This window comes from Anoplophora glabripennis, unplaced genomic scaffold, assembly GCF_000390285.2.
Source record: "Anoplophora glabripennis isolate ALB-LARVAE unplaced genomic scaffold, Agla_2.0 scaffold346, whole genome shotgun sequence".
NCBI classification, from domain to species: Eukaryota; Metazoa; Arthropoda; class Insecta; order Coleoptera; family Cerambycidae; genus Anoplophora; species Anoplophora glabripennis.
In genome coordinates this window covers 170,894-459,251 of record NW_019416443.1, presented here as the reverse complement: position 1 = coordinate 459,251, position 288,358 = coordinate 170,894, and the positions used below count along the sequence as shown (strand labels likewise).

The following is a 288,358-nucleotide window of genomic DNA, read 5'->3' as shown; positions in this document are numbered from 1 at the left end:
AAATTTATTTTTTCATAAAAAAATTATTATAAACAGAACTGAGATCATATCCGATAAAATATTATTAAAGTAGAATAAAATACCTTTAATTTGGTTGTTTAAAGATATTTCTAGCTGCTATAGAACCGAAGTTATAAATTCGTAGGTAAGTTGTGACATTTTACTTATAATCGCTATAACTTCATTTCTGCAGCAGCTAGAAGCTTTTTTAAGAAGCCAAATGGTAGACCTTTTACTGTACTATCATAACCAACGTATAATATTGGCCTTGTTTTCTTACATAGCGATAATATTCGATAAACAAGCGAAATATTGAAAAAAAAGCTGTTATTCGCGATTAATTAAATGAAAGTCGTATTCTTATTCCTCATCTCAAAAACTATAAAATAATGAAAATAATATGAAAAAACATTTTTTTCAAACGAGAGCAAAAAATTTATTTTTTTTTCAAAATTATAATTTTGGGACTCAATCCTGAGGGTGTAAATGGGGTGCTGGTGAAATGTGATTATTTTTCCCTTAATCTGTTCCACTTAAGCTTTAAAACGCTAATTTTTAATTTTTTTATCTTTTTTCTACGAGGCGCTACTTAATTTTGTTTTAATATCAAGTCAAAAGTGAAGTATTACAATAACTTCGGTTATTACTTCCCATTCCCCATAAGAAAATCAGTCTTTTTAAAGAAGAAGTCATTAACAGAGAAACAAAGGATTGTATGGCGATCGGAAACGAACTGAAATGGAGGTTCGTGATATTTTGAATGCTAATAATCCCGGTCACCACATGCACAGGAATACTGTAGCAAAAATTAGGGTTCTCGGGTCATGTAAAAAATTTGCCAAGAACAGGTCGCCCCACAGGAGTACAGGAAAATACTCAATTCGATATTATTCTTGCTGTTGGTGATAATCCTCATCCGACAACGCGACAATTAGGACGAAATCTTGATATTATCCTTAGTACGTGTACAGAATTCATAAAAGACAAAAATACCATCCCTACAAACTTCGATTGACCCATGAATTAACAAAGGACTTCATTATCAACGTCATCTTCATTGTCATTTGTCATCGTCAACAGACAAACTTGTCGATATTGGGCCTTCGGAAATCCACATTGGATGCAAAAGGTGCATCAGTATCATCAAAAGGTAAATATGTGGGCAGGTATCGTAAGAAACCAAATATTTGTACCTCATCTCATCGACGGGAATTTAAATGGTACCTTGGAACCTTGAATTATTAGAGGAACTGGTTGCTGTTCTCGTAAAACTTTATCCAGGAGGAGAACCTGACGAAATAAGTCCTGAAATATGGTTTCAATATGTAGCGCTCCGCCACATTACGCAGCCATCGTAAGAAACTATTTAAACCATCAATTTCCACTTTGTTGGATTAGCAGAAGAGGGGAAATTGAGAGGCCTGCAAGGTCTCCCGATTTAACCCCACTTGATTTTTTCTTGTGGCGATATTTAAAAAGCTAGGTATATCGCGACAGACGGGACAACATTGAAGACCTGAAGCAACGCATTCGCCATGAGACCAGGCAAATACCACCTGAAACAATCAGGAATGTGCAGAGGGTTTGTCAATAGGCTGGATCATTGTTGAGCTGCAGGCGGTCGTGAATTTAAAAATCGAATAAAAAGAGCTATTTCAACAAAAAATGTGTTTATACCTTCGAAAAAAATAAATAAAAGTTTACGTTTTTTTCAATTTTTTTCCAAAATTTTCCCGACCGACTCCCTGCATGTAGCACGTCAAATTAATGAGAAAAACCTAAGCTTTCATACGGTCCAATATAAAAAGGTGGTTGACATTTAAAACAAGCGACCCTATCTCCCTCCTACCGACACTGGTTACATTTTAGAAAATTTAATTTCACCGAAGATCATGACCCAAAAAAACAAAACCGATCTGTGTCAGCGATTTTTCTAAAAATAGCCACTTTTCGAAATGCGCATGACTTTTGAAACACTGTATAATTTAACTAAGAAATCCAACAGCAATATTATTTTCATTATTATTATTTATTATTACCATCACTATTACAAGAGGACTTATTATATAAATTTAGAAAGAAATCGATATGTTCTTATCAAGGTGGCTATGAAAAAACGGACCCCACGCAACAAATTTGTTTGCGAGTCTATGTAAATATGTCATCAATAGCCAAAAATTTATACCAAAGGTACAATATTTCAACTTCTTAGAAGTTTAAAAAAAAACAATGTTAATAGGTTTCAAGCTGTTATATCGTCATAAGGAGTCAGCATTGAGCCTTGGTTTATTTCACCTTCTTTAGTCCAACATTATGTGATGTCCTAATGTTAAATTTGCAGAAAATATTACCTTAAAAAATATATGACCGTATAGAAAATGAAATTTTAAATTGAGTTATAAAATAAAAATTGAAATAGTTATTTAAAAAAAGTCCAAAAAAGTGCAATTTTTACAGTCATTTTTTGTTCCTTTAAAATTAATAAAATCGTCAAAATTTTATAACAGCGTGGTAATACAACTCTTTACGAAGAAAATAAACCGAAAATCGTTACTGTAAGATCATCCGCTGAGAAGATCTAGCCAATCTTCGAGAGCGTCTTTTTTTAAAATTGATATATCGAAAAATAAATAATATTTTAAAATTTTTCAAAAATGTACTTTTTTGGCTTGCCGCTGGCTATGCTTGCAGTAAATAACAAGTATGGGAATGTAAATGTAAACGAGTTATAGAAGAAGAGAAAAGAGTACATTTTTAACGGTTTTTTTCGATATATCTCGAAAAATAACAAATCAATCGATAGTTACAAAAACTCAGTCGATAGATCTTTTTAAAGCGTACAACTTTCTCATTTAACATTTTTCGATCGGTGCTATATTTTTTTAGTTATTTTAGAAAAACCTTTTTTTGCAACTTGCGATTTTTTTTAGCCATATTCGCCATTTTGGATTGAGTTTAAAGAACAAGAAACTCAATTTGAAATTTAATTTCCTATTCGGTCATAAACTAGTGGAAAAATTAAGGGATCCAAAAAATAAATCTAAATTTTCGTCGATTTTTCAAATGTCTGTATCTTTGATAAAAATGGTCGTATTGGAGTAAAAAAAAGCAATTTGAAGCTTGAAGTTTATAATTTTTGGATCTTACAGAAAAAAAAATTTCAAGTAACACATATCGCGCAATCTTAATGAATATCATGAAAAAAAAATTTTCGAAATTTTTTTCGATCTTATTTTTGGTGTATGAACTTGAAAAAAATTTTTCCAACTTAACCACCTTATGAATTAGATAGGTTGTTCATTTAGCTTCAATTTCTTTTTTTTTTTTTTGGTCTCGATACGACCATTTCTCGCTGAGCTATCGGACTTTGAATGAAAATGGATCATTTTCTCTTTGTTCATCGATATCTCAGAAATCAATGGTTGCACAGAAAATCGACGGTGGGTTTCAGAAACTTGAATGAATTCTCTACAAGGTCCTGGCACGGTTTTTTAGAAACCAAGTACAGGCATTTGAAAAATCGCCGAAAATTTAGATTTTTTTTTGATCCCTTAATTTTTTCCACTAGTGTATATTTTTTCCGGGTAATAATTTGTGGAAGCACTTCTCTATAATGCTTGGACTACTTGTGTTGATTTTTATTACGGGATACCTTATAGGCGACCGAATTAAGGAACACCCTGTATATGTATAACGTGACTTCATGTCCAGCCTGTCAAAACAGACAAGCATTTATCAATGCAATTTAACTGTAATACCCACTCCCGAACTAATCTCTGAAACACCTCTGCACCATAAAATCAAGTGACGTCGATTGACGTCGTTTCGTAGAAGAACACGCGCCGATCACCGACGCTCTAAAATAGACGGGAATCGTATCCGTGACCAAACATTTTAATTCTACCCAGCTGGACGTGGAGAAGCCGCCGTGCCGTGTGTTTGCACCAGAACTAGGCAAACTGCGGAAACTTTACCCACGAGAAACGCTTCTCTTCCTATTAATAAGCTCGCTCGGGTACAAACAGTTATAAATCAACCAACTTTAACGGTGGGACCCCGTACCGCCGCCGCCGCCGCTGCCGCTGCTGCGCTCATTGCAAATATTTATGCGGGAGATTTCTCGGACTGGCAAGTGAGTTATGCTCACCGCCGAGCGATTGTTTGATGCTAGCAAACTGTGGCTAAGGAATCCGGAAATCTGGAAAAGAATCTGATTCGCGCGGCTGGCGTTATTTAAGGAATAAATCTCGCCGCTGCGGAACGCTAAAACGAGAAAAAATTAGATGGACGTGCTGTACTATATTTCAGCATCACCTGATTTGGAGTAAGCGTCATCTCAAATAGTGATTGGGCGGTAACGGACTCGTGGATCTCCAGATCTTAGTCGTGTTTATTAAAATGACAAAAATTTGTACAAACTATGTCGTTATACAGGATGTAAATAAACAAATGCGAAAAAATTAAAAAGACAGTTTGTCATTGAAAATTAAGAATGGTCTTTTCGTGTTAAAAAAAACAAAAATCAATAATTAAGTATACATGGTGTCCCAGAATAATGTGTACAACGGAAGACCACAGATTCAAGGACTCGAAATAAGCAAACCTAGGCTAATTCACCTATATCCAAAATCGCTTCGGTTGGCCGCTAGATGGCCTCAAAGTTCCTGAAAATTTTTTGAATTTTGTGAATAACTCTAATATGTATTAATCGATATTGATTATTATTTTTGGGATGTTTACTTTTGCTTTCAATCTACAAATTTTTTAAAACTCACAACTACAAAATTTGATGTATGGTGTATGTATCCGTTCACATCTTTTCCCTCTTTCGGTCAATAATGACAACTATTTTTTATAGCCTCTTATAGAATTTTGATTAAATGAGCGATTTGGGTACAAAAAAATATTTTTAAATGTCTACATTATCTTGCCAAGCCACCCATACATTTATAGAGATATACATTTAAAAAATATTTTTGTCTACCCAAACCGCTCATTTAATCAAAATTATAAAAGAGCCCAAAAACTTCCAAATGGTATCACCTATCAAATAAAAAATTGTCATTATTGCCTGAAAGAAGAAAAAGTTATGAACGGATATTATCACCATACATCAATTTTGTAGGAGTTGTAAGTTTTAAAAAACACTCTGTATAACACCAAAATGTATAGATTGAAAGCAAAGTCCACCTTTCAAAAATAATCAAAATCGAATGATACATATTCGAGTTATTTACAAAATCCAAAAAATTTCACAAACTTTGAAAGCCATCTAGCGGTCAAACGAAGCTATTTTAGCCTAAATCTGCTTATTTCGAGTCCAGGAATCTGTGGTCTTCCGTTGTATACGATATTCTAGGACACCCTGTATAAATGGTGACCTTTAAACACACGTATCATGAGTTTTTTTTCTCAAATTACTAAACATCTTGTCGTTCGGTATAATTCACCTGACACCGTCTTCTTGCAGCAACATCGTTTTCTCCTAACAAAAAATAGGCTCTAATCATATTAACTCTTTCTTGATCATTGTTCATGTCATACAGAAACTTGAAAATGAAAACACAAAAATACACTATACTACTAAACACTGAAATAAAGGTTATACACAAACTATATAAAGACACTTAACAAGAAAGTTCATGTAAACCGAGAAACCAAAATAAATGTAAATGAAGTGGAGCAATTCGGTCGTCCTGCGCCTATTTATAGGCCACCAAAGATACACCGAAGGCTATATTCTTCTACGGACTACAAATACTTGTACAGAAGAGCCACCAAGTTCGAATCGCTGTGTTAGATTCAAACCGCCTGCGCAGCAGAGGCTAGCCACCGTTGCACTTCGTAAGCGTTCAGATCAGGATTGGATTCTGCTTAAATTTAAACTGTGCAGGTAAATAATAAATAACGTTAACATACATCCGGCTTTCACAAAATTAGTGTCACAGAGCATGGAAACCTTCTATTGTGGCAAAATGTTACATGGAAAATTCTATTCAGAATAAAGTAAACATAGAAAATATAATTCTTAATGTAGAAAATAAACTTAAACTTCCAACAAATTTTTTCTCTCCTTGTTTGAAAGGCCTCCTCAATTTTCTCGCATTCATTACCTTTATTTTACGAAACAATAGAAAATCAAAAAGTTGATGAATTAAATATTTTGCGCGTCTCGCATTAAAAAAATGGAACAGGGAAACGACCCTATTCTGGCCAGAAATCGATGTTTCCCGGGCCCTAGGCCTCGTACAATTACAAACCTGGCCTGCCGATCTGAGGAAAAACTTAATCTCTCGCGTTTCCACGGACGTGGGCGATTCTTGGATCCACACGTGGAAGCCCCGCCGGCCGGCGGACGTGTCAAGATAATCCGGAATCTTTAATTTAAGGCCGCCTGTAAGTTAACTCGCAATTAAGATAAGGACGTTGGCCGAAACGTCCGCAGATTTATGGCGGACTCGTCCGCCTAATGCCGGCCATAAATAAGAGTGGATGTATTTTGATTATTTGATTAATATCCGGGGATTATGGGACGGTTCTGTGGCGATAACTCGCCGGCGTCGCCGAATTACGTCCCGGAACAGGGCTGCCGACTTTCCCACACAGTTTACGCTAAGCTCTGTACTAGAATGCAGCGAAAATGTATCCAGAAAGCTTCCAACTAGTCGGTAAACACTAAATAATTACTTTATAGGGATAACCAATGGCAAATCAAGTGTGCCGAATGGATTTTCGTATTAGAATACTCTTGGAACAAACGGTTTTCGCATCGAGAAAAAATACTAAAAGAACACATGTTTCCTTCAATTAAAAAACATATTTTGGAAATGAATTTAAGAGGTGATTTCTGTGGTACGGGTTTACATTTTTGTGGTAAGATTTAAGATTTCTGCAGTAAGATTTAAGAATTCTATGGTAAGATTTAAGATTTATATGATAAGATTCAAGATTTTAACATTTTTGTGATAAGTTTGAAGATTAAGTGATAAGATTTCTGTAGTAAGGGTTGAGTTTTTAAGATTTAAGATTTTAAAATTCTTGTGGTAAGATTTAAGATTTCTGTGGTAAGATTTAAGATCTTAAGATTCAGGATTTTGACATTTTTGTTATAAGATTGAAGATTAAGTGATAAGATTTCTGTAATAAGGGTTGAATTTTTAAGATTTAAGATTTTAAAATTCTTGTGGTAAGATTTAAGATTTTTGTAGTAAAATTTAAGAATTCTGTGGCAAGATTTAAGATTTCTGTGGTAAGATTTAAGATTTCTGTGGTAAGATTAAGATATTAAGATTCAAGATTATAACATTTTTGTGATAAGTTTGAAGTGATAAGATTCTGTGACAAGGGTTGAGTTTTTAAGATTTAAAATTTTTTAATTATTGTGGTAAGATTTAAGATTTCTGTAGTAAGATTTAAGAATTCTGTGGTGAGATTTAAGATTTCTTTGGTAAGATTTAAGATCTTAAGATTCAGGATTTTGACATTTTTGTTATAAGATTGAAGATTGAGTGATAAGATTTCTGTAGTAAGATTTAAGATTTCTGTGGTAAGATTAAGATATTAAGATTCAAGATTATAACATTTTTGTGATAAGTTTGAAGTGATAAGATTATGTGACAAGGGTTGAGTTTTTAAGATTTAAAATTTTTTAATTATTGTGGTAAGATTTAAGATCTCTGTAGTAATATTTAAGAATTCTGTGGTGAGATTTAAGATTTCTGTGTTAAGATTTAAAATTTTAAGTTTTAATATTTAAAAATTTTTGTCATAAGATTAAAGAGAAAAGGGTTTTATACCACAGAAATAATTTCTATGGTATACTTAAAACCGTTTTAATATTTTCTGGTGCATCGTAGTGTAATGTGAAAGTATTGTTGTGTATTTCAAGGATTTTCCGGGGGAATTTTGTTTTCTTAGTGTCACAGCACATAAAATATTCATTAAAAATTATTCGTAAATCCTGTAAAACAAAGTTCTTCTCATCGAGTGAATATAAAATCTAAAATTAAAGGAATTTCCATTTCCAAGCCTTCGAAGGCAACGAATTAAAACATCGCGTGCGCCGCTCTTTATGCCCCAATAATAATTTATTTTATATCAAAAGTCTACCGGCAAGATTATTATGCAAAACCGTAAGCGACATTTACGTGTCGTATTTACATTAAGGGCATGCCTACCCCTTCTGATTGGATTTAGCTTTAAAAAATTTCCAGCAACTTTTCCATTTCGCGCTAAATTAGTTTTGAGCCTAATAAAATGCCACTTAGACTTTTAATTCGGGTATTAATTAGGTTTGGCGACCTAACCGAGTTAATTACGCGGACACTTCTTCCCTTTGAACCCCTAATATTTATAGAACGTCCCGTAGGCCAGCGTGAATTGGAAAAATATATCAGGGGGTATTGTCCTGCGAGTGCTGTGTACACAGGGCGTTCCTGGAAAATATATCTGGGTTGTGAGTAATTTTCAGATCGAAAAAAAAGAAAAGTTTCCATAAAATGGGGTTCAAAAATACTTCCTCCATAATACACGGAAAATTAAAAAGTGTCTTATTTCTTTGCGAGATTAACTTAAAGTTCATGCAAGACGGTTTTTTTTATATTGTCGCAAGTAAAATTATATTACTGAAAAACATAAAATTTTTATAAAATATGGACCAGAACATCTCCCCCATGAGCGTCCGTAGAAAACATTGCGGAGAATCAATATGAAATTTTATTATTTGAAAACATCAATTACTTATTAAAAAAAATTAAACATGATCAACAGTGTTGGACTGGCTATATTTAGGGGGCCCCTCACTGAATACCGGGAAAGGCCTCTTTTTAACGCACCAAAGAAAAATCAAAATCAAGAACTACATATTCTATTGCATTTTAACACAAACCGTATGAACGGAAATACGAATTAGTGACGTGAATTTCTAAAGAAAAAAATAAGTGACTTCTTATTAAACAACAACATATTTTTTAAGATCAAATTATCTTGGAAAAAAACAAACGCAAAATGTAGTGGATGGGTTTATCGAATTTGTATCTATGAAAATCTAGTCGCCCTATTTCCCTAGTTCCACAAATTTCCTTAGAACTAGGGAAAAATGTCGAAATCCGGCATCACTGCAGTTTATGGATGAGTTGCACCCGCTCATAGATCTGCACTGGAGATCTCACTTTTGCTCTCTCTCTCTCTCTGTTTCTCTCTCTCTGTCTCTCTATCACTCTTGCCGACTGCTTTCTCACTTCCACATTTGCACATCTAATCATATTCCTCACCCGAAACTTATTTCTCTTGATCTGTACATGACGAGAAGTGTAACTCAATGTTTATTTTTTTGCACCTCAGGAACTTTACTATAAATAAAAAACAGGACATTTTTCAAAATTGGATCCTAAAAAAATTATAGCAGGCATATGATTGTCAATTTGGAGGTTATAATTTCTAAATATGCGCGTTGTTTAGGGTCTATTTAAAATTATAGTCATTTCCCCGGGACAAGTTAGTTTTAAATCACAAACATCGAAAGTTCACTCCAGAAAGCAAAAAACCATTGGTAAACTGAGTCCGACTCTGTTAAGAGCCGCATATCCCCGAAATCGATGTATTTTCTGTGCAATGAAAGTGCATATCGATACCCTCGTTCTAATATAAAGTATCCCACATTGGGAAAATTTGTCGTGAGACATAAAAACATCTCAGTGTCATATTTAAAAAAAGTTTATTTTTATTTTTTATACTAATTGATATGTACAAGTAATAAATTGAAGCAAAAAAAAACATTTAAATAAATTGCATAATTATTTTTAATGAATATTTTTAGTTACCTTCTTGCTCATTTTTTTAAGTATTTTGTTAAAATTACCTTAAAACTAATCGACTGTTAACCTTAGTATGTGGGATACGACATGTTAATATTCATTTAAAAATAGTAAATAAACAATTTGACCTCTAAAAGTTTAACATAAGCTGCACATTATTATTTCATTTTTCAAAAAAAATTGAAATTTTGTGGGAGACGTATTAGAACGACGGAAACGATATGCAAAAACAACTAATTTTATATGAGGATTAGTGATTAGTGTGACAATAAAATAAATATAAATGAACTTAGGTAAGTTGACGCATACGTTAAAAATCAAGAGATTCACCATCTAGTACATTTGATGTAGAAGAAATTTATTTTAAGTTTGACTTTATCGCAAAGAATCTATTAATTACATGTTTTTCTTCAACATAGGGTGTCATTTAAAGTTTAAGGGCATAAAAGGCAGGTTTTTTTTTAATTCCGAAATTTTCCAAGTGGGAAGCTTTAATTGAAACACCCTGTATACGCTTAGCGGACCTTAATCATAGCCTAGCCCTTTGACTGAGCATCACCTTAAATGAAAAAATTAAAGTCGCTCCTCGAAGAACCAATGATCGCTCAAAGCAAACTCGATCGATCTTCGCGAATAAATCTAATAAATTTTTTAATAATCGCCAGCTTATCGCCGCTCTTCTATCCATATTCCATCGATAAATTATTACGGCTCGTTACCCGAGCCAAGTGAACAAACTGGGAGGTCGCGTATGAGAGCAACCATTATGAAACATCTGAATATCTGAATAATAAAGTAAAATAAAGGACGGATGTGACGTCACCGCGCTGTGAAATTCATCCAGCGGCGACGGCGCGTCAATGGTCAACGGTCGTGCTTATGAAAATTATATTGTACGGGGTGCCCCGCAGAAGCCGCAGACGGTCGTTAATTCCGCTAATTAATATTTATTTTGTGATTACGTAACAAAAACTATCAGAAATGAATACAAAATGCTTGTCTTAACTGTACTGGCAGATTCTGTTTCGCAAATTAACGAAAAATATTCGCATAAACATGTGCAAATAAGTGTTTTGTTTCGGAGATATGGGATATTATATTAAAAAATATTTGAATGTTATTTTATATTACATTATAATAGCGGAAGCGCTTCTATTCAAATTTAATATGCAGCCAGATGCGTCCACTGTTCAATTTTGTAGAAAAAAAGTTGTTTTTGTTAAAAAATTCTGCCTCTGTTGAAAACCATAAAATGAAACCAGTCCCCAGATCGTCTTAACAATTTTACAACAAAAATGTATCCTCTTTCTATTTTGTCACCCAAAATCCTACAAACTTTGCTTGAAATATTTAACATTTTGAAGTTGATCTTTACAAATCTTTTTTTGTGCCACCGTATATTCCACTTTGGACTGGAAAAATCTTTTCCTCCAACTATTCTGCTAAAAAAAATGTATGCCTTACTAGTATCACTAAAGCCAACCGTTTTCAACAAAAAGGCAGTCAAATTTGTAAATGCATAAAAAATTTGTTTAAAATTTATTTTCAACACTGATAAACGAAATTTGGGAGCAGTCGTTTATTAGCAAGAAATATGCATTTAAGGAAACAGTGCAATTACAATTTTAAATTTCGTTTATTTAACAATTTTACTGCAAACAGAATTGAATTTAATTAAAAAATATACTTTTAGACCGATCAAAGTAACTCATTTAGAGGGAAAAAAAAGAAAATTGTTACCTGGACTTTTTAAGTGGAAATGGTAAAGGGGCTTATAATAAACGAAAAAAATAAATAAATGCGTGAGCAGGGGTGGCGGAGGGTTGATTTGCGTGGTGGAAAAGTTATGAAAAATTGTATCATTGAGATTTCTGGAGAAACTTGACGTCAGACAAAAAGTATCCAATACAAAAGTTGTAGATAGATAATAATTTTTTTCGTTTTGACATATAATTTTTGGTGAAATAAAAAATTCAGTTTAAAAACATGCTCAAAAATTCAAAAAAGTAAAAAATGACTTGTAGCAATGAATTTTTCAGTAATTGTTGATAATTTGTTTAAATTTATAGAAAATCAAAAACTAATTACACCATTCAATTGTACGGAAAAAAATACAAAAAAAACTGTCTTATTGTTTCACCCAAAACTATTTTTGTACAGTATTGCTATAAACATAAGTCGAATAGTGAATAAATAAAATAAATAATAATTTTTTCCGTAGGATCGATACTTATTTTTTTTAAAGTTTGATGAATTCAGATATACAGTTTGTCCAAGAAAAGGATGGGATAAGCATTAGAATCTAGCAAACGGTAAGAGATACGGGGTGGCTCAGATTAGAAAAAAGTCGTGTTTTTTTATACTTAACAATATGCTGTTTAGAAAGTTTTAAAATTCCGGGTAGTTCCGGAGATATCCGGGAAAAACCCGAAATTTTGCAAAATTGTTTAATTTTTTCTGGATTTATTGAAAACGAATTTTAAAATAAGTTACATATTTACAATGCCACTTTTTTCGCTCTATACAATGGCGTCAACATTTTTGCAACCGACCTTTCGTCTTCGAAGGTCATCATCGGGTTATTTTTTTTAAATACGTTGCTGCTATTTTTATGTCAAAATCTATTCATTTTTAATTCTGAATTAGAGGATATTACTATGGTAATCGCTTAAAAAGTGTTTAGCTTGTTTTAGCTATAATTTAAAATTTTTCCTGAGTACGGCTTTCAAAATATCTATTGGATGAAGTCATAACAGTATAAAAGTCAATACCGCACAAAATATCCAACAATTTTTTACTACTATTAGCAATACTAATTAGAAATAATAAAATATTTCATAAATTCGTATTATTTTTTTGTTAAGTACAACTTTTTAAATTATGGATTAAAAAAAATTGTTGGATATTTTGTGCTGTATTGACTTTTATTCTCTCCCCTCTCTCTCCTTCAATAGATACAGGTATTTTGAAAGCGTTCAGAGCCGTACTCAGGAAAAAATTTTTATGATAGCTAAAAACCTTTTTAAGCGATTACAATAGTAATATCATCTAACACAGAATTCAAATGACTAGATTTTATCATAAAAATAGCAGCGATATATTTAGAAAAATTAATCTGATGATGGCTCCTCGAATACGAATCGTCGGATTGCAAAAATGTTGACGCCATTGGATAGAGCGAAAAAAGTGGCAATGTAAATATGCAATTTATTTAAAATTCGTTTTCAAATAAAGCCAGAAAAAAAATTAAACGATTTTGAAAAATTTCGGGTTTTCGGATTTCGCGTCAACAGTAGACTTTGTAGTTAATACTTTGTATTGCTGAAATTTCAAATCGTCCAGAGATAATTTATCATTTGAGCATTCGACTTAGATGTTTATAGCAATGCTATACAAAAATAAAGTTTTGGGTCAAACAATGACACAGTTTTTTTTTTATTTTTTTCCGTAGAATTGAATGGTGTAATCAGTTTTTGAATGTTTTTTAATTTAAACAATAACCGGAAAATTCATTGTTACAAGTCATTTTTTATTTTTCTTGCATTTTTGAGTGTTTTTGAACTGTTATTACAGATTTTTTTATTTCACCAAAAAATATATGTTAAAACGAAGAAAATGATTACCGGCAGAACTCTGTACGATGATTTTTTTAAGTAGAATTTTTCTTTGAAAATAAAGTGTTTCAGTCCGAAAAAAATGAATATCTCAGAAACTTCTTGATTTTTTTATCTAAAAAATGTTGAGGTTATATAAAACAGAGAAAGATATACTTTCACCAAGTTACATCAAAATTAAATTATTTTTGCGGAAATGAGAAATAATAAACGAAAAACCAAACAAACCTGTTTTTCGAATTTTTCTCGGAAATTTTGAGGTTATGTTAAAAAGTGACCTCTACAAAAGTTGTAGATTTTTGCAAGATCTACAACTTTTGTATTTAATACTTTTTTGTTTGACGTCAACTTTCGCCAGAAATCCCAATGATACAATTTTTCATAAATTTTCAACACCCCAAATCAACCCTCCGCCGCCCCTGCTCATGCATTTATTTTTTTAGGTTTATTATAAGCCCTTTTACCATTTCCACTTATAAAAGTCTAGGTAACAATTTTTTTCTACAAGTGTAATTTGGTTGGACTATTTCTAAAAACAATCTAACACAATCTAAACAATGTAATCAATGTAAACGATCTAAACGATCTAAAAATCTAAAAAATAACTAACTATTATCGACCTGTCTTAAAAGACATGCTTTTCAATGTTTATTGGAGTTGAAAATAACTTTTAAACAAATTATTTGCGCATTTACAAATTTAAATGCCTTTTTGTTGAAAACGGTTGGCTTTAGAGATATTACAACTAGCAAGGTATACCATTTTTACGCAGAAAAGCTGGGGAAAAAGATTTTTCCAGCCCAAAGTAAAGTACACAGTGGCACAAAAAAGTTTTAACAGTTTAAATGCGTCCTAATGGTCGCTTGCGGCGCCCTCTTGAAGATACAACGAAATCGTCGATAAATTCGAATTTCTCATCCCAAAAAAAACCCGGATACAAAATTTCACGAAATTATCTCGAAGAAGTAGAAAGATATTAAAGAAAATGTTTTTTATTTTTTCAACTCCAAGTATCTCACCAAGCAAGCACGTTAGGCAAAAATTATATATGAATACCCCTACTAATTTTAAGTGTTTTATCTGCTAGCGCAATTTGTAACCTTGTTCTTGTTACACTGTTTTTTTCTACGAATATTTAGTGTAACAATACATCTTATTTTTTGAGTAGAGATATAGAAAATGGAGGGGCTCTAGGGCTCCCTGACTACGTTTTGTTTTGTATGCGACAACGGCCATTTGATATTAAAAAAAAAAACTATTAAAAAAACAAAATTGTGGATATCACAAAGTCACCTCTGATTGCGATTTTCGCTTTTTTTCTATTTTACAGACAATTCAATTTTTTTCCAAGATTAGGTAGGCACATTATCTATAAATATCCCAACAGAAGTAGAAATTAGATCTGTGGGGCACTTTTTCCAGTTTCACTTTGTTTTATTACGACACTTTCTCGCAACATGTGGATGCCAAATTTAATAAAACAGTCCATTCCAAGTATATCCACTTTTTCTCTTGAAGGCGTAATGAAATATAAATATTTGGCTTTCTAAAACTCACGGGCATCCATAATGCGACTTCATAACATATTTCAAAGGCCTATATTATAAAGAAACAACTGAAGCCGTCATTCCTACACAGTTTTCACACTTTTTTTTTATAAAAATCTGAGGAAGTTCTTTTAATTCGAAAGAGAACTAAAAATTTCCTCAACGGGAAATACGAACACATAAAAAATGTAAATGTAAAATTGCAGAACTAAAACTAGGTGTTATTTTTTCGTGAAACAGAATTAACAACTACATTTTCTTTCTACACACATTTTACTAGATACCAACGTGACTGTGTCATCACATGTCGAAGAAATTACCCCACACCAATAGTTCACCGTTACCAGTCCATTGACTCCACAAATTGAAGGCCAAAAAACCGAGGCCCATTTTTTAACTCCACAATCTGCCGCGATATCGTTAACGATTTTTTTACACGCGCAAAAACCACACTCGTTTAATCATAGCGGCTAATTAGGCTTACATCGAGTAACCACAACAGGCTCTACTGACTGTATCTAAGCTGGCTACGAACCACTTCCGAATTTACAAACAAACAAATCACAGTCGACTTCGATACACCCGTTTTTAGCGATCCACGCACTGTCGTAAAGTTTTAAGATTATCGTTTAGCCAAATAATTAAATCCGTATTTTTAGGTCTCCAAATAAGCCAACACTGTCTGTAAAATACGGTACAGTTTCAATTAAAAGCATTTAGATGCGCCGCAGTGGCGTGCGGTCAGTACGCTCTTTGTTTCAAGGCTTGGGCTTATCGCGGACGTCAGCCGAACAGCGGCGTGTCTTTTAAAACAGCTTGTGGGGGCGACGGTCCAGCGTAAATTAGAGCTTTTTGGGACGAAGCAGCTAAAAATTCAGAACAAAGGTAAAAAATTAAGAACACGTTTTATTTGTTTTATGAAACATATTGTAAACTATAGATTTTTAGTAAAAAAAACGTGAATGTATAGAAAAAACATTTTCCGTTGTTTATAATTTATCCAGCACAAAGTAGACAGTATCCTGTGTAAAATAAAAATATACAGGGTGTTTATTAATAACGTGCTAATATTTAAGGAGGTTATTCTCGGGTCCATTTTAAGAAAAAAACTCCATATGAACATATGTCCTAAAAGTCTTAACTTTTGGACTACAGAGTGCTAAAATTTTATGAAAAAACATTTTTTTATGATAACTTTGGTATTACCCCAGATATTTTTTCAAATTTGGTACACGCCTTCTATTCATCGAGATGCATTTTCTGATGTATAAACAATTTTATTATTTTTGCCAGTGGCGTCCGTACAGGTTTTGTATTGAGTATTTTTGAAGAAAAATATGTTGCGCCACTGCTTTTTCTTAAAGTAAAAATCAATTTTGAAATCCTCATTCCTTTTTGAGCAAATGTTCAACATATTCAATACAAAACCTGTACAGACGCCACTGGCAAAAATAATAAAATTGTTTGTAGATCAGAAAATGCATCTCGATGAATAGCAGGCGTGTACCAAATTTGAAAAAATATCTTAGCACCCTGTAGTTCAAAAGTTAAGACTTTTAGGACATATGTTCATATGGAGTTTTTTTTCTTAAAATGGACCCAAGAATAACCTCCTTAAATATTAGCACGTTATTAAAAATACCCTGTATAGGTTGAGATCAACTTTCGGGTATCTCAAAATTCATTTAAGATTTGAATTTTGCGGTAACTGTTGCCAACGAAAAAAAAGACTGCTACAGGAAAGAACAACGGGTTTTGATTTTCAGCAATATTTTAAAAATAATGAAGGTTTGGTAGCTACAGTTACCAATTTTCTACAAAATATGGTCGAAACATCAATTGTGATTAATTGAAAAATTCAGGGAGACTGGACCAATTGGTGATCTTAAACATTATAATGAGAAATTCTTGAAATTCTTTATTACGCATTTATGTCTATTTTTTGCTCTAAATACAAATCTAATCTACGTAAGATCGAGAATCTAGCTGTTTTTTTTTTCAATTGATTGCCGGATTGTGCGGAAATACTGTTTATTTTGTTCAATTCTTAAAAAACTTGTCCAAAAGGTTGCGGTGGTCGACCGAAAATCAAAACGGTTGGCAACCTTATTGCTCATTTTAGAGAATGCAAATATAATAAAGCATAATTTTAACAAATAATAAATATAGATAGTTTATTACTTCAAATTATTTTTAAGTGAGATTAATCTATTAACATCGTTTATTCGGATTTGTTAGTCGATTAGGTTTTATTTGAAGGCGTACGCTACTGACGGGGGAGGGTCGAGGGCAGAGGGCAACACGAAGCAGAATTACAATGTGATACATAAGTGACTCTCCCACTTAAGTAACACACATGTTGATGACTTAGCCTGTCTAGCCTCGGCTGTCGATTCCACCAGCACGAATCTGTATCAGAAAGCAGGGCCGGGCCTAACCCTTAAGATTCTTATGACTCAAGACCTTAAAAAATCATACTGGAAAAAAAATAACTTGTATGTATTTTCACACTAACTTTGATGTGTGCAATTTAATTTTAAAACATTAACTATGTAGATTTTACCAGATTTTTTTATTAATATTGAAGCTTTAACAAACAGCATATGTATTAGCTCCGAATTCGACTACAAAATAAGTTAAAGTTAGCAAAAAACTGTGGGAAAATTAAAAAATCCTCATATTTTCTACCAACAAATTTATTATTTTCCAAAGATCGACAAACCAAATGTACCACCCCGACCAATACCAGATGGATTAATTGTTATACAAAATTAAAAACCTAATGGGAAAGACGCTCATGTCAAAAACATTGAAGATTTTAATATCAAGGTCAAGGAAATCCTGCTGGATCTAGATTATATCTTAATGAAAGGTGCCAATCAAAGAAGCTATGGAAATGACTTCACTGAAGGCTCAATGAGGTTGTTATTCCATGTGCGACTATGAATACCACTAAGCTTGATTATTTTGACATATTTTATTTGTTGATATAATCATTCGCATCGCGTTTATGGTTACAAATCGGATATATTTAATCAAACATCAGGTGTGCCTCAAGGTTCTATACTTGGCCTACTGTCTTTTATTCTTTTATTAATGATATCCTCACGGGCGTAGCAGGGGTGTCCACGGCCCACCCCAGAAAAAAAGGTCTGGTATTAAAAGTCTATTATATCGGCATGTCGGTAAGTCGTTGACTGTGTGACCTTTTTTTTTTAGAACATTCATATCAATTAGAATTTGTGGAATTAATAGTTTTTACATTTGACTCTATATTAGTTTCTAAAATTAGCATTACCTAGAAAATTGCTCCCTATTTTTGAAAAAAAAAACTTTCTATAGAAACGGAAATTTTTAGAGTGTATAAGAAATCATAAAAAAACCTGTGTTTCAGTTTAAACACACTCCCTAATTGCCGGGAATTAAAACTCCGGGAATACTCCCGGTAGAAGCTCCGGGGAAGAGCTCTGGGGGAAAAGTTCGGGAAAAAAATCCGGGGAAAACTCCAGGGAAACACTTCGGGAAAAGTCCGGAAGAAAACTCAGGAGAAAAACTCCGGGGGATATCTCCGGTGCTTGGTAGCTGACTAATTTAAGTTAAAAAAGCAAAAATAAGTCAAAAACTGTCCGTTTTTAGAATAAAATGAATTTTTTTTCTTAGAATCGCCACAATGAGAAGCAAGCAGTAACTTAATAATCAAATTTAGTAAATTTTAATCAGACAAATCTTTAAATATAATTTCATCAAAATCGGAAATATTTTATAAAATGTTTTTTCAAATATCAACACTAAAAAATCCTATGAAGGAATAATCGAAACATCCTGTATAAAGATTAAATTCATATGAATTAGACTTTTTTACATTTGACCCTATATTGATTATCATGGGCGTAGCTAAGGGAGGGGGGGGGGTTGATTTTTTAAATCAAAACGTGTTCAGGTTTTTGAAGTTTTATTCGGCAAGTTGCTGATTGTAAAACCTTTTTTTTAGAGGCTTCATAGAGTTTGTAGTCCCGGGCCCACCCCAAGCAAAGATTCTAGCTACGCCCATGGATATCCTAATTAATTTTTATATCCACTTTTTACTTAGGTAATGGTAATTATTTGGCTGAATGTATCGTAGGGGCTTTTAAAAATTTGGTTTTTATTTTGTATAACAATAAAAATTTTAAAAGGACGTACCTTGTATTTAAGTTTTGTTAGAGTTAGAGGTTTAGGCTCTTTGTTTTAATTGTTTAATGACATAATGTTTGTTTTTCATTCCATTTTTTTATTTATAAAAAAGTATATTCATAATATGATGCTTTTTTATTCCTTAATATATTTTTATCTATATTTTTTTAATATTAATTATTTATATTTTCTTCTTTTTTATTACTTGTTATTTTGTTGTTTTGTATTCATTGACGACTGTATTTTTTCTTTTCTTTTTTGTGTAATTTTATTGTTACGAACTAAAATATATTTATTTTCTTGGCAATTGGGTTCTGGTGTGATAGTCCCTTAAAAAAAAGGATAAAAGATGTTTCTTTTAGCGATTTCTTTATTGACGTTTCGTTCCTGATCAGGAACTTTTTCAAAAGGCTTTTATTGTTAAAATTGTTATAGTTAATTAAATAAAACCTAAAATACAAACAAACTCCTTAATATTTAGAAACAATTTTTTCCTGTAATTACAATTAATTTAATAAAAATATAATTTTGTCAATACATACCTAAACAACAATTTTCTGTAAAAAACATTTTTAAAAACTATGCATCAGTCATCATACAATGGAACACATTTTCACAATATAATAATATTATGTTTTTTCATTTTATTGTTATGTGCACTTATTTTTGTATTGCTAAGCTAGCGGGTGTATAAATGAAACAGTTTTCTTTTTCAAAATGTCGTCTTCCCGGAACCGGCCCTGTACCCTGATGCAGTGTGCCCATCCCATAACGTTATGTTTATGTCTAGAACATCCTCGTCGACAACTTATTAGCTAAAGGCGTTTATTTTGTCCCGGTTGTGCGGTATGCGATTGTTAATGTAAAATGTCAAAGTCGACGACTGCAAAAAGTGCAACCGAAGAGATAAAACAGTAGTCAAGTAAAGCGACAATCGATTTGAAGTCGATTCCGTTTATGTTACAAGCGCTCCCATAACTACTGTATATTATTGGTAAAAATATAATAAACAATGATCTTCTCGGTTCGTAAAACAGAGCTATGAATCAGTTATGATTCAGTGCTAAAGACTTTAGTAAACACTGTTCACTATTTCGAGTCAACTTGAAACTAATAAAAATTTTATAAAGGTCAGACTATTTCTACTGCGTTAGTAATTGTTTGTAAATTTAGAAAGTAAAATATACCTAACTATTTTCGATGTATGTACCTATTATTACGTAATTTTATGAATGATATGATGTATACCCGTAGTTTCCTCTACGCTGTACTTACAGGGTGATATTGTTGCCAAGGGCGTAGCTAGAAATTTTCATTTTCCAAGAGGGAGGGGGACGAGAGCTATAGTAAGATCATATTCGATGCCTGTCAAGGAATCCAGTGCCATACGCTTTTAAGGGTTTTATAAATTGAATAATTTCTTTATACATTATGAAGGGACAAAGGGATCAATTCACGTCTGGCACCCTTGTTCCTACAAAAATTCCTTTATTCTCATACACTATTTATTTTAAATGTAATTTATTATAAATCCAATTTGTTTTTTAAATTCCACATATGTACGACATTTTACCTCTGTATGCGCCACTGTTTACTTGTTTTTTGGAGGCACTCTCTGTTTTACGACCAAGCTCGCCAGGTTAGTATTTGACGTATAACCGACCACTTCGTACACTCGATGCACCTGGGCGACTACAGCTACTACCAGAACACAGTGCGTATGCAGCGGTATTTCAGATTTTACATTCAATTTCATTTTAAATTTGAAATGGTTCATCTTACGCCTCCTAAAAATGATGACACGATTTTCCTTCGATAAAAGACCGACAACTTTTTGCTCTACTTTGCATCGAATACGATCCTACTATAGTTTATTGAACAAAGGGTATTGTATGTCGTGGTTTCAAAAATACCAAAAATACATTGTTAAAATGCGTCCAGTAATAATAACGTAATTTTTTAAAGTTGCAGCACACCGCAAAAAGTGGAGGGTCCCCTGCCCACTGGCTACGCCCATAGTTGTTGCAGTATTCCAGACAATATTCTACACATGATTCAGTAACCAAAAATAAGAGCAAAATTCATAAAAGTCTACCTCCATTAACGCTTATTTTGAAACAACTATTTTATTATCTTTATCCAACACTTGTATATGTATAATGATCCTATAATTTCTTTGGTTTTAAAAGAATAATGTGGCCTATAAGTAGAAATCATAAAAAGACAAATGTTTGGTTTATTTTTCTAGTTTTTATTAGAAAACCAATTTGAAACAGTAATAAGTCAACAAATAACCTAAAATGCTACAAACTTACAATCTACCTACTTATTAATATCAACATTAACATTTATGGTAAAGCCGTAATTTGATGCCAAAGCATTATTGGAATAATTTTATGATTGTGGTAAATTTATAGAACATGTTGCCCTTTTGCTTGTGCTTACTTCAGGAGTCTGCACCCCTTGTGTCTTTTTAGCAATATCAATTTTCCTGGAAATTGACTCTTCTGCCACGGTAAATGACTTCTATCCACCGTGACGTTTGAGTATTGTATTATCCCCTCCAGCACTAGCCAAGAGAGGTGCAGATGCGCGACGCAAGCCATGCCCTGTATATAAATTAGAATATGTCAAGCCCAAAAATCGCGCAACATTAGGGATTTTTTTATAGCTAATTAATACAAACACATTTCCGGTTTGAAAATTGAAAAAGAACCTTTTATGCTGCACATTTCAAGGCCTTAGCTTAGAATATTTTCTAATTGATTCAATTGGATTAACACAAAATCCTTCATTTAACACAGCGAAGCTTCTTGGTTTGTTCGTTTTAGTATTTGAAATCATGATGTGGATATACTGACAACCCTTGGTTACAGACACAATTTAGGTTGACACGTTCATTTCGTTAAATTACTTTTTCCGACATTGACAACTTGAAATTTTAACCAAGGACAGTACCATAAATAACAATTTTTTTAGTTATTGTCATATCTTTGACAATCACTTTTTTAAAGATATTCCATTTCAATTTGGTGCAACCAACACTTTTTTAGGACTCACGGAACATATGACTGAAAATAATCTGCGGGTGACACTTTTTTTCAAACCGGGAATGTAATTTTCCACAACCAGGACCTTTTATCTAAGCTATATGCCACGGAGACGCAAAATCGTCGGAATCCCATCGATCCCCGCACCCATCGGTTTATATAAAATAAATCTGGGGCTCATTCAATAAGCCCCGCCATTTGGAGGAATATATCTGGTTATTATATAAATGAAATAGGCCTCGGGTTCGTTGCTCTTGCGATATCTTCGGCCGACTAAAACTGCTGTTCCCCTTTTGACTTTATTATTTTCGACGACGTCGCCCGTCTTGTAAATCCTAGCACGCGCGAGCTCGCGAAAAGGGGGTGTATTTATGCAAACTGGGTCGTTTTATGGATGGATCTCTATCTGTTAAATTAATATGGGAAAATGCGAAATTCTCTGGTAATTTGGCAGTGACGCCATTCCTAAGGTTTTATTTCTATATTATACTTGCTTTGAAGACCGCTGCTAAATATGTAGAAGGTGGTCGAAACGTTGTAAACAGAGTTCGGCACTTCGGTGCGTAAATAAGGCGGCGAGTTGAGGGGGTTTCGCCTCATACGCTTATGACGATATTCCAATCAAATTAAATTTTTACGTGTCAAAATTTAGTTCAGTAAACAAAAACACATAAAAATTAGGAAAAATTCCGTAGAGTTGAATGAACTACTTTACTCCAGCTGAATGTTAGGGCTTCTTTTTCGAAGTGGCGCCCAAAAGTTCGCAAAAAGACAGTTGTTTTCATTAAAAAAAAAACTAAACATTTTAGAAAAAAATGTTTTACACAAAAGTTGTAGAACTTTTTATAACAGAAATTTTGAACCCAACCCGCTGTCAATTGATAAACAAATGTATTAGTTATTGTAGAAAAAAGGCTAAAAATATTGCATTTTTTAAAAACTTTATCTTTAAAACGAAAAAAGATTTTCTCAGTTAAAGCTCGGCGTGCTTGCTCAAATTTGAACGGTTCGTTGTGTCGCAGACTTTCTCTCTCTTCCTCCTCTCCCCCCTCTCCCCACCCTCCCCACAACAAGCATCAACGTATCCAGCGGAGCAAGCATTTACGGGTCCCAATAATTTCAGATGCAACAGTGGAATGGTTGTACTTTAAATCCCCTTGATTGGGGTTGGAAAAATTCCATAAATGGGCTAGTTCCCATTTTTAATAATAAATCTCCTGCACCTGAAAATTTACATGAAAAAATAGCCTGTAAATGTGTTTAAGGATGCCAAGGAAACTGTGGCTGCCGAAAGTTGGGAATAAAATGTTCAATGTTCTGCAAAGAATGTATGGGAATAAATTGTGAGAATGCTTATGAGCCTGATTTTTCTGAAGAGGACATTGATGAAAATGATGACGACGACATTGATATTAATATTGAAAATATACTATTTTAACTTTCACATTCACAAAAATAAATTTTTTAGACAAAATAATACAAACAAGTAACAAAAATTTAATAATAATAAGAAAAAGTATCGTTGGTTAAATTGACATACCTATCGGTTGATTTTAATTGTACAAACTTCTACCAGGCACCATTTTAAAGGTCTTGAACCAGCTTTCATTTGAATATTGGCATTACATATACGTAAATTAACTCAGAAAAAAGTTATAAGACGAAAATCGTCAAAAAGGGCAAAAACTGGCTAAAAATTCAAAAAGTAGGTCAACTTTGATCCAATGTATCTCGGTTTCTATTAGTCGTACGTACTTTTATAAACACTTATTTTAAAGGAAAAAACATTAACTTTTTTTTCTGTGAAGCAATGCCTATACCTAACTCCGCTCAGAAAAAAGTTGTGGGCCAAAAACCAAAAAGAAAAAAAACGCATTTTTTGGGTTTTTTTACTCGTTTTTTGGGCATATTTTTGTTAAAAATAAATTTTTTTGACTTCAAAAGGTCTCATTTCGATTGGAAATTCAATTTGCTACAACTTTTCTGTTGACAACTATAGTGAAAAAATGCATAGTTTTCTAGTAAAACTCAAAAAACTGAAAATACCACCTTTTTACTTCGTTCTCAAAAACGCACCCCTTTAAAAGATAGCACCCCGCGGTTTTATCATTTTTTAGGGTCAATTGAACATATCAAACAATAAAATTTCTGTTGCGTTGTAGTTCCTTTGTACCCTCTTTTTTGACATAGTCAATAGCCTATTACTTTTGTTCTACACGTTTTACTTTTCAATATTTCAGTATCTAAAAACGCCAGAAATTTGACTATTTCTCGGACAGGGATATGGCCACCTTAATATTAATAAATGGGGTCGTAACGATTTAAAAAATAAATAATAAAAAATTCTCGGCCTGTTAGTCGTATTTTTATTTAAGTTAGTCAAAAAATTTCAGCTTTCAGATGGATTGCCATCTGCCATTCCGATTAAATTTCAACGAAAAAAAAAAGATTACATTTTTCGACCCAAAAAAAATATCTGTTTCCGTAGATTTTTCGCATATTTCCAATTATTTTGCAATACGTCCACAATTTGCACAGGAAAGTCCAAATCTTAGAGAAAATTTTAAACCCAATATGGGTCACGTAAGTGCATTACTGTATGATTTATTGAAACTTGGAAGAAATTTTATTTTTTTTGAAAAATTCAATTTTTGCAAAAACTATCAAGTAGTTTTTTGTTTTATGAAAATGCTCTTATTCTACTTGCCAAGGACTACATATTCTGAAAGTTTCTTAAAAAAAATCATTCTTTCGTTTTAAAGATATAGTTTAAAAAAAAAATGCGATTGTTGGTACACATGTTCGCAAGTGGCCCATTTTTAAGCGTTACGTCAAGAACGCCGCCGGACGTACCACGCGGTTCCCGGAAGACGACCCCGGCAGAATGGCGCCAAGGACCAGGGACTTCTGCCAGCGACTACCAAGCTACCTACGACCGACTCCACACACAGGGACTCTCCACCAAACATTCGAACCGACAACACGTCTTTTTCCACAAGCTTAGTTTTCAATAAAAATAGTTTATTTGGACCGTTGAGAGAGCGTTTTATTTTTGCTGTACAGCGAAAGCAACCCTCAAGTGACATCGGGCTGGGCTCGAAATTTTTGTTATAAAAAGATCTATAACTTTTATATGAAACATTTTTTCTAAAATATTATTTTTATTTTATGAAAGAAAACTTTTTTGCGAACTTTGGATGTCATTTTGAAAATAAAGTCCTAACATTCAACAGCATTTTTACGTGACTTTGTTTACTAAACTAAATTTTGGCAAAAAAAAACCGAGATATTTTCGTTAATTTGACTGGCCTAATAGTATAAATCTTCTATAAAGATACCACAGATTTCCATAATTGGGGCAGCGATACCGACTTTTGAGTGAGTCGAAATAAAACATGTCATGTGCATCGACAAAGTCAGAGGAATAAAATATGTGATGCGATTTTGTTTGTATCGTACCGCAAAATATACGGAACACATTTTTGTTTCAGCGCCATGAAAATCCTCCTGGCGAAGCTCCCGCGCCCCTGGATCGTGGATGAAAAGAAAGACGATGGCTACACCGCCCTCCACTTAGCCGCGCTCAACAACCACGTCGAAGTAGCCGAACAGTTGGTCCTCCAAGGAAAAGCCAACATGGACCTGCAGAATGTGAACCTGCAGACCGCCCTGCACCTGGCTGTCGAACGTCAACACACTCAAATTGTCAGGGTAAGTAGCTTCAACCCTTCTGGATTGAAACGTAGCTTGTAAATAATTCTTTGGGTATTCCAGCTTTTGGTTCGAGAAGGGGCTAACCTGAACATAGCCGATAAAGACGGCGACACGCCCCTCCACGAGGCGTTACGTCACCACACCCTCTCGCAGCTACGCCAACTGCAAGACGTCCAGGATGTCGGCAAGCTGCTCATGGGCTTGGGAACCCAGGGCTCCGATAAGAAATCATCGGCCAGCATCGCTTGCTTTCTGGCAGGGAACGGGGCCGATCTTGCGATCAAGAACAAGAAGGGCCAAACACCCCTGGACCTCTGTCCCGATCCCAACCTGTGCAAGACACTCACCAAGTGCCACAAGGACAAGCAGAGCGGAGAGATGGAGATGGGGCCCAACCAGAATACTCAAAACTCGAATATCAATTCCACGCTAGACGAATGTCTGGTTTGTTCGGACGCCAAGAGAGACATGCTGTTCCAGCCCTGTGGTCACGTGACCTGCTGCTCTGCCTGCGGCCCAAGGGTTAAGAAATGCCTTATATGCAGGGAGTCTGTTGCTACCAGAATTAAGGTATCACATTGTTATTATAAAATATAGTTATTTATTGTGGTTGTTGAATAGCCTTGCATACAATTTGTGGAGTCAATTCAGATAGAGGAACTATGATGATCAAATATTTTTTCTGTTGAAATAAATTTTAAGACAACACTGACTTTGAACTTGGTACAAATAAGGTTTAATAATCACTAAAAACTTATTATTGTTAACTCATTAGTGTAATAGTGCAACAAATAATCAAGACCTAAAATCTAATCTCAAAAGAGACAAGACAAGAATCAGTCGATGTTACCCATAAACCTTATAAACTACTGGACTCGTGCAACTGTCATTTTGCCTATATCGCACAGATGTGTGCGAGAGAGATAGAGCTAGTGCAGGCTTTTGCTTCGTTCACAGATCTTCGACTGTAGCGCGCTACATTTAATTCAACCAATCAGCTAGCTATACTCGATTCCTTACCCCTTTTTTCTGTTGGGGCGTATTCCCGTTTGAAGTTAAAATGATTTTAACTACATTTATGTGTGGTGGCTACACTGAAAGTATGGTTAAGTTAAAAATTTTGAAAAATTATTGATTAAGTTTTTAATTATATTCAGATGAATGGCAGAAATTACAGCCGACGAATTTCTGATCTACAAAGACTTTACAAAAATAGTATAGAGATTAGAAGACAAAAAATTCTATTAAAAATGTGTAGATATGAGTAAAACGTCACTTATGGTATTAAGAATTCTTTTATCTTAACTCAAACTGAATTAAATTCGATTTCTCTTCTTTTAACAATAAATTTTTGTACCAGTAATTTTAATTATTATTAATGAATAAGAGCAGAAGCACTATTTGTTTATATGGAATTTCTGTACAAATTGGATATTAACGAGGGAGTGTAATAATTAGAAATTCAAAGATATTTTGTTATACATATTTAAAAAATATTCGTAGTAACAATTTTCCAAATAGTTTTTATAATGCCTTCTTTATGTATTTCTCCATTTATTTTCCTCATATCCTAAGCTCGATCAGTTAAAATTACAGCAAGCTCTTCTGAAGTAGTTGTTTTAAATTAAAAAAAAACTATATAGATGCTCTTTTTTAACATATTATTTAAAGAGGTTTTAGTCCAATTAACTAAGCCTTTAAATCGAAATTTTGCCAACTTGGCTGAATTTTTGATATGAGTTAGTTTAAGGTATATTATAACAATAAGTGAGAGTAATTTTTTGTTCAACCCCCGGCCAAGGGTGGAAAAAGATAAAACAAAGGGCTTTTTCAAGATAACTCAAANGTGCAACAAATAATCAAGACCTAAAATCTAATCTCAAAAGAGACAAGACAAGAATCAGTCGATGTTACCCATAAACCTTATAAACTACTGGACTCGTGCAACTATCATTTTGCCTATATCGCACAGATGTGTGCGAGAGAGATAGAGCTAGTGCAGGCTTATGCTTCGTTCACAGAACTTCGACTGTAGCGCTCTACATTTAATTCAACCAATCAGCTAGCTATACTCGATTCCTTACCCCTTTTTTCTGTTGGGCCGTATTCCCGTTTGAAGTTAAAATGATTTTAACTACATTTATGTGTGGTGGCTACACTGAAAAAATGGTTAAGTTAAAAATTTTGAAGAATTATTGATTAGGTTTTTAATTATACTCAGATGAATGGCAGAAGGGACAGCCGATGAATTTCAGATCTACATCTACAGGCTTTATAAAAATAGTATAGATAGAGACTAGAAGACAAATAATTCCTTTAAAAATGTGTAGATATGTTAATTCTATGAGTAAAACTTCACTTATGGTATTAAGAATTCTTTTATCTCAACTCAAACTGAATTAAATTCGATTTCTCTTCTTTTAACAATACATATTTGTACCAGTAATTTTAATTATTATTAATGAATAAGAGCATAAGCACTATTTGTTTATATGGAATTTCTGTACAAATTGGAGATATTAACTAGAGAATGTAATAATTAGAAATTCAAAGATATTTTGTTATACATATTTAAAAAATATTCGTAGTTACAATTTTCCAAATAGTTTTTATAATGCCTTCTTTATGTATTTCTCCATTTATTTTCCTCATATCGTAAGCTCGATCAGTTAAAATTACTGCAAGCTCTTCTGAAGTAGTTATTTTAAATTAAAAAAAAACTATATTATAGATGCTCTTTTTCAACATATTATTTAAAGAGAGGTTTTTCTGAAGCATATTATAAGCTCAATTCAGTTGAAATTGTCTATTTATGTGTATTTAGTTTGATGTTAAAAAATAATTTGAAGTGTGACACATTTAAAGTGGCAAAAGTTTGATGTCAAAATGACATTTTATTTTGAGGATGGAGGAAATAATATAATCAAATATGTTATCAACAGAGACAACTCTACTTGGTCATTACTTTCAGAAAGATGCAAAAGGTATAAAAATGTTGGTACCTTCATAACCTCTTTTCTACCTATGAAATTCTGTTTTTTCTCCACTTAAGCGTCACTTTACGCAATTGATCGCTGAAGACGATTGCACCATATTTGGTTTTCACAAATGTTTCACATACACTAAATCACACACAAACATTTAAGAAATCTTTTAAATGACTTTTACTCTAAGGTTTGTTTACGGTATTTTGTACCGGTATTTGCCTGCACTAGCTTCATCTGTCTTGCACACATCAGCGCGATTAACCCCCTCTTTCTAGGGCCACTCCATAGTTTACTAGATCTATGATGTTAACCAATCAGTCAAACTTAAAAATGAAAATGATAGATGGCGACACTCCCGTAAGATTCCTGTTGTCCTTATTTATATTGCGAACAAGAGTGATAGGGATTTTTAAAGTCCCTAGACCGCCGTCGATTATCCCAAAATGACAGTTTGACAGATGTCATTTTGTGTAATTTTATCGAAAGACTAGCAAAATTAAATTTTTTTTAATAAAGGTGTTAAATTTTCCGCTATGAAAAAAATATCTAGTAATTATTTTTAACACAGATTAACAACTAAAAATGTAACAACTAGGAATTGTCATATGTTCCATTCAATGAATTCGTGTTTTACATCTTGTAGAAACTCCAATCATGTCACTATTCTCAGATCGTGTCTTTGAAGTTTAAAAATTCCATGCAAATGAGTAGAAAGTCCACCATATTAATAGTGTATAAACAAACGTATAAATAAGTGAGATAGTTTTTTTTATATATTGATTAAATGGAAGTTATATATTAAATTTCTAATTACAAAACAAAATTTCGATAAAATACCTGCTTAATGAACATAATTGTAACAAAGTAGCTGCAAATCAATTAAAAGAGTTTGATTCAGCATTCTGCATATCTTGTAGTAGTTTATTCAAATTATTATTTACTTGGATACTGTTATATCATTTGCAAACCATGAACAATATAATTATTATAGCGTTTTTGACATAATTTGGAAAGTCGTTCATGCAAGTTAGAAACCATAATGGCCTGAGGACGCAATTCTGTGGGACAATTTAATTGATTCATTAATTTATATAATATGCTTTGCAATTTGTTTCTGTTTCGTTATAAATGATTGCAAAAATTTTGCCATTGAAGGCTGAAGCTTTTGAAGAAGATCTTCAAAAGTTTCTACAAATTGCAGAATGTAAGAAATAATGACTATTAAAATGTGTATTTGGCAAAATCGGTAGGATAAACCTGATAATTTATTGGTACGTTTATCGTAGAATACAACTCACCTTTTTTTTCTAGATCGAGGAATGCCTTGTCTGTTCCGACAAGAAATCGGCTGTCCTCTTCAAGCCCTGCGGCCACATGTGCGCCTGCGAGAGCTGCTCCCAGATCATGAAGAAGTGCGTGATGTGCCGCGCCCAGATCGAGCTGATGGTCCCGATGACGGTTTGCGCCGGAGGACTGGGCATCATCTCAGAAGTTAAAGCCGATGTCGAGGAGGAAGTCAAGCCCTCTACCAGCGAGGCTCCTGTTCCTCAAGGACCTTTGATGAACAATGGAGGTCGGGACACCACCAACACCAACGACATCCAGAAGTTGCAGCAGCAGCTGCAGGACATCAAGGAACAGGTGAGCGAGGCTTCTACCGTTTCCCAGCCTGATGTCTCTAAAATTAAAGGACATGTCTCAATTCTGCTGAAAGATATTGTGGTGACATGTTGCCAGATTCTGGGATATTTCCCTAGCTCTAGGGAAAATTACTCCAAACTGGTGAAAAACAAAATTTTTTTTTGAAAGGTAGATCAATAATTCGATAAATTTCTTCTGGCAGTTTTTCTAGAAAGCAATTCACTTCATTAAATTTCACTTTTTCACCCCTTTTCCTAAGAATTTACGTCAAAAATATGTTAATAAAATGTACTACATAATTTCTGATTAATATCAAGTTATTTTCAAGTCTGTCCATCTGGCATCACTGCACTTGGCCCCAGTGATGCCAAATTTGGTATTGTTTCCCTAGTTCTAGGGAAAAATACTCCAAATTAGCGAGGTTGGGGAAATAAAAAATGTTATATGATATCTAGGAATGTTGTGCTTTTATGTTTTAAAGACAATTCAGTAACTTGATAAATTTGTTTTGACAATTAATTATTTTTTTATTAGAAAACAGTTCACTTCGCTAATTTTCACTGTTTCCTTCGAATTTAAATCACAAAATACATTTATAAAACATAGTAGGTAATTTCTGTTTGATTGCTGGGCATTTTCAGGTCTTCAAATCTGGCATCACTGCACTTGGCCCCATTGATGCCAAATTTGGGAATGTTTCCCTAGTTCTAGGGGAAAATATTCCAAATGTGTGATACTAAGGAAATATGGAATTTTACGTGATATCTAGAGGGATTTTGTACTTTTCAACAAAAATATAGAGTTTTATAGTATAATAAATTTTTCATTAATGTAAAATTTCTTTTGACATTGAGTTTTTTCTGAATACAATTCACTTCGCTAAATTTTGCAATTTCACCTGCCTCTCCCCACCCCTTCCTATGAATTTACGTCATAAAATAAGTTTATAAAACGTACTAGGAAATTTCTGCTTAATATCTAGGTCATTTTCAATTCTTCAAGTCTGTCTATCTGGCATCACTCTGCTTAGTCCGCAGTGATGCCAGATTTGTGAATTTTCCCGAGTTCTAGGGTAAAATACTTTTAAATTTGTGAACTTAGGAAACTGGAGAAAAAAAATGTGAGACTATAACAAATTTTTCATTCATGCAAATAAATTCGTACAATTTTTGTTTAAGGTAATTCAGTGACCTGCTCATTTGATTTTACAGCCAGAAAATATATTAATAAAACTTTCTAGGGAGTTTCTGCTTAATATTTAGGTATTTTCATATCTATCTGTCTGGCATCATTGCACTTGGCCCCTGCGATGCCAGATTTGCGGATTTCTCCCTAGTTCTAGGGAAAAAGTTTCCAAATTTGTGAAATTAGGGAAATAGGGAATTTTATATGTTGTTCAGGGATTTTGTACAAAATAAAGAATTTCGGAATGTAATAAATTTTTTATAGATGCAAATAAACTAAAATTCAATTTCCAAATTTAATAAAATAAAATTTTTCAAAATTTTTTAAAAATTTTTTGCGTTCTCTTTTTTATTACAATTTTGCATTGAATATTTGAAATGTCGAGAAAAAAATTATTTTTTGAAATTAAAAAAAAATTTTGAAAAATTGTTTTTTTCAAAATTAATTTTTTTTTTTTCGATATTTGATGAGTATTTAACGAGAAGTTGTGAGAAAATAACGCAAAAAAAATTGTTTCATCTTAATCATTAATTGCTCCTTTCCAAAACAGCAGAAAAAGTCATTTTTGCACTTTTTCAATTAATGCTGAGTATAAAAAAAAATCTCAAACATACCAAAAGGCCATTGAAGAGGATTGATTCAGGTTGCTAAAACCCATCTTCCATTCTCTGTACGATAATCAGTTCATGAGATATTGATGATCAAAAAAAAAAAGGTTACTTTTCAATCAATAGCCGATATCTCAATGAGAAATAATCATACAGAAAACAAAAAAAAAACAAATTGAAGCTTATGAATCAGGTTAAATGACCCTGGCATTTATTAAGCCAAAAAAATGTCTGAGCCCTTGTGGTTTCGAAAAAAATTTTTTTTTAAATTTTGCCTTGCATATTTCCTTGCGCAGAGGGTGATGCTCAAAAAAATTTTTTTTCAAAATTTCAAAACTACAATCTTCAATATGCTTCTTTTTTTTTCGATACGGCCATTATTCACGAAGTTACAGTCTTTCAAAAATCACTGAAAAAAATTTGGAAATTTCTTTGCTCTTTTAATTTTTTTGCTGAGTTAACTGTATATTAATTGCATTAGATTCTGATATTTTTCTATTCGTCATTGCACCTGATCCCAGCGATGCCAGATTTACAGTTTTTTCCTAGTTCTAGGGAAAAATTTTGTTTCAAAAATTTTAATTCAAATTTAATGCTTTTGGTTTTCAAATATTGGACTTGGGGTATTTTAAACTGAACACATCAAAACAAAATAATTCAAGAGCAATTATGAACAACTTCATTTTTGTATTTGTAGACCATGTGCCCCGTTTGCTTGGACCGTCTGAAAAACATGATCTTCCTATGCGGACACGGCTTGTGTCAGATGTGCGGAGATCAGATGACGGAATGTCCAATTTGCAGGAAGGCCGTAGAGAAAAGGATCTTACTGTACTAGATGGAGTTGATTAAATTATAACTTGAATCGTAGTCTATAGAAAATCAAATACATAATACGTTACTTGTAACGTAACGTCATGTTATGTAGTGTTTATGTCGTAAGTTCATTTCATACTGTTCGTGTGCAGCATGCGTTATATTTGATGTTAAAAATACACGTAGAGGTAGGATACGTTTGGATAATTCATAGAACCAGTGTATAATATTTTATATGGCGTAACGTGATTGTATTTTCACTTTTATATATCTTTGAACATCACTGTGAGGATAATTATATTCAAATAATAATTTAAAATTATTTTCTTATAATTTAGAATATTTGTACACTGTTGACAGTGGTTTTATGATTTAAAAAAAAAAATAAGTATAAAGATTTGGAATTGTTAATTTTAAGGTCCTTGTATATCTTGTTGGGCATTGTTTTACATTATTAAACTGTGTAAAATAAAAAAGAATATATACACGTACATTGATTAGTTAATTCCGATTTCCAACTTTTACGTTGTTGGCTGTTTGTTGCTTCTAGATTTCAACAATATTTCGTTATTACAAAGAACATTCTTCTGCTAGATACTGTTCACATGCTTTTTATATAAATGTTCTGTTGTAAACTACACTTTAAATCGCTCGCAATTCGAACTTTAGCAATTTTTTTTATTAGGTAAATTAGAACAATTTTATTTGTTATCTATTTTCTCATTAATGCATTAGTTTTTAAGTATACCTAAAATCGGACTTAATTTATAAATTTGGATTTTATTTTTCTCAATTCCTGTCCTAAATGTATATCCATGTAGAATTAAAAATATTCTACAGGGAAGAAAATTGAATATGATAATCATTTCCATATAAATTAATTTGTTTAGTGAAATATTTGCCTCTTGAATTTGTTTTTTAGGTTAATTTTGTATTTGTGCTAACATTCATAAATAAAGTCTTGGAAAAAAACTTTATTTTACTACCTACCTGCTTTACGATGTCCATTGTCCACTACAATTGTTGTTTAAATTCAAACACTACAACAGACGCCTGCTAATAATTAATTAAAATTCATTTTCCTTAAACAAATAGTGAAAATAAGGAGAAAATTTTCTTTTTATTCGTTAGGCAACCATCAATACAATGCTAGTGTAAACTTGGCTGCATAAGAATTCTAAAACTTTTTAGTATTTTACAGGGGTCCCCAATTCTTTATTTATATTTTTTTATAACTGAATAGAAAAAGGAACGTATTTTAATGAGCAAGGACTGAGAAGGATTATAGGTAAATGCATTAAAAATGAACAACACAATTAAAAATAAATCTTCCTTTATTTGTAGAACAGTAAATATAATAATTTCTGTATTTTCTAATGTAGGTTAACAGTTCACAATAAAAAGAAATGAGAAAAAAACATCTCTATGCAGAAATACCTAAGCCGGTTTTTCTTCGATACAGCCAATGCGATCACTTTAAAGATACGACTTTTCATTCTGCTCAGTAGAACAAAATATTCTCCGTACAATATATTCTCAAAGTTGAGACAAAACCGCCTTTAGATGAGTACTTTTTCCATCGATTTTCTCAAAAAAATCTGAAAAAAATTCGGTAGTCTATAAGGGGAGATTTTCGATTTTTTTTTTTTTTTTTCGACGGACGCACACAAAAACCCAACCGCCTGAACCGCCAATTTGAAAATTTTCGTGCATCTGGACACACATAATTCCAATCAATTATTAGTTCAATGAAGTGGAACGCTCACTTGTGTCGATTGACCAATCAAGCTGCATTAAATAGTTCCAAATTTTCATATCACCATCTGTCGCTCATAGATTGCACTAATCTGCGAAATAATTCTAGCCGTAGCCAGCTGTAATAGTCTCACATTTACTAGTGAATTAATTCAACTTTTAGTGTATAGATGGCGCCATCTATACACAGGCCTAAGCCTGTTTAGCGACAGCGACCCCTAGATAAATGATACTATAGATAGGAAACTTGAACAGATTTCGTGGTCACTAACATCGCTAACTGTTGACACTTTTTCCAACTTCTAGTGCTTTCCTTTTCTAGGAATTATCGGTAATACAGTGAGTTAAATTACCTGTAGCCGGTAAAAGATGCAAGCGCCATCTAGTTGTACGCTCTACAACTATATACCTACCTACTCAATATTTGTTTTAGGTATTCTGCCGCCGCTAAATTTAAAATTACATAACAAATCTCACCCTACACAGATCACTCAGAAATTGATTTTGTAAAATAATTTTCACGTAGATAATTTTTTTTGTCACCATGAGAAAATAAGTACATTTGATAAAAAGCATTAAAATCACTCAAGCATTAAAGACACTTTTAAATGCTCTAATAGTCTTCCTACTTAAAATAAGAAATAATTTTGATACTGTAACTTTTTAAAATGTTTGTTGAAAAAATTTCAAATTTCAGTACATATTTTGAAAAAAAAAGAGTGAAAATGATTATAGAGTTTCAGTGCTTTCTATATTGTATTAGCTTTCACGGTGAATAAAAAAATATTACAAGTAAATAATTTTACTAAACCAATCTTTGATTAATTCTTGTAATAGAGATTTATTATGCAACTTTAAATTTTTCGTTGTGTTGATATCCATAAAAAAAACTACCTACCTCTGATCACATTTTTTATTAAAAAAAAAAAAAAAAAAAAATTTTATTATTAATAAAAAATGTGATTATATGATGATCAGACATTATTATGTTATATAAATAAATGTGAATGAAATATCTAATAAAACACACTAAAAACACAAATAAAACACACACCAACACTCGCCAAACCTAACCAACAATAAACAATAAACATGAACAAGAATGACATGAAATGATTCATAATTGCAATTGTCAAAATTTATTCTACAAAATCTTTGTGGCGACATCTATAGACTCTTTCCCCAACTTGTATATCCATCTCAAGTCACGTGGTTCCCAGTTTCCCCATATTTTCAAGTATAAGTTCTCGGGCCCTGCAGCGACCTTTTACTCCAGTTGCGTATTCTACGATACCGCCATAAGACTAAATAAATAGTTACTCATATGGATATTATACCGCCTAGACATGAGCGCATTAATTTTTTGACAATTTTCATAGACTATGTCCATCGATTTTTTCAAAAAGTTTTAGGGCTCGGAGAAATCTGAAAAAATTCCTTTGAACTATAAGTGGCCTCACCAATCCAAAACTGCATTCAGCATCACAGCATGTTTAACCTTTTGCAAATAGACTTACTTATAACAAGATAAGTAATTATATTTGCGAGTTAGAATATTCTCACAATTAAATAACTTAAATCAAAACCTGTGGTATGTATTCCGATGAAAATCAGCCAGCGAATTTATCACTTTCAATAACGGTGTATAAAAAAATTAAAATTTTCAATTATTTTATCTTTTATTTCAATAAAATCTACTACCTATTACGAAAACCTAAATCAAAGTTACGATTTATAATATTCAACCAATTCTTCATCTTGTGGTTTAAGTATAACCTTATCCCGTAAATTTACGACCCATCCGGGGTGCAACCCGTAGAATATTTGCCTCGGATCTTTTCGTTCGGTCAACATCTTGTAATCCGGATCGTCTTCTATTTTAGGTAAATTATAACCATATTTTTGAGCCAAAACTAATCTGTCTTCAGATACTTTCTCTGGATCGGCCAAGTAACCTCTTTTCGTGGGGTCCGTGTAATATTCTATCGCGTCCGGTGGTGGCATCATCCTACGGGGTATTGGAATACCTAAAAGTAGTTTAATTTGATATTTATCCTTTATTAAAGTTATATCAATTCTTTACCTCTTTCAAAAAATTTCTTGGCATTTATCATGGCCATTAGGGTGTGAGGATCATAATAGGCAGTCGTGATAACGCCCCCAGATCTCTCTACCGCCGCAATAACTAACTCGCTAGCCCACTGCACTTCTATATTAATCTTTGCATCGAATATATCTGCACCTTCGTCAGTTAAGTTGACTCCAAAGTGATTCTGGTCGGGAAACATTCTGTACAATCCAGAATTTAAGATGGCTACCAGATCAATTGGTTTGTTAGTGTCGATTCTATTTGTGTCAACCATTTTTTGAAGATCTAACAAAGAGAGCGGAGGATATTGCCTCTTTACGCTAAAAAACACAAGTTTTCAAATAAGCTACCTGTATATACACCAATAAACACTTACTGATGTCCTCTGTAATACGGTTCCCAAGGAAATCGTAGATAGAAAGGATTGTTGCCTGTTTCATAACCCAACCTCATGTAATTCTGGCGTTGTCCTGCGCCTTTATTACCAGCTCCGTGTTTGTCACCACCATGCTGAGCTCTGCCTCGATGGCCTTTCTACAAAAAATTTCTTATTTCACTATTCTTGTTACGATTCAGTACTTACTCTCCGTTTATTGTGATCCTTTATATTAGCTAAGCAAACTCTTGGTAATGACCGCAGCAAGTTAAGTGCTTTTTCGACGGAATGGGTCATCTTTCCAATTTGACGGGTAAAATAACTAGCCGCCCCAGCCCCCAACAAAAAATTCTTGTTCCTACTTTATTTCAGAGAAAAGTAGGGTTAGGTTTTACATTTTAGATTTACTCGTGAGTCGTGACATCTTTAATATTTTGTGGCAAACTAATATCGGTAATTATTTACTTTAGTGGCACCACCTCCAATTTTCACAAAATTTTGTCTACCCCCCTATTTTCGATGGTGCTGAACACGAATCTGAAGTTTTTTTGTGCGGTCGAACCCAGTTTTTGAGAAAAATTTTTTTCAAAATTCTTACCAGAATATTTCGGTTAACACTACGTAGAACTCTGTATATTTTATGTAGCTTTCAGAACATCTGTAATAAACAATGAACATTGTTTAAGAAACACATTTTCCCAAATTTGAACTAAAAAAAATATGTATTTAATAAATAAAATTATAGTAACTTTATGTGGGATGAACAGAGTTGAATGAGAGTGGGGGAACTCAATGTTGTCATCACGAATTACAAATGGCGGATTCAAACTACAAAATTTTTATTTATTAAATACATATCTTTTTACTTGAAATTTACGAAAATGTGTTTCGTGAACAGTGTTAATTGTTCATAACAGATGTTCTGGAAAGCTACATAAAATATACAGAGTTCTACGTACTGTTATATGAAATATCCAGGTTAGAATTTTGAAAATTCTAACCTGGATATTTCATATAACACTACGTAGAACTCTGTATATTTTATGTAGCTTTCCAGAACATCTGTTATGAACAATTAACACTGTTCANCGCGCTAGCCTAAGGGCCACCTTAGCAAAGCGCATCCCAGGCTGCATAGCCGCACTACCCTACCCAACCATACCACACATAAACATGACACTACCCCCGGGGTTTACACAGACGAGCCGGCGAAGCAAGAAGAGCGCCAGAAGAAAGGGCCCTAGCCGGCGGGGCCCAGCCAGGACAAAAGGAGGTCCCACAAAGCGCCTACACCGGCCGCATTTGCGGTCGGGGTAGACGACGGATGGGGCCCACCTACGAAGGCTGTCCAGGCCTACACGAGATGAGGCAGGATAAAGAGGGATAATTCCCCTCGATCCCAAATCATTGAGGCCAATTTCTAGCCATAGAATAATGGCGAGTTCTCGATTCTTAAAAATACTCGATTCTGCCCATCACTAAAAATTACCTTGTCTCGGAGCTTACTGCTTTCGCCGCTTGGTGCGCTTGCATCTTAAAAATTATCGCGGAAAAACTAATCTGCCTTTCTAGAGGTGGTTCCATAAGAATCTGGGATCGATAAACACGTTGAGATAGTCGGTTTTTGTGCAAGTGCTTGCGTAGTTATAGATTAACCTAAAATACACAGATCTATTTGTTAAGAAAGGAGGCGGCGCCATCTATACGTGTGTTCAATTAATTCACTAGTAAATATGATGCTGTTACAGTTGGCTATCTGCTAAAGTATTGTCCCGAAGTTTAGTGCACTTTCTGAACAACAGATGGCAGCATGAAAATTTGGAACTATTTAATATAGTTTGATTGGTCAATTGACACAGGTGAGCGTTCCACCTCACTGAACTTAGTAATTGATTGGAATGATGTTTCTAATAGCACGAAAATTAAAAAAAATTAAGGTGCCTTTCTAGACGATGCCCTATGCATATGAGCTCGCTAAAGACGCTGTGATGATCGGTTTTTGTACAAGTGTTTCCGTCGCGACGTGGAAAAAAAATCGAGGCCAAAATAAAACAGCAACTTCTATATAGGTATAAATTATAAGGCAAGTACAGACTGGTTCTAAAGGATATAAATCCTTTAAAATGTAAATATCTCGGTTATTAAAAGGTGACCTCTACACACCTGTGAATACAAAAAACACCACTTTTGGAACCTTAAAATTAAATTTTCCCAAACTAAATTAGTAATTTGGTCCTTCGAGTCACACTTCAATCAATCTCACACTCTAATTTCTGACTGTTTTTATGAACATTTAGCAACATGTCTTCTATCAATTCTATTAAATTATTTCGGTCGTGCAATTTTATAAAATTATTTCGACAAAATCAATCTCCTGCGGTATGATTTGGAGATTATAGTCTGAAGTTGACATATATAGAATGGATAAAACTAGTGTTCACAGAACATTTTCCTTTGAGAAGAACCACTGAACTGGCGTACAATGCCTTGTACTCGTAGATAGTTGTAAAAATTGACGCTCAAATCTTGTAACATATTGTGCATGCTGCTGGTACAAAGTTTAAAATAAGCCGGTGCTATGTGAGAAGGCAAGTACCAGCTCTGCTGGAATCACTTTGACATCCTGAAGCAACAGAAATGCTGTCTCCAAGTGTCTTTTCACCGATGCTTTGCAACAGCACGATGCCTCTGCAACATTTTGCTGACTTTCCCTGTAGATTGATAACATTAACAAGTTCGCTATCGGCATACACATTTACCATTTTATCTCTAATATACAGTTTTTTTTTCAAAAATAATAAACTCCCAACCACTAAAAAAACGCCCACGATAAAAATATGAAAATTCTATTTGGCATAAAATACTTTTTACAAAAATATGAATATAAAAAAATGTAAGAAATTAAAAAAGTAATAATAAAATTGAGCATGGTGCATGGCAATGTTATAGGCTGGTCATAGCTGGCGGCCTGGCGTAGGCCTTCGGTATGAACCCATACTTCCTAGTCTTGGGCGCGTACGCCCACAACCACCCGTCGACCGTCTGGTTATTGAGATCGGCATAGATCCAATCGCCTCGTCGGACGGTTAGATCGTCGGGGGCCTGGGCTTTGTAATCGTAAAGCATCACCAGTTCGGTGCCGTGGTACCGCAAATCGTCGGCGGTCGAGTTCGTTAGTGTGTGAGTGTTAGTCTGACTGGTGAAGTTGTTACCGCTGTTTTGATTCGTTGAATTCAGGTGCCCTAGAAAGGGAAAGGAAAAAGCACTGAAAATGTTACAAATACAACCGGACATTGAATTTTTTTGCCCTTCAGAGTAAAGAATAATTAAAATCTTGCCTTGTATCACATTATCGGCGGGATAGACGAATCCTGAAGGGATGAACCCTTCTTGTCCGTCACTCCTCACGATCCAGTACCAGTCCGGGTCTTCTCTGTTAAGTACTGAAAAATAATATTAATAATTTCCACTATACAGGATGTTGCGGTTAAAATTACCCACCTGAAAATTATCGGAATTAAAAAAAAACAAATAAACCTGAGACAGGTCAATTTTCTTTTTAACCGGGACACATGATGGCATAAGTTTTGGTGTCTTTAAAACTACCCCTTAGGCAGGGCCGTAAAATACCCTTAAACTTTAAATGGCACCCTATGTTGAGTGACGCCTCATTTTAAAGCTTTTTCAATTCTGCCAACCACGACATATGACTTTTTAAATTTTGGTTTGGATATGACAATAAAACCCTTTGAAATTGGTTTCCCTCTGCTTCCACACAATAAAATTTTTGCTCCTCTTCCGAACGAACATTTCGAAGTATTTCGGGCATAATCTGATGAAATTCTTCATCAATTTCTCGATAAAAAAATTTGTTTTGAAGAAAATCGATGTGACCAGGTTTATTTCTGTTTTTTTTTAATTTCAATATTTTCCAGGTGGGAAATTTTAATTGAAACACCATGTATAATTTTCCACTAGAGAACTTGGAAATTTTAAGGTTAGTTGATTCAATATTACCTACTGACAATCTACAACTAAAACTGAGACGTTTGAACTACTCCATCGGATATGTAACACTCTCGTCAAATTATTGTCATTAATTTTACTATACAGAGTACAAATGTATAATTAATATTTAAGAGGTCCCTTAAAGATAAAAATTATTAAATTTAACAGCGATATACAGAAATTTCCTAATTAACAACAATAATAACTAAATTACTGAACAGATTATGATTGAAAAACACAAGTAAATGCATTTCTTTCGCACCGAGTATTGAATTATGCAAAATAAGGAAATTGAAGTGTTATCAAGCCTGAGTTAAGAGTCAAGGAGGCATTTTCCAGCACATTATTTAAAAAAATAAGTGCCTGCATCATCCACGCATTGTAAACACAAAAAATTAAATATTGTTACAAATGATAAATCAGGAGTATAAATACACAACAACAGAGACCTAAGTTCGCTTCCCTGTGGAACTCCTTTATTTTAAAGAAAATATTTTGAACAAATATTGTACAAAATTACTTTTTGTCTACTAAAAACAAAATTGTCTATAAATAAATAAAATTTGTAGTAACGTCAAACTTACCAGTGACAAATTCCCCTCTCTCTACCGACACATCGTTCTCATCGCGGGCGATGAAAGTATACAGTACGATGTACCTTCCCGACGGGTCCTTACAAAAAGGGATCATGTCCGGTTCAGAGTGGATGCTAATGGGGGAAGCTGCACCTGTTCCGTGCTTTTTCCCTAATGAATCACAGTCGCTTGTGTCTACACCCGCCCCATCGCTATAAAAAAATGCTAAAAATCTGCAAAACACAACCATATTTGCTTACCAGTCGTGGTTAGTGTCTAAGCTATCCCCGGATGCTAAATGGGCTTCTCGGGGCAATTTCTTCTTGATGGCCAGTTCCGCCAGGTGATTGTTGTAAGGCGTGCAGTATGAATAGGGTATAAACCCCTCCTGTCTTGTGTCGAGTCCAATAACGTACACCCAATCGTTCTCGCGGTACAAAATATTAACAATCTATAAAAAATGAGTAAATACACCTAGTAAGAAGAAAAACCGGAAAGTATATTATATTTCAATGTCTTCTGTGCACTTATATTTTTTTAACACTTTGCAAGAATTAAATTTGGAAGCAAAGTTTATAAACTTTGTGTAAAAAACCTCAGAATTAATAACTTTTCGTGTCGGAAACCAGTCAACAACAAAAACAGGAAAAAACATGTCTTATGTTTTAATTTCGTCAGCAATGTTTTGAATTAAAAAAATATATTTAAGACACACACCTTAAGTAGGTCAAGTTGTTTTGGTCGATATTAAATATTAAATTCCTTCACTATTACCTGTCCACGTTTGACTTCCAATTCATCATCCACGCAGGGAGTGAAATCGTGCAAAACTACCATTTTACTGTCCGGAGACAATCCATGTTCCTTCTCGATGCCCACCCTCACTAAAGTCTCAATACTCGCGGAGCCCGTAATTCGACCCATCCCTGGGGTGACCCCATTGTTGGACCTGCTCAGCTCCTTTTCCAAATCTACACTGGAGGCTACAATAAGAAAATTACCCAAAATTAAATCACAGGAGTTCAAAGGACAATGGACGTACTTACATTTTTTCTTTTTTCCACGTCTGATACGCACAGGGCATAGAAATGCCATCTTTGTGAAATGTTTACATACTTTCCAATCGTTTAAGGACAGTTTATTCCAGTCGGGCTCAATTCATTGACCCCATATCCTTCATAATTTTCACAAATGTTGTCTTTCGGGATAGGTAAGTATTGCTGATTGCTCGTCCCGTAAATAAAAACAGTTAAATGAAACGAAAGTAGCTAAAGGTGACATGCTCCTTTTGGTGGCTGCGATTGGTGCTGCAACAGGTAACTCACCTGCGCCAAATTCAAACGGAAGGTAACCTGTTTAAACGTCTCACTGGGTTCTACTATGTATTTATAAATACGAATTTTTTTCAGATTCTACAAAAATATAACTTACACGCACAGTTTAAATGGATTAATCGAATTTTTTTGCTTATTCTTAATCGTAAATGACCTTGAACCTTGAACCCATTTTTCACAAACATTTTAACTGAAGAAAAAATTACCAACAGTTGCCAACAACGCCAGCTCCCGAGTTTTTTACCGGGGGGGGAGTGTAGAAAAAGTAGAATAATTAAATAGGTTAACAAAATAAATACATCAAATTTTTCGGGTTATTTTCTAGCTTATCTGTGTTCCGTACTAGCACCAAAATGGAAAAATAAACTTTTATTGCGTTTCCAGCGATGCGAAAACGAGTGAAAAATCAAGTATAAAAACGAAATTTTGTAAGTACCTAACCTACTTAAATATATTAAACATTAAACAGTAAAATATTCCTATTCAAATTGCGCAAATTTCAGTCTTAAAGTGAATGTTTCACTTTATTGTTATGTAATTGTAATGTCAATTTATGATATATATTACTCTCGGTTTTTATCTTTTCTCCGAATACATTCAAACGGTTTTTTAAAATTGATTGCCCTTCGAAAATGTAATAATTCTTTTATTTGTTGACAGAGAAACAGAGTAACACGTATAGGTTGATGTAATCACAAAAAAAAACAATTAATATTATCTAAAAAATAGATCGATATATCTCCTGATATGCAAATAGACTTATTAATATTGCTATTAGTAATTGTTCCAAGAAGTCCCTTTCTATTTTAACGGCTGATTAAAAGACAGACCGGATTTCCTGCCAATATCTGCAAGTAATGCTTCTACCTAAAAGGAGCAACTGATATTTTTTACCTGTACAGGCTGGTCCATTTTCGATGGGATTTCAGGGTATCTCAGAAACTACTAAAGGTATGTTAAATCTGACACCACGTTCTCGGGCTCGATTTTCATGGCAAACTCGACTGTCAAATCAGTAATTTGCTATCTTCATTTGTTTCTTAGTTACAGGGCGTTTCTCGTTATTGTGACACTTTTGAACATGTCTGTATCTCAGCTGTTAAATAAGTTAGAGTTAAAGTAAAAACTGCTCAAGACTAATTATTTGGCGTAGAATTGAATGCCGGTATTAGATTTTTAGTAGGTCTTAAGATTCCGGAGTTATAACCCAAAGTTATAATTTTTTAAAAGGAAATCGTAGCTGGTTATGACGTAAAAAAATGGAGATTTTTTTTGCTTTTCAGCAATATACCACATGCTATAGTTATTTTTCCAAACACAGAAGATACGGGGTGTTTTATATAAAAATTCGATCCTTTTTTACATTTTAAAATACATACAAAACTATAATTCTTACTTTTACAAAACTCATATCTGTTGTAAAAATATGACGTTTATTTAAAATATATATTACAGATAAGAAAAGACAGAGTTTTCAAATTTTTATTCCACTTCAACTGAAGTTACAATATTAAACGTAAATTAAACAATAGTAAGTACCTACATCAATAAAAACTTTCAAAAATGATAGCTAAATGTTCAAATTGCCGTCCCTCAACTGTCACACATTTCACGCATCTTCTGGCAACGCTTCGGGTAGCATTCATTAAATGTATAGGTATTTGAAATATTATTAAAAGGAATTTTAAATATAATGTCTTTTAGAAAACCTCAAAGGAAAAAGTCCAACGGACTCAAATCAGGTAACCTAGCTGGCCATCTGATCGGTCCGTTTGTTCCTATCTACCTATCTCCTAAAATTTCGTTAGTATTATATTATCACACGAGTATATGTTGTGCATTTAAAATAAATGTCATATTTTTACAACAGATATGACTTTTGTAAAAGTAAGAATTATAGTTTTTTCTGTATTTTCATAGCCGGTCACATTAAAAAGGAAAAAAATATATAATTTATATATAAAACACCCCGTATCTCCCGTGTTTGTAAAAATAACTATAGCAAGTGAAAAGCGGAAAAAAATCTCTATTTTTTTAGGCCATGGTCAGCTACGATTTCCATTTAAAAAAATATAATTTCGGCATTCAATTCTACGCCAAAGAATTAGTCTTGACAGGTTTTTACTTTAACTCTAACTTATTTAACAGCAGAGATACAGACATGTTAAAAAGTGTCACAATAACGAGAAACAAATGAAGATAGCAAATTTCTGATCTGACAGTCGAGTTTGCCATGAAAATCGAGCTCGAGAACGTGGTATCAGATTTATCATATCTTTAGTAGTTTCTGAAATACCCTGAATTCCCATCGAAAATGGACCAGCCTGTACAGTTAACACGCCTATATATTCGAGGTTCCCGCGCCGAAATCAAAACATTTATATCACATTCAGATACGTATTTCTATTTCACTTTTTTTTTTTCATGCGTTCAAAATGCGTAACTACTCCCCCTCATATCCATAGTTGCTCCAGTTTACCTTGTCCCTTGCCCGCGTTAAAAAGTTTATTTGACACTATTCAGGTATGGCATGAATGCAAGGTCCCCAGGCACTGGCATAAGGATGTGAAAACGCCCATAAAATAATGTTTCATATTCTCTGAAATTCCAAGGTTGCGTAAAAACGATATTGTCGAACGTATTTTACGATATCGGTCATTTGTATGTTCAAATTCTTGTAAAAAGGAACATCGCACAAATATGTACCTGTATTATATGTTTTGTGCCTACATCTATTTAGTGAACATTATTTTGTAACTATCCAGTTATACGTTTCATTCAAACGTCATTTTCTTGACGATTTACTAATTCAACGCCACTTTGACATATTACAAACATTGTTTGACAACAATGTAGGTATAAACAGCACGATTGTTGGCAACGAAAAAATTAAATGGCCTACTATTTTCAAAATTTCAAATAGGTAATAATATAATAAAAAAAATCTGTCATCGCATTGCAAAATTACAAGTACAAAACGATTAGTATACGCTGATAATATTCAATTATTATAAACAATTTGACGGTTTTTACATTATTTTTGTACTCTAAACCCCTAAAATCTACATCTACATTTTTACTAGTTAGCCCGTCAGAAAATTTTGTTTCAATATAAAGTCACACATTTCCGTTTGGTTCTTTGAAACATTGATTGAGAGAATATTAGATGTGAAAAATTAATATCTACAAGGCTTGCTGGCCAAAAAGAAATTGACAAATTTCTTTATAATAGAATTATAACGAGCGTTCAAATAAAAACGTGGTCGAAGTTGGCTCTGACACATTTGACGTAGGGAGTAGCTTATAGCGACCAACTTAACCTCATTTCTCAACGAGCTGTATAGCAGCTGTCAGTTTCAATAACGTTAATGACTATATAACTTTATTTTAAAGAATAATCGTGATAACAATAACAAACAATTAAAGGAGCTTTTTTTAACACTGTGTGGCAGGTACCGACTGATACTCCCACCATTTGTGATAAAACACGTACAGAAGTTCTTGGTGCATTTTCCATTATTTGTTGGACATTTTCTTTTAATTCTTCAGTCCGCTTTTTAGGTCGGCCGCTCCCATCTTTTCTTGTTACACTGCCCGTTTCACGAAAAACAAACGCTGAACTGCACTTTGAAAAATTTTGTACTCAACAACGCCGGGAAATTGATTTTGAAATTCTATGAAACATTCCTCAATAGAATACTTCCATATTCCATCAATCTTGCGTCCATTTCTAAAGTAGGACTCTATGATAAACACTTTTTGTTCTTGAGAAAACACCATTTTAAACGCTTTTTAAAACGATAATATTCAAATTGATAGCGGCGATATAGCGCTTTGACAGATGACGTTTAAGTTCATTTGCTATACGCTACGCCCTACGTCCAAATTTTCAGAACCAACTTGACCACGTTTTTATTTGAACGCTCGTTATTATCACTTTTAAGCATGTTTGTCTTCGTCTCCCCAATTACCCATCTCTATCAGAAGCGCAGAGCAGAGGGCGCGACCTTGGGGAATACCACAGCACACAACAGTTAATTTGTACGGTTATTCTTCTTGACAGGTCAAGCCGAAACATCTCGAACTAATTAATTCCGTGCAAAACTCCGATGAAACCATTAAATTCTAATTTTTCATCTCGTAATAAGTTTTCACCCGCTTTGGCCTTCGGTTATACGGTCGTTTTTTTATTTCGGTATTGTACGTCTTCCCTGTAACATGGCTTTTCTAAGTAACAGAACAATTAACAATTAGAAATTATTCATGCATTCAGTAGGACAAGGCGTTTCGAGTAAAAGTAGAAATTCGGAATGGGTTCAGAGATCGTGACTCACATTTGAGCATCAACGTTGTTTATTTTTTTAAAGACCCGAAAATGCAAATTGCCCCTGAACAATAATACGTAGAATGATAATATCACAAAAAAAACTCGAAAGAAGTGAGCTAGCCCTTTACAAAAAACAAAGTAGGACGGGCAAAACAGCGTTATAAACAAATTGTCCTAAGGCCATTCAAATACCGCTCGGGAATTCGTCCTTTTTGCATTAAATAAAGCTTATTTTTATAGTAATTTAAAAAAAAAGAGAAATCACATACGCCTCTCTGTTCCCAAGATAGCTTTTTGTGCCTAGTTAAAAATAAATATACAGGTAAACTACTTTTTTTATATTGTATATCTGTGGAAACCAATAAAGTTGAAGAAGTAGTTCAAGTTAATCTTTTGCATAGATAGAGTCGAGAATAGAGCGTTTTGTTAAATATTCATGTAATATTAAAAAGTATTTCAACAATGTTGGTACTGATATGAAATGACGAAAGACCACATCCACTTTCAAGGTAGAGCCCATTCTCAAATCCTTGTCTGATTGCTAAAGACAAGTGAGCAAAGATATTTCAGACGTAAGTCTGCAAAATTGTTTCGAACATTTAGGTCACTGTTCCTCTTGAGTCATTGTCTTTAATTTGTTGGTAAATGTGACACAAAAGTACCTGAAGCATTTATTTATATATTCATTGCCATATTTGTATTTTCAGTAGGTAGCTTTACATGCATTTTTTTATGGATTACTAAATTACTTTAAAGTCTTACCTTTCCAAACGTTAATGAATGCCTATTATCTCCACTTTGATGCTATTTGGATGTGTTGGTAATCCTTTTAAAAAAATTTAGAATGCTTGTTTGCAATTTTAATTATTACCCCCAATATCTTTCCTATTTTTAAAAAATTAGAATATAACAAATTGCAGTAGGCAATGTATTTGACCTTCATTTGTTTTTTTACTTACAATTTTCTTTCTTCCGTTATTGACTAAGTTGCGACCACATCTAGAAATGAATAAAATATTCCGCAAATAATTATTCGCCGGAGAAACTTATGTTTTTTAAAGTACGGGTATTCTAGATCACTTGCTTGCATATAAATCGTACATGATTCACAGTTGAGTTGAAAAAGTTTCTTTTTCATTTATATTCTGTTAGAAATTTTAGATTTCACAAAATGGCAAGGCGTGAGCCGTACATTGGTAATTTTTAAGGAGAGTCGCTCGATAAAATACGCACTTGCGGGAAAATAATGTTGGGAAATGGGTGTAAATGTAACGTAACGATTTTGCATATTGGAGAGTTCCATCCGTTTGAGTAACGCGAGATTGCAGTTTGATGCACAATACTTGGATTCATTAAATTGCCTTACTATGTACCTATTTGCAGAAACTCTAGATAAAACTATCTACATATTGAGGTTAAGGCGTGTAAAAGCTTTCCATTTAGCTAATCCAACTGCCCTCAAGTGATCCAAAGGAAATAATATAAAATAATCTACCAAAAATCGCATTGTTTGTCCCTTTTCAGATATAAAATAAAGTGATGTGGCAAAAGAATCGACTGTATTTTTTTGCGATATTATTTAACTGGAATTTAAAAAAAAATTGTACAATTGAAACGAACTTGGTGGACAACTGTGACGTGCTAGGCTATGCCTTAATTGCGCCATCTGTGAATAGGAGGCTCAACTAAAATCTCATACCACTGTCCTTTTATTTAGTAATAGAGACAGAGAGGAGTTGCACAAATAAGAAGTTTTCTATAATAACGTTTATAGTTTAAGCGTATGATTGATCACCATAGTGATACATTGTTTTTATTTTCAGTTTGGTAATTGTAGGTCATGTTACCTTTAATATAAAATTTCCCAAGACAAAAATATCCTCGATGACACTTAAGAAGCCTAAAAACATCTGTCGGGACAAAACCTCTTTAATATTTATTTACTTAATAAAATTATATAAGATAAGGTACTGATGTTTAACATTTAACTAAAAATACACTGCTTGCCAAGAAAAAGTACTTAGATACAATTGTTCTATATCGTATATTAGATATATTCACCCATATTTTTACTGTTGATCAATGTTTATAGCTGTACTAAATAAATAATAAACATGATTAAAAATTGTTACAAAATATACAGTTTCCCACTTACAAAAATTTAAATATATATAATAAAGTTTTAACAATTAACTTTTCTAATTTATCTTTTCCCTTCCGTAAGTAAATTGATTGCTTTAAAGTCGTTATTTAGTTACTACAAACTTTTAACGATGTTGGTCTGAATGCTATTATAGCATTGATAAGTGATGATTTGTTTATTGTTAGTCTTAAGTTTGGAAATCCCTTTTTTTCGCATCCTAGTTTAAAAACTAATCGCGAACAACATCAAGATCTGATTGACAGGTAGATAGCAATTAAAATCATGTTGAAAGATCGTATCAGCGAAATACCTGTACGGTGTTGGCTAGTGATACATCATTAATAAAACAGCAAAAAAGGACCGTCTAGTCATTGTCATGATAGCATGAAAATTACAAGAAGCAGAATTTGAATATAGTAGCAAAATAATCGATTTTTTGTGTAACTTTTACAGGGGTATGTCATATGAACATTTTTCCAAAAATAAGTTTATAAAAAGTGTACCTACTGCTTTTTATATTTTCTATTTTCTACGTACCTGGATGCTATTAAGTAAATGCTGAAGATAAGTCTGATCGGAATCCAACACGTCAAAAATCTTCGGAAAAGTCTATTTTAGTCTGGTATCTGATTTAAATTCTTGTCGGTCTACTATATTATTATAAATATAATCTTATATATTTAAATAATCGTTTTTCTATTAGATAATAATACAAAAGTCTGTTTACACTATATAAAACAGATTTAACATTTAATATTTCGTGTTGAAATGAACGAATTCCTTTAACGTAAATAATCGGTTCCTCAAATTTTGTCGGGCAGTGTATCGCATCCCCGTTTGTTTTTTTTTTTTGACTGTGCCACCTTGCACTTAATTACTGTACAGTATAGAATTTCGTAAAGACGCGTCGACAAACTCCAAACAAACATTGCAGTCGTTAAATTACCATAAGATTAAGAAAGCCTAAACCAAACATCGCGCTAGTAGGTATTACACAAGTGCTAATTTGTTTGCATCGATAACAAACGAATTGCCATAGTAAATCATCAGATAACGGACATTTCATTTGTTTTCGGTCTAAGCGGAAGCTCTTGCATTTGTTCAAATGTTATTTATATGTCTGATGTTACAGAAGTTAGTAATAGGGCCATTTTGTTTTGAAATGTTTTGTTCCTGGTGCGTTATTATGGAACGGCGAAATGTTTTTGCACTTTTGCATGTTATTGTTTAAACATTTCTTAAAGGGAATAAGAACAATTTGTAACAATACAAAAATATGTATATTTATCCAACTGATTAACATTGCCGCCTATGATTTTTCCATATAGAGGGAACAATCGGCACTGGCGCTTGAGACGTGGGTGATCAGGGGTCAGAGCACCCGTGATTATGAGGCAAATAATGGGTTTTGTCAAGGAAAGCGATTTTTTGCAAAACAAACAGTTAGAAAGGAATGTTTCTGCTATGGTAAACGCAACAAACATATCCTGTCCTTGTTAAGATCTTCAGGTATATTGTCTAGAAATAATGAAATACGTCGATTATTGTTATGAAAAGCAGGGTGCAATCGAAGTGATCTTAATGTTCGAATCAGAAAAATTGAAAGGGTGCATGAGCTTTAACCTCAATACGTAGCTCTGTTGTTGTTGTTGATGTTGTTGCGATGTTCTGTTTATACATACATTTGATTATACATATTTATATGAAATGTGGCAAATGGCAACTTTCTGTGATAAATTAATAAATTTACTTGGTCTGCCTTATTTAAAAAAAGATAAAAGATGAAAGTATGATATGTGTTTAATGTGAAAAAAAAACGAAAAAGTCTATTTTCGTAGTGTGGTAGACACTACGAAAATAGACTTTTCACAGGGGCCACTTGTCCAATTCTGTTGGATTTTTCGATACAGCAATGTAAGTGTAATTTTGTGGGGATAATCTAGTTTTCACCAAAATCGACATACCTATCTACATATTTGTTGTTCTATATTTCTGAATCTTCTAAAATGATACGCCCATGGAATTACATTCCCTGTACGAGCAATGGTTTTGATATTGGGAATGAGTCATTGCCTACTATTTTGGCAGTGGAGTATACCGTTTTATTTCAACGGTTCTTAACCCTCAAAGGTTACACTTGGGGTGGGCCATCTTACATGTCACACTAGTGCGAGTTGGGATTTTGCCAACTTGGAACCTTTATGTCTTCTTTATTTGTTAACGAAAACAGCGTATTTATATAAAAACTGGGGTCAGATTTTCCGAGAAATCGAATGATGTAATTAGGTTTGAAGAAAAAATTAATTTGTTAATAAAAAATGCGATTGAAAAAAACACATTTTTTCGAAAATTTACTTTTTCTTTTAAATTCCTATTTTTTATAAATAATGGCTAGAGGAAGAGTAAAAAAAGGATTTTGAAGTTCAAAGTCTATATTTCTAAGAAAAAAAATACCACACACTGATAAAATGATATTATCGATATTATCGATTTTTCCCGGTATCTCGAAAATAAGCATTTTTTAAGTTTGGCTCTTTTTCTGTAAATTCATGTTTATTTTGCACTCTTGTATAAAAATATTAACTTAAACAATATTATGTTACAATTAAACTATTAATGAAAAAATATGTTTGAAAAATTGTTAACAATAACCATGTAAACAATGTTCTAGTCATCTAGTCCATTCAAAAAGTAAAATGAGGTGAAAAAAATCGGAAATTTGCATTTCAATTCACTTTATTTCTAGATTATGTGATATAAAATCAGCCTCACTTTTGCCCACAGTAAAGTCACACTAGTGCGGATTCGCACCGATCGGACTTTTCAGACTCTCTAGTTTGCCGACAATAACAGACTGAGGACTGAAGCCAGCTGTGGTACGATGTGGGTGGGGGAACCCTCGAAAGCTGCTTCCTGAGAAATGCCAGCTGTTAAAAAAAACGGTAGTGCTAATTCGTACTAGTGTGACATTTGAGTGTTATAGTAATCTTTAATTGGTATACAATATATATAGATTGAAATACAGTGAATGTAGACAAAACGCTGGGGCCGCAGAAATAACGCAAACGATCCGGTCGATTTCTGCATTATCTGCAGTAAAACGGGCCACCGTATGTATCCTTCGCGATCGATTTTACACCTTGCAATCGACTGGCGAACCCACAACTACCTCGTGTGTAACGCGGCGCGCACGGTTGACTCGATTCGGAATAGCGGCGTGTGCGGTCCGGTCCCAAAACGCCTCCCTTGATCCATATAACCACCGCGCTGCATTTGTCTTCACCACTCACGACCTGGCGTCCCCACTCGCCTTCTTCGAGTAGGTTTTTGCCAGCAACACGCCGCGGTAGACTTCGCCGTGCGCGCGAAGACCTCGACACAAGCACATTCTGACCCCGCTGGTGAAATGATCGAGAACGGCACGGCGTCTCTCACGTTCGGTACCCCAAGTGTCATAGACTAGTTACGAACTGTTTTAAGTGCGACTGGTGGTTTGTGTCCAGGCCTAAAATGAACGTTTTCATAGTGAGTAGCCCAAAGAATTTTTGAGAATAATCTCGGAATTAAAAAATTCAGTTCCGGTTCTCCTCAAGATTTGAAACCTTGTTTGGCTGCGATGATTTATCGACTTTCTAGTCTAATTTGTATATTAATGCTGACACACATTTTGGGAAAATCATAATCCGACTCTTACATATGCATTAGATAATATTGTAGTAATCATACACGGGGTGTCCAGAAATTAGCCTGCAATATTGAACATAGGCGTTAATGATGAGCCCCTGAGAATTTTTTTTTAAAACAATGAAATTTTAACCCAAGTACCTATTATTGTTTAGTTGCAAATATAATTGTATAAAAATATTTTTTAATTTTTCTAAGGGGCGTTTTAAAGTGAGGGGTTGTAACTAAGTTTCAGGTATTCTAGTTCCTTTGTGTGTGGACTTTTCAATTTTTTATTAAAAAATTTGAAATTTTGGACAATTAGATGGTAGAAAGGTACCCTTCGCTTTGTTTGAAAATAAGGTATACAATTTTCAAAAACTCGAGCATCTATTCACTCCACAGTTTTTAATTTTTGAATTAAATGGAAAAATTCACACCCAAAGAGCTCCTGATTGAATTTTGTACTTTTTTTACCATTAAATTCATAACAGTCATAACCAGTTCTGAATTTCATCGTTTATTTGGAAAAAACCTTACAAGGACTCACATTGCCAATGTTCATATAATATATTTTTTCTCTGATTTTGGGTCGTAGAATGCGCTGATAAAACATTGCAAGCTAATTTCTGGACCCTGTATAATTTCTGATCATACATTTTTGAACAAATTTCCAGATAGTCCAATCTGATTGCGAAAAAATAAGTATCTGCTATTTTTTTTTTGTATAAGCAACAGTTTAAGAACAAATCTTTCAGTTATTGTTACCTGTCAATGAAAAATCCCCAGTATGATTGCAATCCTAATCTTGTTATTGTTTACTAGACTCCTAACCAGGTCTATCAAAACCACTGTTTAAAGTAGAAAAAAAATGTAAAATAACTTGCAAACATGATTTGTTTCAATTTCTTTAAAAAAATCACAGTAAATATATTATATAAACACAGAAATAGTAGAGTTTGAAGTATAACTGACATCCTTGGCCAGCTCGGTTACTAGATTTGAGCCCACCAGACACAAAAAACTTAAGAGAATATATCTAACGATAAATATACATACAATTAATATCTAAGATTTAGTATACGACAAATTAAACTGTATTTTGTTATAAATTTCTGATTATTCAGGTACTCACGCTGATATACAGAGTGTTACAAAACTGTAGGTCAAACCGTTAACCATATATTTTAAGTAAAAATAATGGGGCCCTATTTTCTTTCAGACGCTTCTTATTCAAAATCTTGTACTAATAATTCCGTTAAATTTGAAGATACCCAGTTGAAATGACCAATATGACATACTTTTTTTACCTTTGGATGACACATCTTTTGTGTACTTTTGGTCAAAAATCGTTACAGTATTTTCCTGTACGTGCTTGTAATTTAAAGATATTGTTTTTTTTTTTTTTTTAATAACACATTGCAATTATTTTATAATTTTCACGCTTGCAAAATCTTTATTTAGGGCTTTGAAGGGGGTTCGAATAAGAATATTAAGATTTTGTTAGTTTAAAGATGTGTGGGCGTCGGCATAAAGTAAAAGTCTCTTCAAATTTCATGAATGAATTTCAACTTAAATCAATCTTTGAATTATAATTTTGACACCCTATATCTTCAAAAATAAGCGTCTAAATGAAAAGTGGCGTAAGAAATATCCATCCAAAGAATGCGGTTAAACCGCTTGACCTACTTTTTTGTAACACCCTGTATAAAAAGAGTGAAATTAGTTTTTTATTTCTCAAATTTCGGTGATAAATATATTTATAAATATCACACGTAGCCTCAAATTATTCATTAATCATCTAAAATGGTAGATGTGAAAACTGTGAACATTTTTAAAGGCTTCTATTATTTATTTCGGCACGATATTAAAGAATAGTAGTGGTGTAGATACAGCAGGGCAGATCGAGGCATGAGGGCCTCAGCTGTGTTGGAATCTTAATATTAAAAACTACAGCGCCCACGGATGGAGATAGAAGATATTTTTTTTCCTTTTCATTTCATTGAAAAAAAACTGGGAAAATTCTTGTTCAAACATTCTGCTTGTTTTCAAATGTACAAGAATATAGTTTTGATTTTGGATATACAGGGTGTTATCTATAAAGACATGATTAGAAATATAGTAGTTGATTTTATCATTAGAACTCAATAAGACTGTCAGTTAAGAAAAACGTAAATAATCAATCAACTATAGATGTCAACATTGAAATATGACACTTTGGGGAATCACCCTTTTTTTGTTAAAAAATAATTTGAAACGATTTGCGGAACAAGCACACTTTTCGGTAGCCCAAATATTCAGGCAAAATTGGATAAATTGATGTTTCTGAGATGCTCAATTCAAATTCCATGAATTTCAATGAAGATATTGGCTAATCAACATGTTGCTCATCATTTATTTCTTCTTTGTTCGATGCTCATTTTTGTACATACTGTCATTTCAGACGCAATAACTCCGCTTCTATTCGTCCAAATGTCATGAAATTTTGACAGTACATCAGTGAAGGATCTACCTTTCCGACGCATTTAATTGCCAAGAGATGTCCTCACTAGAAATACCTATTTTTGGAAAGTCCTGTTTGGAAAATTCACCTTATATAGGATAGTGGAAAGGCCCTTAAAATTGTTTTGCCCTAGCCCCCCTGACTTCTGCCTACGCCACTGGGAAATAGACGCCTTTTATGGAAGTTGGGCACGTCTGGCTTGGTCTGGCTTGGCCGTGCAGACGAGACTCAGACGCCTCCGTCTACGTATATGGTCAAATTAATAGAGCTCGAACGTTGTACACACAGCCACAATTTTGTAACACGGTTTTAACAGGGATCGGTCACGGTTGTAATAACAGAAACAATTTGTGAACGGTTTTCCCAAGGATGTCGCCGTTCCAGGCAACTTTCTTTAAAACATATTTCGATAATTAAAGCACTTACCTTCAGCCGTTAATGTATTCATGTACCATTCAATAATTTCGTTACAAAACTTCAGTTTAGTTACACAATCGACGTCAGTTCGGGTAATAGTGTTAACACACTAATGGTGTGTACGTCTTCGAGTTGCAACTAGCGGTTTTCCGTCAAGGAGCTTTCACAATAATTTGATTTTAATGATTGATGGACTGTAATTAGCGGTGAAGGTATTATTCAAGACCGATCGTTTCGGTGAAGCTTTTTAAAACTGCTTTTTAAGGAAAATCGAATATTCCTTTACTTGTAAACAGTTGGTGGACTTGATGGAGTGTGCTTTTAAATTTTTATAACTTTTTTTTCAAGAATAAATTCAGTATGGCGTACAGGGTGGTCGGAAACAAGTAGGCCATACTTCAAAGGTAACTTCCTTGGATGAAAATAAACTGATTTAGAAGAAGTTAATTTACTAATTTTTTTTTAGATAAAATTTGATTGAAGCTGAACATTTTCTATCATAGTGGTCATTAAGAACACCTGGAGTTTGTCTTTTGCTTTTTATCATATATTTTTTGCATATACAGTACGCGCCTAAAGTATGGAATAAATTCAGTAAAAATGAAACAATTTTTTTTTGGGAAAAATCCTCGAACAGGTCGATTTTTAATTTAAAAAATACATATTTTAGCATAAAAGGCGATTTTCAACCGTCATTTGTTTTCGAGTAATGACGTCATCGACATTTTTTTTAAATAGCAATCCCTTATCTTTTTTCTTGATTCTGAAAGATCGTTTCATTGTCGATCCGACGGTATTAAAATGTTGCCATCATACATAGGAAAGTTTTCGAGTAAATGACGATTGAATGTTAGAAAACCCAAATCAATTAAAATAAAGCAAAAACGTTATCAAATTTAGTTTTTCGAAATGCCTGGACGTCCAAGCGTTAGTGAAGATCACAAACAGAACATTTTGATAAGTATGGTAGATAATCCTCATAATACTTCGCGATTGGTTGCATTAAAACAATGAAATTAGTCAAACTACAGTGCAACGAATCCTGAGGAAGGAAAAATATCATCCCTGCAAAATTCAACTTGTGCAGGAACTTAATGAAGACAATCCCGACCGCCGCTTACACTTTTGTGAAATTATGATGGATTTATCTCAGGTAAATAGAGATTTACACCGGCAAATACTTTTTTCAGACGAGGCCACGTTTTGTCTCAATGGTACAGTGAACCGTCAAACTTGCAGGTATTGGAGTCGGGAAAATCCTCATCGGATGGCAGAGACACATACCCAACACCCACAAAAATTAAATGTGTGGGCTGGAATAGTTGACAACAGAATAGTAGGGCCTTCATTCTTTGAAGGAACCCTTACAGGAGAAAGATATTTAGAGTCTTTACAAAATGACCTTGTTCCAGCGCTTGCAGTAATTTTTCCTAACGATAATGACCCTGATATTCCTGATGACACCATATGGTTTCAGCAAGACGGTGCACCTCCTCACTATGCACGCCCTGTTCGAGATTTTCCGGACAATTGTTTTCCTAGGAGGTGGATCGGCAGACGAGGACCGATAGAATGGCCCGCGAGATCCCCAGATCTTACACTCCTGGACTATTTCTTATGGGGCTACTTAAAGTCCAAAGTATACGTTAGTAGACCACATAATTTAGAAGAACTCCAAAATTGTATTATACAGGGTGAGTCATAATTCACTCCCCAGCGGCCGGATATATATTCTAAAATAAAAAATAAAACAGAAATGTAGAATACTAAAATCTCGAAAGAGGAGCCGTTTTCGGAAAATTTTGTAAAGAAAAATTCAAATTTATAATTTTTTTGTTTAATATTAACACCATTAAAATCCATTTAAATCTATACAAAATAAGAAATAGCAAAAACGAAGATCCTTTCAGCGCAATCCAGATTTTTTTTATAATGTTTTATTTATCGATGAAGCTCATTTCAACTAACAAGGAGTTTTCAATCACCACAACCTTGATTATTGGCATTATGAGAATCCTCATGCAAAACGTCAGCGTAAGATGGCAACATTTTAATACTGTCGGATCGACAATGAAACGATCTTTCAGAATCAAGAAAAAAAATAAGGGATTGCTATTTAAAAAAAAATCGATGACGTCATTACTCGAAAACAAATGACGGTTGAAAATCGCCTTTTCCGCTAAAATATGTATTTTGTAAATTAAAAATCGACCTGTTCGAGGATTTTTCCCAAAAAAAAATTGTTTCGTTTTTACTGAATTTATTCCATACTTTAGGCGCGTATTGTATAATATTATCGTCTATGCATATCGGCATATCGGTAAGTCGTTGACTGTGTGCCCTTTTTTTTAGAACATTCATATCAATTAGATTTTGTGGAATGAATACTTTTTACATTTGACCCTATATTGATCATAATACCTATAGCTATTCCAATTAGTTTCTAAAATTAGCGTTGCCTAGAAAATTGCTTCCTATTTTTGAAAAAAAAAAACTTTCTATAGGAACGGTTATTTTTAGACCGTATAAGAAATAATAAAAAACACGTGTTTCAGTTTAAACACGCGCCCTAATTGTCGGGAATTAAACGCACTGAAGCTTTGGAAGTGGAGCTTTGATTATAAAACATATACAGCAATAAAAAGTAGCAAAATGTTATTAGCTGTTAGGCAGTCGAGTTTTGAGCATAAACAAATGTGTACCAACTGTTTCGTGCAAAACTCCGGGGAAAAAGTGCCGGGAAAAGTCCGGGAGCAAACTCCGGGGGGACTCCGGGGAAAGAGTTCGGAGAAAATCTCCAGTGCTTGGTAGATGAAATATTTAACTCATAAACTGTACGGAATCCATAGGCGTCCAGAAAAAATTTGCCCTGTCTCTTCTAGATATTCTATATTCCGAGCTATATTCCTATTCCTATTTAGTTGACTATATTCTCAAATTTTTTGTAAATAATGTTCCCGAAGTGCAACTATACGTCGTGATTCAATAATTACTGTACGATTGTCAAGTTTTTTTTATTTAAAACCGCATTGTAACATGTCGTAAAGTATCCAAAGATTTATAATTATAATCAGGATAATCGTATAATTTATCTCGAATCATGTTTAAAGTAGGAACTTTATTTTCTTTATACATATTATAAATTGTACGCCATATTACATCTCTGGTAAAATCAACAATATTCCTTAATTTTGTATTTTTCCGTTTCCTCTTTGTACCGTGATTAATAACGTCTCCTTCTTTAATTACACGATAAATTGACGTTTCTGATATCTAAGTTAATTCTCTAATCCATTTCCTAATTTCTTTACCACATTGTTCACTATTTTCTCTTTTCAAACATTCATATATATTTAAAATAATACGTTGACTGTGTACGTGTAAATTTTTGTTTTTAAACTCTGAGTTTGTGACGACGCTTTGGACAAAAACCGGCTCGGCTGTTTGGGGATTTTCCCGGGTTATTTCGTTATCTTCCGTTTCAAAGAGTCTCCAGAAAGCCATGCTAAATTACTAGATAATTGCATATATAATATTTATTTTAATAACTATTACTCTTTACTGGTTACGATATAAACAAATAATCATATTATATAACTAATAATTAATAATACGTATTATACCAATAACAACGCCAAGCACTGCTCTCTACTGCACTGGCAAAACCAAGTGAACAGCGCTCGACACTAAACTAATACCATGCAAAAAATTATTTACGACCTAGTGGACCAGTTTGCTTTGACGACCAGCGTGCAGCCGTCGATTCTACATCAGGCGGACTGGTCTACCAATACCGGACTCGCCCAATGGCTATTCGAGTATAAATTACGAGACAGATAATGCCTAAAGTACAGGAAGAAATTTCAAGAGAAGTGCAGACGGTCCTGTGCTTTGAGATTCACAGGTTCCAATTGTTATCGTAGCAACTTTACAAGCAGTGACTTTATAGTCAAATTTAGTAAATGTTTAAGTATAATCAGACAAATCGTTAAATATAATTTCATCAAAATCGGAAATATTTTATAAAATGTTTTTTCAAATATCAACACTAAAAAATCTATGAAGGAATAATCGAAACATAAACCCCAGAAAAAGATCTAATATTATCGTCTATCATATCGGCATATCGGTAAGTCACTGACTGCGTCACCTTTTTTTTTTTAGAATAAAATCAAAACGTGTTCAAATTTTTGAAATTTTATTTGGCAAGATGCTGATTGCGAAAGCTTTTTTTAGAGCCTCATTAGAGATTGTAGCCATAGGCCCACACCAAACAAAAATTAAAATAAAAAGGTTAAAAAAATAATGTTCGGTCATTTTCTGAACAAATATGGGGACATTTTAGCCTGATTAAACTTAATCTATTTGCAAAATTTGCATCTTAATTAAATATTTTGTAACGTTTCGCAACGTCAAAGAAACATTTATTTGGTAACCTTAAAGATATATCGTCGAGAGATCCAATCCAATGGTACAAGATTACATCTCGATAACATTTGAAAGAAATTGAAACGTCTGGCAGTTAATTGTGAATTATTACAACTAGGAAGTGGAAACAATCCTCATAGTGACTAGCGTCCACGAACTCTACAGATGCCGTCTGATTTAACCGTTATGCAAGTCGACGTGAGTTATGGACCAGTTATTATGGGTGTTCCCAACCAACACTAATAAATTTCGACGGAGCAAAAAAATAGGCAAACTTTCGCATAAGGCTCACGAAGTGAGTCAACTGATAAAACTGCCCACCCTAGAATATCTGAGAAAACATCGAAAATAACATTGCTTTCACGTAAAAACATTTTTTCTATCATTGATGGTGTCGTATGAAAACTGTGAGCGAACTTCGGCCTGATATCCTTCGAACCGCGAAATTGCCGAGCCAGAGTACAGGGGAAGACCGAAGAACCGTGCCGTCCGCCGGAAAAGAAACTCAAAAAATCACATACATATTTCCAGCCCACCGAAACAGCTGCGAGTTTGAGGGCAACGCCAGATTTACGAGAGTCGACTTCGTACCGAAGATCGCCCAGGTTTCGACACGTTCGCGTTAGAGTTGATCGAACGTCGACTTTGATAACCTGCAGTTATATAACCAGGTACAAGTACCTAGCCAGTATGTGTGACATACGATTCAAATTTAAAGTTTCGAATTTAGAGTCCATATAGTCAGTTATTGTTACAGTATCGTTATACCGAGTTATAAATAAGCATCTATTTATCAAATATATTTTTGTTAATAATTCTAACAAATCGTCCAAGCATTAATCTTTCTACTGGGAACGCGAGTTTGGATCGTCAAAATTGTTCTGTAGAATTTACATCCACAGACAAAACTCTGTGTAACATTTACATATTTAAGAACATTTTAATTTTGTAAGTGCAGCAATTATTCTTGTTAAAAAGTCCTGTACTGGCACCATCTTTTTTAGTTTCTAGGATGTCCATTCTACAACAAACATAAATCTAATTGCCATTGGCATCTTCACATGTGGAAATGGAATGTGAGCACTGTCGCTTTCACCAAAACAAACAGGAATTAGCATAACCGCTTTTTAGGTGCTATTACAATTGGCTGATGTAACAAAAAAATTATCGCCTTAGACGACTATAAGAGCCTAATTAATTAAAAAAGAAACAGTCATTCAAACGAGACCAACAGGATGTCCGACACCAGCGAATTATGAGTACTTACAACACATGTGTAACTCATTATCATAATATTGTAATCAACGAAAATAATTTGATACAAATGGATTTGTTAACCTTCGCGGACAAGAAAAAGAATGACATAGAACATTGAACTGTATTGGATGGTCATTTATTCGGTCGTTTTGTTGACATTTAGGATGGTTCTCTCTCATTGGAAACATTGTCGAGAAGATGGTGACGAAAGGTGGGAGGAAAACTTATTAGTATTATTAGAGTTATTTCTAAATACCTATTACCCAGTGCGATTAACTTGTCCGAAAATTATCATGGAATGTCAAAAAGATACTAGTTAACTAGCACTGACTTTTTTTGAAAACTGTCATAAAAATCGACATTTTCCTTAAATTTTCAGTTGACTAAGTGAGATTTTTTTGTCACCTAGCTGCAAAATACAATGTACATTTCAAGTAATATAACATTTCAAATCTTTATTGTAAACAGGACGTTAAATTTATGCCAGATCCAGTGCTGTCAGTTATCGTAGATTTAGTTCTGGGTGTTGCTGTAATTGTTTAAGTTTACTGCGGACGTTGTATTATTGACAAGGTCCGAAAACTCTGCTGAAGATGGTAACAATTTATTTGCGATTGAAATTCTATTTTATATAGAATCTTCTATACAGGGTGTCCGGAAATTGTGCGTCAAAACTTCAGGAGGTGATTCCTCACAAAAATTAGAGTCACAAAGTCCTATAACAATTTTTCGAAAACTCAATATTAACGGAGATACAGGATGTCAAAAAAAATATTTTTTTTTTAGTTTTTCTTAGATAACTTTTTTATTTGTGATTTGATTTTTTCCAAGTCTTTCCTATATACTACTAGTGCCCTTGTACATTTATGTTCCAAATATGATGCAAATACTTCAGTGCCAAACGGCCTAACCTGACCTTAATCTTCGATCTATGGCCCACAACTTTTTTGTTTTCACCGCTTTATAAATTTGTACAGCACCATGTTAAAGAGTATCAAAAATTATTTAAAAAAGTATCTCTTGTTGCGATACAATAAAATGAACCGTTTCTGAGAAAAACATTTTCATTTTAGGCTATTGATTATATCCAAAAACAGGGTTAAAAGGAACTATGATGTTCGAACAACTTTATTGCTTATTTAGAGAATTGAATTTCCCGTCGAAATGGCTTATTTAAAGGAAAATGTTATGCAAAAAAATCGTTAATAAGCAATTTGTAAAAAAAGCAAAAAATTCGATTTTTTTGATTTTTTTACTTTTTTGCCTCTAGTTTTTTTAGTAAAGATAGGTACAGGCATTGCTTCATAAAAAAATAGATAAAATTTCCTTCAAAAAAAGAAATTGTAAAGTATTTTTGGATGAAAATTGACTGACATATGGCCGCTCAAACTTAGCCAATTTTTCGATTTAGTCGCGTTTACCCTTATACGCTTTTTGCAAAAAAGGAAGGAAATAAGACGTTCAAGGATTTTCATCATATGACTTGTTCGAAGAGTCATTAAAAATGAAAAAACCGCGGAGTGCTATTAAATTAGACGGTTGAAATTGAAGATAGGGGTAAAATGCACTTTTGCAGTTTTTTAAATATAGCACGAAAGCGAAGCAAAATTTCGATATAGTTTATAGGAAAAATTTTGTAGAGAATTGAATTTCCCATCGAAGTAGCTTATTTAAAAGATTGAAAAGAAAAATTTTATGCAAAAAATCGCTAATAAACCATTTAAAAAAAGCAAAAAATAAGATCATTTGATTTTTTAAATTTTTTGGCTTAATTTTTTTTATAGTAGAAGTAGCCAAATAAAATTGCTATACAAAAAAACTAAATGAGATTCCCTTCAAAATGATACGTTTTCAAAAGTTTTTGGACTAATATTGACTGAGTTATAACCGGTCAAACTTAAATATTTTTTTAGATTTTCATTGTTTTTAACATAATAATGATTATAATTCTTATTAATATGACCTAAAAACTTGTCCAAAATTAGTTAAATCCATCGATTCATATTAATTATATCGAATTACCTTTTCTAGGAGAAATTTATAATCAGGTGCTTCTTATAAAAATCTCTCAATTTCATAATTTAAAAAATTAAAATTACCAAATTATCAAAAACTTTTGAACTGTCTATTCTAGACTTGAAAATTGTTATAAACATTAATGCTAGCTGAAAAAATTTCTGTGTTTTATTAATTATTATTAAAAAATGTTTTTTTATTATCCATGATTTTTATTTTTTTCTCCAAAAATGAAGCCAATATACGAAAAAAATTCAAGAGAAAAAAAAGTTATATTATTAGTTGCTTAATGCGAAAAATTATATTAAAAGTTTAAAAAAGTCAGTGGCGCACATTTATTTTTGTAAAAAATATTGGTAAAGGTGCCCACAGGACGCCACTGGACTTAATAATTTTAATCTAGTTCCAGCTAAGTTACCCCCTTTCTGCCATAAATAACACTGCCAAATTTCAACAAATTCCGCTAAAGGATTACCTACTGAGATTTTTACGAAAAAAACTATTTTTTTTTTAATTTGAAGATGAAGCATTATTGCCGGACCTATGTTTGTTTATATAAACTTTTTATCTTAGAATTACTCAAAGAATCTGCCCTTGAAGTTTGACTACGTACTTAAATAAAATTGTTTAACTTCATTTGTTTCGATTTTGTTTTTTAATTTGTTTAAATTAGATCAAAACTTTAAAAAAGAGTTATATTTCAGTAAGTTCTGATGAATGATGTAGTCGAGGAAGTAAATTAATCTAAAAAGTTTTATGGGTTTTTAACTAAAGTTTTAAACAAACCACCTTCTCGACAACTTAACGTTTCGTATTTATTTTTCTTTGACAAGAACGTTCATTTATCAAGTTAACTATTAGGCATGGAGCAAAAACTAATTTTATCATCTGTTCATAACTTCGTTCTGTTCTGTTCGTAACTCGTAACACCTTTGACGAGTTAATTTACACCTTTCGGAAAATCGTAAAGCCGTCATCGGATGACGTAGCGATAGGGCACCACGTTTCTCCTTTGGATTGTTAGATAATTTTATTGGCTGTAAGTCTGTAAACCCAATTAAAGCTAATCGATGGTTTTAATGCCAACAGGCCACGATTTTTGATCGTAAAACTTTATTGTGGGTAATTATCAAAGGTAAAGAGACGGAAGATATTTAATTACTTAATATTGCTTGGCGCTTCCTTGTTTAGAAACAGTTGAATGAGATTGGACTTCGTTTTTTTGATCAAAACTGAGATGAGCCGACCTGACCTAGAAGAGAAGCAGGTGGTTATTTTTTATTTAACCTCATCTTTTGTTTGTACATTTTGGCAAATCTAGGGTGTAACCATGGGCGTAGCTAGGGGGTGAGGGCTGTCCACGGCCTCCCCCAGAGAGCCTGGCGCCCATCCCAGAATAAAAATGATCCAATTAGAATCAAAGGAAAAATGGCTCTGAGCCCACCGCAGGCAAAAATCCTAGCTACGCCTATGGGTGTAACTCTAAGAACCTAGATTACATTCACTCAAACTTTACGGATTTTTGAGATTACTTTGTAAAAGAGAGACTATGTGAAAAACATGTTTTATTTTCAGTTCTCCCTTTTTTATTTTGTTTTAAAGATTTGAACTAATCATCACCACAGTAGCGTAGTCGGTCGAGCATGCGGTGGCAAGCATTTCTCGGCCAAACTTCCTATTCTGGTCCGGGTTCGATCTCTGGTGTCGACACTGGCAATGTCGTTGAATAATGGGTGTTTGTCCGAGTTTTTTCAAGTGCAGCCCCCTTCCGCACAGCCTTTGGCTTTGAATTTGGGGTTTGTCTCATTTCTGTGGTGTTTTATAAAAAAAATTCAAACGAATTCAATATTTTTTAATGTTGGTTTTGGTTTCAACATTGTGGTTCCAAGAAACTATCATCATTTTCTTTGCAACTTTTGTATTTCGGTACGTTTTGTATTTATAATGCACCGTTAAAAGCTTCGTTGAAACATTGTTTCTACAGGTTGTCCCAAAAGTAACGCAGGATTTAAATTGTACGCCATTTTCATTCCGAAGCGTTGGCAGCATTGTGCTGGCCCATCTGTTGTGGTAAATACGTCACGGTTAGACAAAATGGAGCGCTATACGGCGGAAGTTGAGATTGTGAAAATTCATTACAGATACGGAGAGTGTGTAGTTGAGACTGTGCGCAAATTACGGTAAAAGGAACGCCCCTGAGGAACTGTGAAAGATTAATTGCCAAATTTGAACAAAGAGGTTCGTTTGTAGACAATAAAAAACCAGACCGCCTTCGTAAGGGCTGTTCATCCGAAAATATTACCAAATCTGACTCATTAGAACTTTACGGTATATCCTGTATTTTAGAGGCGACTTAAAAAAACTAAAGATGTTGGGGCATTAAGCATTGAATTTTTTAAAGCAATCATGTTTTAATTAATGTTTTTTTTGTGTCGTTTATCAGCAAATACTAAGGGATTGTGCATACAGGATGATGATGACATGGAACTAATATTTATTGGATCGGCTAAATCGATTCGAGGCGATTTTATTCACCATTTTTTAAGAAGTAATTAATGAACAGTACACATTCTTTTTCATAAACTGTCAAGGCTTTTCCAATACCAATGAAAGATCTCTTCTGGGCGAGATTTTTTTTCTCATTATTTAAAATTGTTCTTAAATCAATAAATGTGATATTAGTCTTCCACTTTTCTGTTAACCTTCCAATCGGCGCCAAAGTGACAGAAACGTAGCAGGTGTTGGGTGTAATTATATCGTTATTTATTTAACACTAATGTATGTTTTCCAAGAAATCCCACCTGAGACAAGACGAACACAAAAGGAAACCATAGCTAGGACCAGCGTATTCTTGCTGGTCTTGATATTCATAGTTCCTTGAAAGTAGTCAGTAGCGTAGATAAAGGAGGTCTAGAGGGTTTAAAGTCCTTTAATCATTTTTATTTGCTTGGAACTGAAATATGTAATTATTATGGCGGGAGAAATCGTTAGGCCCTCCCGAATGATAGTCTAGTTACGCCACTGTCATTTATCTAAATATCACTCTATAAACATAATAAGCATGTTTTTAAAGACAGTTCTGTGTTTCCAACATATTAATCTAATTTTCTCCACACCTGTGTATTATAATAAATCAAAAATCGTATTAAAAAATAAAGTTATAAGATTGTCGAGATATATTTTAGGTTTCTTCGTCCCACGGCAAATTACCCAACGCGAAAATGACATTTCTCATTTTATAATAAAATTTTATTGTAATTTTTTGGAGCTTTCTATTTCTATAATTGTGTTTTTTTAATCTTCTCCATCTCTTACACTATATGGGGTTATCAATCATCTAAACTGTCTTTCATATGATAATTTCTAGAGAAATACCTATTTATTTCCTCGATTGAAAGTGCTTTCACATTTTTTATGCAAATTAATGGAATGTGGGCAATGCACCTAATAATTTTCTCACATTGGATTAAGTGGAAACTTAACAAAGCAAAATATACGGGAGCTGTACTAAATCATCCGTATATAGGGTGTTCTACAAGCTCTACGACAAACTTTTACAGATAGGTAGCTGAGTTGATTTCAAACATTTTTTTTGTATGAACAGGTCCGATTCATTTTTGTTTAGAAGTTACAAACATTTTAAAAAATTGAATTTTATATTTCAGAAGTAGGGCTTAATGTTGATCAAAATATATGGGATCAGCACGATGGCGATGGTGCACCACCACATAATGATCTACGTTCATGTAAGAACATAGAGCCTGTAGAATACCCTGTATTATGAAATAATAAGTATAGATTTTTGAAGTTTCAAATTCAAATACTAGACACTTCAAAAAAGGGATTTGCGTCAAAAACAGATTTATTAACGATAAATTAGTATAGGGCGAAAACAATAGTAAAAAACTAGCATGAAACTAACGAAAGTTCAAGGTAATTAAGTCAGATGAACAAACTGGCAATTCTAATGACCAATTATACCCTTAGATATCAGTTTTTCGTGAATTTCCAACTTATTCGTTTGTGCTATGAAAAATTAACTACCTCCACAAATATCCAAACCATTTACCCACGCATCCCAGCTATAAAACAATAACGAGCACCTTACCAATAAAAAGACTTTCACTAGTTGGTAATTCCACGGGATTATGGGTTATATAAATGATAATATAATATATATAAACTCAATTCTGTGTTCGGAATAACCGAACTACAAACAAGTTGGTGTTTCTTTTAAGTTTCTGTTAGATGCTGCAAATTTAATATAAATTCGCCAATATTGTTAGAGTACCTACGTGAGACGCAAATGTAAGAAAATACAGGGTGTTTTTAGTAAGTAGCAAAAATGGTACCAGTGAATGTAGAGCCAAAAATAAGAGGATTGAAGTAAAAATACCTTATAAGAAAGTTGCACCCCTGAACCCTTTTAAAGGAGGGGATTGAAATTCACTTTTTAATTTTTTTCTTTAACATAAGGAATGCTAGAAACACGGAACTTGGTTTGAGCATCCTACTAATAAAGAGACAACTTTTCAATATTCGTTCGATCATTGGTGTATTTTATAAAGGAGTGAAACAGTCAACCCCATTGCAATACTTTATTACAAATTTTTTATATGAAGCAAATTAATTACTTAAAAATATTTATTTATTGGGAAGGCTAATTTATTGCGCAACTTTTTTACCTCTTGTAATTTTTCGATAAAACCGATAGTTTCTATTAAAAAAATTAGATGCGTCGTCGTCCACTAAGGGGGTAATTGCTAAATTTTGTAAAAATAAAATAGGCGGAGGTCATAACAAATAAATTGTTATTTATCAATTTTATCATCAATCATCAATAAATTGACACTTTCTGTCAACCAATAATAATTAGTACCAATTGAGTAATTTATCAGAGTAATTATGGCAAATAATATTTATACCAATGACCAATGTGTCGACAAGTGTTTTTCTAATCCAGAAAAAAATAGTAACACTGCAGTTATACCACCAAAAATATCCGTACAGCTTTCATATAAGATATTTTTACTTCAATCCTCTTATTTTTGGCTCTACATTCACTGGCACCATTTTTGCTACTTCATTTAAAAACACCCCGTTTAAAACTTTTTCAGATGCTGCGAAAAATTTGGTTTGAAAAGCCATTTTAATCACCTGGTATAGTGACGGTTCTCTATTGTTTTGTTGAATGATTCTGCAATGCAATAAATACATTATTCATTTCGTTGAGAAGCAATAAAATGTTGATAGTTTATATCAGTACAATGCGATCGAAATGCAGTACCACACCTAAAGAGAACAACAATTGGATTAAAAAAAATCATTCTGTTTTCAACAACATGTTTTCTGTTAACACTTCGCGGATTATAAGCAGAGTCTTAAAAAGTAACTCGATTTTTTTCAAACCCTGAAACTGATGTATTTAAGGGGGGGGAGGGGTAAAAAATTCAGGTACTACCTTGAATAATAATTTTACTAAAAAAATTAAATATGCTTAATAGGAAATCACCGCCCGTGAAAATAACACATCGATCGTTTCAAAGAGAAGCAAACATGAAAATCTTTTTCCGCTGAATTTCTTATGACTTCTTAAGGTGGTTAGTGTTCCTAAAATCGATTTTTTTTATTTGTCATCTGTCGCGAAGTTGAAATCCCTTTGAAAATCACCTAAAAATTTAGGATTTTCTTTATCCTCGAATTTTTGTGCCTAGTTTATATGCAGCATACTTTACTAGTAAATGGACATTACGTAAATACGAGTATCAAGGTTTTTTTTTAATTCAAGTTAGAATTACACATTTTATCCTCTCACAGATCTGCAATCGATCTGCACGTCGCTTCAAACCACCATCGCCAACAAATCTTTTCCGATCGGTCCACTTCTTGCACCACGTATATTAAACGAGTGCCTTTAGTCCATATATCGCCACCGCAAGCGCTAGAACGTGACCCTGTACGTCTGCGAACACGCAAATAAATTTCCTGTTGCGAATAATTGCCCTTTCTAAAAAACGCGCAACAATAAACAATATGCAGATCAGTTTTTTTTCTCCCCTCGCATTCCGAATGGAACTGGAGCAGCTTACAACTGGCAATTAAAATAATGTTGTTGTAATAAATTATCCGTCTAATAAATGCGACAATCGGTTAGCAGTGTCCTCCAAATTGATTTATTTATGTACCTGCAAGCAACGCGGGATGATCGAGCTAATAAATTAGCCCGTAAGAAAGTACTGTACCTACTGTTTTATGAACGCTGGTCAGGTGAAGAACGCCAGGAACTCGCATAATATGATTACGTAACTTGTATACACAAAATGAATTTTGTTTTTTACTTAGACGATATATACACCAGGAAAATTAGCGAAAATAAAAGAGAAACTCGAAAAAAGTCCTATCCGCGAGATTATTGTAAAATTGTCTAAAGGAACATAATACAAGACATCTTTTGTCTCGTGAGTCAAAAACTTTTATTAGCTAACTTTTCTATTTAAACAAATAAGTGAGGAAAACAGTTTTGTCACTTTGCAGGGAAAACCATCAATTTTAGCGAAAAGTGACTCCCAGACAGCTCATAAAAATAGAAAAAATTTTAAATTTTAAATTGTATTATATTGCATTATTTATATCTATTATTGAAAATGGTTGTGATTAATATTTTTTGAATTAATGTTGGTTATGTTTATAAAATTAGTAATAAATATAATAAAAAAACTTTATATATTAAAACATAACTTACTCGTGTTACTTTGAGAGTTCGACTAACCAATTTTTTCAAAAGCGCATGCTTAGAAATAGACATAGCTGAACAGATGTTTTGATTCAAAGAACGGGCCACCTGTTTTGGTGAAAGTAACCGTTGGCTCACATATTTACATTTAAATCGTAATGAAATAGCTAACAAAATATTGAAAAAACAAGTTTACTTTGCCTTAATATGTAAAAAAATAACTTTTTAAATGAACGATAGCTTCATTTATTTATTTAATAATAGTAAAATAATTCCGAAATTGAAATTTTAATTAATATTTCGTTTATCAATAATTTTTGTGACATTTTTGTAAATTAAAAAAAATGAATTATAAAAGACGCATTTTTCTGGGGTTCAGGGCTATTCTACGAATTCGTAAATATGCCCATTGTTATTTTTTCGTCGAGCTACCCCAGTTTAAAAAAAAAATTAAGTTTCTACGATGAATAGAAGCCGAGATATAGCAAAATTTAGAGCGCGCACCTATTTAAACTTTGGATTTAACTTTTCTCGCCAGCGCTACCGCTTGGACGAGCTTCCCCCACCACCACGCCGCCGGCCGCCGGACAGTTTTCTTAGCGAGTACCTTCTCTTTAAAGGGCTCGTGAGTCGTTAATTTTCCACATTTTTCAATGCAATTCACGGGAAATCGTAGTTTACGTCGTAAACTTTATTTTGCGAAAAATTCAAGTCTTAATATTTATAAACAATTGCGCTACGATTTTTTAAAAAAAGATTCTTATCTTGGCTCCTGTTGGTCGTAGAGGGCACTTTTTTTATTTTAAAACTGTATTTTTTTTCCAGCTATCCATTGCACCTATTTTCGGTGAGATAGCATAAATAGCAACAATGTTATTCAAATTGTTTATAAGCGAAAAACGCACGGTTTTTTAATGCACAATTTGAGAATGTTAATGTCAAAAAAACGGTGATATTTTTTAATAGGTCGCTTAATTGCGTCTTTAAGATTACAATGACGCTTTCAGAATCATGTTTGATTGAAAATTAACGTTTGTACAGAGGCTTAAAGTTCATAACTTTTGGAGCCTCCGCTATAAACAAATAGAATTGTGCGAAAACTATTGCACCTACAGCGCCCACTTTTGGCACACTTTTAAAGTATGACAAAACCCTCAACTTGTCATAGGTTTTATAAAATTTTAACAATAAATACGATAGTTATAAACAAATTTAAAAATGGGCACTTTTCTTGTCTTTTTGCAATAACTTTTTTGTTTATTAACCGATTTTAATTTAACCAGTCTCATTTTGTAGATAATTTTACTCCCTATAAGCTATTAAAAGTTTTTGACTCACGAGATGAGAGATGTCTTGTATTATGTTCCTTTAGACAATTTTACAATAATCTAGCGGATAGGACTTTTTTCGAGTAAAAATTTAATTTGCTAGGTCTAATAGTTTATTACTAAGAAACGGAATAGTAGACCAAAAAATAAAGGTGAAAAATCATGGAGAACTCGTAAAAATTACTGGGCGTGATTTTACTGTTGGAAAATCTTGGGAATGATAATATAAGAGGCGTCTCATCAATTGGGTCATGAAAAAAGTATAGTGTCATTGTTTTTTTATCAACAAATAGGTCAAAAATTCGTCATTTTTCGTTCTACGCGTTATTGTAAAAAAACTATTAATCTTAGCAAAAATGTTCAACATACAATTTAATCTAGAGAAACTCATCTTTAAAATGAGACTATAAGTTAAAATTGCTTTATAAACAAAAAAGTTATTGCAAAATTAAACGGAAAAGTGCTTTTTCTTTAATTGTTAATAACTTTTTAAATAATTCATAAAATCTTACCAAACTTTCCCAAAATGTGAGTTTTTATATCCTTAAGAGATGTGAAAAATATGGTCTCGATCGGGGAAATAGTTTTTGCAAAATTTCATTTATTTATCCCATTTTTGCAAAAAAAGGCCCATTTTCAAATGACTATTCAGGGGGCAGGATTTTGACTAAAACATTCTTTTTGGACTCATTTTCTTCGAAGGGACACCAAGTATCCTCTAGTTAAAAAAAAATTAATTTTTTTTCAAATTTAGTTGTATATAATTGTTACCAAATAAAAGGCACTTTTTTCCCTACAAAACAAATAAAATAACTCCGCGGTTTTTAACTTTTTTTTACACCATTCGAAAGCTCGTAAAAAAACTACAAATTGAAAAAAACCAAGTTTCTACGACTAATAGGTCCGGAGTTAGCATTTATTTTTTTAATCACAGAGCAATTAGTTATAAACATTAAGACTTGAAATTTTAATATTTTGTAAATGAAGGTTTAAACTTTATGCCCTGTTAATTTTAATTGAATTTGCCCATAATTGATCAATCCAGAGCCCGTCAAAGTAAGGGTACGCTTCTTCAGAGAGTGGTGGTGGGGTGATCTTCGTGTCAACCAGGAAAAAACTGACAATGTCAAATTTGTAATATCTCGGGTTCTATGTAACCTTCTTTTTTTCTAATTTGGAGGAGCTCGACGAAAAAATTACTTCTGGATGATTTCTACCCTTGTAAAACCACCCCCTACCCCCTAAAAATGAATTTTTTGCATTTTTTTTATTAGAAATGTTTTAGACAATAGTTCTCAATAAAAAAATGATGGCAAAATTATTTTAACCCTTCAAAATTAATTTAACCCTCTTAACCCCTAAAAAACTCAATATTTTTATTTTTTTTATTTTTTCATACATTTCATACAATTATGGATTTTGTATATTGAAGAAAGAATTAATTATTTTGTAAAATTATTATTATTATATTTATTTATAATTAGTATAAAAATATGTAAAATATTTCCATAGATACTGACAGTAGAAATTTTTTTTACAATTCATTATAAATTCCAACTTCAATTTGGGGGTTGAAGGGGTTAAATTAATTTTGAAGGGTTAAAATAATTTTGACATTTTATTATTGAGAACTGTCTAAAATATTTCAAATAAAAAAAATGCAAAAAAAAAGTAAATATAATCGATGATATTCTTCTATATTTACTTTTCTACGAACTAATGATGTGATCTTCAACATTGAATACTTTGCCCACACTGTGTTAGGGCAATGAATGAATGATTCTGACTAAAAGATATAATTATGTATGTATAAAAAATATAAATTATCAAAAATTATAAATATTTCTTTAAAGTGATAAAAGGTAATACACACCAGTTCTTGGAAATCAATGTGGGCAGACTAATTAAAAGTAAAAAAATAATAATTTTTCAAATTATTTATATTCCATAACACAACTTTAATACATTCTGATAAGAATTTTTAAAAACCTAACTACGTTTTTTGAAAAAAAATGGTGATACATTTACTGTACCACTGCGCACTTTAGTGCTTATTATATGCTTGGAAACAATCTTTTTGTTTTCCCATACACAACGGTACACAACACGTCGAACAAAACCAGTTGGTGCGTATTTGATTCTCTTTAGTACTACACAAGGCACACCGTCTTCTAGTGGAGTATGTGGGTTGATGATTAGCTTATGTAAGTCTTCTTTCTGGAGGGACAAAGGGCTTGTGCTTTTTATGGTAATAGGACTATTTAGACCGGAGTTTGTTTTTTTTATGTCAGGTACAGAAATAAGATATTCCGCTACAGCTAATCTAAAATCCTTCATTGTCATCTTTTCAAGATTAAGATCCTTGTATATAATAAAGGCGTTAACAATACAAGCATCTAAAAAGAAAAATATTCTATGCCACCATTTATGGCTTTTTCTGTGAACTTCATAAGTAGATTTTATTTGGTCGAACTTATCGACGCCATTCATATATTTGTTGTAGTCAATTAGAAGTTGTGGACATGGTGGTACATCATCGACTGTACCGTTTTTATTTTTTCTTTTTACTGTAGATATATCCTGATTGTCATGATAGTTAGAAAGTAAACACACTGCTCTCTTATCCTTCCATTTGACAGATAAAAGACCATTGTCGCATGTATAAGAATCAAATTCACCCCGTTTCATTTTGTTGTCTTGTAAAAATTTTGGTAAATATTTTCTCGTAGAGTTTACAGTTCCACAAGCAAATATTTGTTTTTCTTGAAGATATATCATCAAGGGTACGTTATTAAAAAAATTATCGAAAAATAGGCAATGGCCTTTATTTTCCAAACCCTGGCACAACGTCTTTATAACTCTGCTGCCCAAATCTTTTTCGACAACATCACCTACCTTACCAGTGTAAATTTCAAATTTGTGACAATATCCACTTTGATCTGCCAACATCCAAACCTTATACCCCCGCTTTACAGGTTTTTTAGGCATATATTGTTTTAGCGTCGATCTTCCCTTATACTTGATCATTGATTCATCTATAGAAATATTCTTTGAAAGATGAAAGCATGTCAAGAACCTATCTTGTAAGTGATTTATTAGAGGTCTGACTTTGTAGAGCTTATCAAAGTTTGGAGTATCGCGATGTGGTTGTATGGAATTATCATTCAAGTGTAAGTTGGCCAAAATCCAGCTAAAACGTTTTACTGGCATAAGTGAAGATATAAACGAATCGTGAAGTAATTTGTTGGAAGACCAATAGTCCCTATAACTAGGGAGCCTTTTTACGCCCATTATTAAATTTATGCCAAGAAATGTTTTGATTTCCTTGCTGTCTGTTGGTTTGTATGGCTTTGCTAACTGCTGTGCATATAAGTTTGTTTGAAACACAAGAAAGTCTATAAAATCGTTTTCAAAAAAAAATTGAAATATTGATCCTGGTGAAAGATTAGGATTGTTTCTAATATAGTCAGGCACTCCCGAAGTACTTGTAAAGTCCAAAATACCCGAAAACGCAGGATTATTCTTAGACCAATTTAGTGAATCTAGAAATGTTTTTGCTTGTTGAAATTGTTGCTTTTCGTTGAGTATCCGAGACCGTAATTCTTTTAGTGTAATTGTGTCTTCTTCTAAATCGTCCTCCGAATCGGAAAAAAAAGTAGGTATCGGATCGATAACATTAATATCATCATTCAACTCGTCGGCAATTACATCTTCGTGGACCAGGGAATCGTTATCAGATGGGATACTCTCCACTTCAGAATTTCTATTTTGGTCATCATTGACATCGTCCAAATAGAGATTTTCCATCAACTCAGCTCGAGTCATACCTATTAGTCTAAAAGGCAAGTCGTCCATTTGTATCTACAAACAAATATCATTCAATCACAATATAAAATAAAATAATTTCTATTTGGGCGGTGGTACAAAATATGTACCGCAGAATAAAGTTATATTTATAAATAATTTTAAAAGTAATTTATTGAATATTATTCATATATGTTATCTTTAAATACTAAAAACCACGTACTTACCAATATATTTAAAAACAACAAACTTTTATTCACCAAAAAAGCAATTCAAATCAAAGCGAAAGTAAACAATACTTTTCAACACGCTAGAACTCGAATAACCTGTAAAATTTTCTAAATCGTACTACTCGCGCCATCTCATACTGAAGAGTCAAACTATATGCATCAAATATAGAAGGTGGTTCAGGACTTGGATCACCACACTTTAAATAAAATGAGTTTTGAAAGATAGTCCATATTATAGACCACCACTCACATAGGGTGATTTTTACGGTGGTTTATTTTTTAGACCATTGCCCTCGAAAGAGTTAAAGTGATAAAAGGTAATACACACCAGTTCTTGGAAATATCCCATTAATATAGTTTCACTAAACAGTTGTAACTGAGTTTCCATTTGTCCAAATCTCAAAACATTTATATTCTATATCATAAAGTAATTTAGATTTTTTAGACAGTAATTCTTCATTGGCTTTAGTAGCACCTATTGCTGGAATATTATCCATTCTTCCTCTTCAATATGCCTCCTCAGAATCAAGCATCAAACTATCAAAATCAAGAAATTTGCGGGTGTCATAGATACACCTTGGATACACCGTTTATATATTGAAAAACTGTTTTCATTCTCTCGTTCTCTTTCGTTCTCATTTACGTTTAATTATTAAATTTAAAATAAACATTAAATCAGATGTCTAAGTAAAAAATAAAACCTTGCATGCACCACGGGAGATACTAGGATGATTATACCCTTAGGCCACCTGTCGCCTGCGGTCATAATCATCCCTGTATCTCCCTCGGTACATAAATAACTATTCTCGACTACATATTTTTAAATTGATGTTCAATTGTTTTTCCGATCATCTGCACCTAGCTAGCGTCTCTCATCAGAATATTAGACCTTCTCATGGCCGTTCAATATCAACGTAAAAAAGCTGATTGCTCTCGTCGATGGATAAATCAAGAGATATTTATGTCTGGAGCCTTGAGAGCTGAAAAAAATCTGCACGCACTCGACGCCTACGTTGAAATGTGAAGAACCAATTAAAAAAATGATCTCGATTGTCGGAACTGTAACAATAAACTGGGTTATTTATAGACGCGTCCTGTTGTGGTTGCGGCATTCTTCTGCAGATTGCCGATGTCAATAATCAATCAATTGTTATGTCACTTCTACCAGGTGACAATTCTCAGAAGCGGACGACAAAATTGAATCGGATATAATTATTGTCGGGTCTCATTGTGTTAGTTCTTCTGACGCTGATAATCTTGTATGTTATTTTTGCTAAAGAAAAGACATGCCGTCATCGCTTGAGTATGGTAATATACAGGGTATTTCAGAAATAACTGCTTTAAAGTGTAGATATTGTCATGTGAGGAAATCAACGAAGTTTCGAATGCAGAACCAGAAGTCTAACGCAGAGCCCGAAAGAGCCCAAAACCCAGCTGGAAAATCAACATTTTTAACGATCTTTCGAATCCACAGAGCTGCAGACTATTCCCGATACCCAAAGCCACAGTGAACGATGCCAACAGAACCCGATGCTGTTGGTAAAGTGACCGATGACGATGCGCAATCAGGAAAATATCAATGTTTCGAATTTAAATCAAAATTTTCTGCGATCTTTCAAATTCAACACCCAGCCAGATTCCACGAAGAGCTAAGCAACATGAGAAATCGCCCAAATCCGGGGTGGCCAGATGTCGGCAGCTGATGCGAATATCACAGCAGGATTTGGTGGAGTCATCCCGATGTGTGATTGAACGTCGACTGTAGTATTGTTCGAATAAATGACCAATGCAACGTTCCTGGCCATTACTCAGTACGCTTCGAGGCTTATATGATCATTGTGTCGCATGCACTCATCCGCCGATTTTAAACTTAAAAATTGTTATACATATAAGTGTTCCAAATAAATACATTTTTACAACTCAAAACATTGTTTAAAATCGCTCAAGAATAACGAGAGACGTGTGGCCGATAACAAGGACTAGCCAAATATCAAGGTACCCAAGAAGCTCAAAATCAAGGTGCTCAAGACATTCAAAAGCAAAAACACAGTGACAAAGATACAAGTACAAGTACTCGAACTGCTAAAACAAAAACAGCAGAAAAAGGCTCAGTTGAAAGCCTCAAGTGCTATAATTCACTAGAAAATCACCAACCATTCGAATTTTTCGTAATAACAGGCCTAGTAAGGAGAAACATTGCTCTCCGACATGAAACTCTTTATAGAAAGGGTCAAAATTGGCACTAAAATAGCATGAAATGTGGGAAAAAAATTGACCATCGAATTTTCGAACCCTGCAGCCAAACACTTTGAGGACCGGTCAATGTCCACCAGAGGCAGCCTTCCACGTCTACAGACCACCAGGATGACAGCCACAACAACCGGAGCGAAAATGACACGGTCGTGAAAATTCTTTCCTACCTTCGAATGCAGCGGGCCATATTGAGAATTCAGCGGAGCCACCAAGACCTGCGTATGAACGTCAACTCCTGTACTTGGAAACTAAGTATGGTCGTTTTACGATGACGTACCTATGACTTATGGAGGAATATTTTAACCAATAGGCTACAATATATTCTCAATTTCGTAAAAATACAATGGAAATAAACGAAGTTAAGGAATGTTTACTTTATTTCTGTCAATTATTATTACACCAACTGGGTAGTTAATCAAAAAATATGTTTTTTAGTAAATGAAATGAAAAATTTACAAGATATTAAAATTTTCCTTACAAATTGTAGGTACCTCCTTTTTTGCAATGTGCAACAAACAAAAAGAATCGACGTCAAAAAGAAAAACCAAATGACATCCTCGTAACCTATAATTTATATTATTTATTCATACATTTTCCGTAGCATTCATCACCGCGTCGTTTGCTTGTCTCAAGTGCACATTCCCCATTTTTTTTCTGCTATTATCGACTTCGAAGCTATGCGAACAATGCAACATTCAAAACTGGCAATTAAATCTGCAAACAAATCGAGGATACTGCTCTGACACACCATCAATCAAGGGAAAAAAGTAAGATAGATTACCCAGCTTAATCACAATCAAGCACAGTAATCATCCGGAATCCCAGTCAGTAGCAAGAGAAATACATTACTCGGATAATTGTTTTAAACACAGTGATGTAATAAATTAAATAATGTGGTGGCCAATTACAGATACTTCAGCACTTAACACTCTCTAATGACTAATTTGTCCAATATAAGTGAAGAGAACGCTAAGGTTATAAATATAACGTTACCGTAGATTTAAGTATTTTGATGGATATTTTTTTCAGTGATATAATTGTAAACAATATCATGTTTCTTCTTTTTTTATTTTTATTAAATTCCCAAGTTATTCACTAAGGCAACAGCATTAAGCGCGAGATAATGTTATACAAAAAAAAAGAAACAAACCTCTTTCATTTTAAAGTTTTCCATATGTTGTGATATATGTTACACTCCCTTATTTACTTAGAAATAGATTCCATTGAACTTGTATTATTGTTTAAGGAAATATATTCATTCATAAAGCAAACGATTCACTGAAAAAATGAAAGAAACAAAAATACATTCCACGAATAATTATATGTACATATATAAATCCCTTCAAGTGACAGCAGCTGAAATTACAGTAAATTTCATAAATATCCGGAATTTCGTTAAACAAATGTCGTAATATCAGCCATATGTAAAAAAATCCAATTAAATAACAAACTAATAGAACATTAAACTTTGAATATGCCACGGGTGTTACAGGATAATTATATTATAATGCGCGATATTATTCGTATAGATACCTTGGAAAAAATTGGAAGTTAGAAAAAAGATAGAATTTTTTTTTTCAGATACTTTGGATTCTGGTAACAAACGCGTTCATCGGCTGCCACTCGATATGCTCCTCCCTGTACGGCAGCGAACCCTGCACCTTCTTGCCCGCCCCTCCCGGTAAAACACCACCCTGTGCTCGACCAGGCCTCACCTACTGCGAACATCCCGAGCATTATCCTGGGTAAGTTTTAGTTTTCATAATAGAAAAAAAATCATACATTGTCACCACCAGACACCAGAGCCGCATCACACGATACCGCTGAAGGTCGATGTTGTTGGAAGAGCAATCACAGACGATGTGCGTCAGAAATTCGTCCCAGTTTCGAATTTCGAAATAATAAATTTTCCGAATATTACTAAATTCGAACTGGGGAAGCGCAATGCAAAACCACAATACCACGACAAACTACAAGCCAATCAACTGTTCGAATCGACGACAATCCAAAGATAGGCAAAACTCGAAATGACCAATTGACTGGGATTGAACGTTGACCCGCGTACTTTGCATTACCAAATTTTTACAATTGCAGTTTGCCTCAAATTGCATTTCGCACTATCAAACATTTCTAACTTAACAATTTTAAAAACAATAATGACGACTTCAACTACAGCAGTTTATTTACAATATTGTTTCCCAAATACCTATTACGGCAGTCTACTAATTATTGCTAAACATTTTTAATGGTGTATCGGCCCAGCCACGGCACTCGATTAATACTAGCCGTCAAAGTGACATTTACAAAAAATCGATATAGTTGTACAAAGGTATTCATGAGAAGTTGACCTTTTCCCACGAGAATTTGCACGATTGAAGATAAAACGTTGTAAAATACACGTATAAAAGTCTGTTTATTGCACTTACAATAATGACTTTTTACGTTCATCTAAATAACTATTATGTTGACATGATAACACATCAGGGTGCGTACTTGAACAATTAAATGTAAAGCTATGTGAGCATAAGAGATTGAAACATGCAGTTACGGTTGCTATTAGTTTCAAAACCACTGCTTCTTTCAGATTGAACTCAAGTTAGTTGGAAAGCATTCTGATATATTTTCCAATCTACAAAAGTTGGAAGCGTTGGCAAATTTATCATTTACCGGATTTTTTTCTGTTGCAGTTTGATAAATTAGAGAAAAATTGGCCATAACCTTGGAATATGTGAAACAATGTCTGTCATTGTGTTTGTTGAGAGATATGTATCTTTTTTAATATTGTGTGTAACTTTTCTAACAATAACAACACGACACGAGACCAAAAGGACCTCTACGTAGTAGACCGATCAAAATAACTCATTTAGAGGGAAAAAAAAGAAAATTGTTACCTGGACTTTCATAAGTGGAAATGGTAAAGGGGTTTATAATAAACGAAAAAAAAAATAAATGCGTGAGCAGGGGCGACGGAGGGTTGATTTGGGGGGTTGAAAACTTATGAAAAATTGTATCATTGGGATTTCTAGCGAAAGTTGACGTCAAACAAAAAGTATCTAATACAAAAGTTGTAGATCATGCAAAAATCTACAACTTTTGTAGAGGTCATTTTTTAACATAACTTCAAAATTTCCGAGAAAAATGCAAAAAGTTGTTATTTTCTGATTTTTCATTTTTTATTTCTCATTTCCGCAAAAATAATTTAATTTCGACGAAACTTGGTGAAGTTATACCTTTCTCTGTCTTAAATAACCTCAAATAAATTTTTTTAGATAAAAAAATCAAGAAGTTTCTGATATTCATTTTTTTCAGCCTGAAACACTTTTTTTTTCAAAGAAAAATTCTACTTAAAAAAATCATCGTACAGAGTTCTGCCGGTAATCATTTTTTTCGTATTGATATACTTTTTGGTGAAATAAAATAATTTGTAATCACAGTTCAAAAACGTGCTCAAAAATGCAAAAAAGTAAAAAATGACTTGCAGCAATGAATTTTTCAGTAATTATTGATTGGGTAGTTCCGGAGATATCCGGAAAAACCCGAAATATTGCAAAATTGTTTAATGTTTTCTGGCTTTATTTGAAAACGAATTTACATATTTACAATGCCACTTTTTTCGCTCTATACAAAGGCGTCGACATTTTTGCAATCCGACGTTTCGTCTTCGAGGGGCCATCATCGGGTTAATTTTTTTAAATAAGTCTGCTATTTTTATGATAAAATCTAGTCATTTTGTCATTTTAATTCTGAATTAGAGGATATTACTATTGCAATCACTTAAAAAGTTTTTAGCTTGTTTTAGCTATAATTTAAATTTTTTTCTGAGTACGGCTCTGAACGTTTTCAAAATATCTATTGAATGAAGTCATAATAACATTATACAAGTCAATACCGCACAAAATATCCAATAATTTTTTACTGTTATAATATATTTCATAAATTCGTATTATTTTTTTATTAGTTACAACTTTTTAAATTATGGATTAAAAAAAATTGTTGGATATCCTCCAATAGATACAGGTATTTTGAAAGCGTTCAGAGCAAAGACAAGCAAAATTTTGGGTTTTCGGATTTCGCGTCAATAGTAGACTTTGCAGTTAATACTTTGTATTGCTGAAATCTCAAATCATCCAGAGACAATTTATCATTTGTGCATTTGTAATTCGACTTAGATGTTTATAGCAATACTGAACAAAAATAAAGTTTTGGGTCAAACAATGAGACACAGTTTTTTTTATTTTTTTCTGTAGAATTTAATGGTGTAAACAGTTTTTGCATGTTTTTTAATTTAAATAAATTATCAACAATAACTTTTCACCAAAAAGTATATGTCAAAACGAAAAAAATGATTACCGGCAGAACTCTGTACGATGATTTTTTTAAGTAGAATTTTTCTTTGAAAAAAAAGGCCGAAAAAATGAATATCTCAGAAACTTCTTGATTTTTTATCTAAAAAAATTTGAGGTTATTTAAGACAGAGAAAGGTATATTTTCAGCAAGTTTCGTCAAAATTAAAATATTTTTGCGGAAATGAGAAATAAAAACCGAAAAATCAGAAAAAAACCTGTTTTTCGCATTTTCTAGGAAATTTTGAGGTTAAGTTAAAAAGTGACCTATGCAAAAGTTGTAGATTTTTGTATGATCTACAACTTTTGTATTAGATACTTTTTTGTTTGACGTCAACTTTCGCCAGAAATCCCAAAGATACAATTTTTCATAACTTTTCAACCCCCCAAATCAACCTTGCGCCGCCCCTGCTCACCATTTCCACTTATAAAAGTGCAGGTAACAATTTTTTATCTCCAAGTGTAATTTGGTTGGACTATAGGGTAGCCAGTTGTTCCTACTAATAATTTCTCAATTTCTCTGGGAAAACCCCAAAAATGCTGCCAAAGGTAAATATCTTCCAACAAAATGCAAAATTTTTGTAGNAAAACTTATGAAAAATTGTATCATTGGGATTTCTAGCGAAAGTTGACGTCAAACAAAAAGTATCTAATACAAAAGTTGTAGATCATGCAAAAATCTACAACTTTTGTATAGGTCATTTTTTAACATAACTTCAAAATTTCCGAGAAAAATGCAAAAAATAGTTTTTTTCTGATTTTTCGTTTTTTATTTCTCATTTCCGCAAAAATAATTTAATTTCGACGAAACTTGGTGAAGGTATACCTTTCTCTGTCTTAAATAACCTCAAATTTTTTTAGATAAAAAAATCTAGAAGTTTCTGATATTCATTTTTTTCGGCCTGAAACACTTTTTTTTTCAAAGAAAAAATCTACTTAAAAAAATCATCGTACAGAGTTCTGCCGGTAATAATTTTTTTCGTTTTGACATACTTTTTGGTGAAATAAAATAATTTGTAATCACAGTTCAAAAACATGCTCAAATATGCAAAAAAGTAAAAAATGACTTGCAGCAATGAATTTTTCAGTATTTAAGTCGCTGCTATTTTTATGATAAAATCTAGTCATTTTAATTCTGAATTAGAGGATATTACTATTGCAATCACTTAAAAAGTTTTTAACTTGTTTTAGCTATAATTTAAATTTTTTTCTGAGTACGGCTCTGAACGCTTTCAAAATATCTATTGGATGAAGTCATAACATTATACAAGTTAATACCGCACAAAATATCCAATAATTTTTTACTGTTATAATATATTTCATAAATTGAATGGTGTAATCAGTTTTTGAATGTTTTTTAATTTAAATAAATTATCAACAATAACTGAAAAATTCATTGATGCAAGTGATTTTTTATTTTTTTGCATTTTTGAGCATGTTTTTGAACTGTTATTACAGATTTTTTTATTTCACCAAAAAGTATATGTCAAAACGAAAAAAATGATTACCGGCAGAACTCTGTACGATGATTTTTTTAAGTAGAATTTTTCTTTGAAAAAAAAAGAGTTTCAGGCCGAAAAAATGAACATCTCAGAAACTTCTTGATTTTTTATCTAAAAAAATTTGAGGTTATTTAAGACAGAGAAAGGTATACTTTCAGCAAGTTTCGTCAAAATTAAAATATTTTTGCGGAAATGAGACCTCTACAAAAGTTGTAGATTTTTGCATGATCTACATCTTTTGTAATGGATACTTTTTTGTTTGACGTCAACTTTCGCCAGAAATCCCAATGATACAATTTTTCATAACTTTTCAACCCCCCAAATCAACCTTCCGCCGCCCCTGCTCACGCATTTATTTTTTTAGGTTTATTACAAGCCCTTTTACCATTTCCACTTATAAAAGTCCAGGTAACAATTTTTTTTTCTCCAAGGGTAGGGGATGGACTATAGGGTAGCCTTTTGTTCCTGTTAATAATTTCTCAATTTCTCTGGGAAAACCCCAAAAATGCTGCCAAAGGTAAATATCTTCCAACAAAATGCAAAATTTTTGTAGCAAATATTATGTTATATACAGGGTGATTCAGAACTTATCAAAAAAAAAATCTGGATGTACAGGGGACCCTTACAAATACAATATTTTGTAAAGAAAAAATCAAAAAGGTCAGTTCGAAATTGATTTAAAAATACACTTCTGCACGGCACTGGAAACTGGTCCACTGTAAAACCTGACCTCGCACAATGCGACCGGTATGGCGGCGTGATAAAAACGGACAAAAACTTTCGCAAGGAAAGAAATATGCAAATAGAATTTTATCACACCTATTTTATATGGGCAAATTTAAATGCTTTTGCCTTTATTAATTACTAATAAAATTAATTTGTGTTTTTAAATAATAAAATCATTTGACATACCCGATGCTGCAACAGCAATTGTTCAAAATTTTATCCACTCACGTGTAAACACATTTGGGTCCGTCTTACTCACTTTCTACGAACTAACACAAATGATGTCTTGTTTCACCATAACACAAACGCTTCACCATAAATTAAAACGATATCCATCAATTCTGAGTTGCTATACACGCGAGCCATTTTTGACACTAACTACTAAAAAACTGATGTAAATACCACAGATAACAGGTAAAAACTACCGCAATGACGGATTTCAGTATTAGGAGTCACATGGCTCTCCACGCGTATTGCGAATGACGCTGGAGACTACAGTTGTCCAGATATGTAGTGGTTTAATGTGCTATAACTTCAATAATTTTTTTCTCAGAAACTATAAGGATTTTACAAAAAATTTTTTTACAATATTGACTCCATTTCTCATGCCGCATCTATTCCCAAATTTTTTTGGATAAGTTGTGAATCACCCTGTATATATTTTATTCCTCGTCTTGGTTTTATGCTTTTAGCCAAACAGAACTCCAACAAAAACGTGAACCACATTCATAAAATAAACTGTAATAAAGGTCTCATTTTAATTTTATGATTTATCATACCACAGTCATAGAAACATACGGCTCACAATATGGTATATATTTCAAATGGCGATATTTAAATGATTAAATGGCAGATGGACGTTTCAAAAACCTCCCAATTTGGCAACCCTGCCTCCTGCCTGTACGTACGACCGCTCGGGCAGCATGAAACTTACGACAGTTCTAAGAATCGTTAACTGTTACAATCTGGAACACGTTTCGCGTAACTGTCTATGCGTGTTTACTTTAAATGCGATTGGAAAGGTATGACTAACAAACTTTATTGCTCTGAGTGTGTAGAAAGTAACGGAGATTCTATTTATTTTGGGAATGCCGAACGCGTGTCATGTACGCCGTCGACGCCGCCAGAATAACAATTCGGCGAAGTGAAAAAGAGAAATTTGGAGCGTGTGATTTGGTTTTCGACATTCGCACCTCATCACACGTATACATGTATACGATATAATTATTTTCTAACATGCGACGATCTTTTCAGAAGTTTCAGGTTTGAATGTGAAAAATTTAAATATTACATAAAACGCATTATATAAAACAATTTAGAAATCACTCAAATACGTACGTATGTATACAGGGTGACTCGTGAGGTTATCGAGTTCTTGCAATTCTAATTGCAGACAATTATTTACTACATTTAAAAATGAATGACAGCAAGTGCTTTTGTTAGGCTATCAAAACATGTCTACTTGATTTTAAGAATACAATTTTTTCCTTCTGCATTTTTAAAGCACATTTAAACGTTTTAATAATTTTATCTCAAAAATGATTGTATAAATAATAATTAACAGTATAACAATAACGAATTATATGGGCTGCAATTTAATGAAGATCACCGTAGTGGTGATTGCACGTCACTGATTTTTAGTATTCTGCTAGTCAGTAGTGGCTCGTCAGGTGACGCAAGTGACGCACCGCTTCACCTAAAATTTCCGTTTGGTTGTGCAATTTAGTCAAAAAAATAAAAAAATCAAAAAATATAATTGTTTGCTTTTTTTAAAATTGTTAAAACCCTCTAATTTAATAGCACCCCGCGGTTTTTTCATTTTTAATGACTTCGAACAAGTCGTGATGAAAATCGTTGAACGTCTTATTTCCTTCCTATTTTGCCTGCCGTTATCAGTCAATTTTTATCCAAAAATACTTTACAACCTCTTTATTTTGAAGGAAATTTTATATACTTTTTTTTTCTATGAAGCAATGCCTATACCTAGCTTTACTCAAAAAAAAAACTAGAGGCAAAAATAAAAAAATAAATCGAATTTTTTGCTTTTTTCAAATTTTTTATTAATGATTTTTTGCATACAGTTTTCTTTTAACATTTTTTAAATAAGCCATTTCGATCGGAAATTCAATTCTCTAAATAATTTTTCCTATGAACTATAGTGAAATTTTGCTTCGTTTTCGAACTACAATTAAAAAACTGAAAGGGGTGCATTTTCACCCCTATCTCCAATTTCCACCTTCTAATTTAATAGCACTCCGCGGTTTTTTTATCTAAAATGACGTCATAGTTCCTTTTAACCTTGTTTTTTGGATATAATCAAAAGCCTATAACCACAAAGCTTCTTTGAAACATACATGTGTGCGCTAATGTTCGCAGAAGTCCACAAGCCGAACTAATACTTCTATTTTTTATAAAATCTAAATGAAAATCCTTCTCACGAACGTCAGTTTTTCGGTAATATTGCAAATGCAACTAAAAATTTCCAGATTCATTTAAAGCTGTTTGACCTTGAAAATTTGAAAATTTTCGTTAGCGCTTTTTTTTTCTTTTCAGTCAATCAATGAATCTGCTTCACCTATTCTCAATGTCACGAGCCGCCACTGCTGCTAATTCCTCACATCATGTAGCAATTGTCAGTAACATTTACTGATTTTCTCATTTACAACACCAAAGTGTAATTTCAAAACGATCTGTCAAGTTGTTCTGAAAATATTAAGAAGATACTATTTTTTTATGAATTTCAACATCCTGTATTGCAAGAAAGCATTTTTGGGGTAAAGGTTTATTTGATTTTTTTTTTGTTTTGACTAGAAGTTTCGTTTACATTTTTTACACCTAAGTATATAAACTATTTACAATTAGTTGGATTTGGAGACAAGATAACAGTTTCTTAATCTTTAAAAATATTAGAAATATTAGGATAAAAAGATTTTAAGCGATACTGTTTGCTAGTAATGGTAATCTATGCAACTACGAATATTTTCTTTGAAGTGCTAAGGATGTGGAATCTTCTCAATGTTAATTTAGGTTGAAGTGATTGTACAAGGGCGATTCATACTGCTTCTTTTTTATTTCAACCAGTCTTATTCCAAATTTTTGCTCAACCTTCTAATTGCAAGATGCAACCGCGAAGACGTCTCCAATATCATTCTCGCAGAGCTAATTCCGACCAAAGTAGACACCCGTGTCCACTCTGTACAATTATCTCATCTGTTGTTTTGTTCAATTACTATACAGGGATAGCTAGAAGTACGGAATAAAATTCATATCTTTTGAACGAGTTAATTTTTTTTAAAACGCCGAAACACGTTAACTGATAATGATTTTTGCCCATCTTTCGGTTACATAATAATTAATTTTTTCTTCAACCCCCTAACCCCCAGCTACCCCTACTTTTTTTTCAAATGGAAACATAAGGCATGAGGGAGCTCGTTGAAAAGCTTATAGAAAACTGAATCCAGCCATACCAAATAAACAAGTTTTATTTTTTCAATAGCAAGTTTTTTTTCATTTAGAAATTGAAACAACTAGATAATTTACAAAATTAAACTCAATGTCGCTAATGCTGAAAATGTCCCCCATTCACTATTTGGCATTCTCCAAGACGATAGTAAAAGCTGTCCATAGCATTCTGAATGGCTTCAGCTGGGTAAATTATACATCTCCGCCCTAATCTTGTTCTTTAAATTCTCTATTTTATCCGGTCTGTCCTGGTAGACTCTTTCTTTCAAATATCCCCATAGAAAATAATCCAGGGGTGTTAAGACGGGGGATCTTGGCGGCCATTCAACTGTACCCCGTCTACCAATCCAGCGATTTGGAAACATTTCATCTAAGTATCTTCGAACATCAATACCAAAATGTGGGGGAGCGCCATCTTGTTGGAACCAAATTCTTTCATTCGGTATATCTGGATCAATTTCATGAGGGAAAATCACAGCTAGAGCAGGTATCAGGTCAAATGTTAGGAAATCCAGGTAGCGTGCGGCAGTAAGATTTTCTTCAAAAAAGAATGGGCCCAAGATTCTGTTGTTGATGATACCTGCCCATACATTAACTTTTTGTGGATGCTGCGTATGCGATTCGCATGTCCAGTGTGGATTTTCCTGGGACCAAAAGCGATAGTTGTGCCTGTTAACCACTCCATTTAAATAAAACGTAGCTTCATCCGAAAAAAGTACGTCTCGTTGAAAACCATTATTGTCGTCACACCGTCTCATCATTTCCTCACAAAATTGTAATCGCCTATCATAATCGTCTTCCAAAAGCTCTTGGACAAGACATACCTTATAGGGGTGGTATTTCTCTTGTTTCAGAAACATTCGAATTGCAGTTCGAGAAGCATCGTGATTGCGGGCCAATGAAACAGTTGAAGTATGAGGATTTTCAACAAGTTCTAATGCAATGTCTAATTTCTTTTCTTCATTCAAAGCACGTGCCCGTCCAGTTTTGGGCAAAGTCTGTACTGTACCGTGTTCCTCAAATTTGTGAAATATTTTACTAACTGTCCCTTGCGAGATTTGGTTTTCGGGATATTTCGCATTAAATAAATCGCGCACTTCAGCCTGACTTCTTATTTTGTCTCCACATCCAAGCAATATCAAGATTTCGATGCGTTGCCTTTCCGACAATACCATTGCAATTCAGTAAATAACTTGATTTTGACACAATAGTAACGTTTCGAACTCCAATTTACAACTAAAGCGAAAAATTAACCAGAAAGCCTGGCAAGTAAGTGGTGCCAAAAAAACGCAACATAAAAAATATATCTTTTTTGCGTTAGCAGTGATAGGTACAGTTTCAAATTCTTTATTTTATTCTGTGCAAATTCATGGAGGATAACACTGAAGATAATTAAATTTTATTTCACTTGTTAAGTAGGTGTTTTATACAACCCTAAAAACCTTGCTATTGAAAAAATAAAACTTGTTTATTTGGTATGGCTGGATTCGGTTTTCTATAAGCTTTTCAACGAGCCCCCTCATGCCTTTTGTTTCCATTTGAAAAAAAAAGTAGGGGTAGCTGGAGGTTAGGGGGTTGAAGAAAAATTAATTATTATATAACCGAAAGATGGGAAAAAATCAAAATCAGATAACGTGTTTCGGCGTTTTAAAAAAAATTTACTCATTCAAAAGATATGAATTTTATTCCGTACTTCTGGCCATCCCTGTATAATCTATATGCACCACGTAAATTGACATAGATATTCTATTTTTTATGTGTATGGTGCATGTCCTAATATTGGCGCTTCTAGTATCATGTACGTGATCTTACTGGAATAAAACTAATAAAAGTTATTATTTATATACTAAAACTTATTATTTCACTCGCCAGCGATTTTGTATGCATGTCCGACAATGTAAAAGAACCCACGCATTTACATATAATACAACTTTCCGACATTTCGCTACTCCCAGGCGCACCATTGTACCGCGCCGCGAAATTTACGATTCCCGAAAAATAAATTAGATTTACGATCGCTTTCTATGTCGCCGACTTGGTTACGCAAGAGCGCCGTGCAGTTTTTTTGGGATGGGCCCGATGTCTGGTAGAAAGCACTAATTTTCCTATGAATATTAAGGCGACCGTAAATTATTTCCTCCTCATAAATCCGCTTGATAGACAATGGATGGGTAAGGCGAATGAATTAATGGTCTGAACCGGCAGTTCCCAAACGTCTCCGCATAAATTCGAACGATTTGGCGGTTTGTCGATAAATACCAAAAAATACGCTACAAAGATTTTCGTACAAAGTAGGCGATAGTGTGTTCTTTTGTATTTTTTTATTGCACTAAATCAAATAAGTGAGGTCCCTACGTCGTCGTACTCAAGATATCGCGAAAAGTATGCCCCATTAACTGAATTTGGTCCTATTTTGAGTGCAGGAACCTCCCCTCTGTAATAGGTATATGCTTTTTAAATCATTTGCGGCAATTTTTTATTGGGGGTCGTGTCATTTGTTTGAAACTTGTGCTTGTTTTATTGTATGCTTTTCTGCTATTTTAGAATTTACATAGCTATTCCTTTGTATAATATAGTAAAATTTTACCGCACTTATATTTATGAAAGATGTCCACAGAAGATATCCATGATGATGTAATAAATGTTTTCACTTATAATAATAGATTAAATTCATTTATCAATTAATTAAATTAAATTTGTTAATCGGGCAGTAAGCGCCTGTACTATTTTCAGACAAAATTTTTTATGTAGGTACTCTAAAATAAAAACTTTTAACTATGGGAATATCATATTTAGTTTAGACGGAGATGCAGGTATGTTTTTTTCTCAGAACTTGATTTCAAAACGTTTGGCAGTCTCTGGTGTGTCTCAGTTAAACGACCGACTGACAGGACACAGGTCTCATTTTATGTAATTGTAATTATAAATCTCCAACGCAGAGATCCAACGTTTGCCATTCAATGATAATCTGTATAGAAATATAAGTACAGGGTGGTCGATTCTCTTAATGCTATACGTTTTCTAGGCATCAAACTTGTTTAATTTCATGTTTTCGTGTCATTATGCATATACAGCGTGTTCTCGCAAGGTGAATCAACTCTTGTAAGACATGAAAAATGCTGGTGTTGAAAAATACTCTGTAGTTCTGCCCTGCTTATTTATGAAGCGAAATTGCCATTATTTTAAATCCATAAAATCCAGTACCTAAGCTTTGAAAATTTTGAAAAAAAATTTATCTTATTCATTATTCGATGGGTGATTCGATTCCTTTTAAAGATTCATATAAAGATTCGCACCAGAAAGTATTTTCTTCATTTTAGTATGGGTTTGTTTTATGGCTATGGTCTGACAGATTATCCTCGTAAGGCTATTACGTCACAAATGAATCTAAACATGCCTACTGAACAACAAGCACAGTTATCTACACACGCGCGGTAACACCACACCGGGTGATCACATGATTAATCTGATTGGTGGAGTTAAATCAGGCCTTGTAAATTCACACTTTTATTAGTATATTTACATCAAATATAGTAAAGACACATAAAGAATTAGGAATAATACATTTTAAAATGTAAAAGTACAACGTAAAAGATAAGAATGAATCACAAAGAAGGTATACACTCAAATGTGTAATTCTATACACGCGCCATTATTCCATGGCTGGAAATTGGCCTCATGATTTGGAATCGAAGGGGATTTTCCCTCTTTAGCCTGCCTCATCTCGTGTAGGCCTGGACAGCCTTCGTAGGTGGGCCCCATCCGTCGTCTACCCCGACCGCAAATGCGGCCGGTGTAGGCGTTTTGTGGGATCTCCTTTTGTCCTGGCTGGGCCCCGCCGGCTAGGGCCCTGTCTTCTGGCGCTCTTCTTGCTTCGCCGGCTCGTCTGTGTAAACCCCGGGGGTGGTGTCGTGTTTATGTGTGGTATAGTTGGGTAGGGTAATGCCTCTATACAGCCTGGGATGCGCTTTGCTAAGGTGAATTCTATACAATGTATTTATGTATGTTCAATTCACTTAACATTCTTTGTGTATAAAAACCATTAAGTATAAATATGTAAAAATTCTGTGACATTTTTTATCAGTGCAGGGTGCAGGTATGTTAATGTTGTTCATTCAATAAACATTTAGGTTAAATTTTCACCATTACCTGTTTAGTAAAACGAACCTCCATCAGCAAAGTATACATACATACATACATATATGTATTCTGTACTACGTTATAAATTCGTTGTGCAGCTAAATAATTACCGCGAAACGAATTTTCTTCAAATTTTTTACACGAAATATGTAAAACAGCTAATTTTCGCAGGCACCTTACGTGCCACCCACGTCAAAATGAGTGCTTTCACTCATTATTCATTATTCACGGCACATAGGTATAAGTCAGCCCATCAATAGTAATGGGCAATTTCGCACGCCATTCACGGTTAGGTCGTAATATTTTTCATTTCGTGTAACTCGCACTTCATAACAAACCCTGCTTAGGTGTTCGTAATGAGAAATTTCTCCTCTGTCAATGTTTGACTTTGAATCGAGCAAATAATTCACTGTTTAATGTTAAGTAAGCAAATCCTACCAGTTCAAACGGCATGGAAAAAGTCAAATTTTAAACAAATCTGCACGATTTTTTAATAGAAAACTTATTGAGAACCACTGACTTCACTGTAGCATTTACGCATAACGTAGATTAGCTTGCTTGACGTTTGTTCCATAAGAAAGGAGGCTACTTAAGTACTACTTAATGAAACAATCCTAATTATGATTACATTAGATTCCTGACGTCGGGACACTGTACTACATATAGCTGCATAATTTTTTTTAATTTGTTAAATTGTAGCTTAAAAAGTAATTTTATAACTATTATAGTAAATACAAATATTTTTTAATCAGTATACCTACCTCATGCTTATCGACTACTTCGGAATGTTGTAAGATCAGGACGTCGATGTATCAGCAGTGATGACCTTTTGACCCGAACCGCAATACGAAATCTAGTATCGCACGATGATGTGATGACAACAGCGTCGTGCTCGCGCTAGCTCTTTATAATTCGACATGCCGCTGGTGCAGGTGTAAATATGTGCCCAATTTATTTGTTTTAAGTTTTAAGTTTCTGTCTGATTGATTATACGGGTTGGAACTAAATTGCTTGGCCAAACTTTAATCACTGCATAGGTATGTAAACCAGTAACTTCACTTAATTGTCGGCACTTTGATCTCATTCGGCCTTTTTCGGTGTCCTTGGACAGAGAACTATAATAAGAATTTTTTACTTGTGCTGGAAACCGTATTAAAATAGAGAATAATCGCGATAAATACAAATAATTTAAAAATACTATTATTATTAATTTTAATAATGTAAGCTTTCGTTATTTTTTTACATATTATCTTCAGCATATTTTTTACTAAATTAAAAAAGTATAATTATACACGTACTATAGTAAATTCTTTTTCAGACAGCTGATCCACTATCTCATTCAAAAATGGCGATACGACCACACCACCCTCCTGAGCAGCGAAACCAAGGAAGACTTCACCGCCTACTTCTATCCTCCCCCGAGTACGGTGTACGGCCCTCCCAACTACAGCCCTAATAACGTCGTCCCTTCAGAGGGTTACTATCCCGAACCGATCTACATACCCAAGCCTCAGCACCCCTTCCAGGACAACGGACAATGGTACATCCCACCGAAAGTAGCACCTGGCCAGAACTATACCAACGGTTTTGGAGGGTATCCGGATAGGAAGAGCTCATACCAGCAGCAACCGGGCAGAAGCGGGCAACTCCTGAATTATAAATACAGTAACGATATACCCCCCAGGAGCTACTCGTCTCAGGAGTACCAACCCCCTGCTTACTACGACGTTGGGCCTCAGGTTGCTCAGTATAACAACAATATTTGGAAAAGGTAAGCATATTTTAATAATATTATAGTAACGATTAAAAATTAATTTAATATTTTGTAATCGTTTTTTTTTTCAAACTATTAAAAATATTGCGAGATGTTAGGGTGATCGAACTTCATTTATAGATCTTGGAGCATTTATTAAACCAAATGGCAATCATAAAAATTTGTGTAATCTAAATAGACCGGATCTGTTTTGAGGTGGATGTGAGAGGGGACAAGCAATTTTTTTTTGGATTACCTTCAGTACAATCACATAATAAAAGTATAGATCCCTAGATCTGGGCGAGGTCCGGAACATTTTCAAAATTGCAAAAATGTTTAGAAAATTTAAAAAATACATATTTTATCTGAGTTTTTAACATATACCTTGGAACCTATGCATTTTAGGAGAATATTGAAGAGGAAAAATAGTTTTAGAATTGAATTTTGCACAATATACTGTAAGTTAAAGATGTTTAAATTTATTACCGATGTTGCAAAATAGCAATAATTGATGAAAAAAAGGCTAAATCAAGATTTTTGGATAATTTTTTAAAGATATTTTAATTGCTCCGAGGGCATTCTAATTATGGTAAAAAAAAAAACTTTCGAGTATAATAAAACAACACATCAGATTTCATTAAAATCGGTTTGATAGTTTTCGCAAAATAATTTTTTGAAAAAAAATTTTGAAAAAATTTTCGAATTTTTAAAATGTTGCACAGCCTCAAAGAAAGCATCTAGATACTTGAAAATTTTTTCACATAGAAAAGACCGCTCAACCTTTCAAATGTTTGAAAAATTGAAAGTTGATTAGAACTGCCACAGTAAATTTTTAAAGTTAACACTCTTTTTTTTAATTTTTAATCAATTAGATTATATTTATCAATTTGCAATTTAGTTTTTTTTCAAAAATTGTAATTGTATAGTACTATTTTATCTGTATTTAACAAAAAAATTAACTTCCAAATAGAAAAATTTTTTTTGTTTAAAAAAAAATTATTTAAATAATTGTAATAATTATAACTAAATACATACATATTGAATGTTGAAATACATACGTAAAAAAAATGTTTTCATTGAAAAATTGCATTAGCAAATATACAGTATATTTAACACACCAAATTTCATTAAAATCGATTCGATAGTTTTCGCAAAATAATTTTTTGAATATTTTGAAAAAAACTTTCAAATTTTCAAATTGCTGTGCAACCTCAAATGAAGCATCTAGATATTTGAAAATTTTTTCACGTAGAAAAGACCGCTCAAGTTTCAAATGGTTTTTGAAAAATTGAAATCGGTTGGTTAGGACAGCCACAGTAAATTTTTAAAGTTAACTCTTTTTTTATTTTTAAACAATTATTAATTTGCAATTTATTTTTATTCAAATTTATAATTTTAAAGTACTTACTATTGTTTCTTAATTTTATCTGTATTTAACAAAAAAATTAATTTCCAAATATTTTTTTTTAAATTTGTTTAAACAAAAATTATTTAAATAATTGTAATAATTACAACTAAAAACATTTATATTTCTGTGTTGAAATATATATGTACATAAATAATTTTTTTCATTGAAAAAATCCAATGGCCTAGGGTAAAATATACAGTATATTTAATGCATAAACAATAAACTTTGTTTATTACAAAATACGTGCAAATTACAGTTGGCATTACGATGTTCGAATTCCTTGGCTCGCGAGACATCGGAAAAAAGATGGAAATTGGTCCATTAGAAGCCGAGATAATGCATTTTTTTTCGTATCTTCGCATTTTGATCATCCGAATTCAGTCTCGGAGCAAAATTGTTTTATCTTCTGTGACGAAAGCCCCCTACCCCACTTTTCGTGTTCTGAGTCACTTTTTGTGCGTGCGAGCGACAGTTTTTCCGCTGATTTATCTATGTTGCCGATAACTTAAGGATATGAAAATTTTTTCCAGCTTAAAACTCGGAAAAACGGAGCCACTAGATCAAAGATTATTGCTAAATTGTTTATAAATTAACGGTAAATGCCGATAAACTTTCACCGCTTATATCTCGAGATCCAATAAACAGAATTTAACTTTTTTTTAAAAAAAAGAAGTGTCTTTCCGAGTACTTTAAAATTATAATTTTTGAAAGAAACTAAATTGCAAATTGATAAATGTAATCTAATTGTTTACAATTAAAAAAAAGAGTGTTAACTTTAAAAATTTACTGTGGCCTCCTAATCAACCGATTTCAATTTTTCAAAAACCATTTGAAAGGTTGAGCGGTATTCTATGTGAAAAAAGTTATCAAGTATCTAGATGCTTTATTAGAGGCTGTGCAACATTTTGAAAATTCCAAATTTTTTTTTCAAAATTTTTTCCAAAAAATTATTTTGTGAAAACTATCGAACTGATTTTAATGAAATTTGGTGTGTTGTTTTATTATACTCTAAAGTTTTTTTACCGAAATTAGAATGCCCTTGGGGCAATTAAAATATTTTTAAAAGATTATACAAAAAACTTGATTATTTCCTTTTTTGCCTTTTTTCCATCAATTATTGCTATTTTGCAACATCGGTAATAAATTTAAACATTTTTAACTTACAGTATATTGTGCAAAATTCAATTCTAAAACTTTTTTCCTCTTCAATATTTTTCCAAAATGCATAGATTTCAAGATGTAAGTAAAAAACTCAGATAAAATAGGTATTTTTTTAACATTTTTGCAATTTTGAAAATGTTCCGGACCTCGGCCTAGATCTAGGGATCTACACTTTTATTATGTTTGTTGTACTGAAGGTATTCCACCAAAAATTTGCTTGCCCGCTCTTACATTCAAAAAGTGGGATATTTCGACAAATCCGTCCTGGTCTAAAATAGTTGTTTTATGAATATCCTCATACAGATTATCAGGATAATTATTTTCATCAATCTTTGTTTTGCAGAAGAGTGGAAAACAACTACGAAAGACTGAAGCGGTCGCTGAGGCACAGAAGATCTCAACAAACAGTATTACAAACGATCGAATCGGGCACCTACACCAACGGCACATCCACTGGCAAGAGAACGAAGAGGCAGAGCACCTTGACGGACGAGCCCCTGTGCCGGTCCCGTTCTCAGTACATAATGCCCAAGGCGGCCCTCAACAACAAGGGCAACTGGATGTATGTCGTCAACATGCCCGAAGTCGACAGCCGGTACACTCAGCAAGTCAAGAGCGAGGTGTGCGTGTAAGTATTCGTTTCCCGTGTTGTTGTGCTGAATACGTGATTCTATATCGAGTCGGTTATTTGGAAATTAAAATTAAATTTGTATCGTTAGAAGTACTGTTTGTTGGTTTGACAAAATTGGCCAAATCGAGTAACTTGTGTAGTCCAAAACGGTTTTCAACAGTCAAAAGCAATAGCATTTTATATTCGAAATAGTGAATTTTGAACCTTATACAGGGTGTTCTGAAAGTTTAGTCATTTATTTTAACAGCTGGTAGAACTCGTAAAAAAAGTTGATTTACCAAAAATCGTTTATATAAAAGTTGTCAAATAAAGCACTTATTACCAATTATTTAAAAAAATTGAAATTTAAAGACTTTATAATACAAACCTAATTTATTGTCATTTTCGACCACTCTGTTGTAAAAACATAAATTGTTTGTTTGCTACTGATAGTGGGTATGTCTTTTTTTTGTAGTTGCACGGTCTTGAGTACGCTTTTTGATTTGACAGTGCTAAATAATGTGTGATATTATTTATGATTTGTGGGTGTTTTGTGCAATAAAAATGGCACATGTTTATGAACACAATGAACTAGTGGACATAATATTAACTTACGGGAAGTGTCAACAAAATGCAGCCGCAGCATGTCGCTTGTACGCGGAAAGGTTTCCTTTACGAAATGATCCGACTCCGTGGATGTTGGTAAATTTAGTTATTACACTCTACTACACAGGGTATTTAAAGGAACAAAGAGGAGGTCACGCGAAATAGTGGAGATCGAGGAAGAAATTTTAGAAATTTTCAAAAACTAGATCCATGTTAGTAAACAAACAATTTTTTATCTTATAACTAAATTTAAAAACATCCGCGGAGCCGGATGATTTTGTAAAAGAAACTTTTCCGCCTACAAATGACATGCTGCGGCTGCATTTTGTTGACACTTCCCGTAAGTTAATATATCGACTAGTTCATTGTTTTCATAAACAATTTTATTGCACAAAAACACCCACAAATCAAAAATAATATCACACTACTGTACGAATTATTTAGCACTGTCAAATCGAGAAGTATACTCAAAACCGTGCAACTACAAAAAAAAAGACATACCCAGTATCAGTAGTAAACAAACAATTTATGTTTTTACAATGGAGTGGTCGAAAATGACAATAAATCAGGTTTGTATTAGAAAGTTTTTAAATTTCAATTTTTTTAAATAATGGTTAATAATAATTGCTTTATTTGACAACTTTTATATAAACGATTTTTGATAAATCAACTTTTTTTATGAGCTTTTATGAGCTGTTAAAATAAATGACTCAACTTTGAGAACACCCTGTATAAGCATAAATTGAAATGACTGTTGGAAACTGTTTTGGACTGCACCTGGAACAAAGCTATAGTTAACCTCATTAGCGGATTTTTCGCCAAAAAACTATATGGTCTATATTTGTCACATTTACAGAATGCGAAACACAAAACACTATATTTAATGTTGACACTTTCTCTCGCAGGTCTCAGACTTGCAACGGAATCTGCAGCCTCCCGCAGGGCTATTCGTCCCGCTGCGAGCAAAAGTACGTCCAGAAGAGACTCGTAGCTCTAGAAGGCGGGGGCGACCAACTCTACACAGATGTCTTTTGGTTCCCTAGCTGTTGCGTTTGCACAATATCGAACAGCTAGTATCCATGCGGATCTGGCCGTATCGCCCGTGACTGTCAAATACCAATATATTGTACATACTAGAGTTACCACTTTTTTTTATAGGTAGAGATGTTCTATAATTTATTTTTTTAATTGTTTTACGATGATTAGTGTATAGGTAACCATGTGATTATTAATTTTTTAATAACTTTATTAAAATGTTTTGTATTTTTTATCAAGACTTTCATTCTGAGTTCGAGTGGTCTCCGAACCGATCCCTGTGGTACACCGAATTATAAAAATCGGATAATCGGTGAATGAAACCAGCGGCTGACTTTAATAATTTATTGTTATAATTTTACATCAAGATTACATCAATCGTGTCTACGTTGGGTAATGCATGATATAGGAAGATTTAACACCTAGTTTATATCGATAAATGCATTTGTTTCTTAAAACTCTCTTCATTATATAAAATTTATGTATTGCGTAAAGGTATTTACAGGAACAATCGTATAAACAACTTTTTCCACTTGAAATGCTCACAAATCACTTTATATACAGGGCGTTGAAATCGAAATCCCAAAAATATTTGCCGAAGGACCGTTTCCGACTTCTATGAAGAATTTTTGAGATATCAATCAAAATTACTTACGACTGGAAAAGAACTTACCCTGTATATTATATAAACCTCACATTTCTGTAATATTCCAAATATTACAAAAAAATGTGAAACAAACAATAACAATTATACAGGGTGGCACAAAAGTATGGAAACCCCCTGAATAACTCGTCAGGAGTGCATTTTCATGCAATTCAATTGCGCCCTTGTATTCGACTTTGACCTTGACCTTCAAGGTCAGTTCAAGGTCAAAATTGATTTTTCAAATGGGAACCCCTATTTTTTATTGTGGATTTAGAAAGAGCAGGAAATTTTACGTTCAAAATTGGTCTTGACCGTGACTTTGACAATGACCTTCAAGGTCAAATGTGGGTCGACTTCTAAAAGTCCTAGTACGGCAGAACTTTCGAAGAATGGATTTTGGGAAAAAATGTTTCAGTCAAAAGTGTAAGGATTTTTCCCTGGCTATCTGATGATGACCTTGGATTTGACCTTGACATAGGCCTTCAAGATCATTTGAAGGTCAAGTTAAGTTTTTTAAATGGGAACCCCTATTTTTTATTGTGGATTTGGAAAAAGCAAGATAATTGTCAAAGTTATGGTCAAGACCAATTTTGGACATAAAATTTCCTGCTCTTTCCAAATCCGCAATAAAAAATAGGGGTTCCCATTTGAAAAAACAATTTTGACCTTGATATGACCTCGAAGGTCAAGGTCAAGGTCGAATACAAGGGCGCCATTGAATAGCCAGGGAAAAATCCTAAAACTTTTGGAAATATCATTTTTCAAGAAAATGCACTCCTGAAGAGTTATTCAGGGGTTTCCATACTTTTGTGCCACCCTGTATACAAAATTACTTATGCATAAAAAAAGATTAATTTACATTTCAAGCTTCCATTTTTTTTTTAATGCACTAGTACTTCCCCAAAATATATAGGAACCAAAGACGTTCATTTTCATCCCTCGACCACCAATAAAAGAATGACGAAACGTTACATTAAAGGTCATATTACTTCATAACATTTATCTACCTAAGATATTTAAATTCAATTCGTAAACCAGAAAAAAAAGAGTTGTATTCTCAGTGGCAACATTTTGATATTTTTGTAAGATTTATTGCTGTTAAAAGACCGATTCTACAGTAAAATTGACATGCCCGGAAAGAGGTCACCTCTGTAGATAAATACCCTGTAGAATACACGAACATCATTTATATATTCTATGACGAATGCAAAGGTAAATGGTAGAAAATTTAGTTATTTAACTCAGTAAAGAATTTGATGCAGGGAAAAAATCCGGTTCGAAGGCCCAAAAACTTAATCCGAATAAGGTCGCCTGTGACGGTACAACTTGGTCCCATAACACAACTTCTTGAACAGAACAGACTCGAAGAGCACTGGCATCAAAACGGAGATAGAATACATAAATGACCCAATAGAGAACAAAGAGATGTAAAATAGTGTCAGAACGTCATTTTCCACTCGTCTTCGTGACTAGATATTTTTATGACTCGATTACATCGTCAATACAATTATCCTTTATTCCATAGACCAATTTCCTACATCCTCGACTGTCACCTGTTTTACATCCCCCTCCTGATATGCCCCATAGGTACACATACCTAAATCACCAACGACGTCCGATCGAAACGAAACACAACCGAGATCAATAAATAGGGTTGAGAAGACCTACCGAAAATAAATTACTCTAACGTAAAAATATATATGTCTCTAACACTGATGGCACAAATAAATAAATAGCTCTTTATATATATATAGCCTTATGATACGGAAACATCAATATTCGATTACACCTCGGGGGCTAGAATGTTACGGTTCCCTAAATTCTCCTTCAGCATGTGGAAGAGCTGCAGCTGCTGTTCTGGCTTCAGGTACAGCACCTGAGAGAGCAGCTTCTGGGGACTATCCGTCTGTATGAAGCTGCTGATGTAGACGTTGACGAATGTCGCCATCAAGAACTGGCAATCGAAACGGTCCATGATGCCCCCGTGTCCCGGAATAACATCGCCAAAGTCCTACGTGGAGAGAAAAGCTAGATATGAAAGTAGTTTGTTATATCGTTTGTACTTCTACCTTAATTTTGAACGCCCTTTTAAAACCGGAAGCAAAGAATCCCCCAAATGGTCCAATTACGCTGCTGAAGATAGAGAGCGAGAGGGAGTGGAGCATGAACGGGTACAATGATATGCTGTCGGGTAGTCCAAACTAGAAAAAAATAAATAATAAAACAGTAAATTGATAGTAAGATATTAGTCGGTCTGTATGACCCACCATAGTCAAAAATCCACATAAGAACTCCGGTAATTTGTAATTGGTTGGTCGGAAAAGAATTCCTGGCTCGCATTCCATCGTCATCCTACCCAGTGTTTCACTATACTCGATGGGACACACAAAATACGGGTACTGGCACATTATGTATGAAATCTAAAAAAATATAGTGTACATTAATATTAAAAACTAAAGCAATTTATGCTATTTCGCCAGTTTTTGATGTGCTCAATTTGAATTTGACCTCAGAATTACTCCACCACGTCGGGTTTCCGAGATATCCCAACCTAAATGTGCGAAAAACGAGTGTTTTTCAATATATTTAAGGTTATGTTACATCTCAAGGTAATTTTTCCTAGAAAACTCCTTATTTCATCTCAAAGTACACTATGTTCGATATTTGTTGCGATAAAATTCCAAGAAGACCCCTGCATCCCATTTGACACCTGAGGTACAAAGATATTGGAAGAAAATTACAAGGCAAGCCCCTGCTGCGGTAAATTGTTACAGTAGGTCCGATAACAGAACTTTGTTGGCTTATTATTTTCTTGGAATTCTATCTCAACAAATATTTTATGGACTGTCTTGCTCTTCCACTTCAAAATCCATTCTGAATCGTTTAAATATTTTCTTTTCCTTTTGAGAAATCGTTTGTTCAAATTGATTAGTTTGGTGTATTTGTCGATATTCGGAAATTGAGAATCAGGTGAATACTCAATAAGATAAAAAAAAATTTCATTAGTTCGAGTTTTTGGGGTCGCTGATTACGAATCTGAAGTCGGAATTACAAAATTCAAAATAGTGGATATGGCAAGAGATAGAATAAAACAAAATGTTGTTTATGCTCTAAAATAAATTTTTTAATTTTATATGAACATACCTAATAAAAAATTAAAATTCTTTAAAATCATTTCAGGTTTTTAATAAAAAGTGTTCATTACTATTTTTTTAAAGCGCTGATTAATTTGTGAATCTCAATGTCAACAACCTGTAACGTCAACCTAGCCATCAAAAATGGCACTAGTTTTTAAATTCAATTTAATGGCTGGAAGCCATCAACAAACTATTTATTTTTGTGTATTTCATTTATCATTATTACACCCTGTATAATTCTTATAAATTAAAATATACTAAATCAAAAACTTCCTACTCACCCCAAACCCAAAAAAGACTGTCGATATGCCGCCCCCAATGAACCCCTCCCAAGTCTTCTTCGGTGACAATTTGATCAGAGGCGTCTTTCCAAAGAAGAAGCCGAACACGTACGCCATGATGTCGTTACAGATTATCATAGATACAGGCACTATGAACCAGATGAGTCCCTCGAAGATGTTCTTGATGATGAGATAGGACTGCGTCACGACGATAAGGAGGGCTACGTGAGTCCAAGCGAACAGAGAGAACTGTTTCATGTAGTATTTCTTCACGAGGCTCAACACGAACAGGACGAAACCTCCGCAGTAGAGGCAGAACGAGATGAACCTATGGTAGGTTACCAAAACACGTAGGAAGTCCTGAAAATTTGTAGTTTTTTTCAAAATTATAAGACATACTGAAAATTATATCTGGCCCTCACGTTACCTGTACATCTATAAATCGGGACACCCTGTATGGATAAAAAATGAGTCAAAATAAAAAAAAATAGGAAGCAAAACATTTTGATAACATCCTTATTATTATTAAAGTTTGTGTTGATAAAAAGCTATTTTAAGAGGAAATAGTTTTTAAATATCGTTCCTTATCCGAGTTATTTCCTTAACCTTTACCACAACATAGCGATAACCTTCTGAGTCATCAATCAATTAACATTCTTGCGATAACAATAGAAAAAACTGATTTGAATTCATGCATTATTAAATAATCATTCAATTAAATAGTTTAACTACTAAACTCACTGTTCTGTTGATTACAACGCCGAAATACTCCACCAGGCTCTCCCCATAGAAGAAATAATTCGAGGTAATCAGGAAGTACCATGAAAGAGACCTGAACCAGGGTAGACCGTGTATGCGGTACACCGAATAGCCTATGTTGATGATTTCTTGAAAACACTTCACTTGAACCACCAAGGTCTAAAAGATGCAACAAATGCATGAAACAAATTAAAATCCGATCAACGTTTTCACTTACAGTTATCATCAGAGCTAGGGGTCCCCCATATATAACGACAAAAAAAAATACAAGCATCAAAAAGCTGAAAATGCCCCTTACAACCCAATTGCGCCATTTGTCCGGCAAGTCCTGCAGCATTTGGTCTAGGATGCTGGGAGCTTTGTCTGTGCCAGATGGAATAGACCCGGACAAGTCAATGCTGCCCTTACGTCCCATTTTGTCATCTTCGCTGTCGATCTAAATTATTACAGTACAATGAAGTTTTTACATTTTTTTCTACTCAAGAAAAAAGTTATGCACTTGTATATATTCTTAATAGATTAAACTGAATAAACAATTTGATTAAGGCTTTTTTTTAATAAATCATTTGACATTGATTTATATTACCGTACCATAAAACCAGTTGTTCTGTTTCCCCTGACCTACCTCACTGTCTCTCAGATTTGACTGGAGATTCTCCCTGCTGCTGTTGGATTCTGCACTTCCCAATTTGTGAGATTCGCCCTGTAAAATCACACATAATGTTGATGCAAAGGTAGAACGATTACAATAATCGACAATTACGATAGTGCACAGGTCACGACTCACGATACAATATCATTTACAGCTATTAAACAATGCCGTTGCAAAATAATATTGGCATAAATATGTTACTGTAAACAAAAGTATTATTTACAGGAAAATTATCAAGGTTAATGAAAATTATACACGTAATTACGTTGACATTACTGGTAAATATGATTTTACAATTTATTTTTAGTAACTAATTTGTGCAAGTAAAGGTGTTACTGTAAAACTTTTATTTTCTGTAGATTAACCATACATACTTACATGCATATTAAATTTTGAACATGTGGAAGTAGAAAGCCTAAATTGATATCATGCTCTGTTTAATTTAGTACTAATTATTATAATTTCAAAGATGAATTGGTAAAAGAAATCAGAAATATGTACTTTTAAATTTTATATTTTCAATGTTGCAAGTATTAAGGGATACCTATTGTGAACTTTGTCCTATGTTTTTTTTTCTATTTATCAATATTGAGTCACTAAGTCAAGACATTTATTATATTTATGCAAGGTATTTATCTACCCATTAGAGACTAAAACACTAATTATTTCTAGATAGCCTACACATATTTATAAATAATTTTTGTATTAATAGTTAGCTAACGTTAATTAACTTCTAGAAGACAATATTAATGAAATTACTATTAATAAAACAGGTTTAATTGGTTTAATGTTGCAATGACATTTTTTTAACTATGTCAGCAATATTCTTCTGATTAATTGCAGATTATTAAAATTTTACGGCGATACATAGGTATTAGTCCATACATTCCAAATAAATAAAATATTTTTTCTTCATAAATTATTATGCATGAGTAAAATCTTCTTCAGCCTTAGGTTGATTTGGAGAATTTACTTACATTTTCTGATTCTGTCGCTTTAGTAGCGCGTTTCCTTAATTCTTCGGTCACTCCCGCACTCATTATAAACTTATGAACTTCCACTAGCAGAATTATGTATTCCGGAAACTTAATTTACGTCCTGTTGTGTTTATATGTAAAAAATATTAAAAATCAATAACACAAATATTCCCGTTTCCTGTAGTTTACGAAGTTTACGCCATCTACAATGTTTTAAACCAAGGTTAACCACCAACTTTTAATGAAGGTTTAATTCAATTTTACTTCTGTATTTAAATTGTTTGCTATAAATATGCAAAATTAATAAATTATGGGGCAATTACTTAGGAATTAATTTGTTTGAAATCTTTTTTGACATTACACTATTGTCAGATGACATTCACTGTCATCGGCCAGCTGCTTCTGACATATGACGTTTGACAGTTGTCAGTGATGTTCTTATCATAAATTGATAAGGCATTGGTTGTTATTGTACTTATTACCGAGCCAAATGTTTATCCATATCTTATGTGGGTTTATAGTGGTCGTAAATGTTTTGTGAAATCAATTAAACACGGACGTCCCGATGAATCTTAGAAAAATAGTTACATAAATTTTGACATCTCCGATCTTATTTTTTATTAATGAAATGCCTCAACAGTTCATTAAAGTCAAGGAAAACACAGGGAACGTTCCTACCACGGCTTTTACTGGCTCTGTGAAAAACCAAGACTGGGACTCGTCCTCCAATCTGTCCAACTCGACTGGAGATATATGCAGGATATGCCACTGCGAAGCTGATGCCGAGAATCCCCTGCTGTCTCCATGCTACTGCTCGGGAAGCTTGAAGTATGTGCACCAAGCTTGCCTTCGACAATGGCTAGCCGCTTCGGACATCAGGTCCTGCGAGCTGTGCAAGTTCAACTTCATCCTGCATACTAAAATCAAACCGTTCTCAGAGGTGAGTATACTACATTTTGAATTAGTTAATACTTATATATTTGTATTTTCTGAGATAATGTTATAATTGTATTGTTAAAATTTATTTTTAAGAGTAGTATACCATACGTTAGAACAAGTAATAATTCCTACATATAGTGGACAGTAAGAGTATTACATTTAAAAAATGCCCTTATATTTGTTTATTTTCAGTGGAGAATTTTGGAAATGAGTAGTGTGGAAAGGCGAAGATTGCTTTGCGCCATTTTGTTCCATTTTGTCGCTGCAATCTGTGTGGTTTGGTCTTTGTTTGTTTTGATAGATAGAGCTGCCGAGGAGGTACAGAAAGGATTAATAGGTAGGAAACTGGGCCACGTAACATTATACGGACTAATAAATAACTGTCATAATGCATATAATGAAAAAGATTACGCACCATAAGATTACTTTACAATAAAAAAAAATAGATTAACCATGTATAAGGTAAAGAGAAAAACTTTTATTGAGCAATTTTCAGATTAAAAGATTTTTGTTTCTGATAGTAACAGTTTTGAAACAAATTGTTTACAGATTATTTAAATTTCATCTGTCGACGACCTGTTATCAGTGTTATTGTTATTAATAATATTGGAGATATCGTAAAACTTTTATAATGTAAATAGAATTTTGAGATTTATAACACTTTTGTTTAAATGCCTATTGTAACACTGTATGAACACACTTCATGATAGTTTTATTGGGCGATTTAATTAATGAAGGATGCAAGATTACTTCCGTTTCATATTCATAATTTTTTTAACGAGTTAGATTTGAAATATATATTTTTTTACCCTTTGCCCTTTCTAAGTGCCAGTTTTAATCACATTAATTTGCAGCTTGGCCGTTCTGGACTAAACTTGTGGTAGTTGCCGTGGGATTCACGGGAGGTGCCGTTTTTATGTACATACAATGCAGACAGTACTTACATTTGTTTTCTAGGTGGAAAGCCCATAATAGGTGAGTTAATTTTTCCTGTAGATTATGTAAAAAAAAAAATTTTATAGGAATGATAAAAATGTACGTCATGCTAATTATTTGAGGATTAATTTTAACGAGCGTTTCAGTAACAGCGTGCACATTAAAGCGATAAATAAAAATCTTATTTATGGTACATTTGCATGACTAACTAATCATCTGGAATATGCACACAACATTCAATAAATTTTTTACATTTTTTCATGTTAAAAACGGAAAAAAAGCTGAAATCACAATTTTTGTTCCTCTTTCTAAATTGACCTTTTCCAAAATTGTTATATGGGCCTATTTTTTTGAGCACTTTACACATTTTCTTCGGAAAATTGAAATATAATTATTAAAGAAAAATATGTATACATCATTCATCGATAATTATGTACATATTTTTTTAATATAATTAGTCGTTTGGTTATTTGTCCTTTTTTTTGTTACCGTTTTATTATTTATATCTACATGTGTTCCTATTTTGCTCTGTTTCTTCATTAATTCATGACAAATAGTTTTTTTTTTACATTTTTAACAGCTTTGTTTGTATTTGTGTTCTTTTTTCTTTTTATTGTAATTTTATTGTTACTTACATATATTTTTGTATCTCAAGGTATTTATTAATTTTACAGTTGGGTTTTCTTCATAAATAAATATCGCATCAAAATCAGAACTGTGAAACTGCTATTAATTTGTATTAACACAAATATTATAAAACAAATCGATGTACTCGTGTACTCATGTCATTTGCTTTCTCCAGGATCATCCTAGTGCAGAATGCCCCCGAAAAAGCCAACGCCGTGCCCCCCTCGCCGTACTTCCACAGGGAAAGCAGGCAACACGTGCCCACGCAGGTGGTGACGATCGCCGAGTACAACCAGCCCTCCTCCAACACCAATTCCAACTCGCAGAACGACCTGCAGCTGTGCTACGTCTTCGAGAACGAGTGTAAGGTGAGTACTCTCCTTAAACTGGATCATGTTTCGTCCCCGTTTTAACCGTTTCGTATTGGCCGCTTAGGTCAAGTGTTGCAACAGCAGCGCCTCGTCCATCCAGAAGGCGGACGTGCATGTCGAGGACCTGTGCGAGACGCCCCGGAACGAGGCGGATGTACGTAGCTCCCAGGACGACTCGTCACGAAATAATATCCTAGCTTTAGATATTGAGTGCCCTTCTAACAGCAAGAAGAAATATTCCCTGCAGAGCTCCTTAAAGACTGAGGTGGTTAAGAGCAACAGCTGTGTTTTCAAGTCTTTGCCTAACTTAAGTACCAGTAGCGAGAACCTGTTGCTGTAAATATAGATAGGACATATTTTAATATTGTAAAGTTATTATTATATAATAAATTATTTATTATTGGAAGATTTAATAAGCCTTTTTTTTGAGACGGTAATATTTCATTTTTTTGATAATGTCCTATCGCCAAATTTCTCCGATCTTATCTAAGTGGTTTTGTATTTTGCTTTTTGGTTATTTTTATCTGTCTATTTCTGCTACTATGGCTAAACACCGATGCCCGGAAACGAACAAGCCTCAACCTGGAAAGTTTTGCCAAACCCCCACTTTGTCGTGGGATGTGGATCTTTCACTTGTCTTGACAAGGGACCAACAGTTTTGCATTCTTTCCTAGATATGGTGCCTCATCCTATACAAACTTCTATTAAATTTTACAGCTGCTGTGAATACATTCACATGCAGGCCACTAGAAGGTAGACGAGCATCTCGAGCCTTCCCCGGATGGTCATCTAAGTATTAACCGCAATCAGAGTTGCCAGGGAAATTTTGTTTATCATCGCCACTACATGAAAATAAAGTAGCAGAGTCGCCATCTGTTTGAAATAAAAGGGAACGTTGTTAAAATATTATGTTAGATGGCACCACTTTAATTTTTTTAGGGTGAAGAATATTTAAAAATCAAATATGTCCGAATTTCCNTTTTTGAGACGGTAATATTTCATTTCTTTGATGATGTCCTATCGCAAAACTTTTCCAATCTTTTTTAAGTGGTTTTGTATTTTGCTTTTTGGTTATTTTTATGTCAGCCTATTTCTGCTACTATGGCTAAATACCGACGTTAGGAAACAAACGAGTCCCAACCTGGAAACTTTGCCAAACCCCCACATTGTCGTAGGATGTGGATCTTTCACTTGTCTTAACATTGTTTGGACAAGGGACCAACGGTTTTACATCCTTTATAAGCTCGAATAAATTTTACAGCTTCTGTGAATACATTCACATGCAGGCCACTAGAAGGTAGACGAGCATCTCGAGCCTTCCCCGGATTGTCATCCAAGTATTAAACGCAATCAGAGTGCCTGGAAAATTTTGTTTATCATCGCCACTAGATGAAAATAAAGTAGCAAAAAGTCGCCATCGGTTTGAAATAAAAGGGAACGTTGTTAAAATATTATGTTAGGTGGCACCACTTTAATTTTTTTAATTTTAAAAATCAAATATGTCCGAATTTCCATAAATATCGTTACTATGTAATGGAAAAACAAGCGACATCAGAGATATAAATAATTCTACCACCGACTAGAAATTTAACAAAGTCAAAGAGCTCGTTGCCACATTTATATTAAAAACCGCCAAAAAATCGTTACGTGAAATTTTTGAGAGACATTCGAGTAAGTTGTGTCGCCACAATGGGGATAGATCGTCTCATCTGGCAACTCTGACCTCGATCACCGTTCCTCGACTTTTCAGATCAGTGACATAAACAGGAATGCCAAGACGCTGCACTCGCCCTATCTAGGCGGTTAGTAAATTGGATTTTAACACAGATTTTAAATGTTTTCACTGTTTTGTTTACGTACTGCCGCTAACTGTATGAAATTTTGAAATATCCAAATATTTTTAACAATGTTGTTTATTTCAGTCGATGGTCATTTATAGTTCTTTTATTTTATCACAAAAGAAATAATCGTTAAAAGATCACAAAATACCACCGACTAACATATACAGGGTGTCTCGATATTCCGCGTATATGCAGCTTCCCGCAATCAAAATAACCACATTTGACTAAACTTACCTCTATTATTTAGCTGCTAGAGAACATCAAAGTTGACAAACAAAATATTCTTTACAAATAACTTTTTTAAGATTTTATTGAAATTTGGTAATTAATAATAAACTAATAATTCCATCAAAAACAACTCACTTATACAGGGTGTTTATTAAGTACTTCCAAATTCATATGAACATGGGTCCGGCTTGGTTTTTGACATACAGGGCATCCAAAATAAAATAATTATTGAACATTTTGAACACGACACAATAAATTATTACTTTTAACACAAAATAACAAAAAAAAATTGTCATGGATAGCTTGCTATACATGTACCTACTGTTTTCTGTGTCCTGCCGCTGCAGAGGAAAGATGATAATTTGATGACAGTAATTTGTAGTGATATGACTCTTTTTCACTTGTTTTTCAAAAACTCTTAATGATTCAAGTTACAAAATCCCAACGCAGGTTTAATTTTAAACTCGTTTTTTACAAAACGGCTGCTTTCAACGATAAATACTAAAAGTACCTTTTGTACATGAAATTGAATTTAGAATAGATGTGTTTCATCAAAAATAACATACAGTGCAACACAAAAAAGTTATGGTTATTTAAATCCAGGTACAACACCGTATGTGGCCCCCTCTAACATTAAACAAAAAACTAAGTAAATATTTGAGTTTATCAATACTCCCGAATTTCATTAAATAGCCATATTATATTATTCAACAAAAATATATTCAAAATAGCAAACAATTTATTTCTTTTTTTGGAGGCTCTGTATCTTAAGAATTAAGCCGTTGTGGATCCATGCTCATATAAACTTTTTATCTTAAAATTAGTCAGACTACCACTTTAAAGTTTGTAAAAATACTTAATAAACACCCTGTATAGACTACTAATTCTATTGTTAAATCTTCCTACAGACGTCAGGGTGTAAATTTTCCATCGCATTTTGTAATCAAATTAAAATGTGTTTTAGAAAAGTAATAGTAAATTTCGTGAGTAATTAAAACATACATAGCCTTCATAAATGATTACAAACCACGTGACTGATGAGCTTAGGGAACCAACATTGCATGGCTAGTACCGTCAACTAAAAACCACTAAATCTTGGTGTCGCCAAATGTTTACGCTCGAGATAATGCAATTAGTGGGTGAAATAAAATGTTGCATTTTAATGTAATCTTGATCTTATCGTTTTAATGTTACGGAAATTTCATTGCCAACACAAACGAAATAAAATTACTTTTCCAAACAAAATTAATGGTCATTAATGGACTTGTAATCATTTCTGAAAGCTCTATAATATACAGGCTCCTAAAAAACGCCGTAAGCCATAACTCGGTTACCAACCAACCATGCTTGCGGTTATAGTCTGATTTTTAAAAACAAAAAATTAAATAAAATGGCACTATAAAGCAAGCCTATTACAGTTCATTTACTATTTTTCTTTGAAGCCAACTTTTTTTTTCAAATGGCAATATAGTTTTTTTGTTATTTATTTTCTGAATCCAACGATGTATATGAACTATACTTTTGTAAAGCATAGATGCTATTGTAGATAGGGCCCATGATATTATTCTTACTGAGGACCGTTATCATCCAGCTATTGTTATCAATATTAATACATACACAAAAAAAGAAAGTTTTCCTTTGAAGCAACAAAATGACTAATTTCAAAAAAGCAAATTTTCCCGTTTTGTACGATATTATTTTCAATACTAACTGGTCTTTCCTTAATGAATACACTAATCCAAATTATGCATTAGACGCTTTTTATGACAAACTGAATAACATTTTTGAGGACTGTATTCCAAGGAAAAAAATTGGTTCAAAGGTCTACCCTCGTGGTTCAATGGAAAAATTATTAAAAATATTAAACAAAAAAGTAATGCAAATTTGATGTGCTGATAGATTTAAAAATGTTTTGAATTTCCACGATTCAATAAAAGTTTCACTTAATGAAATATTCATCGCAGGCAAATACCGAAAGAAACAGAATGTTTGAAGCGTTTAGGGAACGCAGCCTGTTTCTAACACCATCTTTAGCATATAAAAATCTGTAGTATTGACAGAGACGGGCAAAGGCTGCGATCTCCAAACACTTCAATCATTCTGGATCTCTGTATAAAATACAGCTGTTTAAATGTATCCATTTTTTTCCTCAAAGGACAATTATTATTTTTAAAATATGGATTGCTTTAGACAAAAGGCAGGGCAAAATTGGAAAACTACGATTAGTTTTCGAAATATTTGAAAAAAAAAACACAAAATTTTAGGAATCCGATTTTGTTTCATTTCAGCCTTTTTTGTTAGGAATCCGTTTTTGTTTCATTTCAGCCTTGTTTGAGGTGATATTGAAAAGAGAAGAACACTTACTCACATGGCAACTTTTTGCCCTCTATCGAATGGCATAATCAATTTTTATATGTAACGTTTCGTCTCTCCAGGACCATCATCACCTTTTTTTTAAATACGACCCTGGAAATTTTATTACATTTTTTGCGAGCCTTCATGTCATGTCCCTCAGTACTGTATTGTCGTACCCCGAACCAGATTCTGATGTCTCAAAAAATTCGTCTTCAATGTATTCGTTCCAAATATCTCAAATTTTTTATTTAGAATTTTAAAAAAATTAGATAAATTCGGAATGAATCCATTGAAGATTAATTTTTCGTGACAAAACGTCTGAATCGAGTTCGAGCTGAGGCAGTATAGTATCGGGGGACATGAAGGCTGGCAAAAAATGTAATAAAATTTCCAGGGTTGTATTTAAAAAAAAAGGTGATGATGGTCCTGGAGAGACGAAACATTACATATAAAAATTCATTGCCATTCGATAGAGGGCAAAAAGTTGCCATGTGAGAAAGTGTTCTTCTCTTTTCAATATCACCTCAAACAAGGCTAAAATGAAACAAAAACGGATTTCCATAATTTCGGTTATTTCAAATATTTTGAAAACTAATCATGTTAGCCTTGATTTTTTAGAGGCATAATGTTGGTCCCCTGATTACGCAACTTTGCCCCCATTTTATAATTTCATTGTTGTTAGAGAATAAAGACATATTATTATTTAAGCTACTTCGTATCTCTTACCATTTCTGAGAACCCTGTAGTGAGAAGCGAATTTGTAACAGCCTGTAGATACCTTCGCACTGAATCCCTACTGCACAACCACAACCGATTCCAAGCTTTGTAAATAGTATACTCACCCTCGATACAGTTCNCATAAACATGAATGCCAATACGCTGGGCTGCACTCGCCCTATCTAGGCGGTTAGTAAATTAGATTTTAACACAGATTTTAAATGTTTTTACCGTTTGGTTTACATAGTGCGACTAACCATAGGATATTATGGAAATTTTGAAAAATCCCTATCCAAATATCTTTGACAATGTCGTTTGTTTCAGTTTTCACAGAAGAGATAATCGTTAAAAGATCCCAATACCACTGACTAACATATACAGGGTGTTTCATTATTCCGAGTAAATGCAGCTTCCCAAGATCAAATTGACTAAACTTATCTCTATTATTTAGCTGCTAGAGAACATCAAATGTGACAAAAACAAAATATTCTTTATAAATAACTTTCAACACCTTATAAGATTTTTTTAAATTTGGTACATTAATAATTCCTTCAAAAACAAGATACCTACAGGGACCTATAGTTACTAATTCTATTGTTAAAATTGTTAATCAACTAAAAATCTCTAAATGTTAGCATCACCAGATTAATTTGTTTACAATGAACAATGGTAAACCGTTACGTCTAAGCTCGACATAATGCGATCACCAATAGAATATAATACAGCTGGTGAAACAGAATGTTGTTTTAATGTAAACTTTATCTTGTTTTAATGAGTTTTAATTTTAATGTAATTGCTAATATGAAGTAATACAATTACTTTTTCAAAATGGTCATGTGGCTTGTAATCATTTATGAAAGCTCTATACCGGGCGTTTCATAACTTGACAGTCAAAATGAAGTCATATGCACAATCGAATGAATATTAAACATGATATAAATAATAACTTTTTTTCAGATTGGGCTTCGTTTAGGAAATATTCAGTTATAAAAATACTTTATTACTTTATTCCACAATTTGTAATACCACACAATTTCAACAACAGTTATTACGTTAAAAACTACAGTAATGTTTAAGAATGCCATGAATATGCACTGAATTTAAAATGATATCTTCTAATTGCTCAATTGGCTCAGCATAAACTAATTGTTTTAAGTGACTCCATAGGTGAAAATATAAAAGGTCCAGGTTCGGTGATCTTGCAGGCAATGAACATGGCCTTATAATCCACCTCCCATTGAAATTATTATTGAGCCACTCCACCACATCGATGACAAAATAAAAAAGATGTCAAATAAATAAACTTATTTTCATAGCTGTCTTGTTTTACATCTTTTAAAATATCTTCCAAACAAAGCCCGATCTGAAAGTTATTCTTTATTTCACATTTAAAATTCGATTTTACATGACATGTCCACTTACGAAACATCCAAATTTTTGTCAATAACTCCGCAAATCTGTAAATAGTGAAACCTGGGGAATGTGGTGCAAATTGTGAATAAAGAATATCTGCTGACATCTTTTTCTCTTTCATTGTTTCTACTTCAACACATAATTTTCTCATAATTACAATTATACAGTGTAACTTTAAGTGAATACGAATCTGAAATTCTTTTTTTTTTTAATCGAATAAATACTCGAGTTATAATTAGTTTTTTAAACTGTGCTTTAATTCCTGTGTATGCCGCCACTGAACCAGTAAACCAGCACTTCCAGAATTTACATATGAAGTTGTATTCCTCACAGCCGGCGTTGCCAGTTGCTTTTATACCAACTACATTGAGCGAAGTTTAAAAATAATTTAGCAAATCAGTTTTTTTGTATAATTTAAGGACTTGTTATTTTAAAGCCATCACATTTTTTTGATATTGCGGTAGAAAAGCTGAACTTGTAAAAAAATAAAGATTTACACGATTTATTAAATATTAACTAATATTGGTACGTAGATACGTTACTAATTGTAAATAATTTTTTTTTATTCAACTGCTACACAGCGAAACTAATGAAAAATAATTTAGTGAAAACAGATTGCTTTCTATGACGTGATATTTTAGTCATATTTTTTTTTGTCAATGAGTAGCCAAACAGAAAAATTGTTAAACAATTTTTAATTTTTACGTGATTTACTACGTATTAAAATAAAAAGGTATGTACATACGTTACTAATTGTAAATAAAACTTATTTGTGTTTTAAAATAATTATTTTTGCCGTTTTAAAAAATTAAAAATAAATGAAAATACTAATCTGATTATATGAACAATTTTTTTAATCGGTTCAAGCTTTTATAAACATTTGTGTTACTGTTTTTTTAAGCAGCATATATTTTACTTTTGAATGTCGGTGTCAATGACCTGTAACACTGACCTAGTTTTACCGTTACAAGAATGTAAGAAATACGCTTACGAAGGGGTTGTTGGTGTTTCGATATGACAAAATGCGTTAAATACAAACTACCACATTAGTTCAGCAGAACGGGATTGGCCGAATATATCGTCTCTCGTCTCGTCTATAACCTTAAAGTTATTTATTTCAGTGTTTGATGATGGTACAGTGTATAGTTTTGTTTTTCAAGTTTTAAGTGATATGAAAAAGCATCAAGAGCTATATGAGTAGAGCCTAATTTATGTCCGAAGAAAACGATTTTACTGAAAAAAGACATCCGATGGATTATACCAAAGAGCAGTCAGAACCTCATGGCGGGTGATGTGAAATTTCCCTTTTAATAAACTTTTCTTTAAATTGAAATTTGGCAACGGTGCATAGTCCAGTTGTCAATTGTGCATGCACAGCAACTAACACGTTTGAGATCACTAGCTTGTCCAGAGGCAGGGTAGGAAAATTATTAAAAAATGGTTTAAAAAAAAATTAAGTTTTTACGACAGTATTTGAAAAAAAATAAACTATTGATACGGGTTTCTAAAGGTCAAAGGTAGCCTGTGTAAATATGACCCCCACTTAAACTTACACCCTGTATAGACATCTCACCGAATCGCTACTGCCACATCGGTAAATGATTCCAAGCTTTGTAAATAGTATACTCACCCTCGATACAGTTCAGGCCTTTGTATGTAGTTCAACCCTGATATTCACGTTTCGCACGGATTCACGAACATTTGTTACCAAGGTACTATTTTTTTAATTTCGGAAATTCAGTTAATAAAAGAGACACTCTGTTTTCTGCCTTTATTGTACATCTGATGATTCTCATATATAAAAATTGCTGGATTCGATAAACAGTAAGTTGTTTCGTTCAGATAAAACTCCATAATCAGAAGTGGGATTCACAGATTCTCATCAACAATATTTAAACGGCCTATTCCTCATATCCATAATCCATTTAACTAATAATATATCTACAGCTTTAACTAATGTACACGGATAGAACTTATAAAAATCTTCGTTTAAACGCATTTATTTTGGAGGAAGTCTATGTACAAATCATCAGTCAGAAAAATACTGTATATGTTTAAAAAAAAATATATACAATATTTCGAATCGAATTACTTCTGACTAGCAACAGTCGCTCAAAGCAGTTTCAGATTTGTTCGAAATCAACCAACGGAAAAGTAAATCTAAAACTGAAGTGTGCAGCTGCATATTTATTATACAGAACAATTATACCTACATGTAACTTAACAGTAAGAAATCATGATTTTAACAAATTCATTTATAACAAAAAAAAAAGAAAAAAACATCACGGGGACCGTTCTCGACGACTCACAATCGTGCTGTTTAAAATATACTCCACGCCTTCCCGGGCCCAGCAGACGCGCACCGCCCAACCTGATATTCCATATTTACTCATTAAAACAAAGACACGTCACTATAAACAATAAAAAGTAATTAAATAATATAAAATATATAATATAATATAAATAAAGACAATAATAATAAGTATAAAAGTGACCCGCGCGGCCCGCTGAGCCCGCCTACGCATTTTTAAATCCTCATGAGCATTTGCAGAGTCTATTAATTTAATTTAATGTAATAATCACTTAATTAAATGAATTTTATAATTTTTTGAGTCCTTCAATCCGAATTCGACGGAGGGCACTTGATCCTTTTACAAAGTCTTTATTCGGCACTCGCGTTCGTTCTTCCATCCTGCTGCTTCTCACAACGCTTTTATAGTATATAATTAAATATGTATAATATATATAATATAAACAATTGTATAAATTTTTTTACTAGAGTCTGCGGCGGTTCGTCACCACTCAATTCACTTAATTGTCCGGAAAATTTATTAGGTCTATGTAGACGCCAACATCACTGGCGGCGCTACCAACTGCTAGGCTTCGTCCGACGTCGAGGATCCGTAGTCCTCCTCGTCGTTCTCCTTCAGCTGGGTGAAGAAGCAAGTCAGTTGTTTCAGGGCCACCCCTAAAAAAAATGATTTAAATTACGATTCCAATCGTTCAACGCTGCGGAAAATCCACCAACCTTTGCCCTCCTGTTCGGCGGGGTCGGAGCTGTTCTCCCAGGCAATGAAGCTCTCCTGCGAGAAGGTCCCCAACTCGTACAATTTATCACATATGGAAAGCAAAAGACCTAAAGAAACGGGGAAATCAGTAAAGACAAATGAATCGAACGCATTCAAACACAATGGGCATGTCCCCTGTAAAGAGTGACCGCAAAAAACCTGTGATTTTCGCCCGTTTTTTTACAATTGAGAATTTAAAAAAAATACATAAAAATGTTTTTTGGTCGCAATTTACTTGTCATAAAAAACTGAAATGAGCATAGCTTTCAGTATTTTGAAAATTTTAAAAATTCATACTAATTAAAGGTTTGAAAAAATGCCAAAAATGAAGAATTTGAATATTACTAATTGATTTAAAAAAACCGTTAGCATGTGAATTATCTAATTTTTTTTTTTTTGGAATCTACAATTATTTCTGATATTCTCTATTTTTGGGGATGATTCCACCCCCTGAGCGCACTTAAGGGTGGATTTTCTAATTCAACATGCATATTTCAGTCATGAGAATAAATCATTCGATAGAAAAATTTACATGTTAATAGTTTTTATATTTATTGGCAATATTCAATTCTTCATTTTGGGCGTCTTTTCAACCCCTAAATAGGGGTGATTTTTGAAATTTTTCAAAAAACTAAAAGCTATGCTCATCTTAATTTTTTACGACGATTAATTTGAGACCGTAAACATATTTTTATCTATTTTCTTTAGTTCTCCGCAAATTGTGAAAAAACGGGCGATTTTTGTGGCCACTCTATATTAAAGAACAATTAAACCCCGTACTCTCTTCTCAGCGTTGACACGTAAATCACAGCTTTAGCGTTCATCGGATATTACCACGTTTAAATCAGTCCGATGATTTGACGGTAAGCGAATGACGTTTATATAGTTTCTACGGTGCTCGCCTATTTTCTGTTGCCAGTATGTCGGTGTATACACAGAAAGTATATAAACGCAATTCGCTTACTGTCAAATTATCAGACGGATTTAAACAAGTGACAATATCCAATGAACTGGTGATTTGTGCATCAACACTGGGAAAAGTCCGGGGTTTAATGATAACCTTTATTGAAATAGGCTCCCGTTCAGACGATTTTTGAAACTAGAGTTGCGGTTTATCTTAAACCATAAATATTTTTCACTTTAATTTTGATACCCGTTATTTGAGTGTTGCAATCTACACTAGGCACAGAAATTAAGGGATATTAAAAAAAATCCCAAAATTGTGTGTGATTTTCAAAGAGCTGTAACTTGAAGGGAAACGGTAGTACAGAATAAAAAAAAAAAGTAATTGATGCTTCAAGTATCTAGTTTTCAGATCTGCAATTTACAATTTTTTAGCGTCAGTAGTATTTGAGTAATCAAGAAAATCAACCTAAAAAAAAATTTGTAAATTTTTGCTTTTTTAAAAAAGGCCTATGGCCTTAAAAAATTAATTTTGGTAATTTCATCATAAAACTTGTAGATAATTTAATTCTCTTCAATTTGAGCGGTTCNGAAAGTATATAAACACAATTCGCTTACCGTCAAATTATCAGACGGATTTAAACAAGTGACAATATCCAATGAACTGGTGATTTGTGCATCAACACTGGGAAAAGTCCGGGGTTTAATGATAACCTTTATTGAAATAGGCTCCCGTTCAGACGATTTTTGAAACTAGAGTTGCGGTTTATCTTAAACCATAAATATTTTTCACTTTAATTTTGATACCCGTTATTTGAGTGTTGCAATCTACACTAGGCACAGAAATTAAGGGATATTAAAAAAAAATCCCAAAATTGTGGGTGATTTTCAAAGAGTTACCTTGAAGGGAAACGGTCGTAGAGAATAATAAAAAAAAGAAATTGAAGCTTCAAGTATCTAGTTTACAGATCTGCAATTTACAATTTTTTAGCGTCAGTAGTATTTGAGTAATCAAGAAAATCAACCTAAAAAAAAATTTGTAAAATTTTTGCTTTTTTTAAAAAGGCCTATGGCCTTAAAAAATTAATTTTGGTAATTTCATCATAAAACTTGTAGATTAATTCTCTTCAATTTGAGCGGTTCCGGAGAATTAAATTTTAATTATTTAAGTTTTATGATGAAATTACCAAAACAAATCCATAGGCCTTTTTTAAAAAAGTAAAAATTTACATTTTTTTTTCCGTTGATTTTCTTGATTACTCAAAAACTACTGACGCTAAAAAATTGAAGTTGTAGTATTTTCAACCTTTACATCGCTGGTCTACTGTAGTCTCTAGCGTCATTTGCTCAAGTGACCCCAGGTGATTCCGAATACTGAAATCCGATTTTACAATCGTCGTTGCGATAGTGTTTACATTAGTTTTTTAAGTGTCAAAAATGGCTTAGGTTCGTAACAACTGGGTGTTGATGGATATCGTTTTGAGTTATGGTGAAGCAAGGCAACATTTATGTTAGATCTTAGAAACTGGGCAAGACGGGCCCAAATGTGTCTAGACGTCGATGGACAGAATTTTGAACAGTTGTAACATCAGGTACCACAAATTAATTTGATTAATTAATAATAACAAAATAAGTTGAATTCGCTGATATAAAATAGGTGTTTCATTTTATTGATTTCTTTGAGAAAGAAATTCTTTCAATTTTTTGTCTGCTCATTTTATATTATACTTTGCCGCCGACTGCATAATGTCAGGTTTTACAGTGAACCAGTTTCCAGCGCGTGCAGAAGTGTATTTCTAAATAATTTTGGAATTGCCCTTTTTGCTTTTTTACAAACTTCTATTTGTAAGTCCCCCGTACATTAAAAAAAAATTTTTTATATGAATTAAAATTCCAAGCAATAATCACAATTATTGTTCTTAGTGTATTATATTTAAAAAAGCGTAATGAAAAATTTCAATAATTTTCAAAATTTATAAAAATTTCGTAACAATAATCATAATTACATAAAAAAAAATCTTGTAGCTACATTATGATATTGAGTATGGAATGGAAATATCCAACCAATATAGGTAAATATAGCGTTTATTTCCACAGTGCTAAACGTCAGCGTAATAAACGTACAAATATTACGTGAAGCTGGGACTGTGGGCGTACCAAATTCAACTCTAAATATTTCCCGACAAACAACCAAAATGGTGATATAAATCGCTCCCAAGCCACTCACCTTGAGGGTGCTCCAGTTTGTGAATGAGAGCCTGGAGAGCGTACAGACACTGCAGCTCGTACGTCGAATTGTTGTCGACGTACTTCAGCAGCAAGTTATTGTGGGCCGACAACGTCTCGGGCACCAACTTCAAGTGGCTGTTTATGGAATCCCTGAATATCGCAGTTGCCAGCGCCTTTATGAATTGGTTCTCCTTCACCCTTCCTCCCACGTTGGCCTGCAAATACGGAAAAAAATAAATAAATAATTCGTGTTTTTCAACACGGATTCTGAAAAAAAGCATTTATTTTAATTCGTTATCAAGGAAACTACTAGTTTGGCCGTCGATAAAACAATCGAAACAAGAATATCCCCACATCTGGACATATTCTCGAAGAAAAAGCATATGTCGTACATTTCCATTCACTTACCGTTATCCAACTGACGATATCGTCGAGCGGCTTCTTGGCCTTGAGGAAGTCCAGCAATTTCATCTGAATCTGCTCGTAGCTCAGCTGGTTCTGGCCGACGGGAGCGCCGCCACCAACCAAGAATTCAAATTGCTGAAAAATCGGACAAACATTTAGCACGTCAGGAGCCGTAAAGGAGACGTCTCGACTTACATTGTCTTTGACGAAGCTGTCGACTTGGGAAGAGGGCATAAAGTCGGTCAACTGGAGTCCGGACGCGTGCCAGATGCTATGCATGAAGTTGGGTCCTTTCTCGCTTACGACTTGTTTGAAGAGCGGCGCCAGCACCCTCGCGGCGTGCTCTTGGCTGATGAGGACTTTGAAAGACTTGTACAGTCTGCCGAGAGGCAGAACCTCCTCGCAAATTAAATCGACTGAAATAAATTGAATAAACGTTAAATGGCCCTGGATTAAAGTGAATTAAAAATATAGTCAGGATATTTTTTGTTTAAACTGACATTCTAGGCTGAAAACAAAATGTGGGGAGGCTACTATCAAACCCCACTCCTCGGGTGCGAAACCCTCATGGTGTTAGCGAATCCTCCCCTTCTCGATTTCGCACAATCGTAACACCGGTTCGGAAAGTTATTAGCCGAAACGGTTGACTGAGTCGTGCGTACGGTCGCATGACGCAGCGAAACTGTATTTGCCATCCACTTACCTAAAATTTCGGCTAAGTAGTCCCAAATCTTCGGGATATCGATTTTGAGGTCATCCGCCTGAGACAGGATGCCTTCCAGGCCAGCGCAGTAATCCTCCAGCTGGATCCTGCCGCGTTTCACCAACTGGGCGAACAGACTGCCCGTTTTCAACCTGGCCTGTTGGCTCTTTTCCAACACACGCAGGTAACTGAAACACATCGTCGCAATTTAAAAAAATCAATATTCATTCCACAAAAAGAAGAGTCTTTTGACATTAACTCGTCTTACCTGTCCTCTATCATCCTTGGGAAATACGAGGGAGGAATAACGGGGCTGATATCCAAGAAGTAATCGTCGACGGAGGAACTGCCCGTCACGTACTCGTCCAAGCAGTTGTTGATCCTCCTCTCCATCTGTTCCTCCGTCATCTGCTGCGCCGGCGCCGGCTGAGCCGGTTGCAGTTTCGGCGGGGCCGTCGGGGGCATAACGGGAGCAGGCGTGCTGCGTTGCGAGGAGGACGCCGAGCTGTCGTTCGACCTGTGCTGCGATCCCGACCTCGAGCCCCTGCCGTCGAATTTCGCGTAACTCCTCTCCATGCTGGGACCCTTTGAACTGTAGGGGTCCTTGTTGCCGGGTCGAGAGGCTGAAAGAATCGCAAGTTTTGTACTGTCTCGTCCCGAATCGAGAGGGAAGGGTGGCGGTACCGCGACGCCCGTGTACTTACTGTACTTACTTATGGGCCGCTTATCGTCCAGGTTCATGTTCTCCAAGGCGGCGTACATGTTGGCAGTGTTGGCACCTAAGGATGGGGGTTGAGATTTAATGTTAGAGCCTACCGAACCCTTGCCCCAGCTGCCGAACAACTGACTAGAGCCCAAAGGTTCGTCGATTAGGGGCTAAAAAAACAAAAAAATCTTTCAATGGTGTAATTAAGTAACTCCCCAAGCTTCTTTGGAGATTTCGAAAATAAAATTTTTCCGTTTTTGCAAGTTAAAAAAAACAACCGTCACTCTTAAAACGAAAACAGCGTTCCCACTGCTCTCAATGACCAAATCTAGGCGATTCAGGACTAGTTTTCTCGAAAACAATACATTTTTTAAATCTACATTTAAAAAATTATTATTTAAACAAAAGTTGCCGTAGATTCTATTGTGTTTTCATTTAGTTTTTTTGTTTACATCTACACTCACCAAAAAAAAAAAAAAAGACCACCTAAATTTGTGTTCAAGGATTTTCGTAGATCTTCAGCAGTTTTAATCTTTTTTATCTTTTCAGCATATTCTCAAGATTCAATTATGAAAAAAAAAATTGTGAATTGTCAAAAAATAATAACTATCAAGCAAGTGATACCAAAAAACTGTTTCATCATATAGTCCAGGAAAATCAGGAAAAAATTAGCGAACTTTTTCATTGAAGAGATTTTTTTTAAAAAAGTGTAGGTTTTGAGATCAGAAAATAAGCGTCACCACCAGTTACATATGGCATTTTGAGATATTAACATATATACAGGGTAATTCGCAACTTATCCAAATAAATTTGGAAATAGATGCGGCATGAGAAATAGTCAATATCGTAAAATAAATTTTTGTAAAATCCTGTTTCTGAGAAAAAAATTATTGAAGTTGTAGTACTTTCAAGCATCACATCGCTGGACAACTGTAGTCTCTAGCGTCATTCGCAATACAAGTGGAAAGCCACGTGACCTCAGCAACTCCAAATACTGAAATCCGATTTTACAATCATCGTTGTAATAGTGTTTACAACATTTTTTTAGTACTTAGTGTCAAAAATGTGTGTATAGCAACTCGGAGTTAATAGATACAGTTTTAATTTATGGTGAAGCAGGACAACATTTGTGTTAGTCCGTAGAAACTGAGTAAAACGGGCCCAAATGTGTTTACATGTCGGTGGACAAAATTTTTAACAGTTATTATTATTTTATTAAGTAAAACCACAAATTAATTTGATTTATTAATAATAGCAATAGCAGCAAAAGCAGTTGAATTTGCCGATATAAAATAGGTGTTATAAAACTATTTATTTCTTTCCTTACGAAATTCTCTCAAGTTTTTGTCCGTTTTTTATTACATTACACCTAAGGTCAGGTTTTACAGTGGACCAGTTTCCAGTGCCGTGCAGAAGTGTTATTTTTAAATCATTTTCGAACTGCCTTTTTTGATTTTTTATTTACAATATTGTATTTGTAAGTCCCCTGGACGTCCAAATTTTTTATTTTTTTTTGATAAGTTCTGAATCACCCTGTATTTGATTTATCGCGTTTTTTTACAATTGCCAAAATTTTAATGAACACGCATTGTTCGAAATTTCCTACAAAATTGCTCATATGAAAAATTTCGATTTTCCCAATAGTTTTCCCATAAATTTTTTAAATAAAGTACAATTATGTGAAAATAATTATTTTCTAAATAGCAAAAGTGAATTAGAGAAAAGAAAATTGTGAAAAATTATTGGAAAATCTTATTGGATCTTAATATATTGGAAAACTGGGGGGAGGGGGGTAAAATTTACCATAACTTTTTTATGCTTTGACTTTTTTGACGAGTGAGAACGCTGTAAAAATGAATCCAAAGAAGTGAATATTACAAAAACAAAAGAAATAAGGATTCGGAACGGGTTACCAATATTATTGTTGAATTTTAAAGAGCCGTGAGAAAAATATTACTTGAAATCGCTACAACAAAGAAAAAAAAAAAGAAAGAAAAAAAAACACTCACCGCTTTGCTCTTCAGCTTGTCGCTCTGAACAGTGAACTGGGTGGTACGATTCCTGTTGGTGGTGTTGACAATCCAGCCGTCGTCGGACGAGACGTTGCGTCCCCCCCTGCCGGCTTTCCTATCGGAATTGGGCCCGGACCCCACCCGGTCTTCCTTCCTGGGCGTCATCGGAACAGAATTCATCAACTGGATGTTCAGCTGCTCGTTATCGGCCTCCTTCTGGATCTGCTCGATCGTCTTGGGATTCAAATCCTGCCGGCGAGGCACCCACTTCGAGTTCCTCAGGTCGATCACGTCCTGCAACATGAACCTGATCCTGCTGCTGACCTTGCCGTCCTTCTTCTCGACTATGTTCTTCATGGTGTTGAAGATCTGGGATAGGTTGACGTTGGACTTGGACTCGAGCTCCTTGCCCACCGTCGTCAGGAGCTTGCAGAGACACTCGAGGCTCTCCTCGTCCTTGTTATCGAGGAGGTTGGCCAGGCACCGCATCATGATGTTGACCGTCAGCATGTTCTGCTTGAACAGCTCCCCTGGAATGTCGCGAAACGTATAGCGGACGTTCGTGGAAACGGTTCGATTGCGAATTGGAAGTAGCAGGGTGTCATTTTTAGGAAAAAAATTTTTTAAGTTCTGTATTTACGTGAAAACCGTGAAGTTAAATTATTAAGAAAACACCCAATTATCAGTTGTTATAAAAGTGTCCTCAATTATATCAGTCCACTACTTTCATTAAACATCATTTGAGAGTCAACTATATAAATAAGTGAATACGAATCTGAAATTCTTTTTTTTTTTTAATCAAATAAATTATCAAGTTATTAATTAGTTTTTTAAAATGCTCTTTAATTTATGTACGGCGCCACTTAGTCCAATCAATCTGTCACGGCCTAATGTTAAATTTACAAAAAATACCACCTGGAAACAAAAAATATTGTGATATAGGAAAAAAATTCTAAGATAGTATATTTCTCCTGTGGCGCATAAACGGCGAAGTTAACCTAAAAAATGTATAAAAGTCAAAAAAAAAGCGGTTTTTCGCTAATAAAATATAAACTTGATCTACAATCGAAAAAAGTTAAATGAGAAAGTTGCAGCTATTAAAAAAACCTATCGATTGGTATTTTTAAATATCTCGATTGTTATATTACTTTTCGAATTATATCGAAAAAACCATCAAGTCGCCTATTTTTTGTTTTTGCTGTATCTCTTGCAAATTAAGGTTTTGCTGTAAATGTAGCCCTCGGCAAGCAAGAAAATGCCTTTTTTAATTAAAAAATATTTAAAATGTCTCGTTATATCGATTTTTCGAAAAAAGTCATCTCGAAAATCGGCTCTTACTTCACGAATAGTCATAGAGAAACGAATCAGGACTCATTTCTTTCCTTAAGAGTTGTACTTTCATGGTAAAAGAGAGTGATAAAGATTTTATTCATTTCAAGTGTCCAAAAATGGCTTCGAAAAAAGTAACAATTTTTTGGTCACGTTTTACTTGAATATCTTTTTCGATTTTCATTTCTCGATTACGTCTATTACAGAAATCGATTGCTGGCATTTTTACGCGAATTAAAAAAAAAACGTTGCTCTATGATCTTCTAGAGCCGATAATTTTTTTTTCAAAAAATTTCACAGGCCGCTTTTTAAGTACTACAGCGACCATTCTTACAAATATTAAAGTTGAAGACTTATATTTTCAATAAAAAAAATACTATGGTTCATTTAAGCCACTTCTGCATTCTTAATTGTGCGTCAAACCGAAGCATTTGACCGCGGAGCGAGCTAACTGTAGCGGAAGCAGAAGTGGCTAAAATGAACCACAGTATTTTTTTATTGAAAACTTCAACTTCAATCACTGTAAGAATGGACGCTGTAGCACTTAAATAACGGCCTGTTGAATTTTTTGAAAAATTATGTCGGCTACAGAACATTGTGGAGCAACATTTTTTCTTTAAATTCGCGTAAAAATGCCAGCAATCGATTCATGAAATAGACATTATCGTGAAATGAAAATCAAAAGATATTCCAGAAAAGTAGGACAAAAATTTTTTTACTTTTTTCAGTTATTTTTGGACACTTGAAATGAATAGAATCGTTGTAACTCTTTGTTACTATGAAAGTACAACTCTTAAGAAAAAAAATGAGTCCTCATTCGTTCCTCTACGAATATTCATCGAGCAAGTAGAGCCGATTTTTGAGATGACCTTTTTTTCGGAAAATCAATATAACTCGAAAATTTTTTAATATTTTTCAATTTAAAAAAAGGCACTTTTTTGCTCGACGAGGGCTACATTTACAGTAAAACCTTAATTTGCAAGAGATACAGCAAATAACAAAAAAAGGCGATTTTTGACGGTTTTTTTGATATATTTCGAAAAGTAATGTAACAACCAATATATTTAAAAATACCAATCGATAGGTTTTTTAATAGCTACAACTTTCTCAATTAACTTTTTTCGATTGGAGTTCAAGTTTTATTTTCATTAGCGGAAAACCGTTTTTTTTGTCTTTTATGAATTTTTTAGGTTAACTTTGCCGTTTATGTGCCACAGGAAATATACATTATCTTTCTTGGAATTTTTTTTCCTATATCACCATATTTTTTGTAAGCTCTTCTACCTATTGATTGGACTAACTGTGATATTCATGTATTACTAATACATGAATTGTTGGCAATCCGCAGTACAGGCGCAGGGAGATAGTGCAGGTCAATGGTGACGAAGCGAAGGGGTTAAGTTTTTGTTCTGCATTTGAACACAGTACATTTAACTGTGAATTTGAAGTTATATTTAAACGGAAAACAAATCGTTATTAAATTCCAAAAAATAAAAATTTAGTTTTTACGACGGAATCTTTTTTGGGGTCAATACTGCAACCGACTCTTAATTTTTTGCTAATTCCCAGTTTTTCAGGTGGTATACACACCCTAACATTAAAAAAAAACTAGACGTACCTATAAATCTAATATTTCCTACGGACTTCATTCGCAAGCGCCTATCGTACTCTTCCAAATCGAACTGAAGATCCTTCTTCTTCTCGGGATCCGTGCACTCCTCAATCTCCTTGACTTTCTCGTTCCTTACGCTCTCGTCTATGGACTGCTTTTCGAATTCCACCTGACATCTGGTGATGAGCAACTTGCGAAAATTAACAAAGTCCGGATTCTCCTCCGTGTTGTGAATAGTTGGCACCTAAGAAAACAAAACGAATTTAAAAAAAATTTGGCAAATTCCCTTATTTTCAATCCTGCCTACCTGCATCAGCGCGAGCTCCTTGCACATAAGCGCGTATGCAATCGAGAAGTTCGGTTCGTCCACAGCCTTTTCGAACACTAAATCTATGACGCCCTGTAGCCTCTCGACGGTTTCTATGTGCAGGGACTTGATCTGCGAGAGGAGGGTCTCGAATTTCTGGGGGGTCAGCTTGTTCAGCACACCCCTGACCTTCTTGTACAGATCCTCGGTCCTTCTGTCGTCGTCCGTCGGGGGGGCCTCGCCTTTGTGGAGACGAGCCGGACGCCACGCGTTCTCTGTCTCGTGCAATTTCACCTCCTCCCTCAAGGAAATGGACAAAGTCACAGTGGGCCTGGCCGATTTCTGACCGCTGCCTCCCATCTTCCCTTGGCTGTTACGTTTCGGAGGTGCCTACAGATAAATACGTTACTGTCGCGTCCGAAAAATTCAGAATTGGAGTGTAACTTGCAGCTTATCGTCCAGGTCCAAAAAAGTGTGCAGTGATGATGTTCTTTAGTATAAGACTAAGAAATGCTTTATTCATTATATTCAAAATGAGTACTTTTTACTTTTAACCGTGGTATGAATTGTGTGTTAAATGTGTAGGGTATAAATGTGAATGTAACCTTAAATATTTCGTCAAATTTGAAAAAAAGTTACCTATTTAGGATACAATAGCCCTGGATTACGAGAAAAACGACAGAAAGTTGCATTTTCATGCCAATGTCATAATTTTATCTGTCTTTATCTCAAGTGACGTCACCACATGCGCGCAGGCACACCATGTTATATTGACACCACGCTTTTAACCTCAACTATGGTTCTATAAACATGACAGAGATGGCGTAGCGTATCAAAACAAATGAACACGATGAAACCACAATATGAATGGATGATAAGAAACGATAAGAACTGAAGGAACTAACATAAAGTAACAGAAGTTACTAGAAGTAGATTTGTGCATTGTTGCCCCTAAAAAGATTTACTTTACCAAGTACGGTTTATAACTTTTCAGTTCGCTAACAAAATAAATAGTGGCTTTATTACGTTGTTCTAACATCAACCTTGACACAAATAAAGAGCCACGATAGAAAGATCTTAGTATTTCAACATTTTAGATCAGAATTAATTTAGAAAAGGGTGAGGTTAGAACAAAGAATATAAGATATTTCTTTAAAAGGTAATTGTGGAGACATGGAATAAGTGGATTATGCAAATACAAAAACAAAGCAATAGTAATTAAATTTTACTCATATTACGATCATTTTTAATATTTTATCGGTGGCATATAAGATTTTTCAGTGATGTCTGTACTATTAGTGATTTTATTAATTTTGTGTCACCAAACTAAGTAAGAGGGCTTTTTGCAGGGCCCACTTGTCCACTTAAAGAAAGCGAAGGTCAAATCCCACAATAAAAAACGAAAGAAAAAAAGTGTACTCAGGTGGTAGTAGGCCATCTCTGACGACGAGAGCGGAATTGCTGAATATGTACTTTTAGTCTAAGAGAATTAAGCTCAAAAGCTTCGAGATATGGCTGTTGCTTGATGTAGATTAGATATTAATAAAAATTGGTCGAAAATAATACATACAATGAAAATATAAGGTTGCGGCAAGAAACAAGTGCTATTTGCAAACAAAATTAAAAACTGCAAAAATACTCAAAAATGACGTGTTTTTTCTCACATTTTCCAATATAACTATTGAGAATTGGAACGAGAACCAAGTGCACATAGAAATAAAATAGAAACGTAAAAAAAAGATTGAGTTTGTTAATTAAAAAATAAAAACTCGTTTTTGATAAACAAAGAAATACTATTTTTCATTATAAATACAGTCCATAAAACCTATATGTTTTTATAAACAATAACTTTTTAAATATGCAGTTTACAGAAAAAACTATTACTTGCGAAATTGTTTGTTATGAAATTTGCTACAAGATAGAGTTGTTTTGATACCTGCGCATATCATATTTTTGTTGCTAAATAGCCAAAACAACGTAAGAAAGTGATAAAAATCGAGGTAATTTGGAAGCGTTCAATTGACAGGCAAGAAATTGTCCAATTCTACTATAAATGTAGATGTAAGTACTTTAAGGATTACAAAACGAAATTCCAAAACCCGATCCAAATCGCTCTGATAGTTTTGGTATGAGATAATTTGTTACTAAATTTCAGCGTGAATTTTTGTTATTTTTGGCGTCAGTGCTGGGGTTAAAGTTAAGCATTTTAATCGGCGCTGATTTTTTACACATATTTAGACCCTCTATCATATAGGATTTTTTAAATAATTTTTGGAGCGATTTTAAAAATTTGAAAAATTTTGACTTTATAAACGAATACTTTCGTGAAGCTGGTTGGAAAATATACAAAAGTACTAAAAACAAGTTCTCGAAAAGATGCTTAACTTGAAAAAAAGGAACGTTCAAATCGGTGATAATTGAATTCCTCTCATTTTGCTATATTGATTTAAAAACAAATAATCAAAATCGGAGCCGTAGAAGCCGAAATATAGAACGCCGAAGACGGCATGCTCTTCTTGAACGCGCAATTTCAATTTCTATCATTCATCCCCTCCCGCCCCGGTTTTGTGGCTCAAATGGTCGGCTTGGCGATATTAATTGAATTTTCATATAAAAAGCACAGGTGCGATAATATTTATAAAAGCACATACGAAAAGTTCTTAAAAAACCTACCAAATTCAATTTTTGTTGTTGTCACATTATGCATAGTTTAGCAGCTAACGCTTGTTGACTTTTGACACTCGATATCTCGAAACTTATACGACCAATTTAAACGTTCTTTCTTTCAAGTTAAGCGTCTTTCCGAGAACTGTTTTTTTAGTACTTTGGTATATTTTCCAACCCGCAAAACCGCTTCATGAATGTATTTGTTTATAGTGAAAATTTTTCGAACTTTAAAAATCGCTCCAAAATTTAAAAAAAGAAAATTGATATAAGGATTCTAATATGATAGTTAAGGGGTCCAAGTAATTGTAAAAAAATCTGCGCCAATTAAAATGCCTAACTTTAACACTGACGCAAAAAAATAACAACATTTCGCGCTGAAATTTGTCTCATACCAAAACTATCAGACCGATTTGGATCGGGTTTTGGGATTTCGTTTTGTAATTTTTTAAAGTACTTACATCTACATTTATAGTAGAATTGGATAATTTCTTGCCCGTCATTTGAACGGTTCCAAATTACCTCGATTTTCATCACTTTCTTACGTTGTTTTGGCTATTTAGCAACAAAAATATGATATGCGCCAGTATCAAAACAATTCTATCTTGTAGCAAATTTTATTACAAACAATTTCATCAGAAATAGTTTTTTCTGTAAACTGCATATTTAAAAAGTTATATTGGAAAATGTTAGAAAAAACGTCATTTTAGAGTATTTTTGCAATTTTTTATTTTTTCTGCAAATAGCACAATTTTTTTTCTTGGCGCAACCTTATATTTTAATTGTATATACTATTTTCGACCGATTTTTACTAATATCTAAATTACGTCAAGACTTTGTTTTCATAAATGTACTAAATAATAAATGAGTAATTTATCAGATCAATCGCACCGCCACCTTGATCCTGATGGCTTACAAATGTCAAAATTTGTGAGCAAAAGTTACTGTAATTTAATCTTAAAAATGTGCCGAGCTACCTGCTAGATATACCAAAATGAGTATAAATTCAGGAAGATAGTGTTTACCAAAATCAATATTATTCTGCATTTAACAATTTTTGGAACCCCTAAAATGATACGCCCATGGAACCTCATTCCCCAAACGTCCTACCCGGCACAAGGTTTACATGTTAAGAACGACTCTACTTGGACCTGGAGTATAAATCAGAATAAGTTTTTTCAACAAAGTAGTTCAGTTCACTACTTTCATCTTTTCCAACAAATCATCATTACAAAATGCGACATATAAAACTCCAAAAAGAAAAAAAATGAACTCACCCCTCTCTGAGTACTGGACTTTCCGCCGTAATTGGTGAACGGTGGGTTCATGAAGTCAGTTCTACCACCCATAGACGCTCTTCCATCACTAAGACGCTACAAAAAAAAATATATTGATATCAAAACAAAACTTATTTGAAAAAATATTTTACGACGTACCCCTCTGTTGTCGGCTAAGACAGAATCCGGGATATTATCGGGCTTTATCCTACTCGCCGGCAACTCTCTAAGGGCCATCAACAGTTCTTTGTGATAAACCCTCTTTCCGTCGGGGTTGGAGGGAGAAAATTGACCTAGAACAATAGCGACATTATGAATGAAATTTCAGACGAGGGCGAAGGCAAAACTACCTTCTTTATAGAGCGACTTCTCGTTCCCATTATTCTCGCTGACCTTGGTGTTAGCCTCGTTCTTCGCCTGCACCAATTTATCCGTTAAGGTCGCTGACCTATCAGTCTCATCGTGGCTCTCGACCGGAGTGAACGGTTTGATCGGTTTCGGTTTCTCCCTAACAATATCGGTGATATCTATTTTAGTCTTCAGAGGTTTAACGGGTTCCGTTTTGATTGTCGGTGTATCATTGCTTTCGATTTTCTTATTGTTTGATTCACCGTCGACGCTGACGTCCTTGGCGGCGACGGCCGCGTTGTTGGTTATGGAATTGGCATTGACGATGTCGTTATTGATGTAGTTCGAGTTGACGTTGGCGTTGACTTCCTCCTTCTCGGCGGTATTGTCGTTGAAGGCGTCCATGTCGGTGCCCTCCTTGTTCGCCCCCTTCATGTTGAGCTCGTTCTTCTTGTGGGACTTGTTGTTCGCCTTCGCCGGTTGCGGTTGAGGTACTACGGTCAGAGCTGGTTTCTGATTGTTGTTTTGGGGAAGACCCTGTTTCTGGGCAACTCGCTGCACATTCTGTTTTGATTTAGCTGCAAAAATATAAGGCAAGCCGTTACTTCAACGGAAAATTATTCGTTCGTGCCGGGAAAAAGATTTATTAAAAAATTTTGTCTATACATCACTAAATATTCGAAAACAAAAAAATATTACATATGTTTATGTGCATAAAACATATTTTACATTTTTACTATTCTATTTACATTCTCTGTAATCAGAAAAAAAGAAAAGAAAATCCAAATAAACGACAAACATATAGGGAGTTACATAAAAAAAAACTATTTTGGTTTTATATCTCTGAAATGAAAACTTGCAATTTTTCTTTATATTTATATATCACCAGAAACTTTTCTAAAACGTCATCATGGATCAAAAGTCGTAAATGTAAAATATGATTTAAACAGGTTTCGGTTGTCGCTGCATGTATAATCTTCTAATTATAATTGGAACATTAAAAGATAAAGTTACACAGGCTCTGATCTTACAGTATTAAACGCCTCATAACCTAAGAAATTTTCGGTTTGAGGAGCTGGAACTGTTATTGTAAAAAAATAATCTAAAAATAAACGTAACCTATAGAAATTTCTGATTTGGAAAGCTGATTATTTTAGAGTGGCTTGGAAAAGCTCAAGTCGGTGCGCTTAACATTTCAACTAGAAATCAATTTATCAAAATATCAAACAAAACTAGTTTAATTTCACAGCGTGTTTCGACCAAAAAAATTTCGATATTTTCAGGTTTTCCAAGTAGATTATGTAGATATCAGCACAAGATTTTTGGTTTAAAAGATACTTCAGAGTTCATAGTTAAAAAATAATAAAGAATTCCCTGACATAAAAAAAATCCAGGTCACTTGTAGTTCATTTTTACATACTAATTGATGTTTATGCATTAAACTTTTTCTTGACTGGACTCCATAATCTTTTTTAAACCTAAAGAACCTCTTATAAATGTTTCAAACCGCAAAGAACCCAGGGCCTGCTTTCACAAAATTTCCAGTAGCAAATCTCAAATTCCCTGACTTTCATAAATATTTTTAAAATTCCCCGACTATTCCCTGTTTTTTATGAGGAATAACGAATTCCCTGACTTTTCCCGGTATTCCCGGTTTTCCTGGCCGCTATGAACCCTGTAACTTTATTTTAATTAAGCAAAATTAAAAATATACGGGACGATCAACGTCAAATCGATCAAGCCTGTGCCCAAAATTTGGGGGCACCTACGAAGATGGTTTTCGGCTTAAAAAATTCGTCTTTCCAAGTACTTTAAGATTATTCGTCGTTAATCTGATTACTGTGAGAAGTTTATCGGACGATTCTTTATTTTTGTTATACTTCTAGGCGCCATATTATGTCCGCCATCTTGGATTTTTCAATTCTGCCAATTAGCATCTTAAAGTACTTGGAAAGACGAATTTTTTAAGCCGAAAACCATCTTCGGAGGTGCCCTCAGTTATGAAGGATCCGATCATTTAATAAATAATTTAGGACATAAACTAAGACTATTTAAATTTAGAGTTACACTTACTAATTAAAGAACTAATTACTACTGCAGACAATAGCTACATGTGGACTCAATTTACTCGAAAACCATTGAAAATATCGATTTGGACAAGATATTTTTTACGTAAAATTGTCAAGATTTTATAAATCTGTAAAGAAAATTGTATAAAAATTGAAATAAAAAAAATTACGGGCCGAAAACCCCCTTCGCCAACCTAAATGGGACGCATATGATTTGCATGTCAAAAAACGGAGTAGCCCATGTTATTTAACGTAAAAAGTTACGTAACACCCATAAATTTTTTTCTATTTATTTGCGACCGTTTTGTCAATAACAGAAAAAAAAAACAGTTTTGTTTGAGCCCTTTTAAGGGCATATAACTTCCTAAGGGTGCGTTTTAGGGCACATGTTAATAGGAACTTTTTGGCTTATTTTAATGAGTTATAAACGCAGCAGAAGTTTGGAACCCTATTTTAGAAACATCCTGTATATTCAATTTTGAAAAATATAAGGAACCTTTAGTTAAATTGTAAAGGTATTAATTTTCATACAAAATCAGCAAATTAATACTTTATTATACGAGTTAACATTTATTCTGTTAATTGTACAGAAAAGTTGTACTGTAATAATTAATAAATTGAATTAAAATGAAAGAAAAAAAATAAAAACATTTTTCTATTTTTTTTTTAATTTTAACTATTTCAATAGAAATTTGGATTTAGTGAAAACAACGCCATTTTCTTTTAAAATTAAAATTAATTGTGTGCGAACTTTTAAACACTATTATAGGTAGGTACTTACTTATTTACAGAGTGAACAAAATTGGAATACACTACAGTATCTCAAGAATTATTAGAAAGCAAAAAATTGCTCTTTAAAATTTAGCTGTAACGTTTTTCAAACTGAAAAAATTCTTGTACAATTCTGATATATCTTTTTGTTATTTATTAAACAGCATTTTCCAGAAAATATCTATTATTTCGTATTGATGGCATATTGGATTTTATAGCTGTTATAGTAACGTCAAGAAAATTGTAAAATTACTTAACGAGATGTTCAACAATTTTTGCAGTTGGACAGCAAAGAAAGGAGTTACATTTTAAAAAACATTTTATTATTAGCTTTCATATATTTTTTATTCTATTTTATAGATATTAAACTAATTCAAACAAATTCCAAATTTTTCGAAATCGAACAAAACCAAAAATACCAACACCGATACCAAAAATCTGAATATGCAAAAGATATGTAAGCCCACAGACAAAATTCCCAAACACCCAATAAACATGTAGTAATAAAGAATTGTCCAAAATAAGAACTAAAAATTATTTGTCTCAATATAACTTAATTCAAATAAATATCTTGTGTTCATAATATAATTTTATAATTATATCAGGTATGTATTTTTGTATTAATTATATTTAGACAAATTATTATTTTTAGTTTTTATCTTGGATATACGCAGGCCGTCAAAATTTGGCCAACACTCTAACCCAGAGAATAGAATGTACTTTTCGGAAAGATTTTGGTGCGCTGAATTCGAATTCGAGGTCCAAATTTCTCAGTTGGCTAAGGTTTTCGAGAAATCCTAACCTAAGTGTCAAAATCGCGATTTTTTATATATTTGAGGTTATGTTACATCGATAGGTAATTTTTTTTTTATAAAACCATTAATGGGGTCTTAAAAGTACTTTCTTTAAAACGCACTTAGTCGTTTTATTTCTCGATTTTTGAATATACTGACAACACAGGACTACAAACCTAAATTCATCGGCACCCTGAAGTAGGGATCTTACATGTTTTTAGGTCGCTGATAATGAATCTGAACTCCAAAATATTCTGTTACGTAAAATTTGGCAATAAACTTAAATGTCTAAAAATTAGATATATGGCCGATATTTTACGCAAAAAAAGTTAATACGCTCAATTCCGAACTCATACACCGTAAACCCATAAGGTTTGTGGTGCTGTGTTGTGAGTATATTCAAAAATCGAGAAATAAGTCAAACTACTAAGTTTGCGATTTCTCAAAGTCAATAATATCCAAAAGCGTTTTAACGAGTAAGTATATCTAGTACTGTAAGACCCCATTAATGGTTTCAGCAAAAAATTTCCTTCTCATGGAAAATAACCTCAAATATGTCGAAAAATCGCGATTTAGGCACTTTTAGGTTAGGATATCTCAAAAACCAGAGCCAATCGAGAAATTTGCACCTCGGATTCGAATTCAGCGTACCAAAATCCTGGTGAGCCTTGCCAGTGTGATTTTGCATATCTAAACTGGTATCGAAGGTCACTCTTTGACTTCAATGGTGATTTTTAGAAAAAAAAAATTGAAATCTATGAAATTTCCAGACAATTTCAGATTTTCCAGATTTGTATGCATCCCAATTCAAGTAAAAAATTAAAGGTAAAATTGTCGTCAACTTGACAAGCTAAATAAAAACTTACAATACGAAAACGCTAAAATGGCATATCCAGTACAAACGAATTAAGCGTTTGCAGGTAGGTAACTCAAAGTGCCAAGCCGTGTACTTTTAACGGCGTGCCCACCGTCCGAGACGGAGACGGGAGGCCCCCATTTGGTAATTTCAAATTATAATGAGGTCATTATCTCCTAAAACCCCAACCTGCCGAATCCATTTGCATCGGAAAGTAAAACTTTCGTATTCCGGTACGGTTCAGGACGGATTTTCTAGTCGAAAAGCCATCGCCGGGTTTTATTAGATCACTAAAGTATTATTAGAGACAGTTGGCAGGGACACAAGAATTCTTTCCGACCAGACCGATACCGATCAACTCTATGTATAAATCCAAAGCCGAAACAAATATTTATTCATATGTCTGACGCTCGATAATAAGTTCGTTTAAAAGCGGCAATTATTTTATTTTAGTATCATATGAAAACTGTTAATTATGAGGGCAATTACATTCATTATGTAGATACCGCCCGATAACGGCTCCGACTCGAATTGTTTACTCGGGATTGTGTGATAACGCACTTTGTGCTTTTCCACGCGAATGATCTCCGTCTACGCGAAATCGGAGGATCGAAATACTCGAAATTAATGCGGACCCTCAATTGACGTCCATTGGAAATTGTAGAGGCGCCGATAAACTGCAAACAGGGCTATCGCTATAGTCTAAAGTTCAATTATGGAATGAGGAACATGTTTTTTTTTGGCACCTTCCTCGCCAACAGCTGGCGCCGAATTGTTTCCATCCTTGTATAAATTTATAACGATATAAAGTACTATTTTCGCGAAATAGCAAAATATCGATGTATTTATTTTTAATTCGAGATTCGAGAAAAGTAACTGAAAGATTTGCATGGCGTTAAAGCTGTTTAACATTGACATTTATTGATCAATTAATTGATGAAGTCGCTTCATCAAGAAATTGGACAAGTGTAATACACCAAATCAGCTGTCAAATAACTTCATCAATTTATTCATCAAGTTCTTGACGATTTATAGCTGTTTTACATTGACAATTTATTGATGAATAAATTGACGAAGTTCTTCATGAATTAGTTCACGAATTTATTGGTAAACGGTGTGGTTTTACACTGCTACAGACTTTATCAAGTTTTTTGGCGCATGAATCAGTTCTACCAATGAATCAAATAAACGAATAAATTTCAAAAATGTCACATTTCCACACATAATTGTAGTGATACAACAGCGGTACGGTTTTGACACATATTATAAAAATATTAGTGTTTGTAATTAACAAATCAATAAAAACAATGCAAAACTAGTACGACGCCACACAATTATTTACATATCATAATAACATAATCTCATTACTGATCTGAGGGTGGAAATCTGCTATTACAGCTGTTTTACATTGACAATTTATTGATCAATTAATTCATGAAGTCGCTTCATCAAGAAATTGGACAAGTGTAATGCACCAAATCTGCTGTCAAATAACTTCATGAATTTATTCATCAAATTCTTGACGAATTAGAGCATGTTCTAATTTTCGTCAATTTCTTCGTGAAGTTCGGAAGTACCAACCCAACAGATTTGCAGTAAAAAAATAATTAAATTACACAAAGTATTTTAGAAGATATTAAAAAATTCCACTTTCAAGGGCCTCCTTTTTATTTTTTATAGGAACTTGTCATGTTATTTTAACGTGTCCTGTATAAATCCGAGAGATTGCCCACATATTCTGGGGCACTCTGTATAATCTCTGGAAATTATTTTAATAAAAAAATAGATGCTGAAAAAGATTCTCACTGTAAATCTCCAAGAATGTGGTTGCTCTGAGATCAGAAGCATCGAACGTGGAATCTGAAGATCTTCCTGTGCTGTGTTCGATTTTCTAATTTGCTTTTATGTCGATATTTGACTAAAAATTCAATTTAAGTGTTTTTGTTTTAGTTGTAGACTTAATATTTTGTTTCTTTTCTTTGTGTGTTCATGATTACTTAAGATTCTGTATATTTTTGTTGTTTTTTATAAGAAATATATTAACCTTTTATAGATCTGTGCTCAAGTTCTATTAATTTGAAATTTGAGGGCATCCCGAACATATAAAATTTGTTAAAATGTAATTTTTATATTCATTGTGGCTTATTTGAACAAAATACGTCACGAAAAATATTTTAATGTGTATTTTTCAAGTTTCTTAAATTTTTAATTTTTTTTTCAATTTTTTGAAAACAAAAAACCAGAAAAAGTTCTAAATTACAGAATTTTTAATTAAATTTAATTTTCTTATTTAACCAGTGGCAGTCCCAAAATTTCGACAGTACTGTGTTCGGACATTCGATAAGTGAATTTATTCACAAAATTTCATTATACAGGGTGTCTCATAATTAGCTGCCAACCCTTAACAGGCCGATTCTATGATCAAAACTAAGTAAAAAAGTTCATATGAATATGGGTCCGGAAATGCTTCCTAAGGGCACAGGGACCCATTGAAGAGGGAGGAATGGAAATCATTTTTTTGCAATATCTCTCAATCGCGTTGTGATAAATGAATGAAATTTGGTATACACAGCTAAATTTTGATGAGCAATTTGATGGACTAATCCATTTATTTCCACAAGGTCCATTGGGGTGGGTACGGGGGGGCCCTTGGTACTTTGCGTGTGTAACTTTTTCATCTTTGACTTTTTAACAAATTGGACAGCAAATTCCGTTTTCCCGAACTGTTTTACGTTAAAAAGGTACTCTTGTTTCAAATCGTTATCTTTAACGGTTTCTGAGAAAATCGCTCTTGAATTAATCCCACTTTGGTCAATTTCATAGTAATTTAAACAAAAAAAAATATTTTGTTTCAATTTAATCTAGTTTTAATAAAAAAATAATAATAAAAAATTAAATTAAATAAAAATTAATCCTTTAAATGGAAAAGAGAGGAAAGGAAAATTATTATTATTATTTTTTGTTTAAATTACTATGAAATTGACCAAAGTGGGATTAATTCAAGAGCGATTTTCTCAGAAACCGTTAAAGATAACGATTTGAAACAAGAGTACCTTTTTAACGTAAAACAGTTCGGGAAAACGGAATTTGCTGTCCAATTTGTTAAAAAGTCAAAGATGAAAAAGTTACACACGCAAAGTACCAAGGGCCCCCCCGTACCCACCCCAATGGACCTTGTGGAAATAAATGGATTAGTCCATCAAATTGCTCATCAAAATTTAGCTGTGTATACCAAATTTCATTCATTTATCACAACGCGATTGGGAGATATTGCAAAAAAATGCTTTCCATTCCTCCCTCTTCAATGGGTCCTTGTGCCCTTAGAAAGCATTTCCGGACCCATGTTCATATGAACTTTTTTACTTAGTTTTGATCATAGAATCGGCCTGTTCAAGGTTGGCAGCTAATTATGAGACACCCTGTATCTCAGAACTCTGTTGTACGAGAATCACTAAATTTGGTACACAGGGGTTTTATGATATGTGGAATCCGACAGTGCTACGCTTTTTGGCGGGGAAACCCCTTAAGACACTCTTTCGTGGAGCTCTTTGTCTTTGGAACCAAAAAAATTTGGTGGCATATTTCAATTTCTAAAAAATTATTAGTTCGCTAGAAAGCCATTGAAATTAGAAACTTTTTTGTCACAATATTTTATTCGAAAAACTCAAATGTTTTTGAGAAAAATGGCGAATCACGATATGCATTCGATCACAATTTGACATTTTATCTCGAAAACATTGCGTTTTTCGAAAAAAAGTATCAGGAGACAAAAAAATTTCTAAATTTAATGGCTTTCTAGCCGACTAATAATTTTTAAGAAATTTAAATATGCTACCAAATTTTTTTGACTCACGAAAAATTGCGTTAAGGGGATTCCCCGTCAAAAAAGTAGCATTATCAGATTCGACATATCATGAAACTTCTGTGTACCAAATTTTGTGACTCTCGTAGAACAGGATTCAGTTATAAAAAAGACTTTTCTTAAGGATGGATTACAGGGGGCTTTAACTCCGAAAGAGGGGGCCACTTGGCAAAAATAAAATATACAGGTCCTCTAAATTTGTCTTAAGATTCTGTGCCAAATATTGTTGCATTCATTTCAGGACACCTTGTATAGTTAAAAGCATATGAAATAACCCAAAACAATTTTATAAATAAAATGAATGAACATTTTTTGTTTGAAATGTACTTTTAAACATGCCATAATATATGGATCAACTATATGATACGATATTTTTAAATTAAAAAAAAACTCGAAAACGGACGGTTTTTCGATTAAAGTGAAGGAAAACTTTTACACAGAAACAGTATGGGGTACTTAATCACAGTGTCCCCCAATAACCCCACTAGTTGACATATTTGTGTACCAATTCAATGAATTTTTGCCTTTCATTAATTATATTGTAAGCCATTCAAATAGTGATATTTTTTTTAACTTCAACATACCGAATCTTCAAAACTAGCGGCTCTAGACCTTTACTTATTTAACGCTTTTTGTGCAAAATACCGTCTCTACTAATGTTTCAGGTTTTCTTTCGAAAATTATGCTGAACTGCTTGGCTATTCGCTATTCCTCACAGTTTCTAAAAAGCAAATATCAAGGAAAACAGGTAGACAGAAAACTTTAAATTTACAGGAGACGAAAGATTAACGATTATGAATAAATAAAATCTCGTCATTTATTATTCATTACAGAATATGTCTTGCTGCCGACTCCGTTCAAGCTCACAAACAAAAACTGGTTTGTTCATAAATAACTATCCCTTCGAACGGCGACTTGTGAATCGCGTTCAAGAAGTTGCGGGTATATAGTCGGCTTAGAATAGAGGACTCAATTTTTTTTTCATTTAAAGGAATTTGGCCCCGTTACGGCACTAAACATATGCAACTTTATGAATCATAGCTTAGCGCATAGCGAGAGAAATTACATTTCCAATAACGTCACAGCCTATGCAGAATGTATGTCAAGTATAAACTCTGCGACTAACATATGGCTATTTGTCATGTCCATTCTTTAAACGTGTCAATGTTCTACCGAGAAAGGAAATCGCCTAGACTAGTTCTAGACCGCCTCCGGGCTGGCGGCAGCGGCGGCGGTCCGATATTATCTCTCGAACTCGAAATCAAGTGCGTATAGGCGCCTCCTACGATTTAGGATCTGTCGGAATTTAAGGCGCCTACTAAGAATTACAGGTTTCGGCTTAAAAACGAAACGACTGCTATTTTAGTGTTTAGCAAGTAAACACTTTATAAATTGTGTATAAAAATTATCTTTATTTTATTAAAGATAGTGATCGAGATACCCGAGATGAATTGCATTTAATATATATTTTTTTTATCCATCACGTCACGAACAATATTTGTAAAATAAAGAAACGATAGAAAGGTTCCTAATAAAATAATCTTGATTAAGTCAAAAAATGTATTCATTTATAAATTGAACCAGTCCAGACGTTCAAGTTTCAAATAAATAATTAATACATTCAGAATATCAATTAATAATTATTACAAAACGACTTATTTATAGACTTGCCAGCCGGAAAAAAAAACAAGTGATAATAGCTATATTTTTTTAATTGCGGCACACAATCCGTTACTTTATGGACCAGTCGAGGTGTTAACGTGGAAGGATGTGCGGTTATAGAAGCGGATTCGGGTGGTCGACTGAATAAATTCAAACGATGCGGAGGCCGACGTCTTTTAGCGTGTTTATAAAATGCCCTCAGCCGGCGAGAAGGCCACGAAATTTCTCAACCACGCCAACTAGATCTACAACTTTCCAAATGGGATTTGTCTACGAAAAAAGCAAAGAAATTATATAAGGCGGACGGGCATGCGTCCTGCGGGCCTCGAATTTTAAGTTATTTACATATTTATTTATTTATTTTTTTAATTTACCCCTGCTCACTGGTGTCCATTCGTCATCCATGGCGTCTGGATTTCGCTGTTCTATTCTTGGATATGACTGCGGGAAAGTACATGTGTGGGAGACGTGCACATAAAAATCCCTTAAATGGGAACAGTCTTTTTCGTTACAAATAGTACGTAAATTAAATCACAACCGTTCACGATTCACTTGAATGCAATAAAATGCGACAAGAAGCCGCCAGACTTTATTAATAAATTATTTAAAGCTAAATGAAATTCGAGTACATGGATACGTATCGTATGGTAGCAAGGTCAGACAGAAATTAATATTAAATAGGATTAAACGGAACACTTCACACTTAAACTATTTAAAAAATTATCACGGCACTTGGTTTCTTTGCAAAATTGAGTATTAGGTGTTGAAATTCCTTAAAAAAAATACGTTTTCTTGAAAAGCTTAACCACGTTGCGTGCGACCCATGTGGTCGACGCTTAATAAGACGTTGTCTGCCATCTTACATTCGGTCGTTTCGCTTCGGCGAAGCCGACCACGCACGAACGTAGAATATGCAATTTTGGAACGGCCGAGAGTGCATGATAAAATGGACGCAGAGAAAGGTCTATTATGGCGCTTTGAGGCCGCCTCTCCTTGAATTACTTTTTCAACAAAGTTTACATATGACATCAGATACGTCGTCGGTTTTTTTACGATGTTTACCCAAAAACATTTTCGGGTCGTTCTGGATTATTTTCGCGAAATATTCGGGAGGGGTTCGCCGTCACTCGCCAATGAAACTTTTAAACTTTTAATACCACGCCCACATTACAAGGAAAAAATCTAGAATGCCTTGCACCATTAAACAATCGATCAATGCCGTGTGCGCTGCCGAGTACATTAACTTTGGACTGCAATAATTTACGAAGCGACCACTTATGATTTATTATATTTGAGATGAACGTCGCGCAATAAACATTTTTCGTGATACTACACCAACAAACCCAGCAACGCAAAAAGTGTCGCAAAAGTATATAAACACGTAAAAATTGGCTTGGGAAACTGGCAAGATATCAACTCGCTATATAGGTTAGAACGTGAACTTACACTTTTTCCTCCCCATATTTAATAAATAATCAGTAGAACATCACAAATCCGCGAGGTCAATAGAAAAAAACTTTAAAACTCCTCCACTAAATACAATTAATTTACTACGGCACGTTTCACTAGACACAAAAGAGCAAACTCAATGGAGGATGTATTTTTGTACAAAACGGTTTTGGTACACTCATACTGTGTCATCGGAAAAGCACGTGTCCGTAGACCGGCGATCTTTTGGCTTTTTTGCTACTCTATCTATCTCCGTGCCTTTTTCTTACAAGTTTTTACGTATGTATGGATTTAATTTAATGTACAGCAGAACATAAATTGTATTTCACCATCGCTTTTTTTATTAGCGGCAAATTCGTTTTGAAATACGAATTATTTTTAAAAACTTTATAACGTAGGCGCGAGTAAAATAATAAAATAATATTATTCATAAGTTCCCTACGACATTGAAATGATTAATTTTCTAAAAATAAATACTTATTTCAAAAATAATTGTGTGCATTCGTAGCAATCGCCGAATATACTCATTAATAAATCGCAACAAACAAGACAAAAAAAATATCACTTCGAATTCGAAGATTGGAAGGGAGCAATGGTGTATCTTTTCTAAATGAGTTTTTAAATGTTGTTCGATCAGAATTATCTAAATTTCCGCGCGTCTTATATTTGTTTTACGTACATTTAAAAATTTTTCACTTTGTATTTACGTTTTCTTCACCACAAGTGTTTGGATATTGCCGGACAAGGTGAAAGTATTATCAGTTTTGTTGTTTGTACACATTTTTTAAATTCATGGATGCTTTTCTAACCTAAATTGAAAATCGCTGAATTCCTTTGCTAATTTTTCTGTTCTAATTGGCTGCACGGAACAATCGACAATCAGACCGTAATCACTAATCAGTCCACTAAATCAAAGCACCCAGACACAGCCGACGCGATCTAACCGTACAAACGAGTTTTTAATTTTGCTGGAAGGCACGTATCTAGATATCACATAGCTCGTGACTATAGAAATAACAGTTCTGAAGAAAATGGAAAAATTGGAAAAAGCCGTAGAATTAAAAAAAAATATTCGAATTAATACCTTTAAAATTAAGTACAAATCGGGATCTTCAACACTGAAAACTAGTCAAGTACAGCACAAATTAATAAAAGTGTATTTAAAACAAAAGAAAAAAAAGACTTAATTTTTCATTAGTAATCAATGACAAGAAACAAGATATCAGTTCGCTGTAACTAAAAAAAACACCCACTTCAATTGTTTTTTAAATCAAATTTCAACATAATAGAAAACGAAAAATCCGAGCTCAGAAAAAAATTGTGCAAATTCAATTAAAGAAAGTAGAGTACATTGATCAAGTCTTCTGAGCACACGTCTGATGTTTGAATGTTCTGACTCCAGACCAAAATGCTCTTGGCGATCCTGAACTTATTCAAAATTTTTGTCCGCCCGCTTCTTCAAAACGTGGAAAAGGTATGGTGACTTTTAATTAACATAATTTTTAAAGGTTATTTACATAACTTTTAATTTTTAATATGTTTGTGTTGGCAAGCTTAGTGACTAAATAACCTTTTATATCTTTCATTGCAACATAAATTTGTTTTTCCGAATTTCCCAGTTTTGTTTGCCAATTTCTTTGGGGCAAAAACATTTTTTTTCAACACACAATTTTTTCAGATAATTGTGTGTTGAACTCTATTCGTACACACTGTTTTAACGAACTGGTCTGTAATTCATAAAATATCCAAAACTATGGACATAAAAGCAATTATTATAGGATTACCAGTTTTATTCGTTAATTTTTTCATTTCGTTGAATCTATGAAAAATGGAATCTCCAATAAACACAATTACATAAAACAATCAAAGGAAACCCAGAATTCCCTTACAGCAACTTACAGAAAAAAAATTGTAAATATCTGAATCTTCTAAACTAGGAAGAATTGAAAGTGACAACAATTGTAATATCTTTACAATGATAAACCGCCCCATTTCTCACATGATTTACATCTGCGTCTATCTTCAACCAATACTACACTTCAATTAAATCAAACACATTAATAAAATTGGGCCCCAATTTCGAAATTGATAACACGAACATCTAATCTAATTCAGATGATATTTTGGTAATTATACATTCATTCCTAATTTATCTATGACAGCTATCTCCTCTGAACAATTTGTTTTTTTTATTCACGTCCTTATCTCAGTCATTAAATAACGAATCTAATTAAAGTGCACTAGTTTATCGTAAAAATTTAAAAACTGAAAAATTAGAGCATTAGCAATAAGAAAAAAATCCAGGACCAGCATGCATGTTGCGAGTGTATCACAAAAAATGAATATTGCGCCTTCAGACCAGTCCTGCAGATACTACAGATTTCAACCCATTAGAGCATTCGCAGGGCAATATGAGTAGGCAACTTAGATTTGCCAATCCTTATCTGTGCATGTTTTAGAGATGTGGTTCCCAAACTTTTTGAACTTGTGACTTTCCCCCTTTCTATTAAAAGTTTAAATACTTTTAAATGAAATAATGAAAATTTTAACCAAAACGGAAGTGCACCGGTCACATTCTGACAACTGTTCATCAAGTAGGATCGCACATATAAAGGATGTTATTTAAAAACCTGCCACAAAGAAAACACAAATGTTAGAGATCTAATCACTTTTGATTGGAAAGAAAACAATAATATCGTGAGTTAGATAGATTTTTGTACCTAATGGTTTTCTTAAATTTTCTAAGAACCACGTTAAAGCAAATTAATAAATATACTACTGCATAACTAAAGTACAAACTGTAGATTTAAGAAATTAGTATTGGAGAAACATTGATTTCACGATTATTTTTTTTAAACATGTAAAATAAACTTATGTTATTATATTTTGTAAACATTTTAGAGACACCTGCATTCTCTATCTATTCACACTTTGGGAACCACTATTTTAGAGAAATATTTAATAACATAGACCAACAAAGGAATAACATCCGGTTTCGAAGTTGTTGACTTGAAGCTGCCTCCATTGATTTTCTTTCTTCTAATCAAATACCTTATATCACTAAAATTACAATTTAGACAAACACGGAGATAGAACAATCCAATAATCAGCCGACATTATATTTAATCGAATTATACAGGGTGTCCCGAAATTCATGCAACAAAATTTGGTCACAGATTCTTAAGACGAATTTAGGGGACCCGTAGTTTTTATTTTTGCCAAGTGGCCCACTCTTTCGGAGTTACGGCCCCCTGAAGTCCGCCCTTAAGAATAATCTTTTTTTTATATCTCAGAACCCTGTTGTACGAGAATCACTAAATTTGGTACACAGTGGTTTTATGATATGTGGAATCTGATGGTGCTACATTTTTTGACGGGGAACCCCCCTTAAGACAATTTTTCGTGGACCCCCTTGTCTTTGGAGCCAAAAAAATTTGGTCGCATATTTAAATTTCTTAAAAATTATCAGTCCACTAGAAAGCCATTAAATTTTGAAACTTTTTGTCTCTATACTTTTTTCGTAAACGCGATGTTTTTGAGAAAAATGTCAAAATGTGATCGAATGCATATCGTGATTCGCCATTTTCCTCAAAAACATTGCGTTTTACGAAACAAATATCAAGAGACAAAAAAGTTTCTAAATTCAATGGCTTTCCAGCTAACTAATAATTTAAAAAAAAATCAAATTTGAGACCAAATTTCTCTGGTTCCAAAGACAAGGGGGCCCACGAAAAAGTGTCTTAAGGGGGTTGCCCTCCAAAAAGCGTAGCACTGTCAGATTCCACATATCATAAAACCCCTATGTTCCAAATTTAGTGATTCTCGTACATGGTTTTGAGATATAAAAAAGACTTCTTAGGGGCGGATTTCAGGGGGCTGTAACTTCGAAAGAGGGGGCCAGTTCGCAAAAAGAAAAAATACGGGTCACTTAAATTTGTCTTAAGAATCTATGACCACATTTTGTTGCATGAATTTCAGAACACCCATTTAGTTTTCTTTTGTTTTTTTTTAAAGCCTATTTTATGTGGATCGAATTTATTTTGTTCTAAAATTATTTTTGTATTTTTTTTTAAAGGTGTAACTTTGTGTGGAGGTCATATTTATACAGAAGCTCCCTATGACCTTTAGAAACAGGTATCAATATTTTATTTTTTCAAATTCTGTCCTAAAAATTTAATTTTTTTTTAATCTTTTTTTTTTAGTAGTTTAGAGTTACTTCTGTTGAGTGGGTGTTCATCATACAAACAAGTAACCTGGCAAAAACCTCAAGCAGTAATCAATAATGATAAATGAAATACACAACAATAAATAGTCTGTTGATGACTTCCAGCGATGAAAACATTCAAATTCATAGTTAGATGTACTGTCTACGCTTCGTCACCGTTTACCGGCACTATCTACCTTCACATGCATTGTAGATTGCCTACAATTCATGTACATATTTGTAATACATGATTACAGTGGTGGCATATACAAGTATTAGACTGGATTTTAAAAAACTGATTATAACTCGACTATTTATTTCATTATTAAAAAAATTTCAGTTTCGTATTCAGGGGAATACGTACTATTACCCCTAAAAAAAATCACCCCCACTTAAAGTTACACCCTGTATACAGAATAAACTTGTTTCACGATAGTACTTATTCGTTTAAATAATTTTTCAATCACCCAAAAAAATTTTTCGACAAATCGAATTCTTAATTTTTAATTTAAAGCCTTTGACTTCGGAAACTACAACATTTTCGCCTGAGGCGCATTTCTCTATTTTTTCCCCTACCCGTGTGAGTCCTGCTAATATTTCTATATCTGGCAACTTTACGAAAAAGTTGCACAAAAACATGGACTAACGATTTTAAAAATCATTTTAAACTAGAAAAGGAAAATATTGAAGTACATATGTGAACGATAATATTGTCTCAAGTTATTTATTTTTGTTTCAGCGTTTTGTTTTGTCAAAATGGTGAGGTTAGAAAATAATCAGAGTGTTTGTTTAATTTTTTTATTCCATCGATCTCATTAGTGACGTAATTTTTCAATGTAATTCATAAATTCATTGAACTTTTTCCCAACAAATAAAAAATCTTGCCTTTATAATTGAGAAAAAATTAAAAAAAATCAACTTTGAAATCGAGACCCATTTTTTGTGATATATTAATTTTCACGCCAAGTATACACATCACGTTCATAAAATAAGCTATTCCAGGACTAAAAAACGATATTAATAAACATACTCACCATTATTCGACGCATCTGGAGGCACAGGGGACGAAACGGGCAGGGGCACCGAAGGGGCGCTCTCGCAGGAATCAGCAGCAGGCGCCTTCGGTTCCACCTTACTCTCCTTCTTCTGGCTCTTCTTCTCCTGGTTCGTGGCCTCCTTGATGGGTGGCGGTGCCTGCGGGAGGTTCGTTGCAGCCATCGGGATAGCCACATCTTTCGGTTTCGCCTCCGACTCTTTGGAGACGACAGGCTGTTTGTCGACCTCCTTGCTAGGGACGTGCTGCTCCTTCGCCGACTCTTTGTGTTCCTTCACGGCCTGCTCCCTCTGCTTGCGGCTCTTCACGGGGCTCTCCCTGTCCTTGGGAGACTTGTTGGGTAATGTTACCTCCACGGCATCACAGTTCGCCGACACGATCGGTGTCTCTTTGGCAGAATTGGGCAGAACGAATTCTTTCGCCTGTACCTGCGAAAAATACCATCTCTAAACATCCCTACGTTTACAGTTTTTAAATATTTTTTTAAAACGGTAGTTTCCATGGATAAATGACCAGACATTTAAATGTACACAGTGACTTAGAGGTGATGATTGACCGCCATTACATGAAAACTGAAAAAGCAAATAGAAAACTGCAAGCGGAGATCTTTGTAGCAGCATTATATTGAACTATTGAAGTTAAAATTCAATTTTTGAAAGTTTTCCGCATTATTTAACCCAATTTCACATGTTACTAATCATATTAGTGCCTGTTATTGTCTCTCTTATTAAAAAAGTTTTTAGATATCTCTGCCCATTCAAAAGATAGATATAAGGCGATATGTTAGTGAAAAACACTGATTTGATCAAGTCTGTTACTGATTTTACCAGTGTTGCCGCGGAAAACCAGATACTTCATTATTGGCATAAATCATTTATCTCTATAAAATTACTACTTATTTTGATTATTCCAGAGTATTTTAAAAAAATCTGGAACAAATCTGCTTTTTCGGTAGATAGCTTTTTAATAAACAGACTACATTACTGTCAAAGTACCGACTACAAATCGGAAGATATGAATCGCAATGACAACATCATGTAAAATAGTTATTTTGTTTTAAAAAGTAGTGTCAGAATTACTGTATGTATTATAATTCATATTCTAAGAATGTTTAATTCAAACTGAGCTCGGAAAGTGAAGACGAGACGATTTACCAGGAGAAGTATTGGAAGCGGCATTAAAGTGTTGTTTCATAATTAATCCCCGAACAATAGTGGAGACAGTACCAGATTGCGTACAACGAACTCAAAGGGTGGTGTAGTTTGAAGAAAATTCAAAAAGTGTACGAAACGGTATTAATGGCATATTTCGAACATAAAATTAATAAAATTAAACCTTCGACGTTATGGTCAGTACATTCCATGTGAAAAAGTACACCGAATGCCAAAAGAAGTGTAAATATCAGAAAATTTCCAAAACTAATACCATATTTGAAAAGGAAATCAGTTAGACACCGTCCGAAAAAGTCTAGAATTCCTGACGAAAGAGGAAATTGAGAGATTTTTACAAGAAGCACCTTGATAATAGATTTCTGCTAGAAAAGGTAATTCAAATTAATATAATTCGATCGATTTAACTAATTTTGGACAACTTTTCAGGTTATTTTAATAGGTGGTGTCTGTGAAGCTTTGAGAAGAGATGAGCTACTAAAGATAACGATCGATGATATAGAAGACAAGATTCGATTATTATTATAAAAACTCATACTCGGGGATGTTTTGTGATTCAGACCGAACGAAGTCGAAGATTTTTTGTGAAGTATGTCAGGGGAAAATGTGTTAACCAAGTGGTTGACGTCAACAAAATAAGGAATGTGCCAAAAAAAATAGCAACTTATCTCAATTTGCCTCATCTGGAAACTTATACAGGGCACTACTTTAGACGTTCTTCCGCCACTGTTAGCCGATGCAGGGGCCGATATTACCGCCATTAAACGACATGGAAGTGGCGTTCTAGTACAGTAGGGGAGTCATATACAGGGCGGGCCATTAGTGTGAGAAAGTGAATTAACTCCCTTNCCTACGTTTACAGTTTTTAAATATTTTTTTAAAACGGTGGTTTCCATGGATAAATGACCAGACATTTAAATGTACACAGTGACTTAGAGGTGATGATTGACCGCCATTACATGAAAACTGAAAAAGCAAATAGAAAACTGCAAGCGGAGATCTTTGTAGCAGCATTATATTGAACTATTGAAGTTAAAATTCAATTTTTGAAAGTTTTCCGCATTATTTAACCCAATTTCACATGTTACTAATCATATTAGTGCCTGTTATTGTCTCTCTTATTAAAAAAGTTTTTAGATATCTCTGCCCATTCAAAAGATAGATATAAGGCGATATGTTAGTGAAAAACACTGATTTGATCAAGTCTGTTACTGATTTTACCAGTGTTGCCGCGGAAAACCAGATACTTCATTATTGGCATAAATCATTTATCTCTATAAAATTACTACTTATTTTGATTATTCCAGAGTATTTTAAAAAAATCTGGAACAAATCTGCTTTTTCGGTAGATAGCTTTTTAATAAACAGACTACATTACTGTCAAAGTACCGACTACAAATCGGAAGATATGAATCGCAATGACAACATCATGTAAAATAGTTATTTTGTTTTAAAAAGTAGTGTCAGAATTACTGTATGTATTATAATTCATATTCTAAGAATGTTTAATTCAAACTGAGCTCGGAAAGTGAAGACGAGACGATTTACCAGGAGAAGTATTGGAAGCGGCATTAAAGTGTTGTTTCATAATTAATCCCCGAACAATAGTGGAGACAGTACCAGATTGCGTACAACGAACTCAAAGGGTGGTGTAGTTTGAAGAAAATTCAAAAAGTGTACGAAACGGTATTAATGGCATATTTCGAACATAAAATTAATAAAATTAAACCTTCGACGTTATGGTCAGTACATTCCATGTGAAAAAGTACACCGAATGCCAAAAGAAGTGTAAATATCAGAAAATTTCCAAAACTAATACCATATTTGAAAAGGAAATCAGTTAGACACCGTCCGAAAAAGTCTAGAATTCCTGACGAAAGAGGAAATTGAGAGATTTTTACAAGAAGCACCTTGATAATAGATTTCTGCTAGAAAAGGTAATTCAAATTAATATAATTCGATCGATTTAACTAATTTTGGACAACTTTTCAGGTTATTTTAATAGGTGGTGTCTGTGAAGCTTTGAGAAGAGATGAGCTACTAAAGATAACGATCGATGATATAGAAGACAAGATTCGATTATTATTATAAAAACTCATACTCGGGGATGTTTTGTGATTCAGACCGAACGAAGTCGAAGATTTTTTGTGAAGTATGTCAGGGGAAAATGTGTTAACCAAGTGGTTGACGTCAACAAAATAAGGAATGTGCCAAAAAAAATAGCAACTTATCTCAATTTGCCTCATCTGGAAACTTATACAGGGCACTACTTTAGACGTTCTTCCGCCACTGTTAGCCGATGCAGGGGCCGATATTACCGCCATTAAACGACATGGAAGTGGCGTTCTAGTACAGTAGGGGAGTCATATACAGGGCGGGCCATTAGTGTGAGAAAGTGAATTAACTCCCTTATTATTCATAATACAGAAAAAAAAGTTTATATAAAAGTTGTACAGAATCAAAAAGTTTTAAGGACAAAATTAATTTGAAACACACAGGGCGATGAGTAAAATCGAGACATGCCAAATATTACATTTTTTAAATGGAACACCCTGTATATTTTTAAACATACCGATTTCTAAGAAAATTCTATATATGGCAACATAAACAGTTTAACATTTTAATGCGGTGTTGCCAAGTTATGCAGAAAATTCTTCGAATTTTGGGAAAAACACGACTTCGAAGAAGTTGTATTAACTTTCAACTACTAACACTTGGAGCAAAAATATTTAACAGAGTTATAGGCAAATGTTATGCAAAGACTCTTATATTAGCTAATGTTGATATTTTATACAGGGCATTTTTATAATACGATAATTTTAAGAAAGTTCAAACTTGATTTTCTAAAATTTTTCAAATGGAACACCCTGTATTTTATTTACATATCAGTCCACTTCAACTTTTATTAAGTATGTTCTCCACATAAAGTTGTTTTAGTGTTTAAAATATAGCAACATTTCTGGAAAAACCTAATTTTTATTATTTTTGGTCGCACGAAATGCTTTGGAAAAAACTGTCACATTGTGTCAACATGTCAGTTCATAATTTACCATTCCATTTTGAGTTAATTTTATTAGTTAATATTTATTTGTGGTGTTCTATAAAATAATAAATACCGATTAAAAAATTTTCTCAATGGAATAGTCAAAAACAAATTTACCAGAAAATATCGTAACATACTGACTTCAACTTAGCTTCTAATTAGATGACCCAGATCGGGTAATATGAAAAAAAAAAAACGACAACTTTTCATAGTAAAAAAAAGGGAGTACGATTGCAAACAAATGATACATTTTGCCTTCGTTAGAAGCTGGACATAAAAAATTAATTTTATCCTAACGTGAATTGTGTAGCAACATAGATTTATGAGCAAGTAAAAAATAAATTGATTTGAATTTATAATAAATAATAATCCAACATTGCAGCCTTGAAACTGTTGCTGGGAGAAAAAGTGTGTTAGATTAAGAGAATTATCTGTTGAAGACAAATATTTGTAACTCGTACTGGTTTTACGACAACGTCCCACCACAATCAACACGCCCAAGAACTGATAATTAATTAACAAATTTAGAAACAACAAAACTACATTCAAGAATTGCGAGTTTAATTTTGTAACGAGTACACAGAAATCAAAAGCAAAATATTCTGGGGATAATCTTTTAAAAAAAATTAAGACACAAATCATACACCTTTGGGCGCTTGACAATCTGGAACATTTAAGTGATTCAAAGTTTATGTTAACACTTCTACACAGTTGAAGAGTGAAAAATTGAGTATTTAGGAGAAAACGGATATGGGAAGTCATCTTTGCAAATTAAAAAAAAATAATTAACAATGATCTAAAAGTCACCTTACCATTTCTCGACTTTTTTTTTTAGAGTTTTTAACAATGCAGAGGCAGCTCTTATTGATATTTTTAAAACTTAATTATCATAGAAAATTTCCCATATTTGGACAGTTACTATTTTTTGAAACCTTCGAGAAAAAATTGGAAAGTTTTGGAGAATTCTTAAACACAATACGAAACAGTGTCGTTAGTATTTTGAAATCTGGCGGGATAAAAAAAAATAAATTAGTCCCAAACTCACCTTATCGCTTTTAGATGATTTTTTTTAAGGGTTTGTAACAATGAAGAGGCAGCTCGTATCAATATTTTAAAAATCTAATCATAATAGGAAACTTTCCAAATTTGGAAAATTTCTATTTTTGGATACTTTATTATGAGGAGAAATTTGAAACTTTTGGGAAACTAAAAAAATGCAAAACAGTGCCTTGTCTTATGAGATATGGCTGAAAATTAAAAAAAATAAATAACGATATCCAAGTCACTTTAACACTCTTCGACACTTTTTCAAGATTCTAACAATGCAGAGATGACATCATGAGAGAAAACTTTTCGGCAGAAAATTTGAAAGTTTTGGGAGTATTTATTCGAATAGTCTAAAAACTTTTCAGGAACGATTTCAAATTTCATCACCTGCTTTGTCCCAAAACAACAACCGTTCTACGGACTTTTTGCATTTATTTGGTAAATCCGTAGATTTGTCACATATTTTGCATTTACAAAAACTTTCTTGAGACAGTCCCGGTACTTTGAGTCTCGGTTAAGGCTTGATTAATTAATCAGGCGATTAGACTGTGATTATACTTTATAAAATAAATCAGTATATGTACAGTCTACTCGCCTCATTAGTTAATCAAGCTTTTATCGAGACTCAAAGTACCGGACCTTAAGAGATCCACATTAATTTAAGTCGCCGTCCGTGATGTGGACATAGTACGGTGTGCTTACGAGCATGTGACGACGTCACTAATGCGGCTATGCCGAAATCAAGAGCATATATTGCCATGGAAGTGCAACAACTTTGTTATTTTTCTAACAATTACCACATTTCCAGAGCCGTTACAATCTAAACATCTTCACAACATTTGTTTTGTTACGCAAAACAGATAACACTTCTTCAAACAAAATATTTAAGGTTACGTTAAATTTTAGAATCTGCATACTTGAACTAAATAAAAAAAATTATTAAAAAAGTTAATTTTATAATACTGTACTAGTATTAAAAAAAAAATTGAAAATTTCCAAAAGTTTCTTTAATTTCCTATTGAAAATTCCCCGAAATTTTCAAAAATGAGTAGATTCCCATCTCTACTGAACTTTGTCATTTTCGTCAAAACTGCCAATTTTTCACACTTCAAACTAGCGTGCTTTTTTCTATCAAAAATATGATCTCGAAAATGAACCAACCCTATATACAGGGTGTATTCTAAATTTTGAGTAAAAAATTGCAACATTTTCATGTTTCCCGAGCAAATTTGAAAAATTTTCCAGGTTGGAAAAGTGTAAGTTCTACGTCAATTTCCAATTTTTTAATAATCACCATTTCTCAATTTTTTTTATAAATTATTGATCTCTAGGCCAACCAATAGAGTGAAAAAAGACTGCTGTACTTCCTTTTGAAAAATTCTTAGTAAATGAAAACCTAAATGATTTCCCCAGCAAAGTCGTGAACAATTTTTTTGAAAACATTAAAAACTGCAAAAAATTATATTTTTTTGGTTTTTTATAATAATATCTCGAAAAATAATGACGGAATCGTCTTACTCTCAATAGGACTTTTGTAGAGAATAAAAAACCTATAAAATGGTTTTTTGTGCGACCCAATCGGTTCATTTTTTACAGAGGAAATTCGGAAAAATCTCTAAAATACGCTTCATAACTCCGTCAAATTTGAAGCTGGAAAAACAATCTAGCGGAAAATGACAGATAATATGCAGTTTAATCGTGCGCAAGATGGTTTCTGTCCGATGCATAGTTTTTGCACAATTGCGTTATAAACAAATTAGGGTCTTTTTTTGCACAGTGTGGCGATTTATCAAAAATGGTCCGATTTAAATTCTGAAATTGGCATCTGAAAGTAGACGACAAAATCTTCAATTTGTATATCTCGGATTTAAACCTAGGTGATGGGAAATATGTTAAAAATGCCCTTGAATGTCGCCCGAAACGCTCGAGCTAGAGTCGGGTAGCGGTAGAGGGGGAAGCAGAGAGTGGAGGACTCTGGCTCGAGAATACTTACGATCATTTCGGGCAAATTTCAAGGCATTTTTAGCACATTTCCCATCACCGAGGCAAAAACCCGAGATATACAAATTGGAGATTTTGTCGTCTACTTTCAGATGCCGTTTTCAGAATTTAAATCGACCATTTTTTATAAATCGCCACGCTGTGCAAAAAAGACCTTAATTTGTTTATAATGCAATTGTGCAAAATTATGCATCGGACAGAAACTATCTTGCGCATGATTAAACTACATATTATTATCTGCTATTTTCCACAAGATGGTTTTCCCAATTTCAAATTTGACGGAGTTATGAATTTTTGAAAAAAGGTCTATTTTAGAAGTTTTTCCGAATTTTCTCTGTAAAAAATGAACCAATCGGGTCACACAAAAAACCATTTTATAGATTTTTTTATTCTCTACAAAAGTCCTATTGAGAGTAAGACAATTCCATCATTATTTTTCGAGATATTATAAAAAAAACAAAAAAGTGTCATTTTTTTGCAGTTTTTATTGTTTAAAAAAAATTGTTCACGACTTTGCTAGGGAAATCATAAAAATATTTTTCAAAAGGTAATACATGAAATTTGCTGTAATATTTAAAGTGTGCCAAAAAATCTCTATTCCTCAAGTTTGTAAATGGGAAATATTTTATTACTTTAGAAAAAAAAACCATAATTTTTGCTTGTTAGTATTCCAAATGGCAATTTAAATGTATTGGAAAATTTTTTGTTTAAAAAAATGGCAATATGTACGTACTCCAAGAAGCAAAGTTTAAAAACATTTTTCAATTAATATGTGAAATTTTTGGCTGCGAAGGAAATATTACCCAACTTGTTATACTCATATAAATGAGTACTATAAAAACAATAATATAAAGTCTAATGCAACACAATGTAAAAACTTGAAAAAAATGAAGAAGTGAAATTTTTTCAATTTTTTTAAGTGAAAGTTTAAATTTTTTGAAATAAAATTAAAAATAGATGAAATTATTTAGGTTGAGCTTATTGGACATTAACACAAAAAAATTATTTGACTGGCAGCACCTTGTAAATAAAGACTGATTACAATAATTAAAACATAAAAGAATTCCATGAAAATCAGAGAAATTCCCCGAAAATTTCAAATTGGTATACACCTTATGTCCTATGTATATGGCAAATGGTACACGACAGAATCATGAAGAAAAATGTGGCTAAAATTTCATACACCCAAAAAAAAAAGGTGCTCCCTTCCGAGGACAAGTGCAAAATACGGAAACTGACAATATATCGATAACAAAAATGATTAAATACTCACACGCAAGTCATTTACCTTTAAATTACTAGTTTGCACGATATTATCTAATCTAGCATTGGAACTTTGCACAGCCTGTTGTAGGGGTGGTTGGTAGGTGAGTTGCTCTATGTGGTCCCCGGCGGGCTCCTGGTGGTTCGACAGCTCGTCTATGTGGACGCTCTCGTTGTCGGTGTTGATGGCCTGCATCACCTGCTTGGCGAAGGCGGCCTGCACCTCCTTGTTGTGGCTCTGCGGGGTGGGCTGGGGCGTCTGCCTGGCGGAGGATTCACCCGAGGGCGGGTGCGAGCTGCTCTGTTCGTATATCTCGTTCAATCTGTCTGTTCCTGCGTTTCAAATAAAAAAAAAAAACGTGGAGAAACGGCGAACTAACTCTCAGTAACGACAGTGTTTCGATTAAAATTTCAAGTGTTTTAACCCGTTTCATGAATTGACCAATAAATCGAAGACAATAGAACCAAATTATTCCGATATGTGTAAAACCAGTTTTACATTAATCAATTTTTAAGCCACTAAACCTTAAAACTTGCTATTTCACTAAGGTGCTCATGATATTAGTCAATTTATTGGACAAATTTAACACTACAAATTTTTACAATAAAAACTAACCATGATAACGGCAAACTGTAAACCACAATAGATTTATCAACGTACGCTGAACTGACAAACAACAATAACAAACATGTAAATTTAAATATTAAAAATAAAAAGAATTTACCTTTCAATGAATATTAAAATGTCTTAAAAATTACAAAGTTAAAAAATTTGCCACAATATAACTCTGGAACAATTTATTGGGTGAAAAATTATTAACGATTGTTCCGCAAAGACAGAGCAACAAAGACAGGGAGCTATATACAAGGGGGGACCCAAAAATAACCGGAATCATAATGCTGCGCTTCGTATACTTGTAGTACCAGGTTGCGCCGCCAGAGGCCAGTTGTAGGAAACTGTTGCGATGATGCAAACAGCTTACAAAGAACATGCTCTTTGTAAAACTCAAGTGTACGAATTGTTTTCTTGATTTAGAAAGGGAGAAATGGCGATTGAAGAGCAGCCCTGTTCCGGTCACGCTTCAACTGCTCGAAGCGAAAACAACATTGGCAAAATCCGTAATCTGATCAATGAAAATCGACGCAAGACAATCAACCAACTTGAGGACTTATTCGGGTTGTCCTGGAGCTCAATTCAGCGAATTTTGAAAGTCGATTTGCGCATGCGAAGATTGGCAACAAAGTTCTTGCCAAGACTTCTCACCAGAGATCAAAGGGATCATCGCATTCAAAAGACGATTCAAACTTTTTCAACAAAATCATCACAGACTACGAATTATGATGCTATGGGTACGATCCAGAAAGTAAACAGTCAAGTCGGTGGAAGTCAACTGGCTCACCTCGTCCAAAAAAAAGCTCGTTAGGTGAAATCGAATGTGAAGACGATGTTGATCTGTTTTTTTTTTTTGACATCAAAAGGATCGTACACTCAGAATTTGTCCCTCAAAACCAGACGGTAAACCAACAATTCTATTTGGAGGTTATGAAAAGGCTGCGCAGAGCTTTGGCGAGAAAACGTCCAGCTTTGTGGAATTCCGGCGAGTGGTTCCTGCATCACAACGCTCCCGCGCACACGGACTTCAGTGTTCGCTAGTTTTTGGCCTCAACGAAGACAATTATCTTGACCCACGCGCCCTATTTGCCAGATCTACAACCCTCGGACTTCTTCCTGTTCCCGAGGATGAAAAGGGACTTGAAAGGGAAGCGTTTTGCCGATGTCGAGCACGTAAAACTCAATGTCACGAAGGTGCTAGCCTAGCAGGTTTCAAAGAAGACGAGTTTAAAAAGGTGCTTCCAACACTAGAATGTACGTTTGGACAAATGCATTAATGCTAATGGAGAGTACTTTGAAGGAGATTAAGGTTGTATTTGAGAAACAATAAAGTAAACGCTTGCTACAAAGAAATTCCAATTATTTTTGAGTCCCCCCCCTCGTTTAACTCCACTATTCGTGCCACACTCACAAGACACAAGCTCACTATAATCTTTTTCCAAGTCCAAGGGCATGCATTTGTGAATTGTTTTTTCAAATGAAACGATATATTTTTGTATTTAATCTAATAGAAGTTTTTTCCCGATTAAATTTAACATAGAAGTTCAGGCCGATTTATAAATTCTCATTTTTTGGCAAAAAAATTGTATTAAAAAAATACCTTTATAGCTTGGGACGATTCTTTTGAGAAATTGGTAAATGTAAAACAGGTTTAATATACAGAATTCATAAATAAACTAAATGGCTAAATAATTCTTTTTTGGTACAAAGGTAAGAGGCGTTAAAATATAATATTTTTACCACATTTTATTTATTTTTAGTTTGACATAAGTCATAAATATATTATGATTTGCTTTTACCACGACTGACTTTAATTCTAAAATCTCGCTAATAAATTGGAAAATTTATCGAAACGTAAAAAGATAGCACATACACATCGAATTGGGATGACTTCTTTAACAATTTAATGGGTTCAAAATTGGCGTCCGTAAAAAAAATAGTTTTCCGGTGCGACACTTTTAATATTAAAAATAAGTCAAATTCCAAAAAAATATAGCATTTCCGTGATTTTAACGCAAACATTACTTTCCAGCACTTACATTTTTTTAATTTTTACTTAAAAATTCACAATATCAATACATGTTAGTAACTTTACTTTGCAAGACCAACTCATTAGGATACATCAAAACTGTACGGAGGATTTACTGTCACCCTATTCGTAGACTCGAATAGGATGAGGCGTTTTCTCCATTACTCTGGCACAAGTTCTGCTCCAACGTACTATGAAAGCGTATGTTGGCACTAGGCTATTTGTGCGACCCGCAAGGCAAAAATAGAATTAAATTTTCAAAAATTTGGAAAGAAGTAAAATCACGATCAAAATTAAAAGTAAGTTTTTATTCACGAAATTCACTGTTTCAAAAGATGGAAAATTCAGATTAGAATGCAAAAATTTTGTCGCAGTATTTAGTTATTGCGACAAAATTTAACTCTCTTGTGATGTCGCAAAAAGTAAAAAGAAACTACTCGGTAAAAAAACAGCAAATTTCCCGATTGCGGACTCCTCCCGATATTTAGAAAAACGTACTATTTCCTTACCTGTATTAGGATCTATTACGGCTATTGCATTAGGCCGCCGCTTATTCTGGTGTCTCTGGAAGGGTTGGTGCTGGGGAGTGTTGGGAACCATCGACACGTTCGGGATGGCTGCCTGCGTCGGGTTGGGGGTGGCGGATTGGGTCTGAGGAATAGGGCCCGTCCTGGGGGGCAACATCTGTTGATTGTAGTAATCTGAAAGAGAATCATGTTTATCAGAAGATCACCTACGACTGTTACCCATCATAAAAATTTATATTTTTTTTACTTTTTTTGTAATTTTTAAACCCCAGGACTGAATGGGCTAGTGTAATTACAAAACAACTGGGTAAACCACGAGCATATACCTAATTAAGAGCTATGGCATGCATTGTTGTCAAATTTCACCATTCCTCATTGGTATACGTTTTTCATAATATTACACATAAATTTAACAATGAAGACACACAAACACGCCATACCGTCACTGAACATTGAAATAAATAACTTAAATGACATACACTTTCAAACAAGAAGTTTCACTAAATTTTACTATAAAATTAAACTTAACAAAATATATATATAAAATAGAATGAAGTAGTACCATATTCGGCCATTTCTGTTCCGCCAAATTAAACATTGGATGTTAACAATGTTAATACTTACGTAGAGATGTCACTTTTTGACATTGTAATTGCGTTTACAGCGTAACAAAGGCCGGGACTTGTGATAGACTATTTGTTAGTTCTCAGAACGGACGGGCCAATTCGGTCAACAATAATAATTGAAAAGTTAAGGGTTTTCAAGTAGGTTTAGCGTCCCCATAAAGTCGTTGAGAAACTAGTGCCTCTTGTCACTGGGAGTGATAAATTTGCAAAGCTCAACCATCGCAGTCCTTCCAAGAAGGCCTCATGAAATTTAGCAGTGATTTTGAACAAGTAGACCTAGATCGTCGGGGCCATGTGTTGGGCATCTGGTATCGACCAACTGCGTCGGTTTAGCCCATGGTAAACGGGAAAATCGATATTTCTAATAACGCGAAATACATCCAAAAAGACGTAGGAATTCCAAGATATTTAAGTAAGTTGTTAGAATGTTGTGAGGAAAGTAATAATAGATCAAATAGCTGGTTTTTTGGCGGATTTTCCAACCTATAAGAATAGATTAAATGAGATCGACTAATCCGTCTCACGTTGCTATACGGAGTTACGAGAGGAAGCTGTAGGGTTACGTCTCTAACAATAAAAAAGCAAAATAATATACCGCGGGTTCAAAAATTTCTAATAGCATGTTGATTTTTCGACAACCTAAAATATTATTGACGCTTTTATTATTTCCCTAAAGTATGTAGCCATTTTTAAACACTTTCTGACATGCTAACCCACTATTTGAATCTAAAATAGAATACAGGTATATGATTAAATTTTGATGTCTAAATAATTTGGTTAATATAAAATACGGTTCAGTTCGATAGTCTTATTTTGACCTCAAGAATTTGTGGCGAATCAACCTACACGGGACATCGCAAAACATTTTATATTTTTGACGGTTCCGTACTTACAATTAATAGCTGGTTGGATAGGCGTTGTACTATACTGGAAAGACTGCAGGTGTTGATTGGGGTACATAGGAATCGACGGTGGAACAAAATTTGGCCGTTGGGTGGCGTAGAACTGCACAGCGTTCGTCTGCGGTATGTACATGGTAGGGAGTGGTACACACTGGGTCTGCGCTGCTCCGTACATTTGAGGGGGCTGAAAAGTCATAACGAACGGTAAAATGAATCAAATAAAATCCAATAAATAAATGTGAATACAAACAAAATACTCACCCTGTTATTGTGATTAGGCATTCTATGTGTTTGACTCGATGGTCCAGCCGTTCTAGGAAAATAGGTACCCTGACTCGATCTGACTTGCGGCTGAACAAACTAAAAATCGATATACACGTACAGTTATACCCCTGTCGCATTTAAAGACCACATAATAATAACTACAGTGTCGTTTCTATACAAATGAGATAACATGTGTATCAAAAATTGTAACTATTGATAACAACGCAATATCTTTAGGCCTGCTCGAGTAGCTGATTAGGTTAAAATCTTTAGTGCCATGAGAGTAATTCGATGGGACAGTGAGATTCACAGAATGCGTTCCTTATCAGTTAATTGGGGAACTGATAACTTTCTTTACACCGAAATACATTCAACTTGATAAAAATTTCTTTAAAATGTACACACAGAGAGAGAAAGTATATCAAACGTTTTTCAAATGCATGTCTTGTTTACTTTAAGTCTAATTCGCACCGACTTATCTGTTCTTAACACCATAATCGTAAAAAGTAAATGCAGAATAAATACTACTTAATACGAGTAATCTCCCTCATCCAGTCGGTTATTGAGAGCAGTAAATATTAAATTTATCAGCATCAGCAACACATTTGCAACAATTTCAATGTTGCGCACCCAACTGACATCTGAAGGGTACAGGAAAAGGAGCGCCAGTTTCAGTTCTATCAATTGTGAGACAAAGATGCTAATTAGTTTTGTCCACGCTTTACGTTCCAGGGCACAGGCTAATGTGCTCCAAGAAAGTAAACAACTCACAACTTTCTTTATCAAATTAAAAAATAGCACTGTTTAGGCAAGATTTTCTTTACATTCGATGCTGAGTAGCCACTACCACCTACAATAGTGATCAGAAATTAATTAGTCTTTAATTAATTATATTAATTAACAATTTCGACAACAATTATCAGATTAATCGTAACACGAGATGCAATTTTAAATAATTTAAATATACACATTGTCATATTGCTTTAAAGCAGTGGTATTCAACCATTGGTACAAAGGGATCCATAGGATAAGTATAGAAACGTGAAAAAATTAAGTTAATAATTAAAGAATTCCAATAGTTTCAAGTATTGTACAATATTATATAATTTTGTATTGATTCATTTTAAAAATAAAAACCTCAACTAGCATAATCCAGCCTTCTTATTCTCTAATCTATGTTTAAATTTCAATGTATTAATGGTAATATAGACACTAAAGCAATTACAAAAAAAAAAAAAAAAGATTTTTACCTACTACCTAAAGTCTAACCCTAACCTTTGGCTTTCTACTAACTCTAACTAAAACTAAAGTATATTTACTCCAACGCTGATTATACTAAATTAATGGGGTACTTGAACAATTTTTTTTAAATGTCTTTGAAGAAAAAAGGTTGAATACCACTGCTTTAGAGAATGACATAGTCAGTCATCAATGTTTAAGATACCTACGTCTTGCGCAAAGAATAAAGACCTTTATAAACTAGATGGTAATGGCCAATCCATTAGAAGAGTTTCAATATACTTTCATCTTATTGTACACTGAATATTTCTATATTTATTTTAAAAAAGTATTTTGTGAAGGGACCCGCTTTTCGTGTACCCTCGTTTATTGATGAGGGAAATATAAATGTGACAGACGAATATCATACTGAAATTGGAGAAAAATACTGCTATTTCAACAGTAAACTGAATAAAAAAATAAGGGACAGGGAATTTTTGCAAAATACAGGGTGATTATGATGAGCCTGTGTTGCAAACAGACTTTTTTTAGGCAAAACGATATCTTTCTAAAAGTATAGAAAATCACCCTGTATATTTCAAAAGAAAAATTTAACAAACAAAATCGTATTTAATTTATTTTTTAAATATTTATATCAAAAATTTTACTCACCTTCCAATATATACTTATTTTTGAATCGCGCTGTACAGATCAATATTCAAAGTGTCAGTTACGATATACAGTGTGGCCCATTAAGAATAAGGGCACCCCTCTAAAATTTTTTTGAAATTTACAATTCCATGAATTATTTTTTTATATCCAACAGCTTTCTAGATGTACTTGCTGAACCAATTACGATAATTCAGCAGGTTATCAATCGCCTGCTGCAATTTTTTTGAAACAGATCTTCCGAAAAATTGGATTGTTTTATTAAAAATTTGGCTGTGTAGCCAATATCTCAAATTTCATCGATTTATGACATTTTTTATAAAAGCTAATTTCTCATCTTCAGGCATTTCCACGGCCTTCTAAATTTTTAAATTAATTGTAAAACAGAAACTTATCTTCAAAACTTTAAGACTAAGTTTTGACCAAAAATTATACAAAAAGAAAATCCAGTTTGCGAAAATATAATCTCTACATCAGTTTTCACTTTGCAATCATCGTTACTTCCTCAATTTTTTTTATTAATATCACAAACGTATATATTTAACAAAATTAATTATTTCAAAAATGGTATATTGCAGCTGCCATAAAATTTGCATCAATTAGGGAATATTTTTATCTCTATTTTTATTTTTCAATTTTCGAAAAAACGTTCCCTTCTAATAATTTTTGCTTGTCTGAATACCAAATAAGGGCAATTTAGATATACAAGACTTTCGGCTTAGAACAAAATATTTTCATCACCTAAATTAAAAAAAAATAAAATTTTTAGAAAGATTAGATTAATATTATTAAATACAATAAATGATAGGATTTAGCCAATAAATTCTCACAATTTTTAATGTGATCTTATTTTTAATTTCGACAGATTAAAAAAACATAATTTTCAAAAAATAAGTTACCTATATTTGGTGCTTATTTAGTATTAACACAATTAAAAATTGTTAGAAATCTGTCCAAATTTTCTAAAGTAGTATAAAATAAATCCCAGCTAGGTATCAACTTTTCAAGTCATTATACTTAGATATACATATACAAGGTGAACCAAACTTGATTATAACTACAAGAATCTCAAAACTATTAGAAATACTGAAGCTTATAAGGACAAAATAGTGTTTAACATTCCGCTGAAAAAAATCGTTTTATCTTCATATCAACTTTATTAAAAAAAAAAAGTAAAAATTACTCTTAAAATTTGGCTATAACTTTTTGCAGTTCGAATGTGAAAATTTTTTTTAACCATTCTGACAAATTTTTTGTATTCCACTGGTTTAGTGGGTTTATTTTTTTAACTAATATTTTCGAGAAGCTAATTCTTTCATGGATATTGGATTTTAAACTATTATTGTAATATCAAAAAGAATTACACGGCGTTCAAAGGAAGGTTCAAGACTTTTTTCATAGGTATAAATTGCAAACAACCGAGTTAGACTTGATTTTTAAGTGATCTTCAACTTTTTTATATACTGGGTGATTCACAACTTATTCAAAAAAGTCAGGAATAGATGTGACATGAGAAATGGAATCAATATCGTAAAAAAAAATTTTGTAAAATACTTTTTCGAAAAAAAAAAATTATTGAAATTGTAGTACTTTCAACCATTACATAGCTGGACAGCAGCCTCTAGCGTCAATCGCAATACGCGTGGAGAGCCACGTGACGTCAACGACTCCGAATCCTGAAATCCGATTTTACAGTCGTCGTTGCCATAGTGTTTACAATAGTTTTTTAGTAGTTAGTGCCAAAAATGACTTGCGTGTATAGCAACTCGGAGTTGTTGGATATCGTTTTAATTTATGGTGAAGCAAGAAAACATTTGTATTATGGTGAAGCAATTGTGTTATGGTGAAACAAGACAGCATTTGTGTTAGTCCGTAGAAACTGAGTAGACTGGACCCAAATGGTGTTTACACAAAAATTTTGGACAAAAAGAAGTGTATTTTTAAATCATTTTTGAACTGCCCTCTTTGATTTTTTCTTTACAAAATTGTATTTGTAAGAATCCTCTGTACATCCACCATTTTATTTTTTGGATAAGTTCTGAATCACCCTGTATCTAATAGTTTCCAAGACGTTTTGCAGTGACAATAAAATTTGGTTCAGTAAAAATTTAAAAAACAAAAATTGATGTGTTAATAGCACAAACTAATTCTTAATAACAATCAACTGTCAACCAACAAGCATATTATGATAAAAGCGGTACAAATAGGCACTGTAAAGATAGTAGTAGTGTAATGTAGTAGTAGTAATGAATTTAATTTTCAGCCAAGTGACATCTAGAGGTAGTACCTTGTAAATAAGAAATAATTGGAGTTTGAAAAAATTGCATGAACATTTGAGACAATCCCTATTATTTTCCTGACATTTCAGATATACTTCTAAAAAATTCCCAGATAATCTGGATCGGCATACATCCTGCCTAAAGTGCTTTCCCGCTTGAAAAAAAAAATCCTGCTGAATAGTCGTGACCGGTTCAACAAGTAAATCCAGAAGGCCGGCCAATACATATAAACAATGATTCATTTGAACCGTGCGTCCCAAAAAAATCCAAGAGGGGCGCCCAGATTCTTGATGGGCCACGCTGTATACCGAAACGAACTATATCGAACGAACAGGTTTTCCACTTACCATAGGACTCATTGAGGGCGGCTGGGATATCGTCTGGACCTTGATGTCCGCGTTCGGCGGGGTGGAGGCCTGATTCGGTGGTATGGCGTTGGGCGCGATGCCCCTCATGCTAGGGCCCTGGTTGGCCCCCTGGTTCGGCTGTGGAACATATCCCGCAGGCGTCGACACCGGGAACCCGTCAGCTCCTTGAAAGAAGTAACTCATCAAAACACTGGAAACGGCACGGGACACAACAGGTAACTATCGGCTCCGGGAGCCTTTTGGCACTGCCGGAGCCACGTGCGGACCTCAGGCGGTCCCGTCGAGGGTAGGAGGGCGTGGTTAATTTAGCCCTTTGGGCCAGGTACAAGAATAAAGGGTTATTACTGGTACTTTCCAAAAAAAAGAGGTCGTTATGACAATTTCAAGTGATATTAACATCAAAAATAAAAAGGAAAACATGTCTTACTAAAACAAATGTAGTTTTTCACTAATTTATTAAGAAATTGAAACTGACTTCGCGCATCAAAAAAATATCAATGGATAAAATGAAACTAAATATGTTAGATAGGTTATAATAAAATCAAAGTGAAAACGCATGGTTTTATATAGCGGGTGTCCCAGAAGTAAGTGTCAAAGTCTTAACCGAGCAATTCAACGTCATTAAAAAAAGTATCTTATTTTTTTAAACTTTCAAGGCTAGCCTACTTTGTTATAGCATTGTTATTCGAGATAACATTCGAGATGCGCCTAAAATTTAATATTAATATTTTTGATTACAGTGTAAGATTTTGTCACAATATAGAAAAAAACCTGTTATAAATTTATTATAGTGGCAGAAGGTGTAATACTCGTTTAGGGTTTTATCAGCGGCGATTTACATCATCAAAAAATACAATAATTGTCTAATTTTTTTGGAAATCTAGTTTTTAGCATAAACTTTTGAAACTGTAAATTTTTATTACCCGTCACTGAAGTTGAGTTAATAATGAATAGAAACACACAAAATGGGTATTAGTGGTAGTACTTACAGTGTTAGAAAAACATTTTAAGGCCGTGAATCATTCAACAAAACATTCGCACACGTTGCTTCGGTATTTGTTTAATTCATAGGCAACTCGTTAGCGTTATTTTAATGGCCACAAAACACCGGACAAAAATGTGAGCTATCTCAAATATTTATTAAGCAAAAGACGCGTTTAATGCGTTAAATACGTGGTTAAATTTTGACACATACTTCTGGAATACCCTTTATAAGGTATATTTTTAATGCAAATTGATAATAATTTACTTTCAATGGATGTCTTGTGAAAAACGCAGTAGGCTATAATTCCGCTATTTTCTGTTAGATTTATATTTGGAAAAAAAAACAAAATATTGGCGTTAGTAGCTCTAAAAATACTACAAACCCACAGAATAATTTTTTTCAACACCTGCTCTAATGGAGGCGATTGTCATTTTTTTTTTCATGAACGAGAGATACATATGTTTTTACTTAACAATATACTGATTCCAAAGATATAACCTGATTTGTATAAAATTTATTTAAAAATCGACAAAATACTGTTTACTGTTTAAGTTGTTAAGAAAACAATTAAATAATTATAGAAATAAATCATTTAAAATAAGAAACAGGTTATCACGTCACGTGACGTATCAATAAAATTAACAAAAAAAAACAAATAAATTAAATAAACATAATTTTTTGTTAATTTCATAAAATTTGAAATTAAGTTTCCTGAAAAAGCTTATAATCGGAGATACATTGATTGATACCTTACGTGCTGGCAGATGACGTAATATGTTTCTAACCTTAAATCTATCCCTATGATGAATCAACTGTTTCATGGCACATATGATCATTTTGTTGCAACGTTTAAATATTCACCAATATTTTGCATATTTTTGTAAATTTTTCGCGAAATTCAAGTTATATATTATGAATTAACAAATATTTCATAAAAAATATCTCATTCTATTGAAAAATAAAAACAATCGCCACTCATTACGGCATGCTTTGAAAAATAAGTGATATTAAGTGCCAGTTTCTAGTATTTTTAGTCGTTAATGCTAATCTTTTTTCTCTTAAAATGGAAGCAAAAAATGAACGGGGTTATAACCTAAGACAAACGATATACAGGTCGTCAAAAATGTGGTAACAACTTTCCTTTTCAGTTAGTTCTGTTTTGTGTCGAAAGAATTTTGAACAATTGACTGTAACTTTATAAAATCGAGAAAAAATTTTGTTTCTCCACAAAAAAAAATTGTAGCATTTGCGCCAACTATATAAATGTCAATTAACTACCTACTTCCATGAAATTACTATATTTCCCATATTTTTCGAGATTGAAACCTCCCATTTCCCCAGAAATCCCATTAAATTCGACTCACTCGTTACACCTTAATGAATTAAATTCCTAATGGTTAAGAAAATAAATAATTATAACTTACTGCCGCTCGACTGTGATATGGACTGGTACCTGGATATCAATATTAAGGAAAATTAAGTAATACTAAGGCTATGTCAATAAGAATACAACATTTCCTACTTAAAGCATCATAATGTAGTAATTTAGCGCATACCTAGGTGAGCATTACCGATTCTACCTATTAATTAAATTCAAATAGGCGCCTGATATAAATAAGGCTTTCATGTTTTTCAATGATATCAGATATTGGTAAAAAAATGAGGTTGGTTCGCAACCTTCCAAAGTTTAAAGAACTTTTTAATTGCCTGCAAAGCAAGGGGCCCCAGAGCGTCCTTAGAGGTCGAAATTTCGACGCGATCGGGTACCGACAGAAATGAATCACCTTTCTACTGTTGAAATTATCGACCTCTAGACGTACCAGCCTGGCGTGCAACAAAAACAAAAATTCCAACTAGCCGCAGCTGAAATTCGCGAAATAACAGGGCAGGCCGCAACGCTTGTTTTTAAAAACAAGCTAAGTGTGCCGATAACGAGCATTACGAATACCGATAAATAGGTTTCGTACTTGTTTTGGCGTAATTCTATGCAGGCCCCAGCCCACCGTAAAGGCTGTGGGGCATTGATCCTCGGCTTTTGTTGGCAAATGAACTAATTACAATTTAATAATGACGGCCCGGGTATAAGCTGTTGCTAATGATTCTGAAAGCCTGGCAACCGTTTAGCAGGTAGTCGTAGGTACACAAAGTTGATACCAAAATATAACATTTTGCGTAGTTGTCTACGCGCTAACAGACACATTCCTCGACTGAAGGGATGGAATTTTTACGACTTAACTGTAATTGTAGTACGTGGGAACGATTATTCAAAAAGGTAGGTATATAAGGGTGATTGCCCCCAAAAATTAGTAACCAGATGTTCCGAGTTGCTCAAAATACTAAAAAAACAGGTGGGGTAACGTAATTACTACCCCCTAAAGCACAGTTTATGTTCTTTTTTCCACACGAAATATAAAGACTTTTCTGCCTCGAATAAATTTCTCTATGGAAGTAAAATAATATATGGGGACACCAAGAGGGGTACATTTTCAAGTTTCATAACTTTGTAACGATATACATTACTGTTTTCCGAAGATTTATTATTTAAAAAGGCTAATTTCTGATCGTAAACAATTTTTTTAAATATCTTAAAAAATACATACGTTTTAAAATGTACGTCACCATTTTTAAATAAGATAAAGTATAGGTCAGAAAAAGGTAAACACTTTCTATACATATATGTTTACCAATGCTGTAAATACGTTTTAATTCTTGAATATAGTTACTTTTGAAACAAACAAGCAATAAAAAACCATCTGCATTCTAATATCGACCTGATACCTACCTACATGCAAAAAAAAGATTTTACATCATTGATGATCCATAATCTTAAACTAAGTAAAATATTTTCCACTGTATGACATACGGATATCTAGAATATATTTCTCTGGGTATATCCTATATATTTTTTCTTTACTTGTAACGCTTTACAAGTAAATTAAATTGTGTTACAAAATGGAAGTGCAATCGTAAATATTTTTAAATATTTCCAGGGTAATTTCAACCACAGCAATTTGCAGTTGCTACATCACTTCCTTCAACTGATCTACATCACCAAATAGTACATTGCTTTAATTCCAAATAAATTTGAATATTGCTTCAGTATAACACAAAACAAATATTTAAATCGATGTCGGATACAGATTTTTGTGGATACTAGGTATATTTACTTTATAAAAAAAAGGAATAAATTCAATTCTTTGTCATTGACTTTTCTTAAAAAACTGATGGTCATAGTTTCGTTAGAAAAAAACTATTTTTATTTCCAGTTTCATACAATTATTTTCTTTGTACTACATTCAATGTAGATACAATTCTTTGTATAAAAATTATATTTTCGTTTCATAACAAGAATTTTGGCTCTTTTTAATTTAAAATGTGGCTTAATTTCGGGTTTTGATGGTACATCTTCGGGCTCCGGGTTAACATGCGATTTTTCCGGGTTTGTTTTCGTTGTTGCGGAAAAATCGTGATTTCTTCGTGAAACCATTTTAGATCTAGATTTCCTGATTGCGTTTTATTTTTAGACGTCAATTTCTTCGAAAACTATTTGTCCCTCAGATTTCCAGATTGCGTCCGTTTTTTTTAGACATCAAAATGCGTTCTTTTTTTTTACTGAACGCGATTTGAGTGTAACCACACAATCGATTTAAGGCTGTTGTCGAAAATTGATCATATTTGCTAGTATGAAACCTGTTGAAGCATCGTATACGCTGCATTTTATTAAATTTATTTTCAGATAACATTCGTTCTGCTCGTAAGTAAATAAAATTCCCGGTTCGGTTATACATATTTACAATTTCAAATTTCATGATGGACTTCTTAACGTATTTATTTCGAGTTACAATATAAAATCGTCAGTTCCGTGCTAAATCGTAAACACGGACCTGATGTTAATACACACGGAACCGACATTAACTTCCAACACTCATGAATTATAACACTAGGAACGTGAGTAGGTCTTTCGGTTGAAGATAAAAAAAAATACTGACGACGTAGTCTCAAGTCAAATATATTATTTTTAATGGAAACCATAGTTGGATATCAGGTAGCAAGGAAGGAAGATTCAATTATGTAGATTTTTCGCATATTTCCAATTATTTTGCAATACGCGCACAATTTGCACAGGAAAGTACAATTCTTTACATAAAAGTCTAATTTGATTGCACTAATACGTGAAAATTTAAAATTTAAACGAAGCCTACGACGCACTTTGTATAAAGCATCCGATAAAGCCTTTAAGATGGGGAACATTTACCTCAGAGATAACTCTGTACTCTTGAATAATAATGACATAATCAGCACGTACTATCGCCAACGCCTGCTATTCTTGAAAACAAAGATAATACGACAACAAAAACAAACTAATCACGTCTCACCCCCGCCTACTTATGACATTTAATTTGAATATAAGACACAACAAAAGCTCTTCTTTTTCAAGGCTCACAATTTTATTTTAGACGAAAACAGTTCCTAGATGCCTGACTAGACTAAATTTGAAAACGATTAACCACGTTTTCGCCGTACCGACTATTCCGAATGAATTTTAATTAGGTATTATGTACTTTCTAGCGGAGGAATACCTGTGTAGATCCCGGATCAGAATTCGTATCAGAAGTATTTACGTCTTTTATTTGGAAAATGTAATATTATAAACGGTATTAGAAAAAAATAGATCGAACGGTTAGCTACAAATGTTTTGGATGCAAATAATAGGACTTTCCTTATGTCATTTCTCACTTCAAGATACAGGCTGCCAAAATTACAATTAAAAAAATATTTTTACTAATACCTTGATTTTTAAGATAGTACGTTGAAATTTTGCAGACTTTTACCACAGCATATGTATGTAAACCAGCGGTTTCACTTTGTTGTCGGCGATTCGATCTCATTCAACGTTTTCCGCGTCCTTGCAGGAGAAGAGTTGATCAGGGCCGTACCTAATAAGAATTTTTTACTTGGGGAATACCGTATTATAAAATCCCTGCTGTCAATGCAAATAAAAATTTTCTTAATCACTAGAAAATAAGTAGATTGAGATACTTGCTGTAAATATTGAATAAAATCGAATTTAAAATACTTAAAATTATATATTTTCATTTCTCAATTATTATTTTTTACCCAATATGCATAAATAACTGCCAAAAGTTGCAACAGAAACTTGGCAACTTGGTTGAATTTATTATTTGTAAGTTGACAGAATATGTATACATTATGTTATGTGATCGCTTGCATACCTGACTGCTTTAACCTCTAAAATGTCGGATGAAGAACAGAATCAGTGGAAACGAAAAATTGTGACAAAAAGAAAGTACGAGTGCTTGAGAATTAGAACAGAAAATAGCAAACGCAGGAAAAAAGCTGTTGAACAGAAGTTTGTAGAGCCAGAACCTCCGCACACCGTTCGAGGGCATCAACTAATCGACAGAGAGTACATGGCACAAAGCATGTACTGCTCTTTTTGCAAAGAACTTTTACGTATTTTAGATTATTTACAAACTGTGATCACGAAGCGATTCGCGTGGAAAAGTTTAAATATGATTTTGTTAATGCATAATAATGCACTTCTGTGAATATAAATGTTCCTTATAAGACAAGCGATTAAAGCAATTGTATAATACAATTTGATATATGTAGTATTATACTGTGAGACGATGTTATTGCAACAAATCTAAAAAAAAAATCTAAAAAAATATACTGAAATTATTGAAACGTTAATTTTAAAATGAAAAATGATATTAAAAATGTCATAATTTATCAAAACTAATTTGTGTATCGAAGTTTATTTAAATCTCCCGCCACCTACCTCATTCATACTCTATTGCGTTGTTGCCTTTACTTCTTCGCGTCTATTACTAGGCGGATGACAAGTCAGAACTTTTTTATGTTTCATAACTTATTTCTCTGTGAAATGTGCGGTAACCTACTTTTTTCTTTCTCTCATCTATTAATTAATGATTTAGGTAAATGTCTATATTTTTTTCGTCTCACCATTTGCATTTTTTCACCAGTAATTAGATTGTAAGCATGTCCCATAAGTACCTATGTTAAATATTCAAATTTTTGCATTAATTAAAAACAAACAAATATAATTTCGTAGCACCCGATCATTTTTTAAGAGTTCACGAGAAAGAGACGCCTAAATGGAAAAAGGCATAAGTGATTGACTTATTTTTTGTAACACCATGTTACAAATCTATTGTATTTTCTACATCGACTTAGCCACGTCGCGTTCTCTAGAAATTGTTATGTATAAACAAATGAATATTTCCTGCGATTTATGGCCATGTTTATTTGTTGGCAGTGGCGATCTGACATATTTCTAATAACTAGACTGAATAACAGGAACTGGAGTAGTGAAGTTATTTTATTGCTTCGAAGGAGTGGTATTAATTACAGTATAAACCGAGATTTAAGTAACACATCCACGGGTTTCAATATAAAATAACAGTTTAATAAACTAAAGACCAGGGATGTTCCGAATATTTGTATCCGTATTCCATTAAGTACGATTTGTTGGCAATATTTTTTTTTTAAGAATAATTTTTACTTATGTATTTGTTTAATATTTATGAACCGTAAACCTGCCGCCTGCGAAAATCCCACAGCACCGACAATCAGTTTCAGTGACCCACATTTCGGTGCATCCTCCTGCAATCCTGTGGGCCGCTCCCGCCAACGGCCTGCATATACGCGACCCTATCGATTTACTCCACCTTCCTCCCATACAACCATACCAGGCACCGCTCCCTTCCCGTCGCGGATCGTGACGTAAGTAAATCAAGTAAAAAAAAAAACTCGTACCGTCGCGGTCCGTCTGCGTCAGCGAAGAATAGACGGTCGTCAGACAACAGCGATATTTTTAATTCTGGGAGCCGCCGCCACATCCCGTTTCCCAAGAACTGTTAAATTAACCACAAATTTAGATTTCGTGATATACAAGTGTCTAAGTCCGTCTAAAAATGCTTGAGAGTTGAATGTCCTCCAATAGTGACGGAAACCAGCAAATTAGAAGGGGAGAAATCGTTAGACGCGTGTAGCAGGCCGCGCACTGCAATTTTTGCTTCTGAATGCCAATATGGACTCTCAACAGCCATGATCAGTTTAATTTTTTAAACACTTACTTACTTACTTTCTTCCGAGTGCAATAATGTACACAATGTTAATATTTACTGACCTATCAGATTAAAAAACTCATAGTCAATAGACTCTTTTAGTGTGACGTCACATATTTAGGCAACCCGCAACAATTTGTCATAGTTGAAATTGTACAAACCGAATCTGACCCTTGTGTACTATTTACATAGATGCTATAAAAATGAACAACTTCGAATTAATTTATTTTTACAAGGAGTTAGGAGTATTTAACTTTTGGATCATAGTTTCTAAAGCAAACTATCATTAATTATCCATGTAAAATAACACCCTTAGATGTGCGCATATCATTAAGACATTTTTTTTGACATATCCTATATCATTGTATGATCAACTGGATGAATAAAGATTGATCGATTGATTGATTGATTGGAACACCCTGTATATTTTCCTCTTCATACTGGCTTGGACTTCTCTGATAACGGAAAGTTCACCATCATAAAGCATTTTATGTACATAACCAAAGGAAACAGAATTTTCTCCCTTTTCGATGAGCTTCTTTTCTTCAAAGTACACAAAAATTGCATTCTTACTAACTGGTCTTTCAGGTATGATAATATATCAAAAATCGTTACAAAACTTAGGAGAAAGAAAGCAAGAAATCACAAAGTTAACATATACATAACCATAACCAAACTTTTCTTGAATGATATCCTGTTACGAAGCTACTTCACTTACATTAAATTCTTTTAGAGTGTCACTTGGGGTTTGAACCTTTGAAACTTCGTAATTATTTCTAATATTGTTAGAACACCGCGATATTTAAGGTAATGACAAAGACTTATATCCAAAGTACATAAGGTCGAAAATCGATCTAGTAAAAAAAGTTAATATTTACTGACGTTTCGGATTACATAGCGCATTGTTAATCTTCTTCAAATAAATTATTATTCGCTACATTATTAGACTTTGCTCCAATTTGGCTATCCTCTATATCCGATGGTTTCCGATTTAGCAATGTTATTTTTCCAATTTTAAACGCCCTGTATAACACACAAATGTATTGACCCTTACCTACATCAAATAAAAGCTCTTTTCAGGGCCTATTCGATGGTATAATACAGTATTTTATAATGTTGTTTTTTCGCATAATTTAAATTTTTTTAGGGCTTAAATGAGGTCAAAATGAAAAAAAAAGTACAGGTCCCATATTTTTTAACCATTTTGTATGTACTTCAAAATTTGGAAAACAGCCCATTGTACATATCCAGACTGACGTGAGGAGTTTTGTTATCAATCCTTTACATAAGCTAATAGAACTATTGCCTATTCCTCTTATTAGAAAAAATATATTTAATATACATTTTTAAAAAAATTCTATTAATATTCTTAAAGAACAATATATAAAAGATAATAGTATTTCCAAAAATAAATTAATAATATGTATGTACCTTGCAAACACGGAAATAGAACCACGACAATCAAATTTTGGTGTGCAACAAGTTGACATTCAACGCTATCATTAGTTCCACATTATCATTCATTATTTATTATTATCGACATAATAATGGACTAACGCGTTTTTTTTACAGCAACAGCCTTGGCGGACGAGACTCTACAAAGGTGCCTCGAACCTCAAAACTTCGCGAAAAACTTCAAACGCTCCAGATCCGTCTTAATTTCCATCTCCAATAAGGAGTAACCTCGTCGATGTATTTTTATCTCAAAGCGATGAAATTTTTGTCCAAAACACGGCCTTGACTGGAGTCTTTGTATTTAACGAGCCTACTGAAAATAAATTCAGATACGCCTCATTAACCACTCGTTATATTCCTGACTTATCAGCTGTAAGCGTCGCAATGTCCTTGTCGATTTGCACCCATAATTACAATAAATGATTTAATAACGAGTACGTACCGAAAACAATTCCCTACGGAAGCACACAAGGTAACACAAAAAGATGTTTTATGCCATTTTTAGTCAGCTATGGCATACGTGCACGACAATGATTCAGCGGAATTCGGTAATAAATATGTTTTTTAGAAATTATTATACATGCATTGTGGGAAAAATATATAAATTTATACACGATTTTCTTCTTCGAATTATTTGTATTTGTTGGATAACGTTATTTGCAATATCGCCAAGGACAAAAACGTTTTATGCGGATACAACAATGTTTACAAGATCGCAGTAGCCCTGTCCAGAAATTAAAAAACAATGATAAGAGGTCTATGTATTCTATAATTTCATTTTAAAATTAAAAGTGGAAAAGATATTCCGTGTATTTTAATTATAAAAGCTCTTTACAATCAACTGTTTTCCAATAAGTCCTGTAAAAGTTATCAAATAACATTTGGCAACGTAGGCTTTATTGATTATTTGAACTACTACCGTACGAGTAGTTCTACAGTCAGTTATGGATACTAGAGGTCTGTTCCAACAGGAGTCAGGAATTGGTTCCGAACCGTTCGAAATGAGCATCCAACTAATTCTGATCAGTGAATTCACTGAAGACACATTGAGAACTTAACTGGCCAAACATTTCGAACGGTTTGGAACCAATCCCTGACTCATGTTGGAACAGACCTTAGATCAACAGTATTTGAGGCTGAGCTCTACATTCTATGTCATTGATGTTCATTGTTATTACTATTAACATAACCTATAAAACTAGTTCAGGTGTTCTGTGTATAAAACTATCAATAATTTTGACTTTTGTATCTTAATACATTAACAAAAGTGTTGGTGTTGGAAGTGTTAAGGTGTCTTTCGTTCAGGACATATATATTTTTTAATTTGTTCGTAACATTAACTTAGAAACTTCCCATTAAAAATACAGAGATATCGAGAATGATTGACCGGATTCTGAACGTACCCTGTCTCAATTGCTATCAAAACTGATTTCCGTTTGCTAAAATTACTTTTTTTCCGTGCGATTTCATGGTGTTCTTTGGCGATTTCACAATTTGACGTTCTGTTCATTGGCGCACGGATTTTTTGGCTTGAATATTATTTTGTAGATTTTGTTGTTACATTATAAAACAGTATTTTTCAATACTACAGTTAGAGTAGGTGGATATTATACGTGAGTAATTAATTTATTGCGTATGTTGTTCCCTAACCTAATCTGTTTTTTAATTTAGGTTAACATGGCATTTTCATTAGAACATGATAAATTTCTTCTGGAGGCCTATTTTCGTAGTGGACAAAACAATGGTAATGGTTGGAAATATTCGATGAATTCCTGTCATTTACAATTTCAAGAACATTTTCCAAATGATGAAATTGATTATGAAATTTTTTCGAGACACGTGAAGAGATTAGTGGAACGCTTCCATAACACTGGAAGTGTTTGTAGAGGAAAATCTCCAGGCAGAAAGTCTATTCTTACAGAGGAAGTCTTGGAAGATGTTGAAAACCGCTTACGAGCTAGTCCAACCAAATCACTACGTCGGTTATCTGCTCAAACAGGTACTTAATAACAAATATTTATTCTAAAATTTGTATCATTATTCCTAAATTGTTTATAGGAATATCATATGGATCATGCCATAAAGCAGTAAAGAAGTTGCATTTTCATCCTTATAAAGTTAGTGTTGTGCAGGAACTACTTCCGTTAGATTTTGGAAAACGTGTGCAATACTGTAATTGGTTTAACGAAAATCTGAATGACGACGATATTCTAGATCTAACATTTTTTTCTGATGAAGCGTGGTTTCATTTAAGTGGGTACGTAAACTCCCAAAATTATCGCTCTTGGAACACAGAAAACCCTAATATTTTGCGTGAAACAACTCTGCACCCTATTAAACTTGGTGTTTGGGTAGCTATGTCACGTAGAAGAATAATCGGACCATATTTTTTCCGTGAAAATGTAACTGGGCAGGTATATCGGCAGCAAATATTGTTACCATTTTTTGAGGAACTTCACGACGATGAAATCCATCATGGATACTTTCAGCAAGATGGCGCAACAGCTCACACCTCTAACGAAACTTTAGAGTTGATTAGAGAGTATTATGATGATCGAATAATTAGTCGAGATAGATGGCCACCACGTTCTCCTGACCTTACACCCCTAGACTATTATTTATTTGGTTTTTTAAAAAATTCAGTATTTGCTCAACGGTTACACACGATTGAAGAACTTCAAGAGGCAATTACAAACGAAATTAGGAGTATTACACAAAATGTTTTACAGAATGTATTTAATAATATGAAAAGAAGAATTAATACCTGCTTGAACAACAATGGACATCATATTGAACATTTATTGTAAAAATATAGATATTTTTATGGATTTTATGTAATTTTAAGGTAAAATATTCAATAAAATGTGAAAAAATTCCAATTACTCTGTTATTATATATTGCATGTAACTGTTGTTTATTGCTCTCGGTCATACAGACAATCCTACCATCTAACATAATCAAGCACTTCCAACTGCTTGCATTTGCTTGAAGCAAATTTTTTTAAGACACTTTTCCTGAATTTCGACAGCTAACTAAAATGTTCAGCATAAATTTTTGGGCTGGATCGCTTGCGCTGGATATTCAGAAGTGTGAAAGCAGTAGCTGCAAAATAGTCGTCTTATAAGCATACAGCAGTTTGCTTTGATGAAAAACAGCAGCTTGCAGCGTATCGCTGTATAGCTGAATCGTCTTAGATGCCAAGAATGTAGCCACAATAGTGCTTCTGTTTTAAAATTAACTCATAACGTTTTAAAAATAAAATCGCTGAAGCACTTACAGTCGTTATTCAAAATTAGCTACATCAAACTTTGATTTAAAAGTTTTTCTAATTGTAAATGAAATAAGAATTTTGGAAAAGTTAGGCTAAACCTACATTTGATTCTGTCATCCTCTTTAATAATAATAACAATAATAACATTTATTGGTCCATCAGTATTGCTTAATTTGTGAAATAACTTTGATTTTTGTTAAATAATTGATATTTTTATTATGAATTTCCATTTTGACAGTAACCTAATTTATTTGACGTTTGAACGTAATTATTTGTTTACCATTAAAATCCCTCAACCTGCGCTCATGATTCTAGTATTGGTATCAAAAACTGGTATGCCGCACATCAAAAATCAGTATGAGGCGGCACGGTCAATCATTCTCGATCACCCTGTATATATATAAGAATATTAAAGGAATCCTTTTAAGATTTTAGCCGAAAAGAAGTCAAGAGAATTCGAAAATAATTTTAACAGCCCCTAAAATTGTTGCAGAACGGACCCGAAATCAAGCCGACGTGATCTGACAGAACAATTTCCATGGCTGATTAAAGGACGCTATAAAACGTAGAACAATCGAACCAAATGAAACGTTACTACACTTATACCAAAACGGTCGGTCTTGCGGATGCACCAACACACTTACACACATAACATGCATCCTCGTGTCCTTGACAGCGCCAAAGAAAAGCAGGAAAAACAGTTAGATGGCTGTCGAGTTATACGATCCTCGGCTGGGAATAAGCGATCTCACTGCGAAACGTCTCGCCGTATACGGGAGCGTCGATATCAACGCGAAATCTCAACTATGCAAAACTGCCGTCTACCTACGAACGGATATTACGTATGTAGAAAGGGACGCACCGCTTCCGTCCAACAATTCTTCAAAACCATATTTTATTAGTAGGTGTATGGTACCCATTATTTTGTAACGGCAACGGGTGAAGGGGGGCCGGGGGTAATCGCACAACTTCCGGTTCTCGTACAAGAGATTCATTGTAGCAAATTAAATCGAAAATACAAGGTTCTTCCACAATTAATTATGTGTATATCGTTACGCGATGTTAAAATATGAGGCGAGTCCTAGAAACATCTACCATGTGGTCATAAAAATAGTCGATATTAAAAATATTCCACATTTTTTTTATTGTCTAGGTAAACAAGTAAGATACGAAGTTCGACTGTTTACCTGCAATATATCAGATAATATTAATTTACAAATAATGTTTTCTAGTTCTAATTTAATGCCATTCTTAATACTGTAAAAGGACAGGCCTTAATCTTTAATATTTTTTTATGGTATACAAAGACGACTCTATAATCCTCTTACAATTAAAATTTCATAAAAGCAGCAATACCCACAATAAATTTTTACAAACAAGTAAAGAAATAGTTTAATAATAGTAATTTAGGTAGTTACATTAGTGAGATATATTTCTACCACAGATAACTATTATAAGTTACAAATAATGTGTTTGGACCTTCTCTTTGAATGCTCAGAAAAAAACACAAACGTTCTAATTAAATCATCTTTAACATAGCCACTTCAACTACTTTATACTACACTGAAATTTCAACAAAGTATTAATTTGAGAGACAATTATAGGATAACTCCATCTAGGATAATAAAAAAAATGGTTAGGTACCCAAATCTAACGGTTGATCTACTATTATGATTAATTAGATTAGATTAGCGTTGCGACATATTTTGTTAAACACGTTCATTACTAAACGGAGTCCTGTTTACGATCGTTGTTTCTCCCGTTGATTTGTTATTTTCACGGACGGTGTGATCTTCCAAGTGTATTTATTAATATTTACACTGAACTAAGTACATTGTGTTCAAGTGAAATTCAAGCGAGTATAGGTTTAAGAGAATAGTGAAATGGTAGGTTAAAGACGTATTTTCTGTGCAATGAAAGTGCACGCGACAAAAATTTTATACGCAGATTGGATAAGACTGGAGACTGAAGACTCAAGTAAAAAGCCTCGCGGAATCGGAATATGCAATCAGAAAAACAATTGAACATCTATTTAAACGGGTATTGCCGAAAAATTGATTTTTTGAGGAAGAAAAAACATTCTGTATCGTTTTGCAGGAAAATATGTGGTTACAATACAAATATTTCGGTGATAATTTATGTGATTTATTCAACTTCATCAATATTTATTTTTGACTAACCGCGTATATTTGGTTGTATCAGATTGAATTTTTAATTACGAATTCAGCGTACCTAGGCATACTTAAAAAAAATGTTTAAATTTCAAATAATCAGCTTTCAAATACTGAAACAGTAATTGTTTAAGGAAAAACTATTTACGCATTTATAGGTTTGTATAATAGGGTCGTTTCTTCAATTTTTTTTTTTAATACTTGTTTAAAATATACACGTATTTCGTATATATTCCTTTCGCTTCTGATCATTTTATGCAAAAAAAAGAAGTACACAATATGCGATAACGTAGATACTAGATGTTTCATAGTATAGTCTTTCCGATCTCAATTGAAGACCTTGAGCTAGGCAGTATATACCAGGTTCGATCGCTACGCCGCAACTCCGCATTGAAATTTTGGAAAAACTTGTTCACGTATTTATTTAGCCATACCCATACACAGGTCTGATCGAACTAAACGTGGAAATGGTAGAAATGTATACACCCAGTTGAAGAATACGCGCGCGGGCGACTGGCGCATAAACACAGCCGCACTGGGCGACCGACCATAAATTTCAGTTGTTGACAAATTGCTTAGCAGTGCAGTGCAGCAATGGGAAATTATTTTATTGTTGATTATTTTTAATTAATAACCTAAACTAACAACCTTTCCTCATCCCTTCCTGACAAGGATATGTTCATACCTTCCCGTTGGTTCGCGATAAATTAACATATAATAGAAATTTTCTGCACATTATATGCAAATTATTATTAATGTTCGCCTTTAGCAGAAAACTTTTTTAGGGACGCCTATAAAACTCATTAAATTTTATTGGTATGCGTTTTTATACATTTTCAACTGACTTCGGAAAAACTATAACTGAAAAGGCATATGCACAATTGTATCTAGATTTGGATACACATACAACTAGAACTTACAATTTGTTAATACACAAGTATTTGCGTTGGCGTTTGGTTGCAATTAAATTTAACGCATTGTAGTTTTACATTTAAACCACTTTTGGCCGTTTTTAGCAGTGCCATCTATATCGCAAGGTAAGACAACTACAGAATTGCAGAATCCTGTTTAATGGAAATGTCTACTTTTCGCAGAATTATGCCTCTATCACAGATAAGTTATCCCCTCTTTGCCTCTGTCGAATTAGTATGTCATCATCTATTAAGTGGAGGACTTTCAATGAAACATGAAAAATAAAAGAAGTAATTTTGTGATTTATTGACTTTATTCTCGAAATATTGTATATTTATGTAACATTTTATATCGACACAAAGGAAACGGCCCTATTGTACTGTAAACTGTTATTTAAAACATATGCGTACATCGCCCTGTATTGTAATCGCGCCCGATGGACCAAACGCCGTCGTTCTTTGGCGCACCCGGCACATCATAGGCAAGACAACGTAAAGGTGCGTTGACCCGGTGGCACCGGCCGCCGAATTTGCGCATTGGCGGTTTTTTTATCTAACAGATAGATACTAGACTGCGTTCTTAAATTAGTGAACGCGGATAATAATGAGGATGACGAACCGGGCTCACTCGGGGGCCCCCGTACGAAAATACACCCGAAAACGCGTCAGGCGGCGCGTCAAAAACAATACCAAAACGGAGGTAAACGATCCCAGCGGGGATAACTTTTTTATTTTCCGCGGAGATCTCGGTTGAAGGTCGGCCCGCCGTGTACGGGACGAAAATAATAAATATACGTGCGGGCTCAAATCGAAAGACCTTCCGACTGACTGGACGCCCACGTTTCGAAATGTTCGGGATTTGCAAGCGTCGAAAAATTGCTCATGAAGAAGAGCGAAATAGAAATGGATGACAAGGGTTGTTGACGGGAAATGCCTAGTCAAAGAGAATATTGGAAGCTAGTTGAACCTTTCGCCGTCTTAAAAGTCACTGAAACTCAAGCGCATAAAAGAAATATACTTTTACAGTTGCCGTACTGGGTATTTTTTATAATAATACTTAAGTTTTATGTTCAGTATGTTTAATATGCTGATGTTTATGTGGCAGATAATGATCAATTTTTATCACTTTGGCAGAAATATGTACTTAATTAGAAATTAAGAGTAAGGGCCCTTTTTGGCAGAGTAAGGTGCGAGATTCAGCGATAGAGTCGCTCATAAATCATGTTGTTGTTGCCCTCCTCTGACTACCGCAACTAGTACGAACCACAAGTAGAGTGTATAATAAATTTTGACCAAAAAATATCTCTAAGATTTCCAGGCAGATTTATAAATTTTTAAATTTTAGCTATTATAATAAAACATTTTTTTCTACGTGAAAAATTGACCAGTATTATACAGTGTGTAAATAATAAATCCCTGTGGAAAAATAAGCTGTCTTTCACATAAAAGAATGTCATTTGCGCACCCCCTGTGAAGATACAACCGCTTAAAGGGTGTGCCAAAAAAGTAATTTTTAATTTTTTTCTGAAATACCAAAAAAAGAAATGAAATTAAGTAGACATTTTCTGCTATCGAGATCTCAGTGGATAAACAATTTGTTGTTTGTGCTGAGCAAAAAAAATATTTAAAATCAATTACATGGCATGATTGGCATAAGGTGGAAATTTATCGAACTTATCTAGTAGGCGTTTGTCACGTTGACATTTCGTAATGGAAACTTAATTCGTTGTTAGTAAGGTTACAGTTATTGTTGTTTGCTGATACACTGTGACCATTTTCAACATTTAATATAACTTTTATTTCTTTTTAATAATTTATAATAATTAGGTTTCTTCACATATGTATTTAATAAAATTACGTTGCATTAATTATAACAATTAAGTTGACATTACAAAATGTCGACGTGACAACCGCCTACTAGATAAATTATAGTTGGATAAAATTTTTACCCAATGCCAATCATTGATTTTAAATATTTTTTTTGCTCGGAAATCATAAATTTTACCAAAAAATGTGACATACTTTGTTTAGAATGAATCAGGCTATCTGAAATGAATTTTTAAATGGAAAAGTAGTAATAAAAAAAACAAAATTNTGACTACCGCAACTAGTACGAACCACAAGTAGAGTGTATAATAAATTTTGACCAAAAAATATCTCTAAGATTTCCAGGCAGATTTATAAATTTTTAAATTTTAGCTATTATAATAAAACATTTTTTTTCTACGTGAAAAATTGACCAGTATTATACAGGGTGTAAATAATTAATCCCTGTGGAAAAATAAGGTGTCTTTCACATAAAAGAATGTCATTTGCGCACCCCCTGTGAAGATACAACCGCTTAAAGGGTGTGCCAAAAAAGTAGTTTTTAATTTTTTTCTGAAATACCAAAAAAAGAAATGAAATTAAGTACACATTTTCTGCTATCGAGATCTCAGTGGGTAAACAATTTGTTGTTTGTTCTGAGCAAAAAAAATATTTAAAATCAATTACATGGCATGATTGGCATAAGGTGGAAATTTATCGAACTTATCTAGTAGGCGTCTGTCACGTTGACATTTCTAATGGAAAGTTAATTCGTTGTTAGTAAGGTTACAGTTATTGTTGTTTGCTGATACACTGTGACCATTTTCAACATTTAATATAATTTCTATTTCTTTTTAATAATTTATAATAATTAGGTTTTTTCACATATGTATTTAATAAAATTACGTTGCATTAATTATAACAAATAAGTTGCCATTACAAAATGTCGACGTGACAACCGCCTACTAGATAAATTATAGTTGGATAAAATTTTTACCCTATGCCAATCATTGATTTTAAATTTTTTTTTTGCTCGGAAATCGTAAATTTTACCAAAAAATGTGACATACTTTGTTTAGAATGAATCAGGCTATCTGAAATGAATTTTTAAATGGAAAAGTAGTAATAAAAAACAAAATTACGTACGAAACAAGTATTAGGGGTGGCTTTTTCTACCCCTTATTATTATTATTATTATTATTTAAAATTTAGATGTAACTTAATTTTATAGTCTGACTGAAAAAAATCTGGTGTAACTGTTTTGTTCTTTTTACAGTTACTTTCTTTTTTTAACCAACAGTAATATTTATTTTAAAAGAAATAATTGTTAATGTAATATCAAACAAATTACATAATATTTAAAAGCAGGTTCAAGATTTTTTTTCAATTGGAATGGAAATAACAGAGTTTACAGCTTTCAATTCCTTCTGAATCGTATCCAAATTAATAGAAATGTTATTGCATTCTTGGTGATATATTCGTAAGTGTAAATTATATACTACTTTACCCAATTTGAGCTTTTCAGTATATTGAATAAATCCCTGTTGCGTAGTGATAATTAAATTTGGTACAGTAAAAGGGGAATATTAATAGCACAAAAGACAGTCAATCAACAAACATATGACACACGTGGTACATACAGATGCCGTAAAAATAGTAATAGTAGCGAATTACTTTTCAGCAACATGATAGCTTTGTGAATAAAGACCGACCACAATTAATAGGAATTTGAAAAATTCTAAAAAAAATTGAGAAATTCCTTCATATTTCCAGGTTTTCCAGATTTCCAAACTTAAATGGAAAACAATGGGATAGATAGATGAAATTACAAATATAAAAATAATAAAACAGGACATGTTTTCACGCACATGATAAAAAAATATATATGTTGCACCTTTCAGTGACAACCGTACTTTAAATTATTCTTAAATATCTTAGCGACGCTATCACGCTAATTTCACACGTAAACGTCAAACTCTAGTTACAAAAGTAGCCTCTACTACGCTATCTAGGTTAATAAACCTTCAAAGATAAATAAAAAATATTTATCATGCGATTTTAAAAAAACGTTTCTAATTATCTGAATATCCTATTCCGCGAATATGACGATTCCGCATACAAATGCATTTTTTTAGGCATCGGCTTAGAAAGCGTAAAGAAAACCTAAAATTTAATACTTTCGACGGCTTGATAAGGCAGATACGCCCCTGAATGTTATTCAACTGACTTCCGGAGGAATGCGGAGTATTTCGTTATGCTCTATTAATCGGTCGCATTTTAAAATTAATATCGCTACTATTTCAACACTTTTTGGCGGATCCGTTCGTCTCCAAAATCGATCCGTTTTAGCGTGCGTCTCTACCGTTCGTCCAACGGGCGACTGGCTTTTACCTTTACGTCGCACTTTTTGCTCTTATCGGGGATACGGAACGGACACCTCGCCGAAGGCGCAAATATTAATATAGCCGGTAAGGTAATGCCTGATTTTGTATTATAAATGGGTTTCACTAGCCGGCACTAGGTTCGAATGGAATGCTGCACAATTCACATTTACGTATTTTCAGAGAAAGTTGTTACATACCCGCACCGTCGAGGCTTAATCAATCGGGCATACCAGCGGAAATTCCCAAAGAAATAATCTGCATTGTGTACAGCTCGCCTACCAGAACTTGCTCGTCTTTTGTAAAAATTCGACGAAAGACGCACAAAATGTTGAAATTTACTTGATGTATCAATTCAACATTATAACCGAAAGAATAGTATGCCCATTTGATACTTTTTTAAATTTTAAAATTCCTGGAAAACAAAAGTGACGCGTGTTTTTTTTTCTCAGCTTCCCATTATTTAGCTTATCATGTTTGTAAATCAATTAGACGCTATCAATGTTTCATTATTTTTTCCAGATTTAATGATAAAGTTTACTTCGTCACATCGGAACGTGAAAGAGCAGACAGATTGCAACACGCTAAAATTTATTGTCCCCAACAACAGATAAACCTTGTTTCCTTTAAATCAAATATAAATAAGAATATTAAGTAAATAAAAAATGTTAGGAAATATGTGCTTCTGATTTTCAAATATTATCCATACATTTAAAACAAAAAATTCCGGGAAGCAAAATTTAATAATTTGAGCGGTGTTTAGATCAAGGTGAATAAATTTTGTCCTACAAATTCACCGATATTTCCAGGTTTTTCAGGCAGATTTAAAAAATTTTCCTGTTTGCAAATGTAATTTCTTTTATTAAGGGAATTAAAATTTACTCCATTAATTATATTGATAACGTTGAACTATAATTAAAAAAAGTATAAACAGTTCAAGTTAAAAATAAAAACACCACCGCTACAAAAAAACTGATATTGTCCGATTTTATTTCTTTAATATTGATATTTCGATACAGAAAATTAAATTTAGCAACTATTACAATTTAACAGTTAAATATTTTTTGAAAAATGCATTAATTATTGGCCAATTCAAATAATTGTAGTTCCTTCCGAATTTTAAGCATTCCGACAACCAAAAAACATTAGAAACAATATTTTTTCTAAAATCGTATAAAAAACTATCCCACTTGGTATCAACTTTGAAACAGTATTTACATACAATCGATTAGAATTAGAATTTATAAAATTTCAAGAAAATTTAAGAAATCCTCATATTTTCCCGGCATTTCCAGGTTTATAAAATTCCCTCCTAATGCCACGTTTTCCAAATGGATAACTAAAATATCTTGAGGGTGCTAAAGTATTCAACAAAATAGCGGTAACTCATAAACAGATCTTAATAACAATAATTAAGGACCTAGTTAATTTTGATCATTGAAGACGTTAACAGGCGAAAATGGTCACTGACCTTGGACACAAAAATTAGTTATACTTCACAATACATTACGAAAAACTTAGATCCAATGTCGGCTGATAACTTATAAAAATCGGTTTTAGACCATTTCTGCATTTTAATCGCAAACTGGTTATGGCAAATTTCATGGAAACAGCTTACCCTAGGATACGGCCGGTTGCCTGAACAATAACAGTGATATACGGTGGGCGGACCACCGTAGGTAGTCGAGATGATACCAAATGGTCAGGGTCTTTCCCAAACAAAGTCGACCTCAAAATGTAGCGTGCAGAATCGAGTATATTGCAGGGGATTAACAAGAAATGAAAGGCCCCAAGGCAAGCCGTCGGGTATTGATTTTGTCGCGCCGCATGGAAAAACACACGTGTGTTGGCTATCATCAATTCTTTGGGATTTGGGAAACTTACTCTGCGGTGGCATCATCCTGTAGTGTGTAGGCGGCAGCAGGCAGATCCCCTCTTGCTTTACGGGGCCGTTGGTTACGTATCTGGAGACCATTTTCACGAAAAATTTGTAAGGGGGCAAGAACCAGAGGCCGAAATTACATTAGATTTTAGCCTTCGGAAACGTGGATGTTGAGAATTTTTACGAAGTCATCGCAAGAGATCCGACGTTAAACGGATTTGTATGAAATCGTTTTGCAACTTGGTGTTATTTGCAGAGGAATGATTAGAGTTCCTTCTCAGCATTTCGTGAGTCACCACGGATTTTTGCAACCACTAGCGAGCACTACAACGACGTCAAAATACGGATTAAATTTGCAATGTCACCCGCGGAATAAAGCCTTGAGTGTCGCTAATTCGCGGTGAACACAATTTGGTGACTTTAAAAAAGAGTTTTCACGATTTGAAATGGTTCGGCAAGAGCTAGAACATGCCGAGCACGTCTCGCTACACCTAACAGGAAAAATCGATAAGGGCGTTTTACAATAATTACACTAGACACCAACTTATCACATGTTCACGAAGCCCTCGTGACGTATCACTTAAACAACTATGTGTTGTTTTTGCACAACCGTTGGAAAAATGTCCTGTTATAACGTAAGTAATTTAAAATATTAGTTGTTAATTTTCATCAGTCAAAATACAATTTCGGCGACAAACGCCATTGTATCGACTGTACAGATTGGTTCTCAATTCGGCCACCAGGCAACTTTAGCGCATGCGTGGTCATTTTTTTCAGCCAATCAACTAGTAACTTTTAAATTTCGCAAGCTCGCCAAGTCTCGACAACATGTTTGGGTACTTTTATCAACTTTTTCAACCAAATTAGTACCCGACCAACAACCCTACAAACTTTCAATACATAAAATCTCAAACTAATCGAATCATTACCAATTTTCATGAAAAAAAATTGTCTCGGCTTTATAAAATAGTATGGCAAAATACTAACATATCGCAAAAAAACATTAACCTGATCTTACCTGAAGCTTAACATTCACTAACGTGGCATATTTTCGCTTTCATACCTTATGTAATAAATAAATTACTACCTCTATCAATCAAATAAGAAAATCACTTACAATTAAACATTTCCAATTTAGTCATATGATGTAATATCTTTCATTATAAATATATCACTAAACAAAATTCAGCAGTAGTAAAAATTATCGCGATTTATGCGGTAATTAGGTTTTTTTTGACGAAAATTTTGAATTGCGATTCGCGTACCAAATTGGTTTTCACTGTACCATATGGACTAAGTAATGACAATGACCACCGCATAAGCAGGTGAATGTATACTGAATAATGAAAGTTAACCAACCACCACTTGACAAGCAAAACAAGGAACAGTAAACGTTCACATTCTATTATAATTTTCATACACGTTATTTAATAAATTTTCATTTCCGTTCGCTTATTTTAGATTAAATAAAATAATAATTAATCGGGCTATTGGTGAAAATTCGGGCAAAAATTTTAAATATACAATTGACGTTTGTTGTTAAGTGACAGATGGGCGTAACTAAACTAGTAAAGCAGAAAAAGGATACGGTGAATTCGAGAATCGTTGAGTTTGAGGCCCTCCAGTGGCCGCCTGCTTCTGATTGCCGCTCATTTCAGCCTGGGGCACTAGGTCCCTTACAGCAGCAGCCACGGATCTGCTCTTGGAATCTGCATATGTTCAAGATTGACACATCACAACACTCTCACACAAGTACATAATCGGTTTTTTGGCATCTTCACGAATAAGTTTTCGTCTCAACACCGATGTTTATGGATTTTTAAAAACTATCACTTATCTAACAGTTTGAACTCTTTTTTATCAAAGGTTAAGATGTTTTCAAGATGGCGGAGTGTTAACCCAAAAACATGATTTGTATCTAGTCCTGTACTTCTTCCACTAGTTCGTTCATGGAATTTAAGGGCAAACACTTCGATCAAGTCTCTTCAGTTTTATTAACAAAATGTCACTTTAAATCGCACAAATTAAAGTTACAACTTTATTAAAAATGACACGCGGCTTTCACGTTTCGACAAAAGCACACCTAACGGAATGTTAGAAAACTATTGTCACCAATCAGATGCCTATTGGAAATAGTTTTTCATATAGGAAAACACACACTATTTATTTATTATCTTTTTCTCACTTTTACCTAGACATAGACGTCACGTACGTGTGTTATCAAACCTTACCCTGTTATTTAGTCCTTCTAAACGTCAACTTTGTCAAAATAAACAGTTTAACCTAAAAATCAACAGGATGTGAAGAGTCTAAACCTAACAGTAAATAATCAATAACAAATATGTCATCATACGGAAAAGCAGAAACTGAAAAGTTGAAGCAAAACCTCGAAAGCCAATTGGACAGACTAGTTGAACAACTGCAAGACTTGGAAAACTGTAGGTAAGGGCAAAGTCCTCTAGGTAACAAAAATCATATAACTGCTTTACAAGGCACAAGATGTTTGTTATATAAGTAAATTTTTTCGGTTTGCAGAAATGAACTGGAACCTGATGAGTACGAAGAAACCAAAGAAGAAACGATGGAGCAGTTAAAAGAGCTCAACGATAGTCTTAGTAAACTTGTAAATGGAGATATATCCCTTATTAGTGCTTTAGGAGCCGTACAACTTGTAAGAATCAGAGTACAACTTATTTATTTACTATGATATTAATTACTGCATTTCTTTACAGGCCACTCAAGCTGCCATATCCCAAGCGTTTAAAACACCTGAAGTTATACGACTATTCGGAAGGCGAGAACCTAATCAACTGCGCGAAAGACTGTCAACAATCGAACAAGATGTAAAACTTAACAAACTGAGTACAGAAGCGAGAGATCGACAAAAGGTACTTTGCTAAAATATTTCCTATATGACTAGAACAAGCTTTAAGCAAAAAAATAACACTGATCATTTTTAGGCTGAAATTTTGACTGCTTTGAGGCAACTGAACCAACAGTTATCGAGAGAGGAGTTGCAGTTCTTAGAAAAGCACAATGATATATCAAAAGCATTTAAAAATGTAGAATTCGTAGAAGTGAAAGATGAATAACTTTTTATATATACTTTTTACATTGTCTACATATTAGTACACAAATAATACAAATATAAATCTGTAATAATATATTCGCTTTATTTTTTAAGTTTGAATGGACTAAAAGAAAGTTGAAAATCAATGGAAAATAGCTTCATGTAATTTTTATATGAATAATAACTAAAATAAAATAAAAATTATAATAATAAAAATATTAACATGCACATGCAAGCGACTGTATTATTAAAATACATATGAATATTTCATAAAGCTGTAATTCTAAAGTAAAAGCATGGAGACTACGCATGGAGTCTCCCTGAGTAAAAGGATGAAAGAAAAAATAAGCCGTTTTCTTTTGCTTTCAGCATTGAATCAGGATCAGACAAACTCGAACTAGATCCATGAATCTAATTTCGAAGAGAACAGGATTTTGTTTACTGTTGACATTTATTTTGATTTTAAATGTAGTTTAGGTACCTATACCTATTCTTCTGTGCACAATTAAAATAAAAATATTAACTGCCTTCTCAGAGAAAAAAGAAACCAGCATAATCACTGAAAAAAGTTTGATTCATAGGGGAAAGGGGATTACCGATCTTGATCATATAATCTGACATGATCCGGACACAAGAAAACAACGCGAACATGATTTTGGGATAACTCATTTAGATCCGAAAACGGCACCCGAAAGAAAGCAGCTATTAGCCGTTTTCTTTTGCTCGCAGCTTTCAATCATAATCATAATCACTGAATCAGAATCAGACAAACACGAACTAGATCCATGAATCCAATTCGGAAGAGAACAGGATTTTATTTACTGTTGACATTTGATTTTAATATTGTTTAGGCACATATCTAATTTAGGTATACCCTTCTCTGTGCCCAATTAAATAAAAATAGTAACTGCCTTCAAGAAAAAGAAAGAAACCACCACAATTTTAAGGTTATATTAAATATATTAAAAAATTTGACTCATAGGTGAAAGGGGATTACGATCCTGATCATATAATCTGACATGATCCGGAAACAAGAAAACAACTACGAACGGCAACCGAAAGAAAGCCGCTATAATCTAATATATTTTGTGGCTATAGCGTTTAACTTTTACCTATACAGGGTATATCGTTGAATGGGGGTTATATTTATACAATGCCTACTTTAATCTTTGAAGTATTTTTCTCGATATCCTCATGAAAAATAGTTTTTATTTTTAACTTTTTCTGTTTCTGTAAATATCTACAGAAATTTAACAATGAAGACACACAAACACACTGCACCGTCATATACTGAAAAAAGTAACTTATAAGGCTATACCTACACTTCCACTTTAAAATTTTACTGAATGATTAAACTTAATGAAACAATACTGAACTATACAAATTCTATCTCGGATAAACTAATACTTTACATGGAAAGCTATAAAATTGCTTACCTTACTATAAATACTTTCTCGTAAACCATCAAACTGAGAAATAAAGCAAATTTAATAAAAAGAACGATGACATCAGCCATTCCCGTTTCATTTGTTTTTGCCTGTCAAGTGCCCTGTTGTCATATCTCATCAGGTGGATTGACATTATTTATTTCATCTAAATTAGGGCAATGTGCTTTGGAAAAATAGTAAAACACTTTTTATTAAAAACTTGAAACGATTTGAAAAATATTTCAAATCGGATTACCTAGTATTTTTATTTAAATTTTATAAAGAAATAAAAAAAACATTAGTTTCACCTACAATTAGTAATGTCTGCCAACGAGCACTCCAAAATATTGTTAATGTTTGGGGCTTTCTTCACATTGACATAAAAAAATATGGTGACTTTAAAATAACACGCTGCAACACCAAACAAAAGGAATTGGTTTTACAAAATTGTTTTTCCTTGCAGTTCCGCTCTCTGCCACTTCATTAGTTTCATAAAATTTGTTTAAAAAAACAAGAATCGGCAACACTGATAACTTAACAATATGACCGAGTTTGGGAGCTGCCCAGTGACGGCGTAGACAAGAATTTAAATGCAATTTAAAAAATGAATTACAACATATTTATTTATTTAAGATCAATATTTTCTGGATAATAAGTACTATTATTCTTTAAAAAACTGACACCCACTTAAAGTTACACCCTGTATATGTTTCAGAAAACGTTTGAAGGGAAACTTAATATATTCTATAGATAAGGACAAATCGAATACAAAAATACACACGTATTAAAATATATTTTTATAATATATTGTTCCCAAAAGAATTTTTATTCATTTTTTTTTAGTATACAACTCTGCTAATAAAAGATATTACTAAATATTTTCAATTAGCTAAAAATCAAAGTAACAATTGTGCGCAAATAAAAATACCAAACTGGATTTGTAACAATATGTACTTATATTTTATTAAAAGTCAACGTTTACGCCTACAGACCTTCTTGTGTTCTGCCTGCCAGTGCTGCTGCTGGCACGTCTGCGAGCAGTACGCGGTATTCCAGCAGCAGTGATAGATCGCGTCTTGCTCGCAGTTGTAACACTGAAATCCAAATAAACGACAGTTAAAAAAATGTTTTTGCAATCTCCCAAACCAAAATATATTTATTCTTACCCACTGCTTCTTTTTTGTTTCGGAAATCTGCTGATTGTGAGATTCGAAGAGCCGTTTGAGGTGGTCGTTATGGTCGTTTGTCATTCTGTCTATTTCGACCTGCATGCAATCCATGGCACATTTTATGATGTCCTTTTTGTTCGGCAGGCACTCCAGTTTCCTCCTCATCTAAAATTTATTTATTAGTGTTAGCGTTAGACATCATCACGTCATTACCTTCTCTACAGAATCGCTGTAAGGCTGATCCAACGGTTGCATCCCAGATTCTCGCCTCGGGGATATCTGTTTACTGAAATTTTCAGTGGAACTCGTCACCTGCTCGTAAGTCTCGTCTAAACTGGAACAACGAGTAAAAACGTATCGCTTACTGCAAACAAATGAAAATTAACTCACTTAAACGAATCCTGAGAGGAATTGTTTTCCCTGAAGGAAAACTCCGTGCATTCCTCCTCTTCCTCCCCATCTGATATGTCTATAACGTTTCCGGAGATAGTTTGACTGAAATTCTGTTCCTCTTCGACTGATCGTTTCTTCTTTTCCCTTGAATCGTTTGCGTCTAAAACAAAATTTATGTTTTAAAAATTTCAAACACAGGATAATAAGCTCACCACCATAACTGGCCCCCTTCCTCTTTCCAGAAGTTCGAACTGCTATATCGACTTCCTCCAACGTATTATCCGCACTTGACGCGGAAGCGTTTGACACTTTTCCCCGTTTGTTTCTTGTCAACGGCGATACGTTGTTACTATTTGTGGACGTGTTCAACAAGGGATTTTTCTGTTTGGACAGAGTCCTGCGCCGCGGTTTCGAAGACGCCTTCAACTTCTCCAGCTCTATAGGATCGTTGAGTAGCGTTTGGTGGAATCTCAGTTCTTCGTAGGATTTATTAAAGGCCGCCGAAGTTTTAATCTAAATCGAATTTGTGGTCAATTAAGGATTTTGCATAGGAAAGTGTGCAAAAGTCTAATAATTTTTAATTTCTTGCCCGTATACAGAGTGTTCCCTGATAGGTGAAACGACTTATCTAAAAGACATAAAAATTGCTTTCTTAAGAGAAACATGCCGTTTTCACGTACTCACACATGTTATTTCACAAACAAACAAAACTGAGCCCCAACAACTAATTTTCAACACCAGCATTTTTTGTGTCTTACAAGTGTTATTTCACCCATCCGTGAACACTCTGTACATTAATAGCATTTTTTATCTCACCTGTAAGTTCTCTTTAGATGTTGTTATTGGTTTAACCAAAGACTTTACCAATAAAGCTCTTTCATACTTCCCTCCAAAAAATCTTACGTCATAGTGTGTGGCCGTCTCCCTCATTACCTGTAAAAATCAAAATAAAAAATAACAAAACCGATTTCATTAATATTAGACGAGGAATGTTAAGAGGACACATTAAGCATTCTATGATTTTGTATACAGGGTCGGAAAGTACCGATGGTCCATCTGCCATTACGTAAGAGCGATAAAGTAAGTCATAGAAATCCGTGCGATAGAGAAAGATGGCTATAATGAAGGCGTCTAATAGTCACCGCCCATTTCGCCCTTCCACAAATAAGATGTGGATCTTATTTGTGGAAGGGCAAAACAGGCGGTGACTATGAAACGCCGTCATTATAGCCATCCTTCTCTCTCGCATGGATTTCTATGTCTTACTTTATCGCTCTCACGTAACGGCAGATGGACCATCGGTACTTTCCGAACCTGTATGTCTTAAACCTCCAACATTTTAAAGCCGCCAAATTTTTTTAATGCCAATGCCAAACATTAACGAAAATTTTTGAGTTCTTTTGCTGTCTAGTGGCTAAAAATTGCCACCAGCACCATCGACACAACTAAAAGACCCCGTAAAAGGTTGTAGGAGAGAGTTTAAATGTTAATTTAGGTTTATATGCCCATTTCGTAAGGCTTTCAGTAATTATTTATTTCATTTCCGTAAAATGCCAGTGAAGAATTTTAACTGTTAAAAATATTAAATAAACAAATCAACAAATCTTACATCAGCTACTTATTTGTTGTATGTTGTCTTTTATACCTTATTCTCCTAGTACGCAGCTATAAAATATTCTTAGTTAGATACAGATTACACTTAAAAAATTGTTTTGTTCTACGAAGTGGAATTGTATTAATTTTTGTAGATTCATCCTTTTGCCAAATATCTTAAAGGTGCAACAAGGCGTGATATGGAATGCTTTCTGGTATCCTTGTATTTTGTTTAAATAACTTTAAAGCAGAGAACGCATTAAGCGGTCGTGGTTCCGGTCCCGTCACATCTCGGTCCGTTCTGGGCTGAGCTGAACGCGGTCTTTTACAAAACCAGTCGCATTTGGCAATCGTACACAATCCTACTCGTGCTCTTCTTTAAATAGTTGCGGTATTGTTTTAGTAGTTAAAATGAGTTATATGGAAGAGTATGCTTGTCTCGATAGCATCGCAGTCTCCCGAGATTCTTTGGAAATGCGATGTGAGCACGACAAGCTCGGAACGTCTAGTGCGCATGCATACTTTAAAAAACATGGGAAGGAACTCCACCGCAAGTGATCGAGACTAGCACGGACCGCGATGCGACGAGGCCGCAACAGCCTAATGCGTTTTCTGCTTTATTGTGCTAAAATCAACAGCTCTTTAAATACTTCATCTGTCATTAACTAACTTCATAAACAGGTTTTAGCTATACTTATTTGTACAGATAATCTAAAACTTTCAACTTGGCAAAAATCCACAGGATACACAAATATTTAGGGTTTTAACAGTTTTATGTCATTAACATAAAGTTATGCTGCACCACACACTTAATAAACATATTACACTTAAGAGAGCCCTATAGCAAATAGACAACCATACAACCACATACATTTTTATAGATTTTATCACACAGTTTGTCGAAATATGAATTAATGCACAAATAACAGACTTTCCCCCATTTTAACGCAGATTTTCTATAAAATGGACTTAGTTTGAAACTCAAATTACTATTAGGGGTAAAGAAATTTGTAATTTACGATGCCATTTGTTCAAAAGCAGCAAATTACAAATTACTTTACAACAAAAAGTAATTCAAGTTTCAAAATAACTCCATTTTATAGAGAATCTGCGTTAAAATAAAGGAAAATCTGTTATTTGTGCATTAATTCATATTTAGACAAACTGTGCAATAAAATCTATAAAAATGTATTGCTGGTTGCCTATTTGCTATAAAGCCCTCTTAATTTAAATTACGATAACGGTACGTCAGTGTTTACAACTGGACGCCCAAACCTGTTATCCAAAACCCGTGGAAAAGATTGTAAACATGCTACTGTCGCTGACCTCTGATATTGTTCTAATTAGATGAACATAAAATAATCCGCCTGATGTGATATGACAATAAGGCGCCAGACAAACAAAAAACCGAATTTCACACATAATTCTACAGATGAAAACCTGATTATGAGAAACCATAAATAATCATAAGTGTACATATGCAAGAACTGGATACATAACAAACCCTTGGCCTTGTCTCAATTCATCAATTTTCGAGGATAGAATAAACACACTTGAAGTTACATATTTATTGCTTTCTCGATAATAGACCAAAACAGTGCATATGTATGGGCAGCTTTTAAAGTGCATGGTTGACGATTGCAACCTTTAAGGCTCACCTATTATACCAGACGTAGTTTTTCTCATATTTTGCACTGATTGGAAGAAAATTCAGAAATATCTGTTAAAGAATGCTGGAACCAATTTACTATTTTAAATGCAATAGAAAATATTGCTGCCTCTTGGGCAGAGATGAAATTGTCAAACATTAATGCTTGCTGGAAGAAGCAGTAGAACCAGATTCACAGAGAAATTGAAAAAATTGTAGAAATAAGTCGACAAGTGGGGAGGGAAGGTTTCGAAAATATAGAGGCTGAAGATGTGAAAGAATTGACCGAAATGAAGACGACGGTCTCATTTATACAGAACTTGAAGAACTAACTCGAGAAGACTTCATTTTGAGTTCAGAGGAAGATGAAGAAGAATCCAGTGCTATGAATCCATTAACAACAAAAATTGTACAAGAAGTGCTAGACAAGATGTCGTTAGAAGTTGAAACGTGAGATCATTGAGATAGATCCAGATATGCAGAGTATGGTTATTAAATAGCAGAGGATTGGATAACCTTTTTTCACCATACAAGGAACTTTTAAAAGAACTGAAAAACCATCAAATTCAAAAAACAATGACAGACTTTTTCCAGAATCTGTACCACCAAGTACACAAAATTAAGTTTGTAAGTGTTTAAGTGCTTTTGTTTGCGAAAACTCATCTGCATTATGTTTTAATATCATTTCAATGTATGCTAACCTTAAACAATTATGAAATTCAAAATTCATATGCATGCGGAAACATATAAATGCAGTATCTTTGATTTTGTTCCAGAATATACATAAATATATAAATAACTAAATTATGTTTCTAATATTTAATTCTGTTTTAAACACTAACATAATAATAATAAATAAGCCCTGTGCGTGAGACGGGACGGCATATTATTATTTAGCAGATCACAGACAGGTATTCAAACATTTTGAGAACTATCGTAATAAAACAAATAAAACATGTGTCTTACTTTTGCCGGCCAGTACGGATATCCCTTCTGTTTGGCCCACACCAACTGGTGCGGAACTCTGCAGGGAAAGCAGAACCACCTGCTGTTAATTTTCTCATTACTGTGCTTGTAGCAATCGACGCAATTCTTCATCTCGGTTATGTCATGGATAGCGTCTCGTACCATCAACTCGGCGGCCCCGTATTCCTGCGATTCAACTGAAAGACAATACTAGTTAACAGCGTCGGAATATTGTGTTAACAGTTTCGTACGTACTTCCATGGAAGATGGCCACGTTGTGATGTACAGTGTACACGTCTGCCAAAAACTCGGAAAACATATTATACGATTCGGTGTTCAGGTTAACCTCGATCACGGACATGTCTCTGTGTTCGAAGAATAACTGATTTGCTCTCCAGGTCAGTTCGCTGTCGGTTAGCCATTCCGGTCTGTCTTCTTGCGCCATGGTATGCGTTATGGTGTTCGGTAACTGACAATAATAACCGTTAATGTCGCAAAACGTTAGAGGAGATACTCGAACTTACCCAAGCTCTTATCCTGTGTAGGACAAACCTTAACATGTAATTAATCTCGGACTTGTCCAACCCACAATCATAGTCGATTCTGTTGATATTACAAACCGAGCACAAAGTCTCATCGTACGGCAAGTTGGCCTTATCCACCCACTTTGGTTCCTCACTTTCCTTTGTGGAAGTCGCAGTCACATTCGCCTCCAAATCTTCATCTATGGATGAAGTATTCTTAGAAGAATCCAACTGAGAATCCAAAATTACTTCGTCGGAATCGTCGCATATTATAGTAACCTGATCGTTTGTGGCAGGTTTGGGTTTCGGGCTGTCGACTTTAGAAGTAACAATGACCTCGTCAGATATTGAGGGTTTAGGTGTAGCAATAACTTCTGTTGCTTTGGATACTGGTTCGTCTGGATAATGATTAGTTTTTTTCTGCACGTCAAATTTTCTTTTAGCACCTGTTATACAATCGGAATGGAAAACTCGGAAACAGTTTGCACACGGCGTTACGTCACCCGCTAGGTGGCATTCGAAGCAATACCAGTCCTTGCCGTCAAGTTCAGGCTGTAAATTTAGTGAATATAACCGACGTGTTTAATATTTCCTTTATACGTACCAATTCCTGTTGGACAATTTTGAAACTCTGATGGGAGTAGTCGGTGTTTTTGCGGATTGTTCTGAAAACAGTGTATAAATACATTTTAACTTGCTATATGTATACATACGTGATTAACTTGTCCTTGAGAGTCTGCTTAATGTACAGTTCCGCTTGTACTGGTGTACAATCGTCGACGTTTTGCAAATATTTGGAAATTTTCGGTATATCCGCAACTTGTCGAGCTTGATTTGCAGATCTTATGGCGTCCCATATTCTTTTGACGTTTATAGGATCTGAATGTCTTCTTATAGGCATTACTAAAAATAACACATTAAATTAATTATTAAAAGTAACATGCTTTCTTGTAAAAACTATGACTACATTTTACTGTCACTATCACCTCGGAAATTTATTCGTGAAGGCAACAAAAAAATTAATAAAGGGACACAAATTTACAATGATTATACAATCTCAAAAGCATGCTATGCTGTTGATATAAATATAATAGTGGATATGTTATAGGTAAAAATTACAAATCAGCATGAAAACTGATTAGATAACAGCAATATTTATCACTTCTTCAAGGGAATGATGTTTATATCTGTAAACTTTTTATATCTGTATCTTCTCTAATGTCATATGCCACATTCATTGAATTAAATTTATCAACGTTGACTAATTTCTCATTAATAACAATAAATAAATATATCCACAGACTTACTGTCTTCCAAATTAATATCTATTATTGATTAAATGAATAAAGTCATGAGATATTGAAATTTGGACTCGTTATTTAAGGCATTGTGATAATAAAAACCAAACCAGAAACAATTGCTTTATTGGAAGAAACTCTTTAAAAGTTATAATCATGCTTTCAAGCACACAATATATGTAAATCTTTGTAAAACGAAGTGAAACCTTATTTCTGTACATACATACATATACAATCCGTACAATATTTGTTGCCAATAAAGTTCCATTATTGGATCTACTCTAACAATTTACTGCGGCAGAAGCTTGCCTTGAAATTTTCCGCCAATGTCTTTCTACCTCACATGTCAAATGCAGTTAATACCAAGGTGATGCAGGGGTCTTCTTGGAATTTTATTTCAACAAATGTCGTACAGACTGCATTAACTGTTTATATTCTATAGTCCATTTTACAATAATCACACTGTAAAGCCTGTATATATAAGAAATTACAGTTATTTTATCAATAAAAAGGCAAGATATATTATCAACAAACATGTACCCTCATCACAGACCGATCAGTTAGTCATGTGGGTACAAATAGCCACATAAAAGTATACACATTGGTCTTGTTAACAAATTCCAAAATAAAGTGTTGTAGAAAAGTTACAATGTTCGAAACATATGCAGTGATAGGCAGTGGTTTATCCCTTTTCGGAATCATATTTAGTTATTATTTTATAAGGTTCCTACTAACACATAAAGTGAAAACCTTTTCTGTGACATCACTGTCAGATTCTTTAGTAACGGTATTTATTGGTGTATTTTATATCTATTCAGCAATAATTCTATCAAAGAATACGAATAAACCGACACTGTTCAACTTCACCAACAGCATCGATGACATTGTGACGATATACCCAGAAAGCTCTTTTGGTGGCACATTTGAAGAAAGCACAACAATCAGTTATCAAATTGAAGATATGGACAAAGAAACAGGAAACGTAAATGGTGAAAGTGAAGAAGTTACTGGATCTAGTGATACTGAGATAGAAAATTCAAGTTCTAATGTAGAAACTACAACAATTATCCAAACAACTATAAATCCGATTGAAAAAGAGGACTACCATGAGTACATAAAAGATTTAATGAAACAAAAACTATTAAATTCATCCTACCTTAACAAAAAGATATTTTACAACAACAGGGAATACAGATCACTAAAGAGTAGAGCAAAACGTGATATTAAACTAGAAAAAACGGACGATATATCTGATGACGGATGTTTTAACGAAACTTTTATTAGCAATGCCTTATTTTTTTACTCTTTCCTACACTGCAGTTTAACACTAGTTAATAATGTGCTGTTTTGTAAAAAGGATGAAGACAAAGTTGCTGAACAAAAAAACGAAATTCCAAGTGCCAGTAAAGACTCCAATAGTGAAAAAAATGACAGCAATGCTCCAATAGGACCTTTATTTAATGATTCCGACAGAAGCACTGAAACTATCAAAGAACTGTTCAAAGCGAGAAGCACACACTCCTTACACAACACCAGTAACGACGAAGCAAATGCAAACAAAAACGGGACACAAAACCAAAAACTAAAACTCATTACTTATATTCTCTTGATGTGGTTACTACCAATAATTTTCATTGTAATATTTTATACCATTTTGAAGAGTCAAGTGGGATCGAAGCATACAGGTTATCTAAGCACACTTAATTTAAGTTCAACTCAAGCGAGTCCAGAACTTATTAATATAATTCAAAATCCATCAAACATTGCACCCACGCAAGAGTCACCAGAAATTATCAGCATACTGAAGAATGTTTATAATATTGTCAATGATGAGGTTCAGCAACAAAACGCTGTTAAAAGAAAACCTCATTATTCCACATCCATCATGACGGACATTATATACTTTTTGAATCACAAGTACAGAAACTCCAAAGATTATGAAGAAAACTGTTCCATCCAAGACATGTCGTTAAAGATATACTTTTTTATATTTATAGTCATATATGTTCTAGTTATTATATATGCTACGATTAAGCAGACAGCTGTGAAGTTCCAGAATGGTAATGAGAAGATTAATATGTGTATACTAGCGTTTTCCTTCTTGTGGTTACCAAGTGTACTCGAGCTGTTTTTCAGAGTTTTCCTGACACAAACAAAACCCAATATATTAACAGATATGTTTTTAACTTTAGGAAACACCAACAGGTTATTTACTATGACTGCAGACTACACAAAATCTAAAAAACTAATAAATAAATTAAGTGTTGTTGAACCGGTTGTGTAAAACATATTTGATATTTATCTAATCTATTAAATTATCGAATATCTTCCATTAACTGCACTGTAACGTTTATTAAGTACCTACTGTAAGAGTTATGTTCACAATGTTTTTTTAAATTCACTTCAAAGCATCACCAAACCAAACAAAAATATGCAAAATATATAATCCACAAATTATAGAAATATAGTCAACAAATATGTAGCTTATTTGCTTATTTGACATTCATTTTTGTTGGCAGCACCGCGTCACATCAAGATTTATGTACGTACATATGTACCAATCTAAAAGTACTAATAATGTGTCAACGTATTGCCAAAAATAATTAACTTTACAAGTAGGCAAATATGTTTTCTTTTATTATCCTAAACTTGTACGGAAAAATTGTAACAGGAAGTTCTAATAAAATAGTTTTTATTTATTTGAAATACATTTTTGTTTTATAAAATGGCACCTCTGAGTGTCAAAAGCTGACAAAAGTCAAAATATCTGAGAAGAAAATTTTAATCTGTCACCGTCAGCAAGTCAGCATTATTTGACTTGTTCACCCGTTTTTCAGTTAATTTATTCGACTTTTCTTTGCTAATGTCGCTCCTACTCAATATTTTAGTATTTTAATATTTGCTAAGTTAAATAATTCGTCCGAACTAATGTATTTTCTTCTACAATTTGTAAAGATAAATACATAACCAATAAATCATATTTTTATGTAAAGTAATTGCTTATAATCCTGCTGTGCAATTAGCATAGGATAAAAATATAAATGGCCTCTATAAGTGACTTACGTATTGCGGTAATATGTTCAAGTAATATGAATAGAAGCATGGAGGCCCATGCTTTCTTATCGAAAAAAGGATTTGACGTAAAGTCCTATGGAACAGGTGATAAAGTAAAAATTCCTGGATCTGCAGCTGATAAACCAAATATTTACGATTTTGGCACTTCCTATGAGGAAATATACCTCGATTTACTGCAAAAAGATAAATCATTGTATCCTTATAACGAAAATGTTACAATGTAGCAGTAAATATTACTGCTACTGCATTCCTTGCTGTATTCATTTTAAAATTAACAAATAAAAAATTGTCCATTTTCTTAACTCAAATGTAGGTATACGCAAAATGGTTTATTGCACACTTTAGATAGGAATAGAAGAATTAAGTCGCATCCAGAAAAGTTTCAAGAATGTGACGAAAAGTTCGATATCCTAATAACGTGCGAGGAAAGGGTTTACGATCAAGTTTTAGAATTTATGGAAAGCAAAACACCAACGGATAATTCGATAGTCCATGTGATCAATATTGATATCCAAGACAACTTGGAAGAAGCCGTAATTGGAGCCTTTTTAATTAGTGATATGTGTTTAATGGTAATTTAAAATGAAAGTTTTTTTGTGTCTATAAATCTGACGTTGCTGGTTCTGTCGAATGATTGATTCCGAAATTAGTCTTATTTATATATTTTTCTTTCAGATGGCAAAAGCGGAAGATCTCGACAATGACATTGAAGAAGTCTTACATAATTTCGAAGAAAAATGTCAACGATCAATTTTACACAGTATCGTCTTTAATTAATTTAAACGTTGTTTATTAACAAAAAAAATATGTATCTGCACGGATTGATTTGAATTTAAATGTATATTGTACTAGGGAAGGATATTATGTAATATAAGCGGCATTCACTAAAAACTTGTAATATATTATGCGAGGATCTTCCAGAAATAAAATATTTTATTATATAGTATTAATGTATCTTTAATTTTTAAATCGTCAAAGGATTTTGCCTTGTTCGATAATTCGAATGTGTTTGTTAGTAACAGTTCTAAATTATGTACTGAACACCTTGAATTGTAGTTATGCGAGGCCTATCTACTCAGTGGCGGTGAAGTTTTTGTAGAGTCACCATTGAAGACGCAGATAGTGAAGAATGGCAAAACATTTGGAAACATTGAATGTGACTAGTTAAAGGCCACTAAGGGGTGTCCCGGAAAACCGTCATTGTCTGAGAAACGGTTCCATCCATAGCGGTCTTAGAATCGACAAGAACCAAATTAACATCGGGACGGAACTAGTGGTTCTGATAGCGTGTCTGTCTCCACAGAGACTAACCTGAGGATAAGAAGGACCGGTCAAAGATTCTTAACTAAGCCTAAGGAAGAGCAGTTTAATCTGGCGACGACCAGGTATATTCGCCATGACATAGGTAACACGAAAAATCATAGATCCAATATTTTTTTTTAATTTGGTGGAACAGTAACAAATGTCACTTTTGTAAAAGGATTTTGTTTGGTTGGAATTCCTGTAATATAATAAGAAATTGGCTCTTACAGCTGCCATACTGGGTATTTTTTTTAATTAAATGATTTAATTTGGTGTGTGTAATATTCTGACGTATAGGGCCCATTAATTATACACCATTTTTAATTGTATAGCTCAGTCCCGTCTTCCCACTTGTAACAACGGAATGAAATGTTGTAAATTTAAATATATAGGCAGTCCTCATACTTATGGCCTGTCAGGCCCGTATTCAGAGGGGGTGGCGATCGCCACCTCCAAAGCACAACATTTTTTAAAGATCTTCAATTTCTCCAAACGACAACAGGCAGTTAGTCGATATTAATGCAAGTCCCCCTTCCTAATCTACACCTTACGTCATCAAAAAAATAACAACAACAACAATAATAATAATAATAATGATAAAGAAGTGCTTTGCGCCACCCCCAAAACCAGTCTCTGGATCCGGGCCTGTGGCCTGTTCAGTTCTCAAAATACATGACTTAAATCGAAACGACGTTAAGTCGATACATTTTCTTTTCAACCATTTCTACATAAAGTGAAGAAGTTAGGTTTTATCAGAACATATGTGAAAAAACTACATATTAATTACAGATGTGCCGCGGACATGTCCATAGGACATATGCAAAGTGGACATGTCTTGAAGACACTTCAAGATCGAAAAGTTGTATGCGCTTGCGAAAAATTATTTGTTGCATTCATAATTCCCACAAAAAATTTTTGACGTTGGTACATGTAAAATTAAAGACATTGCCATTTTTCTTGTAATTTTGTTGGTAATTGTTTAATTGAAACTGACATTTTAAAAATATAACATAACCTCTTCTCTTTTATATGTCCATGTCAGCTGGACATGTCCATTGGACATGTCGTGAAAAGTAGACATGTCTAGAGGACACTTCAAGATTGAAAAGTTGTATGTGCATGTGCGGAATTATTTGTTGCATTCATAATTCTCGCAAAAAATTTTTGAGGTTGGTAAATTAAAGATATTTAGCCATTTGCAATTTTGTTGGTAATTCGGTAATTGTTTAACTGAAACTGACATTTAAATTTTAAAAATATAATTTTATATGTCCATATTTTATTATTTTTGGCAAAATTGACGATTAGTAAATAGTAATCAGTTGATTCTTAATTTAATATTTAATACACAAATAGTTTATAAATGAAGTATTATAACGCCAAAATCAACAGTTTGATTATATTTTTCTGAATTGAGTAAAAATCGTTATAAAAATCAGCTCAGAAACAATTTTTAAGAATTCTAGTAGGATGGAAAAATATTTAAACAAATGTATTGGCTGTCCGGGGAAAATTAGAAACCAGTTTATAAAAAAGTCTAAAGGTAGGTAATAAGTAAAATATATAGACACATATTCATTAGAATAAAAGCATAAGAGTAACTAAATATTTATTTTATTTACTCTTATGAATAAAAGTAATCTTTTGCATTGTGCACTCTCAAACAGTAGCAGTGACCTGTGAAAACATGACGTTACTCATAGGTGTCTTATTATATTCAAGGTCAAAAGTACTTTTCCCGACATGTCCGTAACACACTTTTCCGAAAAGTGCCCATCTCTAATATTAATTAAATAAACATCCTTTTTTTTATAAAAAAAAACATGTATTTGGTACTTACTTATTGCACAACTGATAAAATAGAAACAAAAACCAATCCATTTGTTTAAAAAACTTGGCAATTTGAGTTTGTTTTGGTTTTTTCTTATTTTCATACATTTCTCGATAACACCGACAGGCAGCAATAATTTTGTTATTAACATTAAAAATATTCATGGCATTCTGTAAATATCCAACCGCTTGCAACACCGATGACTGCACAAGTGAAATAGACCCCGACATACCTCGACACCATTGACGTTAGATTGAGAACTAGTGTTAAAATATTGTTCGACGCAACTCAAAACGACGTAACTCAAGGACTGCGTATATTTAAAAGATATTTTTAGATTTCTTAACAATGCTGCCGACTACGCAAATTACAAACCCTGGAACAAAAATGGAAATGGAAATGGAACAAAAAAACACCATAAGTTTTTTTCAATAATTTACGTTTTAATATACAAAAGTAACACAAAAGAAGCTCACAATTTTCTCGACATTTTGTACATAAAACAAGCAATGTACAGAAAAGCTTCTTAAAGGCCATAATATATTTCCTTCTATCGACTCGTCGGGCGTGGATTTTTTGTTGCCAGTGTTTTCAGTTTAAAAAAGAAATCAAATTCCTATTTTTAAATTACGTTTTTAAAATACATGGGTGTCAACTTCTTAGTTCTTACACATACGATAGCGATATAAAAAAAAGACGTAATAAAACTACTCTTTTTGGAAACCTAATCTTAGAATGAAACGTTAATTAATCTCAACAATTTCACAAAAACCACATAAAAATATACCTTTCTTTCTCATATGCACACGGCTAAATTTCACAGAAAATGATGGAAAAAGCAAGATCAGTGAACAAGAAAACACCTGCATGAAAATTAAATTTGAACGTTCAGACGATGCAGAAAATAAATGTTGAAAACAATGCTGGACTACATTTATTACTACTATCAAACTAAGTTTCTTTAAAACTGACTACAAAGGCAACGAATAAACCGAGAGGCAACAAAAAATCCCTGCCGAATTGACAAAATATCAACGAGCCGCCTAATGTTGATCCAAGTGCGCATAAACCCTCCTCAACTTTTCCTTCTTCCCTTTATTCTTGTGCCTGTTATGCTGCTTCCACGGTTTGCTCGTCGGTTCCTCTTCCGATTGGCGTGCCTCCCCATTCTTCGGTAGTCCCGTTGCTTTTCCCCTGATACCCTTAGCGTGTACACCATGCGCTCCGGACTGAAAGAATATCTTGTCTATATCCTCCGTCGTTGCTTGATAAGGCTAAAAAATACAATTTAGATTAGTAATTGGAACGTTTTTCGTCAAATACCTCACCTTTACTGCTCGAATTGCCAGTGGAGGCACGGTTCTATTCTCGGAATGTACCTTTTGCCGCTCGGGCCAAGTGTAATACTCCGACTGGTCGACGGTAGGTGGCGCGTGGCAATAAAGTAGCTTTCCGTTCATGAAATCCTTCAAAACGTACCTGGCGGCTCTGGAACCGTCCGGTTGTCCGTTGGCAGTCATAAAACCTCTATTATCTACGAATAGAATAAATTTAGAATATTCAGTAACTAACTTAACGTTACTTACATGCGTATGCATTTAAAAACTCTTCAGCGGTCGGAGGCCGATCGGGATCTTCCCCTTCCATGGGAATTGGAAGCATGATGCCGTATTTGTCTTCGATGATGTGACGGGGTATCAAACTGGTGACTAAGTTAGTGGGAGGCACATGGTCTCGCATCTGATCTATCGGCAAAATACCATTCAAGATCATTTCGGCTTTGGTGAAAACGAAGCTAGGCATCACTAGTCCCGGACAATCACACAGTAGGATATCCTTCTCTAGATACAGGGTCTGGAAGTGCTTGGTTTTACCGGGGGTGGCTGAAACAGACACTTTCTTGCTGGACAGCAAAGCGTTTATTGTGGAACTTTTGCCAACGTTTGGATAACCAACTAGGCCGATAGTGGTAATATTCCTTGTCACCTTGGGGCCACTGTGCATGTTTCTGAATAACTCAATCAATTCGGTACGTGTTAGAATGCGACTGGGATTTTCTACAGGGCTCTCCTCACATAAATTGACTCTTCCTATAATATCACCGATTTTATCCAGAATTTTTCCAAGGACGTCTGCATTTTCCTCCACCGCTGCTTCTAAATAAGTGATATTATGTTTTACCACTTCCACGTCTATACTTTCATCAATCTTTTCTTCCTCGGTGTCAATTTCCTTCTTGTTTTCTTCCTCAACTGCTTCAAAATCACTTGGACTTTCACATTCCACTTCATCACTATCATTGTCACTTTTATTTTGATCGTCCTCAGTTGCTAAATACGCAGAGAAAAACACAACGCGAACACCAAGAGAGGAGAAATACTTTGCCCAACATATTCGTTGATGTTCCGTTAAAAAGTCCGCCTTATTAACCAATATGAGGTTCATCTTATTTTCGGAAACTTCCTTCACATATTTTTCCAAGTCCTCACAGCGAAACAACAAAGGGTTTCTTGCATCTACAATCTGTACCACTACGTCACTGCGTTCCACTACCCGCCACAGCTGCCTCCAGAACTGCAGATTTTTCTCATAAGGTGTTAACAAGATGCCTTCCGTTTCTTGCAGTTGGGCCAACGAACGTCTCCATTCCAAAAAATGTATTTTTTCATTCCTATCTAGTTCATTTGGAGTAGTGTCAGCATTCCATGGTGGTCTGAAAGAAGCATTAAAATAAATAATCTACAAAAAATAATTTATTAGTTATTCTACCTTCTTGGAATCTTCAGTTCCTCCTTGTATTTTTCATGGGCATCCCTGGTTTTTGAAATCTCGTCTCCAGACAGCAGCCCAATATTAGATCTCGGATTAACAAACTTAATATTAAGCTTCTCGGCTTGAAATTCAGTGCCGGCCAATTCTGCAGTTGACAAAAATTCTTGAAAAGACGATTCCTCAGTAACAGATTGTAAATTTAACCGCCCCCAATCATAACCATCCTGAATTTCTGTCGTATGCAGCTAAAGAAATACAAAATAGTGCAGTTTAACATATACACACTAAAAACACAAAAAAAAATTGTGTACATTTTAACGTTACCATAGTATTATCAGACACCATTTTTTTTCCTCTGCTGCTACCAACGTGGTCTTTTATAAGTGAACGCCCCAAAGAGCTCTCAGTCCCCGACTTCTTTTTCTTGCCCATTTTTACTTCAAAAAAGACTGTACACCACAACAATTCAGAACACGTGGAAAGAACTTAAAATAACAAATTGACACTGTTGAGTTGACAGCTAGTTTCTTGGTGGAGATTTATATAGACTTTCGAAAGTAGGCCATTTCAATTCAAGGACCTAAATTTAGTAAAAATAGAGACAGATAGATTCAAATAACTTACAGGTGAGAAGGAAACAGTAAATTATACCAAGTAATAAAAATGAAATCGCAACATTTAAGAAGAAGAAGAAGAAGTTCTATAATGTTCTAGAATTTTCATTTCAAAAATACTAGAATTTGCAAGAAAAAAATAGCTTAAAGATTTTACCAATAAGTTATTTAAGTCAATTGCTGAATAACACCTCTATTTAAAGAAACAGTATTATCCAAATTTAATTATTAACTATTTAATTGCTGTTTAGAATTTTTACCTTTATCAATTTTTTTACATCGAATAATTTCTATATATTTCTGCCATCTCTCATCTCTATATATAATTCTATGGTTAACTCACATTTTTCGTTTGGGATGTGTTCAGCGAGCGCTCGGACCAGTCAAACTCGTTTAGAGTAAACATTTTGTTAATTAACCCAATTGACTACAATAGTCGAGATCTTTCAGCGACAGAAATTAGGGCTACGTCAGTAGGTTAAAATTATAATACCTAGAAACAAAATGATGATTGATATGGACATAATAATCTGTGGCAAAATTACTATTTAAAACCCGTTCAGTGGATTGTTCAACTTGACCCAGCTATTTGGATCATTCGTTGAACACTGCCTTGTGATTTGTTTTGGTTGCGCTTGTTGATTGTTGTTTTTTAATTGTCATTCTATTATTTGAATTTCCGGTTGTTATATTAATTAATAATATGTATAAAATTTATAATAGAAATAGCGTTTAGTTTAGTTTTGTTTCGCTTTGGACTAACGGACGAATTAAAAATGCACTTGTTTTTCTTAATTATTTTTTTAATAGATAAAACACTTTCGGAAACTGAGGTTAGTCCAAAATTAACTAAAGTTTGGGGGCCTGGTTTAACTCCAGACAAATTTGTAATGCCTGCAAGATACTTTTTCGTAAAGTCAATAGATATATCGAATGTTAGGTAAACTTTCAATTTATGTAAAGAAAGATGCAATGCCACTACTGTTTTCAGTATAACGGAGCCTTTGAAAGAACCTTTCCAAATAGTTATCGATGGAGCCACAAAGTCAAAAAAACCTTGTCGACTCTGGACGACAGTTTTAGATAGAAAAGATGGCTCTTACATCGTGAGATACAAAATGTACGAACCGTGTGTGTACATGAAGATTTCTATCACATATAGGAATGAACATGTAGCAGAATCTCCATATGTAATAAATAATATGGTCTACCCAGACGACTGCATGTGCCCTATTCATAATATCAATGAGTTCATAGAATCTTGGGAGTGCGGATTGCTTCCCAGTGAAATTACTGAGAGACTGAAAATATTTGGAGAAATTAATTGGGATCAGTATAGAGAAAAGGTAAGGGCTGTGTTTACTTAACTAGTATTTTTTTTCAATTATTAAATATAAATGAAATTACTAATGAAACACTAATTTGTAAGGTGATTAAAAAGTTTGATAGACCACACTCTGTCAGTTTGTGCCATTATGTCATAAAAAATAATGAAGTTTATCGGAAATGTTACGGTAAATATGTCGGATATAATATGTTTATGGACAACATCCTGTTGTCCCTGGCTAGAAAAGTGAAGATGCCAGACCTGGAATTTTTTGTTAACCTGGGTGATTGGCCTTTGTCCACTGATAACTTGCCTGAAAAGTATCCTATTTTGTCGTGGTGTGCGAGTACCGACAGTTACGATATAGTAATGCCCACCCATGACATCACAGAGTCGACATTGGAAAATATGGGAAGGTAGGTATCGTTTTGCTTCAACGTTAGTAATATTTAGCACACTACATTTTGCAGAGTGATGTTGGATATACTTTCCGTTCAGGGTAACACTGAAGGGCCTTGGGAGAGTCGCATTCCGAAATTATTTTGGAGGGGCAGGGACTCAAACAGGCATCGATTAGATCTGATAGACATTTCGAGGAAGTATCCTGATTTATTTAATGTATCGCTAACAAATTTCTTCTTTTATAGGGACGAGGAACATATCTACGGCCCTAAGAGCGACTACGTTTCGTTTTTTAGGTTTTTTGATGTAAGTAAAGATTTTTTCAAATTTATTTGGATAGATTCTTAGTTAACTTTTTTTTTCAGTACAAATACCAGTTAGCCATTGATGGTACAGTGGCCCCGTACAGAACACCGTATTTACTGGCAGGTGGCTCTTTGGTATTTAAACCGGAGTCGAAGTATATGGAACATTTCTATAAGGACCTCGTTCCCAACTTTCATTTTGTCCCCGTTAAGAAGGATTTATCCGACCTCGTGGATAAGCTGAAATGGGCAATAGATAACGACGATAAAGCCAAAGAAATCGCCAAAAACAGTCGAAGTTTCGTCAATGACAATTTGCTTCCAAAAAATATTTTTTGTTACCACGTACATCTTTTCAGGGAGCTGAGTAAAGTGATTACTAGTTCCGTGAAGGTTTTTGAAGACATGGAGCACATCAAACAAACTAAGGCGCAGAATTGCGATTGCGAGAGCGCAATCAAAGATGAACTGTAAATTAAATGTTTTATTTAAAAAATGAATTCTACTTTATTGATAAGAATCTCAATTGTACGTTTGTAAGATTTATCAATCAATAAAAATGTTAAATATGTTCACAATTAGAAAGGAACGGACATTAATACTTGTTGACATATTCCTTGAAGGATTCCACTTAAACTAGAAGATCCTAAAAACTTTTGCTGTATCCAGCCTTGTCTATATTGACTAAGATTAACTCCAATTCGTGAAGTAGTTCACGCTTCACCGCGTCTGGAACCATGGATCTGGCTTTGGGCGTGATCTGGGCAATCAACTCGTCTACAGTCGGAATATGTTTGTCGCCATTTTCTAAAATCGCTTTTCGGCATGCCAGCTTTACTTGATCCCTCCAACCACTCTCAATCAAACGGGTCTGAACTAATTCCGTAACTCTGAAGGAATTTACATAAATGTTTATTTTATATGCTGTTGTTTATAACCTCACCTGTCGAGTCCATGATTAATATCCAAGTGCAGACTTACTTTTGAATCATAATCTTGTGGCATTATATTTTATATATCTATTTGTTTAATACGAGTCTAGATTGCAGATAAAGATTTGTATAACTTTTAACGATTATTTGAAAAAATAAAGTACGACAACTCTTCTTCTTCTTTTTACTTTGCTCCATAGATTAGGTAGAGAGAGAGATCTTTGCTTCTGCTACTGCCTGAGGGCCTTTCGATTTGGCAAAAATAGTAGCTATTAGTAACTCGCGCCATTATTCTATGACTAGAAATTGGCCTCAATGATTTGGGATCGAGGGGGATTATCCCTCTTTATCCTGCCTCATCTCGTGTAGGCCTGGACAGCCTTCGTAGGTGGGCCCCATCCGTCGTCTACCCCGACCGCAAATGCGGCCGGTGTAGGCGCTTTGTGGGACCTCCTTTTGTCCTGGCTGGGCCCCGCCGGCTAGGGCCCTTTCTTCTGGCGCTCTTCTTGCTTCGCCGGCTCGTCTGTGTAAACCCCGGGGGTAGTGTCATGTTTATGTGTGGTATGGTTGGGTAGGGTAGTGCGGCTATGCAGCCTGGGATGCGCTTTGCTAAGGTGGCCCTTAGGCTAGCGCGGGAGGGGAGGGTTAAGGAGGGTATGGGGGGTGTGTATGTGTGTGTGTGTCGTTGTCTTCGTTTCTTGATCCTGGCTGTCTCTGAAACAGAAAAGGTTAGCGGGCAGGGGGGGGGGTCATTGGGGTGGTCACCCAGGGTCAAAAAGTTGGTGTCTAGGTCTTTTGTGTTTGTCGGTCACGTCGGGTACGTAGTCAACGGCTTGCCTGAGGAGGGGATTGTCATGTCTAGCGGCTACGTCAAATCGTTTCTCCGCGTTTTGTCTTATTGTCTGTGTAGCGTTTGTGTATTGTAAGTCTCGTAATATGTCAGTGTTTCTTACGTACCAGGGCGCGTCGGTGGCCGTGCGGAGGGCTATGTTTTCCACAGCCTGTAATGACTTTAAGTGGCTATTTGCCGCGTGACCCCACGCCGTGGAGGCGTAGGTTAGCTGCGGTTGAAGTACCACCTTGATAAGCGTTCGCTTATTCCTTAAACTGAGGGTGTTTCCACCTTTGAGTAAAGGATAGAGCCTAGCCCTGGTGGTCTTCGCTCGCGCCACCGTCTCCACGATGTGCGGTTTCCACGTGAGACGCTGGTCCATCGTCACGCCCAGGTATCGTGTTTGTCGATTCCAGGAGATGGGTTCCTGGGATAGTGTCAGTCTGTCAAGGTTTTGTGGGATTTTTCGTTTGGTAAAAAGGATAGCCGAACTTTTGTTGGGATTAATTTTGACTTTCCACCTGTTGCACCAGGTTTCAAGTTGGTCTAAGGAGCTTTGGAGGAGGTAGACGGAATATCTAGGATCTACGGATTGGGATGTGATTGTCAGGTCGTCGGCGTATAAGTATATGTTGGTGTTGGGGGGATGTGGGATGTCGGAGTTGTAAATGGTGTATAGGTGTGGGGACAGGACGGTGCCCTGGGGGACACCGGCCTCCATGGGACGGGTGGTGGAAAGGGAATCTTGGATTTGGATGCGGAATTTTCGGTGGTGTAGGTAGGATTTTATGAGTTTGGTAAAGGATATGGGATATTGGTTGGTGAGCATTTTCATCAGTAGGCCTTCATGCCAAACCGTATCGAAGGCCTTTGCGACGTCCAGGAAGACAGCACCAGTGTACTGTCCCCTGTTGAAGGCCGCCGTGATGTGCTCGGTAAGGCGAAGGATTTGGAGTTCAGTGGAGTGATTGGGTCGGAAGGCGAACTGCTCGTCTGGAATGACTTGCAGTTCTTGGTATTAGTAACTAATAGCAACTTAGAGTTACTGTGAACTGATATTAGTTACTAATAGGTACTATTTCTGCCAAAACGAAAGCCCTACTGGTGAAAGTATCCAACTCCAACAATAAATTGAGAAAAGTTACTACATGCCGCTGCTAATAGAAATAGTTTTGGAATAAATTGCTAAAATTTGATAAATTTGCTTCATATTCAATGAATTTCTTGCATAAACTACTAATTTCACCAATGACTAAAATAAAATTTGTATTATATTTTAAAAATATATAAAAATTACTGACTGTATGTAAATTATTTTTTTATTTTGCGTCTCATGAAAAACCTTGGCCACAGAGCATATTACAACAATACCGAATTTTACTAGATATTAGATATAGCCAGCGTTGCCAGACGTCCCGATTTTGGCGGGACGTCCCGCTTTTTAACCCAAAATTAAATGCCCCGCGCGGGACACGCTCAGTCCCGCTTTTCGCGCTCTTGTTTTGTTTTTTCTTATAGATATTTCCTGATTACGTCCCCCTTTTTTTTAGGCATCAATTACAAACCCGTAGTATGTTCCGTTTTTCGACGAAAGAATTCCGCTTTTTTATTCAAAAAGTTTCAAAATCCCGCTTTGCCCGAAAAAAAATTTGGCAACGCTGGATATAGCTGACATTCAAATATTCAATTTCAGTCAACGTAGTGAAATACTGCCAGAGATGGTAATTCTGATTTCTGTTGTTAGCCGTATTTTATTTATCTGAACTACCCTCTTTGTCTTGATCAGCCTTTAGTTAACCTCACCTAATTGGCCTATCAGCTTCAGAATAACTAAGGTTAGATTAGATTTCAGGTAAATAAAATGCGGCTATTATCTTCATCTTCTACTTCTACTATCACCGTAAGAATAAATTCTTCTTCTCCTTTATTTTTTGTTACCATTCTCACCAGCCTAAACAAATAAATTTACTAGAAATGGGGTATTTCTTTCTTGGAAACATATGTGTACCTCTTGTAATGTGAAATGTTCTGTGAATTGTGAATGCCATTTTGTAAACGCGGATGTTAATTATTTCGTTAAATACCTTTTTATTTTATTTTATAGATTATTTCAGTTGTTTGATAGCTAAAAATGTTGCACGTTCTGCTGTTTGAAATGTAAATAAAAGTAAGTAATTTAATGCAAAAATATTTGTCGCATGGTTCTGTACTACTATGCTCTTGACATTTATCTACTTTCTACTATTTTTTTTTTTATTTAGGTATGTGACATTAAAACCATATTGTTTATGTCAATATATCTTAAAGCAAGGCTGGAAGCATATTTCATTCTTAGAAAACACTAAATCTGCCACAATGGATTTTGCTCAGCCGCCACCAAATTTGTCGATGCCACCTCCCATTATGACGGGTCCTCCACCGAATATGGCACAACAAGGTAAGTTGGATTGAAGATTTCAAGCCGAAAGTTTGTGCTTGATATATTTTTTTCCTTCAGGTGGTTTTAATAATAGGCCGCAATTCCGACCTTTCATGAACTTACACAAACCGCTGCCTGGACCTTTAGGGAATATGACGTTAGAAGATTTTGACGGCAAACGTCTCAGAAAGTCGGTAATGAGGAAAACGGTAGATTATAATTCGGCTATAATAAAGGAATTAGAGGTAAATAGGTACTTTATATATTTTTTTGTAATATGTGATATGATATGACTTGCTTTTATCACCTTGTATTGTCTCTATATGGGGTGTTAAGGAAATCGTGACGTATAGGCATATGGTTAAAATTTTTTACAGAATAGAGTGTGGCAACGTGATTATAGAGACAGAAGGGCGCTTCAGCCAGACGCAATGTACTATCCAGATATGATGCCTCCTCCCAGTTACCCCGACAATCCTATTAACTGCGTTACCACCCGTTTTGTAAAAACGGCTACAAATAAAATGAGATGCCCCATATTTTGCATGGCTTGGACTCCCGAGGGAAGGAGACTAGTCACGGGGGCGAGCTCGGGAGAATTTACATTATGGAATGGGCTGACATTTAATTTTGAGACAATTTTACAGGTGAGTAGGCAACGGGGGGAGTTAGAAATCTCTCGAGTTGTGGGTTTGAAACGGTTTGTGATTATGTGAAATTTGGTTTCAGGCCCACGATAGTCCAGTGAGAACGATGGTGTGGAGCCACAACGATAGCTGGATGGTGACGGGGGACCACGCAGGATACGTGAAGTATTGGCAGTCGAACATGAACAACGTGAAGATGTTCCAGGCGCACAAAGAAGCCCTACGTGGTATAAGGTATCTACAACTTCTCTCCGTAATTCTCAGATTTGTATATACATTTATACAGAATGTTTCAATAAAAATTTCCCTCCCATTCCTTACATTAGTGCAATCTTTGGTAATCTGTGAATAAAATAAAAATGAGACGCCAGTCTTTGAATATTGAATATAATAAGGGAATATTTTGTGATAGATTTTAAAATTGCTGTGATATTATACCGTGCTGTAATTTTTTACGTTAATAAATTCATTTTACAATAAATTCCAGAGACACTTCCAAGTGTGTTTCTAAACTGCGCGTCAGCGACCCAGTTTTGAAGGACGTTTGGAATTGCGTTTTTATTTTCAACCTTTCATTCGGTCTTACGGGAGTTACGACTAAATAAAAAAAATATTAAAAGCAAACTTGTTTTATTTCATCTGCATTAATTCAAGAGGAGGAAATACTTCGAGTGACGATTGTACAAATAAAGTGTTCTTATTTTAATGCCTTGTATTTATTTTATTTTTTTAAATAAAAATTGTTCAAACTTTTTTCTACCTAATCCCTGATCAGATCATGGTTACATTGTTTCAAATACATTTTTTGCACTAATGGTATCGCCGAAGAAAACAGTAGTTATTTGGCTTTGCATAGTTCGTTTGAATTAAAAACGGAAATAAAAAGCTTGACGCCAAAGTCCCTTTGCTTGTTTTTGGCTAACTCTGTGCGAGATGTTCAGGTTGGGCCCGAAAGGCCTTTTCCGTTTCACTGAACCGATAAATGTTAACCAAAAGTGTGAGGGTAACTTCGGTCGAGAGTTTTCTATTCGGTTTTTTGAGTTGACGGACTCTATCCTTGTTGTATGCTTTGAGATGATGTGAATGTGTTGTTTAGCTTCAGCCCGTCGGATACCAAGTTTGTAACGTGTTCGGACGATGGTACTCTGCGTATTTGGGACTTTTTCCGTTATCAGGAAGAAAAAATACTTAGAGGTAAGTCAGTGGAAACTGATTTTTTTTTTATTGATGGAACACCACACATACACCGCTTCCCCATTTCGCAATTTTCATAGAATTCGTTCTGACGGTTCATTACCCATCTTTTTTCTGGCTGATATTGCTCAAAACATTTTTTAAACTGGTGATTTTTAACAAAACGCTTCTAATATCCAACATCCATGCTATTGTCAATGTGAATTGTACTTATTTATTTTTTTTTGTATAACGGCAATGGTTTTTTTAATCATAACTTTCAAAGGCAAGATTCAAAATTAAATCCATGAAAATTTGTAAAATATAAAATTAAGATATTTAATTTGACTTTTTTTTATAATAAATTATACTTTCCCCATTTTAGAAAACGGCAATACACAATTTTTCATATGTATTTTTTATTTTTATATCGGAACTTTATGAACGAATATACAGGGTCTTTTTGTAAATTATTTGTTCTTTTATTAGCTCCCATATATTTTTACTATTGTAAAGAAATTAAACTAATTCAAATAAATTTAAAAAAATGGTTTTGTGACAAATTTTTAATTTCATTTGATGAGATTCTTTAAGGAATAATTTTTTAAAATTTATCTAAATTAGCTTGACTTTTGTAATATATACAGGGTGTCAAAAAATAATAATAAAGTTTTATGTTTTTCATGGAAAAATTGATTTCATTTGCACACACTTTATTTTATGACAGTTAAAGAAAATTAGTGTACAAATTTTGTTACTGAAAAGCATGAAATTTATACCAGTTTTTCAGATTATTTCTGGAATTTTCATAATTAAAAAAATTTCAAACAAGTATTTCGGCATAAAAAAATGTAATTTCAGATATTGAGATCTCAGGAGTTTCACGTTTATTAGCAAAATATTTTTACTTATAAAATTTTAATTTATCTTAAAGTTACAGCATTATGATTTGAAAAATTAAATGTTAGTATAAAATTCAAATGAAAAAAAATATATTTTAGGTATATTTGCATCCGTTTTAAAAATGTTTTCATTACGCTGTATGTGTAATTAACAATACACATTCCATATTTTATTGCTAAGTGTTTTTCAATTGTTAGGACATGGAGCTGACGTAAAGTGCGTACATTGGCATCCCCAAAAAGGCCTTATAATTTCCGGCAGCAAAGATAACCAACAGCCCATAAAACTGTGGGACCCGAAAACGGGCCAGTCGCTAGCCACATTGTAAGCGTTTCTATTCACAAAATACTTTTTTAGGTATTCTCATTACTTTTTTTCCTAAGACATGCCCATAAGTCAACGGTAATGGACCTAAAATGGAACGAAAACGGCAATTGGCTTATCACGGCGTCTAGGGATCACTTGCTGAAATTGTTCGACTTGAGGAACCTCAGTCAGGAAGTGCAGACCTTCAGGGGACACAAAAAGGAGGCTTCCAGCGTGGCGTGGCATCCCGTTCACGAGGGTCTCTTCTGCAGCGGTGGCTCCGACGGGGCAATTATGTTCTGGCATGTCGGGTAAGGGAAAATGGAGCCAATATGAAATTCCTTGTAATTATTATTTTTTTTCCTAGCGCCGACAAGGAAGTAGGAGCTATTGAGCAAGCCCATGACAGCATAGTGTGGACGTTAGCCTGGCATCCGCTCGGCCACATTTTGTGTTCGGGATCCAACGATCATACGAGCAAGTTCTGGACCAGGAACAGGCCAGGCGACCAAATGAGGGACAAATACAACTTGAACACACTGCCTGCCGGTATTGCTGGATTGGAAGACATGGAGATGGGCGGTACGTATATTATCACATTGCTTTCGCGACGCCGATTTTTTATCTTGTTATAATTGTGTTACAGACGAACCCTCCTCAATAATTCCTGGCATGGGTCCCGAGGATAAAGTCGAGATAACCTCGATAATCACCGACGAGAACCAAGCTATTCCCGGTTTGGATTTGGACGGTAGCGTTGTGAACGAGGAGAAACCTAAACCGAAGAAGGTACCTTTCAGCAAGCCTATACCGCGGAACTTCCAGGCGCAGTGGAACGAGACTGGAGGTATGCACGATTTTATTGTAAGTTTTTCTACTAGGCGCATTTCGGGATGCAGCAGCGATGACTTGCGGTACGTCTTCTATTTCCGTCTACCTTGTTTCCCTCAAGGTGTGATCGCATCTGGACATAAATGGTTACTTAAAATGTATTTTATTGCAGATTTAGAAATAAAAAACCACCATAGGCCTAGATTTGATGAATACCATTGATTATTAGTGGTAGTAAATGTACAATTAATTAATACAGAGTTTTTATAAATGATTACAAGCCATGGGACCAATAATTTTGTTTGGACTAGTAATTTTATTTCCTTCGCGTTGGCAATTGAATTTCGGTAAAATTAAAACAATAAGAGCAAGATTACATTAAAACGACATTCTCTTTCACTGGCTGTGATTGGCGTAATTATTCACGAGATTCTATTCAACCAATCAGTGAGCACGTTATCTCGATCATAGACTTAACGGTTTGTCATTATTCATTGTAAACGAATCATTAATATTTGCAGATGATACTGCTGGTACTATCAACGAAGTTATCAGCCAGATCGTCGAGAATACACCCGGGGTGGTTCCATTGCAAAAGATTGCTCCCAACGCCATTATTATTTATGGAAAATTAATTCCAGTAGAACGTAAGTATTCCCCGTTATTTGTCGTAGCTTCCAAATAATCAACTTCTGAAAAAAATCTTTTAATAGTTTTTGAATAACTGTTGAATTTTTCTCAGCCGGGTCTAAACTGGAACAAGCCATAGCCGACGGACCGGACGCTCTCCAAAAATACATCGACTCGGGGGAAATCGAAGAACTACACGACGTCATGCCTATAAAAGACGACGAAGACTACCTGAACGACGATTACGACGACAGCAAAGACTCTAACATTCCATCAAACACGTCCAACCTAGGAAGCAACTCTCACCTGGACTCCGACATGAGGTCTAAAGATCAAGACATGAGGCCGTTCAGTAACATAGGAAGAGACAACGACATGCGGGGCATGGGCGACGTGGACTTCAGGAAAATGCACAATAACGACCTGGACTTCCGCAACCAGAACCACCGGGACTTCGACATGCGGAACCAACACATGGACGAGGACTTCCGCTTCAACAACCACGGCGACGAGGATTTCAGGAACAGCCAGTACGATAACGACGAATACGACGAGGAATACTACGACGAGGGCCCCAACGATAGGAACTGGCAACGCAACGGCAACTTCAACAACTTCAGGGGCGGTCGCAACACTCACGGATTTAATCAGAACTTCAGGGGACCGCCGGGTAACTTCAACCAGAGTAGCGGAAATCAGAACGACGGCAACTGGAACAGTCCGCAGAACGACTTCAGGAGCAGGGGGGGCATCAGGAGAGGCGGTCAACCGAGGGGGCAGCGTGGCGGTCAGAGAGGCGCCAGAGGTAACCCGAGAGGTCGCAGCGGAGGTCCGAGGAACCCCGGTAGGGGCGGTCCTGGAAACAGGGGTCAACTTGGCGGACGGGGCAGATTTTCGTGAGTGGAAACGTGTATATAACTATGTCGACTTTAAGATTACTATGTGCGTCTCAGCTATTTCGTGAATATTCTGTTCTAATGCATTATTTTTTAATAATAAATCGTGATCTTTTGAACGGTAGAAGTACAGGAGGGCGTTTAATGGTGCAACGGATGTCTTGGATTGTAGAATTGTAAGTTACGAGTCGTGCTTAGTAACTTATTTTTTTTGATAACGGTTCTTTCAGCGTCTTGCATTTCAGTTGAAACGCTGAAAAAATGGATTGCTTAATACAAAAGTGACGATACTGTTAAGTTTTGGCTGCTTTTTAAGCTCATGGTGTGGGTATTCAAGGGATAATTTGAAGTCGGTGATCTAACTTCTTTTCTATTTAGAGAAAAATGTTTTTGGCAAAAATCGTAGATCATGATAATTTATTCTGTCATTTCGTCCAGGCTGACATTTTTTTTAAAGCCGCTCCTTTTTTTAATAGATTTAGATATAGTGCAGAAATAATTAAAACGTGTCGTCCATGAACGTTTTTTATGTTCTTGCCACGAATTGGTGTAAATGTTAAACATTGAATTTTTAGTTTGTAACAGTAGGATTTTTTTTGTAACTAATCTCTTTATCAGTTTGTTTATTTTTGTTCCTTAGTTGTTAGATCTCGTGCAGAAAAAAGATCACAAAGTCGCTGTACTTTTGTTCCTATCCACAGTATCTATCGCATTTTATTTATTTTATCACATTATTATAAAATTTTGTAACATCTCTAATTTGCACCCCCGTTTCTTCACAAATACCAAGGTGTACTTATTGTAATCTGATGTTAATGTAAATAAAATAACTAATAAATACGATAAGATTTAGTCATAATTTTTTATGGCTAATAAAATAACGGCTTATACGAAAGAAGAGTGAGAAAAAAATGACAAAAGCCCTTACCTTTATTATAATAAAATTAAATAAAAATTGAAATTGTAAGGTCACCTCTAAATTAATTTAATTCGGTTAAATTATTTGTTATTTGAAAAAAACTAAAATTGTTCGTCAATTTCTGAAGCCTTCTAAGGGCTAAATGAAGTACTTTGAATAGAAGAAAATTTTGTTAAAACGTCATTTTGAACCCAAAAATCTGGTAGCGAAATGTTAGGACATTGGGTAGATCATGAAATTTATAAATGTTTTACTTTATTTTTTTATATACAACATTACACAAAAAAAATTATTAATTCTCAGAAACAAAGAGTGACCGCAAAAAACCTGTGATTTTCGCCCGTTTTCTCACAATTCGCAGATAATTTTAAAAATTACATAAAAATATGTTTTTGATTGCAAATTACATGTCGTAAAAAACTGAAATGAGCATAGCGTTTAGTATTTTGAAAATTTAAAAAAATCACCCTTAGGGGTTGAAATATGCCAAAAATGAAGAATTTGAATATTACCAATTGATATAAAAAATATTAGCATGTGAATTATCTTCATATATTTTTTTTTGGAATTTTTACAATTATTTCTGACATTCCCTATTTTTGGGGATGATTCCACCCTCTGAGCGCGCTTAAGAGTAGATTTTCTAATTCAACATGCTTTTTCAGTCATGAGAATAAACCTTTCTTTGTATCAAGAATCATTCGATAGAAAAATTCACATGCTAATAGTTTTTATATTTATTGGTAAAATTCAATTCTTCGTTTTGGGCGTCTTTTTAACCCCTAAATAGAGATGATTTTTGAAAATTTTCAAAAAACTAAATGTTATGCTCATCTTAATTTTTTGCAACGAGTAATTTGAGACCAAAAACATATTTTTATCTATTTTCTTTAGTCCTCTGCGAATTGTGAAAAAACGGGCGATTTTTGCGGTCACTCTTTCATGGTGTACATTAAATTTTAAATGGTTTTTTAAAAATATCCAGTGTAAATATGTATTTCAGAAATTATGATTATTTTAAAAATTTTGCAATGGTCTCCATTAAATTTGCATCAAATACGAAATATGTTTATATATAATTTCAGGAAAACTCTATAACTTTTGCTTGTCTGAATACGAAATAAAAGAGTAGATATACAGTAACGGTAACAGATTTATGGCTGATTTTTAAAATGAGATTTCCAGTTTTTTTGGAAAATACAATTGAATGGGAATATCTTCATAGTGATATTGTTTTCAATTAGTAGTTTCTATCTAATTTCCTAACTTCAAGTAAGGAATAGCACATTTCTTATTACATAATAAAAATTTCTTAACCCCATTCTAAATAATATCGTTTAGTAGTTTCTGTCTGATTTCCCAACCTCAAATATGAAATGCATTAAATATCGTTATGTAGTTTCTGCCCGATTTTCTAACCTCAAATGCGCTTAGTAATTCCTGTCCGATTTTCTAACTTTAAATACAAAATTTGTTATATACCATTTAATAGTTTCTATCTGATTTCTTAACCCCATAATGAAATTCGCTAAATATCGTTTAGTAGTTTCTGTTCGATTCCAAAGGCCAAAAAATATACGGAATACTTACGCTAAATATCATTTAAGTAGTTTCTGTCTGATTTCCTAACCCCAAATACGAAATAGGTACGTTAAATTACGCATTATATTGAAGAGTCCAAATAACCAACAAATATAATAGATAGGCTTTTTTTCGCAAGTGAAATCGTATGTTGTAGTGTGTAGTACCATTGTATATATTTACTTATACAATGGTAGTACGAGGTAATGAAGAGATTTAAACTACCATATGACAACTAAGATCTAAAGAGATAGAAATAGTAACTACTAGTCATCAGATAGATATTCACCATTCCCAAAATATTCAGTCGAGCAAAAAGTCTACAGCCGTGGTAAAATAGAAATACGTCAGTTCAATTAATTTTTCAATCCATGAAGTGAAACGCTCACTTGTGTCGATTGACCAATCAAGCTGCATTAAATAGTTCCAAATTTTCATGCCGCCCCATCTGTCGCTGAGAAGCTGCACTAAACTGCTGCAGAATTCATTAGCTAGCAGCCTACTGTAACAGCTTCAATTCACTAGTGAATTAAATGAACTTTTATAAACGTATTCACAAAAAATGCGTTTCCCTTGCGCCTTTTACTTGCGCTAATAGTTACGTCAAAATTTAGACCTTCTACATGACATGCATAAAAATCGTGCAACTTAAGGTGTAGTTTATTAAGTTAATTGCATTTTATTTTTTTAATTGCAATATATTATTATAAGTATTTCCAGTGATTCATAATAGTTTAACCACAAGACAATAGACGTGGCATTATAATTAATAGTTGCGCCTTCTTCGCGCACTTTTTGTGAATGGGATTATGCTTTTTATTTAAATTCGCGCAACACGGGCTCAAAATTTTTGCGCAACTTCCGCTAGTCAGACTAACGTTACGCCTGGTTGATGAATCCGTGTGTTAATGTATAGATCGTGCCGCCTCCTTTATCAATAAATATTGTGTATACAGGGTGTCCCGAAATTCATGCAACAAAATTTGGTCATAAATTCTTAAGACAAATTTAAGGGACCCGTATTTTTTCTTTTTGCCTAGTGACCCCCTCTTTCGGAGTTACAGCCCCCTGAAGTCCGCCTCTAAGAATAATCTTCTTTATATCTCAGAACCCTCTGTTGTACGAGAATCACTAAATTTGGTACACAGGAGTTCATGACATGTGGACTCTGATGGTGCTACGTTTTTTGACGGGGAACCCCCTTAAGACAATTTTTCTTGGGCCCCCTTGCCTTTGGAGTCAAAAAAATTTGCTCGTATATTTAAATTTCTTAAAAATTATCAGTCCACTAGAAAGTCATTAAATTTAGAATCTTTTTGTCTTTATACTTTTTTCGTAAGAAGCAATGTTTTCCAGAAAAATGTCAAAATGTGATCAAATGCACATCGTGATTCGCCATTTTCCTCAAAAACATTGTTTGAGGAAACAAATACCAAGAAACAAAAAAGTTTCTAAATTCAATGGGTTTCTAGCTAACCAATAATGTTAAAAAAATCAAATTTGCGACCAAATTTTTCTGGTTCCAAAGACACGGGGGCCCACGAAGAAGTGTCTTAAGGGGGTTTCCCGCCAAAAAGCGTAGCATTGTAAGACTCCATATATCATAAAACCCCTGTGTACCAAATTTAGTGATTCTCGTACAACATGGTTTTGAGATATAAAAAAGACTTCTTAGGGGCACATTTCAGGGGGCTGTAACTCCGAAAGAAGGGGTCACTTGCCAAAAAGAATAAATACGGGTCCCTTAAATTTGTCTCAAGAATCTATGACCAAATATTGTTGCATTAATTTCGGGACACTCTGTATAACATTAAACCGTTGAGTGAGAATACTATTTCTTACTCAACAATTAAACTATTAAAAAAAATTGATATTTTTTATTAAAAATTAAAAAAATATCTATTTCTCTGAAAAGATACATTTTTTAGAGTAAACTGAAAAAAAGTTATAAAAATTCATTCATAATTTAAAAAATTTTTTGAAATTGTACCATAATTTCTAGTCTCTAACTCTGTTAGTTTTAATAGTACAAGAAAAAGTTGATAGACCATTTGTAGAATTTTATGCTTTACAACTTTTTGTTCTAGCTCTTACCCCTTTTGACATCTTGAAATTTATTTTATCTTTTTTCACCTCTGGCTATGCATTGAAAAAAAAATTACTGTCACTTATTGTTATTATATACATCAAACTAAGTTATATTAAAAAATTCAGGAAAGTTGACCAAAACTTAAATTTAAAGTCCCATTTAATTGAACTAGTTTATTATCATCGTAATTGTAGAAAAACATGGTTCCATTAAAAAAAAATGTGGGCCTATACCCCTGTAGTAACACATTGTTCAATTGTTTTTGCGATGGAGGGAAAGAAAAATTAAAAAATTTTGTACAATTTTTCATGTTACGTCAAAGAATAGCGGATCACCCACCAACCGAATAATGCGGAGAACATTTTGTGAAAAATATTTATTTAACTATTTTCAACAGATTCTTCAGTAAATAATTAGGATTTACAATATATTTGATAAATAAATTCTGTGAAAATGATTTACAAAATATTATAAAAACATACAATGTCAAGTATATAAAAATTATGTGGGACCTACGCTAATTATTACACCGTAAAATTGATTCAAGACTTTTCACGCTTCTTAAAATTACGTTTACTGGCACATCGGTTTATGATGTCCATCACGTGTACTTTGTGATCGAACATCTTCATCACTTGAGCCTTAGCGTCTATCATGCCATCGTTGATGATTTTGATTCTCTGCAAGTTACCCTAAAAAAAAAATAAATACCTATAAAATAAATTCCATTCCGCATCAAAATTAAGGGGAGCAACCACATTAGGAAGTTAAAAAAATCGGATTCGTTTCGAAATCAAGAATACGCTGCAAAAATTTCAAAAAGAAATTCCTATTCGTTTTGATTTTTTGAACCTAAAACCGAACGCCCATCGGGTCAGCGCTCGGGTGCACAGCAGGTAGGGCATACCGCTTGTTCAGGTACTCTAGTCACTTATTCGCTGAGTTATCGGAAAGCACTCTATATTATTGACAACTTTCCTAAATTTCTACTTTTCGGAAATCGTCAAACGCGTTATTCTAGAAATGACATTTTTTTTATTCTTGGGAACACTAGCTCAAAAAGTTATGAACCGATCGTTATGAAAATTGAAAGTGTGTTTCTTTATGGAATTCAAAGAACATGAACCAACAATTAGAATGATATAATTTTAAGAGTATTTTTTATTTAAAATATGAAAAGAAAAATGGGAAAATCAATACATCTTTTTTCAAACACGTATCAAAACTTCAATTTTCACAATTTTTACCCGCAATGAGGTTCATATTCATAAAAAACATGTTAATAATGCAGGAAAATAACCATTTTGCTTTCAGATCAAAAATTGCAATCTCCACATTTCCCGTGTACAAGCATAACTTTTGGTGGACAACAACCTATAACTTTGGCATTTTCAACAGAAACGACTTGAAAAAATTTGTTAATGTAGATCAAAATATTTATAATATGATGTCAAAATTTGATCAAATCCTAATCAATTTGTCCCACTCAAGAAAATTCATGAGAAATGCTTGAAAATCAGGCTCCCAATGTGGTTTCCCCCCTTAATGCATCGTTAAAAGTAATTTCAAAATTAACTTTTTTCAGAGACGGCCGTCACTTTCAATTGTGATGCTAACAGAGTTTTTAATGAAATTTTAGTTTTCAGAGTATAACAGTGTAGAGAGAACAAAATATTTTCCCCAAAATTTGCAACATTCTGTAGCGTTNTACACCGTAAAATTGATTCAAGACTTTTCACGCTTCTTAAAATTACGTTTACTGGCACATCGGTTTATGATGTCCATCACGTGTACTTTGTGATCGAACATCTTCATCACTTGAGCCTTCGCGTCTATCATGCCATCGTTGATGATTTTGATTCTCTGCAGGTTACCCTAAAATAAAATAAATAAGTACCATTTCGCATCGAAATTAAGGGGAGAAATCACGGCAGGAAGTTAAAAAAATCGGATTATTTAGTATAACTATTCAAGAATACGCTGCCAAAATTTCAAAATGAAGGTCCTATTCGTTTCGATTTCATGAATCTAAAAGGTCACGCAGGCGGAAGGTGTTGAGTGACCCAGGCCTCTGGTAGGCTGCCACAGCCACGTCCCCGAGCCTACCTTGGGTTAACCATCCAAGTTCCAGCTTGCGTCCGTGATGCTTAACTCAGTACATCGAAATCCACCGGCTAAGACACCCGGCTAGGCGGTACCCCACAATGAGGTTCACATTCTTAGAAAACATGTTAATAATGCAGGAAAACAACAATTTTTTTTTCAGATCAAAATCGCAATCTCCACATTTCCCTTATACCAACTTGCACAATGACCTTTGGTGGACAACAGCCTATAACTTTGGCATTTTCAACAGAAACGACTCGAAAAAATTTGTAAATGTAGTTCAGAGTAAATTTTTTTCAGAGACAGCCGTCACTTTCAATCGCGATCTTAAGACAGAGTTTTTACTAAAACTTTAGTTTTCAGAGTATAACAGTGTAGAGAGAACAAAATATTTTTCCCAAAATTTGCAACATTCTGTAGCGTTCAAACTGTGGAATCTTTTCTAAACAATATGTTTTTTGATTCTGTTATTAACTGAGAATCACAGTCAAAATGCACATTGTACAAATTCATCGCAATGAATGAAGTTTTTGAAATGACCCACAAACAAAAAAATCATAAGGGTCACCTAGTAAATTTTTCTCAATTTTAGCCAATTCAAGAGGTACAGGCCTTCTGCATGCCCTCGTTGTTCATTTAAACAACCTGTATCTCGATACCTTTCAACTAACTTAATGAAAATTTGCTGCGGCAGATGAATTCTTACCAAAAACCTTTCTGTTCATACACGAGATGCCTTGGCTGCAGTTTGCCAACATGCCCCGTAAGTTAAAAACGTATCTGCAGAATTCATTGCTTTTGTAAATCAGTTCTCAGAGAACCTTTCACAGAAAATTTGGTTATACGTACGCTGGAATAACAATGTAATCATTAACTCGGTAGGCTAGGATTACCATAGTAACATACTGTTGTAATAAATTTGGCCGTTAGGGCATATTCCATAATCGCATTGAGGTCGACTTTGAAATAAAGTTAGTTAATTATCATCAACTGTTAAAGGAAAATAAATTAGTTAATTATCATCGATCGTTAAAGCAAAATAAACTTTTTAATTAATGATATTGTGGGCAACAAATACCCTGCAGGCAGAATTGAATTACAGTCGTGTTTTCCTAGTACCTACAGGTTAGTAGATCACTCTGCCAGTAGGTACAAAGTACCAGTAGGCATCAACATTTAAAATATGCCATATTTCATAGGTTATATTTCCCATACATGATAGTGTTGTTTATGAGATATTGGATGTGTAATTCAACACTAGACGTGGCATGTAGCCAGCAGAGTAGTTGTTTACCACAATATCAAAATTTCTGGTATTTTTCTTACAATTTATTTTTTTTCCTCACATCGGTATCTTGAAAGTGAAGCGTTTCTAGACACAAGCTTATGGGAACTTTTTTGTTTATTTGTGATTTTACAAAAAAAATTTGCTACTAAAGTTTGGAATTTTAGTTACACCCTATACAGGGGCTTTTCTAAGTGGACAAACTTCAAGCGGTGATTCTTAGAGTGATTCTAAGACGAAAAGCTTATGTAAACATAGGTCCGGTAATGCTTCTTTTTCAAGATAAAGGGTGTTAAAACTTTTTTTAAAAAATAGTTTTTTCGTAAAAATCTTAAGAATCCTTTAGCCGATTTTGTTGAAATTTGGCAGTGTTATTTATGGTAGAAAGAGGCTAATTTAGCCCAAGATTAAAATTATTAAACCCAGTGGCGTCCTGGGGTAGCTTAACCAATATTTTTGACAAAAAAATGTGTGCCACTGACTTTTTTAAAACTTTTATAATTTTTTCGCATTAAGCAACTAAAAATACAACTTTTCTGTCACTTCAATTTTTTTCGTATCTTGCTTTCTTATTGGAGAAAAAAAAAATTAAAATCACTACTGCATGTCCACAAAAAAACAATTTTTAATAATTAATAAAACACAAAAATTTATTTTAGCTAGCGTTAATTTTTATAACAATTTTTAAGTCTAGAATACAATATTGATATGAAAAAAAATACTTTTACGAGTTCTACATTCTGACAAAAAAAAGATGTAAATTTTGAAAATAATTATTTATAATTTTGTTAAAATTTCTCTTATAAAATAAAAAAAAATCAATATAAACAAAAATTAACAATGAAATCGACCATTTCCAGTGGTGTGTTAATTTAGACGTAAACTGTATTTTACTGACCTTGATAAGCTCGTTGATGCTATTTACCTCCTTATCGAACTGCTTACACCTCTCCTCCGACTCGGTGCACTTCAGCAGTTCCGTCAACTGATTATACACCCTTTCCTCTTGCTCGGCCTAGAAAGAAAATCCGTCGTCGTAAACCGCGAAACATCCTACACCCTCAAACTCACCAAGTCCTCCATCTGCGTCGATAGATGGAAAATCTTCCAGCCGTTCACCTTCTCCTGCACCTTATGCTGATTGGCGAGATCCATGATGGTGGGCCGCCGCTCGTCCTTGGGCCGGACGTCCGAGTGACGCAGGTAGTGGTTGTGGTTGGCCTTCCAGTTGTGCCGGTAGCTGTTCAGGAGGCTGGCGGACGCCGGCTTCCTGACGGTGGTGATCTGACCGGCTTCCGGGGCGCCGTCTCTTGGCTCGTCCGAGTGGTTCCCCTCCGAGTCCTCCTCCTTCTTCACCGTATTCTCGGATATGAACTGCATGTCGTCGTTGTGCTCGTCCAAATCGTTGCCGGTTCTACAAATTTATTTATTTTATTAAAACATTTTCAATACGTGTAAAATAGTATCGATGAAACTTACAGTTGCTGCTTTCTGGGCTTTTTCCTGGGGCTCATCTCGACGGGAGGTTTCACCTCCTCCTCCTCTTTATTGTTCATCGGGGCATGAGGATTGCTGTCGTCGTTAACCTCGGCCAGTCCGGGACTGGAAGTTGCCGATATCGTAGTACTGCCACCTAGATTGGAACAATAAATTAAATCTAAAATATAAAAACGATTTCTTCGTCAAATTCACCTACCGGAACTGTGCCCGTTCGAATCTGGCCTAGAAGGCGGAGACACGGGTGCTTGCGATTGCACGGGCGTGGCATTCAGCGCGGGAGCTAGGCTCTTGGCCGCTTTGAGGGGAGAACCATCATGATCCCTCTTCCTCAGAATGCTCGGCCTAGGAGAGGAGGTCACTTTCGGTTGCGTCTGTGGCTGCTGCTCCTGCGCGGCCTCGGCCGCGTGGTGGGTGAATTGCTGAGAACGGTTCGGTTCCACCACCATGACGGGATTGAATCTCATTTGCTGGTTTACGATGCCTTTCAAGAAGAATAATTTATCTATACTCCAATTCAATTACATTCAATACAAACAGTTCACATCTGGACAAACATATCCGCCTTAAAAATAATTATAAACGTTGAAAGTTTAAAGCAAAGTGAAAAAAATCAAACGTCTACTAACAATTGCCCGAAAGTGCGACAAATCCCCAATTTTTTTAACTTACCGTGCACCGCATTGGCAGCGGGCCTGATCTGCTGCTGGGCCTGGCCCAGGGCGGTAAAGGGTGCCTGCTGCTGCTGACTAAATGGTCTGTTGACGGAATAATTTCCCGCGGAGGTGTCGTAGAAGTATGTACCGCTAGCAAGAGAATAAGTGGCGACAGTGGTAGTTGTAGCCGTACTGCTGGTCTGGCTCACGGTAGTTGTGATGGGACCTGGGAATTCAACACAAAAACGGGTCACTTCAGATGGTGCTCTCCAAGTGACTTTGATGGAATGTCAAATTTGTTTATTTTGATAATTCGGTTGTTTAAATCACAGCTGTCTTTATAATTTAAGCAAAAATGCAACATGAAAATGAATGAATTTCACACAATGAAACAGCAGAATTAAAATACATTTCATTCACTAGTAAATCAATCAAATCAAACAAATAAAATATATGGTTATCTTATCCTAAAAGTTAGACAAAATATGAATCAGGAAGGTTTTATCAGTTTAAAAATACATGGGTGAATCACAGGAACAATTTTCTCTTATCTTTATTTGCATAAACAAATTTTTCAAATATACAGGGTGTCCAGATTTACACACCATCACATCGTAAATAAAAAACAAATGAAATGTTGTTTATTAAAATTGATGTCAAGGACTCTAGACCGATCGAAATCTCATTTAGAGGGAAAAAAAAGAAAATTGTTACCTGGACTTTTATAAGTGAAAATGGTAAAGGGTAATAAACGAAAAAAATAAATAAACGCGTGAACAGGTGCGTGAGGGTTGATTTGGGGGGTCGAAAAGTTGTAAAAAATTGTATCATTGGGATTTCTGGCGAAAATTACTGTTAAACAAAAAAGTATTCCGTACAAAAGTTGTAGATCATGCAAAAATCTACAACTTTTGTAGACGTAACTTTTTAAAATAACCTCATAATTTCCGAGAAAAATGCGAAAAACAGGTATGTTTTTGATTTTTCGTTTTTTATTTCTCGTTTCAGCAAAAATAGTTTAATTTTGATAAAACTTGGTGAAAGTACACCTTTCTGTGTCTTAAATAACTACAATTTAGATAAAAAAAATCAAGATGTTTTTGATATTCACTGGTCTGAAACACTTTTTTTTCGAAGAAAAATTCTACTTAGAAAAATCATTGTACAGAGTTCTGCCGGTGATCATTTTTTCGTTGTGATATATACGTTTTGGTGAAATAAAAAAATCTGTAATCATAGTTCAAAAACATGCTCAAAAATGCAAAAAATGACTTGCAACAATGAATTTTTCAGTAATTGTTGAAAATTTAAATTAAAAAACATTCAAAAACTGATTACACCATTCAATTCTACAGAAAAAAATACAAAAAAAACTGTCTCATTCTTTGACCCAAAACTTTATTTTTGTACGGTATTGCTATGAACATCTAAGTCGAATTACAAATGCACAAATGATAAATTATACAGTATAGAACAGCAATACAAATATTTGTAATTAAACTGCAATGAAAATGTCAATTTTTGATATTCCTAAAACATAACTGATCTTATAAAAAACTAATATTTTATCCCACTTCTGAATTTCTACCCCAATTTTCTCTTACAAAGGAAACCCACCGAATCATTATGAATGTGGGTGAGACATAACCTATAATGCAAGTCACGTCTCAATTGTCAATGCCTACTGCAACATAGTATAGCTTTGTACCTACTGAGTAGGAAGTAGAAACAAAACAATGCTCTGTGTCATCAGTAGGCATCAATAAAAATATAACAAAAAAAAAACCTACTTGGTGACGATCTTCTAGGTGCAGATTGAACGGGCGTGTGTATATAAACGTTGGCGGCGGCCCCAGTGGTCACTTGGCTTTCGGACTGAGGGAAAACTTTGGCAATCGATATGGCTTGGGGAGGCACCACTGTTGCCTGCCTCTGCTGGGTCACTATGGCAGCCGGTACGCTAACTGTGGGCAGAATTTCCCCGACTCAGTACACAGTTTTATGAACACGTTCAAAATGTACATAAGGTCAAGGCTATCGTTAAGTTCATATGACTCGTGTAAAATATTTGTTATATTAACGAGTATATTAATAGATGGTTATCTTTCACAATACTTTAAACTAGATTACCGGTAAACTCACTGATAGTTTTTTATTTTTAAGATTACATTGAAAAATTGGCCCTTGGAATGGGTAATTAATGGTCCTTTAACGAATTTAGGCTGTTTTAATTCTAAATTTCCCACAGAAAAGACAAATTATTACTAGCTGGAATGTGTTTTTGACATATTTCCTGATATCTAGCTTGACTTTTAAATAGAAGTAGCAACATATAAAGTTTTCCGACATTAAATTATTTATAATAAAAAAATATTACTTCTTACTTGTTCTGGTAGTAGTTGAAACGACACTGGAAGTAGTTTTAATAGCAGAATTCGGAGTCAAATGTATGGTACCTAAAACAATACCAATACATCTCACCGCTTCTATACGACAGAGCTACAAAGAGCACCTACCTTGCGGAGGTTGTGCGATGACCTTAGGTCCCTGCGTCTGGATATTCCGGGCCTGCGAAGTATTTGCCACGGCAACCAGAGAATGCAGGTTCAAAGTCGATATCCTGGTTTGTCCCAATAGGTTTGTACTGGAAACCGAAGCTGGACTCGCAACAGACAACCTACCGATAGTCGCGTTGGGTTGAGTGGAAACGATCCTAGCGCCGGTCGATCCGAGGACAGCCGGTTGCTGTTGAGAAGATACGGTGGATATTCTGGTACCGGAAGTGAGTACCGCTGCTTGAGGAGCAACGAGGCGGGCTCCTGATTGGGAGACGTTTACCGGAACGGTGAGGCGAGCCGTAGTTACCTGCCCCTGTGACAGATATTTTTGTATTTACTTATAATCAATCGAAGAGTGGTCGCTAACACTAAAGAGCACACAGATAATAAAATGATACTGTAAATCAATGGAATGTAGCTGAAAAACCATTTAAAAATTACAAAACAGCTGAAAAATTTAAGTGATTTGGAAAATTGTTGACCATTGAAAAACAGGAAGAACAATGGACGAGACATTTTAAAGCTGATAATACCATATAAGAATGCAAAAGACAGATAAAACATATACTACTGAGCATCATGAGAATTTCTCACTACCGTCACCCAGTTGTGTATTTAAATCACTCAGTCACAAAAAATGGCAGCTCTTACACAGATAAATTGCAGTCTTTGTTCCTTTTGTTCTTTCCAGTCTCTTCAGTGAGACATAACAAAGGTTTTTACACTTTAAATGGTCAATGTTACTCAATCTTAGGACTCCAATATGGCAGAGAGTGACATGCTAACTTGTATTATGAGAGCAAACATTAGCAGGTTGCTCTCTGCCAATTTGGTTGTATCGCAGACCTAGACATATTGAGCAGCAGTGATCATTTATGTAACACATTTTGTTTCTTATATCTCACCCATACTGTCACTATGTCTGTAGATATATACCAAAACTGCTGGATCATTCATCGGCAGTATGGCCAGATTGGACGATTTACCACAAATTGGGCTTACAGTAGAAAAATTTTATGATTTAATATTTGGAAAAACTTCAACATGCAATTTAGAGCGATTTGGGTCTTGAAATCACAAAACTTTAATGTTTGTGTGTTCACAATATCTTTCCATTTTACGATTTAAGGACGGCGAGCTTTGATCTACAATTGATCAGTTTCTCTTCACTATTTGATTGTTGGAATTTGCTATTCTACGGTTGTGATTTTGAAGGCAAACCTTGAAACCTTCATACCAAACCAAACTGATGAGTGATGAGAACTAAGCTGTTTTCTTTTGTTCACGATTTCAGAATCATAACGCGTTACGATCCGATGGAAACCAATCAGGTTGCTAGATTTTGGATCGTAACGTGTTATGATTATGAAATCATGAATAAAAGAAAAGAGTTCTATAATATAAGTTTGAAACTGATAAATTTGGTAGTTCTGCAGACCTTAACTGTTTACTAGATATCGCAAGAATTAATTGGCAGAGTAGTTGTTCTCCACAATAAGATTTGTTAAAACCATAAAATAGCTTTTCTGGGCATGTTCTAATCTCAAAGTGTGACGTAATGTGGATATAAAGCACAGGAAATTTATTGAAGAAGTCATGTGTAACCTTTTTTTTTAATACAATGTTTTGGTTTTGCAGGTATGATAGAAAATTGAGGAATACTTAAGTCTTAGGTACGAGTCAAAGGTAACTAATTAGAATCTTAATCGTGTATTATAAATAAGTCTATTTCAACTTTTGCCCTAAAAAAAAAGATGTGGCATAACATTTTAATTGATTAAAATCCATACAATTTCTTTCACATTGAAGTGTTAGTACAAATTGACGCTACTTTGAAATCGTTTGTAAACAATAAAAATTTACAATAGAAGATATACCAATAAATATAATTTAGGAAGACCTTAAAGAACAGAGGCCCCAAGTGAGAACCTTGGAGCACACTTGCCACTATTACGATTCTGTTGGACATGAATTTTTTGAAAAATTAGTAGATGTGAGCATATATTGCTGATCAATAAGAAAACTGGACGGACAGAAAGTGAAAAAAGATGGAGTAAAAAAAAACTTTAACCAAATTTTGAAATCTTTGACTTACCATGGGCCTAGCTTGGGCCTGCCTCTGATTAGGAACACTACTAGCAACTGTAATTCTAGCGGTGGGCGTGAATTGCGCACTGGTGTTGGTACTGTACACCACAGCCTGTGTACGGGATGGCAGCACTTGAGCTATCGTCACGGTGTTTCCTAATGCCTGTATGCCCGTCGCTCCAGGCTTAAAAGAATGTATCTAAAAAATAAGAGATGTTAGACTGTATTTTTAATACGTTGGAAGGGCTAACCTGTCCTGATTGGCCTATGGTAATAGCACTTTGCAAAATAGTCCCTGGACGAATGGCGGAAACGGTCTGGGCCTGCGTCCGACCTATAATTTGGGGTTTTCCAGTGACGGTAGCGCCCCTAACCGGCGAGCTAAGCACAGTCGGAGCTCCTTTAATCTGGGACCCATTGGAAGAGTTGGTCAACCAGGCAGTACCCTGCGCTGGGCTTGGTGTTCGAGGAGGCCTTACAAACGCGTGGGGCTGTAAGGAAATCATTTAACCATGTCTGCTCTGTTATTATAAAAAGACTGCGTACACTTACCTGCCCACTTTGCGCAGTAACCACCATTGGTGCTCTGACAGTAGTAACATTACTCCTGGGAGCCGCCAAGTTTGCTACGACAGCGGGTCCTCTTGGCACATGATATGTAGTTCCTACTGTGGTCTGAGCGAGCAATGGGGCTGTTGAAAGTGTTATTTGTGTTGGTCTGGATAAATTACCACTGACTTGGGGTTGGGAAGTGCTGCTTGTTATTATACTGGCGTTTTGAGCTCTGTTTGAATCTGTAACAATAACAACCTGAAGGTAACAGACAGGAATTTGTATCAAAGGTTAATTATTTATAGACATTTAGAGAAGAAACAAGATTGCCCAAATGCTATTTTTAGAAGTTAAACTGTTTTTCTAATACTTTTCCCTCATATGCTACAAGTAATCTATTTGTATAAAATAAAACAGTAAAACCATACACCAAAAAAACCATAATAACGATTATTATTCCGATTTTCAATAAAATCAACTCAATGTTGAAACTTCAACAAAAATTTGTTCAGCTTAAATTTTTCTCGTAAAGAATACAAAGGTAATCATTCAAATGAGCAGAAAATATCACTTAGCAACAAAAAGCTTTGTTTTATCTCACCTGGCTTAAGAACAGCTTGTACCAGATTTGTGGTAATAATCGTTTGGCCACCCAGAGAAGTGGGATTCGAGCTGGAAACTCCTTGAGTAGTTAACACCCTCATGCCCCTTAAGGACTGACTAGTCATGACAAGCGGAGCCTTGCTCTCTACAGTTCGGATAGTGGCAATTGGATTGCGAGCAAGATCCAAAGGAACTGCCTTCTGGGGATCTTTATCATCTTCAGCATTAGCAATCATTTTTGCACTGTTGTTCTTAAATAAACACCTAGTAAATCATAAATTTTAATAGATAATCTTAATAAAAGCATCTGCTTTGGAAAAATATTATTTTCAAACCCTCGTCCACGAAGACTTCGGACGTGAGCAATTTTTTATAAATGAGTAGATTTGTTCTTTGTAAAATAATTTTTGTCGGTGGTGTATAATTTCAGCATTTTATTAAAATGTGAGAATAATTCTCACGCACAAATAAAACTTCAAAAATTAACAGCGATGGCGATGATACTACGAAGGATATGCAAAATGCTGCAACACTGTGCGCAAAAGAGAAATTTTAACGATGTGCACAAGTTTGCTACGAGATGGCTACGAGATGCTACGAAATGAAAAGGCACTTTCAATTTAAAAAATCAAACCGGGAACAGGAAAGTGAATATTCACTAAATTGAATATAATCTTTTCTTATTTTATTCATTCAGTGCAAGTCATTTCTGGAATTAATTGAACATTATTTTTCAAATAAAATAAGTAAATAGTTATATTTAAGATTCTATTGGTTGTTGCCAGGCAATAAAATACGGGATCAAATCTAACCAATACAAATTGAATATTACTAAAAACAAAAACTACCAACATGACAAATTGACAAATGACATCGAAAAATGACATATCAACACCGTTGGCGGTACTGTATTTAACCTAAAAAGTTTTTGAAATAAGAGATACATCAATTTTGTGTTTGCGTGATATTTTATGTGATTATGTGAATTTAAGATATGATACAGAGTATATAATACTTTAAGAATGACTGACGAGAAATTGGTGACAGAAGTTCCTAGCAGTCTAAAGCAATTGGCTAGGTTGGTGGTTAGAGGCTTTTACTCCATAGAAGATGCTTTAATAGTAGATATGTTGGTGAGAAACCCTTGCATGAAAGAAGATGATATATGTGAATTGTTGAAGTTTGAAAGGAAAATGTTAAGGGCGAGAATAGCTACTCTAAAGAATGATAAATTCATACAAGTTCGATTAAGAATGGAAACTGGCCTAGATGGAAAAGCTCAAAAAGTGAATTATTATTTTATTAATTATAAAACCTTTGTTAATGTAATTAAATATAAGTTGGATTTGATGAGGAAACGTTTAGAGACTGAGGAACGCGATGCAACAAGTAGGGCTAGTTTTAAATGCCCAAATTGTTTAAAAACATTTACAGACTTGGAGGCCGATCAGTTATTTGATTTCGCAACTAGTGAATTCCGTTGTACATTTTGTAGGGAAGTCGTAGAAGAAGACTCTTCAGCACTACCAAAAAAAGACTCTCGTCTATTACTAGCAAAATTCAACGAACAGTTGGAACCCATTTATATCCTTCTACGTGAAGTAGAGGGCATCAAATTATCTCCTAAAGTATTAGAGCCGGAACCAGTAGATATTAGTACCATTAGAGGACTCGACAAAAAATCAAATGCTGCACAATCCGGCCAAGAATGGTCCGGCGAAGCTACGAGAAAATCAGGTTTTGTCGTGGAAGAAGCAAGAGTTGACGTCACAATTGGTGAAGAGAGCAACTCTGTTATTAACCGCAAAGAACAACCAATTTGGATGACAGAATCCACTGTTATATCAAATATTGATTCGCAGGATTCCAATAAGGCTAATGAGGGCATACTTGAGGTTGCATCTGAAGTGGCAGGTAATGTTTATCATGCCTTTTGTATTTCATTGATTACACTGTATTATTTAAATTTATGCATATTTCAGGAGCCAGTGCCGCCAAAAACGATGATATCATGTCTGTTCTTCTTGCTCACGAAAAACGTCAAACTGATAACAGTGCCGCAAACGCAGTTAAAGGATTGACGAACGAGTCCGATTCCAGTTCAGACGAGATGAACGAAGTGAAAAATACAAATGAGGACGTCGAAATGATGGAGAGCGACGAAGACGAGGATGATCACGTTCCGACGGTCACTGTCGGGAATCGAACTTACCCCATTACTGATATCAATGATACTATTATCGCGGAGATGACTCAAGCCGAGAAAGAGATATATGTCCAAGTGTTTCAGGATTATTATTCTCATATGAGTTATTGAGTGTCTAGGTATTTATTATACACGTGTACTATTAGGAAAAAAGTTCTTATATCCTTCTTAAGATTTTATGGTAATATATTTTTTTGTACAAATGACTTTTAATTTGTTTAAAAATTTTATGTGGACAATAATGTGGTTTATATATTAGACAGTGCGGTGTCAGATCATACACAGGTTTGGTTTGAAATGAACCTTTTCCACATAAACAATCAAAATACAATTCAAAAAAGTTTTTTCTAATGATAATATAAATGAATTTGGTAAAGCATTGCATAAGAAAACATGACGTGATGTGTATACAATAATTAATGTCCAATATGCTTTTTTTTAATGGTCCTGAGTTTTGTGAGACGCCCTGATTTTTTGTAATTTTTTCAAGTCCCACTTAACCTTTTGGTGAGACGTCAAATGTCCCAAATTTAAAAATTTATTGGGACCACGTTTTTAAAGGTAACCATTTAAATAATTGATAGAAGTAACAACAAAATGTTGCATATACAGTAAAAATATTGTATATTCAAGATTTATCTAAAAAAATTAAGAAAATGTAATTTGAAATAGAAAAACTTTCTTCAGACGTGGAAAAAGGTGCATTAGAGACCGTGGGGAAATTATTTTCTCAAAAATCGCGGCTGATATTCAGGAAAAGAATAATGTACATACTTTTAAAAGTGGAAAAATCCAATACTAAAGTCAACGTTGTTGATAAGTGAAAAAAGTGATGTTTCAAATAATATAACTGGTTAGTCGCTCCATTTCATAAAGCTGCCTGTTTTTTTGACACAACAATCTGATCGCATTGTTAAAGAAATTAATTAATGTAAAAAATCGAAAATCTTGGAGTCGGGTGTTGTTATAAAATTATAAGGTACTCTGAGTTTATGAGAAATATATTTTTGTGAACAAATAATACAAAGTTTGATAACACGGTTGTCCAACTAGAAAATATTTTGTTTTCTGCCGAGTCCACTTTTGCTCTTCACGGCCATGTTAACTGTGAAAATTGTTGCTACTGGGCTAATGAAAATCCTCACTGGATGAGAGAATTGCTTACACATAATCCTGAAAAGGTTAATGTTTGGGCGGGTACAATTAAAGACCATGTCACTGGTCCCTTTTTCATTGATGGCATCTGAGTGGAGATAACTATTTACTTCTGCTCCAAAATAATGTCGTGCTAGTAGGATGGAGCACCACCACATTATTGAATCAAAGTCTGGTAATACTTCGACTTAACATTTCCAAATTGGTTGATAGGGAGGTGAGGATCGCTTGACTGGCCAGCACGTTCTCCTGATCTTACACCCTTAAATATTTTTCTATGGGGACGTGTGAAAAGACTAAACGAAGCGATATATAGCTGACTTAAAAAGAAAAATAACGGTTGCTGTTCGGTCAGATGTTGGAAAATGTAAGAAGAGATTTTTATTTACGATTAGGATGCTGCCAAGGAACTCATTTTGAACATCTTCTATGTTGAAGTTTTCTTTTAGTTTGCTATATAGCGAATTTCGTCAAGCAGATGAATTTATTATTTTACTGCTAATTTTTGCAATAAATATGTAAACCATAGCAATTTTGAATAGAGAATGAAAAGACCTTTCAAAAGATGGTATCACAAGCCCTTACTCCCAATTTAAAAATTTAAGGGTTAACTGTCACTTGAATTTAAGGATCAAATGTTTACTTTGCAAGATGTACAATAATTGAGATACTGAATTTATTCCATTTGGCTGTTCCACACTATATATTCTCTATGTATGTAATTAATTCACTCGCTTCCTCGTCGTTTATGAATTATAACTTTTCACTTGACGATAAAACGTTATTTTATTGTCTAGTACAATAAATATGAGTTTGTTTTGTAAGTTATACTCGAAAATCAGATTTTTTTTGAAAAACAATGTAGTAATTTGTAGAAAATTGAAAGATGATTCCGAAAATATAATTTTGATTGTTAACGTAAAGCAGTGGTGTACCTACTATTTTATTTAGAAAAATATGTCACGGATACCCTGTATCTCCACCACTGGAGCATCTAAATTTTAGAAAAAGGCCTTAGATTTTGGACAATGTTTTTATAAATACTTGTGTCCAATTTCAAATTATTTCACTTACTAGTTTTTAAATTATTTAAAAGAATTTAAAATATTTTTTAACACCCTGTATCTTTTTAACAAAGCGCTCAAGATAAAAATTCTTTACGAAAGAGCCCTTAAAATTCACCAAAGAATACGAGGTTTAATTTTTGGTCACCATTTGTAAATCACCCTGTATTTTTGACCTGAGAACATTATACAGTGAGCGGCAAAAGTATGGAATATATTTATTTAAAAATCAGATGTTCGTTATTTGAAAAATCGCTCGGACCCGTCGAATTATATTTTTAGTTGCGCATTTTCTAAAGCAATTTCGGTGCTATAAATTTGCAAAATAACCTGGCTCGTAATTTAAATAGTGACATTTAACAAAATCATATTTTATACAATAAAATTATGCGTTTTTAATTAAATTATACCTAAATACCTCACTTGTATTTTTTACATTCAAGTCATTGCGTCCTAATGATCAAAATAAATCACCGAACCACTTATTTCTTATGGATTTTTCTGATTTGAAGCAACTTTCTGTGAACCACACAAATCTAAGATGGAAAAGTAAACGTGGTTTTATTTTAAAACCAGCAGGGTAAATCTCAGGGCAATTTTAGAAAATTTTCCTTACTCTATATTCAAACGCCATTATCTCGAAAACGGTTAAAGATAGGTATAGGTTATGTTACATAAAAAATTATCAGAATTCCATGGAGAATTGAATAAAAGAACAAAAAAGTGGGGTTTCTAATTAAAAAAGTTGGCCTTGATTTCATAACTTTTTTTTGGGCCACCCTGTATAAATGAAAATTTCTTCAGAAAATGCGCAACTAAAAATATAATTCGACGGGTCCGAGCGATTTCTCAAATAACGAGCATCTGATTTTTAAATAAGTATATTCCATACTTTTGCCGCTCAATGTATGTATCAGCGAGTTCCCTAGTGCATAAAATCTTGTCAAAATATTAAAAAATTCAGTCTTGAAAACTATTTAATTAATAAAACTTTCTATTCGTTCTCCTAATGTTTCAGTCTCGTATGTTACTCGCGGTTTTTATACTGTATATCTTATTTTTAACATTTTTGTGTAGTTATTTTTTCTATTAATTTTATTTTATTTATAGTGTTTTTCCACTCTCTACATGGTTATGACTATTACCATACCCAGAAATAAAAAATTCTTATTAACCAGTCTATAAAAAATGGAGATGTGCCTCGAACATGTCAGTTGGACATGTCGTGAAAAATGGACATGTCCTGAGGCCACTTTTCAAGATTGAAAAGTTGTAATGCGAATGCGCGGAATTATTTGTTGTATTCATAATTCCCGCAAAAAATTTTTAAGGTTGGTATATGTGAAATTAAAGTAATTTTCTTGGTAATTGTTTACATAAAACTGACATTTTAAAAATATAACCTCTTTTATATGTCCATACATACATATTTTATTTTATTATTTTTAGCAAAGTTAACGATTAGTAAATACTGTAAATAGTAATCAGTTGATTCTTAATTTAATATTTAATACACACATAGTTTATAAATGAAATATGACGACAAAATCAACAGTTTGGTTATATTTTTCAGAATTGAGTAAAAATCATTATAAATGTAACTTCTGCCCAAAAACAATTTTTAAGAATTCCAGTAGGATGGAAAAACATTTAAAGAAGTGTATTGACTGTACGAGGAAAATTAGAAACCAGTTTATAAAAAAGTCTAAAGGTAGGTAATAAGTAAAATATATTGAACATATTCATTAGAATAAAAGTAATATTTCGTTTTGTGTACCCTCAAGCAGTGACCTGTGAAAACATGATGTCACTCATATGTGGCTTATTAGATTCAAGGTCAAAAGAACTTTTGCCGACATGTCCGTAACACACTTTTCTGAAAAGTGCCCATCTCTAACAGAAAAAAAACATTTCACAATAAATAAAGGTTTATTATTTCTCCTATATAAAAATAAAAAATATAAAAGCGTGTAATACATATAAAATATAAAAATATATGCCTAGTTTAAGATTGAATACTTGACGTCTAAAACTGAAAATAAATACTAAAGAGAAACGATGATGCTATATTACGGACTACCACCTCAACGGAGAATTTTCAGAATGCGGATATTTGTGTGGACTGAAAAGATAACGTAATAAGTGAAGAAAATATGTCTAGAATTCTTGGAGTTACCTCGAGTTAACAATAGTAACCGACTGCGGATTGACTAACGGATGCAACTTATCGACGAGTCTTTTGTAGTTCCTATCGAGTTCTCTTTGGTAATCTTTTTGGTCTGGTCCAATTAAAGTCTTGTTTTTCCTCAACGCATCATGACACCTAAAAACGAAGAAATTAATTCTTTCAAATTCATAGATTCTGTCAGAAAAAACTTACTTCTTGGAGAAATCCTTAAAGCACAACCTCAGCTTGTTCTGGTGCTTGGTCAAAGCTTTTCCGTCGCTAGGCAGAAATGTCACCGCCATTTCCAACGGTCCCTGATTCACCGTCGTACCGATGCACCCTTGCAACACCATCTGCAAGATCTTCGGATCTGGCGGCTCCTGTTGTGTGGCGGTCGCCAATTCGGTAGTCTTCTTCTGTATGTCTTCAATGGCGACCTTTAAAATAACTTTTTGTAATCGAAAAACAAGCAAAAAGAGAAAAGATCTTACTTCGATGGGAGTTAAAGTAATTTGAGATCGAGACACGACCTGAATTCTAGTCTTGACATAAGGGAAGTGAACGGCTGTGGTGAGAATCGTTTTGCGCTTATACTGCTCCCTTAATTCCCCGTGCGCCTTTCCAGTCATCGTAAATGGTGTCGCATACACAAAACGCTCTGAAAAAATTTGTACAGAATCCACACGTAACGTATGTTATTTCAATTTACTTATATTGAAGTTCCTATCAAAATGTGTCTGCCTATAACGTAACTCGTACTGTTCGAAGTACGGTTCCACGTAAGTGATTTGTATGTAGGCCATGTCGGAATCCAAGGAATTCAAGTCCACTATGTTGGAATCCTTTATGATTATGACGTTTTCTGGGCCGAATCTTTCTGCGTAAAAGTTCTATAAACAAAAAATGTTATAAATTTATCGCAAGACGATAGTAAGATTAATAGAACCTCTAGGCGACTAAAAATTTCCGGCAATTTCGTGAGGGTGGGTTCCTTGTATATGAACTCCTCTCTGTCCAAATCCCCAAATTTTGACCCATAGAAACCGACTCGGAAGTACGTTCCGAACATCCGTTTACCAGAAAGCTGATCGATCCTTGTAAAGGCGTCGTGCAATTTTCTACAAATATAATTTCGTTAATTATGCAGAGGGTAATGGGAGTCAGTTTTTAGGAGTAATAATATATGCTTCGCAGAATGCTAATATAATATTAATAATTTTTTTTAAGTCAAATAAATGGTCGTGTTATTATTAGAAATCGACCGATACCGAATATCTAGGAAAATACTGCACCGAAAAATTTGAAAATTTTGCAACATCAATGTCCCCGGAGCGAACACAACTAAAATATTTAGAACTCTTCAGCACTTCCAGTTGTACCAGAATTCGACACCAACATTGTTATTTTAAATGGAACACCCTATATATTATTGCATTTTCGGATTCTACGTGAAATTTGGGGGTCACTTTATTAAATATTCCCTGTACCTAGGAGTTATAGAATTTGAGATATTAATGTTTAAAGAAAAAATTTGACAGATGCAAGGGTCCGCGGAGATGCTAGTAACTCTTTTCAGCAGCGTGATATCAAGTGGATTTTTGGTAAAGGGCATAGGTAACACTAAATTATGGTATACCAACAAATTAAAACATTTAATACTAGGTGTTTCGTTTTTGCTGTTACATTTTGATAACTTCAAACAGCTATAACTTTGTTAACAAATGGAACACCCTGTATTTTTTTTACTCTGTCGTATGTAGATTGAAATTTCCTTTCAAGCCATATAAGCATTGTTAGGTTTGCCGTCACTACTTTTAGAGATATTTGCTATTTTCTATTTTTTGGACAGTTTTTTTCGTATCAGAATTGTTGTCAAATTGCCCATGACTAGAAACACTACAAAAACAATTGAAATAACTTGACATTTGTCAAGTTAGTTGTCAAATTATTCTTGCGTCTGAATAGTTGCCTAAATAAATAAATGCCTGGGAACCGTTAAATTATACTAATGAGGATTATTTTAATTACAACAAATTAAAATAAACCTCATTAGTATAATTTACATGATCCCCAGGCATTTTTATTTCAATTTTCTGCAAAAACTATTCAGACGCAACAATAATTTGACAACTAACTTGACAAATGTCAAGTTATTTCAATTGTGTTTCTAGTCATGGCCAATTTGACAACAGGTCTGATATGAGGAAAACTGTCCAAAAAATAGAAAATTGTGAATAACTCTAAAAGTAGTAACAACAAACCTAACAATGCTTATATGGCTTGAAAGGGAATTTCAATCTGGTATTAAATGTTTTAATTTGTTGGTAATTTAATGTTATTTATGTCTTTTGCGCGTACCAAAAATCCACTTGATATCACGCTCCTAAAAAGACGATTTCAATGGTGAGTTCAGATTTTTTCTATCTTCCATTGTTTCAGAGTCGCGATAGTCAACTTTGTTTTTCTTATGGACGCCATATTGGTTCTCCTCATGGATGGATAAAGAAAAAAATTACGAATTCAACGATGTATCACACTTTACACAAATATCCTGTCTGCCTGCAGCAATTTGAATTTGTTTTTAATTTTTCTGAAATAGTAGGCTGATACAAAATTTCGTGACGCTATCTTAAAAAACAAATGTGTTATAACAAAAAACAGAAAATCAATATTTTCACTTTTTTCGAGATATCTCGGAAACTATCGAAGATATCTTGGACCTGTTTTCACCAAAACACTCGCCCCATAATTGTGCAACTTTTTTGTAATTTGAGCCACCCTGTATGGCTAACGGTTTCCGATATCCCTGTAGTCTCCCTTTAAATAGTTCTAACCCTGTATAGGGAGTCCCATTTAAAATAAGAAAGTTGGGTTGACTTCCGGTATAACCGGAAATGCTGGAGAGTTCTAGATATTTTAGTTGCGTTCGTCCCAGAGACATTGCCATGTTGCCAAATTTTAAAAATTTACGGGGCAGTACCTTCCTGGATATCGATCGACGCAGTTCCCGGTGGGACACTCTGTATAATATTAATCCACCTGATGTGATATGACAATAAGACGTTACGAAACGCAAAAGGAAACAGCCCCATAAATAGTGCAAGGTATTGAAGGTTAAATCCATAAAAGAAAGTGAATGTTACAGCTGCCATACTGGGTATTTTTATAAGACCTAATTTTTATGTTCTGTATGTGTATATTACACAACAAAAGGGTGAATAATGAATAATTTGAACTATTTTGGGAGAAAATATACTTAAGTGTTTGAAGGAGAACACTACAGAGCTATTTCAAATAAAAGTGCTAAGATCAACTTTGGTTGTAAAAAAATTAAATGCTGATAAGTGTATTTTGATATATTTGAAACATTTTAATTATTTGACTGACATCGCACAGAAATGTTGAGGTCCAATTATTGCAATTTTGTAAATTTATGTGTTTCAATTGAGAAATTAATTTTTTAAATCAGTAAAGTAAAAAAAAATAAATAAAATAAAACTACCTCAATAATTTACTTACCCATGAATATTGGCTAGCTTCTTAAAGTCCCTATTATTCTCCGCAATGGGTATTAGCACTCGGTAAATGTCATTCATCGGCTCATACATCGCGGCCGCGTGAAAACTGCTAGCAGCGTGCTCTAACAACCCTAACAACCCCGCTTCCGTGAAATGCGAACCCAGACACCCGCCTTCCCTCTCTGGACTCAGAACGTCATCGGAAACGGCACTCTCCTCCAAAATGTTCGGACTGACCCGTTCCAGAGCCGCCGCACCAGCCGGCAAATGCGGGAGAGACTCCAACATGACCAAATACTCCGCGACGAGAGCGGCGGAATGCACTAAACACATACCGGCCTCGGTATGGTTTCCCCTCTCCATGTGCTTCTGGGCCATGTTCGCTAGCCACGTTAATCGTAGATCGGGGGAGTTTTGGTAACCCTTAGCAATGCGGTACATGAGATCCAGCAACATCTCGGGATCTTCTTGGAATTCTTTCATTTTCACCGTATCGGACAGGATCATATGCAGGTTGAAGACCAAGTCTCGCACCTGTTCGGGGAAGGTGGTTTCCTGAAGCTCGGAATCTCTCTCGCCGTATTCGAGGATGGTTTTGAGGGAACGTCGGAGGGAGTCGTCGCTAAACGAGGCCGAGGTGCCTACGAGGCTGCTCAGGGACATGGTGACTTGCATTTTCACTCTTGCGAAATTCTGAATAACACAAAAATAAAAGAAAAACAAAAGTAGGGTTATCTTTTATGCTTACATTGCCGATTTGGAATGTCTGTCTCATCAACAAATATAAAGATGCCGCGGCTTGCGATCTGACGGAAGCGATTTGGGATCCGCAATGTTTTAATAAGAGTAAACATAAGTCGGCGCAGTGGGTACTTTCTTCATCGAACAAAGCGCTGTGAAACTGAAAAAGAAAGTGTTGGTCATATAGATGGTGTAGTATTAATTGCGAGTGAGTTTTTTAAGAGTAATAGTACGTGTCCCGAGAAATACTAATTTGAAATTCAATTTTTCTAAATAAAATAAACAGTTGAGTTTATAATTCATTTTTTAAATTGCACTCTTGTCTACACCGTCACGGGGCAGTTCCCAATCTCAGTTGTATATGTGTGCCTTGCAGTGTTGCCTGCAGTTACGATTTTCAAATCAATTGTATGAAATTAATGATTCAGAAGAAAGCAAAACTGTAATGGAAAAAAATTTCATAAAAACAATCCTTTTGTATCGCTTTTCATCACATTATTTTGGAGACACTATATGTTTTTTATGTCAATGTAGACGAAGAGCCGAATATTAAAAATTTTTAGTGTGTTTAACATATTTACATTTTTTTCATGATTTATTAAATATTAACTAATATTGGTGTGTGGATACACACTCACGCACATGTTACATTTGTGGCGCAATATTTTGATAGCCCAACTATAAAATTGTAGACACTATTAAAATAGGTTTAAAATTGAATGTCACAACTTAAAATTGGCACCAACTCTTTATAAAATTGCAAATGTAATGAAAAAATACGGTAGACAAGAGAACAAAAATGCAACGCAACTTTACAGTTTGCGCAATTTATTGAACTTGCAGTGTTGTTCACGCTTTGCAATGCCAAAGTTATGCTATTTTTGAGATTGCGCACTACAAAAAGTATAGAAGTACGAAAACAGCTTAAATAAAACAAATTTGTTTTAAAATAAATATTTTTGCTATTTAAAATTAAAATATATAATAAAAAATATTTTTAATGTATACTAAATTCAAAAGTGAAGACAATAAGCTGTATGAATTAAGAAATAACGACAATAATCGGATGTTATATNAAAGCAGCTTAAATAAAACAAATTTGTTTTAAAATAAATATTTCTGCTATTTAAAATTAAAATATATAATAAAAAATAAATAAAAGTAATTATTAACCTGATAGATTTGATATCATTTTGTTAAAATCATTTCAAATTTTTAATAAAAAATATTTGTTACTATTTTCTTAAAGCACTGTATCTAGTTTTGTGAATATTAGTGTCAATGACCCTTGAAATATTGACCTAGTTCTACACGGGCAAAAAATATACATGGTGATTTACAACTTATCCAAAAAAATTTGGGAATAGATGCGGCATGAAAAATGGAGTCAATATCGTAAAAAAAATTGTAAAATCGTTAGTTTCCGAGAAAAAAATTATTGAAGTTGTAGTACTTTCCACCATTACATCACTGGACAACTGTAGTCTCTGAAGTCATTCATGTTGTAAGATTTCCGCAATGCGCATGGAGAGTTACAAAGCCCCATCGACTCGGAATACTAAAATCCGATTGTACAATAGTGTTTACAATAGTTTTTTAGTAGTTAGTGTGAAAAATGGCTTATGTGCATAGCAACTCGGAGTTGATGGAAATTGTTTTAATTTATGGTGAAGCAATTCATAGTTTCCGAGAAAAAAATTATTGAACTTGTAGTACTTTCCACCATTACATCACTGGATATCGTAGTCTCTAAAGTCATTCATGTTATAAGCTTTACGCAATGTGCGTGGAGAGCTACATGGCCCCATCGACTCCGAATACTGAAATCCAATTTAACAATTGTCGTTGTGATAGTGTTTACAATAGTTTTCTAGTTAGTGTGAAAAATGGCTTATGTGTATAGCAACTCGGAGTTGATGGAAATCGTTTAAATTTATTGTGAAGCAATCCTTAGTTTCCGAGAAAAAAATTATTGAAAATGTAGTACTTTCCACCACCATTACATCGCTGGATTTCGTAGTCTCTAAAGTCATTCGTGTTGTAAGCTTTACGCAATGCGAGTGGAGAGCTACAAGGCCCCATCGATTCCGAATACTGAAATCCCATTTTGCAATTGTCATTGCGATAGTGTTTACAATAGTTTTTTTTTAGTAGTTATGTGTATAGCAACTCGGAGTTGATGGAAATCGTTTTAATTTATGTTGAAGCAAGACAACTTTGTGTTAGTTCATAGAAACTTGGTAAAACGGGCCCGAATGTGTTTACACTTCGGTGGACAAAATTTTGAACAGTTGTTTTAACATCAGGTATGTCAAGTTTTATTAAGTAAAACCACAAATTAATTTCACTAATAACAATAGCGGCAAAAGCAGTTGAATTTGTTGATGTGGTGTTACAAAATTCTATTTATTTCTTTCCTTGCGAAATTANTCATTCATGTTGTAAGATTTCCACAATGCGCGTGGAGAGTTACATGGCCCCATCGACTCGGAATACTGAAATCCGATTGTACAATAGTGTTTACAATAGTTTTTTAGTAGTTAGTGTGAAAAATGGCTTATGTGCATAGCAACTCGGAGTTGATGGAAATTGTTTTAATTTATGGTGAAGCAATTCATAGTTTCCGAGAAAAAAATTATTGAACTTGTAGTACTTTCCACCATTACATCACTGGATATCGTAGTCTCTAAAGTCATTCATGTTATAAGCTTTACGCAATGTGCGTGGAGAGCTACATGGCCCCATCGATTCCGAATACTGAAATCCAATTTAACAATTGTTGTTGTGATAGTGTTTACAATAGTTTTCTAGTACGTAGTTAGTGTGAAAAATGGCTTATGTGTATAGCAACTTGGAGTTGATGGAAATCGTTTAAATTTATTGTGAAGCAATCCTTAGTTTCCGAGAAAAAAATTATTGAAATAGTAGTACTTTCCACCATTACATCGCTGGATTTCGTAATCTCTAAAGTCATTCGTGTTGTAAGCTTTACGCAATGCGCGTGGAGAGCTACAAGCAGTGATGTAAAATGACCGTCATTTAAACGTCATGACGCGGTCGACCGCGTCATGATAGGTTTTGTTTCTTAAATATTTAAATTATTATTATTTTTTATTACAATAAAATAAAATCACTTTATAGATACTTTTGATGATTTTATTAATGTTAATATTAAATTAATATGTATTAAATATTCATTGTCAATGCGGTAAGAAGTAGGTTTATGTTCCACCTGGTGACGTGGTGTCCTTAAAACTTAACCAATGGTAACAATTTTTTGTTTTATTACTTTATACTTGTCATCTATAGCCAAAGAACATGTTTTTTGTGTTGTTTGTTTTGTAGTTAAAAACTTTTTTGATATTAATATAGTTTTGTTGATGAATTTATTAAGGCAATATTGAGATTCAGTAATTTATATTTTAGAAAAATGACATTAAATTACATTTAAGTACTGTTATTTTTCCTAACTGAAACTATTTATGACGTGTAATGACCGTCATGAACTGGTCACGAGTTTAAATGACGGTCATTTTACATCACTGGCTACAAGGCCCCATCGATTCCGAATACTGAAATCCCATTTTGCAATTGTCATTGCGATAGTGTTTACAATAGTTTTTTTTAGTAGTTATGTGTATAGCAACTCAGAGTTGATGGAAATCGTTTTAATTTATGTTGGAGCAAGACAACTTTGTGTTAGTTCATAGAAACTTGGTAAAACGGGCCCGAATGTGTTTACACTTCGGTGGACAAAATTTTGAACAGTTGTTTTAGCATCAGGTATGTCAAGTTTTATTAAGTAAAGTAAAGAATTAAGTAAAAATTAATTTCACGAATAACAATAGCAGCAAAAGCAGTTGAATTTGCTGATGTGGTGTTACAAAATTCTATTTATTTCTTTCCGTGCGAAATTAATTTAATTTAATTTAATTAATTAATTAATTTTAATTTAATTTAATTAATTAATTAATTTTAATTTAATTAATTAATTTTAATGTGACAAGTGACCAAATGTGTTATCACAATCAAATTTGAGAAAAACTAACGTGTTCTTAAAGATCAATCCTAATTTTCACTTACTTTGAACACCAGACTGCGTTGCGAAGCAAACATATGCGGCAGCACGGTAGTGCTCTGATTCTTCCCCAGCGCGTGCAGCAGAACCGTAAGCGCCAGTCCGACTAAATGCTGTTGGGAATCCCACTGAGAAATAGTAGCGACGCACCGCTCCAAAGTATCCAAGATAATAAACGACGCCTCTGTTGCGAAGTGGCCCTCTAGGTGAATGTCGTTTATGAGATCGTCCTTGGGGCGATCGATCTGATCCAAGCCCGACCTGTACATCATCTGCTCTTTGCGCCAGCGGACCTTCTCCGTGGAGGACTGCGGGGTACCACCTTAAAAACACTTACATTCACTAACACGCAGAAAGTTGGACGTTATTAAGTTACCTTTCCTCCTCTGCATCATTTCTCTAGCGGAGCCCTGCCCGAGAATGACATCTTCGAGTCTGGATCGCATGTCCTGCGTTCCTTGGGCGTGAGCATACCCTGAAGGCGGTGGGGCTCTTCTTCTCGGCTTGTACTCGAAGCAACTAGTACACGCGTCGAGTAGGTGAAGCAGAGTCGCCAGACGAGACGAGGTCAGCTCGCCTAACCATTGGGAGAGGGATTCTCGTTCTACGTTCTTCAGTACCCACAGAACGCAAGTTAGGATGCTCCGGGTCACATCCGCGCTGATGCCAAGTTTCCGTGATTGCAGCTACAAACAGAAAATGAATTAGTAATAATTAAAATATTTTAAGCAAAAATCGATTATGTTCGTTTCACTCACATTTGGAAAGGTGTCGCATGTAGAAGGCGGGAGCTTCCCCGCTATAGCCATAGCCACAGTTTGGTTGATGTTGCTAGGCCCCGAGTCGTCGCTGTTGTATTGCGTTTTGTCCATGGTAAAGTGATGCAGGAACGGAAGGACGTCCATGGCGATAGAGAGCAGCGGTAAATAGAGAGCCGCCACTCTCTGGCGGCCCTCTGGGGAGGTGTAACGCGGATCGCTGTCGTGCCAGGATAAGAGAAATCTAACTGTGTCGACTGCTTTACTGTGAAGCGATGACTGGCTACAAATTACAAGACGTTTTAAACTCTGACGTTATTAGAATCATTTATATACAAGGTGCCTGCAATATAAATGTCGTATGTTTAAAATTTGATAGTACAGAACTTTTATACATTTTCGTTTGAGAAAGGGAGAACGATCACGGGGGGGCAGTACTACAGTGAATTATTGCAATGTTTCGGCTAAGAAAAAAAATGCTGTTTCAGTCATGAACTGCTCTACAAATTGCTGCCGTGCCCAACTGGCTCCCGGTGACTGCTTTCTGTTCACCAACATGAAAACGTGGCTCGGGGGAAAAAATTCAGCTCAAATGTAGGGGGTATCGCCGAGACAGATATATATTTTGAAGGGTTTAACAAATTGTATTTTTTGGAGGGGGCAAAAAATGGCAGAAATGTTGGGAAAAGTGTATCAACTTAAAAGATAACGTTAAAAAATTAAAAAAAAACAAAAAAACTTTTTACTTCTTTTATTACTTTTGAAATGAACGGACTTAAAGTCAATATTTGTTTGAGTTTATTTTGCAATTCCGATATGCCGCAGGTGGTATTCACTCCCGCACCAATCTCAAAAAAGGGCATTTTGCATACACTAAAGCTTTCTTGGCGAGCCGCTCAATAGTAACCTTCTCCCTTTATCCGTTTGGCATATTTTGAAGGCGATTCCTTAACGTCTTCCGAGTGAAATTTCACTTTTCTGGGAGATCCGCCGCCAAAAAAGCAAATTTTCGCTGTGGGAGGGAGACAGAACCCGACGGGAACGCCCACCGACGGACGTTTTGAGAGTCGATTTCAAATGCTACATGTTTTTTTCCAAGGACCCATCGAGGGTTTACTCAGCTTCTACGTGCGAGTTTCGTCCTTTCTTTGTCTCCACGGAACGTTTTCGAAGGATATTTTTTACTTTTTAACGCCAAAATTTGCTTTTTAAAAAGGTTCTGCACCTTGCATGTCTCTTGCGGGACCCCGATATTTTCGTAAGGCCCAGATTATTTTGCTCAAAACGCAATTTACGCGGCATCATATTTTCCTTTATGGATACTGCCGGTACCCGCGCTTTGTTCCGAGAGGGAGCCCAAACTTTTCTCTTTGCGTTCGAGCAGCTCCCGCGACCCGGTGACGTCCTTTCTGCTACCGGGCCGCGTCGCAAAGTGCTCTCTCTTCTATACCACCATCAACTTTTATTAGGTCAAATGTAACGAAATATAAGACGAGATTAAAAATATTTTGATACAAACTGTCACCGCAGTAGAAACGTCAGAATTGTCAAAACTGAATTTCCCGATTCCAACGTTTCCCGCGGCGCCAGTACGGCGATTATTTTTATGTTTTATACCATTCCGAGTTCTTCGCGGACGATTTTATGGCAGAAAAATGCAATTTTTAACATTACAAAAATGTTTTACTTCGACTATGAACTCAAATACCAATACGAACAAACTCTGTCTAGAGGCAATGATAGCTTAGCGGCAGTTGACGGTTGGAATCTCGCACGGGATCCCTAAGAATTTTTTTTTTACTTATTGCCATATTTTATCTTCATTATGGAGTTTTCTTTTTAAATCTTTCCATAAGAAGACAATAAAACTTCTCAAATAGGTTTTTGTACACAAGATGTCTAAAAATATTGCGTTGAACTTCAAACGATCCAGAGATAATTATGAAGTTATGATGATGATGATTTTTATATACAGGGTGTTTCAAAAAATGTTATATTTACCAATCGGCGAGGAAAACACCGCACAGCGCGGCTCGAGGGCCGAATGCCCGAGAGAAAGGTCTACTCCGCGTCAGCGGAGTTTGCCGACCTTTCTAGTATATTGTTAATCGTTGAACATATAGCAGTTATATCTGGGGCACCCTGTATAATAATTAAAAAAAACGGAATTATTTTTTTTTGTGATAGAAAATGTGTTATTTCGTTTTTACTTACTGCATTTCTAGAAGCACCGTTGCCAAATCGGAAAGAACCATTCCAGTGAGAAAGTGATGCTGCCGATACTCCGGCGACAACTCCGCGAAAGTACTGGCTCTCTCTTGGCTGGCCGGTGCCCCGGACAAAAATGAATTCTGACTCGTAGAACTCGTAACGCTCGGACTAGGGGACACGTTGGCGCTGCTAGACATAAAAGGAGAAGCAAACGGCAAATTCAAGGCGACGTAATGCTCGTGACTGCAGATGATCCTGGCGAATTCCAACTTAAGCTCTACCAGAACGGAATCCAGCATGGAAGCGATTTTTGCTTGCAGCTGCTTGTTGTACGACCTCAACAACTGAAACACCCAACCCCTATCGGCGATGGAGAGCAAGTCGTAGAAGAAAAAGGCCAGGGCGGCGTTGAGCTTATGGGCTTTGCGCGTTTCGCCGGTGGAATGCGATATAATCTCCGCGGTGACGGTGTGGACCAACGTGGAGATGTCGTCGAGGAACTGGTCGGAGAACCTTAATTTCCTGGGCGAGTCTAGGCTTCTGGTGTGCGCCAGGTGCTCCACCATACTCTTGACGATCAGTTCGTACAGAAACCAAGCGTTCTGCATGGCTAAGTCCTTAGATCTGCCGCTGGAAACCACCCACTGCAACGCCAGTTCCTGGTGTACGATCCTCTGGCATGTGATGCTATTCGGGCTGATGAGTTCGTTGGTCGGTACCCGCATACTCGCCGCACGATCGAGACCTCTGGAATATTGCACGTGAGCTACTTCAAGATCGGGGTTGGAATTGCTGCGCGTTAAACTGGTGGTGCTTTCGTAATCGGGAGAGCTCTGATTGCTGGAGAATAAGGGATGAGGCATGTTGCACTGGTACTGCACGTACGTCGCTAATAGGGCGTTGCGGGAGTGCTGATCGATAGACAGCTCTTGAAGATTCTTAAATGAATGCATAACATTAACATCTATTTATACAGGGTGTAACTTTAAGTGGGGGTCATTTTTTAATGGTAGTAGTAAAGTCAAAAGTATAAAAAACAACTGTTACAGCTGCCATACTGGGCATTTTTATTACATATGTCTAATATTCTGATGTATGTGAACAATTATGAACAATTTCAATTATTTTAGGAGAAATATGCACCTAACTGGTAACCCCAAAACTGTAATACCATTAAATTCGCATGTGAATGCTAATATTCATTAAATTACTTACCGATATTTTTTCTAACAACAGACAAATTGCTTCGAAGCAAGTATGCCCAACGTTCAGAGTATGCCCCGACAATCTAGGAGGTTGCACCAGAAGTTCTATTATACAATCAAAAATCAGCGGTAGATTTCTCACGATTGTCTCTGGTCTCGCGCCTGACAGTCCCAGCATTGCAGCTCTATAAATTCCAAAGTTTAGCAAAAAAAAAACATGCAACATAAACATGCAGACCTTAACTCATTTTCCGAGCCCATTTCTCCCAACCTAGCTGGTATAATGCCGGTATGGACGACGTCGTAGGCCGCGAAGAATCTTTCAACCGGGGGATCATGGGTGTGAACCGAAGACGCTGTATCTAAAGTTACAGTGAATAGGCCCTTGTGGTTGTCGAGCCATTTTGTGCCCGGCAGGCAGACGTCGGGAGGTATGTAGCTGTAGTTGAGTGGTGGAGGTTCTAGCATTATCGGCAGACAGAATTCTCCCGACACAAAACGACCATCTCGCAGCAAAGGTAACCACTGCAAAAAATGTTATGCAAAATTTGAGTGAGCTGTGCGATTTCAGTGAAAATTTTTTTGCTTATAGGATCTTAGGATCTAATCTTTTTATGTTTAATTTTTAGTGAATTTATTGTAGTTTTTTAAAGAGGGTTTTTGAAAATATAAGCAAGATAGAAAAAATATCTCTTCACTGTACCAGTAATATAAGTTTTCTCCAGTGCATAAGACAGTTTACAAAATCACATCTCGCATAATGCTTTTATGAAGCTATTAACACATGAATTAATCATAATTATTGAGTATATTTACAAAATTTTTGATAAAACAGGAAAGGTACATTCCGATGCTTAAATGCCCATGTTTCCCGTGATCTTTCACTGTGAAAAACTGAAAAGACTCATCGTATTTCAATATTTTTCTAATTTAGATGGATTTTCTTGTTCCATTATTGTCTTACAAAAATTGGGATTTCTTGTCTACAAAACGTCAGCTATAAATGTATTTAGTCAAGATATTACAATGATCAAATTATTTTTTGCTATTTTTTTTGAGATTAGTTATTTGAAAAACTGCCAGCTTCATAAGTTTTTATATTTTTAGCTGTACTAAGAAGGCCGTAAAAAGCATTTTGAAAATTTGTAATTTGGTAGCTCCAAGAAACTTGAAAGTATCGTAACAAAAAAATCAAATGAAATTAATTTGTTTTAACAAAATGCGAAAAATTCATATGTTTTAAGGAAGTCGCAGGGATATTTAATTGGGAAAATCCAAATAGACACAGCCTGCAATCGTTTATAAAAACTGTGTTTTTATTGTTACTAATAATTGTAATGAGTACAGTGAAAATCGGTTATAACGACCTTGAAGGGACTGTTTGTTTACGGTCGTTATAACCGATAGACATAATAAGCAATGACAAATGTTTTATTTAAAATTATTATGGAAAAAATGAGAAAGTTACAATACATGTGTTTAAGTTTGTACGTGTACTGCTTTGTGTTCAGAACATCTCGCACATTTCATTTTCAGTAAACTGCTTTCGAATAGAGACTTAATTTTATTTCTATCCATCCAAATTGTTGAAATTGTAATGTGACACACTACATTCTTTTGCTATGCTTGCATTAGTTCCTCCGTTTCCTAGTCTCCCTATTATATGTCAATTTTCTTCTTTATTAAACACTTTTCTTTTCGATATCGTGATAGAAAGTGCTAATTAATACATATAATATAACTGTAAGGGTAGATAAATCGTAATTTGTTGCAAATGTATTAACTGGTGTCAAAAGCTTGGATACTGGCGGGACGGGCGGAAGAGCAGAGTATTGGTTTTAAGGCCGTATATCAGCATAGGTCGTTATAACCGTCAGATTCTATGGTAAATGTACATAAAAATGCGTCGCTAAATTTGAAATGTCGTTGTAAACGGTGTTGTAGTAAACAATATTTTTAATATGGTGTATTTCTATAGGATTTAATCGGAACTTTCAAATTCCGTCGTTATATCGAATATGTTGTATAAAGCAATGTCATTATAACCAATTTTCGCTGTAATTTGTCTATGTTGGAATTATTTTTCTGTATTTTTTTTTTATAATTGATAGTTAAGAAAGAAAAGTTTGCAATTTTATTTGTTGAAAATAATAAATCATAAGACGGACATATTTTTCTACATATAACTCAAATAAAACAATAAAACTGATGTAAATTAATGTTTAGTACAAAAAAAAAAAATTACCAGTTATTTTAATTCAAACTGTTTTTTAAAATTATAAAAGAAGCTAAATGCATTATTTATGTTTGTAACTTCCATTTTATAGAATAAATAGAATTTTGGAAGAAAATGAATGAGTTACTTATATACGAGTATAGACTAGGCAGTATCTGTTTTAGTTTGGGTGAATCGTATATCCACGGAGATTTTTGGCTTTCAAATATCACTAGAAATGAAAATTTTTCTATGAATATGCTAGGGAAAAGATGTTTGAAAAAAATGTACTAAGAGTTTTGCGGCGACTTTGTTGCCCTTACCTTTGGGGGTTTCACTATGTTGGCTCACTCGCTTGCAGCAGGAACTAGCACCCTTGCATCAATTTTGTGTATCACTTATATGTACCATTAGTCCAAATTTGAGATCTCAGTTGCGTATAGTTGCGTACTGTCTTGGTCAAAGCTCTTTCACATACACACACTTTTTAAAATTGAATGTAGACTCTTCTCCCCCTCATCGAGTCTTTTTCCCCACCCTCGGTTAGAGGACAAGGACAACATGAAATTAAATCGCGGAACGCGCGGTGATTTAAATAAAAAATAAATTAAGAGAGAAACGCAAACATTCTATGTGCAAAAAAAAATGTAGGCTTAACTTTTGGCGGCACAATATGTTAAAAAAAATGTCATAGTTTTCTTCCAATTTAGTTACGTATCTTTTCAAGAGTTGATTTTAGGCGAAAATAGAAGAGGAAAAAAATGTTTGTAATTAAATTTTTTACAAAATATGACTAGTTACAAATCAAATGAATCATGATTATTATTGTTAAAATCGAAAAAATCGCCAAAAATTAGGTTAAAAAACTACTCTAGGGAATTTTTTTGGGGTCTTTAAATTGGGTATAGGACCTTCATACTTGACTCAAGAAAACTTCATGATATGTAGAAACATCACACCAAATTTCATCAAAATTGGTTTGACAGATTTTGCATAATAATTTTGCAATCCAAATTTTGAAAAAAAATTTGCAAATTTTCAAAATTTTGCTCAGCAAAAACCAAGGCCCATAGATAATTGAAAATTTAATCACATATATAGAAGGGCTCTTAAGCTTTCAAACACTTTTTGAAAAATTCGAATCCGTCAATTAGGAGAGCTCTGGCGCTTGTTTAAACATTGGTCGAATTTTTGTACTTATAAACAATTAGAATAACTGCGAATATTCAACCAAATGAATTTTAAAATAGGTTTTAAAAGTTCTTGGAAAGATGCTTCTTTAAAATAAAAAGCAGATCGATTGGTCAATTAATTACGTAGTTATAACCGATCAAAGTTAACCGTCATTTACACTAAATGTACTGGGGCATCCGGGCTAATTTTTCAAAAAATACCTTTGGTATTCCGAGTACTTTCCAGGTCTAAGTTTGCAATACTTTTCTTCATTGGCAACCTACTTTAAAACGTGTTTAAAGTTATTTATGCAAGCGTGACATTCAAGAAAATCGTACGGGTGGTGGTGGTAGGGGAAGTAGAGCGCGGCCGCTTCGACCTGCTCAAAATTGAATCGGCGAGTTCAAAACCGCGACGCGCTTAAACATTTTTAATATCTCAGCTTCTAGAGGTCCGATTTTGATAATTATTTTTTTAATCGACCTTACCTTTGATACAATAAAAAAATAAAGTTGAAAATTAAAGGAAGTTTAAAGATAAATAATTATCGGACTGTTGAAAGACCAATAATTATTAACATAGGCATTTGAAAATACGCTAATTGCTTTTTTAACACGCGAGACATCGATTTACTTAATTATACTTAATTTAAAGGCCCCAAAAAAATTCCCTAAAAAGTAATGTTTTTTAACCCCATTTTTGGCGATTTTCTCAATTTTTACAATACTAGTCATATTTTGTAAAAAATTTAATTACAAACATTTTTTTCCTCTTCCATTTTCGCCCAAAATCAACTCTTGAAAAGATACGTAATTAAATAGGAAGAAAAATATGACATTTTTCGAATTTTTTTAGCATATTGTGCCGGCAAAAGTGAAGCCCACATTTTTTTTAAACGCTTAGAAAAATTTTCATTTTTAGTGATATTTGAAAGCCAAAAAGCCAAAAATCTCCATGGATATACGATTCACCTAAATATGGACTTTTTGAAACAGATACCATCTGGACTAGTATGCTACCAACAGAAAAGATAGATAGATATTTTTTTTATTTCCATGGCAATAATTTTAAATTAACATCTTTTAATTGGCTACAAAATACAGGTGAGAACATTAATTTCAAAGAAATCGCACAACTCAGCCAATTTTTATGATGGTGTCAAGGTCAAATTTAAACGCACTGTACATTCAGATAACTTATAAATATATTTTGCTTACCGTATATCCCACTGGAGTATCTACTGTGTTCTGTTCGATCTTCCTCTGACAAGAAATATGGTAAAAAGTGAACAGCAAATGGTGGTTGTCCCCCAAGGCGGCTGGCAGTTTGACTTTAACTTCGTCGTAAAAAACGGGACTCTTACTGTGATAAGTGACGGCCGAATAAGCCTCGTTCGTCATTTCCGGGCAGCTGGATTTCCCAAAAATGTTATACAGGGCGTGTTTCTCATCCTCACCGGCCATCAGTTGTATTTTCACCGCTAAGTTACGTGCGGATCCGGTACGATTGGAAAAATTCAGTTCCTTAGGACTGACTAATAACAAATTTCTGTAAGTGTAATGAGGCACCAGCAGTTCCTTGACGGGAAACTCCAGGAGCTCCTTTAAAGGCCTGACTTTATCGTCAGGGAACGGGTGTATCTTCACCAACTCGGTGGTTAGGCAGTTCTTCACTTCAGCCGGACAAGGAGATATTTCTAATTTGAAGGTTGCCGGAATGCATTTTAATTTTTTCAAAACCATCGTGGGTCTCTTCAGTTCTTGAAGGCATTTGTAGAGGTCTTCGTCTCTCAATTTTTCGCCTTCCTGTTTGAAAAACGACGACATCGTAAGCGTGATGGGTCGGAATGAATCCAGACTGGTCGCTAAATGGTCAGGCGACCAAGAACGTCTCTTATCACGCCTTTCTAGGGAGCCCCTCCTAGTTAGAGTTCCCATGTCTGTGGCCCTTCTCCTTAGCTGTTCTAAGCCACTACTGCACGATTTTCGATCTAATATAAAAAATATATTTTTACGAGAAAATAATTTTTTATGTATTGCAACTTGCCTAAACTGTTTGTATTAGAACCGGACCCCATCGAGTCCCTATCGGAGTCCCTATCCAGAGAATTCCCACCATTAATAACATTCACTAAATTAATAGCGGTCCAAGCAAACGCCTGTCTGTATTTTCCCAGCCTTTCACACACAGAAACGGCTATAGCCTTCAGCTTGTCTCGATTCTAAAAGAAAGTATGTCAAGTATACGACTGAAAGAAGAACGAAAACCGTACCTTATCCTCCTTCAAATAGGGCTCTATGCACTCATTAAGGTCACCTTGAAGAACTTTCTCCACACGAACTACGATGAATAAGTCGGACGAAGGATGCGATACATTAAAAATACACCCTCTCGCCAAGGAGCTGGTATCCGAATACATAACGTGACCGCCAAGCATTCTTTTCAACCCCTCAGGGTTCAAGTCAAAGTAAAATGTTTCCGACACCTTTTTTCGTTCTTTGCAGTCGTAAAGGGCCATCGATGCAAACAAGGGTTCTACCTCAATGTCCATTCTAAAATATTATATCCAAATTATACATTTAACGTTCATTCAAATTTTTAACTTACGTTAACTGTTGGCACTTGACCAGAATCCTGTGCCCCAAGTGTTCATAAGGGGCAGTTGCGGGAAGTCTTTTTTCGACAGGTTCATTGATTTCGTGCTGCAATTCGGTAGGCGTGAGAGCAAACAAGGTATCTTGTCTTTCCGTTTGCCTTCTGCTTTCATTTAACTGGTCCAAAGCTTCTGGTGCAGCATGTTCTAAAATTTCTGGGATTAAAGGGTCTCCCGCAGAGTGCCTTAGATCTAAAGAAGCCCAAGAATTTCTTGGAGTTAACGTGTCTCCACATGACGATGATGCCGAAGTGATCGATACTACACTTTGACGACTACTACTCTGTGAAGTTAAATCTATAAATTAAATATAGCAGTTTAGAATATTTAATGTCTGGTAAGAAAAATTACTCGCCTAATTCACTGCTAGCCTCGGATGGCGCTACTTGAAAATCTACTTCAAATTCTTGTTTGGGAGTAGGCAGCAAGGTTTTTGAAAGATTGCTTCTGCTTGAAATGCTACTACTTAATGATCTGTGATTATATCTAATAACCTTCCAATGAGATTTGTAACATTCTGCGCAAGCTCTAACATGAGGTAGTAACAGTTCTCTAAAACATGATTCAACATGAAACAGAAGTTACTAAAATTTGTAAACGTACAGTTTTTCCTCGGGTACTATGGGTAGTAAAGTACGAATGGGTCTTTCAATGACTTCCACTTCAACATCCCCTTGAGGTACGTCCAAGATGGACCTCAACGGGTCACGGTCGATTAAATTTTGGTAACCGCTCACAAATTCTTCAAAGTCTAGAGGCTCCGTAACGTCGTTATTCCAACTCTAAAATGTTTAATCTGTCTGTTTACAAATGTGATTTGTTTATATTTATTATTTATATACATACAGATGTAGATGAAGGCGATAACAGGCCACTCTTGTTGCAGGCAACATTTCTGCGTACATCTGCTGCATGTTGTCTGTAAAACAAACAGTGATGATTTATTTATTTAGTTTATAGTGCAAGGAAATGAATACATACTTGGATAATTTTTGTGTAAACGCCCTTTGGGTGGAGGCCATTTTGCCTTTTAAATTTTTTCTTTTTCTCTAAGTAGTTCAGATCAACAAATATGATGTTAATAATAGTTCATTTGTATCATAGATCGACTGTGCCTTTCTGCTTTAGGCATTTTGTTGTGTTACGTTTTAAATAAACACAAAAACTTAAATAATATCAGAATTACACGTAATCCTTCGTAATCATGATGAAGTGATATCTGCAGCTAATTTGGCTATAATAATAGAGCATATTAATTTCCTTTTCCTCTGATGTTATATTTAGTTATAGTTCAAATAATTGCCGTAAAAATTTGCCTAAATTGGCATTTCCTTAAAATGGTCAAATTGTCACAAGTGTCAAATTGAAGACTTGTTTTGGTGCTTTTGTTGTTAGGCATTAATGTGAAAGAAATTTATACTTTTAACAAATATTCAATGTTGTCATATTAAATGTAATGTTACCCAGACTATTTAAAACAGAGGCTGACCTTCGTAAACATCAGATTAACACATTAAAAATATTTAATGACAAGTGAGTATTACTAATGTTTTGAAAGCTGAAAACATGAAATTCTCCTTAATTTCAGTGTTGTAGAAATTACAGAAGGAGAGGAGTATGAAATTTCTTTTAATTCTGGTGTAAATAAACTTTGTTTAAAGATTACGTTAAGTAAAGAGTTCCCTAAAGAAAAACCAATACTGAAGATTGTCCCCGAGGTTGTCCACCATTGGGTTGGCAGTGATGGTCAAATAAAATCAGCACCTGGTCTCTTAAATGTATTTATCATGTACTTACTTGTGGTTTTGATTAACTTTTTCTTTTTGTAGTTTACTGTTCATTCCGATTTAGGCAGGGTTGTCCAAGCTATTATTAGAGAATTTCAACGAACACCCCCACCTTTAGTTTCAAATCATTCCTCTAATATAGTATCTCCCACTTTAGGTAAGTAAAAACGCATTAAATTTAAATATACCTACCACAAAATTTAATTTTAGATAGTGAGAAACGTACTAGTCCAATAAATTTTCATTCTTCATTTTCCACTATCAAAAGTTTTTCTCCACCTCCACACATGCCTCAACCAAGCTTTGTGCACCAAACTGTCCCATTCCCCGAGCTGGCTAATATGTCACTAGAAGAATTACAACTCCTTAATGAGAATATTGACATGCAAGATGATTTTGTGAATGAGTTACCACAAATTAAGGAACAAAATAAACATCTGGATGACGTCATTGTACAGGTCGAAGAATTAGCAGGTAACTTTTTAACAAAATGAAAAATTGACATAATTTATCCTTTTGTTTTTGCAGAAGCTAATCTGTCCAAGCAAAATAAGTTAAACGAACTTAAAAGCAACATTGACTCCAAGATAGAACACGTTACAAAACTTGCCTTTGAAAATGGAAGACTGCATGCGATATATCAAAATTTCTCCGACAAATTTTCACCTAGGAATATTAAGGTAAATTCATTGTTTATAGATTCAAGGCAAATCGAAGCCTCATTTTATTTTTTGTTTGTAGGAGCAGTTGAGGCTAGGGGCTGAAAAAGCGGATTTAGATTGTGAGAAAATAGCAGACCGCTTTTTAAACGGAGAAATAGATGTAGATAGGTTTGTAAATGATTTTATTAAAACCAAAGCTTTGTGTCAGACTCGGAAAACGAAGGAAGAAAAATTGTCATATCAATTGGATAAGTTGGATAGGGCTGGATTTTAACTCTTAGCTGTGCAATGACTTTTAGCATATTTGTATTGTGTAATTGTGATAGTTTTTTTTTTAAGTAATAAAGTTACTTAATGCGTTTGTTCCCGTTTAATGTGGAATTTTTTATTTTTAAATTTATTTTTTCACCAATTCTTGTTTTATTTCATTTTTTTTATGGAAGTAGTAAAAGTTTTTAATAAGTCGATGTATGGGATCTTACAACTTTATTGAAATAAAAATTAATATATTCACTATACAACATTCCTTTGAAAATTTCAACTTTTAACAAGCCATTTACAAAGGATTTTTCATTAGAATACATGTGTAAAATGACAAAACTATTTACAGTATTTCGAAATTACAGAGATTATCAGTACTTATTTTATTCATGTAGGTCGAAACTTTATTTCTTAATTGTATTATAAAAAACAAAATGGAGACATTTTTCCTTAATTAACAGAAAGAACATAGCAAATAGGCACTTAAAATTCCGTATTTACTAGAAGAAAATATACATATAATTTAAAAATATAAATAAAATCTACAACACAAAATATCACTAAGTTAAGACAAACTTTTTCTCTTGACTTAAAAGTCGGCGTCAGTAGTAAACACATTGTCCCCGCTACTCGAAATAACGCCCTCTTTCTGGTACTCGCCGACTTTCTTCTCGAAGAAGTTAGTTTTGCCATCAGTGGAAATAATGGTCATGAAATCGAAAGGATTAGTGGAGTTATAAATCTTTTCACAACCGAGTTCAGTAAGCAACCTGTCGGCGACAAATTCGATATACTGGCACATGAGCTTGCAATTCATTCCAATGAGGCTTACGGGTAAGGCATCGGACAGAAATTCTTGTTCGATAGCAACAGCATCTCGAATTATACCTACGACTCGATCCTTAGACGGTTTCTGTACGAGATACGAGAACAGTAGGCAAGCAAAGTCGCAATGTAACCCTTCATCTCTAGAGATCAATTCATTAGAGAATGTTAAGCCAGGCATTAAGCCTCGTTTTTTTAGCCAGAATATAGCCGCGAAGCTGCCAGAGAAAAATATACCTTCTACCGCTGCGAAGGCGATGATCCTTTCCCCGAATGTACTACTCTTCGAGTTTATCCAGTTTAAAGCCCAATCAGCCTTCTTACGAACACAAGGCAGGGTCTCAATAGCATTGAAAAGGAAGTCTTTTTGTTTAGGATCGGTAATATAAGTTTCGATCAACATGCTGTACATTTCTGAATGGATATTCTCGATAGCTATTTGGAAACCATAAAAGCAACGTGCCTCTGTTACCTGAACTTCTTGGCTGAATCTTTCTACTAGATTCTCATTTACTATTCCATCGGAAGCAGCGAAAAACGCGAGAACGTGTGATATGAAATGCCTTTCGTTATCAGAAAGTCTTACCCAGTGATCCATATCCTTAGATAAATCCACTTCCTCTGTGGTCCAAAATGAAGCTTCGGCTTCTTTGTATTTGGCCCAAATATCGGGGTACTGGATGGGGAATATAACAAAGCGTCCTGGGTTCTCTTTAAGAAGAGGCTCTAGTTCTGGATCAAAATCTAAGTTTTCTCCATCCTGAATCTTTGGTTTTATCTTTTCTTGAGTCTCCGTGGGTGGGCGGATGATATTGGCTTTGTTGGGAGACAAAACCATTTTCTCAGTTCTGGTGTTGAGTGAGGTTATATTTTCATTTTCCTTGTCGTACGACGGCATAATTAATCCTAAATAACACGGAAATTAAAGGTTTGCAAAGAAAATTATGAATTAAACTTACCAAATTGCAAAACTTGTAAACGAAATATAAAATGACTGCACAATTCCACTAATGGGTAAATAATAAAAGGGCGCCAAACAGGCACCGGGTATTTATAGGGACGATATTTAGCGGGAAAACTCAATCCCTGTTTGATACACCTGGCAAATCCGTTAAATATTTGAAATATTTAAATTTAGAAACCTTTTTTATAAGTTTATCCATTGAATCGCTGCTTTTCAATCTTAAAATATTATAAATCAATTAGAAAATAGCACAAAAATTATGTATTTTTATTAATAAAACTTAATAATACAATGTATAGTATAGCTTATTTTTCTTCAATGATGTTACTCAAGAGAACTTTTAGTTCATGGATTTCTTGTCTAAGAATGTCCATCTCACTGGCGGCCGCAACCACAGTGTCCTTTTCCCTAAAGTACCTCTGCACCAACATGGTCATAAGAGCGGGATATTCTAATTCGGACATTTTCTTATCTGGAGCATTATTAGAAGTAGTAGTCGTTTTTTCACAGCATGCCTGTGGGGGTGATTGTTTACCTGCAACCTTAGGTCCCTGCAACAGCTCCATGAAACTGCTTATCCCTCCTGGTGTGGGTATGAGATTTAGGGGCGAAGGGGTTGTGGACTGCAGCATATACTCGATGTAAAAATCAGTCTTGCCAAATGTCCATTCTACGTCCAGATTATCTATGACCCTTTGGAATGTAGCCGACATCGTAGCAATGAGCATGTTGAGAATCATTACGACTATGAGCACCTCAAACAGGGCGAAAGCTATGTAGCCAACGGCTTCGGTGAACTCGTGAGTATTTATGATAGTGGAAGTAGGGGTGTCTCCTGGCAAATTCTCTATTACAACGTCAGCTGATTCCAAGGGAGACATGCAGAATATGGCCCAGAAGAAAGTTTTTAAGGTAGTAGAAAAATTGATGAAAGAGGAGACTTGTTGAGTTTTTATGTCACTGTCTACCTGAATCATCCCGTCGTACGGCTGATAAAACCTGCATAGTCCCGCTGAGAACGATAAAATGACTATAACAAACACAATTATGTACTTTGCTAGGTCCGCACACATTTTACCCAAAGATATCTGTAAAGGACCCATATAATAATTTAATCTACAAAAGAAAATTAACCTGAAGAATGCCATTATGGTAGCAATGGCAAAGCATCCTTCAGCAATCAGCAACGGATCCAATTGGTGCCAATATTTTCTTTCCAAATCAACTTGATCGTTATGGACGGCATCGAAGTAAGAGGCCAGCCAAAAGAGGAACGTCAACACGAATAGGAAGTTGGATATTATATCGTGCCAATTCCAAAGTTTTTTCAGATATCTGGATGGGCCTTGAAGTATGAGCATCCTTATAACACTCCAAACGTTTCCTGCTACAAACACCATAATCACCGGTTCCAATCCTGAATTCGGCGGTTTTCTCTTCTGTCCAGTTTTATCCAAGTTGGACTCAAAGAATATCAACAGTAAAAATATAATGTATGCAGCTATGTGACTGATCATTTTATTTCGAGGTGTGCTCCAGTGTTTCACAAGAGAATGGTTTGGTGTTATTAAATTCATCAATGTTATTACAGGCAGAACGATGATTCGAAGGAAAGGGTAGAGGAGTTTGAAGGTGAACGGTTTTATCTTGTAATCATGCCAATCGCCGCACCAAGCGGCCTCCACAATTTGTTGTGTATTCGGGTGGGCCACAAACGTCTTCTGTTTAGTGTCCATTGCCAAGACTAATCTTGGAAATACGAATAGTTTGGCCGATTTCATTCCTGCGCTTTGCGACAGTATCAGTTCCATCTCGTTGGTGCTTCTACAGCAAGCAATTAAGTCGACTGCGAAATTGCTAACTTCAGCAGCCAGTTCTGCGTAAGCCAGTCTGAATTCTGGCACCAAAAATGAGCACTGTTTCAGCTCCTCGGATAAGTGAAACGCAGCTAAGATGGGATCGTGCGTTGAATAACAAATATAAGCCGGGTTGCAAACTGCCCGGTAAAGGTTTAACTTGAGGCTCTCCGCGTGTAAAAGATCATCGTGTTCCAGCTGTACCGTGCAGTCTGAACACCTACAAGTAGGAGGGTGTGGTTTGCTGATGGTGTGCCCTCTTTCGATAAGCATTTTGATGATCTCATAGTGACCGCATTGAGCTGCTAGGATAAGAGGCGTAACGTAATCGGGAAAATCTGAGCTGTGGGTCGCCCCTACAAATTCTAAACTAGGAGCCGTTTCGTTAAGTTTGTCCAAAATTTGTATCAATATAATCGGTTGGTTATCCTTGACCGCATGTAAAACGCAATCCCCTATATCTATTCCTTGTTGGGTGAGCAAAAATTCCACCATTGGATCTGCATGGGACTGTACCGCAATGAGGAGGGCGGTCACCCCTTGGAAATTGGTGCAGTTAATATTTATGTCTCGATTAGTCTCTAGGAATTCCTTTACAGATATGACGTCACCCGAGGCCACCAGTTCGAAAAATTTCTTTTCTTTGTCTTGAAGTTGAGGTAAAAGTATGCTTGGTCTCGGCACTAGAACATCGGCTTCCTCCGAAAGTCTTCTGTAGGGGCTTCTGTTGGGTCTTAGGTTTTGGTTGCCTTGCCAATTTGGTGAAGGTTTGCTTGGAATAGGTGGTGGAGGTGGAGGTGGAGGGTTGGGAGTTTCCCTATTTTCGTTTTCTGCCATTGTAAATTAATATAATGTAATAAATAAATGTAAATGTTTAAATATTTAGAAACGTCATAAATGTCACACTGAAAATCAGTTTGTTTATACAGGGTATTCTCAAAGTCCGTCAGGAGACTCCGGGAGGTGATTCTACGACCCACTAAACTAGATGAAGCTCTATTGGACCAGGACCAGGCTAAAGTTACTACAAATTTACTAAATTTAGTAACCTTAGTCAGAGAAAAGTTTCATTATGCGCCGCTAGAGGGTACTTTACCTAGAACTCAAAATTTGTTTTGTTCATAACTTCCTATTGCTAGACATCACAGAAATTTAAACATTATTGAAAGTAGAAATAATATCAGAAAAAAATATGTACTCTTAATTCAAGTCGATAAATGTAACCGTGTAGGAGGAAATCGCTATTAAAGTGTTATTAAACGGAAGTTGTTTGCTCAGCTACTTTTCCTATTATTAATTTTTGATTTGTTGTTTTGGTTCTTGGTTGTGCTCAATATTGACCGAACAATTCCGACCATTCGCTGAACACAAACACAGCCTATATTTTTTGTGGTTGTGCTACTGTCAGCTGTCACTTCTATTTCTTCAGTTTGTTGTTTTCGGTTAGATTATATTTGAAAAATGGTCATGTTTTACACAAACTCAAGCTTAATAATCATAAAACGATTTGAATTTTAAAAGAAATAATATTTCAAAACTTTTCAATCTATTTAATCAAATATGGATATGGAGGTTCAAGAACCAAAATATTCTCTTCAGTTTCAAAACTATAAAGATACTCTTTGTGGAAATTTAATAAGGTATTTCAACACAAGGTGTTTTGTAAACGTAACGTTAATTTGCAATGGGGAAGCTATTACGGCCCATCAGGTGGTATTGTCTGCATGTAGTCAATTTTTCGAAAATATTTTAATTGCTCGGACAGAGCCTCACCCTGTTCTTGTTTTTGCTGACATTCCAAAGAACCATATGGAGCTCTTATTGGAATTCATGTATAAGGGCCAAATAAGTGTTTCTAAGAGTCTTCTTCCTTCGCTTCTAACAACTGCAAAAAAGTTGCGAATACGGGGCCTGAACTATGAGAGGTTTAACAATCCACAGGTAAATTTTGCTTCTGAACTTATCAAAAAACTTTTGTATTTAAACCTTTTAGATAAATTCAGGAGGAGAAGTGTACGTGACTAATACAACTCAAAATTCATCTCCTGTGTTAATAGAAACGTCAAGACAAAATGTCACTGTTCGAAACGTTCAGAATATTGTAAGTACTTTTGCTGTCAGAGCTGTGGAATAAGGTTTTGTTAATGATTTTGGTGTATTTTTAAGATATGCATTTCTTCTTAATTTTTATTTGTATCTATTTAAGGAGGGTCAAGGTTTGGATAATGAAGAGTCCCCAAAGTGGTTATCATCGTCAACTCCAAAGAAACGAGAAGGTGAGTTCAAAATATGTAAATCCAGAGACAAAATTTCGAAGGTTGATATTATTAAATTGTATTTGTTTTGTAATCGAGTTAAATTCCTTGGACGATAAAGAATTAATTTATTTATTTCCTTGTAGAATGTGGAAAGAAAGTTATAAACCCCTTTGCTGTGAAGTCTCGAAGTATCAATGACAGCGATTCGACCGTATACGATTATGACCCGTGTGCACCAGGACCGTCAAAAAATAATTTCAATAAACACCCACCATTTGCAGTCTTCTCCCCGGATAAGAATGACAGTGATGTGGAAATCGTTGATAACGCCCCGAGTATTGTGGTTATTGCGGATACGCAAACTAGTGATAATAGTTACGATAAGCAAAAGAGAGTACAAAAACGAGGTAGGACAGTAAAGGCTAGCAGTCAGATAAATGAGGATGAGTTCACGTCAGACGATAGCGAAATAATATCTAACAGCCCAAAGAAAGTGAAAAACAATGTTATCGTCGATCATTCCGATGATACAAGTGATGTGCCATTATCAGTTATAGTGACCCAGAATTCAGCAACGTCACAAAACACGAATAGGGGCGAAGATGCTAAATCAGATAAGTCGGGTTCTCCAAATAGAAGCGGGAACGGTGAATCAAATCTTTCGGTTGCCATTGAAAATGACCACTCTAATGAATCAGACAAGTCTGAAACGGGACAAATTTTAAATAGAGACAATGGCGCAGTGTGGAGTTTAGAACCTGTAGAAGAACCTTTTGAAGGTTATAATAAAACTCCCTTTTATAAGTTGCGTAATTTCTGTATCATTTGTCAGAAATATATGTGTGCTAACTTAAAACACGTTAGAAAACATCATGGTGGTGGTCAAATTAGAAGAAAAACATTTACTTGCAAAACATGTTCGAAAAAGTTTTACCGGGAAAAAGTACTGGAAATCCATAAGTGCGAGGTTAAAAAAAAAAATTGTTAGAATAAGCTTTTTAATGGAAATGATTTTATTTATACTTAAATTAATTTGCTTCATTGTGTGTATTATAATAAATTCTTTAAATTATTTTACTTTGCTTGAATTTTATTTTTCTCGTGACAAATTTTTGCCTTCTATTGAATGGCGGAATCAGTTTTTATATGTGACGTTTCATCTTTGCAGGACCATTATCAACTTAATTTTTTTTTAATGCAACCCTGGAAATTTTATTACATTTTTTTCAAGCCTTCACGACCCCCAATACTGTACTGCCTCAGCCTCGAAAAATTCGTCCAATGTATTCGTTCCAAATTTATCTAAATTTTTTATTTAGATTTCTATGTTTATTGAATTATCGTACACTTGAAGTGTTGTTGGACCCTGTGAAATCTACCTAGGTATTTAAACTATTACTATCACCTGGTCATACATAACTCGATAAGTTGCGTCAAAATTAATACATAATTTTCAGTTTATTACGACAAATTAATTCTTAAAAATGAATTTGAACAACCAAGACTCCAAATGAATATTATATTTTAAAAAATTACAGTAAATGTTCAAGAACATTTCCATTTTGACGATTTGATTGGAAATTATTATACCTCCCACCGTATTTGTAAAAGAGCATTTCAGATGTATTTGTATAAATATCCTGAAAAAAATTAGATCGAAATTTGTTTGAATTTTGAGTGCTCGAGAAACCTAGAAATAACTTTGGGCACGGAATTACATTAATGTAAGGTGTGATGGTAGTAGTTTAAATAACTGGGTGAATTTCACAGGGTCTAACGACACAGTGTACGATAATTTAATAAACATAGAAATCTAAATAAGAAATTTAGAAAAGTTTGGAACGAATACATTGAAGATGAATTTTTCAAGACAAAATGTCTGAATCTGGTTCGGGCTGAGGCAGTACAGTATTGGGAGCATGAAGGCTTTCAAAAAATGTAATAAAATTTCTAGGGTCGTATTTAAATAAATGAAGTTGATGATGGAAAAATTACCATGAGAAAGTGTTCTTCTTTTTTCAATATCACCTCAAACAAGGCTGAAATGAAACAAAAAACGGATTTTTAAAATTTTGTTTTTTTTTCAAATATCAAAAAATAATTATGTTAGCCTTGATTTTTTAGAGGCGTTAACATTGCCCGTTTCACGAAAAACATTAACACAATGCTGAACTGCACTTTGAAAAATTTTGTACTCAACAACGTCGGGAAATTGATTTTGAAATTCTATGAAACATTCCTCAATAGAATACTTCCATATTCCATCAATCTTGCGTCCATTTCTAAAGTAGGACTCTATGATAAACACTTTTTGTTCTTGAGAAAACACCATTTTAAANTAAATATAATGAATAATTTGCAAGCTGCAGAAATTGTAAACCATCCGCGACAACATTAATTAAACCATTTAAAGTTTCAGCAATATCTGACCACTGTTTTTGGGCCTTTTTGTGAGTGAAAGTAGAAGAAAACTTTCATTTTAAAAAGTTCTTCGTTGTTTCTAAGCATATTAATTTCTTTTTTGCGCTTTCGACGTGAACGAACGCTTCATCATAATTATAATAATATTAAATTTTTTGTGTTTTCAAATATACTTCTATTCAAATTGAAGTTATATTAAATTACTACGAATATCATGGAGATGTCTAGTCTCCCTGACGAATATAATGACATTTACAAAACAAACTTCAAAATCAAATCAAGTGACTAAACATCAGGGTCGCCAATAATGGCACTGAAATATTGAAGAAAACTCTGCCCGCTGATTGGTCAGTTGCAAATATATCCTCGACATACGGCATAAATTAAATTCTCTAGAGAATTGGATTCCTTCAACGTTCAAAAATAAGTGTTTAAGTTTTTAAGAGAAATTTGTCAGGTGAATTTTTTCTCTGGAGAATCAGTTCTCCTGTTTTTAAAAATCAAGCCCCAGTAGTGAGAAGCGAACTTGTAACAACCTGTTATCATATATATCATATTTTCAAATTTTTGCAGGCAACCAGAAATACACCTTATGGTGATGCTGGTGGTTAGTAAATACATGGAGGTGGAGGATAAATAGCGTATGTCGTGGTTATACCTACTTTTCTATTACGGAGTCATGGACCGTGTTTTCTAATAGTAAATTAACTACGGTTTGTCGTTTGACATTTTCTAGAGAAATTAAATTAACCCGATTTGGCCGAGTTTGCCAAACCAGCTAACCAGTTATTTTCTTGTTTCTGGATCACATCAGATTATATGACCAGGATCGGTAATCCCCTTTCCCCTATTAATCAAAATTTTTCTGTGATTCAAACTTTTGATCACGATCACATTTTAAATATAACCTTACAATTGTGGTGGTTTTTTTTTTCTCTAAGAAAGCAGTTACTATGTTTATTTTAATTGTGCATAGAAGAATTATACCTAAAGGATATTTAAAATCATATCGTTCGTGTTTGTCTGATCCTGATTCAGTGATCATGATTCAAACCTGAGAGCAAAAGAAAACGGCTATTTTCTGTTGCTAATTGTTGATATTTAAATTTGTATTAATAGTTTACTTTTATATCAGTCTCATAACGACAAGAAATCAGGAATACAAAAAAAATCGTTTTAAAAGTAAGTCGCTCCTAACTTCCATTAATGTCAAATTGTCAAGTTGCATGTTTTAAAAATTGACCTCATGAATATAAGAATATGCATCCCTTCCAGTGTGTATGTAGTTCATTGGGGCTGAGTCAATATTTCTGTCTTTGTCTAATTATCGTACAATTTATGATTATTGAGATTAGAGACACCTAAATTCAAAACAAAAGAATTTTTTACACAACGTCCGAGTACAAATGTGGCAATTCCTCTAATGTTCCTAAAAACAATTTCATATCAAGTGACGGAGATTGCAAGAAGAAAATCTACATATAGAATGCAAATAGACCTAGGATCATTCACATTTTTAGCAGGCTTTAAATTTGATTTTCCTGTACCTGACTATAATGTATGTTAAAATATCTGAAAGAACTACAGAAACTTGAAGTGATATAATATAAAATACAATATAAAACACAGCAACAGAGCAACGTGAAATACAAATATCGTTCTCGATATTAAAATTATTGTTTTACCTATTAATCGGTCGAAAACAGTCCATCTCTTGGTTGCTTGATTTCGTCAATATTTTGATTAGGTGGAATGCGGTTTGGTTTGCGTCCAGATGAAATGCCACTGTGGCAAAGCTTTTCATTTTTCGAGATTTTCCGTTGTTACAATCAATGATTGACAAAAAAAAAATTCGAATTTAAGTATAACTTTCTTATTATTTGATCTGGAGGAATGCGGTTTGGTTTGTTGAATAGTTCAAGCGAATGCTACTATGGTCAAGTTGAAAAAATAAAATAAAAATAAATAAAAAACATACTTAAGTATAACTTTTTTTTTATCTGGAGGAATGCAGTTATAACAAGAGAAACTGTTTTTAAATTAATAAAATATCGAAATACTATGTTCGGCATTAGTTTCTGTATTATTTATTAAGTAGGATTAAAATTTCATATTTGGCCCGCTCTGCGCGATGTATTTAGCGCAGCTCATAAACTCAATGGTCTTCCTTAGTACGGCTTGTTTTCCTAACTCATAGAAAATATAGTACTAACGTTAGTACTATATTTTCTATGTCCTAACTGGATTCATCAGCGACGAATCCTCTTTGTCTTCTAATTTCTCTGTTTCAGTCGCCGACCGCGTGTCATTAATCACTTTCTTTGAAATCGTGAATAATTCAGCGGCCGTGCAAAACAATAAAATGTGTTAATCAGCGCGAGCATTTGCAACATCGGCCAGATAAAAATCTGAAGAATTTGGAATAAGGCAAACCGCACGCCGCGCGCGTTTCCATTCGGCCTTTTTATCCGCCTGAAAAATGTTTCCTGCGCAAGGAATATCGCTTCGCGATCATTAAAATGGGCAATAACGAAACGGACTAGAAAGACTTCGCCATTAATCAGAACGGGATTTATTAGAGCAGATATCGACGGTATCTGTTCGAGAGATTCTAATAAATTTTAAAATCAGTGTTAGGCTCGGCAAAAAACCGCCGCCGCGAATGCCTGGAGATCTTTAGACGTGCTGCTTTTTATTCCCGCTCGTTTAAGTGCAATTTAGCGGTGGCAGATTGACATTTCTCTGCACTGTTACTGCTTTTTTTTTGTTGTGCAGGACGACGCGACGTTAAATAGTTTGGGCAAATAAAACTGTATAACCACTAAAAGGTTTATATAACAGCCTCAAATGTTTATATAAAATTAATTATTTCAATTCATTGAGAAATATGTATTTACAGTACTGCAGTAATTATAATAACGTCAAGTTTAAAAATGTTTGATATTCAACCAAAATTTCCAACGTCCCTAGTAAGAATAAGATCGTCTAATTGTTGACATACGCAATGCCCCTCGATATGAAATTATGGGAATATCTCAGTGTACTACTGTGTCCAAAAAATAAGGAGAATTACTTATTTAAAATTCGCGGGTATTACGAAAGCATAATTATTTTTTTGTAGGTTGGTATTACTTGTCCTTGATATCTATGCAGTTTCAACTTAATCTTCAATCCCTGCAGAGCTACTCGTGTTTTTGTAAACATATGAAAGTGAGTTTATCGGTTTGTACTATCTGATTTTGTTGAGCAAAAAATTTGCATTCAATTTTATTTGCGGAATGAATATTCTACCCCGGAAAAGTTGAGGATGTTTCAGATGGAATTTAGTGTTGAAGTTATGTCGCAAAAAAATGTTTACATTTACAAATGACCTTGAAAACCGTCGATTAAGAATAAGAGACCTTGTTAATACTGTTGACATTTCAAAAAGTTCGATAATTACTATTTTTAACAGATTTGTTGTGCCTTAGACTCGTCAAATCTCGTTTCAGAAACATTTCCATTTTTCTTGAAACGTTTCATAAAAAATCCATGCAACGTTCTGGTAACGTTCTAGAAGCCCAAGATGTCTCCCCAAAATACGTTTCCAATGAAACGTTTAAAAAAATTGGTTTCAGTAACATTCTTTTTATGTTCCATTTATGCCCTCGATATTTTTCTTTTACGTTTCAGTATATTTTCAGAAATGTTTGAGTAACATAATAATTTTATTACCATATTGTTCTCATAATGCCCTCAACTTTAGATAATTTTCATTTCAAAAGCGTTTTTGAAGTAGTATAAATAATGTGAGTATTTTTTAAAATATCTCTAATACTCTTTTGTGATATTTTTATTTGTATTGTAAATGACTTAATTCGAACTAAAAAAAGTTACATTGTATATTAAAAAAATAAATATGCTCTTCTAGTTTGGGGATGTGGCAACTTTTACCAAGAATTTCTTTCTTTTTGAGAAGCCACTGAAAAAAGTTTCTAATGTGGATTACGAATTTTGCCATTCATCGTACAAATAAAAATGTCACAAAACAATATCAGAAGCATTTAAAAAAAGGTACACATTTTATATTGTTCAAATACGCTTCTGAAATGGAAATTTTCTAATGTTGAGACCATCATGAATATGGTAACAATGACGAACTGATAATTAGAAAAAGTTAGTTATGATTATGAATCTTGAAATAGTAGGTACATGAAAAACAAATAACATTACTGAAAAATAATATAAAGTTATAATTTCTTCTACGCATGGTCAATATTACATCTATCCTTTTAATAGTAACAAATTATACAGCAGAAATAAGGATACAAAATGATATCTTGACAAAGTAAATATCTGTAGGTATACCTAAACTCTTTTATTTAAGCATGCCTATACATATAAACAAATATAAACATTTGTACAGAATATAAAATAAATGACGTCTTATTTCACTTGATTCATCCATATTTCAAATAGTTCTCACTGACTAAGTAGTTGTCCTTCAAATTATATCGAAACGTATAGTTGTTGTTCCATTTTCTTAGTTCTTGTCCCTTGTCCTCTTGTCTGTAGTAGGTAGTGGCAGAGACAACCCTTGCCTCTGGTAGTGGGTATAACACGTGACGCAAAATTGGAAATCTCTACACATATCGTTTTAAACATTTTGCATCAATATTCATTATTTTATATGCACCTTACAATAACCACAACTGCACACACTACAAATTATCACATAAAATAGCGTCAAAGTAAAGATGAAGAACAACGAAACCAAGCAAACTGGCAAACCGCAAACCTAACCTAACATAATACGAATTGAAACGACACACGGGAAACAAATAAACTCGGGCTGTTACGCGCAGTCTACGCAAGTCACGAACATACATTTTTTCTAGACTTGTGTTATAAATATGTTACCACATTTTTTTTCTAATTATGTCTGTATAAAAAAAGGCAAATGAACTAACGCTTGAGAGGGATTGGGGATTGAGAGCAAAATTTAACTAATGCCGAATGTTCTATAAGATAAGCAAAAATAGCAAAGTGTTGTTCGTCTGTTATGTTTCCGAGATCGAAAGGGAATGTTTCGAGTAATGTTTCAAACTCTCTTCAATTGTAACGTTTCGGCTATGCTTCACTAAATAAGTTTTCAAGTGCTACATTTCTGTAATGAAACAGAAACGTTTCTAGTTAATGTGTGTCAAATGTTTAGTATAACATCTCATTTGCAACGTTTCATTTACGTTTCGTGTTTAGTGGGTTGGTTCCAAAAACGCTCAACTTATTGTAAAAACAACGTCGCGTTGGCATTTCTGAAACAGTGATATTTGACTACCAAAATCTCTTATCCATGATCTGAAAATTACACAATTATCATTATTGTTATGACAGTTTAATTAATAATTTGCTTCGTTTTAAGGCATGCTTTGTTAGATCTGTCGACATTTATCGTGGTGCCATCTGGCCGCGAACAGATTAACTTTCCTAAAACAGTCGGAACTGTCAACAATTAGACAGACCATCTTGACTTGTATATCTATGGTATGAACAATGACTTCATATCAAGATTGAAATTATATGAAAAAACGATATTTGACAGACATTTTAATAAAAATTAACGGAGGTTTATTATGTTGTAAAAAGCAAATCGATTGTCAAAAGTTTGAAATGATGTTCTGATGTTCAGGACAAGAATTATAACGCAAATTGGAATTACAAATAAAATAACACAAAATAAAGTCAATAATGCGCACAATTTGAAAATAAAGAAAAACCAAATACGTCTTAAATATTTTACATAAAACATGCATAAAAATATATAAAAAAATGGTAACGATCCTATTCGCGTAAATCACGTCAGCATCAAGGAAACAGGATAAAATTCACAGCACGCTACAGATCGCCTTAAGTAGGTACATCACAGCGCACTCCTTTTCTGTGACGAGCTCACATTTGTAAGACAAGACGTCGCAGACGATGCTTGACGTTCTCGAAACGTCCGCCATGAAATATTCAGGCACTTCCTATTTCAGAAAAACGCACCGGACAAATACGCCACAATTTGTCAATTTATATTCCCGATATTAGACGGCGCGAGATTTATGGCGGACGATTAATTATTATGCTTTGTTTTTGTCGAGTTGCCGGTTGTTACTAGATGTATAGCCTATTCGGGAGATGCGTCTTGTTTTCCTCCGTTCTTTTTTACCCCGTAAATCACCGTAATCAGAGCCCATCCCGCTGATGTGGTGGAATAATTAGCGATGCATCGTGCAGAGGGAAATCAACACTGGCTCTAAAAGTTGATAAACATACACACAGATTACTAGTGCTTAATTAAGTATCGAAAAGTATTTTTTTCAATGCCACTAAGGCCCAATGAATCTAAATTTTATTAATTTACATATTACTTTTTCTTAAATCGCAAACAATATTAATTAAAAAAAAAAATTATTGTAATATTTCTTCATTACAATCGAATTGCCTAGGAGATCGTTTCCTTGAGAATCATTGTTTATTTATTGTTCTGTTACAGGTCGTTTAATTCCCTTTTAATACCTAAAATATTTTAAAAAATATGTAAAATGGAGAGTGGTGGTGATGTTCAGGACACCCCCAGAGTTAGTAGCAGCTGCAAAATATGCGACTAAAATTATTACCAAACAAATCTAGGGAAAAATACGAATTCGCTTACGAACGATTCAAGACTCATTGCTCTGAAAAAAATAGGACCTCCCGATCCGTAAATGTTATGATTGCATACTAATGACGTCATCAATTATATTATTTCCAGAAACCCTACCCTATTCTTTTTTCCTGTTAAAAAGCTCTATTTTTTTCTAATAAACTTTTATAAGAGAAACTTTTCTATATTTCTTCCCGTTTAAAAGTTATAAGCAATATCTTCCTAAAGAGTCTCAAAAGAAATACCACATAAAAAATCACATTAGAGGTGAAAGGAACAAGTAATCGTTAGAAAATAATTGAATGTTTGTTGTTTAAAGTGTAACAAAAGCCGGGTCGCGTGGTAATTTATTTGTTAGTTCTCGAAACGGATGGGCCAAAAAGTAAAATATTTTCGTGAACACAAATTATCGAAAGTTGAGGGCTTTCAAGTAGGTAGCGTCGTCCTTCAGAGAAATTTACCAATATTTTTAACAAGTTAGCTTAGAGACGGGGCCATGTGACAGTCATCTGTTGCGTCTGGGAGGCGCCAGCGTAGAAACCCATATTTTTAATAACGCGCGAAATCACGAGAAGAGCATAGAGGTTCCAAAGTAGAATTAATTCAAATTGTAAATTGATAGTAATTCGAAAAGAGAGTAACAGTTGGTTTTTTGACGGATTTTCCAAGCTATAAGAGTAGATTAAATGAGATCGACTAATCCGTCCCGTATTTGCTTCACGGAGTCCCTAGAGGAAGGCTAGGGTTACTTGTAAGTAAGTTTAGTTTCAGAGTTCTTATATAATCATTAACCTACTATAGTTATACCAAGCGGCCCGACATTCAGGTTCCCGCCAATAAGACAAGAACAGAAACTTCTCGACCCAAGAAATGGGCGTGGCGAAGTGAAGTGTCGAATTCGAGAAAGATCTGCAAGAAAAGCAGTTCTTCCTTAGATTTTACAAAGAGCAATCGACCTAGTTTTAGATTAGAGTCTCGAGCTAGTTAATTAAATTTAATAATGGATAAAGTCTTTTCCAAATCTTGCTATGGAGCGCGCATTCCCTGAATCTCGGTACGCTGTCGCGTAATAATAAAGTAGTTAATAATGTTGTTCGAGCCGTTGTGTTGCTATTTTGTTTGTTTGTTTTGTTTATTGTTATTAAAACCCTTCTTGGAAGTTTTGGTGTTTCTTTTTGTTTCTTCCAACTTCAGTGTCACCGTGTATAGCCAGCCACTGGATTACATTCTACGTAAGCAATAAAGGGTAGGTGCCTGAAGTTCATTCTCTGAACATACAACATTTCTAAGTTCCCACGTATTAATTAAAGTACTATTATGATAATTTTTAAAATGTGTAAAATCAACGTTAACTTCGTTTTTTCGGAATTTGTCTACATTAGTTACAGAAGTACATATAGATGTTTATGGAATGTACTTAAATAATCATCATGGATAATCATTTTCTTTTAATATTCATTATGTGGCTTGTTATACTCTTGCAAAACTTGAAAATTAAAAAAGTCATATTTCAAGAAAGGGTGGCTTGTCATTGTTTCACACTAAGCCCTTCAATTATAAACTTCCTTTCGAGAATTAAATAGTAAACTCTTGTGGAATCCAAACTCGTTATGATAACGAAAGATAGATATACATATAAAGGTTACAAAAGTGCATAAATGTCACAAAATACTTGTCATTACTCAATATGAACGTTAAACGTATAACTTTAGTGCTTTCTCATTCAGAAAAAGTTAATATGTTACTAATTTATGGCGAGTCACAAAAAATTCAAGAGCTATAGAGTTATATCGAGAAAGGTATCCGGAGCGCATCATTATTCCTGATCAAAGAACCTTTACAAGACTGTAGGCGACCTTGCGACGAAATGAAGATGCATTTTCTGTTTGGAAAATCAAATAATTCACTGAAGGGTAAGAAACAATGTTAATACAGCTAGAGTGTTACAGTATTTCGACTAAATCCAGGAAATTCTATACGGCAGGCTAGCCGGGAATTGAATTTGGATAAATTAACCGTTCAACGAATTTTAAAGACCAATATCATGACTACAAAATTCATAATTTGGAGTATTTGTCTGAGCTCCAAGCTCCAATTGTAGTAAATGTAGAAATTGATCATAACCTTTTTCGGCACGTTTTTTGACGGACGAAAGTCGATTTCCAATCCAAAACCACATAGGGATCTTTATAAATGTTCCTCTTTTGTTTTAAACTTCTAGACTAAAGTCAACCCAACCGTTTGATGGAGGCTTCAAGTCTTCAAAATAATTTATCCGATGTTGGTACCCCACCATAGATCCCATCTAGTTTTTGCAATTTCAGAATCTGTCCGTGCTTTCCTTGTAATTTTCTTGGTTTAACCTTGTCTTCTTCGATTTTCATTTCTTCACTATGACTGTGTCTTCTCCTGCTGTTCTTCACTTGATTCAAAGCCGCCCTATATTTGAATAATCAAAACTATGATGCTGGTTTGCACGAGCTTTTCAAATTACTGTTTTTGCAAAAATCTCATCTATTTCTATCTATTAGAAACATTTCACTTGTAAACTAGTTATTTCAAGTACCAATGCGTGGCTACTTGCAATTTTTATTAGAGAAAATTTTAGATTTTGATTAAAAAAATAGTAGTACTTAGTAAACAGTCTTAAATTATCTTTGCATCTTTATCATTACCTCATTTATTGCATCTCATCGTCGTGTACGATTGCGACACGAATGGATTACATATATAATGGTTGCTGATAATATATCTCCAAAAGACACACTTCAACGCGGTAATTCCATTTATAATGGCAATGCCGATAGACAGCACAATAAATTCAATCGGACGTAATGTAAGTTATTGCTTCCATTATTTGTCCAGTCTGTATAATGAATAGGTAGTACCTAACAATTTAGAAAATAGTATTTTTTTATATGTGTAAAGTACATCCCATTTTTAATGTCACGTTAAATAATAAAGATAGAAAGTAGGGGTTTTGATGAATGTTGGTCAATTTTTTGAGAAAAATCTTCATATTACAAAAAAAGCAATGCAATTTGTAGTTATTTAGTTACAGCCAAAAGAATTTAAAGTATATTTGACTGTGGATTAGTTACAAAGAGAACGCTTTCCCAAAAATATATAGGTTGTCATATTTTTTCTGCCAGAGAGTAAAAACTTTCCAGTTACCCCACCCACAAAATCATATGAATTTGTTTTCTTCATAGCCGCTACGTACCAGATTAGTAGTACATTTGTCTCTAGTTATGCCCAACTTCATCAAATTTTTGAAATCTAAAGCAAAAGAAACAGCACCACTAAAGCTGTAAATTTTTTTTTAACAATAATTAATAAATATGCATAATTAGTACTTATACTATGTATACCAAGAAAATATAAGATCGTACATGTAAAGGTTAAATTAGGTTAGGTAAAGAAATGGAGATATAAATAAATGGAAAAGATTGCCTCACGATTTTTTAAATTAATTACATATTTCTTTGCCTAATCAAACGCTATGATTTTATTTTAAAACTTCTAATCATCATTATATTTACCTATAGTTTGCCCATCTTTTTGTCTTTATATACATTTCAATAAACTACATACATTCCTTATTCTAATTATGGTAGTAGTAATTGTAGTAATAGTTTTATTTATTGATTGAACGAATCAAATTTGCACATAAAAACATTCAAAATAACGGCAATAATGTCAATAATCATTAACAACTGCCAACTATTTGCCAACAGCCTACTACAACATTTTTATTTTGCAGATGCAGATCAGGATATCGTAAAATTATGTTTTTTGCTCAAAAACTGTTACATTTGCGAAAAAAATAGCTGATAGATCAAATTTGTCTAAAATAAATCAAGCTCGTTAAACCATATTTGAAATGACCATATTGGAGATAGAAAAAAACATACGCAAGAATCTACTTGTAGGAGTGGTTACTTTTATTCCTTGCAACCGAAAGAAAAGCTCAATAAATTATGTAGTAAATGCTTTTTCGATAGTAGGAAAGCTGCACGTATCATTTTTGCTAGATATTAGGAAAATATGTAAAATCTAACAGTATACGAGTATATGGCGGTATAAACTCCTAAACAACAAATGTTCGGCCGCAACCGCTGGGCGCAGGTGTGGTTCGATGGGAGTGATTTTGGTGTCGTTATGTTGGTTGGACCTTTTTTGTGTAGAATAGAAATTATACGGGTATTCTACGATTACGAGGCTGGCAATGGGAAGGAAAATGGTAAGCCTCTATATTTTGGCTACTTTTTTAAGACTCTGTCGAGTGTTGTTGATATGTTGTTAAGTGTGTGCCGGGATGGCTGTATCGTTTTCAGTGTTGATTTGTGATTTTGGGGATAGGTAGTAGAAATATGTGCCATTTATCGTTTTCAAGCTTTCGGCAAATTTGACATAAAGGGTTTATATCTCTATTTTTACACTAGACATCGCAAAATGGTTAAAATATTCTATATGCCCTTTTTTGAAATACATGCTATAACAACAATAATTTTGAGTTTATTTTACTTAGGCTGTATATCGTTTAAGTTGGCATTTTTGTCGCTGTAAATTAATTTATATACCAATAACGAGGTGTATCAATGAGAACTACGTTCATTTCCAATGTGCCAGAAGTTTGATTGGTGAATCTGTAAACTTTTTTATATGAAAGATGCTACCTTAATTTTCGACGGGAAATCACCTCCCCAGTTTTTCCGCACTTATTTATTTTCACCCGGTACAGTTTTGATTCCGTGAAGGTAAATGACTTAATTGCTATCAAAAAAGATCACCCTGTACCGTTGGATAACCCGACGTGATACTAAATCTAGACGAATTTAAATAAAAACGGAATCGCTGGCAACGAAATTAACGCCATTCGGTTTATTAAAATTTATAATGATGCGCGCTAGTAAAATTGTCGAAAGGGCCATAAATTAATTATATCATTACCTCGGAAAGTCCAATTTGCACTTTAATGAACGAGGATAAAGCGCAGAACTTGTACAAGGAACTATCCTGTACCTCATCAACTTAACTACATATCGCGATTGCGAGTCCTCGATTTCAAAACACTGTTGCGAATTTGCATATCCACTGCTTAGCGCACATATTTCTCTTTATTAATATTCGCGTTTCGTCGAAAAAACCCGTACGTAATGCTCAATTTAATAAAATGATAACGTAAATTACGAGAATGACCTGAAATCTTGAGTGGTGCAAAGTGAAGGGTCCTGGCGGTTTGTACATGTGCCGTTTTGTTAGTTTTTCGATAATTACATAAATTACTACCTTGTAGATTAACTCGGTTACGCAAGTACCAATTAGTGGAATAGCAAAAGGGGTAAAAATTTTAATTTAGATAAAACTTATTTAGTATGAGATCGTAATAAACATTTCACGAGATGTATATTTGAAAGAGAAATAACGTTGGCATCTTAAGGAGGTATATCGGGGTCCGAGGGAAGTGTGGAGCGCAGGGGGTGTCCTATGCTTTTCTTATGGGATTAAAACCCGCTGCCAATTTGAAAAAATTAAATTCTATTGAAATTATTTGCGATAAACATTATCTATATAGTAAAGAAATCTACTCACATGCTCATAGCATACATATTGACTAATTAACAACATAAAAATATCATATTTAAATTATATTTAATAAACGCATTGACTAGCAGTTGTACACACTGCGAACCTACAGACCTCGGACATCGGAGATATTGCGCGTCAAATTTGGGTAAAGATGCGTACGCGTTCAAAAATGTATTGTGTGTAAACTATGTACAATATAATTATTATACAGGGTGTCTCATAATTAGCTGCCAACCCTGAACAGGCTGATTCTATGATCAAAACTAAGTAAAAAAGTTCATATGAACATGGGTCCGGAAATGCTTCCTAAGGGCACAGGGACCCATTGAAGAGGGAGGAATGGAAATCATTTTTTTGCAATATCTCTCAATCGCGTTGTGATAAATGAATGAAATTTGGTATACACAGCTAAATTTTGATGAGCAATTTGATGGACTAATCCATTTATTTCCACAAGGTCCATTGGGGTGGGTACGGGGGGGCCCTTGGTACTTTGCGTGTGTAACTTTTTCATCTTTGACTTTTTAACAAATTGGACAGCAAATTCCGTTTTCCCGAACTGTTTTACGTTAAAAAGGTACTCTTGTTTCAAATCGTTATCTTTAACGGTTTCTGAGAAAATCGCTCTTGAATTAATCCCACTTTGGTCAATTTCATAGTAATTTAAACAAAAAAAAATAATAATAATTTTCCTTTCCTCTCTTTTCCATTTAAAGGATTAATTTTTATTTAATTTAATTTTTTATTATTATTTTTTTATTAAAATTAGATTAAATTTAAACAAAAAAATTTTTTTTGTTTAAATTACTATGAAATTGACCAAAGTGGGATTAATTCAAGAGCGATTTTCTCAGAAACCGTTAAAGATAACGATTTGAAACAAGAGTACCTTTTTAACGTAAAACAGTTCGGGAAAACGGAATTTGCTGTCCAATTTGTTAAAAAGTCAAAGATGAAAAAGTTACACACGCAAAGTACCAAGGGCCCCCCCGTACCCACCCCAATGGACCTTGTGGAAATAAATGGATTAGTCCATCAAATTGCTCATCAAAATTTAGCTGTGTATACCAAATTTCATTCATTTATCACAACGCGATTGAGAGATATTGCAAAAAAATGATTTCCATTCCTCCCTCTTCAATGGGTCCCTGTGCCCTTAGGAAGCATTTCCGGACCCATGTTCATATGAACTTTTTTACTTTGTTTTTGTCATAGAATCGGCCTGTTCAGGGTTGGCAGCTAATTATGAGACACCCTGTATACGTATAACAAATATATCGTATTATTCTCGCGAAGATTTGTATCCTTTATTTAAAATCCGTAAATCATGTGAACTGGTAAAACAACGAGAATTATGTTACTTTAGTTCTAAAGAAATGAAATGACACTCGCGCCCTTCTCTCGTCCAAGTC

At 34.1% G+C, this 288,358-nt stretch overlaps 21 protein-coding genes across 29 annotated transcripts in view; 10 read left to right on the top strand and 11 right to left on the bottom strand.

The window, feature by feature from the left end:
- Window positions 1–34,047, top strand: part of LOC108909136 (E3 ubiquitin-protein ligase MIB1) — a 55,109-nt gene extending 21,062 nt beyond the window's left edge. Inside the window, exons 2-5 of the mRNA XM_023454571.1 lie at window positions 25,691–25,910; window positions 25,974–26,483; window positions 30,212–30,541; window positions 33,032–34,047. Of these exons, the coding sequence (XP_023310339.1) occupies window positions 25,695–25,910; window positions 25,974–26,483; window positions 30,212–30,541; window positions 33,032–33,172 (1,197 nt within the window). The 5' untranslated portion in view covers window positions 25,691–25,694 and the 3' untranslated portion in view covers window positions 33,173–34,047. The remainder of the gene's footprint in view (window positions 1–25,690; window positions 25,911–25,973; window positions 26,484–30,211; window positions 30,542–33,031) is intronic.
- Window positions 34,048–36,565: 2,518 nt separating this feature from the next.
- LOC108909137 (39S ribosomal protein L15, mitochondrial) lies at window positions 36,566–38,075 on the bottom strand. Of its 2 annotated transcripts, none has more exons than XM_023454568.1 (4): window positions 37,969–38,075; window positions 37,371–37,528; window positions 36,989–37,314; window positions 36,566–36,932 (listed from the first exon to the last, which is right to left on the bottom strand). In XM_023454568.1, exons 2-4 carry the CDS (start codon window positions 37,445–37,447, stop codon window positions 36,631–36,633), a joined length of 705 nt encoding a protein of 234 aa, XP_023310336.1. In that variant the 5' UTR covers window positions 37,448–37,528; window positions 37,969–38,075; the 3' UTR covers window positions 36,566–36,630. The 2 variants fall into 2 exon arrangements, with proteins under 2 accessions (XP_023310336.1, XP_018568890.1); XM_018713374.2 differs by lacking the exon at window positions 37,969–38,075 and adding an exon at window positions 37,578–37,899.
- A 2,148-nt stretch (window positions 38,076–40,223) lies between these two features.
- LOC108909135 (SH3 domain-containing protein Dlish) lies at window positions 40,224–43,265 on the bottom strand. The gene is made up of 6 exons (XM_018713372.1): window positions 43,000–43,265; window positions 42,728–42,936; window positions 42,214–42,404; window positions 41,963–42,165; window positions 40,709–40,813; window positions 40,224–40,612 (listed from the first exon to the last, which is right to left on the bottom strand). Exons 1-6 carry the CDS (start codon window positions 43,046–43,048, stop codon window positions 40,314–40,316), a joined length of 1,056 nt encoding a protein of 351 aa, XP_018568888.1. The 5' UTR covers window positions 43,049–43,265; the 3' UTR covers window positions 40,224–40,313.
- Window positions 43,266–52,938: 9,673 nt separating this feature from the next.
- On the top strand, window positions 52,939–99,370 carry LOC108909140 (protein spaetzle 5). The gene is made up of 5 exons (XM_018713376.1): window positions 52,939–53,282; window positions 79,971–80,134; window positions 93,881–94,333; window positions 97,228–97,512; window positions 99,006–99,370. The coding sequence occupies exons 1-5, from the start codon at window positions 53,268–53,270 to the stop codon at window positions 99,172–99,174; spliced, it is 1,086 nt and encodes a 361-aa protein (XP_018568892.1). The 5' UTR covers window positions 52,939–53,267; the 3' UTR covers window positions 99,175–99,370.
- A 1,261-nt stretch (window positions 99,371–100,631) lies between these two features.
- Window positions 100,632–105,833, bottom strand: LOC108909152 (phosphatidate cytidylyltransferase, photoreceptor-specific). The gene is made up of 8 exons (XM_018713391.1): window positions 105,588–105,833; window positions 104,584–104,661; window positions 104,176–104,394; window positions 103,941–104,117; window positions 103,200–103,559; window positions 102,049–102,201; window positions 101,851–101,982; window positions 100,632–101,792 (listed from the first exon to the last, which is right to left on the bottom strand). The coding sequence occupies exons 1-8, from the start codon at window positions 105,648–105,650 to the stop codon at window positions 101,565–101,567; spliced, it is 1,410 nt and encodes a 469-aa protein (XP_018568907.1). The 5' UTR covers window positions 105,651–105,833; the 3' UTR covers window positions 100,632–101,564.
- On the top strand, window positions 104,732–108,873 carry LOC108909153 (E3 ubiquitin-protein ligase MARCH8). Of its 3 annotated transcripts, none has more exons than XM_018713392.2 (6): window positions 104,732–104,888; window positions 106,228–106,527; window positions 106,719–106,863; window positions 107,381–107,501; window positions 108,265–108,457; window positions 108,525–108,873. In XM_018713392.2, exons 1-6 carry the CDS (start codon window positions 104,853–104,855, stop codon window positions 108,798–108,800), a joined length of 1,071 nt encoding a protein of 356 aa, XP_018568908.1. In that variant the 5' UTR covers window positions 104,732–104,852; the 3' UTR covers window positions 108,801–108,873. The 3 variants fall into 3 exon arrangements, with proteins under 3 accessions (XP_018568908.1, XP_018568910.1, XP_018568909.1); XM_018713394.1 differs by lacking the exon at window positions 104,732–104,888 and adding an exon at window positions 105,825–105,834; XM_018713393.1 differs by lacking the exon at window positions 104,732–104,888 and having other exon boundaries at window positions 105,994–106,527.
- Window positions 108,874–116,771: 7,898 nt separating this feature from the next.
- On the bottom strand, window positions 116,772–191,393 carry LOC108909145 (eukaryotic translation initiation factor 4 gamma 1). 4 transcript variants are annotated; one of them, XM_018713382.1, is made up of 22 exons: window positions 190,879–191,393; window positions 169,726–169,754; window positions 167,296–167,480; window positions 162,780–162,878; window positions 162,510–162,702; window positions 160,973–161,164; window positions 157,847–158,154; window positions 149,279–149,726; window positions 132,580–133,155; window positions 132,389–132,522; window positions 132,230–132,325; window positions 128,289–128,678; window positions 127,988–128,225; window positions 125,038–125,570; window positions 123,027–123,198; window positions 122,591–122,945; window positions 122,323–122,510; window positions 121,815–122,035; window positions 121,623–121,754; window positions 121,213–121,429; window positions 118,043–118,150; window positions 116,772–117,982 (listed from the first exon to the last, which is right to left on the bottom strand). In XM_018713382.1, the coding sequence occupies exons 1-22, from the start codon at window positions 190,941–190,943 to the stop codon at window positions 117,891–117,893; spliced, it is 4,971 nt and encodes a 1,656-aa protein (XP_018568898.1). In that variant the 5' UTR covers window positions 190,944–191,393; the 3' UTR covers window positions 116,772–117,890. The 4 variants fall into 4 exon arrangements, with proteins under 4 accessions (XP_018568898.1, XP_018568900.1, XP_018568901.1 ...); XM_018713384.1 differs by having other exon boundaries at window positions 123,036–123,198; XM_018713385.2 differs by lacking the exons at window positions 169,726–169,754; window positions 190,879–191,393 and adding an exon at window positions 190,408–190,627.
- A 137-nt stretch (window positions 191,394–191,530) lies between these two features.
- Window positions 191,531–192,454, top strand: LOC108909146 (protein LZIC-like). The gene is made up of 4 exons (XM_018713386.1): window positions 191,531–191,732; window positions 191,826–191,961; window positions 192,023–192,178; window positions 192,251–192,454. The coding sequence occupies exons 1-4, from the start codon at window positions 191,632–191,634 to the stop codon at window positions 192,380–192,382; spliced, it is 525 nt and encodes a 174-aa protein (XP_018568902.1). The 5' UTR covers window positions 191,531–191,631; the 3' UTR covers window positions 192,383–192,454.
- A 2,265-nt stretch (window positions 192,455–194,719) lies between these two features.
- On the bottom strand, window positions 194,720–203,910 carry LOC108909157 (zinc finger MYND domain-containing protein 11). Its single transcript, XM_018713399.1, has 12 exons — window positions 203,744–203,910; window positions 200,794–200,983; window positions 200,685–200,745; window positions 200,081–200,632; window positions 199,812–200,025; window positions 199,557–199,753; window positions 196,166–196,282; window positions 195,562–195,862; window positions 195,347–195,509; window positions 195,170–195,290; window positions 194,954–195,121; window positions 194,720–194,881 (listed from the first exon to the last, which is right to left on the bottom strand). The coding sequence occupies exons 2-12, from the start codon at window positions 200,979–200,981 to the stop codon at window positions 194,759–194,761; spliced, it is 2,205 nt and encodes a 734-aa protein (XP_018568915.1). The 5' UTR covers window positions 200,982–200,983; window positions 203,744–203,910; the 3' UTR covers window positions 194,720–194,758.
- Window positions 203,911–204,159: 249 nt separating this feature from the next.
- LOC108909150 (RNA polymerase II subunit A C-terminal domain phosphatase SSU72) lies at window positions 204,160–205,399 on the top strand. Its single transcript, XM_018713389.1, has 3 exons — window positions 204,160–204,646; window positions 204,767–205,025; window positions 205,129–205,399. Exons 1-3 carry the CDS (start codon window positions 204,420–204,422, stop codon window positions 205,228–205,230), a joined length of 588 nt encoding a protein of 195 aa, XP_018568905.1. The 5' UTR covers window positions 204,160–204,419; the 3' UTR covers window positions 205,231–205,399.
- A 2,615-nt stretch (window positions 205,400–208,014) lies between these two features.
- Window positions 208,015–210,910, bottom strand: LOC108909147 (large subunit GTPase 1 homolog). The gene is made up of 5 exons (XM_018713387.1): window positions 210,683–210,910; window positions 210,356–210,603; window positions 209,173–210,299; window positions 208,915–209,120; window positions 208,015–208,860 (listed from the first exon to the last, which is right to left on the bottom strand). The coding sequence occupies exons 1-5, from the start codon at window positions 210,788–210,790 to the stop codon at window positions 208,630–208,632; spliced, it is 1,920 nt and encodes a 639-aa protein (XP_018568903.1). The 5' UTR covers window positions 210,791–210,910; the 3' UTR covers window positions 208,015–208,629.
- A 734-nt stretch (window positions 210,911–211,644) lies between these two features.
- On the top strand, window positions 211,645–213,577 carry LOC108909149 (KDEL motif-containing protein 1-like). Of its 2 annotated transcripts, none has more exons than XM_018713388.1 (5): window positions 211,645–211,912; window positions 211,964–212,318; window positions 212,402–212,715; window positions 212,770–213,007; window positions 213,067–213,577. In XM_018713388.1, exons 1-5 carry the CDS (start codon window positions 211,749–211,751, stop codon window positions 213,478–213,480), a joined length of 1,485 nt encoding a protein of 494 aa, XP_018568904.1. In that variant the 5' UTR covers window positions 211,645–211,748; the 3' UTR covers window positions 213,481–213,577. The 2 variants fall into 2 exon arrangements, with proteins under 2 accessions (XP_018568904.1, XP_023310341.1); XM_023454573.1 differs by having other exon boundaries at window positions 211,699–211,805.
- LOC108909151 (transcription and mRNA export factor ENY2) lies at window positions 213,494–214,113 on the bottom strand. The gene is made up of 2 exons (XM_018713390.1): window positions 213,950–214,113; window positions 213,494–213,896 (listed from the first exon to the last, which is right to left on the bottom strand). Exons 1-2 carry the CDS (start codon window positions 214,009–214,011, stop codon window positions 213,653–213,655), a joined length of 306 nt encoding a protein of 101 aa, XP_018568906.1. The 5' UTR covers window positions 214,012–214,113; the 3' UTR covers window positions 213,494–213,652.
- Window positions 214,114–216,777: 2,664 nt separating this feature from the next.
- LOC108909154 (pre-mRNA 3' end processing protein WDR33) lies at window positions 216,778–223,427 on the top strand. The gene is made up of 12 exons (XM_018713395.1): window positions 216,778–216,937; window positions 217,032–217,207; window positions 217,268–217,434; window positions 217,567–217,836; window positions 217,919–218,070; window positions 218,933–219,030; window positions 220,110–220,236; window positions 220,296–220,529; window positions 220,586–220,800; window positions 220,865–221,065; window positions 221,571–221,696; window positions 221,792–223,427. Exons 2-12 carry the CDS (start codon window positions 217,126–217,128, stop codon window positions 222,577–222,579), a joined length of 2,460 nt encoding a protein of 819 aa, XP_018568911.1. The 5' UTR covers window positions 216,778–216,937; window positions 217,032–217,125; the 3' UTR covers window positions 222,580–223,427.
- A 4,004-nt stretch (window positions 223,428–227,431) lies between these two features.
- Window positions 227,432–239,028, bottom strand: LOC108909156 (histone deacetylase complex subunit SAP130-A). Of its 2 annotated transcripts, XM_023454569.1 has the most exons (14): window positions 238,508–239,028; window positions 237,907–238,148; window positions 237,606–237,845; window positions 237,362–237,553; window positions 235,225–235,579; window positions 235,093–235,164; window positions 234,499–234,672; window positions 232,725–232,934; window positions 232,252–232,536; window positions 232,035–232,188; window positions 231,627–231,969; window positions 231,454–231,570; window positions 228,884–229,039; window positions 227,432–227,700 (listed from the first exon to the last, which is right to left on the bottom strand). In XM_023454569.1, the coding sequence occupies exons 1-13, from the start codon at window positions 238,743–238,745 to the stop codon at window positions 228,890–228,892; spliced, it is 2,772 nt and encodes a 923-aa protein (XP_023310337.1). In that variant the 5' UTR covers window positions 238,746–239,028; the 3' UTR covers window positions 227,432–227,700; window positions 228,884–228,889. The 2 variants fall into 2 exon arrangements, with proteins under 2 accessions (XP_023310337.1, XP_018568913.1); XM_018713397.2 differs by lacking the exon at window positions 228,884–229,039 and having other exon boundaries at window positions 227,433–227,856.
- Window positions 239,029–239,441: 413 nt separating this feature from the next.
- On the top strand, window positions 239,442–240,884 carry LOC108909142 (general transcription factor IIE subunit 1). The gene is made up of 2 exons (XM_018713378.1): window positions 239,442–240,423; window positions 240,492–240,884. The coding sequence occupies exons 1-2, from the start codon at window positions 239,532–239,534 to the stop codon at window positions 240,824–240,826; spliced, it is 1,227 nt and encodes a 408-aa protein (XP_018568894.1). The 5' UTR covers window positions 239,442–239,531; the 3' UTR covers window positions 240,827–240,884.
- A 3,989-nt stretch (window positions 240,885–244,873) lies between these two features.
- Window positions 244,874–264,681, bottom strand: LOC108909155 (dedicator of cytokinesis protein 7). The gene is made up of 22 exons (XM_018713396.1): window positions 264,635–264,681; window positions 264,500–264,572; window positions 264,257–264,435; window positions 264,009–264,205; window positions 263,608–263,950; window positions 263,273–263,552; window positions 263,047–263,221; window positions 262,218–262,990; window positions 257,851–258,137; window positions 257,623–257,797; window positions 256,411–257,345; window positions 254,197–254,479; window positions 253,815–254,124; window positions 253,444–253,760; window positions 249,368–249,520; window positions 248,621–249,312; window positions 246,048–246,219; window positions 245,811–245,991; window positions 245,593–245,759; window positions 245,315–245,538; window positions 245,111–245,257; window positions 244,874–245,056 (listed from the first exon to the last, which is right to left on the bottom strand). The coding sequence occupies exons 1-22, from the start codon at window positions 264,673–264,675 to the stop codon at window positions 245,011–245,013; spliced, it is 6,150 nt and encodes a 2,049-aa protein (XP_018568912.1). The 5' UTR covers window positions 264,676–264,681; the 3' UTR covers window positions 244,874–245,010.
- A 110-nt stretch (window positions 264,682–264,791) lies between these two features.
- On the top strand, window positions 264,792–266,451 carry LOC108909138 (vacuolar protein sorting-associated protein 37A). Its single transcript, XM_018713375.2, has 6 exons — window positions 264,792–265,186; window positions 265,242–265,431; window positions 265,483–265,597; window positions 265,651–265,914; window positions 265,969–266,120; window positions 266,182–266,451. The coding sequence occupies exons 1-6, from the start codon at window positions 265,110–265,112 to the stop codon at window positions 266,374–266,376; spliced, it is 993 nt and encodes a 330-aa protein (XP_018568891.1). The 5' UTR covers window positions 264,792–265,109; the 3' UTR covers window positions 266,377–266,451.
- Window positions 266,452–266,573: 122 nt separating this feature from the next.
- On the bottom strand, window positions 266,574–268,244 carry LOC108909134 (ribonucleoside-diphosphate reductase subunit M2 B). Its single transcript, XM_018713371.1, has 2 exons — window positions 268,148–268,244; window positions 266,574–268,094 (listed from the first exon to the last, which is right to left on the bottom strand). The coding sequence occupies exon 2, from the start codon at window positions 268,084–268,086 to the stop codon at window positions 266,953–266,955; it is 1,134 nt and encodes a 377-aa protein (XP_018568887.1). The 5' UTR covers window positions 268,087–268,094; window positions 268,148–268,244; the 3' UTR covers window positions 266,574–266,952.
- A 160-nt stretch (window positions 268,245–268,404) lies between these two features.
- LOC108909143 (short transient receptor potential channel 4-like) lies at window positions 268,405–270,845 on the bottom strand. Its single transcript, XM_023454567.1, has one exon. It carries the CDS (start codon window positions 270,843–270,845, stop codon window positions 268,458–268,460), a length of 2,388 nt encoding a protein of 795 aa, XP_023310335.1. The 3' UTR covers window positions 268,405–268,457.
- Window positions 270,846–271,449: 604 nt separating this feature from the next.
- Window positions 271,450–273,307, top strand: LOC108909141 (protein tramtrack, beta isoform-like). Its single transcript, XM_018713377.1, has 4 exons — window positions 271,450–271,949; window positions 272,002–272,109; window positions 272,215–272,284; window positions 272,410–273,307. Exons 1-4 carry the CDS (start codon window positions 271,569–271,571, stop codon window positions 273,252–273,254), a joined length of 1,404 nt encoding a protein of 467 aa, XP_018568893.1. The 5' UTR covers window positions 271,450–271,568; the 3' UTR covers window positions 273,255–273,307.
- The last annotated feature ends 15,051 nt before the right edge of the window (window positions 273,308–288,358 follow it).

What these genes read in the sequence shown, in the direction of transcription:
- LOC108909137 (XM_018713374.2), bottom strand. Translation starts at nt 37,667, where the DNA reads ATGACCCATTCCGTCGAAAAAGCACTTAACTTGCTGCGGTCATTACCA. An exon ending in AGGATCACAATAAACGGAGA is followed by an intron (nt 37,529 to 37,577) that starts GTAAGTACTGAA and finishes AATTTTTTGTAG; the next exon opens with AAAGGCCATCGAGGCAGAGC. An exon ending in CAAGAAATTTTTTGAAAGAG is followed by an intron (nt 36,933 to 36,988) that starts GTAAAGAATTGA and finishes AACTACTTTTAG; the next exon opens with GTATTCCAATACCCCGTAGG.
- LOC108909149 (XM_018713388.1), top strand. Translation starts at nt 211,749, where the DNA reads ATGCACTTGTTTTTCTTAATTATTTTTTTAATAGATAAAACACTTTCG. An exon ending in ATAGATATATCGAATGTTAG is followed by an intron (nt 211,913 to 211,963) that starts GTAAACTTTCAA and finishes TACTGTTTTCAG; the next exon opens with TATAACGGAGCCTTTGAAAG. An exon ending in GGGATCAGTATAGAGAAAAG is followed by an intron (nt 212,319 to 212,401) that starts GTAAGGGCTGTG and finishes CTAATTTGTAAG; the next exon opens with GTGATTAAAAAGTTTGATAG.
- LOC108909134 (XM_018713371.1), bottom strand. Translation starts at nt 268,086, where the DNA reads ATGCCGTCGTACGACAAGGAAAATGAAAATATAACCTCACTCAACACC.
- LOC108909157 (XM_018713399.1), bottom strand. Translation starts at nt 200,981, where the DNA reads ATGCCTATAAGAAGACATTCAGATCCTATAAACGTCAAAAGAATATGG. An exon ending in AAATTGTCCAACAGGAATTG is followed by an intron (nt 200,633 to 200,684) that starts GTACGTATAAAG and finishes CTAAATTTACAG; the next exon opens with CCTGAACTTGACGGCAAGGA. An exon ending in CGTGGCCATCTTCCATGGAA is followed by an intron (nt 199,754 to 199,811) that starts GTACGTACGAAA and finishes ATTGTCTTTCAG; the next exon opens with TTGAATCGCAGGAATACGGG.
- LOC108909156 (XM_023454569.1), bottom strand. Translation starts at nt 238,745, where the DNA reads ATGATTGCTAATGCTGAAGATGATAAAGATCCCCAGAAGGCAGTTCCT. An exon ending in CGCTGCCAATGCGGTGCACG is followed by an intron (nt 232,537 to 232,724) that starts GTAAGTTAAAAA and finishes TCTTCTTGAAAG; the next exon opens with GCATCGTAAACCAGCAAATG. An exon ending in AAGCCCAGAAAGCAGCAACT is followed by an intron (nt 231,970 to 232,034) that starts GTAAGTTTCATC and finishes ATAAATTTGTAG; the next exon opens with AACCGGCAACGATTTGGACG.
- LOC108909147 (XM_018713387.1), bottom strand. Translation starts at nt 210,790, where the DNA reads ATGGGCAAGAAAAAGAAGTCGGGGACTGAGAGCTCTTTGGGGCGTTCA. An exon ending in TGGTGTCTGATAATACTATG is followed by an intron (nt 210,604 to 210,682) that starts GTAACGTTAAAA and finishes GTATTTCTTTAG; the next exon opens with CTGCATACGACAGAAATTCA. An exon ending in GAACTGAAGATTCCAAGAAG is followed by an intron (nt 210,300 to 210,355) that starts GTAGAATAACTA and finishes TGCTTCTTTCAG; the next exon opens with ACCACCATGGAATGCTGACA.
- LOC108909152 (XM_018713391.1), bottom strand. Translation starts at nt 105,650, where the DNA reads ATGAGTGCGGGAGTGACCGAAGAATTAAGGAAACGCGCTACTAAAGCG. An exon ending in CCCTAGCTCTGATGATAACT is followed by an intron (nt 104,118 to 104,175) that starts GTAAGTGAAAAC and finishes TGCATCTTTTAG; the next exon opens with ACCTTGGTGGTTCAAGTGAA. An exon ending in GCGTTGTAATCAACAGAACA is followed by an intron (nt 103,560 to 103,940) that starts GTGAGTTTAGTA and finishes ACAAATTTTCAG; the next exon opens with GACTTCCTACGTGTTTTGGT.
- LOC108909141 (XM_018713377.1), top strand. Translation starts at nt 271,569, where the DNA reads ATGGATATGGAGGTTCAAGAACCAAAATATTCTCTTCAGTTTCAAAAC. An exon ending in AGAGGTTTAACAATCCACAG is followed by an intron (nt 271,950 to 272,001) that starts GTAAATTTTGCT and finishes TAAACCTTTTAG; the next exon opens with ATAAATTCAGGAGGAGAAGT. An exon ending in AACTCCAAAGAAACGAGAAG is followed by an intron (nt 272,285 to 272,409) that starts GTGAGTTCAAAA and finishes ATTTCCTTGTAG; the next exon opens with AATGTGGAAAGAAAGTTATA.
- LOC108909135 (XM_018713372.1), bottom strand. Translation starts at nt 43,048, where the DNA reads ATGGCATTTCTATGCCCTGTGCGTATCAGACGTGGAAAAAAGAAAAAA. An exon ending in TTAGACACTAACCACGACTG is followed by an intron (nt 42,166 to 42,213) that starts GTAAGCAAATAT and finishes ATTTTTTTATAG; the next exon opens with CGATGGGGCGGGTGTAGACA. An exon ending in CGCCGATAATGTGATACAAG is followed by an intron (nt 40,613 to 40,708) that starts GCAAGATTTTAA and finishes TTCCCTTTCTAG; the next exon opens with GGCACCTGAATTCAACGAAT.
- LOC108909151 (XM_018713390.1), bottom strand. Translation starts at nt 214,011, where the DNA reads ATGCCACAAGATTATGATTCAAAAGTAAGTCTGCACTTGGATATTAAT. An exon ending in ATTAATCATGGACTCGACAG is followed by an intron (nt 213,897 to 213,949) that starts GTGAGGTTATAA and finishes AAATTCCTTCAG; the next exon opens with AGTTACGGAATTAGTTCAGA.
- LOC108909153 (XM_018713392.2), top strand. Translation starts at nt 104,853, where the DNA reads ATGAAAATTATACACGTAATTACGTTGACATTACTG. An exon ending in AGGTGGAAAGCCCATAATAG is followed by an intron (nt 107,502 to 108,264) that starts GTGAGTTAATTT and finishes TGCTTTCTCCAG; the next exon opens with GATCATCCTAGTGCAGAATG. An exon ending in TCTTCGAGAACGAGTGTAAG is followed by an intron (nt 108,458 to 108,524) that starts GTGAGTACTCTC and finishes TTGGCCGCTTAG; the next exon opens with GTCAAGTGTTGCAACAGCAG.
- LOC108909146 (XM_018713386.1), top strand. Translation starts at nt 191,632, where the DNA reads ATGTCATCATACGGAAAAGCAGAAACTGAAAAGTTGAAGCAAAACCTC. An exon ending in CTTTAGGAGCCGTACAACTT is followed by an intron (nt 191,962 to 192,022) that starts GTAAGAATCAGA and finishes ATTTCTTTACAG; the next exon opens with GCCACTCAAGCTGCCATATC. An exon ending in AAGCGAGAGATCGACAAAAG is followed by an intron (nt 192,179 to 192,250) that starts GTACTTTGCTAA and finishes GATCATTTTTAG; the next exon opens with GCTGAAATTTTGACTGCTTT.
- LOC108909138 (XM_018713375.2), top strand. Translation starts at nt 265,110, where the DNA reads ATGTTACCCAGACTATTTAAAACAGAGGCTGACCTTCGTAAACATCAG. An exon ending in CAGCACCTGGTCTCTTAAAT is followed by an intron (nt 265,432 to 265,482) that starts GTATTTATCATG and finishes TTCTTTTTGTAG; the next exon opens with TTTACTGTTCATTCCGATTT. An exon ending in TTTCACCTAGGAATATTAAG is followed by an intron (nt 266,121 to 266,181) that starts GTAAATTCATTG and finishes TTTTGTTTGTAG; the next exon opens with GAGCAGTTGAGGCTAGGGGC.
- LOC108909142 (XM_018713378.1), top strand. Translation starts at nt 239,532, where the DNA reads ATGACTGACGAGAAATTGGTGACAGAAGTTCCTAGCAGTCTAAAGCAA. An exon ending in GGTTGCATCTGAAGTGGCAG is followed by an intron (nt 240,424 to 240,491) that starts GTAATGTTTATC and finishes TGCATATTTCAG; the next exon opens with GAGCCAGTGCCGCCAAAAAC.
- LOC108909143 (XM_023454567.1), bottom strand. Translation starts at nt 270,845, where the DNA reads ATGGCAGAAAACGAAAATAGGGAAACTCCCAACCCTCCACCTCCACCT.
- LOC108909150 (XM_018713389.1), top strand. Translation starts at nt 204,420, where the DNA reads ATGGCCTCTATAAGTGACTTACGTATTGCGGTAATATGTTCAAGTAAT. An exon ending in CTGCAAAAAGATAAATCATT is followed by an intron (nt 204,647 to 204,766) that starts GTATCCTTATAA and finishes ACTCAAATGTAG; the next exon opens with GTATACGCAAAATGGTTTAT. An exon ending in TTAGTGATATGTGTTTAATG is followed by an intron (nt 205,026 to 205,128) that starts GTAATTTAAAAT and finishes TTTTTCTTTCAG; the next exon opens with ATGGCAAAAGCGGAAGATCT.
- LOC108909145 (XM_018713382.1), bottom strand. Translation starts at nt 190,943, where the DNA reads ATGAGCGGCAATCAGAAGCAGGCGGCCACTGGAGGGCCTCAAACTCAA. An exon ending in AGGAGCTCGCGCTGATGCAG is followed by an intron (nt 128,226 to 128,288) that starts GTAGGCAGGATT and finishes TTGTTTTCTTAG; the next exon opens with GTGCCAACTATTCACAACAC. An exon ending in CGCCGAACAGGAGGGCAAAG is followed by an intron (nt 117,983 to 118,042) that starts GTTGGTGGATTT and finishes CATTTTTTTTAG; the next exon opens with GGGTGGCCCTGAAACAACTG.
- LOC108909155 (XM_018713396.1), bottom strand. Translation starts at nt 264,675, where the DNA reads ATGGCCTCCACCCAAAGGGCGTTTACACAAAAATTATCCAA. An exon ending in CATGCGACACCTTTCCAAAT is followed by an intron (nt 254,125 to 254,196) that starts GTGAGTGAAACG and finishes TTCTGTTTGTAG; the next exon opens with CTGCAATCACGGAAACTTGG. An exon ending in AGACATTCCAAATCGGCAAT is followed by an intron (nt 249,313 to 249,367) that starts GTAAGCATAAAA and finishes TGTGTTATTCAG; the next exon opens with AATTTCGCAAGAGTGAAAAT.
- LOC108909140 (XM_018713376.1), top strand. An exon ending in AACAACAATATTTGGAAAAG is followed by an intron (nt 94,334 to 97,227) that starts GTAAGCATATTT and finishes TTTGTTTTGCAG; the next exon opens with AAGAGTGGAAAACAACTACG. An exon ending in GTCAAGAGCGAGGTGTGCGT is followed by an intron (nt 97,513 to 99,005) that starts GTAAGTATTCGT and finishes TTTCTCTCGCAG; the next exon opens with GTCTCAGACTTGCAACGGAA.
- LOC108909154 (XM_018713395.1), top strand. Translation starts at nt 217,126, where the DNA reads ATGGATTTTGCTCAGCCGCCACCAAATTTGTCGATGCCACCTCCCATT. An exon ending in ACCGAATATGGCACAACAAG is followed by an intron (nt 217,208 to 217,267) that starts GTAAGTTGGATT and finishes TTTTTCCTTCAG; the next exon opens with GTGGTTTTAATAATAGGCCG. An exon ending in GGAAGACATGGAGATGGGCG is followed by an intron (nt 220,801 to 220,864) that starts GTACGTATATTA and finishes ATTGTGTTACAG; the next exon opens with ACGAACCCTCCTCAATAATT.